Genomic DNA, 288358 nt, shown 5'->3' with positions numbered 1-288358 from the left:
AAATGTTTTAGTATCTAACAAAAAGGAAAAGACATAGTTTCACTGAACGGTTACCTTTGTTATAAATTCTGCAGTTAATAGTGTGAGGACCAAACCACCAACTACACAGGTGTTTTCCATAATTAATGTTCTTGTAAAGGAGCTTCAAAACAATTCTCCAGTTAAATAAAGGGATGCCCCAGTTAACTAAAGACTCAGAAAGCTCTTCTGGGCACTGCAGAACACGAAGGGCAGATATCAGATGCATACCCGAGATGATAATGACTTTCAGATCGTTGCTGTCAGCGTCATGAAGAATGTCACTTTGGAGAGACTTCAGCATTGCAAGTGACAACGCGTTCCTCTTCTTGGGATTGCTCAAGACGATGTTCCTGTGAAGAACATTTTACAATCACAGGGTCACACACCAGTCAAAACAAGTGAGGACCCCTGCGATTCCTGTCTAATTTAGGGGCTCTTTTTAAAAGACAAGAAAGGAGAACTGCTGGGGCTTAGTGCCAATTTAGAGGGTCTGTCAACTCTCTGGAGTTACAGCCAAGTCAAAACAAGAAAAAGGAGACCTGAAATGCAGGCTGGGTTTCCTCCTTCTTCCCTTGATTTGTTTCTCTTTTTCTCCATGTTTGCTGTCAGAAACATGACTGCCACCTCCACGAAGAGGGCAACGCACAGCGGTTCCAAAATCAACACCACCCAGAGAGGCTGCAAGCTTAGCAAGACAGCAGGCGCTGGAGAAATCTGACAAACAGTGGCTACCTTCCACTGCTTTCTTTCCATTGTTCCTTAGAAAAAAGTTAGAAAACGAGCCCAGAATGAAAATAACTCCCCAGATCTCGGCTCACTGCAACCTCCACCTCCCGGGTTCAAGCGATTCTCCTGCTTCAGCCTCCCGAGTAGCTGGGACTACAGGCGCCCGCCACCACACTTGGCTAATTTCATATTTTTAGTAGAGACGGGGTTTCACCATGTTGGCTAGGTTGGTCTTGAACTCCTGATCTCAGGTGATCCGCTTGCCTCAGCCTCCCAAAGTGTTGGGATTATAGGCATGAGCCACCATGCCCGACCCAATTTTTTATATTTAATTTTTGTGGGTACATATAGTAGGTGTATATATATTTATGGGGTATATGGGATGTTTTGACACAGGCAAGCAATGCACAATAATCACATGATGGAAGATGGGGTATCCATCCCTTCAAGCATTTATCCTTTGTGGATGACAAAGGATAAATCAACAATCCAATGATACTCTTTTAGTTAGTTTCAAACGTACAATTAAATTATTATTGACTATAGTCACCCTGTTGTGCTATAGAATTCTCGGCCTTATTCATTCATTCTATTTTTCTGTACCCACTCCATCTTTTTTTTTTTTTTTTTTTTTTGAGATGGAGTTTCACTCTTGTTGCCCAGGCTGGAGTGCATTGGCATGATCTCAGCTCACTGCAACCTCTGCCTCCCGGGTTCAAGTGATTCTCTTGCCTCAGGCTCCCAAGTAGTTGGGATTGCAGGTGTGTGCCACCACACCCAGCTAATTTTTGTATTTTTAGTAGAGCTGAGGTTTCACCATGTTGGCCAGGCTGGTCTCAAATTCTTGACCACAGGTGATACACCCGCCTCAGCCTCCCAAAGTGCTGGGATTACAGACGTGAGCTACTGCACCTAGGCCCGTCTTTTCTTACAGTGGCATCCTGTAAGTTTACAAAACAATTCATGCTGTCTGCAAGTGGGCTGATACGTGAAGGAAAAAATACAAGCCACACAGCAAGAGGGCTCTTCTGGACATATCCTCTCACAAAAAGCTGGCGTCCAAAGGGCCTGTTCGCTCTTTTGAGGCATCCCACATGCTGAATAAAATAACCTGTATTGTCATCTTGCTGCTTATACACAGAAATGTCTTATTTTTGGCTGTTACAAGAAATGGGCAAAGAGCCAAACACCAGATTGTTATTATATATTTTATATGTTTCCTATCAGTTTTCACCTACAGGTTTCCTACCTTCCTCAATCTTTTTTGAATCTGATATTCCTTCCGCGGTACAGCCAACCTGGATCCTCCAAAAATAGTATTCTGTGTCATGGTTTTCCGGAAAACAAGTTTGATGACTGAATTGATTTCAATAAGAATAACCACTTTCTTTGGAATACCATTTCAAGGTTGCTGCAGTCTTCAGGTGGCTGTGCTATTCATCTTGTTGTTTCTTATAAACATTGTTCTCTCCTAAGTACAAAAATTACTTGCACTGATTTGCTGATAGACTTCAAAACTTAATATTTGGTGGGGGTGGTGGGAGAACTGCTTATAAACCTCTCCATCAAATATTGAGGGTGCTTCTTGTAGCAAATATAAAAAGCTGCCATCCCATCAGTGACAATATGCTTAATCTTAATGCTAAGGTCTCAGGCAAAATTGTATAAAAAGATTCCAGCCCCCGAGGCCATCGTGCGCTGCGGAATCTGTTCATGCGTCCTGTTAGCTGTTTGGCTCCCACACTGTGAGTGTTCTAAACTGCAGAGTCCACTCTCCAACCCAGAGGAACCAGGCTCAGCTCCTCCCGCCCCACCCAAGCTCTTCTCACCAACCATCTCCTAATTTCCAGATCCAAATCCACTGGCCATCTCGATCACTCCCTCCTTCTGGAGACAGATTTCTTCTCTCCTGGTTGTTTTGTACTTCTCTGGTTGGTCCTTCTTGACTTCTTTCGCGGGCTACTAGCCCTCTGTTAACCCCTGAATGCCAGCCATCCTGAATTCTGTCCTCCACACTCTGCCCAGGCAACTTCACCGATGACTTTGATGTCAACAGCTGCCTCTGCACCTCCAGGTGCACGCGTTCATCCCGATGTCTACTGGCCTTCTCCATCTAGGTGTCTTTGGGCATTCCCCCATTCTCAAACCTGCCCCTCTCCTCTCTTTCTTATCTGAGCAGTGCCACTCAGTTGCCTGAATGAGAGAAAAAGTCATTCTAGTTTTCTAGCCCTTCCTGATTCAACTGGCATCAAAGCCTGTTAATAATACCTCCTAAAAAAATCTCTTCACTGAACCCTCCCAGTGGCCATCTTGGTTCAAAACATGCAATGCCTTGCACCGAGAGCTCCACCAATATCACCTATCCGAAGAGAAAACCTCTTTAAGAATGAGGTCACCACCAGAGCACGTGATAAGTGTCAAGGTAAGAGATGGTCCCTATAAATGCCCCCATGAGCTGTCTGAAGATCATTACTGTAAACCACGAGAAGGTCCCTGAAGTGAGGGACTGTCATGTTCTCACACAGAGAAGACACTCAATATCTGTTGACCTAATGACAAAAAATAGCATACAGCCAATTCCACCAAATGCAGTGGAATGACATCACATCCCGTTTTTTTGCCATCTCTTTTCAAACCAAGTGGTGAGTAGAAACAGAGTAGAAACCACTTTGAGGCAGAGGGACCTCTCTGAACCCTGGTGAGACCTACTGGCCGTGTGGCCCTGAACAGGCTGTCACCTCTCTGAACTTGCTTCCTCACAGTAAAGTGGGCATAAAATTATCCATTTTGCAGGCCACTGTTAAGAATTAGGGATCATGGATGCAGGGAGCCCAGCACAGAGCTGGCCCTAGGTCCATGACAGCAGTGCTGCTGGGAGGAGGAGCATGGAAAAGGGACACTTGAAGAGTGGTGGGTCGCTCAAGTTCTTGCTCAAGTTCACCTGCTTAGTGCCCAACATAATGCTGCTTTAATGCTTGGTTAAGAAGTTTCCTTTCCTACTAAACAAACCCTAGCATTCATATGAGAGTGTTTCAGTCACCACCTTTGCTGATTCATATTTAATTCTGGAGAACTCGACTGGCCTCCTTTTTGTCATCTGGCCGCCATGCCCAGAAGTCAGGCTTCCAACCGGATGTGACCAGATTTACAGAAGCAGAAACTTAGCAATGGGCAAGAAAGGCCCTGGCCTGGGCCCTGCTCTGGCCTGTGCTCCTGTAGTTGATGAGCAAGGGGTCCACAGGGAAGGGAACCATCCCCTTTCCAAACCCTGGGGCCATTACTGAGACCCTGGAATTCCCTGCCCCTGCTGTGGGCACCCCAAGCCCAAAGGTGGCCAAGAGCAGCTGTCTGTAGGGCATGAGGGCTGGAACGGTGTCTGCAGATCTGTGCACCCAGCCTCTTGCAGAGCAGCAGAAAGGACGGGTGCAAAGGTAGGAAAGGATGAGAGGAGGGTGAGGAGAAAAGGAAAACGCTGAAGCCAGGGGCTGGCTCTCTACCCCTGCGGGGAACCACCTGGTCATCTGAGGATTATCAGTTCACACGCGGCCTTCTAGGTCTTCTTCGGAAGGTAAACATCTCAGGGTAGGAGAAGACGTTTTATTTAATAGCTTGATTTAGAACTGAAACATGCTGAAACATGGTACGCAGGCCTCCCTTTGCACCCTTGCCCCGGCCAGGCAAGCACCCGGCTCAGGCCTGGAGGGGGTAGGGCCCTCCACCTTCATGACTCCATCGCCCAGATTCCAGTTGGCGTACAAGCACATTTTTAAGAGTTTTGGGCCCGTAGCCACAAGGGCAGCGCTCAGGAAGCTGTGTACTTTGTCCTATTTACTGTTCTGGCCCCCAGCCCCGCGCCTCTGTGTGAGGGCCAAGGAGCAGCTCGACCAAGCCCACACTTCCCCTAGAGCAGGGTCTGGGGCCCAGAGCCCTCCTCTCCAGGCCTCTCCGCAGGCCCAGCGACTGGAGGCCCAGTGACCCCGCAGGCTGCCCTGAGGGCTTTGGAGCCCCGGGCAGTCCCACCGACGGCCCTACAATCCCACCTGCGCGTCTCGCTGCCAGGCCCGGGTCCGGGACACGGGGAGTTCCCTCCCCAGGGGCGTAAACGGGGCTCCGGTTCCCCGGGTCCTCCCCGGGTCAATGGCGGCGCCCTGACCCCGACTCGGCCCCAACGCGAGGAGCCCGCGCGGCCCGGGGCTGACCTTATGCCGTCCAGCTGCCGCGCGCTGGTGGGCCGCGGCTCCGACTCCCGCCGCCCCGCCCCGGCCGGGTCCCGGCTGCAGAAGCGGGCGGGGAGCTGGGCCCAGGGGCCGCGCCGGAGACACATGGGCCCCCTTGCCCCGAAGGCCCGCAAGACGGCGACGGCGGCCATAGCATTCGGGATGGCCAGACGCCGCAGGATCGCGCTGCCTGGCCGGCCGCAGGTGCTGGGCGCTCCGAGGGCGCTGCTGTGAGCAGGGCCGGGACGGAACTCGACGGTGGCCGAGACCCGGACGGAACCGCCTGACAGGCCCAGGCTTCGCGGCCCCAGGCCCCAGGCCAGGCCCAGTCCGTACTACGCCCCGCCCCGGCGCGCCCCGCCCCGCCCCGGCACGCCCCGCCCCGCCCCGGCACGCCCCGCCCCGCCCCCACGAGACCCTCCCCCCGCTCGCCGCTCCCCGCCGCGCCCCGCAAGGTGAAAGGCGCGCATTGAAAACCTGCAGGCCGGCTCCAGGGGTTGTTTGACAAGGCCTGTGGGAAAGTTTAAGCGAGGGGAGGAGTAGAATGATTTCTTTTTGCACGAACACTGGGAATGTGGCGTTTGCCTGCATTAGGAAAACGAGCGTCACGGGTGATTGGCGCTGCACTGTTAGCAACCGCTCCCCTACCTGCCTGGGAAACGCCCCGAGCCTGGAGGGCGAGCACGTGGAGGGCCTGGCTGCGCGGACGTTGACTTTTTAATGCTTTGTGTCCTCTCATCCAGACGCTGGGGGTCCACACTTTAAGTTTCTGCCTCCAGGTATCTGGAAATGGAAAGTGAGTTCATAAACAAAATAAAGTTAAATTTCTAGAACACCTGAGCTTGACCTCGCAGTCATGCCAAGTGCCACCGACGAGGCCGAGCACGGGGGAGCACGGGGGAGCACGGGGGTCGCAGAGCCTGATAAAAGTGACCGCCCCCAGGGCTTAGGGTCACTGCTGGTCTCTTACTAAGATGACTTTCGCTGGCTGGGAGGAGATGAGGAGGCCCCACTCCACAGGGGAGCTGGTGCAAGAGGGAACTGATACACGGCGTTTCGGGAAGACAAAGGAGCTACGAGAGCACTCCGAGCCTGGACTGCGCAGATGAAAATGGAAAGGCGGCCGGGCGCGGTGGCTCATGCCTGTAATCCAAACACTTTGGGAGGTCGAGGCAGGTGGATCACCTGAGGTCAGGAGTTCGAGAACAGCCTGACCAACATGGAGAAACCCCGTCTCTACTAAAAATATAAAAAATTAGCTGGGCGTGGTGGCGCGCGCCTATAGACCGAGCTACTCGAGAGGCTGAGACACGAGAATCGCTTGAACCCGGGAGGTGGAGGTTGCAGTGAACCGAGATTGTGCCACTGCACTCCAGCCTGGGCGACAGAGTGAGACTCTGTCTCAGAAGAAAATGGAAAGGCTCAGAGGCCACTTCCACCTGCTTCTACATTTGATTTAATAATAGCAGGTCGCTCTTTGTGGAGCCCCACTCTGCCAGTTCCTGTACCTATGCCGTCTCTTTCAACGTTCGGGGTCGTCCAGGCAGGTATCATTATCGCAGTTCCCACCAATTTCACCAGCCCTGTTGGCACCAGGCCCAGTAGTTACAGTCAGGACGGGGCTGGAGGTCAGATGAAGGATGGCGCTGTGGATGGAGGGTCCCCTCTCATCTGAAGTCCTAGGCCTGCGTTCCCATTCCTTTCATGTCTGCCTCCTCCCTGGTTTTCTTTCAGAGCCTGCAGCCCCCAGTTTGAGCGTGGTGAGCAAAGAGGGACATGCAGGTGGATGGCCACCGCATTACCCAGGCAGAAGTCGATAGAACTTACTGAATCTTGAGTCCTTCCTCAAGCAGTGCAGGACTCTTTTCAAATTCAGGCTGCTTCTTCTGGCCTCCTCTGCTTCTCATTAACTTTTGCAGGGGCTGCCTTTCTTTCTTCTCTCTTGTTCAGTGCCTTTCTAATCTATTTTCCACGCAGGCCTTCTCCCTGACACAATTTGATTTCTAGGTGGCTAGCAGGCTTCTCCCTGGCTTTGATTTCTGCACTTCTTTCCTGTGCCACATGTCTCTGCTGCACAGATGTGTCTTTGCTACCTTTTCACATTTCCTTTAAAGACCTGCAGATGCCTGATGGAACACTGCAGAAATAACGCAGGATGAAAACACGGTTCCCGGGAGGCCGTGGGAATGAATGAAGGAAGACTTAGACCACCTCAGGGCTCAGGGAAAGAAATGTGAAGTACAGATTTTCAGCTTCTTATGGAGTGGTTTTTGAATTTATTTATTATTTATTTTTTTATTTATTATTATTTTTTAATTTCAGGCCTTTCTAAGGTAGACATGTAATGACATGGTTCAGAGGTGCAATGGGGAAGATGGTGAGGCCTACTTTCAGTGAGAGCCCTTGGGCATGTAACATGATCAGATTCCAGTTTCCCACCCTCATCCTCCACTCCACATCTGTCTCCCCCCCAGCCCCACAAAGCCAAAGGAGGATCAAGCGCCCATAAACCAGAAAGATTTCAGATTTTCATTGGTCCACACAGCTGCAGATGCTTGGCCATGTCCTGGTTTTATTATTCTGTATTTTATTAATAATCCACCAGTCATTACCCACGTGCCTCTTGCAAACTTAAGTGTCTTCACAAGGACCCAGACCTTGAGTTGGGTGAAAATTAGTTTAGAAGATAAATGGAGGTGTGGGGGTGAAATGAGCTTCCTTTGCTCCCCACTTGGCATGGATTTTTGAGGTTGCTCACATGCCTTAAACAAAACGGACTCGGCTGGGCGTGGTGGCTCACACCTGTAATCCCAGTGCTTTGGGAGGCTGAGGTGGGTGGATCACCTGAGGTCAGGAGTTCAAGACCAGCCTGGCCAACATGGTGAAACCCTGTGTTAATTTTGTAATAAAAATACAAAAATTAGCCGGGCATGGGGGCACGTGCCTGTAATCTCAGCTACTTGGAAGGCTGAGGCAGGAGAATTACTTGAACCTGGGAGGCAGAGGGTGCAGTGAGCAGAGATTGCGCCACTGCACTCCAGCCTAGGTGACAGTGCAAGACCCTGTCTCAAAAAAAAAAAAAATATCAAAACAGACTCAGTAACTTCAGGTAAGGTCTGGAAGAGCTGTGTAAACTGATGAAGAGGTTTGTGTTTCACGGCATCCTGGTTACAGATAACACTTCAAATGAGCTTGAAAAGTTAAAGGATCATGATAGTGACAGTGATAGACACCATCTAGGGGGGCAAGAAGTCGCTTGGGAGAGGAATGTTTAATGTTGGATTCATTAACTGCTGTTAAAGAAGGACAGCTGTGGGGCAGCTGCAGAACCCAGGCTGCTAATCACCATTCATTGTCCCTCAATGAGGACGGAGCAGGAGACCAAGGATCAAGCCAAGTCCCAAAGCCACAGCAGGGGCTAGTACCCACTCACCCCTATCTTCTACACCTCCTGCATCTGCATCTGATATGGTTCGGCTCTATGTCTCCATTCAAATCTCATCTTGAATTGTAGCTCCCATAATTCCCATGTGTTGTGGGAGGGATCTGGTGGGAGACAATTGAATCATGGGGGTGGTTCCCTCATACTGTTCTCATGGTAATGAATAAGTCTTACAAGATCTGATGGTTTTATAAGGGGAAACCCCTTTTGCTTGGTTCTCATTCTGTCTTGTCTGCCACCATGTAAGATGTGCCTTTCGCCTTCTGCCATGATTGCAAGGCCTCCCCAGCCATGTGGAATTGTGAGTTCATTAAACCTCTTTTTATTTATAAATTACCCATTCTTGGGTTTGTCTTCATTAAGAGCATGAAAATGGACTAATACAGCATCTTAGCTACATGACCTGCATCTCACAATAATTTTAATCCTGCAACACAAAGAGAAGGTTCAGTTACATTTCAATAATTCAAGAAGAGGCCACGCATGATGGCTCACATCTGTAATCCCAGTGCTTCAGGAGTGTCAGGCGGGAGGCTCACTTGAGGCCAGGAGTTTGAGACCAGCCTGGGCAACCCAGCAAGACCCCAACTCTACAAAATACAAAAAAAAGAAAAATGAGCTGGGCATGGTGGCCTGTGCCTGTAATACCAGCTACTCGGGAGGCTGTGTGAGGAGGATTGCTTGAGCCCAGGAGTTTGAGGTTATAGTGAGCTGTGGTTGTGCCACTGCACTCCAGCCTGGGTGACAGAGCAAGACCCTGTCTCTAAAAAAAAATAATAATTCAAGGAGAAAGGAAAAGTAGTTGCCATTCTGACACTGATCAGGTTAACCTTCAGTCAAATGAAACATTCTACCATAAAGAGTGATACTTGCTTGAACATTCCAGACAGCCTCTGCAGAAGAGTTCCTGTAGTGGTGGTGGGGTGGGGAGATGGGAGGGCATTTTTCCTGACTGGAAGGAGGGGAATGACTTCACACTTAGGTCAGTGAGAGAAGGGGATGGGACAGGCTCAGCTCCTGGTAATTGCTATATTACTATGTTGATGACCTTAGCATGTTACTTCTGAGCCTGTTTCCTTGTCTGTCAAATGAGAAGAATAATACTATCATTCATTTCAAAGAATATTTGTTGAGCCCATTATGTGCCAGGTACAGATCTAGGCACTGGGGTTATCACAGGGAACAAAAGCAAGTCTTTGCTCTCAGAAGGCTTGAGTTCTAGTGTAGGGAAGCAGAAAATAAACAGAGTAGATGATGTGTCAGATGGTGAGGGATGCTCTGAAGAACCTTGGAGGAGGTCGGGGCAGAGGGAGAGGGATGCAACCCTATTGCAAGGTGGGGGAATTGGGGAAATATTGACAAATTGATGTCTGAGCAGAGACCAGAGGAAGCGAGGGAGTGAGTCACACAAGTATCTAGGGCCACAGCCGCCCAAGCAGCGGGAACGAGCACAGATGCTGAGAAGCAGGAGGACCCAGTGAGGTCAGGGAACAGCGAGAGGTCAGGGTGGGTGAGCAGAGGGAGTGAGGATGGGTGCTTGGCCTGTTCACTCTGAGAGAGAGAGAGAGAACCACAGGAAGTTTTAGCACGGGTGGGACATGACCCAACTTATGTGTTCAAATTATTCTCCTGAATGCCATGTTAAAAATAAACTGTAGGTGGCAAAGAGCTGAAACCAAGAGACGAGCTGCACGGAAGTGGCACTCATCCACATGACAGTGGATGGTCTTGGACAGAGTGGCATTGGTGGAGTGCAAGTGAGCAGTTGATTCTAGATATACTTTGAAGGTGGAGTGGACAGGATTTGTAGATGGATTGGGTCTAGAGTGGAAGGAGAGGAGTCAAGGATGGACTCTAAGTATTTTGGCCTGAGCTACTTATTTTTGCCACAGGATCCTTGGGGTGTTGCTTTGCCATCCAGAAACCTCTGTGGCCAGTGGCACCTTTGCCTGAGTTTTTCTTAGGCCTGCTGGGCTCTTTCTGCCCACTCAGCCTGGCAGGCTGCGCTCAGCTCATGCTACTGGCCTGGATCCCGCACCTGCCAAGGGCAATCCAGGTGTGAAGCAGCAAGGGGTGCATGAACGAGCAAGCACAGGGTCCAGCCATTGTGCACAGCCAAGCATGCTGGCTACTGCAGTGCGGTGGGCAGCTCCAGGAACAAGCACAGGTGCCAGCTCCCTGTGAGGCTGTGGCTGGACCAGGCGTACCACAGGTCGCTTCCACTGTGAGCACCAGGAAACATGGTGGCATCTGGAAGCTTGGAGATACCAGGAACTGCAGAGCCCCAAAGAGGATATCACAGCCCTGGCCTGGGGAGCTCCTAGGTCTGAGCTCCCTGAAGGGCTGCAGATGGTCTCTCGTTCTTTCTTCTCTCCTTCTTGTTGCCTGCAATGTGGTGAGCGGGGTAAGGGAGGCAGCAGGGGTGTGTGTTTCAGCCTTGTTTGTGTTACAGCTCTTTCAGTCCTACCATTTGATGGGTCCTGGGTTCTTGTCCCACATCCAGGAAGAATGAGGTACATGGACAACTAGAGGATGAACAAGGCAGAGAGGTGCTTTATTGAGCATCAATATAGCTCTCAGGAGACTCATAGTGGGTAGGTCCTTTCCACAGACAGGTTGACCCGTTGGCTGTGAAGCCCTCAGCAGAGAGGAGACCTGGAGTGTGTAGCTCCTAACTGCAGGCAGATTGTCCTGTCATCTGCTGGGGCCTGGCTGAGTTTGGGGTTTTTATGGACTTCAGAGGGGAGGAAGTGTGTGCTGAGTGGTGCATGGGCAGCCATGGGTGGGCCCAGGAAAAGCACCATAAGTTCTTGCTCCTATCCACAGAATTGATAGCCTAGGCCCCAGGCTTCAGGCCGTCCCTGGCTTGAAAGTGGGGTTTCACCAGGGACCCACTCCTTTCCACCTAGGAACCTACCTGTCTCCTGCTGCCATCAACCTGCCATCCATGGCATCCACAGCACCCAGACTGCTTGTGCCAAGGGGCACCTGCCAGCCCACACTGAGCTGCCTTCAGCTCTCCTTAGCCTCCCTCCCATACCCTGTCAGTGCTCAAAGTCTGGAGGAGGCTGAGGTGGCAGGAGGCTGGCATGTCAGCACTGCCCTGAGCATGCACACACCCGGCCAGGTCATGACACTGCCTGGGCTCGGTCTCAACTTTGCTCCAAAATTGAAGTGGGCACCAGGAGCAGGGAAAAGCCAGGTGGCAGCAGCAGACACTTTTGAGCCTGTGGGGGCAGGGGGGCTTCCCAGGCTCCTGAAAGCACAGGGATGCCTGGGTCCACAGCTGTGGCTGGGCAGATGCAGCTGTGCCCAGGAGGCAGCTTGGAAGGGGGCATGGCTCCTGCCTGTTCCCAGCTCCCACTGGCTCTGTGGAGCATGCATCCCCAGCTGCAACTCCCCTGCTGTAGCTGGCATCTTAGCAGCAGCTGCTCCAGGTGGGCCACTGCTGCCATCATTTTTACACCAAGAGTTAAGATTATTATATGATGTGTACAGTGAGATAGAATCGTGTTGATGAGCCAAGCTCAGATCCTGGCCTCAACACTTACTTGCTGTGTGACCTTGAGCATTTTACCTAACCTCTCTGTCTCAGTTCCTTTGCCTGTAAGATGGTGATAGTAACACCACCTACCTCATGAGTGCGTTGATAAATGTAAGTAACTTAGAACTGTGCCAGGGCGAGCTTGATAGAAATGTTTGCTATTGTAACCTAACCCAGGTTGGTCTGCTTACTGCTCAAAAGCCAGACTCGAGAGACAAGGGTTGGTGGAGGGAAAGGCAGGTTTATTCAGAGAGCCAGCAAAATCAAGAAGATAGTGGACTAGCATCCTAAAGTACCATCTTAAGTCAGCACAAATTTTAGGCTTTTTTTATGTTAAGGGCAGAGGGAAGAGCAATGGGTTGGTACCAAGGTGTGACTGACAACCACAGACATCTGGGTACAAGCAAGGGTCCCAGGAGGTTGGGAACTTCCTTGTCCTTGGTCAGGTCACAATGCTCCTATAAATTTTTAATAAAACGTAGTTAGTTGTTTATAACCTTTCCCTTTAATTTCAGAGTTAGTTTCGAAAACAACATGATTGCTGTTTTTACGTATTATCTCAGTGCTTCAAAATCATCCTAGACTATGTGCAGGAAGGGGTGAAGTCCCCTTAAACAAATGGAGTTAGTTATGTTAGCTCTTTTGCTGTTTCACCGTTATGCTATTGTTATATTAAATGTTACATAATGTATGCATGTACATTGACATAGTTTGGATATTTGTCCCCACCCAAATCTCATGTTGAAATGTAATACCCAATGTGGGAGGTGGGACCATGGGTGTGGGTCCCTCATGAATGGCTTGGGCCATCCCCTTGGCGATGCGTGAGCTCTCACTCTGAGTTCACACAAGATCGGGTTGTTTAAAAGTGTGTGGCATCTCCTCCCCGAGTCTCTCTCTCTTGCTTCTGCTTCACAAGGTGACATGCCTACTCTCCCTTTAGCTTCTGCCATGACTGGAAGCTTCCTGAGGCCTCCCTAGAAGCTGAGCAGATGCCAGCACTGTGCTTCCTGTACAGCCTGCAGAACTGTGAGCCAATTAAACCTCTTTTCTTTATAAATTACCCTACCTCGGGTATTTCTTTATTGCGGTGCAAGAACAGCCTAGCACATACATGGATATATAATATGAGCTGGCACATCGAAGAAACTGAGCAAATGTTTAGCTGTTATTATGATGATTATATAACATAATTTAATACAATGTCAAAATAGGTGGAAGTTAATCTCCATGTGCATTTCTGTGTGTCTTAGTTGGAGCTTCCTTGGGCTCTGGGTGACTTTATGTTGCATTTCCCCTCCTCAATCTCCTCCCCACCCCCAGTGATACCCTCGGTCCTTCCTCTGCAGCCCTACCCCAGCAGGGACACGAGAGGACATTTCCATTCCCCAAGTGAAATGCAGCTTGGTCAAGAGTTGGAGAATCGCAGTCTAATGAACTCCTGCGTCTGGACTGAGATCTTGCTCCTGGATCTCTCCATCTGAGTCATGTCTTTACTCCCCAATGTTGAGAGGTCCCAGTGCAAACCCACCCTCTGCCCTCACCTGGTCACACTTTGATCCTGTGGCCAGCTAAAACCATGCAGGCTCAAAGCTTTTGTGTCCCCTTGAGTGCCTTTCTGACTTGTGCCTTCCCCCTCAACAGGGGCCTCACCACCCCAGGAGTTGGCTGGGGTGTTTTCCAAACAATATGCTGGCCCTCCTTCCCTCTCGTGTCTCGCTCCTGTATCCCACTAAGACAATTGCCGTGGCCTCCTAATTTGGCCTCTCTGCCTCCAGGCTCTCTCCTCTAAGCCCTGCCGTGACCACATTCACCTTCTGGGAGCATTTCTCTCCACCCCATTAATGCCTGCCTTGCTGCAGCCACCACAGTCCCACCTGGCAGCTGCAGAAGCCTCCTAACGGATGTCCCAGAGCTGTCCATGTCCCCTCCAGGGCATCCTCCATGCTGTGCCCAGAGTGTTGTTTCTAAATTGCAGATGGGATCACGTTGCTTCATAGCCCCCTACGACACTGAACACTCAGGCTCCTTGCCATGCACCGTGACAGGGGCCCATTTGTCTCTGAACATCCCCTGCCACCTTCTTCCTTGCTCCTACCCTCCCCTCACACCAGCCTTCTTCTAGTCCCCCCCTTTTTTTTTTTGGCTTTATTGAGATATAATTGACAAACAAAAATGGCACAGATTCAAGGAGTACAGTGTTTTTTGTTGTTGTTGTTGTTTTAGGCAGGGTCTCACTCTGTCACCCAGGCTGGAGTGCAGGGATTGCAATCTCAACTCACTGCAACTTCTACCTCCTGGGCTCAAACAATCCTCCCACCTCAGCCTCCAGAGTAGCTGGGACCACAGGCATGTGCCACCACACCCAGCTAATTTTTGTATTTTCTGTAGAGATGGAGTCTTGCTATGTTGCCCAGGCTGGTCTCAAACTCCTGGCCTCAAGCAATCCACCCGCCTCGGCTTCCCAAAATGTTGGGATTATAGGTATGAGCCTCTGCACTCAGCCACAGTGTGACATTTTGATAAATGTATAACCACAGTCAGGCTAATTAACATACCCATCACCTCGTACAGTTGCTATGTTTTGTGTGTTATGAGAACACTTAAGATCTCTTCTCTTAGCAAATTTCGAGTATACTGTTCATTCAGTGTTAGTCACTATGGTCACTGGGCTGTATGTTAGGTCTTCAGAACTTATTCATCCTGCATAACTGGGACTTTGTACCCTTTGACCAACGTCTCCCAACCCCTCGTTCCTACCTCCTGGCAAAAATTTCCAGTCTCCTGAGCCCTGCAAACTCCTTCCTTCTTCAGGGCCTTCACACAAGCATGGAAGGTTCATCTCCCAAGACTTTACTCCACATCACTCATGTACCTTTCAGGTCTCAGTTCCAATGTTATTTTCTTGGAGAGGTCTTCTGTAACTCCCAATCTCAATTAAGTTCCCAGCCCCTCATTATTCTCTAATAGGATTCTGCTTTTTTTTCTTCCTCTGCCTAATTATCATTTTAAATCAGGTATTATTATCTTTTTTTTGAGATGGAGTTTCACTCTTGTTGCCCAGGCTGGAGTGCAGTGGCTCAATCTCGGCTCACTGCAACCTCCGCCTCCCGGGTTCAAGCCATTCTGCTGCCTCAGCCTCCCGAGTAGCTGGAACTACAGACACCCGCCACCATGCCAGGCTAATTTTTTGTATTTTTAGTAGAGACGGGGTTTCACCATGTTGGCTAGGCTGGTCTCGAACTCCTGACCTCAGGTGATCCACCCATCTCGGCCTCCCAAAGTGCTGAGATTACAGGCGTGAGCCACCGCGCCCGGCCAGGTATTGCTTTGTAAGTGTGCATGTTTCTTTATCATCTCTCTCCTGACTCTGCTGTAAGTTCTGTGGCAGCAGGACCCGTGTGTGTTTTTCTCACCACTGTGTACCCAACGCCTTGCACCTGGCACAGATAGCCACACTCCTATGTGTTGAATGACACTGTTGAATACATAAAAGAATCTGTGAGCTCACTTCTGTGCTCAAACACCCTCTCTGGCTCCTGCTACGTCACCCGGAGAAGCACAGTTTGTTTCCTTTGATACACAAGGCCCCGACCTTTCTTTCAAATCCAAATTCACATCATCACCCTTCACAATTCCATGCTTCAGAAACACAAACCTCCTTATATTTTATCTGTAGGTCCTGCACTTTTCTGGCTTGATGACATGATTTTACTGCTGCTTAAACTGTTTCATGAGTGAATGAATGGCCCTAAATCAGGCCCAGTCTTCAGCCCACATCAAATGCCACATCCAGGGAGCCTCTTCAGATGCTCTCACTGCTGGAATTAATTCTGCCTTCTTCCCTCGTTCCTAACATGTTCGCTGTGGCAAGGAAGGGCATTTGTTGCTTTCTGCCGTCTTTAAGTTTCTTTCTGCACGTCTCTTCTTCCCTGTTAAACCACAAGTTTCTTGAGGGCAGGATCAATGCCCCAGTCACTTTTGTGTCTGCCACCGCAGCGCTTCAGATGCATCAGGTTTTCTTTGTAAGTAGACAAAAATCGCTTATGCAGTGTGGATTCAAAGTGATGGTGATGTTTCAAAGACCTGCAATAGTAGTTCCCTCTAGAGACACATGGGGGTGACCTAAACAAGCAAAGCTGTATTGGACTCTATCCGTTTGGATTCGTGTCTAAGCTGTTTTGAAGATGATGGGGCGTCTTTGAATTCTGTTTCACTGGTCATATTGACCAGCTGTGGATGACACAGGAAAGAAATGTAAAGGATGATTTAATGGGCCACATAAGAGAGTAAGTACATTAAATGCAGAGACAGCCTCTGTTCAGAGAGAAAAGGCAACACATGCTTTCTCTGAGTGAGGGCCCTGCGACCGCAGATGTGAATGTGATACTGCAATCCTGGACCTCCCAGGGAGGAAGGGCTGGGGGTTGCAGGGGGTGCCTTTCCAGCTCCCCCCTGCCCCCGCCCCCCTGCCCCGCCGTTCACGGAGAAATTGCCATTTAGTTGAGAAAATGCTGAAATGTATGTTGGGAACAGGCAATAGGATTTCAATTCCCCCATCAGATCCTCTGATTTTTCTTTTTCTTAAAGTACATGTGGTATTTTGAAGACCTGTCTTACGTGTAATAAAAACTCCCACCGGCCAGGTGCGGTGGCTCACGCCTGTAATCCCAGCACTTTGGGAGGCTCAGGCAGGTGGATCATGAGGTCAGGAGATGGAGACCATCCTGGCTAACAGGGTGAAACCCCGTCTCTACTAAGAATACAAAAATTAGCCAGGTGTGGTGGCGGGTGCCTGTAGTCCCAGCTACTTGGGAGGCTGAGGCAGGAGAATGGCGTGAACCCAGGAGGCAGAGCTTGCAGTGAGCTGAGATCGTGCCGCAGCACTCCAGCCTGGGCGGCAGAGTGAGACTCTGTCTCAAAAAAAAAAAACAACCAAAAACAAAACAACAAAAAAAAAACAAATCTCTTACCATTCTCTTTCAATCGCAAGTGTTGGTGGCAAATCTCCTTCATTAGTTTGCTTGAATTAGAGTTTTATTTCTATTTTTGAATGTAATCTTTCTTTCTTTTTGATTGTTTGTTTTTGGAGACAGGTTCTCATTCTGTCAGCCAAGTTGGAGTGCAATGGCATGATCATGGCTCACTACAGCCTTGACCTCCTGGGCTCAGGTGATCCTCCCACCTCAGCCTCCCGAGTAGCTGGGACTATAGGCATTGACCACCATGCCTGGTTAATTTTTAAATTATTTTTGCAGAGAGGAGGGTCTCACTGTGTTGCCCAGGCAAGTCTTGAACTTCTGGGCTTAAGCAATACTCTCATCTCAGCCTCCCAAAGTGCTGGGATTACAACACCCAGCCATCTTTCTATTTGTAATGATGGGACATTATGTGGGAAATGGGCTGTGACAGCTTCGTCAGCTGGGCTAAATGGAGTTTTAAAAATTCTTGGTCTAAATGTGCAAAGCAGTAAATATAATTAATACGAAGCTGTCTGTACAACAGTAGCCACATATGCTGCTACCTGGGGCACTTTGACAGGCTGAATTTACACGTGTCAAGCCATGACTTTCCTGACACCCATTTGCTTTCCTGTGCTACTGTAAGACCTTTACATTTTAGAATTTCCATGTCTATTTATTTGAACAAACTGAACTTCATGTTGAATAAACCGAAGAAGTTGGCAAAATTCAAAGGCACATAGGGAACAAGTGTAAGGTGCAATTTCAAGTGGTTTACAAAGTTGAAATATAAACTTTCTTTTCTCCACCTGTCCACCCACCCAGATGCTTCGTGCTTGTGTGTGTGTGTGTGTGTGTCTGTATATAATCATATATTTGTATAACTTAAAGACAGGGCTGAGTTTTATGTCTCGGTCAACATACTACAGCCATATTAACATGTCCTTCTCTCCAATTCCCACACGTGCAAATCATGGGGATCCCCAGAAAGTCTTTGAACTTGCACAATCCATGGAATTGGTCAGGAGGGATGGAACCAAGTATAACTAGACTTGAAAAACAGAGAGGCCCTAGTTTATATCTAAGTTCCACACATTTTTTAAATGCATATATTTTATAACATATAATATAAACGTGGAATAAGATAGTGTAGTGCTTTGTAACCGGCTTTTCCCCCAGTACATTATTAATCCTGCCATGACACTAAATGATAAAACTATATGATAAAATAGAGTGATGCTTTTCAGGTCATTTGCAGGAAAATATTTCCTACCTCAGTGGACAAACTTTTACATAAATCGCTCTGCACATCTCTGATCTTTCTCTTGGGTGAATTCCTGGAAGTGGTGTTGCTGGGTAAAAGGATAGGAACACAGTTGATAGCTTCTAGGTGTTTTTAAAAGAAAGGGTGTGACTGGCTTAGAAAGTACCTATTGGCTGGGTGTAGTGGCTTACGCTTGTAATCCCAGCACTCTGGGAGGCTGAGGTAGGAGGATCACTTGAACCCAGAAGTTCGAGACCAGCCTAGGCAACATGGCGAAACCCTGACTCTATAAAAAAATACAAAAATTATCCTGGTATGGTGCATGCACCTGTGGTCCCAGCTACCCAGGAGGCTGAGGTGGGAGAATCACCTGAAACCAGGGAGGTCGAGACTGCAGTGAGCTGTGATCATGCCACTGCACTCCAGCCTGGGTGACAGAGTGAGATCTTGTCTCAAAAAATAAAATCAAGTAACCTATTGATGTGGTTGAATTTGCTCCATGAAGATGACAGTACCCACTGGATGCCTTACACTCTACATGCACACACAGCCTTTAGAATGAACAGCTTTTCAGGCAATTTCAAGACCTCCTCTGCATTTGCAATAATAACTAAGGGAAATGTGGCTGCATTAGTCAGGGTTCTTCAGAGAAACAACCAATAGGAAATGTTTGTATAAAAATATTAAAATATGTTACAAATATATAGAAGGAGATTTATTATGGGGAATGTGTTCATGTGATTATGGAAGCTGAGAAATCCCACGGCCGGCCATCTGTGAGCTGGAGACCTGGGCAAGCCGGTGCCATCATTCAGCCCAGGTCCGCAGGCCTGAGGGAGCCGGTGGCCTAAGTCCCAACGGGGGAAATCCCAGGCGGAGGGCAAGAGGAGAGGATAGAAGACAGCCCAGTTCAAGGAGTGAGGCAGGAAAGAAGGGGTGCGTTTTTTCTTCCTCTGTTCTATTTAGGTCCTCAACAGATTGGATGAGGCCCGCCCACGTAGGGGAGACTGATCTAGTTTCCTGAGCCCACTGTCTCAAATGCTGGTTTCTTCCAGAAACATCCTCACAGACACACCCAGAAATAGTGTCAAATCTGGGCACCCAGGCCCAGTCAAACTTACACGTAAAATTATCCATCATGTGGCAGAGCTAAGGATGGGCAGAGGGAACAGAACAGGGAAATCTCCCAATCACTGCAGCTTTGCTGGGCTGGTTAATCTTTCCAGGGATTCCACAGATTGGTTTGCAAAAACTCCAGCGAAAGACCCATGCATTGCAACACTAAGGTTAGATCACCAATGATTTGAGAAATAGCACCTTACAAAATGCCTCTTTCAGTATTATCCAATCTCAGTTCGTTTAAGTCCCTTTGTAACATAAGAAATGTGGTCTGTAATCCCAGCATTTTGGGAAGTCAAGGCAGGAGGATCCCTTGAGCCCAGGAGTTCAAGACCAATCCGGACAATGTAGTGAGACCTCATCTCTACAAAAAACAAAAAAGCCTGGTGTAGTGGTGCATACCTGTGACCCAGCTACTTGGGAGTCTGAGGTGGGAGGATCACTTGAGTCCAGGAGGTAGAGGCTGCAGTGAGCTATGATCATGCCACTGTACTCCAGCCTGGGGGACAGAGTGAGACCCTATCTCTCTCTCTCTCTCTCTCTCTCACACACACACACACACACATACACACAGAAATATCTTCCTCTTGTCCAAGGGACTAAAGCAGAACATAGCGTCATCTTCCATCTCCCAGGTCAGAAGAAAGAGGTCTCCTTGCTTTGGTTTGCACTATCCTTTGTCTGTGAGGAAACTGCCTCTGACCTCCTTCAATTAGAAACACCTGCCCTTTTTTTTTTTTCAGAAGTGTTGCTCATATTCCTCTTTTGCACTGTGTCTGTCTTCCTGCCTGCCCACCTTGACTCCCTCATCACCACCACCATCACTGGACCATATAGTGAGACCTTGTCTCTACCAATGACCCTGCCATCCTTAGCATGGAGGAAGGAGAAATGAACTGAGCCTGGAATCCAGACATCTAGATCTGTCTAGATTTGTCTAGAATTGTCTCTAGATTTGTCTACTCACCTGTCAAATGGGAGAATTAAGCTCCTTGAGATGTTTTCACACAGTTTGATGGGAAGCCCTCGGGCTTCTAAGGAGAAAGCTTAGGACTGTGAATTGCAAGAAGATGGTGCTGAGAGGCCCGAGGGGACAGGTACCAACCTCAGAGTTGGCCTCAACAGTCCCCCGCTTACCTGTTTGATATATTGGGTTCTGTCCATTTTTTTTTTTGAGATGGGGGTCTCACTATGTTGCTCAAGCTGGTTTCAAACTCCTGGCCTCAAGCAATCCTCCTGACTCAACCTCCCAAGTAGCTGGAATCCCAGGCACGTACCACCACACTGTCCAAAATGTGTTTGAAGCCTGAGTTCTGCTGATCAAATACAAACCAGTTTCGAAGGCCATTAAACAAGAGATGTGCCAGAGGTGGAGGAGGGACTTTTAGATACAACATTTTAAGATTTTGCGTCAGCCTCAAGAAAGCGAAGAGCTTAATTTTTCTCCCGGGGAACTTCGCATGAGGAGGAGGGAGAGATTTTATGAATGACAGAAACTTACTACGCTGAGTCACTTCTTTCTTTTGTCAGAAATGCATCCTTCAAGGAGAGCTTTAAGCGCATATGCACAGCCAAGGTTGCAGCTTGGTGTCTGAACGCGTCTCCCCCACTTCCCAGTGATCAGTATTCACCGCCACTCCTGACTTTGCATTTTGGGGCATTCGTCCTCTGTGGGAGGCCCTGATTATTCATCCATTTCCACGACACATGGTGTAGTATGATTAGTGCCTGTTCCGCAGAAGTGGAAACTGGGGCGCAGAAAGGATGAGCCACTGACCTCAAATGTCCCACATTGTCTCTCCGAGCCAGTGCATCAGGATCTGAGCTTCCTAAAAACAGTTCCCTTCTGCTAAGCGCTGCCCTGCCGCAGAGAGACTTAGTTCTCTTTTCTGATCTCTCGGTGGCCCCCAGACTGCTTCTTTCTCTTTCTCTTTTTCTGGGAAACCAGTGCATTATCATTTGGCAGGCTATGGGCTGGGAAAGGCAGGGCCTCCGAGTCCAAAGCCCACTTCTGAGTGCAGGTGAGAGGGTGGGGACACCTGTCCTGTGTGGCTGGGGAAAATGAGGAGGTGGTTGTTAAGGTTCACGCTTGTTGCCTGAACCTCATCTCATCGAGCCTAAAGTCCTTTATTGCCTTGGGGCATCCACATGTTGAAGCAAACGGCTTAAAGAATGTTACAGAGTAATCCAGGAAGAACAGAGCAGGCAGTTGAGTTTCAAGATACTATTTAAACGTATAGCAGAGTTCATGGCGTGATAGCCCAGGTTTCTTTCTTTTGCAAGAGTTGAAATTTTTGGAAAGGAAAAGGATTTTCAAGTTCCAGAGTCTTAACTCTGAATGCTAATAAGGAAAGGCCAAGGAACTCACCACCCAAAGCTTATGCCATAAAGCCAAGCTTCCCAGCCAAGGGGCGATAACAACACCATGTTTGTCAAGCACACCGAGTCACGCCCTGCCACTGCCCAGGGTGAGCGTCCACTGTGCCCTACCTGGCCACCTGAGGCTGAAGGGGTCAACATCCTTGTTGCTACTCAACATCGTGTGGTTCTGCCAAGTAAACCACAAAATGCAAAGAATCCATGATGTGAGACCTGTGTTTCCCATAAATAAGAGATAAAAATAACATCTAGGCTGGGCCCGGTGGCTCATGCTTATAATCCCAGCACTTTGGGAGGCAGAGGCGGGCAGATTGCTTGAGGTCGGGAGTTTGAGACCAGCCTGGCCAACATGGTGAAACCCCATCTCTACTAAAAATACAAAAATTAGCTAGGTGTGGTGGTGCATGCCTATAATCCCAGCTACTTGGGAGGCTGAGGCAGAAGAATCACTTGAACCTGGAAGGTGGAGGTTTCAGTGAGCCGAGACCGTGCCACTGCACTTAAGCCTGGGTGACAGAGCGAGACTGTCTCAAAAAATAAAAAATAAATAAATAAAATTAAAAAACTTTTAGACTGCAGAGAACAGAGAGAGACTGTGATGTAGATACCCTACAAAGGGCTTTTTCTCTGGTAGAGCCTGGAAGGGACTAGAAGTAAACTTTTTAAAAATTCAAGATAGAATCGTGATGAGCAAGCCTCATGCACATGCATGAGGATGGCTACTACCAAAAAGGCAGAAGATAACAAGTGTTGGTGAGGAAGCAGAGAAACTGGAACTCTCATGCAGTGGGGTTGGGAAGGTAATATAGTGCAGCCACGGCCGGGCGCAGTGGCTCACGCCTGTAATCCTAGCACTTTGGGAGGCCGAGGCAGGCGGATCACGAGGTCAGGAGATCGAGACCATCCTGGCTAACATGGTGAAACCCTGTCTCTACTAAAAATACAAAAATTAGCCGGGTGTGGTGGCGGGCGCCTGTAGTCCCAGCTACTCGGGAGGCTGAGGCAGGAGAATGGCGTGAACCCGGGAGGCTGAGCTTGCAGTGAGCCGAGATCGCGCCACTGCACTACAGCCTGGGCGACAAGAGCCAGACTCTGTCTCAAAAAAAAAAAAATAGTGCAGCCGCTGAGGAAAACAGCATGGCTCTTCCTCAGAAAATTACACATGGAATTACCACGTGATCCAGCAATTCCACTTCTGGATATGGTCCCAAAAGAACTTAAAGCAGAGACTCAAAGAGATATTTGTGCCCTGATGTTCATAGCAGCATTATCTGCAATAGCCAAAAGGTGGAAGCAACCCAAATGTTCATTGACAGATGAAAGAATAAATAAGCTGTGGTCTAGCCATACAATGGAATATGATACAGCCTTAGAAGAGGAAGAAATTCTGCCATGTGCTACAACATGGATGAACTGAGGACATTATTCTAAGTGAAATAAGCCAACACAAAAAGACAAATGCTATACGATTCCCCTTACTGGTTCCCATTCTCGTTGCTGTACTGAAAGTGGTCAAATTCATAGAAACAGAAAGTAGAATGGTGGTGGCCAGGGGCTGTGGGAGGGGGAAATGGAACGTTGTAGTTTGTTTTTGACAGAGTTTCGCTCTTGTTGCCCAGGCCAGAGTGCGATGGCGCAATCTTGGCTCACTGTAACTGCCACCTCCTAGGTTCAAGCGATTCTCCTGCCTCAGCCTCCCAAGTAGCTGGGAATACAGGCGCCTGCCACCACGCCCGGCTAATTTTTGTATTTTTAGTAGAGATGGGGTTTCACCATACTGGCCAGGCTGGTCTCAAACTCCTGACCTCAGGTGATCCGCCCGCCTCGTCCTCCCAAAGTGCTGGGATTACAGGCGTGAGCCCCTGCGCCCGGCTGAGAGTTGTAGTTTAATGGGTACAGAGTTTCAGTTTTGCAAGATGAAAAGTTTCTGGAGATAGATGATGGTGAAGGCGGCACCACAGTGTGAATGTGCTTTGTGCCACTGAACTGTAGACCTCAAAATGGCTGAGATGGTAAATTTTATGCACTATGTGCACTTTACTACAATTTAAAAACAATTCAACACAAACGATTTAAAAAAAGTTCAAAATAGATTAGGAGGATCTGGGAAAAGCTCATGTCTTGGAGAAGTCACCTCTGCCAGAGCCAGTGGCATCTGTGCAGATGCCTGGAGGACAGAAGATGGCCCCTGCTCACCCCACCCCTGCAGCAATGGCTTGCCCTTCTGGGAGAGAAGTGGGGACAGGGAAACCCTGATCTGACTAATTCAAAATGACTGGGGAAGTCAGTAATATGACTTGGGTTTTCCTGGAAGTGACAAGATTATTTCTGCTGTCAAGACAGAAATGACATTACCATAGAAAAATACAGAAAGCCTACATCTGCATGCTTGAGGTTTGTGACCATACAACTCACACTCCAGGAGAAAGCAGAGGAACACAGAACGTTGGAAACAATATGGCTTTTCCTCAAACAATTAAACAGAATTACTATATGATCCAGCAACTCCACTTCTGGGTACAGACTGGAAAGAATTGAAATTAGAGGGTCAAGGAGATATTTGTACCCTGATGTTCATAGCAGCATTATTCACAATAGCCAAAAGGCAGAAGCAACCCAAATGTTCATTGACAGATGAATGGATAAACAAAACGCGGTCTATCCATACAGTGGACTATTATTCAACCTTAAAAAAGAAGGAAATTCTGCCATGTGCTACACCACGGATGACCATAAAACCCACACTTCAGGAGAAAACAGAACACACACCAGAAGAAGACAGAGCCATGGCTGGATTTGCACCCAGCGCTCAGGCTTCCTCACAAGATGGCGGCAGCTCAGCCATCTGGCCACTACTTTGAGAGTCACTTCCTTTCTTCAGCTGGTCTCACCCAGACTGACTTCCTCAGGAAAGCTAACTGGTAAAAAGGAGCTCAGTGCAAACAACATTCTGAGTCACCTGCCAGTACAGACCCTTCTCCATTTTACAGGGTTCAAGTGTTGTAGATTTGTCTGTGATGGATCCTGACATAAAGTTTGAGATTTTTTGAAATTTGGTCAGAAGGTAAGTCTAAAAAACAATACTGTATTTGACTGTATTGCTCGTCCCCTCTCCTATTCCTTCTGAAACAAATTATCCCGTTTGTTACTGCAGCTGTATCCCACTTATCACTGAGTGGGGTCACATGTATGTTCATACTGACACTGCTGCCTGGCTACGTTTTTATCTTGCTTTACTATAAAAGTAAGTAAGCCCCTTTCCCGGGGTCACCTCCTGAGCGTTTCTGGGACCATCTGAGGATGCCAGCATGTCTCACACCCTATCCTGGTTGTTGCTCACCCTGCTGTTTGCTCCAGCACTCTGAGGTGTGCCTTGGCCACCGCCAGCCATAGCTCCCTCCCCTTCCCGCGGGAGTGCCTCCCACAGTTTCTGGAACAAGAAATTCCAGGGCTTTCGCCCAAGTGTGGGCGCGGTTCAAGTCAGTGGTAACTTTCAGTGAGACTTTATTTTTAAGAGACTGTTCCACAGAGAATGACAGCACAGTGAGTGGCCCGGAGCAGTGCTGGGTAAATATTTGCTGAATAAATGAACTACGCTGTCAGCCCACAGGCCTAGAGTGAATGACTCTTTGTCTATCAGGGTTCTGTGAGGCAGGAGCAAACTCACCCTTGAACTGTCCTGACTTTGACCTTGCAGTCCAGCTCCACTTCCTCACCTGGCGGGGACCAGAGGAAGGAAGCCGTTTTGCTGTTTCTCTCTTTCTCCCACCTCCCTCTCTGCCTTTGCTTCCTAACCCCAGCATGGGTCTCTTCTAGAATGACAGATGGGGAAGGCACCCCTTACTCATGCCCAGAGGCCTACCAGGTAGACAGTAAGAGGATTTTGTGGCCCAAACTTGGCCCATTCCAAGTAATTCAATTGTGCGCACACCGTGGTACCTGCCAGGCAGGCACGGCCAGCCCAGGGGCTTCCACAGCCTCCGGGGTAGCAGGAGGTGAGGCTCCTTCCCCCAGGGAGAATCAACAGCTCACACAACAAAACTCAACAACAACAACAACAACAACAAACAGAAACGACCTCCTCCCCCATTCATCACCAAAACATTGTGCTTCGGTTCCTGCCAAGTGTCCTCCAAACCCAGGCAGAGAAAGGAGGCACTCTTGAAGACTCAGAACCTTAGAGAACCCTCTGAAGTTTTAAACCACCAAAGTCAGCTTCTCAGTGAACAGCATCTCCCAAACAAGGGGGCATGTTTTAGCTTTACACTGTTTTCCTTTTTACAGAGACGGCAGGGTGGGGGGTGGGGGTGGGGTCTTGCCTTGTTGCCCAGGCTGGTCTCAAACTCCTGACCTCAAGTGATCTGATCCTCCCGCCATGACCTCCCAAAGTGCTGATTGCAGGCGTGAGCCACCGTGTTGACTGAGCTTCCCACTTTGCACACCTGACACCACAGGGTGATTTTCCCTAAGCAGAGGGCAGTTGTGCCTGGCAGGGAGGATTCCAGTGTCTCTCCAGGATGCTCAGTGACAGTTCAGTCCTCACTGGGGCTCTTCCTCCTCCCTCTTTCCCTCCTGTGGGCACTTTCCTGTTGTCTTTGTGAGGTGGGGTGCAGGCACACTGCAGAGAAGCTGCAGCTCCCTGTCTGGCCCCATGAAGTGGGCCCTGCTGTGTCTTTGATCTTGACTGGCTCCTCCTACCCCAGTTCCCCGGATCAATTCAGCTCAGGGTCCAGACTTAGCTATGACCTGCCCCTCTCCTGCCCTTCTCACTGGTTCCCCCCAACCACTGCCTGCCTTCCCTCCATTCTGACGGGACCTCCACGTCCTCTGCACCTGACACCCCCTCTTGCATCCAGCCTGTTCTTTCTGGGCATGGGTGTCAACAATAGTCCCCTGCTTTTTTTTTTTTTAAACAGAATCTCACTCTGTCGCCCAGGCTGGAGTGCAGTCGTATGATCTCTGCTCACTGAAATCTCCGCCTCTTGGATTCAAGCGATTCTCTTGCCTCAGCCTCCTGGTAGCTGGGATTACAGGCATGTGCCACCGCGCCCAGATAATTTTTGTATTTTTAATAGAGACAGGATTTCGCCATGTTGGCCCAGCTGGTCTAGAACTCCTGACCTCAAGTGATCCTCCAGCCTTGGTCTCCCAAAATGAACAGCCCCTTTCTTAATCTGGGCTCCATTCACTATCTGGAGTTTTCTCTGCAGGCATCCTGTGTGGTTCCAACCACTCTCCGGAACCAGCTGGAGAGAGAAAACAAGTTATTCGCCATATGTTTTCCCTTTTCTGTCCATCCTTCCCAGTCCCTTTGTTTGTCTCTGAGATGGGATAGGTAGCTTCCAGCAGGCTGAATGCATCTTTTGCACTGCAACAGAGAGCATGCATTGCTGCTGTGAGTTTGGCTGGCCGAGGTCCCAAGCAGCCTCCCCTTTGGCTGCTCGTAGGCTCTGGCCCTTGGTCAGCTAGTCCCACAAGGGAGGGAAGCAGGGTCCCCGGGGGAGATGGCTGATACAAAGATGGCCCCTCTGTCCAGCCAGAGATCCTGGGCCTGCTGGCCGGCAGGGATTGAAGCATAGAGGTCCCTCATTGTCCCCAGTGCCAGCGGGGCCTTTGGACCCCTCTCCCCCGTCACTCCCTGCCATGCCAGCTCCGTTTATGAAAGGACAGTTCTTTATTCAGGGCCAAATGTAGCTTCCACTCCACCCATCCTCAGAGGCGCTTTTTAGTCTCGAGCATGTCTGTGGTGCAAAGGCATCACCCCTGTATTTGTGGGTGAATTTTCAAGCACATTTGCAGGGGGGACTGGGACGAGAGCCCGGGGTTCTGCTTGGCTTCTGTCCTTGGACTGAGGTTTCCTCCTGGGGATGGGCGCTCAGTGCTGGGCTGAGGCCAGCCTTACCAGCCCCTCTGTTTGGAATTCCAGAGAAGGCTTTCCAGACTTTTCCGGCCATCAGGTCAGAGGAGAAGATCTGCCCCATGCCATTCAGAGGCTGGGACATAAGGGCCCTGATGAATCAGTGTCTTTATTCTCTAACACTCCCCCGTCCTGAACTGGCCCCTGCAGAATCCAGCAGGGATTTTTCCCAACCAATACCTTCAAGTCTTTCAAAATGTCCATACTTTCTCCACCGCACCCAACAATAGACGCCTGCTGTCTCCTGTGACGTTTACAACAGTTCCTAATGAGGATAAGGGAATTCCAGAAGGCTAAGAACAGGCTTGGGGTGCCCACGCCTTATCCCAGACAAACACCCCTGTCTCTCTGGGCTCCCTTCTCCCCAGGCGTGGCTGGAGTCTGGCAGATTCTTTGAAGCATACGTGTGGTCCTGGTGCACGGGAGTGCGTGGGAATATGCGTGGGCGTCCTTTTATCTAGATTGCCATGGCTACCCAGGTTTCCTTCACTAGTGCATGTACACTCCGTGGGGGAGAGTTCAAACACATCCCCTCCCGGCTGAGGCTTCACGCCAATTCCACTTCTGCTTCTCGTGATTTCATACAAGCAGGGCGCATACTGGGTCTTTGTGCCTGGAGTTCTGGAAACACCCACACCTTCACCATAGTAGACTTCCGAGGGGGGTACAGCACAGAGAAAGAACTGGAGCTGCGGGGTGCCTGGGGATGCCCCAAATAAGAGATGTTTCTCAAAGGCAACAAATGCAGCAAGGATTCTGTGAATTTAAGGTGTCTTTTCAGGATGAAAGGAAACATATGTTGATGTTTATAGTGACTCAGTGGCGGAGAAGCCTCCATGCAAATGGAAAAAAAAAATGCACAGGCACAACCTTGTTCCACGTGTTCTTGGAGTTACACCAAAGTGGGTGAGAAAGTGACAAGCCTCCTGGGAGAGCCCAGAGATCCTGACTGGAGCAGACCTTCCCTCATAGGGGACAAACCCCACGGTGCTGGCCTCTCTGCTGGAGCAGCTCGGGGTGTGGGATGCAGAGAAGCTGTTCATGTTCAGAGGTCTCCTAAGACGTTCCCAAGGGTCTCCCCAGACATAGGTGGATCCACGAGCCGCCCTGCCTCTGCTCTACACCTGCCTTTCTTTCTTGGGGTGTCAGAATCTGCTTCTACCTCCCGCCCCTGCAGAAAATGTGGGGGCAGGGAGATGGTGACTGTGGAACACCAAGGGGCCTCTGTGTAGGAATCTCAGGACTCCACCATGCTTCCAAGACGTGATGACACAGCGGACAACTTTTCTTCCAGCTGGCACAGGCTTGGGGGATCAGGAGTTCTTCCTGGGGGTCCCAGCAGTCCTGAGACTTTTCCTCTGATCCTCGGGTGTCTTAGTCTACTTTGTGTTGCCGTAAAGGAATGCCTGAGACTGGGTACTTTAGAAAGAAAAGAGGTGTATTTTTGGCTCACAGTTCTGCAGGCTGTACGAGAAGCATGGCACCAGCATCTGCTTCTGGGGAGGCCTCAGGAGGCTTTTACTCAGGGTAGAAGGCGAAGGGGAAGCAGGAATTTCATGGTGAGAGAGGGAGCAAGAGAGATTGAGAGCGCGCAAGGTAGGGGGAGGTCCCAGACTCATTGGATCTCATGGTAACTCATTACTGGGGGGGGGGGAATAAAAGGGTGGGGACACCAAGCCATTCATTAGGAATCGGGCCCCATGACCCAAACACCTCCCATCAGACCCCACCTTCAACACTGGGGATTACGTTTCAACATAAGACTTGGAGAAGACAGACATCCAAACCATATCACCAGGGGAGGCTTCTGCTGTGGAGTTCCCCCTCTCTTGTGTTCTCTTTCCTCCCACCATAAATAATAACAATAATAGAGATTATTCTCTCACTCAGTGAATATTGAGTGAGCACTTGCTAGGCACCAGGCCCGGCCCATGTCTGGGACATGGCAGTCACCTTGTATGTGTAGCGTGCCTTCCAGTTTACAAAGCACTTGCAGTTCAATCACCTCATCTTTTTTTGTTGTTCCTTATGCGATTTTTTTTATTGTGGTTAAAAAAAAAAAAACACATGAAATATGCCAGCTTAGGCCAGGCATGATGGCTCACACCTATAATCTCAGCACTTTCGGAGGTCGAGGCAGGAGGATCGCTCGAGCTCAGGAGTTCTAGACCAGCCTCGGCAACATGGCAAAACCCCATCTCTACAAAAAATACAAAAAATCAGCCGGGCATGGTGGTGGGCGCCTGTAGTCCCAGCTACTTGGGAGGCTGAGGTAGGAGGATCGCTGCAACCCAGGAGGCAGAGACTGCACCACACCACCATACTCCAGCCTGGGCGACAGAGCAAGATTCTGTCTTAAAAAAAAAACATTGCCAGCTTAACCTTTATTTATTTATTTATTTATTTATTTATTTAGAGACAGAGTCTTGCTCTGTTGCCCAGGCTGGAGTGCAGTGGCATGATCTCAGCTCACTGTAACCTCCGCCTCTCAGGTTCCAGTGGTTCTCCTGCCTCAGCCTCCTGGGTAGCTGGGATTACAGGCACGTGCCATCATGCCCAGCTAATTTTTGTATTTTTAGTAGAAATGGGGCTCCACCATGTTGGCCAGGCTGGTCTTGAACTCCTGACTTCAGGTGATCTGCCTGCCTCAGCCTCCCAAAGTGCTGGGATTACAGGCATGAGCCACCATGCCTCGCCGGGCTTAACCATTTTTAAGTGTACAGTTCAGTAGTGTTAAGCACATTCACATTGCAAACAATCTCTAGAAGTTTTTCAAAAAAACTGAAAAAGTTGCAAAACTGAAACTTTATACCCACTAAGTGGTAACTCCCCATTCTTGTGGTTACCCTAGCCCCTGGTAACCACCATTCTCCTTTCTGTTTCTGTGAATTTGACTACTCTGGGAACCTTAGATAAGGGAAATCATACAGTTCTTGTTTTTTTGTGACTAGCTTCTTTCACAGCATGATGTCTAAGGTTCATCCCCATGGTACCATGCGATCCTAATGTTTTTAAACCTCCACAGCAGCCCTTTCAAGTTAGATTTCGCATTTTACAGGTGAGAAAATTGAGACTCAAAAGGAATAAGCAATTGTCCATAGCTAGCGTCATGGATTGACACTAGCTTTGAAGGTTGGTCCCCACCTCCAAAGACAGGCCTAAGTCCCAAGTCCTGGTACCGTGAACGTGTCCTTATGTGGAAATAGGTCTTTGCAGATGTAATTAAGTTATGGATCTCGAGATGAGATCTTCCTGAATTTGGGGTGAACTCTAAATTGTATGACTGATGTCCTCATAAGAGAAGGGAAAGGGAAGCCAGGCACAGTGGCTCACACCTGTAATCCCAGCACTTTGGGAGGCCGAGGCGGGCAGATCATCTGAGGTCGGGAGTTTGAGATCAGCCTGACCAACATGGAGAAACCCTGTCTCTACTAAAAATTCAGAATTAGCTGGGTGTGGTGGTGCACGCCTGTAATCCCAGCTACTCGGGAGGCTGAGGCAGGAGAATTGCTTGTACCCTGCAGGCAGAGGTTTCAGTGAGCTGAGATCGCGCCATTGCACTCCAGCCTGGGCAAAAAAGAGCGAAACTCCATCTCAAAAAAAAAAAAAAAAAAAAAAAAAAAAAACCAGAAGGGAGGGGGAGATTTGAGATACATTGAAAAAGTTTCAGGGAAGGAGAGCATGTGGTTATAGAGGTAAGTTATGCTACCATAAGCCAAGGACTAGCACAGTCCACCTGAAGCTGGAAGCGCCAGGAAACATCCTCCCCTGGAGCCCGGGGAGGGAGAGTGGCCCTGCCGATGCCTTGATTTCAGACTTCTGCCCTCTAGAACCATGAGACCATACATTTCGGTTGTTTTAAGCCTCCCAGTGTGTGAGAATTTGCAATGGCGGCCCAAGCAAAAGAATACAGTGAGCAGGTCGGGCACGGAGGCTCGCACCTATAATCTCAGCACTTTGGGAGGCCAAGGTGGGAGCATCACTTGAGCCCAGGAGTTTGAGACCGGCCTGGGCAATATAGCAAGACCCTGAATCAATCAATCAATAAAAGTAAAGAGCACAGCTAGTGAGCTGAATAAAAAATGACTAAAATCCAGATGCTGCGACTTCTAGTCTAGAGTTCTTTCTATGAACGTGGGTCAGGAGAGAACTCTGGCTGGGGTACGAGGGTTTCTGCAAGATCATGTTTGCAGGAGAGAAAAGAGCTAGTCTGTGAGACTGTTCCCCCCAGCTCCCATCTCCGTTCCATACGCAGCCATCCTCCTCTCTCTTCCCCACACTTCCTAAACTTGCAGGGGCCCCAGAATTTAAGCTGTATGGAGGATGGATTGAAAGTACCATGTGCCAGACAGCTTGTGTCTGCCCCCGCAGACCCCTCTCTGCCTTCTCCACCAGGATCTCTGAAACGAGCAACAGGTTCTCTGGCCTCCTGGCTTCCGGGTGAGGCCAAGGAGTGTGAGGTCAGTGGGCTTATTCCTCCAGCTGGCTTCCTGCCTAGCAGGGGATATCCCTGGGTGAGCTGGGTCCCTTAGCTGGAGGTCACCACTCCTCTGAGCCTCTTCCAGGGGTCCCTAAGCAGTCCCTGCCTTCTCCCTTGTGGCCCAGGCAGTGGTTACCACTGTACCCCTTCTCTAGGTCCCCCTCACTCGCACCTTGGCAGATAATCCTTTCATCATACCTACTGGGCACGTACAGCTGTTTCCTGCTGGAATCCACTGGAAGGTAAACTCCACGGGGGCACCAGTGTTGGTCTATTTTTGTTTACTGCTGTATCCCTGGTGCTTAGAATAGTTCCTAGAAAATATTTCAACAGGAAATATTTGTTGAGTGAATGCGGCTGGACGCAGTGGCTCACACCTGTAATCCCAGCACTTTGGGAGGCTGAGGCGGGTGGATCACTTGAGGTCAGGAGTTAGAGACCAGCCTGGCCAACATGGTGAAACCCCATCTCTACTAAAAATAAAATAAAATAAAATAAAATACAAAAATTAGCCAGGCATGGTGGCAGGTGCCTGTAGTCCCAGCTACTTGGGAGGCTGAAGCACTAGAATTGCTTGAACCTGGGAGGCAGAGGTTGCAGTGAGCCGAGATTGTGCCACTGCACTCCAGCTGGATGACAGAGTGAGACTCTGTCTAAAAAAAAAAAAGAAAAAAAGAAATATTTGTTGAATGAATGGAATGAAATACCCAGGTAAGCCCTAGGTCTGTCTGTGTTATCAATTCCTAGCATTAATTTTTCTCTTCACTGAGATAACACTTTTAGGCAACCACCAACTTAAAATATGACTGAAGTATTGTTTTGCTATTATTATGAATGGTTACTCATCAACTGCAAGGTCATTGTGTGAGACTCCTCCACCCCACCCCACATTTGGGTCATACAGCAGGACCTGCAAGAAACCTGGTGGGTCCATACAATTTGTCTGGAGAACCTTGAGCATCTCCCTAATATGAAAACAATCTGAACTTGAACCCGCTGTCCCTCTGCCGTCTGCCCTTTTCTCTTCTTCCTTTGCAGCCGGAGCGAATGGCATTGGCCATGCTTGTCACCTCTGTGCCCTTCCTCAATGTCCTTCCTGTTTCCACGCTCAGCAGCAGCAAGTCTTCTGCTTCCAAAGGTCACAGATGGCTCCTTTATTTACAGAGCCAGCCAGCCGTCTTCCTCCGCCCCCTCCCCGTGAGCGGGGTGTTCACCCTTGGTCCACTTTCCACTTCTTGCACAGCTCTCTTCGATGAGCTTCCTTCAGGCTCTGCCCCTGGTCCAGGTGCTGCAGCTGGAGCCAGCAAAGATATTGGACAGACAAACCGCCTGCCAGCCAAGAAGCAGCTGGTGCTTCCCAGGTCCCCCTGGCCCTCCAGCAGGTTCTGATTTCCTAGGCGATGCCGGAGATGGGTATTCCTTCTGGCTCTCCTCCCTGCTCTGCCTTGTTCCTCCCAGTTTCATGTTGCTGCAGGCTGGTCCCACCCTGAGCCCTACTCCTTGGCTTTGTTTCATCTCCCATGCATAAGCGAATCATTCAGGCACTGTCTGGCGCCCCGATACTGTCTCTTTGTGGGCCCTTGGTTTCCTCAAACTCTCATGATTACTTCAAATATCTCACTTCCTCCTCCATGCTGATTGAGAGCCTGACCCTGCCCTGGCCTTAAGGAATTCATGATCAATGCTAATTTCACTGTCTGCCCTCTTTGGAAGAGCTGCAGGAACCCAGGGAGGCTGAGGCAGGAGGACGGCTTGAACCCAGGAATTTGAGGCTGCAGTGAGCTATGATCACACCACTGAATTTCAGCCTGGGTGACAGAGTAAGGCTAGATCCTGTCAGTAAAAAAATAAAAAATAAAAATAAATGAACAAATAAAATGAGCTGTGACCATATGCACACATCAGGAGGAGCACCTCCTACTGGCCGCACAGGGCCGGACCTGCCCGGGTATGTCCGTGTCTCGCAGCTGCCTCTGAAAGTGGAGATTCTGCGCATCTCTGTTTCTGTGACCACCTGATTGTTGAGTCCTAAAATTCTGCAGACCTAAGTGATCTGAGAATCCAGATCAGGGAAGGAAGGCCCTGCACTTTCTTTTCTCGGGTGGCCATGGGAACTGTGGTTCGAATTTGTTTCCATCTCTGATGCAGAAGCCACGTGCAGTGCTCTCTGGGATGAGGGACAGGGAGCGCCAGCAGTGTTTGTGTTTTGCTTTTGTTTATTTTTTGGCACTCTGCAACTAGTCCAGCACAGCGTTTTCCAAAGTGTGTCCTTGTTATATGAATAGATCTAGCTCCTCAGACTGTCATTGTTTCTCAGGAAAAGTGATATGATTTGGCTGTGTCCCCACCCAAATCTCAAATCGTAGCTCCCATAATTCCTATGTGTTGTGGGAGGGGCCTGGTGGGAGGTAATTGAATCATGGGGGTGGGTTTTTCCTGTGCTGTTCTCCTGATAGTAAGTCTCATGAGATCTGATGGTTTTTCTTTTCTTTTTTTTTGAGACGGAGCCTTGCTCTGTTGCCAGGCTGGAGTGCAGGGGCACAATCTCGGCTCACTGCAACCTCCACCTCCTGGGTTCAAATGATTCTCCTGCCTCAGCCTCCCAAGTAGCTGGGACTACAGGCGCACGTCACCACACCCAGCTAATTTTTGTATTTTTGGTAAAGGTGGAGTTTCATCATGTTGGCCAGGATGGTCTCGATCTCTTGACCTTGTGATCTGCCCTCCTTGGCCTCCCAAAGTGCTAGGATTACAGGTGTGAGCCACTGTGCCTGGCACCCGGTTTTATAAAGGGGAGTTCTCCTGCACATGCTCTCTTGCCTGCTGCCATGTAAGATGTGCCTCTGCTTCTTTGCCTTCCACCATGATTGTGAGGCCTCCCCAGCAACGTGGAACTGTGAGTCCATTAAACCTCTTTCCTTTATGAATTACCCAGTCTCAGGTATGTCTTTATTAGTAGCATGAGAACAGACTAATACAAAAAAGTGTATTAGTAAGTCTGGGAAGTGTAAGTCTGGGATATGTGAAATTAAAGCAAAGTTACATAGGTTTTTTATTGCATTTTTTTTTTTTTGAGACAGGGTCTTGCAGGGGTGCAATCATAGCTTACTGCAGTGTTGAACTCCTGGCCTCAAGCCATCCTCCTGTCTCAGCTTCCCAAAGCACCAGGATCACAGGCGTAGGCCACCAGCACAGCCCTCTTGCAGAACTTCTTTCAGTCCTTAATATGCAAGTTCAGCCATCAAATCAGCATGCATTGATGGACTGCCGGCTGTATGCATGGTACTCTTGGGGTGCTGGGAACAGAAGCATGGGAAAGACATGGCTCCTGCCTGGAGTTTATAAGTTAGCAGCAGATGGACACTAAATGACTAAGTACCCACTAATGATGCAATTACACGTGCTCCAAAAGAGAAAGCGGGTGTTGAGGGAGCATTCATCATTAGGTCCTGCTCAAGTCTGGGGAATCAGAAATGGCTTTTCTGGGGAAATGATGTTCAAGTTCAGATCTGAAGAAGAGAACGATGTTTCCTAAGTGAAAGAGGCATGGGTTTGGAGGATTTCAGGCAGGGGGACAGTGCATGCAAAGGCCCAGAAAAGGAAAGTGCTTGGAGTCACTGCTCTGTTTTGAAAATTAATCTAACCAAGAAACCCTTTCCTCATACCCCTTCCAAGTCTCCAGACTGTTGGGGGACTAGAATTTGGCTTTGGTGTCATAGAAAAACCTCCGCAGGGACTTGAGAGTGTCACTGATTGTCTGGGTGACAATGGAGCTGCATTTTTTGAGCCTTGTTTTTCTTATCAATAAAATTAGGGGTAGATAGACAACAGTAAGATGGCTAAGAATCCCTCCAGCTGCGGCAGGCTAGGATTTCATGCGAATGCTCTTCCATTTCTTAGGGTAGGGAGAGAGGGAAGTAGATCTAATTGTAAACAGGGGAATTTTTAGTCTAGAAGGGAAATAATACAGCTCGTGGAGGGTGGGGTAGAAAAATGCAGTGTGGCTGCCATCCTAAAGCCTTAGGTGACCCTGTTAGAAGCCATGTATTCACGGGGTCCGCCCATCAATACACAGTTACTCACCAGCTGCTATGGACTAAGGGCTATGTGCTAAGGGCAGGGGACTCGGGGCTCCTGACCTGAGCCCGGCGGGAAACCTGGAGACAGCACCCCACACTGCAGTTGCTCTCTCCTTTCAAAGGCAGGACTTCCAGGGTCTGGAGCCTCAAGGCCTCTGTGGAGGGGACAAAGGGCTCTTGAGGTCACTGGAGAGGCCAGAAGGCGGCTCATTAAGTGGCTGGCATCACTTTCCTGCAACCCCTGCCCCGTTCTAGGGGCACAGAGCGGGGACAGCAGCCTGGAATCTTGGAGAACCAAGAGGACACATGCTGGAATACAGGAACCCTTCAGAGGTGCATTGATTTTATAAAGTAACACGCTCGCTCAGGATACCAACAAACGGTCTTGTTTTTGAAACTCCTGCAAGTAGAGAAAAGAAGACCCACTAGAGCCAGCCAGTAAGTTACGAACAAATGATGAATGAAAACTATCATCTCCCGGGATCCCAGGTTCTCCCCCTGCTTTTTTTTTTTTTTTTTTGCCTTTTAATCTTTTCTCCTTTTTTTCTAGCTTTTAATCTTTCTCTCTCTCTCCCACTTTTTTTTTTTTTGGCTCCTCAGGCCAGACCTTTTTGTCCCATTTGTTCCTCTCTGCCCCAGAAAACAGACACTGTGTCACCCCGGCTGGTTTTTCTGCTGTTCTCAGATTACTTCACTTGAAGAACTTTGTGTGAGCTGCTTCTTCCCGTGTTTGCTGGAAAGTGGATCCTAATTCCTATCTGGGCTTTGCAGCTCAGAAGATTCTGGGTGCCCCGGCCCTGCAGCCCCGTGGTAGTGAGACAGACAGACCACCGAGATCCTTCTCTCTGCAGAGCCAGTATCTTAGCTCAGGCTGCTGTAAAGCAAAATACCACAAGCCGAGTGGCTTCAACAATGGAAATTTATTGTCTCTCAGTTCTGGAGGCCAGAAGTCCAAGGTCAAGGGGTCAGCAGCGCGGGGAGGAGAGGACCCGCTCTAGGCCTCTCTCCTCGGCTTGTAAATGGCCGTCTTCTCCCTATGTCTCTTCTCATGGTCTTCCTTCTGTGCATGTCTTTGTGTCCAAATGTTCCCTTTTTTATAAGGACACCAGTCATGTTGGATCCAAGCCACTCTAATGACCTCATTTTAACTTGATTATCTCTTTACAGACCCTATCCACAAATAACCGCAGGTTCTGAGGGACTGGAGGTTAGCACTTCATCATATGGATTTAGGGGGAGGAGAAGACACAATTCAATCCGTAACAGCCAGTAAGACTTACAACTTTGGCTGGGTGCGGTGGCTCACGCCTGTAATCACAGCACTTTGGGAGGCTGAGGCAGGTGGATCATGAGGTGAGGAGTTCAAGACGGTGAAACCCCTTCTCTACTAAAAACACAAAAATTAGCTGGGTGTTGTGGCATGTGCATGTAATCCCAGCTACTCGGGAGGATGAGGCAGAGAATTGCTTGAACCCGGGAGGTGGAGGTGGAGCCAAGATCACACCACTGCACTCCAGGCTGGGTGGCAGGGTGAGACTACGTCTTAAAAAGAAAAAAAACCTTAAAACTTCAGTGTTCCAATGGCTTACATGGAGGCTTGCCAAAAATAGAGATACAAGGCCGAGCGCAGTGGCTCACACCTCTAATCCCAGCACTTTGGAGACCAAGGTGGGGAAATCACTTGAGCCCAAGAGTTTGAGTTCAGCCTGGGCAACATAGCGAGACCCCATCTCTACAAAAAATACAAAAATCAGCCAGGTGTTGTGGTGCACAGCCATGGACCCAGCTACTCGAGCGGCTGAGGGATGGGAGGATTGCTTGAGCCCAGGAGGTTGAGGCTGCACTGAGCCGAGATGGCACCACTGAACTCCAGCCTGGGCAACAGAGAGAGACTGTGTCTCAAAAACCAAACAAGGCCCGGTGTGTTGGCTCACGTGTGTAATCCCAACACTTTGGGAAGCTGAAGCAGGCAGATCACTTGAGGTCAGGAGTTCGAGACCAGCCTGGGCAACATGGTGAAACCCTGTCTCTACTGAAAGTACAAAAATTAGCTGGGTGTGGTGGCACACGCCTGTAGTCCCAGCTACTCAGGAGACTGAGGCATGAGAATCACTTGAAGCCGGGAGGTGGAGGCTGAGGCTGCAGTGAGCTGAGATGATGCCACTACACTCTAGCCTGGGCAACAGAGCAGAACCCTGTCTCAGAAAAACAAAACAAAACAAAAACTAGAGGTACCAGTGGCCCTCCCATAGATTCTGATTTAATAGGTCTGGGGTGGAGGCCAGGACTCTGATTTTTAAAAGCACCCTGGGATAAGTGTGATGGAACAACCCACCCGAACTGCTCTAAGGCAGTTTCCCCCAAACCCCCCATTTGATGCTGCGAATCACCACATGGCCTGTAGAAGGGCCTATAACACGAACGTTGTGCTTACACTCTCCTGCTGCAAAGAAAAGACGGGTCCTCTTGTGCCTAGCTTTTCCTTAGTCCCTGCTCAGATTTCCCTGCAGGGATCCTGGTGGCATCTGCAGGCCTCCAGGGGACCCTCCTGGCCAAACTGCTTGTCGGTCACTGGCTCGGTGGGTGGCAGGCAGGCAGCAGGACAGGTCAGCTTTTGAAGTCTGAGGCCTGGCTCTGCCATTTCATGGCTGATTAACTTTGGATGGATCACTTGGCCTCTGCAGGGCTGAGCTTTTTTGCCTTTGCAATATGGGACTTCCTTGTCTGTCTCAGAGGGCTGCCATAAGGACTGAATGAAATGATGTTTGTCAAAGGTGTGTGACATAGTGCCAGGTACTAAGAAGGGATAGGGTGAGTGGTGGCTCAAGCCACTCACTGGCTCCCAGCACTTTGGGAGGCCAAGGTGGGCAGATCACTTGAGGTCAGGAGTTGGAGACTAGCCTGGCCAACGTGGTGAAAATACAATCTCTACTAAAAATACAAAAATTAGCCAGGCGTGGTGGTGTGCCCATGTAATCCCAGCTACTCGGGAGGCTGAGGCAGGAGAATCGCTTGAACCCAGGAGGTGGAGGTTGCAGTGAGCCGAGATCGCACCACTGCACTCCAGCCTGGGCGACAGAGCGAGACTCTATCTTAAAAACAAGGAAAGCGTGGGGGATAGATATTAATTACTATTATTATCCTCCACTCCCGTCAGATGGCAAACCCAGGTTTAATGCACTCCTGCAACCTCAGTGCACCAAGGAGGAACAAGGAGAGACTCGATCCTAAAGGGAGCAGAGGCTGTCTGACTGTTCTGAGGATGAAGAGATAGCCTTGCCTTTGAATTCCGCAGTCACCGTGTGGGCAAGTGGGATCTGTCAGGCATGCTGTGGAAACCTAGATTCGAGTTGCATTACCCTGATGTCTGCCTTCTTGCTTTAAAGAAACCTGCCCACTCCGTCTCCAGAGTAGAAAATGGATGTGTTGCTGAATCGATGCTTTTTTTTTTTCTTTCTCTCCCCAGGATGGTGTAATGGTTCCCAGGGCAGAGTCTGGAACCAGACTGCCTGGCTCTGAGAGTTCAGCACCCTCAGCTCCTAGCTGTGCTGCCTTTTGTAAGTCACTCAACTTCTCTGTGCCTTAGTTCTCTTCTTTGTAAAACAGGGAAATAATACTACCTACCTCACAGTGAAAATGACATGACTTTTTGATGAATGCAACCCAGAGAAGTGCCCAGCACAGAGTTAACTGTCTGTGTTAGCCTTTATCATTAGCTATAGTTTTATTATATTTCATTTCCCCTTTATGCCTCATCCTCAATTCCATTCCCTTTTTTCTCAAAATCACCCATTGTGCTTTGAATCCACGTCCATACTTGTCCTCTAACGTATGTAAATATATAGTGTTTGTTGTTTTGTGAATGCTTTCAAAAGATTTTTTTAGAAGATATTGTGCTAGCTGGGCGTGATAGCATGCACCTGTGGTCCTGGCTACTTGAGAGGCTGAGGTGGGAGGATCACTTGAGCCCAGGAGGTTGAGACTGCAGTGAGCCGTGATTGTGCCACTGTACTCTAGCTTGGGCAAGAGAGCAAGACCTTGTCTCAAAAAAAAAAAAAAAAGCATTATGCTATAACAAATCTTATTTTAGTTTTATATTCATTGCTATTAGGTGTTTGTTTGAGACGGAGTCTCGCTTTGTCACCCAGGCTGGAATGCAGTGGCACTATCTCAGTTCACTGCAACCTCCGCCTCCCGGGTTAAAGTGATTCTGCTGCCTCAGCCTCCCGAGTAGCTGGGATTACAGGCATGTGCCACCACGCCTGGCTAATTTTTGTGTTTTTAGTAGAGATGGGGTTTCACCATACTGGCCAGGCTGGTCTTGAACTCCTGACCTCATGTCATCTGCCCACATTCTCTCCCAAAGGGCTGGGATTATAGGCATGAGCCACCACACCTGGCTGCTATTAGGTTTTTGCCTTCAAACATGTTGCTATAGATCATTCTAGTTCATTCCTTTTGTCACCTACATAGTATTCCATTGCGTGCCCATACTACATTTTACTTACCCATTCCCCTAATGACGGACACATAGGTTACTCCAAACTCTGCTACCATGAATGGCACTGCACAAGGATCATCCTTAGACAGGCCACCTGTGCCTGTGTGCAAAGCTCCTCTGGGGACAGATAACCTTTGCACCATCCTCACATTCGGTCATCAGCCATTGCCTCTTCCTGTATCTCTTCCAAAATATTTAGTGACCCAGTCAATGTTATCCCAGAAAATACATGTGGAGATAAGATCTGAAGCCAACACTCCCTGTTTTCTTCATAACGTGTTATTTCATCTTGTGGCCTGTGAGTTTAATAAGTGGAAGAAGATAGTCACCACCTCACTGTGTCCTCACGTGCTCTTTCCTCTGTGTGTGCCCCTGGTGTCTGTGTGTGTCCAAATCTTCTCTTCTTACCAGGACACCAGTCAGACTGGATTAGGGCCCACCCTAACTGCCCCATTTTAACTTTCTCCCCTCTGTGAAGGCCCTGGCTCCAAATACAGCCACATTCTGATGTACTGGGGTTTAGGACTCTAACGTATGAATTTTGGGGAGACATAGTTCAATCCATAACAGCCTTTTGCTTTTTTTTTTTTTTTTTTTTTTTGAGACACAGTCTCACTCTGTCACCCAGGCGCTGGAGTTCAGTGGCACAATCTTGGCTCACTGCAACCTCCACCTCCCGGGTTCAAGTGAATCTCCTGCCTCAGTCTCCCGAGTAGCTGGGGTTACAGGCACCACCATCAGGCCCGGCTAATATTTGTATTGTTAGTAGACACAGGATCTCGCCATGTTGCCCAGGCTGGTCTCGAACTCCTGACTTCAGGTGATCAGTCCGCCTCAGCCTCCCAAAGTGCTGCGATTACAGGTGTGAGCCACTGCGCCCAGGCACGCCTCTTGCTTTTTATCCTCTTCCTGTCTGATCTCTCTGGGTTAGAGCTTGAACTGGTCTGCAAACAAAAGACTTCTAGAAGGTGAGTGATTAGGCCATGTGGTCCCTCCAGTTTCAGCGTGGGCTCCCGGGAACCCAACCACATATCATCTGCTGCCCCGTGCCCCAGAGGCCAATGGCATGGTGGTTAAAATAGAACGAGCTCTGGAGTCCAACAATCTGAGTTAGTGTCTCCGATCCTGACATTTATTCACGTATGACCCTGGTGAGTTTATCTTGCTGAGCCTTTTTTTCCCATCAGCAAATTGAGATGATCGGCTACCTTGTACAGTTGTTTTAAAAATTAAATTAAGGAACTAGAAGAACAAGACTACTTCCCTGCTCAATGCCACTTTTGGACAGAGGCCTGGAGGGAAGACGACCACTGACTCTCAAGTTACTCTGACCCTTACAAAGAAGTACTTCTACATTGTAGCAGAATATCCTAGTCTGGCTGCATCTAATCCAGTAGTCACTAGGCCTGTTCTTGATTTATAGCAGGTACAGGAGCTTGACTGACATGGAGTAGGGAGGAAACAGAATGTGTGGCCTGCTCCACTGTGAAAGGCAATACTGTAAATTATGGGGGCCGTTAGGAAAATGTCACTTCCTCATTGTGGGTTTCCACGTATTACTTCTGAGAATTAATATTTGTCATTAGAGATGTGTTTGGGTAAAACCCTGATTTTCAATGCAAGCTGCACATTAAAATAACCTAGGAAATGTAAAGAAAAAGATACTGATGTTCAGACCTCACCACCAGATATTCTATTTGTTATTGTTGTCCTAGAGGTCAGGGTTTTGTTTTGTTTTGTTTTGTTTTGTTTCGAGACAGGGTCACACTCTGTCACAGGCTGCAGTGCAGTGGTATGATCACAGCTCACTGAAGCCTTGACCTCCCTGGCTCAAGCAATCCTCCTGCCTTGGCATTCCAAAATGTTGAGATTACAGGCATGAGCCACCATGCCTGGCCTGAAGTCAGTTAAAAAAAAAAAATCCCCTTGACTGGGCATGAAGGCTCATGCCTATAATCCCAGCATTTTGGGAGGCTGAGATGGCAGGATCAATTGAGCCCAGGAGTTCGAGACCAACCTGGGTAACATATCCAGACTCCATCTCTACATAACAACAATTTTCCTAGGTGATGGCACCGTGTAGCTAGGGCTAGAGAACCGTTCATCCTAAGTTCATACCAACAGCTTCCCATACATTCAGTAACTCAGCCAACAAATACTTATTGTGTGCCTACTGTGTGCCAGGCACAGTTCTGGGCTCTGGGATACAGCAGTGAAGATGTCAGGCAAAATCCCTGTCTTTATGGAGGACTTACTAGAATTTAAGAGGAGATCCTCAATAAACAAAACAAGTACATGACGTAGCATGTTATTTACTTTCCAAATGATGAGTGCTTACAAAAAAATTAAGTGGGAAAAGGAAATAAGGAGTGGGGTGGGGGCAGGTGTCACCCAGGTGCCAACTGAGCAGAGGCTAGCAGGTGAGATTAAGTCATGTCGCCATCTAGAGGAAGACAGGGAGTCCCAGGCAGAGGGCGCTGCCCATGCAAAGGCCCTGAGGTGAGCATGCATCCTGTGTGTTTGAGTGATGCAAGGAGGCCACTGCGGATAAAACGAGGGAGCAGGGGCAGCAGAGCAGAAGATGAGTTCATGATACTGTAGACTGCATTTTACTCTGAGGGAGATGAGAAGCCACTGGCAGATGTGGGCAGAGCAGTGAGAAGTTCTGACCTGCATTTTCAAAGGATTGCTCTGGCAGTTTTCTTGAAAATGAACTTAGGAGGGAAAAGGTGGAAGGAAGCAGGGAGACCAGTCAAGAGGCTGTTGCACATTTTGCTAAGGGAAATTAGCCAGAGGCAAAAGGGCAACTATTGCACGATTCCATTTATATGAGGTATGTACCCACAACAGGCCAATCCATGGAGACAGAAAGCAGAAGCATCTTACCAGGGCATGGGGAGGGGAGAATGGGAGGTTAATGTTTAATGGGTACAGAGTTTCTGTTTGAAAAGATGAGAAAGTACTAGAAATAGGAGTGATGTTTGCCCAACACTGTGAATGGACTTAATGCCACTGAACTGTATACTTCAAAATGGCTAAAATTGTAAATCTTATGTTATTTATTTTACTGCAGTAAAAAATTAAATTTAAAAAGGAGGACTGGGTATGGTGACTCATGCCTGTAATCGTAACACTTTGGGAGGCCAACGTGAGTGATCACTTGAGGTCAGGAGTTCGAGACCAGCCTTGCCAACATGGCAAAGCCCTGACTCTACTAAAAATTAAAAAAAAATGAGCCGGCTGTGGTGACAGGCACCTGTAATCCCAGCTACTCAAGAAGTCGAGGCAGGAGAATTGCTTGAACCCGGGGGGCAGAGGTTGCAGATCGATCCACTGCACTCCAGCCTAGGAGACAGAGTAAGACTCAAAAAAAAAAAAAAAAAAAAAAGAGGCTATTGTAACTACCCAAGTGAGAGATTATGGAGGCTTGGAACAGGATGTTGGCAAGAAGCCGGAGGTGGTGGGGGTGGTGGATATGGTAAGGGTGCTGCTATGTTTTGCAGGCAGCACACACAGAATTTGCTGATGCGTTTGGAGGCAGGGTGTGGGGAGAGGAGTCAAGTTCAAGGCCGAGGTTTTGGACCTGAACAACCAGAAGGATGAAGGGTACATTCACTGAGAAAAGTAAGGCTGGGAGTACAGCAGGTGTCATTGGTGGGGAGATGAGGAGTCTGGTCTTGGTCGTGGTAAGCTTGCGATGTCAAGTTGACCATCCACAAGGACAGGCTGGAGTGGCAACTGAGCCCTGGGTAGAGGCTGGCTGGCTGGAGATGTTCTTTGGGGAGTGACCTGTGTGTGGATGGTGTTCAAGGCATAAAAGGACTCTCAAGCGTTAGGCTCTGGGGACAGACCTAAGATACAGGGAGGAGAGAAATTAGCAAGGACAGAAGGATGGGGTAGAGAGAGAAAGGTGAAGGCAGAGAGCGTAGTAGCCTGGGAGTCAATTGTAGAAAGTGTTTCAGGCTGGGCGGGGTGGATCATGCCTGTAATCCCAGCACTTTGGGAAGCCAAGGAGGGCAGATCACTTGAGGTCAGGAATTGGAGACCACCCTGGCCAGTATGGTGAAACCCTGTCTCTACTAAAAATATGAAAATTACCTGGACATGGTGGCATGTGCCTGTAGTCCCAGCTACTCGGGAGGCTGAGGCAGGAGAATCGCTTGAACCTGGGAGGCGGACGTTGCAGTAAGTCGAGATCATGCCACTGCACTCCAGCCTGGGCGACAGCCTGGGTGACAAAAAAAAAAAAAAAAAAAAAAAAAAAAAAAAAGAAAGAAAGAAGGAAAGTGTTTCAAGGATCTATTGGGTGAAACACTGCGGATAGGCCAAGTGAGATGAAGACTGAGAGTTGACCATTGGTTCTGCAACCAAGAGGCTGTAGTTTAAATGACGCGCAGAGCAGGTGAGGGCAGAGCCTGGCTGGAGTGAGCGTAGGAGACAATTGTAAGAATAACGAAGTGTGTTGGGGCCCATACTCATGGAAAGATCCCAAAGGGGACAGGACCAAGTGTGACTGCGGCCACTCTGGACTGTTCTGGCTTGGAATGTCTTGCTGGAGCCTGGGGTATTATTAAAAATGGAGTAACTCCCATTTGAGGGAAGTATACTAGCTTGGGGGATGCTGAGCCCAGGAGAAGACCACTGTGCGTTGGTGGAGTAGGGAGGATTTTACCAAGAGAGGGACAAAGGTCATACGCTGGAATCTGTGAGAAGTGGATCCTCTTGTAGAAAGGGTCCCTGCCAGTAGGCAACAAGCCAGAACTGCAGCCCAGGGGGACATGTTCATTTCCTCTTGCTCTGTAACAAATTACCACAGGTTTAGTGGCTTCAAACAACACTCATTTATAATTCTGTAGGTTAGAAGTCCAGACAGCTGGGCTGGGTAGGTGGCTGAGGGTCTCCCAGCCTGAAATCAAGGTGTTGACTGTGCTGGGCTTTGATCTGAAGGCTCTGGGGAGAAGCTACTTCTAGGCTCATGGCAATTCTTGGCAGAATTCAATTCTGTGCACTGTGTTCCTTCTCCTGTGGACTCTGCCATTCTCAAGCTAGCAGTGGCACATGCAAGCCTTCTTGCGCTTTGAATTTCTCTGATTTCCTCTTCTGCCTCTGCCTTATCTGGGTGGGCCAGTATAACACAACAACATAATATATTGGGCCCACCCAGATAATCCAGGATAATCTCCCTATTTGAAGTTCAACTGATTACATCTGCAAAGTCCCTTTTGCCCCATTAAAGTAACATGTTCGGGGCACCACAGCATATTGACAGTCCCAGAAATTAGGGCGTGGAATTTCCTTGGCAGGGGCCATACACCTGGCTACAACAACGGTATTCCTTAAAGACCCTCCCCCTGGATCACTGGACAAGGCATATTTTACAAACATACAATGTTCCTTTCATGTTGTCGTTAGGCTTTGTTTGCTCCACTCCCCAGCGAAATCTAGTAACTTGTGTTGTGGATGACAAAGCTGAGCTCCCCGACATCTGTGTCAAGCTGCCTTTGCGGCCCGAGTCTTGTAGCAACCACGTGGTTCCCGGTGGGGCCGAGATTCTACCACCACCCTCCAGCTCCAGAAAGGGGTCATTGTTTTTCTGAGCCAATCAGGGTGGTCCCACTCTATCCACAGCCACACTGATTGGTTCAGAGATGAACATGTGACCAAAGATGGTCCAATCAGAGGCATGCTGAGGACTTCTGACCCAGATGGGAGAGGGCTATTCTTCTAGCTTAATCTACAAGACGCTAGTGGCCATCTTGTAACCAAAGAGGGGAGAGAGCCTTTGAAGGAAACCGATACCAGGTAAACAGGGACAAGAGATGGAGAGAATGGTGAGTTCCTATCCCACTCTCCATGATGTGATTATTATGCACTGCATCCTCCTATCAAAAGTGCCTCATGTTGGCCTGGCGCCGTGGCTCACCCCTGTAATCCCAGCACTTTGGGAGGCCAACCCAGGCGGATCGATCACGTGAGGTCAGGAGTTTAAGACCAGCCTGGCCAACATGGCAAAACCCCATCTCTACAAAAATACAAAAATTAGCCGGGCATGATGGCGGGTGCCTGTAATCCCAGCTACTCGGGAGGCTGAGGTGGGAGAATGGCTTCAACCCGGGAGGTGGAGGTTGCAGTGAGTGGAGATCCGCCTCTGCACTCCAGCCTGGGCGACAGTGCGAGACTCTGTCTCAAACAAACAAACAAACCAAAAAACACCTCATGTACTCCAGAAATATACATACCTACAACGTACCCACAAAATTAAAATTTTTTTAAAAAGCAAAAGGAGCAAAAACTTATAGTTGATGAAAAAATAGTTTTTCATCAATAAATAATACTTTTTTAAATGTGAAGATTAAAGACATTTTCACATTAGAAAACAAAAAAGATGGCCGAGCTTGGTCGCTCACGCCTGTAATCCCAGCACTTTGGGAGGCCAAGGTGGGCGGATCACGAGTTCAGGAGATTGAGACCATCCTGGCTAATACAGTGAAACCCCGTCTCTACTGAAAATACAAAAAATTAGCTGGGCGTGGTGGTGCGCGCCTGCAGTCCCAGCTACTTGGGAGGCTGAGGCAGCAGAACGGCGTGAACCCGGGAGGCAGAGCTTGCAGTGAGCCGAGATCACGCCACTGTACTCCAGCCTGAGTGACAGAGCGAGACTCCGTCTCAAAAAAAAAAAAAAATGAGTTCCTAGTGGCATTGCTGAACGGCTGTATCAACTGTTGCCTAAAGCCCACTCCATCTGCAGGCTTTTCATTTATGTCAGCCAATACATTCCTCTTATTATTGAAGCCACTTTGAGTTCGATTTGCTCTTACTTGCCATCAAAATTACCCCAACAGACAGAACTTGTTTAACAAGGTGATGATTTTACAGAGCGGAGTCATGGATGGGGCCACAAAGACAGGTGTGGTCTGCCCTATTTCCATCTCCCCCTCTGCAAAGCCTTCTAAAAAAGCAGGCATATGGTACTAAGGGGACTTCAGCCCAGGGTTTCTCTGGATCATGGTCAACAGCAAAGCAAAGAGTGGCCCTGGCAGAGCAGGAGGAACAGCTGGTGTGAGGAGGAGCGGTAAGATAGGGACCTTGGGAATGGTTGTGGGATAACCTATCGCCCTTTCTCAAACACGCTGAAGAGAGGTGACATGTAAGAGAAGAGGAAAGACTGATGTCAGCAAATATATGCGAAGTGCTGAACAGTGACCGGCACATGGTAGCCCTCGATACAGAGTACCACTTTGTGACCAGGCCCTTCGAGGTGAGAATGAACCCCTGAGTGGGAGATGAATCACTAGAGGATAAATGTGTGTTTCTTCTCTTCTTTAGCAAAGGCTGTGCTTGAAAATAACCTTCACTCATTGTTATGGCCTGAATTGGGTCCCACCTAAAGTCATAGATTGAGGTCCTAACCCCCTAGCACCTCAGAATGTGACTTTATTTGGAGGTAGGGTCTTCACAGAGGTAATCAAGTTATACTGAGGTCATTAGGCCAGACCCTTGTTCAATATGACTGGTGTCCTTGTAAGAAGAGGAAATGTTTGCTGGGTACGGTGGCTCACACCTGTAGTCCCAGCACTTTGGGAGGCTGAGGCAGGAGGATTACTTAAGCTCAGAAGTTCAAGACCAGCCTGGGCAACATGGCAAGACTCCATCTCTACAAATAATAAAAAAATTAGCAGGGGCATGGTGGCATGAGCCTATAGTCCCAGCTATTCAGGAGGCTGAGGTGGGAGGATCACTTGTGCCCAGGAGAGATTGAATCTGCAGTGAGCCATGATCGTGCCACTGTACTCCAGTCCGGGTGACAGAACGAGAACCTGTCTCTTAAAAAGAGAGAGAGAAAAAAAATGGGGCAGACAGAGAGACAGCAGGGGTATACATCCACAGAGCCCACAGAGGAAAGGCCACGTGAGGACACAGGGAGAAGGTGACGACCTGCAAGACAAAGAAGAAACCAAATCTGCCAACACCTTGATCGTGGACTTTTAGCTTCCAGAACTGTGAAAAGATAAATGTCTGTTATTTAAGCCCCCCATTCTGTGGCATTTTGTCACATCAGCCAGAGCAGACTGGGACACCTGGGTTGAATGGTGCCCCCTCCTAGAAGATCTGTCCACCAGCACCTGTGAATGGTCCCTGATTTGGAACAAGTGTCTTTGCAGATGTAATTACATTTAGGATCTCAAGATGAGAACATTCTGGGTGAACTGAGTGGGCCCTAAACTCAATGACAACTGTCCATATAAGACACAGAAGAGAAGAGGAGAAACAGAGAAGGCCAGGTGAAGAGGGAGGCTGAAACTGGAATGAGGAAGATTGCCAGTGGCCACCAGAAGCCAGGATAGAGGCAAGGGATGGAGCCTCCTCAGAGACCCCAGAAGGGGCCGGCCCTGCCCACATCTTGATTCCACACCTCTGGCCTTGAGAACTGCAAGAAAATTAATTTCTGTCGTTTTGGCCGGGTACAGTGGCTCACGCCTGTAATCCCAGCACTCTGCGAGGCCGAGGCGGGTGGATCACCTGAGGTCAGGAGCTCAAGACCAGCCTGGCCAACATGGTGAAACCCCTTCTCTACTAAAAATACAAAAATTAGCCAGGCATGGTGGCAGGTGCCTGTGATCCCAGCTACTCGGGAGGCTGAGGCAGGAGAATCACTTGAACCAGGGAGGCAGAAGTTGCAGTGAGCCGAGATCACGCCACTGCACTCCAGCCTGGGTGACAGAGTGAGACCCTGTCTCTAAAAAAATACAAAATAAAAATAAAGTGAGATGCGACCATATGCGCCCGTCGGAAGGAGCATCTCCTACTGGCTGCACAGGGCCGGACCTGCCTGGGTATGTCTGTGTCTGGCAGCTGCCTCTGAAAGTGGAGATTCTGTACATCTCTGTTTCTGTGACCACCTCTCAGACAAAGCCTTATTCCTACGCAGAAATTCTGCTGCTTAAAATAAAACAGTTATAATTTAAGCCAGAGATGGAGCGGTGGAATACAGTGGTGTCCCCTCCTGCAGCCCCCACCGCACGCGCCCTCCCTGAGAGCCCTGAGCCCCACACATGCCACATGTGCAGAGCCGGGTGGCTCCCAGGGCGGCAGGTGGAGGAGCCACGGCTTGTTACAGGAGCACCTGCGGCAGCAAGTCAGCTGAGGAATTCCTTCCATCTCTGGCAGACGGGAGTGGGGTTGCCAAATAGCAGCTCTCCTTCTTTCCAGCCTTCCCTCCGGCTCCCAAAGTGTGACAGCCCCAGGTCTGTTCAGCAAATTCTTCCTTGGCTGTCTCTGCTCCCATTCCCAATTTGGGAATCCGCGATAAGCCTCTAGAAGCGGAGGCCCGGTGCCCAGAAAGGCTGGCGCCTACCCAGCCACACACAGGAGGAGGCTGAGAGCCTTCCTTGGAAAGTGGAAAGTCCAAATCAGGACAGGGAGGCTGTGTTTTGCCACAGTAACGCCACACTGTAGAGGGGGCCGAGTTTTGAAATAACGATTTTCAAAGATGGTGCATAGTTGTCAGTTGACTCCCAAAGAAATACCCTACCATGCTTCTCCCCAGCCTGTGACCATCCTGAGGGGAGCTCTCTGGTTGGGGTGGCAAGGGAACCCCTGTCCCCGAGTCAGCCACTTTGGATGTCAGGGTGCTTGAAAAGCGTTTTGCCCATGCAGGGGCCACTCACACCTCACCATGCTCTTCCACGGACTCGAGGGCACTCTTTCACTCTTTGTTTTTGTTTTTGATTTTTGAGATGGAGTCTTGCTCCGTTGCCCAGGCTGGAGTGCAGTGGCACAATCTCAGTTCACTGCAACGTCCGCCTCCTGGGTTCAAATGATTCTTCTGCCTCAGCCTCCCAAGTAGCTTGGATTACAGGCACCCACCACCCTGCCTGGCTAATTTTTGTATTTTTAGTAGAGATAGGGTTTCACCATTTTGGCCAGGTTGGCCTGGAAGTCCTGACCTCAAGTGATCTGCCCACCTCGGCCTCCCAAAGTGCTGGGATTACAGGCGTGAGCCACCGTGTCCAGCCACTCTTTGTTTATTTATGTTCAGACACAGGGTCTTGCTCTGTCGCCCAGACCGGAGTGCAGTGGTGCAGTCACGACTCACGGCAGCCTCAAACTCTCAGACTAGCTTCCCACCTCAGCCTTCTGAGTACCTGGGACTACAGGTGTGCACTGCCACACCCAGCTAACTTTCTAAATTTTTTGTAGAGATAAGGGTCTTGCTATGTTGCCCAGGCTGGTTTTGAATTCCCGACCCCAAGCAATCATCCCACCTGGGCCTCCCAAAGCACTAAGATTACAAGTGTGAGCCACTGCACCTGGCCCCCAAAGGTACTCTTCATATTCCTACTCCTAGATGCCAAAGTCAGGAGTTACTGTCTTGGGAAACGATTCTGTCTGAGAGGAGATAGACTCCTGAGTGCCTGGAGAAGGGAATGGCAGAGAAATCAGGGAATGTGGGTTCCTTACAAGGTCACACGGAGGGGACGGCCAGTGAAGTCAGTCCTGTGGGTTGAGTGTGCGGCGAGAGATTAGCGGTCAGGGCGGAGGCTTCTAAAAGAAATAGAGGGACTTCTTATTCTCCAGTGTAAATTCCACTGAAACCTGGGCCTGTATCTTCTGGCTCTGGCTGAGGGCGAAGTCCAAGGCTATCTCCAGGCGGGTGAGGAAAGGCTGGTGAAGGAGTTGTGTGGATGGCTGAGCCGCTCGCTCCTCCAGAAACACGAGGCAACCCCACAGCCTGCTGCTGCCCACGTTCTACCAGGCAACGCTGGCTGCTGTATCCATGCGCCTGTATTTTCTCAAGAGTAAATAACGCCAGAGCACAGCTCTCTCTCTCCCCAAAGCCGAAATCATTCAGCAAAACATGGTCATGTCCAGCAAAGAAAATCACTGTCAGCGGCCAAACATGGAAACAAGTACAAGCCCACGTTAAAAATGTTGAAAATCGGTCTGGCGCGGTGGCTCACGCCTGTAATCCCAGCACTTTGGGAAGCCAAGGTGGGAGGATCCCGTGAGCCCAGGAGTTTGAGACCAGCGTGGGCAACATGGCGAAACCCCGTCTACAAAACTTACAGAATATTAGCTGGGTGTGGTGGCACATGCCTGTAGTTCCAGCTACTCGTGGGCTTGAGTCCAGGAGGTCGAGGCTGCAGTGAGCTATGTTTGTGCCACTGCACTCCAGCCTGGGTGACAAAACGAGATCCTGTCTAAAAAAAAAAAAAAAAAAAAAAAAAAAATTGAAAAGTGTTGTCGAAGAAAGAAACACGACTCTGGCATAACCCAAAGCAGCTCCGGACTCCGCTTTCATCACCTGCCTCCGATAAAGCAGGACTATATACAGGAAGGTTAAACCCCCACTCCAATAAAGGAAGGTTAATCCATAAAATCCCGAGATTTCTCACAAACTCTCTGGAACAAATGAAGCAGCCTCAGGAGATAGGAAATATCATAGGATAAAAGCTCCGACATACCCCCAGGCTCTCAGGATCCTGGCCCTTTTCCAGAGTTCCACAAAATGTAAAGCAGTGACTGGAAGACTTGAGGCCTCCATATGGCAGGAAGAATGCCCTAATTAAGTAGAGTGAAATCTGGAACAAGACGTTTCACAAAGTCTCAGCCGAGAAGGCAGGACGCAGCTTCTCCAGCAAAGGCAACGCCAGCCTCCAGCTGAATCTCTCTCTGAGATTTCTTCCTGCCAAGTTACTAGGTACAGGAAAGTGGCTCTAACTTCAAAATCCCTGTCCCCAAACTGTCGTTCAGAAGGGTAAGCACAAAAGCAACAAGATAAGGAGTGAAGTATGTCAAGGAGAATCCAACCTCCCTCTAAGACAGAAACAGAAGGTTGGGACCCCACTGCAGACCTGCAGGCATAATAATGAGAAAAAGGGCCGGTGCCGTGGCTCCTGCCTGTAATCCCAGCACTTTGAGTGGCCAAGGCCGGTGGATCACTTGAGCCCAGGGGTTTGAGACCAGCCTGGCCAACATGGCAAAACTGTCTTGACTAAAAATACAAATATTAGCCAGATGTGGTGGCAGGCACCTGTAATCCCACCTACTCAGAAGGCTGAGGCAGGAGAATCTCTTGAGCCCAGGAGGCGGAGGGTGCAGTGAGCCGAGATTGTGCCACTGCACTTCAGCCTGGGCAACAGAGTGAGACTCTGTTGAAAGGAAGGTAGGAAGGAAGGAAGGAAGGGAGGGAGGGAAGGAAGAAGGAAGGAAGAAAGAAACACCTGTGCTAGTGGCAGATGCAGACACCCGCCTGGAGGAAAACCTGACCCTGAAGTCACTTGCAGTGCCCTATGATGTGTCACGCTGCAACAGATGCTGCTGACCCCCAGATCTCCTTGGACAGGCAGCATTGCTGCTGACAACTCAGCTGCCCACCTGCCTGGGAGGCTGGGAGGCGTCCCTGCCACAGGGGCATTCTGCAGCCAAGGATGGCTGAGGGCAGACGGCTGGCCCCTGGCCCGAAGGCGGGACCGACCCTATAACATGGCTCAGGCCCTAAGTGCTAAGCTGTGGGGTCTGCAACTTGGGGAACCACTTTGTGAGCAAGCTAGAGGAGGAAATAGAAAAGATTGTTCCTACAGCTCATCTATTTCTCGTTCTTTCCCCACCCAAGATAAAATATTTCAGAGGCCTTGGTGTGGCTGTCCAGGGAGGCATTTCTGCCCAGGAATTGGGTCTCACTGAGACTTTTCCTTGGCCTGCCCTCCAAGCAGCTGCAGGCAGTGGGCAGGTGGAACTGGTTCTCCAGGCAAGGCTGGTGATGAGACATCTTCCTGTGTGTTTACATGGCACAAGCCCAGAACACCTGCAGACGGGGCCACGTCGGATGCCTTCTGATGCCATTTTCTATCCCCAAATACTCCCGTTGACCCTATGTCTGGATTGTTTTTGGAGGGGAGACTTCTTTTCTGTGAGTCAGAGCCCTCCCCCTTCCAACCTAGAGCACTACTGAGGCCACATCGGAGAGCTGGCAGCGGTCGGGGTCACTCTTGTCCACTAGATAAGTAGTTGATCAAAAGGGTTTAAGGAGACGGATCCACGGCCTTGAACAGCGGTTTCTCCTGAGCAGCTTATCTACCCGCGGCACTGGGCCTGGTCTCACATGTGGCTCACATTGGGCCTCATTGTGACTTCATTCTGTATCTTTCTTCCCCATCAAAAAGTGAGGTTTTGCCCAGTGCCTCCCTTCCTTCTGACATCTGAAATTCCAGTTAGAGCGCATTCCACATCCTGAAGGCTTGGTCAACCAGCAAGACGCAGCTGCTACTCAGAGAGGCATGGCCACATTCCTCCTCAGTGTCTGGTTTCTAGGAGGACACAGGGCTGGGAGGACCTGTGGGAAGAAGGAAAGAGTGAGACAGTGACCAGGGAGGGAGGGCTGAGGAAGCTAAGGGTCGCTTCATCTGCTTTACAGTTTGGCCCTGGACTTTCATCCTGCTTTGGGCCAGATGTGGGAAAGAGGGTGACTAGAAACAGGGGTCCACAAGGACCCTCTGCTCCTCTTCCCCTGCATATGCCAAGTCTAAACCTCACTTTAAATATTAGATCAAAATAAGACGTCACTTCTCTGTGGAGTCTAAAATAGTCAAACGCATAGAAGCAGGGTGTCAAATGGTGGTCACCAGAGGGTGGGGCAATGGTTAAATGATACAAAGCTTCAGTTATGCAACATAAACAAGTTGTAGGGATTTACTATACAGTATAGTTCCTAGAGCTAACCCTCCTGTATTGCATACGTAAATGTGCAGAGGGTAGATCTTATGTTGCGTTCTTTTTTTTTTTTCGTTTTTTTTTTGAGATGGGGTCTCCCTCTGTCGCCAGGCTGAAGTGCAGTGGCACAATCTTGGCTCACTGCAACCTCTGCCTCCCGGGTTTAAGCGATTCTCCTGCCTCAGCCTCCTGAGTAGCTGGGACTACAGGCACCCACCACCACGTCCAGCTAATTTTTGTATTTTTAGTAGAGATGGGGTTTCACCGTGTTGGCCAGGGTGGTCTTGATCTCTTGACCTCATGATCCATCCGCCTCGGCCTTCCAAAGTGCTGGGATTACAGGCCTCAGCCACCACACCTGGCCCTGTGTTCTTTCTTTTTTGGAGACAGGGTCTTGCTTGGTTGCCCAGGCTGGAGTACAGTGGTGCAATCATAACTCACTGCAGTCTCAAACTCTTGGGCTGAAGCGATCCTCCCATCTCAGCCTCCCGAGTAGCAGGGACTACATGTGTGCACCACCAAGCCCAGCTAATTTTCATATTTTTTTTTTAGCAATAGGATATTGTCTAGGCAGGTCTCGAACTCCTGAGCTCAAGTGATCCTCCCACCTCGGCCTCCCAAAGCACTGAGATTACAGGCATGACCCACTGTGCCCAGCCTTGTGCTGTGTTTTTAACACAAACAGAGATGTGTGCACACACAAATAATAATAAACAGGGCAGGAGGAATCTTTGGGAGGTGATGGATGTGTTTATAGATTTGAGGTGGTAATGGTTTCACCATTGTATACTTTATCCCCAAACTCGTTGAAATGTAGACATTAAATATATACAGCTTTTTTTTTAACATGCCAACCATACTTCATAAAGTTGTTTTAAAAAATAAGATCAACCCAGTGGTAAACGTGGTGAACCCAACCCCCGCCTCTCTAACTTGTTGAGCTACAAAAGAGGAAGAAGCCAGGAGCACAGCCGCTGTTGGCTCCGTGCCTAATGACTGAAGCCTTCTATGAGTTGGGTTTGTTATCATGTTTGGCTCCTGGACTGGATTGTTTTCTTTCCTTTTTAAGACGTTTGAAGTCCTTTGATGAGCTGGTGTTTATAGTTCATGTTCTTTCATGCCAAACGAGCACTTCTTATTATCTAGAATTACAAAAGCATTTGGTGTTTTCCAAGCTTAGGTGGCCAGCTTCAGAATCCAAGAAGGAATTACTTTATACCATACAGGGGGGTTGGAAAAAGTCAGATGTAAATCAGATTTCTGACAGTTTAGTAATATTTAAAATTTATTAGAGAAGACACTAAAAGGAAACTTCTGATGAATTTTCTTTGTTTTCTTGGTAAAATGAAATCATTCACATTCTGCCATGAGTATAATTGCCTCTATTCTAGGCAATTTCTGTATTGTAAATTGGGACTTTGTGTTGGTGATTTTAGAGTAAGGCATGCCTGTTACATAAATGCGTTCTTGCTTTGGATCCTCTGCACAGTTTTCGTGTCTTTTCCTTCTATTCTTTTTCCTTGGCCACTTTTATTTTAATTGAACAGTGACTCATAAAGCAAGTGCATTCGAAGCTAGACCAAGATATTCAGGGACTGTCCCAAGAAACCCGGGCTGGCAGCCTCCCCAGTTGTAGGGGAAGCCATCGGTTTCCATAACCAGTCCAACTGGCAAAAGGTATTCATAGTCTGCAGTGCTTTTTAACTCACTGGTGCGGTGAGAACGGGTTGTACATCCCTTTTTTGCCAGCCCCGAGCAAATGAAACAATCACTGTTCACAGCCTCATCCTACAGAGCATTCAGAAACCACTTCCCCTAGAGATCTTTAAAAATAGACCTGAAAACAGGCCTCTGCCGCCTTGAGGGCTTTGGGGTGGGTCCTGCCTCGAAGCCGAGGAGGCTCTGACGGAGCCGGGGGCTTCTCTATCCTGGACTGCAGTCTCGGAACTCTGCCTTCAAGATTCCATCAGATCCTGAGGGCAGCTGGAGTCACTGAATCCTGAATGACTTGGTGGGAGAAGCGATGACTCATGACTCGTAAGATTAGGCAGGACTTAAAGATGTGAGGCTGTTGGCTCATTGAGATGAAAGGTGGCCTTCTTCTCTCTCCTCTGAGAGGTTTCACGTGGGCCTCCGGTGCCCGGAAGAACAAGGTGCACCGGCTGTAGATCCGGCTTGCGTGCTGCTTGAGCAAATGGCCAGGCAGGGCCACTCCCGGGTCTCGGGGCCCAGCCCTCCCCACAGCCTTGTCCTGATGGTCACTAAGGATGTGCCTCTCCAGCAATCAGGCAGGCCTGGAATATCAAAGGCAGATTCTTTTTTTTTGGTGGGGGGGTGTTTCTTTAAAGTAATATGTACAGGATGTGCAGGTTTGTTACATAGGTAAATGTGTGTCATGGTGGTTTGCTGCACCTGTCAACCCATCACCTAGGTATGAAGCCTGCCATGCATTAGCTGTTTTCCCTAATGCTCTCCCCGTCCTTGCACTCCCTCAACAGGCCCCAGTGTGTGATGTTCCCCTCCCTGTGTCCATGTGTTCTCATTGTTCAGCTCCCACTTACAAGAGAACATGTGGTGTTTGGCTTCCTGTTCCTGAGTTGGTTTGCTGAGGATGATGGCTTCTAGCTTCATCCATGTCCCTGCAAAGGACATGATCTCGTTCCTTTTTATGGCTGGATAGTATACCGTGGTGTATATGTACTACAGTTTCTTTATCTAGTCTATCATTGACGGACATTTGGGTTGATTCTATGTCTTTGCTATCGTGAATAGTGCTGCAGTGAACCTATGTGTGCATGTCTCTGTGGCAATTCCTCAAAGACTGAGAACCGGAAATACCATTTGACCCAGCAGTGCCATTACTGGGTATATACCCCAAGGCAGATTCTTTTCCTTGTGTGATTCTGGGAGGCGCCAAGCAGAGGGGCTCTGATCGGAGGGTTCTAGAAGTGAGGCAGCTTCTGGATTTCCACGCAGGAGATGAACATGAAGGAAGGCTTACCAGGGACCCCATTCTGGAGCCAGGGGACATTTGGGGCCCTGGGATCCAACCTTCCACACCTTCCTAGCCCACCATGCCTCAGTGTTTATCTTCTACCATTCAGGTTCTCGTTTCCACGTTTCCAGGGCCCCACTGAGAAAGGCAGGGGCCACTCCCATAGCAAATTGACAATTAAAGGGGAACCGAAGTTCACATTCCTGTTCAGAGGTGGATGTCATTTCTGCTTCTCTGTGCATTGTCACCCACGAATGCATTTACTCAGCAAACACCTATTAAACAACTACTGTGTGTACAGCCCAGACTCTGCCTGGGCAGGTGGCTGGGAGTCCACACCCCGCCACTGGATGTGTGCGTGTGTGTGTGTGTGTCTATCTGTCTAAGAGAGAGAGAGAGGAGAGAGGAGGGGTGTGCAATAAATGCACCATTTTAATCTGGTTTTAGAGGCAGTGAGTGCTGCCTACAAATAGTGTGGGTTCAAGTAAGTCCCCCGGGCACATCCCTTCCTTGGCTGACAGTTGAAGTTGGAGGTCGCCATAGACACCGCTGCCTTTGGAAAGGAAGAAGCCCCTGAAGGACGCAGCATATTTAGAAGTCGCATGTGGAACACAGTGGGGCGCTGGGGATTCTTTAAGGATTTATTGTACAAATTTACCTACCTAGGTCCGTGGACATGTTTCTGTGTGTACACTGAGCTCTAAAGGAGTCTTTCTCAGTAGCAATAAATAGCAACACCTCCCTGTTTAGTCCCAGGGCCTCCGGGATCCCCTGGAAGCGGGGCCAGAGCCGGGGCTAAGGGAACAGAGCTCTGTCCTGGGAACGGAGCTTGTTCCATCTGGCTGTGACGTACGTTTTAATAACTCTGTTTCCTGCTGTCCTCAATCCGGTAGGTTAGGCTTCCCCCGTGGGCTGCCTGTCCTACATGGAAGCGCCTTCTACCTCGTTCTAGGCAGTATTTCAGGCTTAAATATCACCCTTCGCAAAGAATGTAAATGCTAGCGTGAGAGGGCGCAGAGTTAGACAGATTGTGGATTTAAGTAGTGATTATACCACTTCTCAGAAATGCCTGCACAATGATTAGTACCACATATATATCGTATGGGGGTGGCTTAAATCTCTTTGGAAGAGAGAGACATCAAATGCAGCGGCACTGGTTTTAAAGCAAGCTGAATTTAATGTCTAAGGGCCCATTCTATCACCAGGATGTCAGTGCTATTGTGACATGGATTGAACCATTTAACCCTAAAGTCATGGGCAGACACTTTTTCTATTTCTAGAATGATGGAAAAGGAGAAGGAGGAGAAGGAAGAGGAGGGAGAGGAGGAGAAGGAGGAGGAGGGAGAGGAGGAGAAGGAGGAGGAGGGAGAGGAGGAGGAGGGAGAGGAGGAGAGGAGGAGGAGGGAGAGGAGGAGAGGAGGAGGAGGGAGAGGAGGAGAGGAGGAGGAGGGAGAGGAGGAGAGGAGGAGGGGGAGGGGGAGGAGGAAGAAGAAAGAAGAAGAAAAATCACACAAGGCCCTGTGACTGTTTTGCGAGGAGGAAAGAACTTCCCTTGGCCTCTTTATACTCTCTAGCTGAGCCCAGAAGAGACAGAGCTCTCCGGAATAGGGTCCTCTGTGCTGGCTCACATTTTGTTTAAAGTCCCACCCTAGCTGGGATTTCATTTGCAATGTATGTCGCCCCTAATGTGGTAATAAATGCCTCAAAGTCATAACACCTGTTCCCACGATAGTTTTTCCCTCCGTTCTTTTTTTTTTTTTTTTTTTTTTTTTTTGAGACAGAGTCTTGCTCTGTCGCCCAGGCTGGAGTGCAATGATGTGATCACAGCTCACTGCAACCTCTCCATGCTAGGCTCAAGCCACCCTCCCACCCCGGGCCTCACGAGTAGCTGGGACCACAGGCCCACATCACCACATCCATCTAGTTTTTTTGTATTTTTGCTAGAGACAGGATCTTGCTATATTGCCCAGGCTGGTCTTGGACTCCTGAGCTCAAGCAATCTACCCGCCTTGGCCTTCCAAAGTGCTGGGATTACTAGGCATGAGCCACCATGCCCAGCCTTCCCCGGTATTCTTTATTCTGCCTGGTTTCTGCTTTGGGAAGTTCACGGACTGATGGGACAAACATGCACAATCATACAAGGAAGCTGGGGGTGCCAGGAGGGCTGCACTAAGGCCCTGAGACCCCCCTACATCGGGGGTCTGCCCAGACCCTGCATGGCCTCTGACTGGGTGGGTAAATCCAATCTGGGGTTGGTATTAGGAAACCACTTGTTTGCAGGTATTATATGCCACATTCTCCAATATCAATTTTGTAAGAAATAGAGCTGATGCATTTGGTCTCCATCTGCCTAGATTCTTTGTCTCATTTCTCAATGGGCTCAGAACTTACAGCGGCAGGGTGCTCTTTTGGGGGCCATATTGAACTCCAGTAGTGACAGTTAGGTCAGCCCTAATGTCTGACAGTTAAAAGAAAAAGAATGTCAGGCCAATGCTATGTATCCAAAATGGTGGTCTCTGAAGTTGGGGAGCAGTGGGTGAACTTTCCTGGCACAGGGAACCGAAAACACAAGAGGCTTAGAAGTGGGAAGGCACAAGAGTGTCTGAAGACTGTGAAACCCTGAAGCTGCTGGAATACCAGGTGAGGAAAGAGGGGTTGAGAAGAAGCTAGAGAAATAGCCAGACCAATTCAAGCAGGAGTTGCAACGCTACAGAAAAATGTGCATTGTATTCTAAATGCTATGGGAAGTCGCTGAAGGATCTTAAGCAGGGCAATGATGCGGGTTTATTCACTCCTTCAGAAGTCATTCTTTTTAGCTCTGTAGAGAATGGTCTGGCTGTGGCCCCTGAGAATAGATGAAGAGAGAAGACTCAGGAGACTTTTGCACTAGTCCAGGGCAAGTCTAGATGATGCTCACCTAGACCACGATAGAAGCAATAAACCACTGTAGGGAAAGCCTCAGATGGGAGAGATCACTGGGAGAGCGAAGCCCCGGAATCTGCTGATGAATTGGATGTCGGGGGAGAGGGAAGAATTGGGGATGAATCCTAAGTTCTGGCTTGATGAGTGGATGGGTGTTGACGCCATTTATAGGGATGTGAAGACCGGGAGGAGCCTGGGGAAGACCTTTACATTTCAGGTGTTTTAAGACTTCTTGGAGGCAATGTCAGGTAAGCAGTTGGATACAGGAGCTGACTCTCAGAGGGTCTTGAGGAACCCTGGCATTGAGAGGCATGTGTGGGAGGACATCCACGCAGAGGGGACAAGCGACCACATCCATGTCATCCTGCCTGGACAGTTATTTGGCTAGAGGACACTAATGACACAGCTATCGTGTATTATTCAGCAGGGCTTGGGGCTGGATGATATAGACAGCTTCCTTTGGAAAATTCTGTCTAGCAAGCCTAGCATTATAAAGGATTATTGCATGATTTCATTTTGGGGAAATTTTCATAACTTCTAGGATATTTTTTCTTCTCTATACGATACGTAGTTGTCAGTCATTTTCTCATTGAGGGCAAAAGTCGCAAAAGGCTTTTTATTCATTATTATTAATGTCCTTTGAAAAAAGACCCTTTAATTAATGTTCCTATTGGGCACAGAGCTTTTTAAAGACACCATTCCCTCCCTAACACACACAGCTGTGTTTTATAGACTAATTGTCACCTAGCCAAGGGACCCCACAGGGATCTGCAGTTTGTCCCACCTCTGCCCTGCCACACTTCCCTGCAACGCTCCTAACTGCTGAATCCCATTCAGCCTCATGAAAGTGGTGGCCGATATTTAAAGTTCATTTCAGGAAGGCTTCATAATAACTGGGGAAAATAACATAATCTCGTTTTAAAACATTTCCTTCCTCTGTTCTGCTGATAGAATCAAACAATCCAGAGTTCCATCTGTCCTGTCACAGGTCCAGATTTTAGGATGTGGTTTTGAAGTTACTTGTTTTCTTTGTTTCAGGGCACCTCTGGTGGGATTCCCTCCCCTTCTGGATGGGTGCAGGCTGTACCACTTGTCCCTTGGATTTGCAATTCCAGGAGGAAAATAATGAGCCAGCATTGTGGGAAAATGTCACTCTGCCCCAGTGATCAGTCTCTAAGACTGGGGAGGGAAGTCAAGCTTGAAACGGCAGAGTGGATTTTCTCTTCAAGGAGCACTTTTAAAGGTAATAGAGGCCAGGTGCAGTGGTTCATGCCTGTAATTCCAGCACTTTGGGAGGCCGAGGCAGGTGGATCACTTGAGGTCAGGAGTTCGAGACCAGCCTTACCAACATGGCGAAAACCCAACTCTACTAAAAATACAAAAATTAGCCAGGCATGGTGGCAGGCATCTGTGATCCCAGCTACTCAGGAGGCTGAGGCAGGAGAATCGCTTGAACCTGGGAGGCAGAGGTTGCAGTAAGCCGAGATCACACCACTTCACTCCACTCCAGCCTGGGTGACAGAGCGAGACTTTGTCTCAAAATAAATAAATAAATAAATACATAGATAGATAGATAAATGTAATAAGGAAACACACAAACATACAATAGAGCAACAACCACAATAAAAATCCAAATGCACATCTGTAAGTAACGTGCCAACATGCACTGCGGTTTGTCGGTCTTACCCCTCTGGTCCTCTGAACAACACAGGGCTTTTGTATGACATGATCTCAGTCCTGGGTGAAGGTGGAAAGGGATTGCTCCCTGCAGCTCTGTCAATTTCTCCTTTCCTGGTTTCAAACAAGCCCATCTCTTTCCCTCCTGCTTCCGGTGCAAGGGTAGGCAAACTTTTTCTGAAAGGAGCCAGATAGAAAATATTTTATTTTATTTTATTTTGAGACAGGGTCTCACTCTGTCACCCAGGCTGGAGTGCAGTGGCACAATCGTAGCTCACTGCAGCCTCAACCTTTGGGCGTGAGCCATCCTCTCACCTCAGTCCTCTGTGTAGCTGGGATTACAGGAATGCACCACCATGCCCAGCTAATTAAAAAAAATTTTTTTGGTCCAGCCTGGCCAACATGGCAAAACCCCATCTCTATTAAAAAATACAAGAATTAGCTGGGCATGATGGCGTGCACCTGTAGTCCCTGCTACTTGGGAGGCTGAGGCAGGAGAATCACTTGAACCCAGGAGGTGGAGGCTGCATTGAGCTGAGATCGCACCACTGCACTCCAGCCTGGGTGACAGAGCAAGACTCTGTCTCAAAAAAAAAAAAAAAAAAAAAAAAGAATGGCCAAGCATGGTGGCTCACGCCTGTAATCCCAGCACTTTGGGAGGCCCAGGCGGGCGGATCACAAGGTCACAAGGTCAAGAGATCAAGACCATCCTGGCCACCATGGTGAAACCCCACCTCAACTAAATATACAAAAATTAGCTGGGTGTGGTGGCACATGCCTGTAGTCCCAGCTACTCAAGAGGCTGAGGCAGGAGAATCGCTTGAACCCAGGAGGCAGAGGTTGCAGTGAGCTGAGATCGCGCCATTGCACTCCGTCCTGGCGACAGGGCAAGACTTTGTCTCAAAAAAAAGAAAATTTTTTTTTTGTAGAGATGAAATCTTGCTGTGTTGCCTAGGCTGGTCTTGAACTCCTGGGCTCAAATGATCCTCCCTCCTCAGTCTCCCAAAGTGCTTAGGTTACAGGTGTGAGCCATGGCGCCCAGCCAGGAAATATTTTAGACTCTGTGGACCACACAGTCTCTTTCACGCTGACTCAACTCCGTCCTGCAGCCTGAAAGCAGCCACAGACAACATGTGAACAGCTGAGGGTGACTGCACTCCAGTGAAACTATTTCTGGATGTTGAAATTTGAATTTCAAATAATTTTCACATGTCATGAAGTAGTGTTCTTCTTTTGCTTTTTGTTTTTAACCATTTCAAAATGTAAAAACATTCTAAGCCCATGTGTTGCACAAAACCGGGCAGCAGGCAGGATGAACCTGGCTCATGGGCTGTGGTTTCCCGACCCTAATTTTTTTTTTTTTTTTTTTTTTTTTTGAGACAGAGTCTCACTCTGTCGCCCAGCCTGGAGTGCAGTGGCGCAATCTCAGCTCCCTGCAATCCTGCTTCCTGGGTTCAAGCAATTCTCCTGTCTCAGCCTCTTGAGTAGCTGGGATTACAGGCGCGCGCCACCACACCTGGTTAATTTTTGTATTTTTAGTAGAAACAGGGTTTCACCATGTTGGCCAGGCTAGTGTCAAACTCCTGGCCTCAAGTGATCCTCCTGTCTCGACCTCCCAAAGTGTTGGGATTACAGGCGTGGGCCACCGCGCCTGGCCCTGACTCTTCTTAGTTTGTGGCTTTTGTGCGAATTTCCCCCTAGCAACTGGGTTCTCGTGGCTTCATCTTTGCCACCTGATCAAAATCCCGTCTCTACCAGAGTCTGGCTCTGTAGCCCAGGCTGGAGTAGGGTGGTGCGATCTCTGCTCACTGCAGCCTCCGCCTCCCGGGTTCACGCAGGGATGTGAGGGCTAGTTTCTATCTGAGTGTGATAGAAAAGGGGGAAGGACCCTTCTCATTCCTATTTTTTTATTCTTCATTGATTTCCTCCACTGCTTCTGCCTCTGCGCTCATCTCCTCTGCTAGATGGTTCCATTTTCTTTTATGTTCCCCATCTTCCCTGTGAGCTCTAAATGCCCTTACAAGGTGTCTCATCAGACCTCACGGTTGGCCAGGCTTTGTGGCTCAGGCCTGTAATACCAGCACTTTGGGAGGCCAAGGCAGGAGGATTGCTTGAGGCAGGAGTTCAAGACCAGCCTGGGCAACATAGTGAGACCTCATCTCTACAAAAATTAAAAAAAAATAGCCAGGTGTGGTGGTGCACACCTCTGGCCCCAGCTATCTGGGAGGCAGAGGCAGAAAGATCCCTTGAGCCCAGGGGTTTGAGGCTGCAGTGAGCCATGATTGTGCCACTGCACTGCAGTCTAGGCAACAGAGTGAGATTCTGTCTCTAAAAAACAAACAAAAGAACTCACACTTTTGTTCCCGCCATGTCTCAAACCCATGGTGGCCAAATGCAACCCAAACTGTCTGTGGGATACAAGTTTTACAGGTTTGCAGCAAAATGAGATAAATGGGGATGATGGAGGAAGTTTTCCATAAGGCTAAATTTACTGTCTTTGAAGGAGGACCTTTTATTCTAAGATGATGCCTTTTATACCTTTTGGGAATTACAGTGTCTGGTTCTTTGTGAAAGCAGATGGTGGTAATTCACAAACAAAAAAGTTACTCGTGCAAATTGCTTTTTTTCTTTCGATAATTTTACTAAATTTTGAAATCCAAAAGACTGAGAACGTCATTATGATTTTGACTCCCAAGTCTGCATTTCCAACCCTAACTTCTCTCCTGGGTTCCAGACCCATAGATCTTAACTACCCAGTGGACGTCTTACCTGGATACACGGTAAGCACTTCCAATGCAGCATAGCTAACTTGAAATATTTTATTTTCCTGGTCCTCCTTCATCTCATCTCTCCTTCCCACCCCTCCTTGAAATAAACCCAGATTTCCCTCTTCTTCCTGAATCTCCCAGCAAGGTCCAGAACATTGCTCTGCCCTTAATCACTCAGGCTAGAACCATGGAGTTTTATTTCACTCTTTCTGCTTTCTCTCTATGTCTGATCCGTTGCTGGGTTCTGTTGATTTGACCTCAGATAAGTCTATTGTATTTGTTCTCTCCACTGTATCTCCACCACCTCTTCCTCTTTCAGTGTTTAATGGTTTCTTCCCAAGTGCTCTCTGCTCTATCAGCTTTCTCTCCAGTGGCCAATCCACTATCATCAGTAGTCATTGTATTAGTCTGTTCTCACACTGCTATAAAGAAATACCTGAGACTGGGTAGTTTATAAGAAGAGAGGTTTAATTGGCTCACGGTTCTGCAGGCTGTACAGGAAGCATGGCAGCATCTGCTTCTGGTGAGGCCTCAGGAAGCTTCCAATCATGGTGGAAGGAAAATGAGGAGCCAGCACTTCACATGGCCGGAACAGGAGGAAGAGAGCGAGGCAGGAGGTGCCACACGCTTTTAAACAAGCAGATCTCATGAAAACTCATTCGCTATCACCAAGACAATCCCCAAGAGGGTGGCACTAGGACATTCATGAGAAATCTGCCCTCACGATCCAATTACCTCCCACCAGGCCCCACCTCCAGCATTGGGGATTACATTTCAACATGAGATTTGAGGGGGGGACACAGATCCAAACCATATCAGTCATCTTCCTAAAAGAGACTTGGTATGTCAATCACCTGCTCAAAGAAACCATCAAATTCGATAGAATGGAGCTATGGTTTCCTTATCCTAGTACTCAAGGCCCTCTGTGATTCTCCCCCAGCCACCTTGCTATGCTCATTTTAGATTCCTTCTCCCCTGACGTTCCCTAATCCTATCATTCAAGATAGTTTCATCATTGAATATCCTTGGCTGCCATCTTTCTTCCTTAGCTAATGCATTTCTCTTATTTAGAATTCCCTTACTCTCTCCAAGTAACTGAATCCTTCTCCATCTTCAAGACCTAACCTAAATGTCACTTCTATGCAATGTTCCTTGAATTTGTCCAGACCTGTCTCTTCCCCGAACAACAATCAAAGCAATCTTTTCCCAATACTAAGTGGAGTATTTCTTGCCTTGTCTTGAAGCCCTGTACTGGCTACCAGTTGCTCTTATAATAAAGATAAACACTCTTAGCATTGCCTGCAAGGCCCTGGTACATCTGCCTACATTGCACTTTCCAACCTCATTCCTCACCACCCCTGTGATGGTTAATTTTTTGTGTCAACTTGACTGGGCCTGGATATTTGATCAAATATGATTTCTGGTGTGTCTGCAAGGGTATTTTTGCATGAGATTAATTTTTTTTTTTTTTTTTTTTTTTTTTTTTTGAGGCAGAGTCTTGCTCTGTCTCCCAGGCTGGAGTGCAGTGGTGGGATCTCGGCACATTGCAACCTCCGCCTCCTGGGTTCAAGTGATTCTCCTGCCTCAGCCTCCCAAGTAGCTAGGATTACAGGCACCTGCCACCATGCCTGGTTATTTTTTGTATTTTTAGTAGAGACAGGGTTTCACCGTGTTAGCCAGGCTGGTCTTTAACTCTTGGCCTCATGTGATCCACCCACCTCAGCCTCCCAAGTGCTGGGATTACAGGCATGAGCTACCGTGCCTGGCCTGAAATTACTTTTTTAATGCCTGTCTCTTTCCAGACTCTAAACTTCTTGAGGGCAGGGTCCTTGACTGTCTTTTTCCTCCCTGTAGCCTCAGCACACAGCAAAGGGCCATGAATGTGATTCAAGGATTTTTGCTCCTTAGTTCAGCTTAATCTGGGTTCTTGTCTCACAGCCAGGAAAAAGTAGGCACGCGGACACATTGAAGGGTGAGGAGGGCCGAATTGATTAAGCAAAAGAAAAGCTCTCAGTTAAAGGAAGGGTCCTGCCTGCAGGCTTCTGCCTCACAAATTGAATGCCAGGCTGCCACCCATGAGTCCAAAAGGCCAGGCTCCTCCCCTGCCTAAGGGGAATTCCTCGTGGGTCCACCCCATTCTTCCAGTAGGCAGGTGGGCCCTTAGTCTGAGCCACTCCACGTTGGTTTATTTCCCTTACTGCGCAGGTGTGAAGGGATGGAATTTTTGACTGTGGGCTTGTTTAGATAAGCCCCCTGTGCACAATGACCTGGGCGGGTCGGGGGTTCTCTGGGGACCCTTCCCTATTGGCCTGGCCATTTGGCTGGCTCCTGCTTCTATCAAACGGGGGAACAAATGAGTGACTAGATTCCGATGCTTGTGGCTGGAATGACACTGAAGGGATTCTGTTCTGCAGAAGATAACCAAATCGGCAGGGTAAGAAGAGACGTCAACTGCCTGCCTGCTGTAATCTGTGTTAAGAAATGTCAATCCTGAAGAAAAAGATGTTTTTCATCTGTTCCTTCCAGTTAAAAAAAAAAATCAGTGTTGCTCTATCACAGCTAAGATAACATTCAATCTAATTAAGGCGACAAGGTGTTTCCGGTTGGGTAATCTTGCTCATCGTGGTTCCTAAAGTGTGTGCCCAGCCGGATGGTAATAAATGACTAAGAATCAGGGCAGATAAAATCCTAATTTTTGTTTCTTCATGTCTGTTTGTCTCCCACTTTCCATAATGACTTCCATATGGTGATAAACATGATTTATAGCTGTGTTTTTTAGTTAATATGTGCGAATTGGGGCTCTCTGACACGTCTCCTTGTTTTTACTTTGCAATCTTTCATAGGAAGCGTGTTGTTCTCTGGCACTGAGCACCCCCCAAACGCTGGGCAAAATGAGGCTGAATTCACAGCCGCTGAGTTTCCCACAGGCCAACCACACCATTGCTCCAAAAGACCTTGAAGTTCCCTCCTTCCACCTCCTCCACCTCTTACCTTCCTTCTTCCTCTCACACGCTGACTTGGCCAGTTTCCATCAGAGGTTTGGAATGGGATATTTCTCTCATTCAGCTACAGCGTAAGAAGTTCTGTTTGCAGTATTACAAAGGACACCAGATGAACTTAACTGCAGAAGTGGGCCCCCAGATAGGAGGCTTTGTTCCTTCCTGTAGCCTCAGCACACAGCACAGGGCCACATAGGAGGCCATCGACTTGTTGACAAATGTATCTTGTGGGTCTTCCTGAGATCTGTGCTATGGTAGATGCTAGAGAGCTACAGAGGCTCAGCATCGTCTGGCTGTTTCTAATGAATGAATATTTAGTGGATACTTGTCATGTGCAATGCAGAAAACAGCCGAGGGAGCTGGAAAACTCATCCATTGAAGTGGGGCATATTGGGAAGAAAGGGAGAACGGAAGGAAGAAAGGAAGAAAGGAAGGAAGGAGGGAGGAAGGGAGGGAAGGAAGGAGGAAGGCAGAGAAGCCAGGTAGGAAACTTGCTGTTCTTTGGTGTGAGCATGGTGTTCACATTGACAAATTGTAAAGAAAACACGAAACCCTCACAGGACCCTTTTCTGCTTGTGGTCCCTGTGCCTGGCTGCCCAGATGTCTCGGGGAGCACTGTTCCCCCAATATCTTCAGTGCTTACTCCCTTACCTTCTTCAGGTCTTTCCTCAAATATTACCTCTTCCATTAAGCCTCTCTGATTATGCTATTTAAAATTGCAATCCGGCTGGGCGTGGTGGCTCACGCCTGTGATCCGAAAACTTAGGGAGGCCGAGGCGGGCAGATCGCTTGAGGCCAGGAGTTCAAGACCAGTCTGACCAACATGGTGAAATACTGTCCCTACTAAAAATGCAAAAATCAGCCAGGCTTGGTGGTGTGCACCTGTAGTCCCAGCTCCTCGGGAGACTGAGGCAGGAGAATGGCTTGAGCCCGGGAGGCGGAGGTTGCAGTGAGCCAAGATTGTGCCACTGCACTCCACCCTGGACGACAGAGCGAGACTCCATCTAAAAAAAAAAAAAAAAAAAAAAAGTGCAATCCCCACCCCAAAACCTTTCCTGCTTTGCATTTGCAAATCCTCTTTGACCTTCCCAACTCTTTCTTCTTTTATAGACTTAACATCTTCCCACATACCACAGGCACACCTAGTTGTTGTTTTTTTTGTTTTGATTTTTTTTTTTTTTTTGAGACAGAGTCTCGCTCTGTCACCCAGGCTGGAGTGCAGTGGCGCGATCTTGACTCACTGCAACCTCTGCCTCCCGGGTTCAAGCAATTCTCCTGCCTCAGCCTCCCTAGTACCTGGTACTACAGGCACACGCCACCACGCCCGGCTAATTTTTTGTATTTTAGTAGAGATGGGGTTTCACCGTGTTGCCCAGGCTGGTCGCGAACTCCTGAGATTAGGCAATCCACCCACCTCAGCCTCCCAAAGTGCTGGGATTACAGGCGTGAGCCACCGTGCCTGGCCAAGCCCACCTCGTTTTATTGTGCATCCCTTTATTGTGCTTTGCAGATATTGTACTTTTTACAAAATGGAAGGTTTGTGGCAGTCCTGCATGGGGCAAGCCTGTTGGTGCTGTTTTTCCAAGACCCACGTGCTCACTTCGTGTCCCTGTGTCCCATTTTGGTAATTGTCACGGTATTTTAAGCTTTTTCGTTATTGTTATATCTCTGATGGTGGTCTGTGATCTTCGCTGTTACTATAGTAATTGTTTCGGGGCACCAAGAATTGTGCTCATAAAATGGGGAACTTAATCGATAAATGTTGTGTGTGTTCTGACTGTTCCACTGATGGCCGCTCCCTGTCTCTCTCCCTCTCCTTACACCTGCCTATTCCTGAGATACAGAAATATCGAATCAGGCCAATTAGTGCCCTACGATGCCTCTAAGTGTTCAAGCGAAAGGAAGAGCGTTGTACATGTCTCACTTTAAATCGCAAGCTGGACATGATGAAGCGTAGTGAGGAAGGCATGTCCAAAGCCAAGACAGGCTGAAAGCTAGGCCTCTTGAACCAGTTAGCTGAGTTATGAATGAAAAAAAGTTCTTGGGGCTGGGTGTGATGGCTCATGCCTGTAACCCCAGCACTTTGGGAGGCCGAGGTGGCCTTGAGGCCAGGAGTTTGAGACCAGCCTGGCCAACATAGTGAAACCCCCATTTCTACTGAAAATACAAAAATTAGCTGGGTATGGTGGCACGTGCCTATAGTCCCAGCTACTCAGGAGGCTGAGGCAGGAAAATCACTTGAATCTGGGAGGCAGAGGCTGCAGTGAACCGAGATTGTACCACTGCACTCCAGTCTGGGCGACAGAGTAAGACTCCGTCTCAAAAAAAAAAAAAAGTGCTTGAAGGAAATTAAAAGTGCTACTCCAGTGAACCCATGAATGATCAGAAAGCAAAACAACCTTATTGCCGATTATGGAGAAATTGGTAATCAGTCGGTAGCTGTCAACATCGAGCCACAGCCCTCCACCAGCTGAAAGAGTTGCTGAAGGCTTAGATGATGGTTAGCTTTTTTTGTTTGTTTTTTAGCAATAAGGTATTTTAAAAACTAACTTAGTAGGTACATTGTTTTTTAAACATAACACTATTGCACACTTAATAGACTCTGGTAAAACATCAACATAATTCTTATATGCACTGGGAAACCAAAAAAATTGAGTGGCTTGCTTTATCGTGATAATTCACTATTGCAGTGGCCTAGAACTGCAATATCTCCGAGGTCTGCTTGTATATAATACACTTATTTATTGCGGATATGAGTTAGGTTTGCTCCCATCCCCACTAGAGTGTAAGCTCTGCAAAGTTTATCTGTCTTATTCGCTGATGTATCTTAAGTGCCTAGAACAGTGCCTGGCATGTGATAGATGCCATTTGCATTCAAGTGGCAGGAGTTTGGATGATTGCGGTCTGGACTTTCGATGCCGAAACCAGGGAATGAATGGAGGAAGTGAGACTCTGGATGAAACAGGAGCAGGTCAAATTTAGACAACGGAAGGCCATAGGGATCCATACCCCCGGTGGGGTGCCCCACAGGCAGAGGCGCAAATAAAACGTCGGTGAGAAGCCCAGCCCGTGGGTCCTGGAGAACTAGGATGAAGTGGGAGGGAGGGGCGGGAGGCTGAGAACCGGGAAAGCTGGGCAGGGGCGTGCGGACTCTTTGTGGTGAGCCTCGAAGAGACTTAGGAGTGGCAAGATAAAAGCTTTGTTTTAGAAGAGCTACGCGGCTGCCAAATATAGGCTGGACTGCAAAGCGGAGTCAGGGAAAGCCAGAGACATCTGCTGGGAAGTTGTTAGCCAGTGGCCAGGGAAGGTCTGAACAAGGCGATCATAAAAGATCATCTGAAACAGATTTTGGAAGAAGAAACAGATTTTTTTCTAATTTTTTATTATGAAAAGTTTCAAGCATACAAAAATATGTTAATAATTATCACCATACATATACATATGTGTGTATATACATATTTGTATGTGGATTCAACAGCTCCAACAACTGAATTTTAATTGGATTTTATGTCATTTACCAAGAACCTACAAATGGTGGGTCACAGTAGGTACATTCTAATACAGAAAACATTTTTCCAATTGTTACAAGACCTAGGATTCAACGTCGCATCATATTTTCTTATTATAATTTCAATAGAGTCAAGACTATAATAGCATTTTAAGCATTCTAGGTCCTTGAATATGAACCTCTGTGCAAAGTCACCATTCATTAAATTACTGGTGAAGGGAATGGGATGCTGTTTGGCTTAGTGTGCCTGTGATTGTAATTTTTGTCAGCAAAATAGCTTTTGTTGGTTGCTGTTTTTTGAGATGGGGTCTCTGCTTGTCACCCAAGCTGGAGTGCAATGGCACAATCTCAGCTCACTGTATCCTCGACCTCCCAGGCTCAAGGGATCCTTCTACTGCAGCCTCCTGAATAGCTGGGAACACAGGCATGCACCACCATGCTGGCTGATTTTGTTTATTTTTTGCAGAGACCAGGTCTCGCTGTATTGCCTAGGCTGTTCTTCAGTGCCTGAGCTCAAGCGATCCTCCCACCTCAGCCTCCCGAAGTGCTGGGATTACAGGCAGGAGACGCTGAACCTGGCCATAGCCACTGTGCTCGGCCAAGCAAAATAGTTTTTAAACATTCATGTTCGCTGCAGAGAGATGAAAAAATATTGTTTTGTTCCCCTCTACAGAAAACAAAGGCTTCTGTGATCAATATTTTATGTCAAACATCCTGTGAGGATGAAGGGCCCTTCTATGCTTCACCATTTTAACCTCTCATTTGGAAAAGCAAAAAGGTGAGAGAGTGAACTGTGAAAGCGAAACTGCTGAGGAAAATGATACTCAGCCTGACATGTTGTTACTTCTTATTTCCAGCTTTCTTCCTTTCCCTAGTCTTCTGGTTTGTTTGTTTGTTTGTTTGTTTTCTCAGCCTGACCCAGTGTTACTTTCTATGTCAATTCTAGGCCTGAGAGAAGCTGCGTTCGCAAAATCTCTCCTGGATGACTTGTTCAGAAGCCAATTCAGTAAATTCAAACTGTTCCAGAGTCCCCTTTTGAAAACCACAGATGCCATGGACCCACTAAGGTTGAGCTGTGCTGCGGTGAAGTGTTTTGTGTTCTTTGTGTAATGAAACTCCCCAGATAAAGGACTTGGAATTGAGCTTTTGAACTACAGATGGTCGTGTTCCAGTGAGGGTCCTGGCTACTTAGTTCCCAGAATCCTTGACCCTGGGCCTGTGAATTCCTCATTCTGAGAGGGTCTGGATGATGTTAGTGGATACTACGCTGTTTCCAAGTAGATAGCTGGAGCCTCCAGCTGATAGACCCAAGGGTCAAATGGTCTGGAAGTGGAGTGCGTGAGGGAGAGGACTGGCCCATTCTTTGGGAAGAAGTTCCATCCTTCCCCACTTACAATCCCTCAGTCATTCTATCTATTTATTTGTCTGGCTCATGAGAGGACAGATGTTCTTGTTCCTTTTTCCCATTCTTTTAAAATTCATTTTTAATTGAACGTTTAACACATGAATACACTCTCGTAAAAAAAAAATTCATTGCAGATAAAGACAAAAATCTCCCTTGATTCTTGCTGTGGTCTGAAACTGTCCCCCAAGGTTCTTATGTAGAAACTTTTTTTTTGGGGGGGGGGACAAGGTCTTGCTCTGTTGTCCAGGCTGGAATGCAGTGGCTCAATCATGGCTTAGTACAGCCTTGAACTCCTGGGCTCAAGCGATCCTCCCACCTTAGCCTCCAAAGTAGCTGGGACCACGGGCATGCACCACCTGGTGCCTGGGTAATTTTTAAAATTTTCTGTAGAGACAGGGTCTCCCTATGTTGCCCAGGCTGGTCTCAGCAGTCCTCCTGCCTCAGCCTCCCAAAGTGCTGGGATTACAGGTGTGAGCCACTGTGCTCATGTCTTATGTAGAAACTTACTAGCCAATGTGATAGTATTAAAAGTTGGGGCCTTTAGGAGGTGATTCGATCATTTAGGGCCCTTATAAAAGGGTGTGAAGGAGTGGATTCATTCCCTTTTCCATCCCTTCTTCCAGGTGAGGACGCAGTGTTTGTCCCCTCCAGGAGACACAGTGTTCAAGGCGCCATCTTGGAAGCAGAGACCAAGCCCTTGCCATACTAAAACGGCTAGCACTGTGATCTTGGACTTGTCAGCCTCCACAATGGTAAGAAATAAATTTCTATTGTTTATAATTTACCCATTCTGTGGTATTTTGCTGTAGCAGCTCAAATGGACTCAGACACTTCCCCAGCCACCAGCCCACTTCCTCCTAATTCTATTTTCAGTTTGGTTTAATCTGTCCAGATTTTCTTGTCTGCATTTACATGACCATATTTATATACAGATGTATATAGTTTTCTGCAGACATTTACATAAATAATGTCATGCTTTCTGTGGTGTTCTACAACGTACAGCTTTCAGTTAATGATATGTCTTTCCCTAAAACCATTTATGTGGTCTTTTCCATATAAATCTGCATTTTTTTTTTTTTTTTTTGACATGGAGTCTGTCTCTGTCACGAGGCTGGAGTGCAGTGGCGTGATCTTGGCTCCCTGCAACCTCCGCCTCCCAGGTACAAGCAATTCTCCTGCCTCAGCCTCCCGAGTAGCTGGGACTACAGGTGCCCGCCACCACGCCTGGCTAATTTTTGTATTTTTAGCAGAGACAGGGTTTCACCATGTTGGCCAGGATGGTCTTGATCTCTTGACCTCATGATCTGCCTGCCTCAGCCTCCCAAAGTGCTGGGATTACAGGCGTAAGCCACCGTGGCTGGCCAAATTTTCATTCTTTATTTTACTGCTGGAATTTAACCAGTCTCCCTAATGATGGCTATGTAAATTGTTTCTATTTTTGTTTGTATTTTAAACATTGTTGTAATAAACATTTTTTGCTGGTTTGTGCACATACCTGAGTAGCTCTCTAGGACAGATGGAAACCAGGACAGATACCTGGTAGTGAATTGCTGGTTAAAGGCATGGACTTTTAATAAAGATGGATAGTGCCCAGTTGCCATCCAAAACAAGTGGTATAAGTATAGATCAACAGTGCATAGGAGAGAACATATTTCTCTACCTTGGATATGGACAGTCTTGAAATCTTTACCACTCTGCTTTGGACAGACATCATATCCCATTATTTACTATAATTGGCATTTCCATGGGAATTAGTGGGATTGAACAACTGCATTCACCATTAGTATTTTCTCGTGTGAATTGCCATGATATTCTTAAATCTGTGTTGACTTTCAAACACACATCCCCTCTATATTTTATTTCTCACTAAGATTGCCTGTTTTTTTTATTTCAACAAATGTGTGCACGCATAATTACAGAAATATGTGTGTTGTTTGAGGGAGTTGAAACGGAAATGCTTCTAGGACCAGCCCCCTCCTAAAAGGTGCTTTTTACCTGGGTGTCTCACCAAGGGTAAATTCTGATGGGGCCAGGAGACACAAAACCAGTGTCCTGCCCCGCAGGCTGAGGGCATGTTTCATTTAGACCTGATGCCTCTTTTTTGGGTTCTAGACTACAGTGGAACTGGGGGTCCTGTCCCTGATCTAAAATGGTTTGGAAAGCTTGTAGTCATTAACCACGAAATAGGATGACTTTTGCTATCCTTTTTCTCTTTGTTTTTCAGTTTGGGAGGTTTCTATCACCATGTCCTCAAGTTCAGAGATTCTTCCCTTGGCTGTGTCCATTCTACTCACGAGCCCATCCAAGGCAGTCTTCATGTCTGTTTTGGTGTCTTTGATCTCTAGTATTTCCTTTTGGTGGTTTTCCAGATTTTTCCATCACTCTGCTTACATTACCATCTGTTCTTCCATGTTGTCTACTTTTTTCCATTAGAGCCCTTTGCATATTAATCCTAGTGGTTTTAAATTCCTGGTGTGATAATTCCAACATTACTGCCATATCTGACTCTGGTTCTGTTGCTTGTTCAGTCTCTTCAGGCTGTGTTTGTTAGTTTGATCTTTTGGGATGCCTCATGATTTTTGGTTGAGAGGTGGACATGATGTAAAGGAACTTGGATAAATGGGCATTTAGTAATGCAATGGTAAGGTGTTAAAGAGGGGAAGTTGTCTGTATAGTCCTATATGGGGTCTTGGTCTTTTGGTGAGCCTATGTCCCTGGACTTTACAAGTGTTTTTCAGTTTGGGTTGTCCCCCCAGCCTTAAAGGGGACAGGTTGCTAGAAGGGGCTGGACTTGGGTATTTCCCTTCCTCTAGGTAGGTTAGGCTCTGGCTATCTAGTTTCTCCTAAGGGCAGATGTTGTTAAGAACAGAATGCAGCTGGGTGTGGTGCCTCATACCTATAATCCTTGCATTTTGGGTGGCCCAGGCAGGAGGGTCGCTTGAGGCCTGGAATTTGAGACCAGCTGGGGCAACATAATCAGACCCCATTTCTTTAAAAAAGTTAAAAAATTAGCTAGGTTTGGAGGTGCATGGCTATGGTCCCAGCTACCTGGGAGGCTAAGGTGGGAGGATTCCTTGAGCCCAGGATGTTGAGGCTGCAGTGAGCTATGAAGAAGAGCAAGACCTTGTCTAAAGGAAGAAGAAGAAGAAGGAGAAGGAGAGGAAGAAAGAAGAAAGAAGAAGGAAGAAGAAGAAAGAAGAAGCAGAAGGAGAAGAAGAAGGAGGAGGAGGAGGAGGAAGAGAAGGAGGAGGCCGGGCATGGTGGCTCACACCTGTAATCCCAACACTTTGGGAGGCTGAGGCGGGTGGATCACGAGGTCAGGAGTTGGAGACCAGCCTGGCCAACATGGTGAAACCCTGTCTTTACTAAAAATACAAAAATTAGCCAGGCATGGTGGTACATGCCTGTAATCCCAGCTACTCAGGAGACTGAAGCAGGAGAGTTGCTTAAACCCGGAAGGCGGAGATTGCAGTGAGCCAAGATCGTGCCATTGCACTCAAGCCTGGGCAACAGAGCGACTCTGTCTCTGTCTCAAAAAGACAGAGACTCTGTCTCAAAAAAAAAAAAAGAAGAAGAAGAAGAAGAAGAGAATGAAGAAGAAGGGGAAGAAGAAGTCGCAGTTCTGGTGAGTTTCAGAATGACTCCTTTTTCCCTCTCCCTGCTGGAAGCATGAGGACATTTTCTCTAATATTCACTGTGACAACCTCGCCACGCTCCAGGAAGTAAACTCACAAAAGTGTGGGGATTCCCTGGGACCGGGTCCCCAGAGCTTGAACCCTTAGGCTTGTCCATGCCCAGCCTCCAGCAATTCATCAATCACGGTTTCGGTTTTCCTCCTTCTGCTCCTGGGCTTCTGCAATGGTCAATTGCAATTCTCTGTATTCTCCCGTCTCTCCAATTTTGGGGCAGTGGTTTGCCCTGCGACCTTACTTTTCTTACAGATCTAAGAAGAGCTGCTGCTTTTTTGATGGTTTTTTAATGACAGAATTCCCTTTTGCTTTGAGGCGGGATGATGGTAAGTCAGGTTTCACCACTCACCCCAATCCCTTTCACAAGGCCAGATTCTAAAGGAAAGTCAGCGCACTGCTCAGCAGCAGTCTAGAGCACTCAGGTCCCCTTCTGTGTGGTTTTCATTCACCTGTAGAAATGCCAAGGGCTTCCCTGAGGTCTTCTCCTCCTCCAGAGCAGATCTAAGGATGTGTTCTCCCCTGTGCCTTTGATGCTGTCATTTGCCAGCCCTCCCTCTGAGCAGAACAGGCCGTCATGCCCTGCCCTCTTGCCTTCCAGTCGGAATGTTTTCACCCTTACCTAGACCCTCTGCTCGCCCACTCACACCAACCACAAGTCTTCTAGAACCCACTTACGTCTCCGAGCACAGTGGGATGGCTTGAGAAAGCCCTTGGGTTGGAGGCGTGGGTGGGGCGCCCACAACAGCTGCTCTCCGCGCTGTCCCCTTTCTGTCTCTTGGGCAGGGGCCCTCTTTGCTTGCTGTTCTCTCCTGGCCACACCCTTGCCACCTGTTCTCTGCCTCCTCCCACTCCAGTCCAGCTGTTTACCCCTAAACCTCCTCCCTCCTTTCTGCAGCCTAACCCCCCACCGCAGCCTTCTCTGCCTGGGGATCTTCTCAGAGGTGTGGGGAGTATCGTGCTTGAGCCCGAGCGGCCCTAGGAAACCCAACAGCTACCCCTGCCTGGTGTGTTCTTCCCTGGCTCCCCACCCCTAAAATGCTCTGACATTGATCAGGTAAACGCTTCAGTGTCTAGTCACTGGGATGCTTTAAGTTCCCATATGTTCTCGTTATGTCCTGAACCTGTTTGTCCAGGTGACTGTTGTCTACCTTACAAGGGAGAGTCTTGAAAGCCAGAGAGAGAGAGACCGAGACCAGTTCTACACAGTTCTATTTATACAGTGATTAGCACAGAACCATGAGCAATTAGGTACCTAATAAATGCTTCCTGGTGGTGTAATCCTACAGGAAATCATTCCTTCATGTGTTTCTTGTACTTATCCCTTGAACTTGGTGAAAGATGGGTGGAGTAGGGGTGAGATTAAATTGAAGGTATTTTTTAAAACCTTTTCAGAGGTTGAACGTTTAATTTTTCGTGGGCATGATTCCTTAGTAGATCTGAGTTGATGGATAGTGCTGGAAATGCAGATCCTATTTACAAAGCCAGGTAGGTCACTATGAGTCCTTAATGAGTTGCCATCGCACATATCTGAATGAATAGGAGTGAAGTCACCCCTTTAGTGGTGTCAAGTCATCACAGTTCTGTTTGGGAGACTTGTCATCCAAAACCAAATAAAACATTAAGAGTGAAGCGTCTTTTCCCATCCCTGGGCCCTCCTGGACTCTCAAGTCTTTATATGGCCAGTGCACCCTGCTTCATGTCAGAGTTTTCTTTTAAAAGAGTGAATTTACACCATTTAGAGTTCCTTTGTAAGAAAAAAGTCTGGGCCGGGTGCGGTGGCTCATGCCTATAATACCAGCACTTTGGGAGGCCAAGGCAGGAGGATCACTTGAGGTCAGGAGTGTGAGACCAGCCTGGCCAACATGAGGAAACCCCCATCTCTACTAAAAATTCCAAAAAAAAAAAAAGAATTAGCCAGTTATGGTGGTGCTGGCATGCACCTGTGATCCCAGCTACTAGGGAGGCTGAGGCAGGAGAGTTGCCTGAATCCAGGAGGTGGAGGTTGCAGTGAACCAAGATCGTGCCACTGCACTCCAGCCTGGGTGACAGAGCCAGACTCCATCTCAAAATAATAAAAAAAAAAAAAAAAAAGAAAGAAAGAAAAAAGAGAGAAGTCTGAGTAGACAATTATGTTACCTTTTGTAGCCTGATGTTCTTCCTCCAAGCCCTTCACAAGACACTATCAAAGTGTCACCCTGACAATTCCCCGTGTCTGTTTGATAAGGCCTGGGTCAGGGGACTGACTGAGACATAGGTACTCCATCCAGCCTGACCCAGGGACTCACTTTGTGACTGGGAGATTCTGGAGACAAGGACACGTGGGTTTCCCCGTTCAAGTTTCAGCGTCATAAGATGGGAATCTGCACCAGTGAGCATGAGGTCTGCCAGGCTGAGCAACCCAGAAGAACAAGTTGCTGCATGAATACAGGTGGGAAGTGGGCCCTGGGTTTAGAGGATCTGCCCCAGACCACATGTCAGAGGTGAAAAATAGAGCTCAGACTTCCTGCCTCAGGGTCTCGGGCCCCGGCCAGCTGTGTGTTGGGGGCAGGAGGGAGGAAGTGGAAGGAGCCGGCTTCAAGACACTGTCTGTCCTTGCAAGTCACCAAGTGTCCTGTGCCAAGGAGCTTTTCCCAGTAGCGCTGTGAAGCTTTTCTTTCTTTCTTTCTTTCTTTCTTTCTTTCCTTTCTTTTCTTTCTTTCTTTCCTTCCTTTCTTTCTTTTTCTTTATTTCTCTTTCTTTCTTTCTTTCTTTCTCTCTCTCTCTCTCTTTCTTTCTCTCTCTCTCTCTCTTTCTTTCTTTCTTTTCTTTCTGAATCTCTGTCACCCAGGCTGGAATGCAGCATGCAATCTCTTTGTATTTATTTATTTTTTTTTAGCAGAGATGGGGTTTCACCATGTTGCCCAGGCTGCTCTTGAACTCCTGACCCCAGGTGATCCACAGGCCTCGGCCTCCCAAAGTGCTGGGATTACAGGTGTGAGCCACTGCACCCAGCAATGTTTTTTGTTTGTTTTTTTTTTTTTTGATACCTAGTCTTGCTCTGTCGCCCAGAGTGCAGTGGGGCAATCTCAGCTCACTGCAATCTCTGCCTCCCAGGTTCAAGTGATTCTCCTGCCTCAGCCGCTTGAGTAGCTGGGACCACAGGTGCTCATCACCATGCCTGGCTGATTTTTTTTTTTTTTTAATGTTTAGTAGAGACAGGGTTTTGCCCTGAAAGGTGCTTTCTTGCTGGCTGCATTCATGAATCACCCCATCTTTGGGCTGCCGGCCCTTGTGTTGGGGTGCTTGGACAGGTGCTGGGTGTTGGTGGTGGTGGAAGCTTGTGCCAGTCCCCAGGGCCACTGCTGACCCGCTGTGTGGGTTTTCGAGGCTGTGATGTCCTGAGCTTGTCAATCGGAATGAGGGAGGTGGGCTCTCTGGGAAGATCGCATGGGTGGTCCCTGGTGGACAGGAAGGGTCAGGGCCAGAATAGGGGTAATGAGTGGGGAGTGAGGGGCGGAGAGAGAATGGAGGAGAGGAGAGGGGTGAAGAAGCTTGTGTGTATTGGGAAGGAAAAAAAGAGAAGAGGCCAGGAGAAAGAGAGTGGGCTTCCTCATCCAGTTTCATTTTTATTTCAAAATGATTTTTCCTGCCACTCTGTCCCTGGCTGCTGCTTCTGCACTGCTTCCTGGTGTCTGACGGCTCACTCTGGTGTGTTTGATTTCATTGTTGGCTCTTCCCTTTGTCCATTTTCTACTTTTGCAGCATTGAGCATTGAGCTAGGCTTTCCTTTTCTCCCCCCTGCTCCTGCTGGTGCCTGCAATTTCCAGAACATACTTTAGACGCAGCTCTCTTCTTAGGAACTGGGTGAGAAGCCTCATTTTCGCAAGAACGTTTTTTCCCTTTCTCTGCTTTCTCTAAGTCTCACAGTTCATTTCCTCTTCCCACCGACTTCTTCCTTTCCCTCTTTCCCCTCAGCCAGAGGTATTTTTGTGTGTAACAGCTTTTTTGAGATAAAAGTCACATACCTTATATTCACCATTTAAAGTGCACAATTTGACTGGTGCAGTGGCTCACACCTGTGATCCCAGCACTTTGGGAGGCCAAGGCGGGCAGATCACTTGAGGTCAGGAGTTTGAGACCAGCCTGACTGACATGGCGAAACCCCATCTCTACTAAAAATACAAAAAAATTAGCTGGGCATGGTGGTGGGCACCTGTAATCCCAGCTACTCAGGAGGCTGAGACAGGAGAATCACTTGAACTTGGGAGGCAGAGGTTGCAGTGAGCTGAGATCACGCCACTGCACTCCAACCCCGGGCGTCAGAGTGAGACTCCATCTCAAAAAAAAAAAAAAAAAGATAAAGTCCACAATTAAACGGTTTTTACTGTATTCACAAGATTGTGCAACCATCATCACAATCAATTTTAGAACATTTTTATCACCCCAAAAAGGCATCCTGTCCCCATTAGCAGTCACCTTCCCATTCCTCCCCTCCCCCAGCCCCTGGCAACTACCAATCTGTTTTCTGTCTCTATGGATTTGCCCATTCTGGACATTTCATATCAGTGTAATCATATAATATTCAGTCTTTTGTGTCTGCCTTCTTTCACATAGCCTAATGTTTGCAAGAGTCACCGTGTTGCAGCGTATGCCAGTATGCCAGTCCTTTTTAGTAACAAAACCTGGAGATTTTGTGTGTTCAGAAGCACAGATCTGGGTTGGGGCAAGAGTCAGATGTGATGAACAGGAACATGTGGCACATAGAGAAGGATGCAAAGTGATATGTTATTGAAATGCAATGTGGTGTTTTTGCCACAATAGCACTGCAATCATATTGAAGAACATCAGCTATACCTTGGAGGAGACACGGCAAATCCAGAATGCAGGAGGATCCCCGTCCAGAAAGTTCCTTCCATGCAAATCTCAATGACCCCAAACACCGTCCGCTTGTCCCAGTCCCCTTCCATCACTCTAGTCGCTCTGTGGGAAGAGCAGCTCCATCCTGTGTGAAATGGTGTGCTTGGGTACCATGCCCATTAAGTTGAGCCCAGGCATGAGTATTTCAGTGTGAGTGTTGGTCAGCGAGGAGGGAAATAATTTCATTACTGGAAATTTAAAACAGCCCAAGTGAGAAAGTAAGAGGCAAGAGGTAGATGGAGTTGGCTTTTTAAAATAAAAAAAAAAAGATATTATCAAGTCAGCAGGAGATGAAAAGAGGTCCAAGTCATTGATAAGAGAGAGCTTTGAGACTACTTGACATTGAAGCCTGATGCTGTAACAAAATCAAAGGAGAACCAGCAAGCACAGACATCCGGAGTGCATTTGGGTAAGGTGTGTGTGGTGAGGTATCATAATTAGGGTCTCTAAGTTTGCCTTCATTACCCCGACAGAGGTCAGAAACCTTCCTGAGTGCCTACCAGATACCACTCATTTTGCAAACCAGGTAATGATATTACAACAGAAACAGCTGACCATGTTTGAAGTCAAGAATTATAAACCACTGGCATCAATATGAACCATGAGCTAAGAAAGGAATACATGAGTGGAATGCAAAGTTCTCCTCTTGCAAAGATATCTCAACAATTAGATTAACAGTTACAAAATCGATTAAAGTTAAATATAGTGAATTTGATGAATGCAGCTCCAAAATATGAATATAGGAAAATGGAGAAAAGCCGTTGCAGAGCTTCAAAATGGCTGACATTAGGATAGGCTGAGGTGGTTGAAAGGACAAGAAAAGCCAGGGAATGCTTTGCCATGACCTACAACCAAGGGGATTTGCTGCTGTGAATTCTGAAGTTCTGAGACTCAAAAGCGAAACCTGAATAGCTGTCATCTCCCTGGTATGTTCTCTAAGGGCTGTAAAGTGGTGTTGCCTACGCCCTAGAGTTTTACAGAATTCACAGCAGCAGTTATTTTATTTACAATCTTCTATAACCCTAAGATCCAGACACACTTCCACGGTGCTGGATAGAAACATACCATGCTGAACTCCATTCATTCAAATACTGGACGAGCAGGTATGACTGACCGGGTGATGAAGCCGGGTCCTGGCGACAAAGCCATGCATCCAATAGTCATGATCCTGCTCATGGAGTTTTCAGTCTATGGGTGAACAGGTATCACATGTATTTATTTGTGATTGCAGAAATGCTGTGAAGATTTTAAAGGTGTTTGAGGGTGTATCACAGGAGACCCTAGGTGAATTGGAAAATTGCTCTCATCCTCTGAGCAAGACTTTGTTCCTTGATCAGGCTCATGGCACCCGCGTCTTTCTTCTTTTAAAATGAGTTCTCAGCCCTTTTGCAAGTAAACCTCTTTCAGGCCACCACACCATTTTTCCAGACCTGCCCAAATATGCCCTGTCATAGGACATGGTCATAGTCTGAACTCAAGCTGAGATCCCTTCATTGTGTGACAGGAATTTCAAAACCTTTTTCTTTTTCGTCTTTCTTTACCTTGAGACAGGGTCCTGCTCTGTCACCCAGGCTGGAGTGCAGTGGCAAGATCTCAGCTCACCGCAGCCTCCACCTCTCAGGCTCAAACGATCCCCCACCCCAGCCTCCAGAGTAGCTGGGCCCCCAGGCATGCACCACCACACCCAGCTAATTTTCCTATTTTTTGTAGAGACAGGGTTTCGCCATATTGCCCGGGCTGTTCTTGAACTCTGGGCTCAATCTACCTTCCTTAGCTCCCCAAAGTGCTGGGATTACAGACGTGAGGCACCAAGCCTGGCCTTTTTTTCTTTTTTATTGTGGTAAATATATTATGTAAAATGTAAATATACTAAAATTCACCATCTTAGTCTTTTTTTTTTTTTTTGAGACAGAGTCTTGCTCTGTTACCCAGGCTGGATGCAGTGGCATGATCTCAGCTCACTGCAACTTCCACCTCCTGGGTTCAAGCGATTCTCCTGCCTCAGCCTCCCGAGTAGCTGGGACTATAGGTGTGCACCACTATGCCTGGCTAATTTTCGTATTTTTAGTAGAGATGGGGCTTTGCCATTTTGGCCAGGCTGGTCTCGAACTCCTGACCTCAGATGATCCACCTGCCTAGGCCTCCCAATGTGTTGGGATTACAGGTGTGAGCCACCATGCCCAGCCTCCACCAGACAAAGGTTCTGCTGTTCTTTGTGGCTGGCCTCTTTTTTGCTGGCGTAGATTCTCATTGAGTCTTATTGGACACACGTACACAGCAAACTCATGGTGGTGAGGGTTAAAAGACCGGCCTTCTGGCAATAGACAATACCCACAGACACAGACCCTCCAGTCTCGGGCACTTGTAACAGGTGTTTCTCTGTGTGAATGTATTCACAGCTGAAAGAACACTGTCAGGCATTTCTGACAAGAGTGCAAAATGGTACAGCTTCTATGGAGGAGAATTTGGCAATATTTAACAAAACAAATGCAAATGAGTCTCCCTGGACTAAAATCAAGGTGTCAGTAGGGTTGTATTCCTTTTGATTCTGCAATCCAATGTCAATTATTATTATTATTATTTTGAGATGGAGTTTCATTCTTGTCACCCAGGCTGGAGTGCAGCGGCACCATCTTGACTCCCTGCAACCTCTGCCTCCTGAATTCAAGCGATTCTCCTGCCTCAGCTTCCTGAGTAGCTGGGATTACAGGTGCCTGCCACCACGCCCAGCTAATTTTTGTATTTTTAGAAGAGATGGGGTTTCAGCATGTTGGCCAGGCTGGTCTTGAACTCCTGACCTCAGATGATCCACCTGCCTCGGCCTCCCAAAGTGCTGGGATTACAGCCGTGAGCCACCGTGCCTGGCCTCAGTGAATTTATTATAAAGAAATGCCCTCTAAAATGCAAAACAACATCTCAAAAAGTGATTGATTTGGTGGTTTTTTCTTTTTTTTTTCGAGACAGGAGAGCATGAAGCCAAGCAGAAAGTTTTCCTAAGTGCAGGATGTTGTGCCTTTGCACGGGGTCACAAGCCCATGAAGCTAGGCCTGACGATAGGAGATGTGTTAAAAGTTCAGAGGAGCCAGGTTGGGCACAGTGGCTCACGCCTGTAAACCAGCACTTTGGGAGGCCGAGGCAGGCAGATCACTCGTGGCCATGAGTTCAAGACGAACCTGGCCAACACAGAGAAACCCTGTCTCTACTAAAAATATAAAAAATTATCTGGGTGTGATGGCGCACACCTATAATCCCAGCTACTCGGGAGTCTGAGGCATGAGAATCACTTGAACCCAGGAGGCAGAGGTTGCAGTGAGCCGAGATCACGCCGCTGCACTCCAGCCTGGGTGACAGAGCGAGACTTTGTCTCAATGACAACAACAACAACAAAAGTTCAGAGGAGCCTGCTTGTGGGGACTCTGCTGGCTAATTTCGGGACAATTTGATTACCAAAAAAGAATAAATGACAGTGGTTTATAACACACTGAATAAAACAGGGATCCATGAGTTTCTAGGGATACTTTATACAGTGATACTACACTGCTATAGATACTATGCAGTAATACTTAAAGAAAAAAAGTTAATTAAAAAAAAAAAAACTTCTTTTTTTTTTGAGACAGTCTCACTCTGTCACCCAGGCTGGAGTGCAAGTGGCACGATCTCAGCTCACAGCAACCTCTGCTTCCCAGGTTCAAGCGATTCTCCTGCCTCAGCCTCCTGTTTATATATATATGTGTATATTTAATTACTTTTTCCCCCTTTTCCCACAGAAAGAACTTGATAGTAATACTTTGTAAAGGTAGTTATGCAGGGGAGGGAAAACTTCTTTATGAAGAGTGCTAGATAATGAATGTAGACAGAGTGGTAGAATTAGAAAAATTACATTTTGCAGCCATTTAGTAATAATGATAAAACCACTGGCAATATTTAACAAAACAAGTGCAAATGAGTCTCACTGGACTAAAATCAAGGTGTCAGTAGGGAAGATTGCTGGGAAATAGGACAGTCACATGATTTATAAAGTCTCACTTTATCACTCAAGTGATCTTGGCATGACCAAGAGTGAGACAGTCTGTTATTCTTTGCTCCCTGCTGTGGTGGAGTGGGAAGTACACTGTGTCATATTTTGCCAAAAATGTTTAACTCAAATCTAGACATGAGGAAACAATTAAACAAATATGGATTCTGGGGGCATTCTACAAGGCAGCTGGCCTAAACTCTTCAAAAATGTCATTTAAAAAACGAAAACGAAAAAGGGAGAATGTTCTAGATAAAAGAAAGCTAAAGAAACATGAGAACCAAGTGAGCTGTAAGAGCCTTGATTGGTCTTAGACTGAAAAAGACCATGAGAAGCATTTAGTGGACAGGGAAGGAAGCTGGAATGTGGACTGCATGTTAGGGAGTGTTACTGTACCATGTTCTGTGTCTCGGATGTGATGGTGCTGGTGATGGTTTTGGCCAGGGTTTTGTAGCTGAACGTCTTTGTTTTCAGAAGATACAGGCAGAAGGTTACGGGGTGAAATGCTCTGGTGTCTTGCAACTTAGTTTCAAATGTGGGGGTGGAGACAGAGCCAGGGGGAAAGGGAGGGAACAAATGATACACAATGGTAACAATTATTTCAACCTGGATGAGGGGTATAAAGCTATCCTTGTACTTTATTTTTTTTTTGAGACGGAGTTTCCCTATCCCAGGCTGCAGTGCAATGGTGCGATCTCCCCGGCTCACTGCAACCTCTGCCTCCCGGGTTTAAGTGATTCTCATTTCTCAGACTCCCAAGTTCAAGATTCTCCTGCCTCAGCCTCCCAAGTAGCTGGGATTACAGGCGCACACCACCAAGCCCAGCTAATTTCTGTATTTTAGTAGAGACGAGGTTTCACCATGTTGGCCAGGCTGGTCTCAAACTCCTGTCCTCAGGTGATCTGCCCACCTCGGCCTCCTAAAGTGCTGGGATTACAAGCATGAGCCACTACACCTGGCCCCTTGTACTATTCTTTAGCTTCTCTCTAGAAAGCCATTTTTTAAAAATAAAAAGTTAGAGGGGGAAAAAAGTTTTCCTAGCTAAAGTCACATGTCAAGGAGGCATGCAGTGGCACATGAAAGCAGACAAGCCTCTCGGGCTGATTGGCAGGTCCCCCCAGAGCAGCAGAGACGCCACCTAGCACTTCAACATCATTAGCTCCATGTCCCTGTCTGTGTGTACCGCACAAGCCATCATGGTGAGCACAGCAGCCAGCAGGCACCGCAGTGTGAGATTGGCGCCTGTCCTGGTGCGCCATAATGAGAAGAGCCGAGGCCGGCATTCATGGACCAGCTAGCCAGGCGCTGAGGTTTCCTCTGTGCTGAGAGAAGGCAGGGAGTTTGGTGTCAGTTCAGGCTTGGACAACTTCTGTGGGTCTTATTTGAAAACGGGGGAAAATATACCTAGCTTTATTTATGCAATATAGGTCAAATATTATATGAGACAATATCTTTATTTTGTAGATATGTCTATTTTGTAGATGATCTCATTATATTTTATGGAGTAATATTCTGAAAATAGAGATAGGTTTTTTCACATATGGGCTGTTACAGATGTACTTGCTGTTGGTAGGTCTACTAGTTTGTGTCCTAGAAACCCAGAATTTAGAATGATTCTGTTTCTTATTATTCCTGTCAAAAGAGAGAGAGAAAAAAGCAGTGCATCTGAAATGGTCTCTGCTGTGTTACTGACTACTCCTGACACGAGAGGACTTCTTTCTTATTGGGCTTCAGTGAAAACGGATTGCACATCTCCCTTCCTCCCTTCCCTCCCTCCCTCTCTCCTGCCTTCCCTCCCTTCCTTCCTTCCTTCCTTCCTTCCTTCCTCTCTCTCCTCCTCCTCCTTTTTCTTCTTCTTCTGTTAGAGATGGGATCTTACTGTGTTACCCAAGCTGGTCTCCAACTCCTGGCTTCAAGCAATCCTCCCCACTCAGCCTCCCAAAGTGCTGGGATTACCACCACTTTGGAAGCCACCGCACCTTCCTCATTGCACATTTCAAACTTGCTTTTCTTCTACTACCTGAATATCTTTGGTCCTCGGTGCAATAGGTCACGTGATGGCATGGCATGCCTTCTGGTCCTGCACCCTTGTGTCACAAAGCAGGGTGCATCACCCTCATGCACAGTAGGGACATTTCTGGAAGACATTCTTACACCAAGATGGCTGGTAATAATCATAGACAGAGGGATTGCGAACCACGTGGATACATGTGGCCAAACACAGTAAGATGCATCCCTAACTTAACTTCCCCTTAGCTGGAATCCAAAATGACACAGTCATTCCAATGGTACCTGTTCCAGGGGAAGTATGATGGAGAGAAAATCCGAGAGGAAAGAGATAGCAGTCTGTAATTAAAATATCCACTTTTGCAAAACAAGAGGGGAAAAAAAGAAGGAAGTTGGGAGGGAAAGAGGGAAGGGATTCTAGGGCTTTTTAGGAGCAAGTTCAAGGGCGGAGGGCTGGGGGCTGAAGCTTAGGTTCCGTTAGCATCATGAGAAATCTGCTTCTGGATATGTTATACCGGAGGTAGAGATGACCACTGGGCAATCAGAAGTGTGGGTTTGAAGAAATGGTGGGTGCTGGTGTAGAGTTTAGGGAGTCATTCCACAATAAGTACAGCTGTGTGAGCAGATGAGTTCCCCCAAAGGAAAGCGCAAAAGGAAGAAGAAAAGAGGGCGGGGCACGGTGGCTCCCTCCTGCAATTCCAGCACTTGGGGAGGCTGAGGTGGGCGGATCACTTGAGCCCAGGAGTTTGAGACCAGCCTGGGCATTATGGCGAAACCCCATCTCTACAAAAAATTTAGCTGGGCATGGTGGTGTGACCTATAGTCCTAGCTACCTGGGAGGCTTGGGAGGCTTAGGTGGGAGGATCGCCTGAGCCTAAGGAGGTGGAGGCTTCAGTGAGCCATGACTGCACCACTGCACTCCAGCTTGAGTCTCAAAAAAAAAAAAAGAACAGAAAAAGAAAAGAAAAGAGGACTGAGAACAGAATCTTGGGTTATATTTAGTTATGGGGTGTAGGTAAGGAGATGGCTACAAAGTTTTGGGTCAAGAAACTGATTAGAGCAAGGATATAAAGGTGGGGTGTGAGGAATGACCACAACCAGGTTGGTTTGAGATTTTTGTCACTTAAAACTGAAAGAATTATGATAATACCTGTATTTAAATATTCAAAACCAAATGTAAGCTTAGGCTTGTGGCTCTTGGACAACCGTAAAATCAAAACATATTAAGTACCAGCATAATAGCAAAACTCATAAAGCAAATTAGCATTTAGTATGACAGATGCTACTGTTTTGCTGGAATAAAATCACTTCTATTGGCATTTGTAGTAGAAAAATTATTTCTATGGTTGAGACTTCACTTGTTGGTTTGGTGATTTTGATTTTGAGTATCATGTCCGCCATAATGTTTGTCATTATCTCTGTTGATAATTTTCCTTTTTAGCAAAGATGATTTTATATCATCTATTTATTATTTAGAAGAGACCGTCTAATAGTACATTCCAAATATGATGGCAAAAAACTTTTAAAATATCATTTGGTGGGGTACAGTGGCTCATGCCTGTAATCCCAGCACTTTGGGATGCCGAGGTAGGTGGTTCACTTGAGGTCGGGAGTTCGAGACCATCCTGGCCAACATGGTGAAACTCTGTCTCTACTAAAAACACAAAAATTAGCCAGGCATGGTGGTGCACGCCTGTAGTCCCAGCTACTTGGGAGGCTGAGGCAGCAGAATCACTTGAACCTGGGAGGCAGAGGTTGCAGTGAGCAGTGAGCCGAGATTATGTCACTGCACTCCAGCCTGGGTGACAGAGTGAGACTCTGTCTCCAAAAAATAATTAATTAATTAATTTAACAGAGTTTATTAATTGAATTGATTGTTGGTTGTGCCCATTCATGATCTGTTGTAAGCTGCTGCGTGTTCCCACCCTGGGATTCTTACACTACACTCACTCACCATGTGAGTATGGATTTGAAGGGTGGAACACAGTCTTTTGAGTTTTGTATGCTTATACCACCCTGTGTATTTTTTTTTTTCTTTTGAGACGGAGGCTCTCTCTGTCGCCCAGGCTGGAGTGCAGTGGCGCGATCTCGGCTCACTGCAGGCTCTGCCTCCGGGGTTCAGGCCATTCTCCTGCCTCAGCCTCCCAAGTAGCTGGGATTACAGGCACCTGCAACCATGCCCGGCTAATTTTTTGTGTTTTTAGTAGAGACGGGGTTTCACCGTGTTAGCTAGGACAATCTCGATCTCCTGACCTCGTGATCCTCCGGCCTCGGCCTCCCAAAGTGCTGGGATTACAGGCGTGAGCCACAGTGCCCAGCCCACCCTGTGTATTTTGATAACTCAGTTTCCCACCTTTTTTCTCCAATCAGAGTCCCGCAAGAGCTTTATTTCTATGCTGCAATTTCAAATGACCTACAAATTCTTAGAAGTGTAAAGAACTAAAAATATGTAACCAACTAAAATTGGGTTGTGGGAGGCTGGAGAAAGCAGAGAGAGACTAATTCACCATTGCTCAAAATAAAGTGTCAATACTGTCTAAAGAATGTGCTCTCCAAACTTCACATCAAACTTTTTTGGGATGCAGTGTGATGTGGTACAGAGAGTAACAGGTTTTGGAGTCAGATGGCTCTGAATTGGTTGACACTCTTACTAACTTGGACATTCGAAAGTTATGTAATCACTTATTTTCCTCATCTGTAGAGAAAGGCTACGGTGGTGAAATGAGATCATGAAGCTAAAATGCCCAAAGGTAGGCCTGGGGCACAGTTGGTTATCATTAATAATAGTTATTATCAGTTGTAGAAACTTAGGAGGACTAGAATAAATATGGAACTCAATATCCTAGTAGATGAGTAAGAGAGGGTTCGCAGACCTCGTGGGTGTGAACGTAGGGAGTGTTGTATGGAGTCAGACCAACCAAACAAAGGGAGTTGGCATTTGGGGTCACTCAGATTTTATGCAGCCAGGTTACTGCTGGCTCTGGATGGTTGACACCCAGTGTGATGTTTCACTGCATTTGTATCAAGATAATGCCGCAACCATCCCCCCAAAATCCAGCATTATTCATAATCGCATCTTTCATCATCAATTTGGGGAAAGTCTTTGGTACACAGTCAATTCCTGGGGATGCAAATGATGATTTCTTCCTTTTTTTTTTTGAGACGGAGTTTTGCTCTTGTTGCCCAGGCTGGACTATATCGGCTCCCCACAACCTCCGCCTCTGGGGTTCAAGCGATTCTCCTGCCTCAGTCTCTCGAGTAGCTGGGATTACAGGCATGTGCCACCATGCCCGGCTAATTTTGTATTTTTTTAGTAGAGATGAGGTTTCTCCATGTTGGTCAGACTGGTCTCAAACTCTCGACCTCAGGTGATCCGCCCACCTAAGCCTCCCAAAGTGCTGGGATTACAGGTGTGAGCCACTGAGCCTGGCCTATTTCTTCCATTTTTAAGTATTCACATCTTTTTTTTTTTTTTTTTGTGATGGTGTCTTGCTCTATCACCCAAGCTGGAGTGTGGTGGTGAGATCTTGGCTCACTGCAACCTCTGCCTCCCAGTTCGCTCTATTCTCCTGCCTCAGCCTCCTGAGTAGCTGGAATTACAGGCACGAGCCACCACACTTCGCACTTTTCTGTTTGAAATTTTCAAGCTGGGCACAGTGGCTCACGCCTGTAATCCCAACACTTTGGGAGGCCAAGGCAGCTGGATCACCCTGAGGTCAGATGTTCAAGACCAGCCTGGCCGACATGGTGAAACCCTGTCTCTACTAAAAATACAAAAAAATTAGCCAGGCGTGGTGGCGGGCACCTGTAATCCCAGCTACTCGGGAGGCTGAGGCAGGAGAATCACTTGAACCTGAGAGGTGGAGGTTGTAGTGAGCCGAGATTGCACCACTGCACTCCAGCCTGAGCGACAGAGCGAGACTGCATCTCAAAAAAAAAAAAAAAGGAAATAACAATGGAATGATTCACCTCAAACTCTTCACAGTAAATTCCTATGGGAGAAGGGAGCTGTGCTCTTTCAGCTTGGAACTAAAGTGGCACCTTAATGTTTCATTCTCCATACCACTGTATTGTATGACAATAAGCATATTCTAAATTATTACATCTGGTGATGTTGGTAACATCCTGTGTCCTTTTGATGCCACTGTTGCTGTGTCTTATTTAACTCTCACGGTGGGGATAAATAACCTATGGCTTATGTCTCTGGTTTGATAAGATGGAGTTAGGACGTGAGACCAGGGCATGGTGGTGGCAGAGGACAGCGGGCAGAAGTGAGGAAATGGGTGAGAAACGTGTTTCTCATCTGGGCCCCAGGCCCAACAGCCCTGTGAGCTCACACTTCAAAAAAGGGCCCACCACCTGCTGACCTGAGAACTAGAGAAGTAACTCTCAGTCCAGAGATGGAGTTGGGGACACTTGGACCTGGGAGGTCCTGGAGACCCTCAGCTTCCTCTTTCCTTTAAGAGGGAAGATAGAAGAGAAGCTGTTCTTAAGATAGAAGCTATTCTTCTGCACCCCACCCTGCCATCATTTCCAAATGAAAGTGGAGTCAAAGGCTTCAAGTATGAAATACAACTTTTTTCTTTTTGAGACGGAGTTTCGCTCTTGTTACCAGGCTGGAGTACAACGGCGTGATCTTGGTTCACTGCAACCTCCGCCTCCTGGATTCAAGGGATCCTCCTGCCTCAGCCTCCCAAGTAACTGGGATTACAGGTGTGCGCCACCATGCCCGGTTTTAGTATTTTTGGTAGAGACGGGGTTTCACCATGTTAGCCAGGCTGTTCTTGAACTCCTGACCTCAAGTGATCCACCACCTCGGCCTCCTAAAGTGCCGGGATTACCGGCATGAACCACTGTGCCCGGACAGAAATACAGCTTTAAATTGGTTCAACTGGAATGTGTCCATCCCCTTATTCAAAGCCCACCTCCCCTCATTCATTGACTGGCTGCACTTTTACCTTGGTAGGCCTCTGTCAGATAAAACATGTAACAGAGTAGGCTTCATTCACCATCATCCAGCAAAGGCTTAGAGTTCTGCATCCACATCTCAAAAATGTACAAACAATGGAGATGAAAATGAGAGTAACACACATAATGAAGGAAATGGAAAGTTTGATGTGTGCATAAAACAATAAACTGTACAGATATATAATAAACTGTACAGAAATAATAAGATGCAAAGACTAGAAATAGAAAAACAGGCTGGGTGTGGTGGCTCACGCCTGTCATCCTAGCATTTTAGGAGGTCGAGGCAGGCAGATCACGAGTCAAGAGATCGAGACCATCCTGGCCAACAACGTCTCTACTAAAAATAAAAAAATTAGCTGGGCATGGTGGCAGGCACCTGTAGTCCCAGCTACTCAGGAGGCTGAGGCAGGAGAATCACTTGAACCCGTGAGGTGGAGGTTGCAGTGAGCCGAGATCGTGCCACTGCACTCCAGCCTGGCGACAGAGAGAGACTGTCTAAAAAAAAAAAAAAAAAAAAAAGGAACTAAAGCAAAAAGCAAAAAGAGAGAAAGAGAGGGAGAGGAAAGAAGCAGATTTTTAAAGACTTGGTTGATCACGGCCGGGCGTGGTGGCTCACGCCTGTAATCCCAGCACTTTGGGAGGCCGAGGCAGGTGGATCACGAAGTCAGGAGTTCAAGACCAACCTGGCTAAGATGGTGAAACCCCGTCTACTAAAAATACAAAAAAATTAGCCGGGCGTGGTAGCAGGCACCTGTAATCCCAGCTACTTGGGAGGCTGAGGCAGGAGAATTGCTTGAACCCAAGTGGCAGAGGTTGTAGTGAGCCGAGATCGCGCCACTGCACTCTGGCCCGGATGACAGACTGAGACTCTGTCTTAAAAAAAAAAAAAAAGACTTGGTTGATCACTTGCCTGTCATATTTGTAAAATATCACATTTTATATTTGTGTTGTATGAAACTCAAGCTACTACCAAGATGCCCTTTTGTTTTGGGGTTTGTTACAAACAACATTTGTTCAAGATTTAGCCTAAGAGATTGCTTTTTCCTCTCAATCCACAAACGTGTTGCTTAGGGCAGGAAATGTACATTCAATGAATGATATGTTGAAAATACAATGCATAAAAGAATAGGCACACTTTACTTTTTTTTCTTTTGTGTAGAATTAAATCGCTGGAAGGAAGCCAAGGAAGTTACACATCTAACCTCCTGTTTCTGGCAGAACAGCCCTTAATTTGTTGGTATTTGGTAATCAGGTTGTTTTGGACCTTAGATGTTATGGATTGATTTCTTTATTTTCCAGCCAACCCATTTTAATTTTTTCATATTTCCATAAGGCAATGAGATAAAGTGCTTTTATATAGATTATAAATGTATTCTACTTTTTATTAAAAATTGTGAATAAATATTCTTTTTTATTATCTACCTGATCATCAGTGTACTTCCTGCTATACATAGGCGTATGTTGATTTTTATTTAAGACATTTCTGTCCAACCAAGTCACGGCACAGAATGAATCTTTTGTTTCCTTCATGTTTTTTGGAATGTAGTAGAATTTTCATTTTACTGAGTCTTAGTTTCTTCATCTGTAAGATACAAGCATTTGCTGTTAAGAGTCACATGTATACATTATATACATTATCCTATAAACACACCCATAGAGAGATGAAAACACTTTGTCTATAAAGTGCCAGAAAAATGTTAGCTACTTTGTTCCCAATTCAATATAAGGGGTTGAATTTTTTTTTCAAAATATAGGTTAGGATAAGTGTGTACATATAAGAAAGCATATGCAGCCAGGCACGGTGGCTCATGCCTGTAATCCCAGCACTTTGGGAGGTGGGTGGATCACCTGAAGTCAGGAGCCTGAGAACAGCCTGGCCAACATGGTGAAACCCCATCTCTACTAAAAATACAAAAGTTAGCCGGGTGTGGTGGCGCACACCTGTAATCCCAGTTACTTGGGAGGCTGAGGCAGCAGAATTGCTTGAACCCGGGAGGCGGATGTTGCAGTGAGCTGAGATCGTGCCGCTGCACTCCAGCCTGGGAGACAGAACAAGACTCTCTGTTTAAAAAAAAAAGAAAAAAAAAAAAGGAAAGAAAGCAAGCATATCCATTCTAACTCAGAAAAGTGGAAAGTGAAGATGTTGAATGGCCAATTGGTTGTGTGGTTGTTAGACTCAGGATAGAGGTCTGAACTGGAGAAAAGAGATTTGGGAGTTATCAGCCCATCTATGGAGTTGAAGCCAAAGGTGTGGATCAGGTCACATAAGGATAGTGTGGAGAAGCAGAAGTGATGAAGATGACCTGGAGCTGAATCCAAACACATACTAGCTGTTTAAGGCAGAGGCCTTGAAACTGGGGTCAAGCACTTTTAGGCACGTCCGAAGACTGCAAGGCATAGGCGAGCGTGCAGGTTTCAAGAATCCATTTCGAGATTCTCACTTCCGTTTGTAACTTCCCTCCACTTGCTCTGCCTGGGAGCACGCCTGTGCTGGGGAGGTGGGGAGTGGGGTGGTATCTCCGTTCTTATCCGTTCAATATTGCCTTTCTTCCACTTTCCAAGAGAAAGGCAATACTCTTCGTAGCACCATATTGCATTATGCTGGACTGTGGAAAACCTCTGGGGCCCCAAACAAAGCAGCAATTAGGAACATTGATATTGGTTCTGAGACAGCAAATGACTCCAGTGCCAGGTGACAGACCCTCTGTCAGCCAAGTGGCCTCCAGCTCTGCATTCAACAAAGCTGAAGTAGGACCTTATTAAATTGTCAGCTGTTAAATCCCTATAGATTGCTTGTGCTTATAGATCACTCTGTGATTTTGGCTTAAACGCAAAAGGAATTCAAAGAATCGAAAGAAATTGCTATAAAAAAAATCTTCCTTTCCCTTCCACTATGTGAATAAAGTGTCTCAGAGCTTACATCTATAAAAATGAAAAATAGGAATAAAATTGATGCTGAATCCTGCTTCACTCTAGCAAAAGGTCATATTTACCAACAGATAACTAAACTATAAGGGAAAAGACATATGTATTTCCAGCCTCATCTATTAAATGATACATTTCCAATAAAAATTTTTTATGGCAAAACTAAAGTGACAGAAACCAGATCAGTGATTGCTTGGAACTAGGTATTAGGGGATTGCTTGCAAAGAGGCAAGAGGAAAATTTGGGGTTGAGGAAATGTTTTATATCTTGCTTTTTTTTTTCTTTCTTTGAGACAGAGTCTCACTCTGTAGCCCAGGCTGGAGTGCAGTGGGTGATCTCAGCCCGCTGCAAACCCCGTCTCCCGGGTTCAAGCGATTCTCCTGCCTCAGCCTCCCAAGTGGTGGGGATTACAATCGCGTGCCAACATGCCTGGCTCATTTTTGTACTTTTTCTAGAAACAGGGTTTCGCCATGTTGGCCAGGCTGGTCTCAAACTCCTGGCCTCAAGTGATCTGCCTGCCTTGGCTTCTCAAAGGGCTGGGATTACAGGCATGAGCCACTGTGCCCAGCAAACATCTTGATTTTGATTGTGGTTTTGGTTACATAACTGAACACAGTTGCCCAAACTCATCAAAACGTACACTTAAAATGGGTGAATTTGGGGGTGATGTAAATTACACTTCAATAAAGCTGAGGCGAAGCCTTGTTTAATAATTATGTACTAAATTTATATTTAATCAATTGTGTACCAATAATCATTGTAATAACAACACAATCCTGAGGAAATCTTTAACACTTAGAGGCCTGTAGCTATGGGAAGCGCAGACAATTTTAATTTATACCTATTTTCAGAGAAGTAAAGGTAGTGATTAATAAAAGACTATAAAGCATAAAACATATTACATAGGGGTTTAATTCTGTGGGAAAATAAATAGGATATCAAAGAGAAAAATAAACTATATATTAATAAAATGCCAACTATTAAAAACATTTTTAAAATATGCAGTAGGCTATAACTAACAAACCACCATGTATTTTAGACTTAATTACATCTATTTTGAAGAAAGATATGATAGTTTTTTTTTTTTTTTTGTGACAGAGTCTTGCTCTGTCACCCTGGCCGGGGTGCAGTGGTGCGATCTCAGCTCGCTGCAACCGCCACCTCCCGGGTTCAAGCGATTCTCCTGCCTCAACCTCCTGAGTAGCTGGGATTACAGGTGTGTGCTACCATGACCGGCTAATTTTTGTATTTTTAGTAGAGACGGGGTTTCACCATGTTAGTCAGGATGGTCTCGATCTCCTGACCTCGTGATCCTCCCGCCTCGGCCTCCCAAAGTGCTGGGATTACAGGCATGAGCCACCGTGCCCAACTGATTGTTTTATTTTAAATATTGGTACTGGCCAGGCGCAGCGGCTCATGCTTGTCATTCCAACACTTGGGGAGGCTGAGGCAGGAGGATCTCTTGGGCCCAAGAGTTTGAGACCATACTCAACAACAAAAAGCTGGGCATGGTGGTACATATCTGTAGTTCCATCTATTTGGGAGGCTGAGGAGCACTTGAGCTCAAGAGTTCGAGGCCGTAGTGAGCTATGGTCACACCACTGCACACCAGCCTGGGCAACACAGCAAGACCCTGTCTCTAAAATGAAATAAAATAAAATAGAATGTTGATACTTATAATATACTATAAAATTTATTCTTTGCAGCTATTTAGACATAGCTTACTTTTTATATCAACTTAAAAAATGTACAAGGAGAATACATATTTGTTCAAAATAACTTTGGGAATAAAAAAACAAGAGGTCTAAGAAAGAATAACCAGAAAGAGGCCGGGCATGGTGGCTCACACCTGTAATCCCAGCACTTTGGGAGGCCGAGGCTGGGGGGTCACAAGGTCAGGAGTTCGAGAACATCCTGGCCAACATAGTGAAACCCCGTCTCTAATAAAAATACAAAAATTAGCTGGGCATGGTGGCGGGCACCTGTAATCCCAGCTGCTCAGGAGGCTGGGGCAGGAGAATCACTTGAACCCGGGAGGCGGAGGTTGCAGTGAGCCAAGATAGCGCCACTGTACTCCAGCCTGGACGACGGAGTGAGACTCTGTCTCAAAAAAAAAAAATAAATAAATAAAATAAAATAAAATAACCAGAAAGAAAGAAAGAAAACGAACTCAGAGAGAATGTTCATGTAATTCTAAGAAGAGGAGCCGCGCAATGAAGGTACATTGTTTCAAGCCTCAGAGAGATCAAGGTAAGAGCCCCAAGATAACCCACTGAGGCTTTAATTTATGAGTGAATGTGTTGGGAGAGATAGTCTCACCTTTCCGCAGACCAAGAAGAGATTTGAGTTTGGAGAAGAAAGATTCCCTTGGCCTCCAGGACCTCAAAAAAAAAATGCTGAATTGCTCAAAGGCAAAAAAGACATCCAAGGAGATTGCAAATTTGGGAGTGAGATAGTGAGAGAAGAGTGTTTTAGAGAATGGGGAAATGGCCGGGTGCGGTGGCTCGCACCTGTAATCCCAGCACTTTGGGAGGCCGAGGCGGGTGGATCACTTGAGGTCAGGAGTTGGAGAACAGCCTGGCCAACATGGTGAAACCCAGTCTCTACCAAAAATACAAAAATTAGCTGGGCATGGTGGTAGATGCTTGTAATCCCAGCTACTGGGGAGGTTGAGGCAGAAGAATTGCTTAAACCCGAGAGGCAGAGGTTGCAGTGAGCCGAGATCACACCACTGTACTCCAGCCTGGGTGACAAAGCATGACTCCGTCTCAAAAAAAGGAAAAAGAATGTGGAAATGAATGGAGGCCTGTGGATTCTCCTGATAACCCCCTGGGTAGGTGGCAGTGCTGTGTCTATCCAGGGAGGCACCAGGCTTTCCAGCCTACATAGTGCCTGGCTTAGAACAGATGAAGGAGAGCCACTCACTTCCAAGGGAAGCAAATGGCTGGACAAGAAGCATATCACTCCAGCCTTTCATGCACCAAAGACCCAGCGGCCTCCGATGTTCCATGCCGTCTAAAGCCTTCCTGAACCTTGCATGGCCCTGGGCCTGGGACGGAAGCCTCTGTAATGGCTGAGATGGGATTTCCTCCTTACCCAGGGGGACAGGAAGCTCGGAAGCAGATGAATGTTTTAGGAAACGTAGACATGTAATATTTTTTGAAGTCTGTTGTTGCATATTAAAAGCCACGCCATAAGGACTGAAAAGTGTTAGGTTGGATTTGATAGCCGGGAGGTCACAGGCGCAGTTTCAGTAGGGTGTGGGGTATGATCTAGATTCTATGAAACAAGGAATGAGTGGGAGAAGAGGAAGTGGAGCAATACACACAGACTCCTATTTCAAGAAGCTTGGCTATGAATAGAAGGTGAGATGAAGGGCAGATACGGAGTGGAAGTTTCAGCCGGGGCTGCTGACAGCAATCTTGTGATGTGCAAGGCTGGACCAGAGACCAACCTGTCTGGGCATCTTTTGGTTGTTTTCTTGGTATTTATAAAGGTAATTGTAAAGTCAGGCAAGCCGTTGCAATAGCTGATCCCCCAAATCTCAGCAGCTGCCTGCCACGCGAGAGAGTTTTATTTCTCATGAAGATAAAGTCCAAGTGGTTGATCCTGCTCACTGATCACGTTCAGCAGCAGAGATACAAAGACCCAAGCTAATCCCATCCATGCCATCTTCCACACGTGGCTCCCAAAGTTGCTCTGGAAAGGGGAAAGAGCACAGAGGATGGCCTTTGGGAGGTTTACCTGGTTGTGGACTGGAAGTGGTGCACATCACTTCTACCCACTTTGAGCAGAACTCAGTCCCATGACCACACCTGCCTGAAAAGGATCTGGAAATGAGACGTAGCTGTGCACCCGGTCAGGACAGGAGGTAAATCTGATGGATGCATAGCTAGTCTTTGCCACATCATTCTACCCACTCATTACTATGACCCAATTAGCTTGTATCTTAGCCTCGAGATCCTACCCTCAGTTTAGATGGTATCTTGACGATGTTACTGCTCAGATACCTGTTCTAAGCTGTTTCCTGCTTGATATATTCAAGTCTGGACTTCTTGTAGAAACTGTAAGGGAAACATCCCTGTTTATGACACAAGTCACAAAACCCCTAAATTCTTAGCTTGGGAAGGATCAGAGGGGAGAGTTTACGGGGTTGGGGGTATGGCAGGCAATAGGACCAGTCTCCCCAAAACACTTCTTGTTTTGGGTTTTCCTTTGGGGTTCTCCACTGTGATGACCATTGGCTCCAGGGACTTTCTCCAGTAACCATGTACCCCCAATGTAAACAAAGTGTCCCTCCCACATCTGTGCAGGATGGCGTTTTCAAAAAGACTTAGTAAGTTCTAAGGGAGGACAGATGAAAAATTAAGAGGTATTATATGTAAGCCAGAGGACTCTAGTCACACACAGCCGTAGAATTGCTCACTGTTGGCCAGGTGCGGTGGCTCACACCTGTAATCCCAGCACTTTGGGAGGTCGAGGCAGGCGGATCACCTGAGGTCAGGAGTTCCAGACCAGCTTGGTCAACGTGGTGAAACCCCGTTTCTACTAAAAATACAAAAAAACTGGCAGGGCGTGATGGCTCACACCTGTAATCCCAGTACTTTGGGAGGCTGAGGCGGGCAGATGACAAGGTCAAGAGATTGAGGCCATCCTGGCCAAGCCAACATGGTGAAACCTCGTCTCTACAAAAATACAAAAATTAGCTGGGCGTGGTGGCGCATGCCTATAGACCCAGCTACTTGGGAGGCTGAGGCAGAAAAATCACTTGAACCCGGGAGGCGGAGGTTGCAGTGAGCTGAGATCGCGCCACTGCACTCCAGCCTGGGCAACAGATCAAGACTCTGTCTCATAAAAACAAAAAAAAATTACTCACTGTCTGTCTACTGTCTCTCTTTTTTTTTTTTTGAGATGGAGTCTCAGTCTGTCACCCAGGCTGGAGTGCAGTGACATGACCTCGGCTCACTGCAGCCTTCGCCTGCTGGGTTCAAGTGATTCTCCTGCCACAGCCTCCTGAGCAGGTGGGATTACACGCACACACCACCATATCCAGCTATGTTTTTTTTGTATTTTTAGTACAGACAGGTTTCACCACGTTGGCCAGGCTGCTCTTGAACTCCTGACCTCAGGTGATCCACCCGCCTTAGCCTCCGAAAGTGCTGGGATTACAGGCGTGAGCCACTGCCCCCAGCTTGTCTCCTTTTTAAGTGCTGTCCCTAGTGACTTGCAGGACTTCTTAATGTGGACAGTTGGATTTGTCCCTGGCTTGAGACACTCTTCTAGACTTGGATATCTGACTCTTCATCTCAGTGTTGTATCAGCTTGACTTACTGATGTGCCATCTTGCTTAGTCAGTTTGGACTGCCTCTGATGCCCTGGGTTTTGGAATGTGTTTCTTGGCCCTGGGCCTTGGTGTGTGTTTGTATGTGGATGTGTATTTGTGATAGTTCCAATCTGGACTATGTTTTTTGCTTTGGCCACTGAGCCTGTACCATAGCTAGACCTACCCGGTGCTTCAAGCCTCCTTGTGTTCCTCCAAGTTACTCTTTTGACAGCCTATCTACAGACACCACAGCAGGACCCAACCCCCAGTTCCCTCTCCTGTACTTTTAGTTCCTGAGTGACCCAGTTCTATCTTGGGTAATTAGCAGACCAGGGACTGACCTCAACCTTCAAATGAGCTTAATCTCTCTATAACGAGAGTGTAGAATTATGCAACGTTTGAGCAACACACACAAATTGTGTTTACCCTGGTATTTAGCAAGCCCACAAGAGAGCCGGAAATCCACAAGGAAAGTTATCTTAATGGAAGGGAGAGACAAAGGGCACATGGTGGTCAAAGACAATGGGCTCTAGGAATTGAATGTTTGTGTGCCTCACAAATTCATATGTTGAAGTCCTTACCCCTAATTGATGGTCTTAGGAGATGGGGCCTTTGGGAGACAATTAGGTCATGAAGACAGAGCTCTCATGAACAGGAGTAGTGCCCTTATAAAAGGGAACCCAGAGAGCTCTCTCTGCACTTTTTGCCACATGAGGACAGAGCAAGAAGGCGGCCATGTGCAACCCAGAAGAGAGCCCTCACTAGAACCCAATGATGCTGCTGCCCTGATCTGGGATTTCCAGACTCCAGAACTGTGAGGAAGAAGTTTCTGCTGTTTATCGTAGACCCAGTCTATGATACTCTGTTAGAGCCGCCCATGCTGACTAACACGATGGGCTAGTGGGCGTGACTCCAGTGCTCATTCCGTCACCTTGCCTCTGGCTTGGCTCTCAGAGGTTCTTGCATGGGCCCTAAGAAGAAGGGACTCTAATAAAAAAGCACAATAAAAGGAGTGTTTTACAAAATTTCCTTGGCTCATTAGGGGGCCCAGGTGACATTTCAGGGGAGGGATATTCCAGGGCAGCTGGACCCTGGGAGGAATATTGTGGGTACCAGGCTGTAGATGAAAGAGGATAAGACATGGGGGAGTGGTGCCATTTGGGGAGGGCTGGAGTTTCTGTAATTCCAAGTGACGTGGCTTGTGGAGATATGGGTTGCACATATCCTAGTATGCACATCTGCACACACACATTTATACATACAGGACTTTAAAAGGGGAGGCAGCAGAATGCTATTCTGGATGCTTTTTTTCTTCTGTATTACCGAAGCCGGAACAGAATTCTGGAATGTCATCAAGATTTCATCTCAGATTAAGCCAGATAACAATACTTAGAGTAAACAGATAAACAGAAACTTGAATTAGAATAAGAATATGATCAAGATGTGAGGTTTTCTTGCAGGAAATGCTTTTCTATTTATGAAAAATATTAATAAGTGATCTAAATGTATAAGGTTTTAACCTATGAATATGAGAGGGAGAGACAGAATCTGTCCATTGAAGAATCTCCCAGGCTACATGAAAAAATCAAGATAATGCCTGTATGAGCTTTAAAAAAAAATCAACTTATACATAAGACCTTGAAATGAAAAGCAAGCTCTGGAATCCATTTCTCCACACCTTACTGGCCCCCATCTTCTACCATTTCTGGTATTTTTTCCCATAGCTCTAAATAATATGCATGTACAGTGATTTCTTGATTTATAAATGTTAGGCACTGTATTTTGACTTCCTTATATCATAGTGAAGTATGTAACTTAAGATTAGCATCCTCTCCCATTTTCTTTCCAGTACAGTTAGAAAAAAATCTTCCATTTCTCTCTCTTAATTTCTATTTCCAAGCTAAAAAATGATACCCAACCCTCTATTTTTTATTTTATAGATGGTATCTTTCAATTCCTCACTTAGGCAGATGAACATCTTGCCTCTTGTTCTTTTTTTGTTACTACTCATCATTATAATCCTTTTGTTCTTCCCATCTCTATCAGCTGCATCTTTATCATTTTATTGTGAATGCTAATATTTAAACTCTGATCAAGTTAGCTGTAGTTAACTTTCCTTTGATTTGTCGATAGATTGATTATAAAAGTTGATAATCAATGTGCAATCAATATTTCTTTTTTGCTATCTAGAATTTGAAATTTTTCATGTATTTGAGGCATTTTCCACCTAATGAGTCCTGGGGGAGGCAGAGCTCTTCTACTATACAGAAAATAGAAAATGCAAATACTTAAGCCTCCCAGCTTCCCTTGCTGGTATTGGGTAGGTATTTAACCTAGGCAGAGCCAATTTTATGCATCCGTATGTTTTAAATTGGGAGCAGCTCATGAAAAGAGTCATGGATGCTGAGAATTTCTGGGGCAGTGGTGGTGGTGGCAACGACAACCAGGTTCAGGGATGGGAGAAAGGCGAGGAAGGGACTCAGTGGTGCAGTACAACACCCACTGTCCAATGTGATTGGTTGGACGGCATCAACTATGTCATCTGTTGCTTAGCAATGGTGGCAATAGTGGGGTTCTCCCTGGACAGCCTCATTATGGCCGTGGGCCCCACTCGCTAACTTCTGAGCCTCCAGTAGTTCCCAGAGTCACTGATACCTTTCAAGAAATTCTTTTTCTGTTCAGATCAGTTAGGGTTGATTTTCACAGTTTCTGATTATGAGTCTTGATTAATGAACAATTGAAGAACTATCTTCTTATGGTTGTGAAAGTGTAGGCCGGGCGCGGTGGCTCACGCCTGTAATCCCAGCACTTTGGGAGGCCGAGGTGGGCGGATCACAAGGTCAGGATATTGAGACCATCCTGGCTAACATGGTGAAACCCTGTCTCTACTAAAAATACAAAAAAATTAGCCAGGCGTGGTGGTGGACGCCTATAGTCCCAGCTACTCGGGAGGCTGAGGCAGGAGAATGGTGTGAACCCGGGAGGTGGAGCTTCCAGTGAGCCGAGATCGCGCCACTGCACTCCAGCCTGGGCGACAGAGTGAGACTCTGTCTCAAAAAAAAAAAAAAAATGTTATTCACTGTCAATTTATGTTCATTTCTTTGTCTATGGATTTAATATTACATATCTATGTCATTCTTTAGAGAAAGTTCCAGTCATGAAGTTCAAATGCATTTTCTGGCTGGGCACAGTGGCTCACACCTATAGTCCCAGCACTTTGGGAGGCTGAGGCGGGACAATCACTTGAGCCCAAGAATTCGAGACCAGTCTGGGCAACATAGGGAGATCGCATCTTTACTAAAAATAAAAAATTAGGTATGGTGGCATGCACCTGTGATGCCAGCTATTTGGGAAGCTGAGGTGGGAAGATGACTTGAGCCTGGGAGGTCAAGGCTGCAGTGAGCTGTGATCATGCCACTGCACTCCAGCCTGAGTGACAGAGCGTTACCCTGTCTCAACAACACAACAACAACAACACAAATGCATATCCTCAAGTATATCCAAACTTGAAGTCTCCCATCTATTCCATCCTCTCCCTTCTACTGTCAAGGACTTGCCCTGTGGGAACTTGGCTTGTTCCTGCCCCACGGGCTGCTTGCTCCCCAGGTCTGCGGAACAGCTCTGAGCCTGCACCTCCCATTCACTGTCCCCTGATTTGGATTCACTATTTCTAGATCCTGCATTTCTTTCTTTCTTGGTTTCCTTCTTTGCTTGATTGAATTTCATCTTTAATTAGCTTCCTAAGAGAGACTACATGGAAATAAAAAGTCTTTCTTCTAAATGTCCATTTGATTGATGGTTTGACTGTAGATAGAATTCTAGAATGTGGCAGCTATTCATGAAACCCATTTTCTTCTCTTCCTAGGCTCACAGTTAGACTACATTCCTAGCCTCCTGAAGAGTTAGGTACAGCTGTGTGACTGAATTCCTGCCAACGAAATGTGGTGAGAACCACTTCCAGGCCTGGCCCACAAAAACCTCCCATAGACAATTCTTCATCCTCTTTCCTTTTGCATCAGGCCTGATACAGAAGAGCATGACAACTTTGGAACCCCTGCGTAGAAAGCGGAGAAGCCACAAGCTGAGGAGCCTCTGGATTCTTCCAATTTTAGCAGTCCTTCCAATTTTAGCTCTGGATTTTGTTCAAATGAAAAACAAATCCCAACATTTCCAAAGCAAGTAACACTGTACAATCATAAGTCATTTCAAAATCACAGAGAAAAGTAGCAATCTTCCCAAAGAATTAAGAAATTCTGCTAGGCCATGAAACAAGTGTTAATACATTTGAAAAACTGAAATTATACATCATATCTTTTCTAATCACAGTGAACTGGAACTAGAAATTAATAACAGAAGGAAAGCTGGAAAATCCACAAATATGTGGAAATTAAACAATACACTCTCAAACAACCAATAGGTTAAAGAAGAAATCATAAAAGAAATTAGAAGATATCTTGAGATAAATGAAAAAGAGAACACAACATAACAAAACTTATGGGATGCAGTAAAGGCAGTGCTAAGAGGGCAATTTAGAGCTGTAAATGCTTACACCAGAAAGGGAGAAAGACCTGAAATCAACAAGTTCACTTTACACCTTATGGATCTAGAAAAAGAAGAACAAACTAACCTCAAAGCTAGCAGAAGGAAGGAAATAATGAGAAAAGGACAGAGATAAACAAAGTAGAGACTAGAAAAACAGTAGAGAAAACGAATGAAACCAAGAGTCGTTTCTCTGAAAAAATCAACAAAATTGACCAACCTTTATCTACAATAACTTAGGAAAAAAAAGAAAAAAAGAGAAGACTCAAATGAATCAGAAACGAAAGAGGGACATTACAACCAATTTCACAGAAATAGACAGTCTTTTAAGAGAATACTGTGATCAGCTGTGTGCCAAAAATTTCAATAACCTGAATGAAATGGATAAATTCTAGAAACACACAAACTATCAAGACTGAATAATGAACATATAGAAAATCTGAACAGACCTTAATAAAGAGATTGAATCAGTATCAAAAAAGCTTCCAAAAAAGAAAAGCCCAGGACCAAATGCCTTCCCTGGTGAATTCAACCAAACAATTAAAGAAGAATTAACACCAACTCTCCTCAAACTCTGCAAAGAAAAATTGAACGGGAAGGAAACCTTCCACACTTATTCCACGAGGGCCTCAATACCCTGATACCAAGGGCAAACAAAGACACTACAAGAAAAGAAAGCTATAGGAAACATTTGCTAGACTGTGTGGTAGATAGAGCTCCCTCTCCCCTCTCCCCTCTCCCCTCTCCCCTCCCCCCTCCCCCCTCTCCCCTCCCCCCTCCCCCCTCTCCCCTCCCCCCTCCCCCCTCTCCCCTCTCCCCTCTCCCCTCTCCCCTCTTTCCACGGTCTCCCTCTGATGCCGAGCCGAAGCTGGACGGTACTGCTGCCATCTCAACTCACTGCAACCTCCCTGCCCGATTCTCCTGCCTCAGCCTGCCGAGTGCCTGCGATTGCAGGCGCGCGCCGCCACGCCTGACTGGTTTTCGTATTTTTTTGGTGGAGACGGGGTTTCGATGTGTCGGCTGGGCTGGTCTCCAGCTCCTAACCGCGAGTGATCCGCCAGCCTCGGCCTCCTGAGGTGCCGGGATTGCAGACGGAGTCTCGTTAATTCAGTGCTCAATGGCACCCAGGCTGGAGTGCAGTGGCGTGATCTCGGCTCGCTACAACCACCTCCCAGCCGCCTGCCTTGGCCTCCCTAAGTGCCGAGATTGCAGCCTCTGCCTGGCAGCCACCCCGTCTGGGAAGTGAGGAGCGTCTCCGCCTGGCCGCCTATCGTCTGGGATGTGAGGAGCCCCTCTGCCTGGCTGCCCAGTCTGGAAAGTGAGGAGCGTCTCTGCCCGGCCGCCATCCCATCTAGGAAGTGAGGAGCGCCTCTTCCCGGCCGCCATCACATCTGGGAAGTGAGGAGCGTCTCTGCCTGGCCGCCCATCGTCTGAGATGTGGGGAGCACCTCTGCCCTGCCGCCCCGTCCGGGATGTGAGGAGCGTCTCTGCCCGGCCGCCCTGTCTGAGAAGTGAGGAGACCCTCTGCCCGGCAGCCACCCCGTCTGAGAAGTGAGGAGCGTCCTCCCTCCTCGTCCGGGAGGGAGGTGGGGGGGTCAGCCCCCCGCCCAGCCAGCCGCCCCGTCCGGGAGGGAGGTGGGGGGATCAGCCCCCCGCCTGGCCAGCCGCCCCGTCCGGCCAGCCGCCCCGTCCGGGAGGGAGGTGGGGGGATCAGCCCCCCGCCCGGCCAGCCGCCCTGTCCAGGAGGTGGGGGGGCGCCTCTGCCCGGCCACCCCTACTGGGAAGTGAGGAGCCCCTCTGCCCGGCCAGCCGCTCTGTCCGGGAGGGAGGTGGGGGGGGGTCAGCCCCCCGCCCGGCCAGCCGCCCCGTCCGGGAGGGAGGTGGGGGTGTCAGCCCCCCGCCCGGCCAGCCGCCCTGTCCGGGAGGTGAGGGGCGCCTCTGCCCGGCCGCCCCTACTGGGAAGTGAGGAGCCCCTCTGCCCCACCAGCCGCCCCCTCCGGGAGGGAGGTGGGGGGGTCAGCCCCCCGCCGGGCCAGCCGCCCCGTCGGGGAAGTGAGGGGCGCCTCTGCCCGGCCGCCCCTACTGGGAAGTGAGGAGCCCCTCTGCCCGGCCAGCCGCCCTGTCCGGGAGGGAGGTGGGGGGTCAGCCCCCCGCCCGGCCAGCCGCCCTGTCCGGGAGGGAGGTGGGGGGGGTCAGCCACCCGCCCGGCCAGCCGCCCCATCCGGGAGGTGAGGGGCGCTTCTGCCCGGCCGCCCCTACTGGGAAGTGAGGAGCTCCTCTGCCCGGCCACCACCCCATCTGGGAGGTGTGCCCAACAGCTCATTGAGAACGGGCCAGGATGACAATGGCGGCTTTGTGGAATAGAAAGGGGGGAAAGGTGGGGAAAAGATTGAGAAATCGGATGGTTGCCGTGTCTGTGTAGAAAGAGGTAGACATGGGAGACTTTTCATTTTGTTCTGTACTAAGAAAAATTCTTCTGCCTTGGGATCCTGTTGATCTGTGACCTTACCCCCAACCCTGTGCTCTCTGAAACATGTGCTGTATCCACTCAGGGTTGAATGGATTAAGGGCGGTGCAAGATGTGCTTTGTTAAACAGATGCTTGAAGGCAGCATGTTCGTTAAGAGTCATCACCACTCCCTAATCTCAAGTACCCAGGGACACAAACACTGCGGAAGGCCGCAGGGTCCTCTGCCTAGGAAAACCAGAGAACTTTGTTCACTTGTTTATCTGCTGACCTTCCCTCCACTATTGTCCTGTGACCCTGCCAAATCCCCCTCTGCGAGAAACACCCAAGAATGATCAATAAAAAAGAAAAAAAAAAAAAAAGAAAGCTATAAACTAAGATCATGGCTAAATATTGATGCAAACATCCTAAACAAAATACTAGCAAACAGAACTTAACAACATATTAAAAGAATTATACCCCATGACCAAGCAAAGTTTATTCCTGGAATGCAAGGAGGTTTCAACATACGAAAATCCATCAATGTAATAAACCACATTAACAGATTAAAAGAAAAAACACATAATCATCTCAATTGATGCAGAAAAAGTATTAATATTTGGAAAAATTAACACTCATGATGAAAACACTCAACAAACTAGGGATAGAAGAAAATGTCCTCAACGTGATAAAGGCCATAGCTGAAGAGCCCACAGCCAACATCATACTCAGTGGTGAAAGACTGAAATCTTTTCTTCTAAAATCAGGAACAAGAATAGCATGACCACTGTTATGAACTAAATTGTGTCCTCTTAAATTCATATGTTGAAGCTCTAGCCCTCACTATGACTGTTTTCGGAGATAGGGCCTTTAAGGAGGTAAGTGAGGTTAAATGAGATCAGAAGAGTGAGGTCCGAATCTGATAAGACTGTTGTCCCCCTTTTTTTTTTTTTGGAGACGGGGTCTTGCTCTGTTGCCCAGGCTGGAGTGCAGTGGCATGATCTCGGCTCACTGTAACCTCCATCTCCTGGGCTCAAGTGATCCTCCCACCTCAGCTTCCCAAGTAACTGCGACTACAGGTATGCACCACCACACCCAGCAAATTTTTGTATCTTTAGTAGTGGTGGGGTTTCACCATATTGCTCAGGCTGGTCTCAAACTCTTGGGCTCAAGCAATTCATCCACCTCGGCCTCCCAAAGTGCTGGGATTATAGGCATGAGCCACTGTGCCTGGTTTAGGACTGATGTCTTCATAAGAAGAGGAAGATGCCAGGTGTGATAGCTCATGCCTATAATCCCAGCACGTTGGGAGGCCAAGGCGGGTGGATCATTTGAAGTCAGGGGTTCCAGACCAGCCTGGCCAACATGGTGAAACCCCGTCTCTACTGAAAATACAAAAATTAGCTGGGCACGGTGGCGCATACCTATAGTCCCAGCTACTCAGGAGGCTGAGGCAGGAGAATCGCTTGAAGCCGGAAGGCAGAGTTTGCAGTGAGAGTGAGCCAAGATTGCGCCACCGCACTCCAGCCTGGCAACAGAGCAAGACTCCATTAAAAAAAAATAAAAACAAAACAACAACAACAACAACACCCAAACTTCTAGAACTAATAAACAAATTTTAAAAAGTAGCAAGATACAAAATCAGCATGTATAATTCCATTGTATTTCTATGCAGGAACAATGAACAATCTGAAAAGAAAATTAAGAAAATGGTTCTAGAAACAGTCATATCAAAAATAATAAAATACGCAGGAATAAACTTCTGCAAAGCGGCAAATGAATGACTTGCACACTGAAAACTACAAAGTGTTGCTGAAATAAATTAAAAAAAACACAAAAGGAAAGATGTCTGATGTTCTGGACTGGAAGACTTAATAGCATTTAGATGTCAATACTACTCAAAAAGATCTACAGATTTAATGTAATCCCTATCAAAATCCCAAATATTTTTTTTCAGAAATAGAAAAGTCCATTGTACAATTAATATGGAATGTCAAGGGACCCCAAATAGCCAAAACAATCTTGAAAAAAGAATAGTTGTTGGCCTCACGATTCCTGAGTTCAAATTTTATTACAAAACAACAGTAATTAAAACAATGTGATACTGGCATAAAGACAGACACATAGACCAATAGAATAGAGAGACCAGAAATAAATCCTTGCATATATAGCCAAATGACTTTTGAGAAGAGTGCAAAGACCATTCAACAGGGAAAGGACAACTTTTTCAACTGGGTATGGAAACTGGGTATCTGTATGCAAAATAATGCAAAATAATGAAGTTGGACCCTTACCATACACCATACACAAAAATTAACTCAAAATGGATCAAAGACGTTACTATAAGAGCTAAAATTATAAAACTCTCTGGAGAAAGCATAGGAAAAAACATCCATGACATCAGATTTGACAATGATTTCTTGGCTGTGACATCAACATCACAGGCAACAAAAGAAAAAATAGATGAATTAGATCCATCAAAATAAAAAAAAACCTGTGTATCAAAGGACACAATCAACAGATTGAAAAGTCAACCTACAGAATGGGAGAAAATATTTGCAAATTATCTATCTAAGTAGGCTTTAATATCCAGAATATATAAAGAATTCCTACAACTCAACAATGAGAAACCCAGTAACACGATTAAAAACTAGGCAAAGTATTTGAGTAGATATTTCTCCAAAGAAGATATACAAGTGGTCACCAAGTAAATGAAAAGATACTCAACACCACTAATAATTATGGAAATACAAATGAAAACCACAGTGAGATACCACCTCGTACCCATGAGGAAGGACACTATCAAAAGAACAGAAAATAAGTGTTGGCAAGGATGTGGAGAAACTGGAATATTGTGCATTGTTGGTGGAAATGTAAAATGGTGCAGCTACTATGGTGGGTCCTCGCACAATTAAAAATACAATTACCATAAGAACCAGCAATATCGCATGTCCATATATATTCAAAAGAATTGAGAGTAGGGTGTTGAACAGAGATTTGTACAGCCAACTTCATAGCATTATTATTATTATTATTGAGATGGAGTCTCGCTCTATCACTGAGGCTGGAGTGCAGTGGCGCGATCTGGGCTCACTGCAACTTCTGCCTCCCAGGTTCGAGTGATCCCCCTGCCTCAGCCTCCCAAGTAGCTGGCACTACAGGCATGCACGACCACACCCAGCTAATTTTTGTATTTTTAGTAGAGACAGGGTTTCACCATGTTGGCCAGTCTGGCCTCGAACTCCTGACTTCAAGTGATCTGCCTGCCTCAGCCTCCCAAAGTGTTGGGATTACAGGCGTGAGCCACTGCGCCCAGCCCATAGCAGCATTATTCACAATAGCCAAAAGGTGAATAAAACCCAAATGGCCATTGACAGATGAACAGATAAAACAAAATGTGGTCTATCCATACAATGAAATATTATTCAGCTTCAAAAAGGAGGAAAATTCGTATACATACTACAACGTGGGTGAGCTTTGAGAACATTAAGTAAGGTGTCAGCCACAAATCGCATACTGTGATTTTACTTACATGAGGCTGTTAAGAGTAGTCAAACGCATAGAAACAGAAAGTAGAATGGTGGTTGCCAGCAGCTGGATGAGAGGAAACCAGAGTTGTTGTTTAATGGGTACAAAGTTTCATTTTTACTTTATGAAAAAGCCAGGGCAATTTGTGGCACAATGACTTAACACCATTGAATTGTACACTTAAAATAGTTATGATGGTAAATTTCATGTTATGTATCTTTTTATCAGAATTAGAAATTTTAATTATTTTAATTTTTAATTTTTAATTTGTTAGAGACAGGGTCTTGCTTTGTCTCCGAGGCTGCAGTGCGGTGATGTGGTCAGAGCTCACTGCAGCCTCAAATTCCTGGACTCCAGTGACCCTCCTGCCTGTCTTCCGAGTTGCTGGGACCACAGGTGCGCCACCACACCTAGATAATTTTTAGAAGAATTTTTTGTAGTGATGGGGTGCCACTTCATTGCCCAGGCTGGTAGGAATTTTAAAAAAGAAAACAGACACATGATTCTGTTACAATAAATGGTTAATCTACATTACTATCTAAATTCAAGCCTCCATCCCTTAAAAAGCAGAAATCTTACAGCTTTAAAATGGTTGTTTTCCAGTTTTGGAAAGTCAAAGGGCCCATCCTTAGCTAACATATGCTACCATAAAGGCAGTTTACAAAGTTACTAAATAATTTATATATCTTGAACCTTTACTAATAGATCTTAAATGTTACTAAAATGCTAATAAATATGTTACAGTTTAGAAGTATATGTCAAAACACTAAACTCAAGTTTAAATAATTATATCTGAACGGAGGAAATGAGCTCTGGAAATATTTTTAAGCAAAAAGGCGGCATAGACCTAGTAATGGAATTGTAAGCAACTTAATCACGAGCAGCAACCGTCTACCCCGGTGGCTGAGGCAGGGGGATCACTTGAACCAGGGAGGCAGAGGTTGCAGTAAGCCCAGATAGCGCCACTGCACTCCAGCCTCGGTGATAGAGCGAGACTCCATCTCAATAATAATAATAATAATAATAATAATAATAATAATGCTATGAAGTTGGCTGTACAGATATCTGTTCGACACCCTACTTTCAATTCTTTTGAATATATATGGAGATGCGATATTGCTGGATCTTATGGTAATTTTATAAATAAAAAGCTACTCTTTTTATTTGTCACTGTTAATGGGAGAGTCAAAAGCTTTCGTAACGGATACAGAGCTGCCTCACCTAATCAAATTCCCTTTGGGTATTGGGATTTGCCCTCCTATACTCAATTTTTTCAGTTCACCCAGGAGTGACTGAGGGCTTATGAGTAGAAAAATGGTGAATAACCGACACCTTTGTATCCATGAACATGTATTTTTATTAGCTTAAAATGCAAATAGAAAGTCTTTAATGATTTAAAATGTTTTGTCTTCCATTCAAAGTACTTCTTTTGGTGAGAATTTCCCTCAGAAGCCTAATTAATAGCAACCAGGAAATTGGAGAATGTGGAGTCGGAGTATAGGGAGTTTAAGAATTTCTTTTTTTTTTTTTTCTTGTTTTGAGACGGCGTCTCACTCTGTTGTCCAGGCTGGAGTGCAGTGGCGCAATCTCGGCTCACTGCAACCTCTGCCTCCTGGGTTCAAGTGATTCTCCTGCCTCAGCCTCCTGAGTAGCTGGGATTATAGGTGTCCTCCACTATGCCCAGCTAATTTTTTGTATTTTTAGTAGATAACAGGGTTTCACCATGTTGGCCAGGCTGGTCTCGAATTCCTGACCTCATGATTCACCGGCCTTGGCCTCCCAAAGTGCTGGGATTACATGCATGAGCCACTGTGCCTGGCCGAGTTTAAGAATTCTAGTGGGGGTTCATTCAGGCCATGATAGAATTTGGAGAATCATCTCTGTAAGGCAATGAAGCATACCTTTTGCTTGTAGAAATTCTCATGTCTACTAGGTGCAGCGTTTCCTTTTGATGAAAAGGGTTGGATAATGACAAATTCTTGTCATTTGACTCTTCTTCAAGACTTGATGGAGACTACTTCCGGTATATTTTGAGGACTCTTTGTCTATTAAATGGTAACTTCGTTTGGATTGGTTACATTTAGTCAACTTGAGATTTAGCACATACTCTAACTTCCACAGTATTGCTTTGGGAAGTTAATATTTCTGGGAAGCTATTTCCTTTTATATTTTTCCTTTTAATGTTTTTGAGATATGAATCACAAAATATAAAATCCACTTTTTGGAAGTGGTTTATAGTATATTCACAAGTTGGTGCGACCATCACCACTGTGTCATTCTAGAACACTTTCATCATTTTTAAAGGAAACCCCATAAAATTAGCAGTCACTCTCCATCCCTCCCCCCACAGGCCCTGGAATCACTCACTTTCTGTCTCTATGGATTTGCCTATTCTGGATATATCACATAAATGGGACCACACAATACGTGCTCTTTAGCATTTGGTGTTTTTCAATTAGCATCATGTTCAGTCCTCTTTGTGGCCAAATAATATTCCATTGTATGAATAGATCACATTTTGTTTATCGATTCTTCAGCTGATGGACATTTGCATCGTTTCCACCATCTGGCTATTATGAACAATGCTGCTATGAACATTCACATACAAGTTGTCGTGTGGATATTTGCTTTTATTTCTTTTGGGCATATACCTAAGGGGTGAAATTGCTGGGTCACGTGGTAACTCTATGCTTAACTTTTTAGAAACCACCAACCTGTTTTCCAAAGTGGCTGCACCGTTTTATGTTTCTACCAGCAATGCACAAAGATTCCAGTTTTAAGTGTTTAAGCTAACACTTATTATTTTCTGTTTTTTTAAAATTTTGTTTTGGTTGTGGCTTTTATTTGCATCTTCATTCTAAATGTTGTGGCTCTAGGGAAGCTGCAAATCACAGAACCCAAATTCTGACCACTGATGTGAGAATGTTAACTAAGTAGAGCCTATCAAAGTCTTTTCTGAAGCTTTTTTTTTTCAAAATTGGGACTATATAGAGAAAGGAGGTCTTCTTCTTGGGTTGTGAATCTGGAAAGAGAAGAGTCTGGACTTAAGGGTATAGTTTACTGGAGAAAGCTAGCATAAAAAAGTGAAGTCAACATATCAGGAAAAGCAAAGAGAAGAAAAAGGAGAAAGAGATGGAGGAAGAGGAAGGGAAGAAAAATGAGTAGAAGGAGGAAAAGAAGAATAATGAGGCCGGGCGCTATGGCTCACACCTATAATCCCAGCACTTTAGAGGCTGAGGCAGGCAGATCACCTGAGGTCAGGAGTTCGAGACCAGCCTGGCCAACATGGTGAAACCCTGTCTCTATTGAAAATACAACAAAAAATGGCCGGGTGTGGTGACACATGCCTGTAGTCCCAGCTACTCAGGAGGCTGAGGTGGGAGGGTCACTTGAACCCGGGAGGCAGAGGCTGCAGTGAGCTGAGATTGCTCTACTGCACTCCAGCCTGGGCAACAGAGAGAGACTCTGTCTCAAAAAAAAAAAAAAAAAAAAAAAAAAGCCAGGCACAGTGGCTTAGGCCTGTAATCCTAGCACTTTGGGAGGCTGAGGTGGGCAGATCACCTGAGGTCAGGAGTTCAAGACCAGACTGACCAACATGGAGAAACCCCATCTCTACTAAAAATACAAAATTAGCTGGGCGTGGTGGCTCATGCCTGTAATTCCAGCTACTCGGGAGGCTGAGGCAGGAGAATCGCTTGAACCCGGGAGGCAGAGGTTGCAGTGAGCCGAGATCACGCCATTGCACTCCAGCCTGGGCAACAAGAGTGAAATTCCATCTCAAAAATAATAATAATAATAATAATAATAATAATGAGATAAGTGGAGGGGGCAGGGGAGAGGAGTTGGAAGACAAGGGGGCAATTGCTTTCTTTCCATAGTGTGAAGCTGAACGAGCAGGAGCTCCTAGCGGGTGGGGAGTGGTAAATGTGGTCCTTCATCGGAGCTAGATCAGGAATTGGGAAGGAAAGACCCTGGGTGCTGCCAGGCATACGTCAATCCCTTGGGGTTAGAGTTTAGGTGTGGCAAGAGAAGAGGGGGACTAGGGTCCTGAGCGTAGCTACTTACAACAAGGCTCCGAGCTCTGTACTTAGATAACAACCACATTTGATAATAACAATCTGTTTATATATTCTTTACCAGCTGAATCTAACCGTGACAGAACCTCAAACGAATCTAAATTAAGGGAACTTTCTACAAAATAACAAGCCTGTACTCTTCAAAAATGTCAGTGTCATAAAAGATAAAGAAAGGCTCAGCAACGATTCCAGATGAAAAAGACCAAAGGGACAGAACCACTAAATGCATTGTGTGATTATGGATTGAGTCATCAGTTAAGGAAAATTTTGCCATAAAAGGCATTATTGGGACAACTGACAAAATTTGAATTTGTTTCTTGATTTTTGTAATCATCTCATGGTTATGTTCAAGCATGTACTTACGTTCATGTATTTGAGAGAAAAGGAACGTGATATTTACAGATTACTGTCAACTGGTTCAGAGAGAGAGAGAGGGAGAATGATAAAGGTAACATGCTGAAACATTAACAATGGTGAATCTGGGTAAAATGTACGTAGGAGTTCTTTGTACTTTTTTCTGCAGATTTTCTCTAAGTTTGAAATTATATCAAAATAAAAGGTTAAAAAAATAATATTGGCAGGGCACGATGGCTCGTTCCTGTTATCCCAGCACTTTGGGACCGAGGCAGGTGGATCGCTTGAGGCCAGGAGTTCGAGACCAGTCTGGCCAACATGGCGAAACCCCGTCTCTATTACAAATACAAAAATTAGCCGGGTGTGGTGGAACATACTTGTAAACCCAGCTACTTGGGAGGGTGAGCCAGAAGAATCACTTGAACCTGGGAGGTGGAGGTTGCAGTGAGCCGTGATTACACCACGGCACTCCAGCCTGGGCAACATAGCAAGACACTCTCTCAAATATAAAAATGATAATAATAATATTTAGGGAGGACCTAGTATGTGCCAGTCATTGCGCTAAACACTTGAGCACTGAATATCTGCTTATTTTAAAAATTGTAGTCCAAGTGTTTTGCTTAAAATGCCTTTTCAGACTTTTAATTTTTTTTTTTTTTTGAGACAGGGTCTCACTCCATTACTCTGTGTAACAAACACACTTTGATGTTACAATGTTTTGCCTTCAAGGGGTTTACATTCTAGTAGGGGAAGGAAGAATACATGAAATAAGGAAAATATATTGTAGATTGGATGGTGAGGCAGGAAATGCAGGAAAATAAGCAGGGTAGGAGGATAAGAAATTCCAGAGTGAGGGGTTTGCAATTTTTCTTTTTCTTTTCTTTTCTTTTTTTTTGACACAGAGTCTCATTCTCTTGCCCAGGCTGGAGTGCAATGGCGTGATCTCAGCTCCCTGAAACCTCTGCCTCCCAGGTTCAAGTAATTCTCCTGCCTCAGCCTCTCAAGTAGCTGGGATTACAGACGCCCACCACAATGCCCAGCTGACTCTTTGTATTTTTAGTAGAGACGGGGTTTTGCCACATTGGCCAGGCTGGTCTTGAATTCCTGACCTCAGATGATCTGCCCACCTTGGCCTCCCAAAATGCTGAGATTACAGGCATGAGCCACCACGCCCAGCCAATGTTTGCAATTTTAAACAGGTGGTGGGCTGGATGCCTCTTTTGTATGCTTCAGACCTCAGCCTCACCTGTCACTTATTGCAGACATAAATAAGGCGAACAGTTGACTCTGAGCAGCTTGACATTAGGTGCAACCTGCGAGCACCCCATGCCTTTCGGCTCCCGTCTCAGGGCTCTTCTGGAGATGACAAGGTGTGGGCCACACCTGTCAGTGCTGTTGCCTGTGCAACCCAGAAGTGCAGGTCACCTAACACCTCCCTGAGGCTAACCTGTGGCCAGTGTGTGACAGGAGCTGACATGCCTCCTCCTTCCTCCTCCCATCTCCCTATACATGGAGGGTATTTTGAAAGGTTTCTCCATGGGTCCTGTGGGACCAGTCGCCCCCTTCCTAATGCCACCTCACAACCTTGGTAGGCTCTCCCATCTCCCCTGCACTACTCTCCTTCTCCCTCCCTTCTGGTCCCTCTCATGAACTCACACATAAGCATTTGACTCAGATTCTGTTTTCTGGGGAACCTAAGCTAAAACAGTCAGCAGTTAAGAGCTCATCAAGAAGAATACCTTTGAAATGGAGATTTATTGAGCATTTAAAACAATCCAGTGGGATGGGTTCCATTATTATTATCTCTTTTCATTGTTAAGGAACTGAGTTTTGGGGAGATGATATAACTTGCCCAAGATCAGGCAGTGTAGAAGGGGCAGAACCCAGTTAGTCTGATTCCTGCTTATTCTCCAAGCCTGTGCTCTCTCAGCCTCCTATCTCTCCTTGTATTTATTAACGCCATTTTGAAAGTTCCAGTGTCTATCAGCCAGGGCAACGGAAACTTAAGAAAGGGTTTTTATTGTCAACGTTGGGGTCTCGGTGTTAAGAGATTAATAACTGGGTTCATGGGACTGGTGATACTATTCTTACTGTATCAGTCAGAACAGGCTAGGTTTTGCTGCTCTAACAGACAGCCACAATGTTTCAGTGGCAAAAAATAAGACTTAGTTCTTGCCATTGCTACATTTCCACTGCCAGACAATGGGGGGTTTCTGCTTCACACTGTTTTGTAATCCAGGCTGATGGAGCAGCCACCGCCAGGATCATGGCTGGTTGTCCTGGCAGAGGAATGAAAGGGTGCTCCACACGGTCTCACACCAGCAACTTAGTGCTCTGCTCTGCACAGAAGTTATAAATGCCACATTCTGTCATGACTTGTTAGCCTGGATTACCCCACCCAACCCAAGGGGGCGAGGAAGCAATCCCATCATATGTCTGGAAGGCAGAAAGCCAGAAATAATCTGTTGAGCAGCACAGATGACTGTCACACCCCCTGGGAAAACCCCAAGGGGAAATGAAACTCAGGCGACAGAGGCAAATTCTCCATGGTCAACATCTTGTCCTTGTACAGAACATCTCTTAGATTTGAAGGAGACAGAGTATCTCTCAGATTAGTGTGTGTTTATGCATATATATATATGTCTTTTTTTTTTTTTGAGACAGGGTCTCACTCTGTCACCTAGACTGGAGTGCAGTGGCAGCATCTCAGCTCACCACAACCTCCATCTCCTAGGCTCAAGCAATTCTCCTGCTTTAGCCTTTCAAGTAGCTGGGATCATAGGCACTTGCCACCATGCCTGGCTAATCTTTATATTTTTAGTAGGGATGGAGTTTCACCATGTTGGCCAGGCTGGTCTTGAGCTCCTGACCTCAAATGATCCATTTGCCTGGCCTCCCAAAGTGCTGGGATTACAGGTGTGAGCCACCATGTCCAGCCATAAATGTACTTTTTAACTGAATATTTGCTTATTTTAAAAATTGTCGTCCAAGTGTTTTGCTTAAAATGCCTTTTCAGACTTTTATTTTATTTTTTGAGACAGGGTCTTACTCTGTCACCCAGGCTGGAGTGCAGTGGTGCGATCTTGGTTTACCACAATCTCCACCTCCTGAGTTCAAGGGATTCTTGTGCCTCAGCTTCCCAAGTAGCTGGGATTACAGGCTTGCACCACCATATCTGGCTAATATTTGTATTTTTGGTAGAGTCTGGGTTTCACCATGTCGGCGAGGCTGGTCTTGAACTCCTGGCCCCAAGTAATCCACCTGTCTTGGCCTCCCAAAGTGTTGGGATTACAGGTGTGGCCCTCCATGCCCGGCTTAGACTTTTAATTATTTTTTTAGGAAGGGTGGCAATAACTCCAAGATTGAAAACACAGGCTTGAACACTGCCTAAATAAATGTTGACATTCTTTTTAACCTCAACATAGTTATGTCTTAATAATAGTTTTTTTTCATATATCCCCTGTTTACTATAAGACACAGTTTACACATTACCTGAATAAGAACACAATGTAAAAGGGTCACCACTAGCCATTATCTGTACTATCAAATGCTGGCTTAAGTCTGTCCACCAGTTTGTTATGTTTTAGTCCACTGATATCATGAATGTGATAAGAGGGTTCTTGTATTGACTTCTTTGCTCTAGATTTTGTAACTTCAGAAAAGGTGAACCCTAAAATTTTATTTGTCAAAAAAAGTATATTTGCTATTCTCTGAGAAATGCCTTGATAGTGGTATGACACGTATGTCTGAAATTGGCCATTCTTCAGCTGGACTGCATCCTTCCAGGTTAACGATGATAACATCATATTGGGATCTTTATTGAAGAGAATAGAGTATAGCTTTTGCCTTCTTCTTGTCAGCATTTTGCCTGATATGTTGTTATAGAAGGAAATTCACTTGCTCCTGCAGAGTTTGCTTCTTTCAAAGCTCTGCTGGTTGCCCTTGAGTACTTTAGATTTTGTTCCTCTGGTTACTTGGAAGGGAATTATTTCATAGTTTATCTTAGTATCTCCCAGATAGCAAAGTTAAATGGATGATATGTAATCACCACAGCTGTCTTTTATTTTTCCACTTTAAAAGTGCCCCCTTCCCAGTCTTAGGCACTATGGATCCTCCAGAAATGCCACCAAATTCCACAGTGACCTTATAATATATACCAGTCCTCCCCTTAAGCTGCTTGTTGCCAGATAGTGAAAATACGAACAAAGTCATGTGTAACAAAACCTAAGAAAAGCACTAACGGCCAAGAGACACATGTATTGAGTCTTTGCCTGAAGACCAACAGGGTTAGGGGATTATAAAAAATGATGATTAACCCACAGTTACCCTGGATTGGGAAGGGACCAGCAATCTCACTCTAAATTCAATCATTCATTGTTGTCTGTCGATCGTTTGTTGAATACTTACCATGGACTGTATTTTGAAGTTATGAATGGGCAGGTAAATGACACAGTCAGATTTAAATTTTAGGAAAATCGTGCTGTTAGTACTGGGAGCACAGCTATGTATGACCCAGAGGAGCAGATTGGAGATACGAAAAAATCTGTAGCAATCCAAACATGAAGCGATAAGAGATTAAATTAAAACAGTGGTAGTGGGGCTGATGGGGAGGAAACACATTCAAGAGCTATCTGGGGATAGAATTTACACGTGCTGACTTGTTGGATGTGGGCAGAGATGAGAAGGAGGCACTAGAGGGTGTCCAGGTAGTTATTCATTGGTGCCTTTCATTGAGAGAGTGAATACTTTCCTTGAGGAAGGGTGGTGTGTGTGGTGTTAAGTTAGTAGTGAAGGTATTGCTGAAAGGGATATGATGAATTAATTACGTTGTCCTGGAGGTCAAAGAAAATTTCATTTATTTATTTATTTTTGAGACAGAGTCTCACTCTGTCACCCAGGCTGGAGTGTAGTGGCACAATCTTGGCTCACTGCAACCTTCACCTCCTGCCAGGTTCAAGTGATTCTCCTGCCTCAGCCTCCTGAGTAGCTGGGACTTCAGGCATGCATCACCACACCCGGCTAATTTTTATGTTTTTAGTAGAGACAGGGTTTCACCATGTTGGCCAGGCTGGTCTTGAACTCACGACCTTGAATGACCTGCCCGCCTCAGCCTCCCAAAGTGCTGGGAATACAGGCGTGAGCCACTGTGCTTGGCCAAACATAATTTTTAATGGCCTATTTTGTTTTTTTTGAGACAGGGTCTTGCTCTGTTGCCCAGGCTGTAGTGTGGTGGTGTAGCCGTGGCTTACTACAGCCTCCACCTCCTGGGTTCGAGTGATCCTCTCACCTCAGCCTCCTGAGTAGCTGGGACTATGGGTATGTGCCACCATGCCTGGCTAATTTTTTATTTTTATTTTTGCAGAGACCAGGTTTCACCAGGTTGCCCAGGCTGGTCTCGAACTCCTGGACTCAAGTGATCCTCTAGCCTTGGCCTCCCAAAGTGCTGGGATTACAGGCATGAGCCACTGCACCTGGCCTTTAATTCCATTAAATGGGCTACTTTAATTTAACGAATACTTTATTGACAGGTAGGTTGCTTCCAATTTTTTATATTGTAAACAAGGATGTGGCAAACAGAACTATCAGAGCTCTTTGGGCTTTTTGGTATTATGTGCTTAGAAAATACTCCTAGAAACTAAATTACCAAATCGAAGTGCTTACATTATAAAGTCTAGTTCATATTATCAACATGCTCTTTAAATTCTACCAATTTACACTCCTGTTAGTAATGTATGGTAGTGCCTGTTTCACCATATTTTGGTTGTTAATTGGTCTTTCAAAAAATAATTAATGCACTTTATTAACTTTCTTTTTAAAATGTTACTGTGGTAAGAACTCTTAACATGCTACCTACCCTTTTGGCAGATTTTCATATGCACGATACAGGCACATGGCTAACCAATTTATTAAATCTTTGCTATATGACAGGTGAATAATTATATTCCACTGGCTTCCACTGAGATTCATTTGATTATTTATGAAGCTGAACAGATGTTTATCACTTTATTTCTATTTCTCGTGAACTTCCTTGTCATGGACTTTGGTGGCTGTCTGGTTTTCTTTTGGAGTTTTTAAAGCAAAACAATATATTAAGACAGGACAACAACAATTATTACTGTTATTATTATTATTATTTTGAGACAGAGTCTCCCTCCGTTGCCCAGGCTGGAGTGCAGGGGCACGATCTGGGCTCACCGCAACCTCTGCCTCCCAGGTTCAAGCAATTCTCCTGCATCAGCTTCCTGAGGAGCTGGGATTACAGGTGCCCACCACCACACCTGGGTAATTCTTGTATTTTTAGTAGAGGCAGGGTTTCACTATATTGGCCAGGCTGGTCTTGAACTCCTGACCTCATGATCTGCCGTCCTTGGTCTCCCAAAGTGATGGGATTACAGCCGTGAGCCACCGCGCCCGGCCAACATTTTTTCATAGAACATACTATAGACTTCCCATTGGTGTATAGGAATAATATACTAATAAATATACAAATGTATTTATATGTTGCTGTAGAATCTAGTACAGTGATTTTTTCCACAGTCTGGCTAAACAAGCTCATTTATTAAAGGAAATGAGTCTTTCAAGGATAGGTTGATTTCAGTGATTATAGAGTTAACCTGGGTCAATAAATCTAGCTTATTTCTGTGGAAATTTTATAGTATGGTCTAAGAATCTTATATACACATGAGAGCTAAAATCATAAAACTTTTTAGAAGAAAACATAGGGGTAAATATTAATGAACTTGGATTTTACAATAGATCTTTAGATATAACGCTAAAAGCACACAACAAGAGAAAAAAATAGATAAATTGGACTTCATCAAAATGGAAACTTTTGTACACCAAAGGACATGATCAATAAAGTGAAAAGACAACCTAGAGAATGGGAGAAAATATTTGCAGATCATATATCTGATAAGGGTCAGAATATGTAAAGCACTTTTACAACTCAACAAAGAAGACGAACAACCCACTTCAAAAATGGGCGAAGGACTTGAATAGACATTTCTCCAAAGAAGATATTCAAATGGCCAATAAGCACATGAAAAGATACCCAACATTACTAATCATTAGGGAGATGCAAATGAAAACCACAAGGTACCACTTCACACTCACGAGGATGGCTATAATCACAAAAACAGAAAATAACAAGTGGTGGTGGGGAGGTGGAGAAATTGGAACGCTTGTGCACTGTTGGTGGGAATGTAAAATGGCACAGCACTGTGGGAACAGCTTGGCGCTTCCTCAACGAGTTATATATAGAATTACCATATGATCCTGCAATTCCACTCTTCAACATATACCCAAAATCACTGGAAAACAGGTCCTCGAAAAAAAAATACATGTACACTTACGTTCATAGCAGCACTATTCACAGTAACCAAAGGGTGGACCCTCAACTGTCCATCAACAGAAAAATAAACAATTGTGTTGTATACAAACAATGGAATATGATTCAGCCATGAAAAGAAATGAAGTATGTATACAAGTTGTCATATGCGTGAGCCTCGGAAATGTTATGCTCAGTGAAAGAAGACTGACACAAAAGGTCAGATATTGTATGATTCCAATTATATGAAATATTCGGGGTGAATCCAAAGAGACAGAAAACAGTGAGGGTTGCCAGGAACCGGAAGATGGAAAATGGAGAATAAATGCTTAATGGCTATGTGGTTTTCTTTTGGGGTGACGAAAATATTTTGGAACTAGATAGAGGTGGTGGTTGTACAACATTATGGATGTACTGAATGCTACTGTAGGGTTCACTTGAAAAACGGTTGATTTTATTTTATGTGAATTTCACCTTAATAACAGCAACAAAATCTTATGTGAATGAGTCATCAGGGGCAAGACATACTGACATACTTTTAATGCTCAGCTATCAGATAATTTCAACAACAAAATGAATAAATACTGATTCTCAGCTAAACTGCCAACATGAAGACGGCAGAAAGCAGTGTTATCCAAAGTGTAAGATGTGTTCTACTGATGGTAGATAAGATGGCAAAGCTTTAAATAACCTTGCCTCACATAGTGAGAAATTTAATTTTTCAGAGGTTTTATTCACCCTTTAGTTCTTGTGAATATATCAGTGAGTCTCAATTTGCAGTTAGGGTGTTCGCTGTTAGTACAAGTAACATCTCTAACACATGCTAATCACATCTTTGAAGAAAGAGGAGCAGGCTTCAGGCTCAGAGCCCTTTACTAACTGGTTTTAATATCACTGTTTGGATTTCAGTGTGTTCATTTTTACTTTTATCTTCCATTTATGTAGCAAAACAGTTTTGTGAGTTGCATTATACTTTATGATGCAAAGTTTCCTCTTTATTTACATAGAAATGTGAGTCAACTTAGAAAGAAAGAAAAACAATAAACAATAATATCAATGGTTATGAAGATTTGGGGGGGGAAAGTGGAACCCGGATGATTAAATAGGACACACTGACATAAAAAAAAGTACACCCTAGATTTGAGATATAAGGTTCTAAGTCTCTTGCCAGCCTTGCAACTTTGAGCTACAGTTTCTGCCTGCCTACAGAGCTTTTATGGAAAGTGCTATACAAGTGTAAATTACTATTATTATGAAATGACTATTTGTTTAGGGTGTTATGTGTATCACAGAGGCTGGGAGGCCTGGAGCTGCATTTCCCAGAGTCTCCTGCCAGCACAGTTCTGATAAGGTTTAGGTTGTGCCGATGAGGTGCACTCAAGGATTTGAAAGACGCAAGGAGCATGTCATTCTTTCTGTGACAGTGGCAGCTGACACAAGGGGTTTGACAAATATAAACTTTTTTTTTTTTTTTGAGACAGAGTCTCGCTTTGTTGCACAGGCTGGAGTGCAGTGGTGCGATCTTGGCTCACTGCAACCTCTGCCTCCCGCGTTCAAGCAATTCTCCTGCCTCAGCCTCCTGAGTAGCTGGGACTATAGGCGCGTGCTGCCACGCCTGGCTAATTTTTTGTATTTTAGTAGAGACAGGGTTTCATCATGTTGCCCAGGCTGGTCGCGAACTTCTGAGCTCAGGCAATCCACCCACCTTAGCCTCCCAAAGTGTTGGGATTACAGGCATGAACCACCGAGCCTGGCCAACAAATATAAACTTTGGCAGTGAAGCTAGACCCCAAAGACCATCCCTGGCTATCTCCAGCTTCTGAGCTGCAAGGAGAGCAGCTGTGACATGGACAGTGATTGATTACCTGTCATTTATTGCAATTTCTGATCTCTGAGTACAGCAGCTTCCTGACACTGGGTCCACAGGTGATATGGAATAACCTGAAATTAGTAGTGCTACCTTCTCAACTTTTGCCCATTCACTCCTTCCAAAGACTTTGTATGCATCTGATTCCCTATATTCAATATCTTCCTGTTGGTGATACCTTGAGTAGTTTCTTTTTTCCTGGCTGAACTCTCATTTAAATATTATTTGTTTCATTGAATTTATAAAATACTGACATTTTTTCTGGGTCCAGTGGCTCATTCTTGTAATCCTAGTACTTTGGGAGGCCAAAGTGGGAGGATTGCTTGAGGCCAGGAGTTTGAGACTAGCCTGAGCAATAAAGCAAGACCCAATTTCTAAAAAATAAATAAAAAATAAAATAAAATAAAATAAAAAATAAAAAAATAGCCAGGCATGGTGGCACACACCTCTACTCCCAGCTACTTGAGAGGCTGAGGTGGGAGGATTGTTTGATCCCAGGAGTTTGAGGTGACAGTGAGCTTCAGTGTACTCCAGTTGGGGCCACAGAGTGAGACCATGTCTCTAAAATCAAAAACAAAAACCAAAACAAACAACTGACATTTTAATAATAACACAATAATAGTTAATGTTTGTTGAGTGTTTACCAACTACTAGTTATTGGGCTAAGCATTTTACATGCATAATCTCATTTGGTTCTCATAAGAACCCTTCTGAGGTCATTTTTTTACTCTCTGTATTTTGCAGAAGAATAAACTGAGGCAGAGGGTTTTGCAACCAATCCAAGTGTCAGAGCTGGCAAGCAGCAGATCCAGGATTTGAACTCAGGTGGTCTAACTCCAGAGACTGCTCGATTACTCTACACTCTACTGTCCTCCCTGTACAATAAAGTTCAATTCAGGTCTATGATAAAGTCTTCTTTAGGTCTGAAACCAGAAGTGTCTCAGATATCAGAAGGTTTGATTTTTAGAAGGGTGACACAACACATGTACGGTGTACTGTTTAAAGGTGTCATAAGTGGGATCTGTGCCAGCACCTTGTCATGAAACAAAGACTTCTGTAACAAAATGAGTGTTAATATTAAATAAGATAAAGACCCTAAATAGCCAAAGGAAAGTTCTATTGCTACCAAAAGAATTTAGGTGCCCAACTTACGAAAAACACTTTTGGTTTTCAGAACTTTGTGGATGAGGAATTGTGGACCTGTAATTTTCATGAAGTATAAACAAACAGAAAAGAGAAGCTGAGCATATACATATGCATATATATATATATATATATATGTATATATTTTCTCATCTATTATCCCATTTTCATTGATTCTTTAGCCTGGCTACTTGTGACCACCACTTCTTTCCCTTTTTTAGCCAAAGCATGTGGCCAAGGACTTATTTCATATCGAAGTCAAGTGCAATTGCAAGTATATTTACTTTACAGACTCCGAGAGATGGAAGTCCTTATGTTGTTTCACAAAGTAATGACCCTACCTCAAAGAAAAGACTTAGACAAAAGTAGCAATTTAGTGAAAAAAAAAATGTCCTTGAATACCCTGGGATCTGCTACAGTTCACTCCATTCTTCTATAACTTGACATTTTTATACATCCCTTCTGTTAATTTTGATGAAACTATTTATTAAAGTTTTAGCTAAACCATGCTAAAGGCCTTAGCGATGTATTTTTAATCAATGCATTCCAGTTGTCTGCAGGTGTATAACAAACCACCCTAAGCCCAAAAGCTTAACACACAATTTATTATGACATTCATGGTTCTACGGGGTTGACTGGGCTCACCTGAGACATCCTCACTTGGGATTTCTCATGGGGTCACACTGCTGGGGCCTGAGGCATCTGAAGACTTAACTGTGCTGGACATTCAGGATGCCCAACAGCAGTGAATGCTGGCTGATGTCTGAGGACTCAGCTGAGGTTGTCATCCAAACCAGCTACATGTGGCCTCTCCATGTGACTTGGGCTCCTATCAGTATGGCACCTGAGTGTCCGGAGGGAGTGCGCTAAGTATTTCAGAGGCCCAGGTGGAAGCTGCAAAACTTAGGATCTAGCCTTAGAAATCACTCAGCATCGCTTCCCCCACGATCTTGTGAAAAGTGAGTCACAGAGCCGGCCCAGACTCAAGAGGAGGGTGAATATTGGACGGCACAGTTCACTGGGAGGCCATCTGTGAAAACTGTTGCCACACAATTTATAAAGACTTATGAGAACAAGGGTTTAAAGGTTAATTCAAAGGTCACATATACAGAGGCAAGAGTTTTATGCCTCTAAAACAGAGACAAAAATGCCATGAAATTCTACTTCATTTTTTTAGTATCTTATAATATTTTTTATTACAACTCTGCTTGATGAGACTTAACAAAAAATAAATAAATGGCATGGCGTCTAAGAGATGGCCAAATGGATGGTTGTAGAATGGCAACTGTAAGTTGAGCAGGCAGGAGAAATTCTCTAAAGCTGTAAAAACATATTGAGACACTTTTCAAACGATACGACATCATTATAGATTTCTGGCAAACCATGATGACAATTTTGGTATGTAATCAGGAACAGGGTGTCTTGTGAGCAAAAGAGCAGAGGAGATCATGAGAGGCAGCTTTTGTAGTTGAAAAGCAGTCATTCTTACTGTTTTTTTTTTTTTTTTTTTTTGAGTCACAGACCCCTTTGAGCATATGAAAAAAAGTTAGGAACTTTCTGCCTAGAAAACAAGCATGTTTGCATATTTTTGTTCTTTCTTTCTTTCAGTTATTCTTTCCTCCCTCCTTCCTTCCTTCTCTCCCTCCCTCTCACCTTCCTTCCTTTCATTCTTTCTACAAATATTTGCAGGGAGCTAATTATGTATTAGATACTGATCTGAACCAAGGAATAGAGAAGGGCAGAAGACAGATAAGTTTCCCAGTCTCATGGAATGTACATTCTAAAGATAGGGAATCAGAAAGAAACTCAGCACACCAATAAATAATACAACCTCAGAGTTATAGGTAACAAACTGTGTTACTTACGATGTTGGGTTCACAGTTCTTCATGGGGTCCTCTTTCTCACACTGCGATCAGTAACTTCTCTTTTAAACTAAAGGCTTTGGGCCAGGCGTGGTGGTTCATGCCTATAATCCCAGCACTTTGGGAGGCCGAGGTGGATGAATCACCTGAGGTCAGGAGTTCGAGACCAGCGTGGCCAACATGGTAAAACCCTGTCTGTACTAAAAATACAAAAAATTAGCCAGGCATGATGGCACACGCCTTTAGTCTCAGCTACTTGGGAGGCTGAAGCAGGAGAATCGCTTGAACCCAGGAGGTGGAGGTTGCAATGAGCCCACATTGTGCCACTGCACTCCAGCCTGAGTGACAGAGCGAGACTCTATCTAAAAAAACAAAACGAAACCAAAAAGCTTTGTGTATGAGCAGTGTGGATGTGGCTATTGGTTACCCATTGCCTTTTCACTTACACACAGATGTTGACTGATCTTTTTTTCATCCGTAAAGAATAGTTATATGTAGTGTCACTGGAGCTGACTTTTCTAGTCAATAGAAAAGCATTGGCTTCTCATGAGATTTCAGAAATTACCCTGGCTGGTGAGCATGAATATGAGCATTGCAATGCTTTCCACAGCCTTATTTAAAAAAAAAAAAATCCCTCCCTTAGGGAACTACCTCTCTTAAAAAAAATTAAATGAATCAAATGGCCATGGATTCACATTTCAAAGTCTCACTTTACAGGAGACTCGAAGACCTGACCCTTTCATCCATATTTTGAAGATGACAGTGAAGGATAGATAATTTGGAGAATTTTTTTCCTCCATGTTCTATGTTCTTATGTCCTCATCACAAATTGTACTTCTGGCCTTAGTTATTATGGGATCCTGTGGGGGATTTAAACCTGTACTTTTACCATTGGCAAGATTTTGAATATTGTCATTAGCATAATACATAACTTTTGCAAAAACGAAATGCAAATATCCATCTCTCTTATTCCACGATGATGGACGAGAGGTGGTCCTAACCTTTGGTATTGTGGAATATTTTAATGGTAACACAAATCGTTAGACCATACTTCTTTTTACTTTTTGTTACGTTCCTGCTATACAGCTTTCACCCTCCCTTCAGTTGAAGGGTATTTTAATATTTGGCATGTCATGTTAGAGTGAATATAATCATGGAGTGAATATAATCTAGCTATAATTGTTTAGAGCAGGGATTGACAAAGTACAGGTGAGGTGACACTGTTGACACTTTGACTTGGGGAAAAAAATTGGGGGATTTCTGAACTGTAATAATACCATAGAGTCAGAGTGCTATTATGAAAGTATAAAATTGAGACAGGGGTGCTCATAATCAAGTCCAAAACAGTGTTTTCAAAATTAGCCATATAATTTATGGAAAAAACGTATCTGAAATTTCCAGTTTATTTTGCCAAGTAAGCCTGGGGCCAGGGTTGTCCATCCAAAATCCCATTAATTCATTAACTAGTGACTTTGGGTTCTCATCCATGATGTTTGCAATCATGTCTCTTGACTGTCTTTTTTTTTTTTTTTTTTTTTTTGAGACAGGGTCTCTGTCTGTCACCCAGGCTGGAGTCCAGGGGTGCGATCTCAGCTCACTGCAGCCTCCGCCTCCTGGGTTCAAGTGATTCTCCCATCTCAGCCTCCTGAGTAGCTGGGACTACAGGGACACATCACCAAGCCCAGCTAATTTTTTTATTTCTTGGTAGAGACGGCATTTCATCATGTTGGCCAGACTGGTCTTCAACTCCTGACCTCAAGTGATCCGCCCACCTTGGCCTCCCAAGACTGATGTCTCTTGAGCATCTCTGTGGTTCCAAGGTCTCGTTTAGTGATGGGAGACCACAATCATAGCAATTTAATTCAGTAAGCATTTACTGAGGACTTTTTATGTGCAAAGCAATCTGCTGGGTCCAGCAGGGGCTGCAAAGAGATACGAGTGAGGGCTCTTTCCTGTCAGGAATTGAGAATAGCCCAGTCTGGGTGATTGCTAACCTGGGAATCCTGTAACTTTCGGAGAAGTATTTGGTTGTTGAAAATAACCCTGGTCTGCTTTTAGCCCCTCAATTCATGTATTAAATGAGTTACGCCATTTTGGTATCAGGATCCTAAAAATAAATACTAGTCTTCAGAAACCTGGTTTAAATGAATGAAAGAAGCCCCAAAAGGAAGTATAGATTTGTATTTTCTTAAACAGCGTATACACAGCCATGTGCCACATAACGTCGTTTTGGTCAACGATGGACTGCACATACGATGGTGGTCCCATAAGGTTATAATGGAGCTGAAAAATTCCTATGGACTAGCGATGTCATAGCCATGGTAACATTATAGCCCAATGTGTTACCTTGTCTATGTTGAAATACACAAATTCTTCCCATTGTATTGCACTTGCCTACAGTGTTCAGTATAGTCACATGCAGAACAGGTTTGTAGCCTAGGAGCAATAAGTCACACCTTACAGCCTAGGTGTGTAGGAGGCTCTACTATCTAGGTTTGTGTAAATATACTCTATGATGTTCGCACAATCACGAAATTGCCTAAGGATGAATTTCTCAGACTGTATTGCTGGGTATCCCTGTCGTTAAGATTACCACACTTGAGAGCTAGAAGGAGCCTTAGAGACCAAACCTAATCTGAGTCACAGTTCTCAAAGCCTGGGTGCTAGCAAAGAGCCTGTGACCCTGCCTCCTCCTTCCACCCCTTCTGTGAGATATTGGGCGCAGCATTCAGTTTCTTCGTGTCAGTTTTCACCAGCTGGAAAAGAGAGATAAAAGGCACAGTGCAGGGTTGCCAGGTTCAGTAATTCTAGTTCCTGGAATCAAGGACAGGAAGCCTTTTAGTTATTTGCACACCCTAACTTTTCTAGCTTCGATTGAATCAATCATTTAACTGTCAGCTAATTACGGCTTTGGGAAGTTTACATCATTCATCTTTTTATGGCACCCCTTAATGGGAGGCTTTGGAGATTAAAACTCTTGACAATTTCCACGATGTAAAAAAGGAAAGTTGACCTACAGAAAGATGGGACAGTGATGAACATTTGAGAAGCTTGAAGCAGCAATGGGATCTACACAGTAGCCTACTTAAAGTAGTGCTGATGTGAACGCTTAGCCTAAGTTCCTGAAAAATGACAGCAGTGTCACCTATGTCAGTAGCAATGGCATTTTATTGAGCAGATGATTGCTTTGCACTTACTACCTAGCACTCGCTTGTTCCAGGACAGCCCCATGAGGGAGGTCCTATTATCATTCCACTTTACAGATGAAGAAACTGAGGCACAGGGAAACGTGTCCAAGGGCTGACACCTGGTAAGTAGTTGAGGCAGAAATGAAAAAAAAAAAAAAAGCCAGGCTGGCTCCGGAGACCATCCTCTCGCCCCCTACTCAGCTGACCTCCCTACGTCTCTGCTATCCTCTGACTTGCCGGCTGGACACGCCAATGTCGCTCGTTTGCGTGCCCCAAAGCCCTGCTTTGGGTCCTGGACTTCCAGCGCCCGCTTCCCGCCGAGGGGCTCCGGACACCTGCAGCCCTGGGCGCGCGTCCCCGAGGCGGGCGGGAGCGCGCACGGCGGGAGTGCGGGAGCGGAGCGCACGTGCCGCCGGGAAGGGGCCGCCCGGGGCCGCGCCAATATGGCGGCGGCCGCGGCCGCTGCGGTGACGGTTGGCGGCAGCCGGTGAGGCGGGCGGGGCCGGAGGCGCGGAGGCGGGGTCCCGGGCGAGCCGCCCTGGGAGGCGGGGGCCGTTTCCATAGCGGCGGCAGGAGGTGTCGCGCCGGGGAACTTCCTGGTTCCCGGGCTCGGCTTCGCCGGGATCCTCTTGGAAGGGAAACAATGGGGCGGAGGGCACTGCGGTAGCCGCCGCCGCGCCGCGCCGCGCCGGATCTGCTCGGCCGCCCGGGACCGCCAGCTCTGTCCGCTGCCCACAGCCTAGCAGTCGGGACCGTACTGAGGTAACTTCCATTCCTCAGCTCCCGCCGCGAGGGGCCGGCGGCGGCGGGCTCCGCGGGCGTCCTCCCCGGGCCGGGACTCGGAGTTGGCCCCGGGGAGCCGGACGCCGCCATTCCCGGCCCCGGGAGGAGGGGACGCGGCTGCGGTTCGCGGCTCGGCCCTGGGGGGCGGCTCGGGCACAGTGCGGGGGCTGCCTGTGTGTCCCCGCGCCCGGAGCGTGGGGTCCGCGGGGCGATGGGCGGGCTGGGGGCGCCGCGCGGGGTGCGGGGAGGCCCGGGGGTGGAACCCGGCGACTGCCTCCCGGAGTGAGCCGCGATCCCGGCCAGGCGCGTCTCCTTCGCAAGTTTCGGTCGCGTCTCCCGAGCCCCAGTGGGCAGGACCCGGGCAAACTTCGTGCCTTTAAATGACTGCCTTGATGCCGCGGAACTTTGTTTGGACCAGGCGAGGGGAGGATGGGGCGAATGAGAGATCTGCAAGTCTTGGAAATCCGTGCGCCTTTGCAAAGTTTGCAAAATAGTTTGGCGCTCACAACCCTAGGCTGGTGCGGCATTTGTAATGCGTGAGAACGGTTCCTCGCAGGTGTTTTACTGCTAGAAAATGCGGGACGCGTAGGAATCCATGGGTGCACGTTTCTGTAATTTGAAAATGTTGTCTCTCCCCACCCCCAACCCTTATCCCTTTCTTTCCCAACATTTAATCCGCAGATAGATGCTTTTTAGACCGTAGACTTCAGCATGCCTTCTTTGGACTGGGAAGGCTTGTTGAATTAGGGCCGTACCCAGTGATTGGAAATAGTGCGAGACGAATGGAAAAAAAAAAAAAAAAGTGAGGACGCCGTCTTAAGTATGTTGCTTGTTGAAAGAAAATGGTTTCAATCCTGTATTAATCCTTTTATAAAAATAATTACATCTTTGGGATAGATATTTAATATTTCATAGCTTAGAAAAGTTACACAGAACTTTAGAGATCACCCTGGCCAACTCCCTCCTATATTGAGTCTCTGGGAAGTTCCTTCAGGGGGAAGTCAGTGTTCTTTTTTCTTTTCTGAAGTCATCTTAATAAGAATAAATTAGCCAGCAGCAAGTGAACAGTGGTTTATTTGCTTTTATTTCTGGTTCAGTCAGACCCTAAAATTAACAAAAATATTTCCTGGTTTGCCATTCTTTTATAACAACATTTGTAAACATAGTGTAGTTCATTACTTAAAATGGATGTTGATGCCATGTTGTATTCTACATAGACAATTAAAATGTCCAAATAGAAAAAAAATTATACTAATAAAAGTATAAGTTAACTTTTAAAGGAAGAAATCCTAATTGCAAGTACAGGTATCCTTAGTTAACAGAAATTCCTTTGCTGATTATATATATAGAGAGAGAATTAATGAGTTGTTACAAAGGCACTCAAAGAAACATCCTTTGCCAAATATTAAGAATTTGGGCCCTGAGCCTCAGTTTTGGTGCCTACTTAGTTTTTAGCTATGCAGCCAGACTCTTTGTTGTACTTGTTTCTGGTAAGACTAGTCCATTACCAGTTTTAATAATGTTTTGACATGCAAATAGCTCCTACTGGGGACTGACTTTGGTTAAACAAGCCAGTAAGTGAAAGTGTCAGATTTGGCACTGTTAGGTGATTGATCATCCTCTGGCGTTATAGGGAACCAAGAGAACTACTCACCCCAGCAGATCCAACCTGAGTCTCCAATGCCAAGCAACGGTTGCGTTGGTCCATCTTTGCCACCATGTGCCCATGTGTGTCAAGTCCTTGTTACATTTTGTAGCCAGCTAAGATGGGTGAAAAAGAGGCCAATGAGTTCAAGCTAGTAGCAAACTGAAAACAAACAAAATTACTCTGATTAGAAAGTGTGAGGAATGTTAATGTAGTAGAATAGGATAGCTTTGGGAATTGCCACTTGAGGTAGCGAGAACGAGACAAGTGATTACAATTCTGGTTTATGTTCACAATTTCACTGTAACGATTTTTTTTAACCATTCTTACTTTGTAACTAGTGCAATGCAGACCTCTAATTACCAGAAAGTTATAGTTTGTTCCTTCAATGTGATTTTTGAAAAGCATAGACTGGCGGGTTGCAGTGGCTCATGCCTGTAATCTCAGCACTTTGGGAGGCCGAGGCAGATGGATCATTTGAGGTCAGGAGTTCAAGACCAGCCTGGCTAACATGCTGAAACCCCCGTTTCTACTAAAAATACAAAAATTAGCTGGGCGGTAGTGGTGCACTGCTGTAATCCCAGCTACCCGGGAGGCTGAGACAGGAGAATCCTTTGAGTCTGGGAGGTAGAGGTTGCAGTGAGCGGAGATCGCTCCACTGCACTCCAACCTGGGCCACAGAGTGAGACTCTGTCTCAAATAAAAAAAGAAAAAAAAAGAAAAGCATAGTCCATTGTCAGATATGATTTCATTATATTGAGAGACTCATTTTTCCCTTGAACAGATGACTCCTGTATTTACAGTGGAAGTCACTGTAAGAATAATAATTGAAAGGAAATCCAACTTGTAGCACACGTCCATGTAGTACATGAGATTTAAGCATGGGAATTGGAGCGACAGAGACTTGGATTCTCAACTGGTCTATGCCAGTTTCAGGTCGTATCACCTCATGCAAATGACTCAATTTTTAAAAGCTCATTTCTTTGTAAAATTGGGGAGGATCGTAAATTCAAACGTGTTTATTCAACCATTATTTTTTGAGTGCCTTCTGTGTACCCCAGGACTTTGTGTTAGGTACTTTGTTTTCAACACGTGGGATGAGTCCTTTGATGTGAAGTACAGGGAGCTATAAAACCCATACCTAGGGAACCTAACTTGGTTTTGAGGAAGTAAGGGCAAGTCCCCTGAGGAAGCGACTTGTAAGACCTGAAGATGAGGCAGAGATAGCTGGCTGAAAAAAAGAGGCGGGTGTGTGGGAAACTTTGAGGGTGAGAGAAGAGCTTGTTCACAGTCACTGAAGAGATTGGGAAGGTTAAATAAGCTGCTTCTGTATGAGTTCCGTCCATAGCCCATGAGCAGTCACTGTTGGTTATGTAGAGAAGGCCCTTGGCACTGTTCTTGGATCATCTGAATGAAGCAGCTCAGCTTTGTTCCATAGCCATTAGAGAAGGGAAGTCATTCTACTCGTCTGTATCCATACCAGACCTGGGAGTGACTCTTGACATGCTTTGATGTCCACTTTTATAACTCTGCATTGGATTACTTGTTAGTTTTGATAGCTGTAAGACTGGGATTAAATGTTAAATAAAATATTCTTTGATTTACTTACAGAGATGCTTTGTAATATCAGGATAGTCTTGGTTTCATTTTGGTTCCATTTTCTCTTTGAAGAGCTTGGACCACCTCTCAAAAAACTGTAGTAGCAATCCACCCTAAAATACAAATCTTCAGTAAGTGGCAAGTAGTTTTCATTTGCCTACAGAAAGATCAGGAGTTACTCTGGAGTTTCATATCTTGTTTTTAAGTGTTCTTAGCTCTAAAGAGATTATTTAGTTACTCTGGGATAGAGGTACACATTGCACCTGTGTCTTGCTGACATTGATATGACTGTAGAAAAACTTAAAATTTTATCCTGGAATTTTCCTTTCATTGAGTCAGCCAGTGAAATTAAAAATTTAAAGTAACATTTTAAATGAACTAAATGAAAGAATATTATTTTTAATCTTCTTAATGTATTAGTTTTGCTGTTATAATGTTATGTAGATCAGTGATGGCAAATTATTATTATTATTATTTTTTCCTTTTCCTGTGACAGGGTCTCACCCTGTCACCCAGGTTGGACTGCAGTAGAGCAGTCTCAGCTCACTGCAGCCTTTGCCTTCCAGGCTCAAGCGATTCTCCCACCTCACCCTCCCAGGTAACTGGGACTACAGGCATGTGCCACCATGCCCAGCTAATTTCCGTATTTTTTTGGTAGAGATGAGGTTTCTCCATGTTGCCCAGGCTGGTCTTGAATTCCTAGGCTCGAGTGATCCTCCTGCCTCAGCCTCCCAAAGTGCTGGGATTGCAGTTGTGAGCCACTTTGCCTGGCTAATATTTTATTATAGAATTAATGCAGTATTTATAAGTCAGTTGGCTCTAGGTTTTTTGTTCTTGTTTCTTTTTGTTTGGTTTTTGGACATTTAATGTCCATTGGCATATCTGTGGTAAGATAAGGTGAAATAAGATTTTGAAGTCAGTCACAATGGAAAAAAATTGAATAGATGTGCAGGCTAAAATTTATAAAAGTTAGGTATATATGTATGAGCTAGGTGTTTTTTTGTGTATTTCCCTGGTGCCCATATTAAAAAATAATGAATTGGCCTATAATAACTCTTTATTGCAGTAGTGCTTAAAAATTAATTTTGGCCAGGTGTGATAGCTCACTCCTATAAGCCCAGCACTTTGGAGGGCCAGGTGGGTGGATCACATGAGGCCAGGAGTTTGAGGCCAGCCTGGCCAACATGGTGAAACTCCATCTCTACCAGAAATACAAAAATTAGTGGGGCATGGTGGCGTACGCTTGTGGTCCCAGCTACTCGGAGGCTGAGGCACAACAATCACTTGAACCCGAGAGATGGAGGTTGCACTGAGCCGAGATCACACCACTGCACTCCAGCCTGGTGACAGAGTAAAACTCCGTGTCAAAAAAAAAAAGAAAGAAAAAATTTCAAAATCTGTCTTCACCTCTTCTATGTTCATTTTTAATTTTTTAGCTTTATTTTGAATTGATTTCTTAAAAATAATTTTTGTTTTTTCATTTTTTAGCTTGGGATTACATATTCTTGTACTATTCCTTTAGTGTTCACTTACATTTTAATATATATTCTTGATTTATCAAAGTGTAATATTGAGACTTTCACCCTTTTTCTAGATAATGCAGTAAATAATGCAAGACCTTTAAAAACATTTACATTCAATTTCCTTTCTTATTTCATTATTGCCTTGTTTTAAGATGCATGCATGTTTTAAACCCCACAGATGTATTTCTGTTGTTTTATGCTGTTGTTATTTAATTAGACTTAACTGCATTTCATTTTCCTCATTCTTTCTTACATTACCTGACCTTCCATCTGGAATAATTATCTTTCTGCCTAAAGATACCATTTAGTATTTCTTCAGAGTGGATGTAATATTGGCAAGTTTTCTAACTTGTTTGTTTAAGAGTATCTTTATTTCATCTACATTCTTGAAAGATATATTTTGCTGGATGTAGAATTCTAGATAAGTCTTCTGGAGAGATTCTTTAATATTTTGGATTGTTTCTATTCAGAAGTCAGCTGCAGTTTATTCTTTCTTTTTTGCTAATTTGTTTCTTTCTCAGGCTGTTTTTATGGTTTTCATTTTGTCTTTGGCTTTGAGATGATTTTCTGTCTCTTTCTGTTTCTATTTTCCTCCTCCTCTCCCTCTTGCACCATTTCTTGTTTGAGATATATGGGGCATTTTGATACCGTGACTTGATGTCTTTCGTCAGTTTTGGCAAGTTCTCAGCCACTCTCTCTTCAGATACTGCTTTTCCCTATTCTCTTGCTTAATCTTTCTGGGAGCTCAGTTATACAATGTTAGATTTTCTCCCTGAATCCTCTGTGTATTTTGCCTCTTGTGGTGGTGTTTTCATCTTTTTGTATCTTTTTTGTTCTGAATATTTTCTTCAGGCTACCTTCCAGGACTAAGTTAGTCTTCATTTCTAATCTACTCTTCCCTGGGTTTTAATCTGTATTCCCTGAGTTTTAAATTTTGGTTATTAGATTTTTCATTTTTATTTAGACTTTCAATTTAGTTATTTTTCAGATATGCTTTGCCACTTTTCTAGTTTCTAGTTCCCTATCAAAAGTTTTAGATTTTGCATATATTTCTTTGGATGCAGTAAGCATAGTAACTATGTCCCAGAGTGCTATAACATTTTTATGGTCTCTTTTATTTCTCAAGGAGTTTCATCTCCTTGTATACCTGCTTATCTTTGATTGTGTGCTGGTCATTGTGTTTGAAAAAGTGTTTCTAGCAGTCATTATAGGTTAGGTAAGGATTTTTTTCATTGCTTTTGCCAGACACTTGGGATCACTTTTATTCTAGTAAAAAGTTGAGAGTCTATGCAATAATTGGTTTAGTTTGCTTCTAAGTTTTTCTTTCTCATGGGATTCAGTTTTTTGCTTATTCTGAAGCAGAGATGGCTCCCTTGGTGGATCCTGTACTCTGACATTTTGTCCTCCTAGCCTTAAAGACTGCCAAAGTGTGGTTTAGACTCTTAGGCACCTCTTTGATTAGGCAAACGTTTACCTAAAGAAGCCTCAAGGTGCCTTGCTTTCTATTTCAGATTTCTGTCTTCTTTTCGGATGGTGGCTGGTAATTTCACACTGTCTTGTTAGCTGTTTGATATCCTTCCTCCTTTTATTAAATAAGGAATACACATATAATGTACACTAATCTTAACTGTATACTCTGAATAATTTTTATAAATGTAGTTGACTGTGTAATCACTCACATAACATACAGTAGTCCTCCTTATCTGCAGTTTCACTTTCCTTGGTTTCAGTTCCTGCAATATAGTATGAGAAGATATTTTGAGAGATGGACAGACTACCTTTTATTACAGCATATTATTATAATTATTTTATTAGTTATTATGTATCTCTTAGGTAGAAGGGTCTGATTGTGAAGCAGTACACTAATTTTTAAAGCAGAATTTTAGAATACATTTTCAAAGTAGTGCTGAGATTCTGTTGCTGTAATTGCTGAAGATAAATTTCTGGAATTTTTTTAGAAATTGTTTTTTGGAGATACTGAGTTGTATCCCTTATCAGTTTATATCACATTTTGATCCAGTGTTTTATTATCAGTTTGAATTCTGAGCTCATTCACCAGACTTGCTTGGGAAACATTTATTCTATCACAAAAAATTATTTTCCTCCAAGGTTGATGATTTGCCCTCATTGAGGCTTACCAAAAGAATGCCATCCAAATTCTCCCCTGAAACTGAGGGTTACCTCTTACTACTTCACTGTCAGTAGTCTCTTTGACTTTCTTTTAAGTGATAGTTGGATCTGCCCCATTAAAAAATACATATAACCAACATTTTAGACCAGCTTGTTTTAGCTGGTTTAATGTAATGATTTAGGTTGATCTTACTTATACTGCTAAGGAAATTAGAACCTGAGTTACCCATTGAATTAAAATTAGTTTTAAGATAATAAATCATACAGTGCTAGAAAGAGAACTTAAAAATTATGTTTCAGTTTTCTTCTTTTATGAGACCAAAAATGGATCAGTACTAACGTGTGAACCAAATAAGATATTTAGTTTACCAGCACACTCTTTTATGCATAATTCCACAGCAACTCTCAGTGGTAGGTAGGCTGAAAATTTTAACTCTCATTTTACACACAAAGAAACTGAGGGTCAGGGAAGTGAAGTGACTTGGTCTGAATTCCTAGAGCTGGTTAATGGCAGAGTTGTAACACATTTGCATTGAGGACTTCCTATATGTTGAGTGATTTCCCTGCAAGGCTTGTAGTCCACCATTGTACTGCTGAATTCCAGTTTTATTGACATCCTACAGGAATTTTCCTCTCTTCACCTGTGTGTATTTACACCTCTTGGTCCATAAGTTTTCTGATTTTCACTCAGTACAGGGCCTTTATATAGCCTTGACTGTCACTCTGGTTGCCCTTAGCACTTTTATTCTGAATATGTTCTGTTAGCTGCAGATGGCTGGAACCAAGCTTGTCTTGATTGTTTTATCCCAAGGCCCTTGAGCAGTTTTTGCGTGTTGTGGAGCTGAATTAATATCTATTAAATGAATAGATGAATACATTCTTGTATTTAGAATCCAATTAGATATAGATTTTTGAAGATAGGGCCTGGAATTATTTACTCTTTTCTTTGTATTTTTCATGGTGTCTGCTATAGTGCTTATTGTTACAGTTGGCAGTCTGGAATTTTTAACTGACTTTTAAAATGATGTCGGACTCCTGAACACCAGATATATTGTATCCTTCATTTTAACTTTTATCTATGGAGCACAGGCATTATGTGCAGTTCTGATATGATGTATCAAGTAGATTAGGCACATATACCATGTAAACTAATTATAGGTCATTTTTAAAAGGCCCTGACTCTGTAACTGATAGAAGTAGGGAAGACTTGGAATGGACATTTGTTTTCCTAAATACCTGGAAGTTGTCATGTTGACCAGTATAAACCTACTCGGATTTGATAAGTCTGTCTGGAAACCTACCTGTGGAAGGGGAAATTTGACCTCATTCTTATCTCATGCCTCATTAACATACAAGTGTAAAGAAACCGATGAAACCAGATGATTGCTCATTTTGCTCTTAGGCCCATCTCATTCTTTGATCTTATTAGCAGGAAGTACTTTGTTGATTTAGTGAATAGTGTAAACAAACCTCCTTTCTCTCTAGCAATGACAGAAGATTTGCTTTACTTTTGCGCTGAGAAAATACTTAAAGCTGTGGAAATGTGACGTTATGTTTCACGGGGTTGCAGCAAGAGCATTCTTTAGGGAAAGCATAAGAACTGTGAAAGTACAGTGTTGAGACTTTCTCTGTTAGTGAATAATGACTTTAATATTAACTGAAATAATTTCTAATGAGAAGATATGACAGGTTGAGTATCTCTTACCTTAAATGCTTGGGACCAGAAGTGTTTCAGGTTTTAGATTTTTTCAGATTTTGGAATATTTGCATTATACCAGTTGAGCATCCCAAAAATGAAATCCAAAGTGCCCTAATGAGCGTTTCCTTTGAGTGTCACGTCAGTGCTCAAAATGTGTCTGATTTCAGAAAGTTTAGATTTGGGATACTCAACCAGCACCTGGGAGTCTGCCCTGACATATATTTGAACTAATGAACCGTGAATCTCAATGAAGGAAGGAGGGTACTGAAATTACTGTGCTGTACATTCCATGATGCGAGAGACTTGGCTTTGTTCTTGGCAGTGTCTGCGGTGCCTAGTACACTGCCTGGCTCATAATAGCTACTCGGTAAATACTGAATGAATGAATAGTAAGATTTATTATGCATTATACATTATATATTTATTGTAATACATATTATATATTATACATAGTAAATCCTTCCTGTTATCTATGTTATTATCTGCCTGTTTTAAATTTAAAAACAGAACATTAATCATTTAAGTATTGAGTTATAGCTTTTGAGGAAACAAATGTAGCTTGGTTGAGGCATCATTTCTGATGCTTTTTTCTTTCTGACTTGATGAGAAAGTTGCGTTAAATACGTTGCTCGTTGTTCATTCATTCATTGTCATTGAATTTCTTTAAGACATTTTAAATGAGTACATGAGAATCTATTAAATGTGAATTAACAATTTAGTCAATCCCTTGTTATTTGGACGTGTGTGTATATGTATGTATATGTATATATATTGCTATTACAAATAATACATCAATGAAGGACATTTTCTTCTTTTTTTTCTTTCTTTTTTAGGGGGTAGGACAGTTCACTAAATAGCAACTTAGAAAAACAGGATCTAGGAATTTCTGTGAAAAAATGAGCTGGGATTATACAGCTGTGAAGGTGAGATCAGAAGCTTTAGTGGTCAGACAGCTGAGATAAGACAGCACAAATGATACAACTCTTGGTTAGCCAGCTCCTTCTCCACGTAGATAATGTATAATCATCAGTCTTCACATAAAAGCTATCTTGCAATTTGTGTTGGAATGGCTATCACTTGTGTTTGTCTTTTAAGGAACAAATGAACCACTACAACTCTTTTGGCCTCTTAAGCATGGCTTAAAGATTGTAAATGCATTTAACCCCTTTATATATGTGGTTACATATATTAATGTTACTTTTATAATTTCCTTTCTGAATTTCATTGGAAAAGTTTTGGTTTTTCATATTAAAATACTGTAAAATATATTCATACAAAGACTATGTGTAATATGTTACATAAAGACTGACATAATGATGTCCATCCCATCCTCTCCTCAGTTTAAGTGAAAGAACATTCCCAGTACCCTCCTGGATCACCTCTCTCTACCTCCATCCTACCACTGGCTTGAGGAAACCATCAGCATCACTGTGGGCTCTGGCATTCCTTTGCTTTTCTTTATAGTATGTTACATATGTGTATGTCTCTTAACAACATATTGTTAATTATACATATTTTGGACTGTTATATAAGTGGTATCTTTACGTGTGTGTGTATGTGTGTACAGTATATATAATAAGTATATATCAGTAATACTTGTGATATTTGTTGATATGCATACCCATAGTTCATTCATTTCACTGCTTCATAATACTTGATTATATAAACATGATATCATTACTTACCCTTTTGTTGATGGAAATTTCAGTTTTTTTGCTATTATGAATAACATTGCTATGAACATTTTTCAGTATATATCTTAGCACACATGAAAGACTTTCTATAGCCACATGTCTCTCCTTTGGTTAGTGTTTACCTGATAAGCTTTTTTTTTTTCTTTGAGATAGAGTCTTGCTCTGTTGCCCAGGCCGGAGTGCAGTGGTGCGATCTTGGCTTACTGCAGCCTCCACCTCCCAGGCTCAAGCAATTCTCTTGCCTCAGCCTCTCCAGTAGCTGGCATTACAGGCGGCTGCCACCACGCCCAGCTGATTTTTATATTTTTAGTAGAGACAGGGTTTCACCATGTTGGCCAGGCTGGTCTTGAACTCCTGACCTCGTGATCCACCCACCTCGGCTTCCCAAAGTGCTGGGATTACAGGCGTGAGCCACTGTGCCCAGCCTGATAAACATTTTTAATGCTTATTTCTCACCTTTATGTGTTTTGCTGATTTAGGTGTATTTCTTATGAAATATGGCTAGACTTTTAAAATAGTCTTTTTAACTAGAAAATTTTTAAATTTGGATTTAAAATTACTATCTTTACTGTCTGTATTAGTCATGCTTGGCTGTAATAATGCTGTGTAACGACTGCAAACTTTCAGTGCACAATACCAGACGTTTCTTTCTAGCTCACTGGTCTACGCTCTCTGTTGAGTTTGGCTGGGTTTGGCTGTAAGCTGCGGGTTGGCTTCAGTTACATGTTAGGTATTTATTCATTGTGGGCCATTGCTACCTGGGGCATACATTTCTTGTGCTGCATGTAGGAGCACAAGGGAAGGCAGGCTGCCTCAGTGCTCCTCAAGCCTCCAGTTAGAACCATTCCAGCAAGTCATATGGCCACGCCCTTAGACTTAGAGTACCTGGAAAATGAGATGAAAGGCCAATTTTTGTAGAAATATCCCAATATAATTTGATGTGAAATTATGGGTTTAAGACATTACTTTTTCCCTGTTGGATGATGTGAAAAACAGAAAGTAAGGTTTTTCTTCTTTCACCTCTGTATGTTTAGTGCAAAAGTAGCATTTAGGGGAGGAGAAAGGGAGTCTAAACATTTTCTCCTGTGTGCTGCTCAACTACCTTGTTCCATATAACAATTGGTAGACTCCTTACTTTGAAAGTAGGTTGGAGGGGCTGGGCATGGTGCCTCACGCCTGTAATCCTAGCATCTTGGGAGGCCGAGGCGGGTGGATCACGAGGTCAGGAGATCGAGACCATCCTGGCTAACACCGTGAAATGCTGTCTCTGTGAAAAATACAAAAAATTAGCCGGGCGTGGTGGCAGGTCCCTGTAGTCCCAGCTACTGCACTCCAACCTGGGCGACAGAGCGAGACTACGTCTCAAAAAAAAAAAAAAAAAAAAAAGTAGGTTGGAGGATCTATATTTTAAAGCTGTGATTAGTGTAAATAAAGAATCCTGAACGCGTGACTTCAGTTATGTCATTTATAAATGTTTCTAAGAACTACTCCATGACATTCCAAAACATGCATTATTTAGTTTTGCAAACTATAAAATTTGTGTACATTTATTACCTCAGATGGTAAGATTATAAGTCTAGTGTTTGTAAGTTTTATTATACTGGTGTTTTTGAGGTTACTATTTTTGGTGCTGAGAAAACTCTTGATGTCTTAAGAACTGAAATCTTTGAATAAGTATTTCTTTGGCTCCTTTTGGTTATAGGCAGGAAGCAGTGTGCTACATCGCACAAGGTGCTTTAATGTTACCATTTAGGAGGTTTAAATTTAAGATTAAAAAATTTTATATAAACATAAAGAGAAAAGTCCCTGGTCAAAGTGACTAGACTCTACAAGTATAAATTTAAGTGGACTCTGGGGTCATCTGTGAACGTTTAATCCTGCCTTATTTGTAACACGGGAGTGTCTTGCCTTGTCGGCAGTCAGCATGCTCCAGGTCCACATGTCCTACCTCAGAGTTTCCTAGGCAGGAAAACAAATCTAAATAGTCAGTTAAGCACCATCAAGAAAGTATATTCTTGTGAGAAACTTTCATCATGTATTCTAAAACTAGCATGTGGGTTATATGTTTTAGATTTTCCGTACAACTTCTCATTTCCTTTGGGATAATTGCATTATCTGGAAATGGAAATCATTTAAGTGGATAGATAAAGAGGAAAGCATGTGGGTTGGGGGTCAGGGTATTACGTGGCAGCACTGTGATTCTATGCCATGCTAATTACAGTGTGCGGGCCATGCTGCGCACATAAGTGCTGATGCAGTCTGTTTTCATTCTGCAAATGAAATACTTCTCATGTGTATTACATGACGCAAGTACAGTATATAGATGTGGCAAGCAGTATTTCTTCCAAAAGTATTTCCCTAACTTTGATTCTAAAGCAGAGGTCTCTAGTAGTAGTATACTGTTTTCTTAATTGATTTAGAAAATAACCATCACCTATTGTGATTGGAAGAAGTAGCTTCTTTGTTTGTGAAGGAAACTACATGTGAGGTAGTACAGGTGTACATTTTGTGTTGAGTCTGATCTTATCTGTGGAATTTTATATATTAGATTTAGGTAGGCATTTGTGCATCCATGGTTATGTTTAAATATAGCATTAATATTTATACCTATATTAATATTTTAGAAATACAGTAATTAAGAAAGGAAGATTTATAAAGTAAATCTTAGCAAAGGGTTAAGTTTGTATTAATACTAACACAAGTTGATGTTTTATGTTATGCTCTTAAGTGGAAAGGAACAAGTACAAAATTTTATGTGTAGTATCAAGTATATTTTTAAAATACTTAGAAAAAAATGGCTTGAAAGGAAATATGTCCCAAATGATTGGGTAGATGTAGGGGTTAGGGTAATGTGTTATGAGAGAAGTTTACCTTATTGTTATTCTTTTTGTTTTTAAAACAATGAACCCATATTACTTTTATAATGAAGAAAATATTCATTGCTAGAGAAACTCTATAGCAATAACTTTGCTGATCCTTATTTGAAGTCTTACATTAATCATTTATGTGCAGTCAAAATATACTCAGCAGATATGATGTGGGCTGTATTTACCCTAGATGGAGTGCCTTCTACCTGTGATTTACTTAGTTGGGAATGGGGAAGAAATGTTTTTAGTGTTGAAGACAAAGGACACCTGTTAACAAGTTTCTATGTGGTGATTACTTACTACATATCATTTACATTTGAAGTAACTTATTTCAAAAAAGGAAAACATGAATTCAACAGGATATTCTAAAAGTTGATTAATAATCTTTTATATTTAATAGGTGATCACAAGAGTTCTTTTTGGAAATAGTAGAATATTTTTGAAACAAAATGATTTTCTTTATTTTCTTTAAGAAAACTTTATTTCAAATATTGACCTCTAGAAAATACTATTTCTTTCTCTTTGTTTCCTGACTAGGACATGTATTCCTCTGAGAAACCTTGGACAGCAGATTTTGGTTTAATATCTGATTGGGACAACATTCAGACCCATTTCCAGTCATGAGTAAGTGCACTGCTTCCTTTCCTTCCAGCCATCTCAGGATTGTTTGCTGTATTGTGCTTAGGAGAAGAAAAACATGTTACTGAATAAATTGGAATTATGTCACTTATTCAGAGTTTGAATGTGGTTCCACCCAGCACTCTGCGCTTGTCTGTGTTAAGACAAGGAGATACTTTCTGATGTTTGATTTATTCTAAAAAGTTTCAGGTGATGAGGAAATCTGGTCATTAGCTCTTTGGCTGATTTAGTTCTGTTATCTAAAATTTTCTATTGACTTGCCATTGGAAAATGGTTCTTCAGAAATATGAATAGGGAACATTGCAGTTGACCATAATTAGTAGAGATTTTATTGTGTGAAATTTAATCATTGAGTAACATGGGTTATATTGTATTTAAGGGAAAAAAAACCCCTAACAATCTATCAATGTCTCTGATAGAACAAAGAACCAAGGCTATCCTGGGCTTAACCACATTTGATAATTTTATCTTCTTAGTTGTAAGGGGATAGTGTATGTAATATTTTCTCTCTATTCCTATATACTTCTGCTTGTGAACAAGAGAACTGGATTTTACTTTTTTGTGTTAACTGTTTCTTTTTAGAGGGTGGGAAAAGAATTGAGATTTTACCCTAACTGGGATTATATGGAGATTTGAAGTATAGATTTCCTGATTATAGAATCTTTGGGATGCAATGAGCATTTTCTTATTGGAAGATTATATTAGAGTTTAAATGTTTTTCACATAGTATTTGTATTGATTATATTTACCTTAATATGAAATAGGGCAGCTTTTCTCATCATCAGTTCAAATAATTAGGCAGTAGATAAGTGAAAATGAGGCTGCTGTTGTAAAATCTTGGACTGCTTCTACTAAGAATAATATTGTAGGGAATGGTCTTTGATTTTTGACTTTTCAGTGGTATACTTTTTCGGTAGTGTACTTTGAAGAAACAAAGTTAGTGGCTAGATGAGTTCAGTACAGATTAAGAAAGAGTTTTTTTTTTTTTTTTGAGACGGAGTCTCCCTCTGTCGCCCAGGCTGCAGTGCAGTGGCACCATCTCCGCTCACTGCAAGCTCCACCTCCTGGGTTCGCGCCATTCTCCTGCCTCAGCCTCCCGAGTAGCTGGGACTACAGGCGCCCGCCACCAGGCCCGGCTAATTTTTTTTTGTATTTTCAGTAGAGACGGGGTTTCACCGTGTTAGTCAGGATGGTCTCGATCTCCTGACCTTGTGATCCGCCCGCCTCAGCCTCCCAAAATGCTGGGATTACAGGCGTGAGCCACCGCGCCCGGCCAAGAAAGAGCTTTTGTTATTTCAGCTCCAATCATGACATTTTGTGAGAATGTTTATCTAATGTAAAGTGCTAACTCTAGTGAAGATGGTAATTAGTTCACAAAAATTAAAAGAAATGGCAAGCATTTTAACTTAAAAACGCTTACATTTTTGGAAAGTAAATTAAATTTTCTTCTACTTTGCAATTTTTGGGTTCTGTTAGGATCAGTGTTGCAGATGTAAGTTTTTTTGACGGCAGGTAGCCTGTGCCTTTCATGTTTGAATTTCGGTGTTTGATGGTGTCTTGTATACTGCTTACCCTAGAAAACAAAGATCAAAGTCTTGCGAGGATGAAGGCAGAGGGGAGGAATGGCTTGCCAAGCAACTAATAGTGTTTGAACCACATAACATTTTTCACCTTTAAATTATAATATTTATATTTCATTTGCAAGATTTTTAACTGGTTCTTCTTTATATCCACTAATTCTTTTTCATGTCCACTTAAAACAATTGGTTCTGTTATTCTTTTATCTCTTTGTGGATCTTTTACATGCTTATTTTAAAGTCTTTTTCAGATCATTTGATAATTTTAAAATTTTGTCTTCAGTGAATTTATGTTTTGATTGTTGATATTTTCATCATGTTCTGTAATTTGCAGGCACATTCTGATGGAAGTTTTTTTGCTCTTATGTCTCTTTCTTTTTGTGATTTTTGTTTTTTTCATGCTGGTCTAGCAGATTCATATTTGTCTCTGCCTGGCTTTGGAGTTCCCAGATCAGAATCAGGTCTGTGTTAGTGGGTCAGAGCCCTGGCCCGATGGTGACGTTGGGAACATCACAGATTCAGTCACTGAGTCAGCTGGCATTAGGTCAGCAACCTCTTATAAGCTGTAGTCTCAGCACAGTTAGTAGAAGCATTTTCAATCTAGTTTCATAATTAAGGAAAAGTGCCACCCCAGTCTCTGGCTTTAGGCACAGAGCCTGGCTCTTGACCCTGATTCCTAGGGAAAACTTTTCTTTACGGTTGCCCCATAGGACAAAACTTCCTGCTGCTCTGTCCTGCCCTGGGCCCAGAGTCCAGCTGACCTTGTGCCTTCAGTGTGCCTCACTCTTTATGTTCCTGTTAGATGTCTGATCTACAGAGATGTTTGGGGCATAGCTATGCCATTTTAGTGACTTGTGCTTCTCTTTCATCTGTTATTTCTGTGTGTTTGTGTGAAGAAGGGGAAGCTACAGAGAAAGAACAATGCCATTGGGGACTTAACGCCTTACTTCACACTTCAGATTCTTTTAAAAAAATCAGCTTCTGAGTAGTCTGCTAGTTCCTAGAGCCACTGCCTGTCACCCACACAGCACTCCAGTTGGGAGGTGAGCCCTGTGCGCTGCTTCTCCATAGCACTCTGCCTGCCTCGTTCTGGGACCCATCAAGCTGTATTCAAATCATCTGCTTATTTGCTTGTATGTTTCTCTAATCTGTGTGCTCCTTGAGGAGAAAAGATGATTTCATTCCTAGAGCCGAACACTGTTCCTGGCACTAAATAGGTGTTAAATAAATATTGCACTACCTTGGGTGTTTGTAAGTAATGTCCTTAGTATGCAGGAGCTATTCTGTGTTTTATTATTATTATTTTTAGGTGAAATGGGAGCTGTTGCCGTGAGAAGAGTGTATGTGTAGAGTGTGGCCCGAGACAAAGCATTCCAGGCTGGCGGAGCAATGTGAGAAAGGTGTGACGTTCTGACTCCACATAGGTGTTGCTAGTGAATTGAACATTCTGGACTCTAGAGATAGGAAGGGGGATTGTAAAGGTGGAGGAGACGAAATTGGGGTCCAGGTCATTTACATTCTAGGAAGTTTGGACTTGATCCTATAGGGCTTAAGGAGCTATTAAAGGATTTCAGTTAGAGAAGCAACTTAATGAGATTTCATTCTAGAAAAAATTACCCTGACAAACAGATATTTTGTTAGATGTCGGTTAAAAAGATTGGTTACACAGGCAGTATTCACCCTTTCTTGCCTTGTTTTCAGTTTTCAGTTCTTTCCAAGCTCCCTTTGAATCAGACTGAGTTACATTTCTTTTTCTTGTCCATTTGATGATTTTCTCTAGTGAAAGAAATTGTTCTTGAGTAGACTACTGTACCAAAGGTTAGGGAGTATTAGAGCGATCTGTCTTGTGCTGCAGTTTCTAGGGGGTTGTAAGTCTTCCAAATGGTCGTGATCAAGTGTGTCAGAGTTCTTGTTTTTGAGAAAAAAAAATTATGGATATGTGGTACAGGCTAAAAAATAGCAATATATGTCACTGAAGTTTAGATAGAATTTCCAAACTTAGATTTGGGTGGGAATGATGGCTTAGCTTTTTTTTCCCCCAATATTTTTCTGGAGATTAAAAGAAAGATTGGATATTTGTATATCTGGTTAGATTTATCTTTGCAGTATTTCCCAGCCCTTTCCATGTTATCAAACGCTAGAACATGGTCATAGCTGTACATCACGTGGGGTAAACTGAAGAAGCTGTTTAGGGCTTAGAGGCACCTGGCTCTAACGTCTCAGCCCAGGCAGCGAGGCGTGGCTCACTGCCATGGCACCCTCTTGGCACAGTAGTTGGAATGCCCCATCTAGAAGCTTTATAATGTTTTTCCGCTTTTATTCTGTGGATATATAGGCTATCACGTTCTGAGGCTGAGTATCTATTTTGTGGAAAACGTACTGTATGATGCTGTTAGTATGATGTGCATTTCATTGTGGATTGTACTTTATTACAATCCACAAAAAGCCTTTTGATTTTTAGTACATAAATTGTTGTTTTTCTGTATTTGCATATTAACATTTATCACACTTGCCCATTTTGTTTTTCTCAGATGGTACCAAGGATTAAATTAAGTTGTTATACTCAAACTGTGGCTATGATTTAAAAGGAGCTCTCAGATCCATAATATAAATGGTCACAAGAGAAGTTTGTACACAAGGCACAAAATAGTGATTATTTTGGTAGAATATATTTAAAAAAAAACTAAGTGAAAACACCAAAACACAAAAGTAATTACAGTATTACTTAATTTCTTTTTCCAAAGCTTTAAGTAAAAACAAAAACTAAAAAACAAAAAAACACTTACTAGCTTATTTGCTCTGTTTTAAAATTTTAATGTTCTGTATTTTATTTCAGTTTCTTCAGGAAAGTTTTGCTCTGCAACTAATTACGTGATAGATTTCCTAAGAGTTTTTCTCTTCTGGCTGGGTAATCCAGGAGTGAATCTATGACACTGGAGTGTTTGATTCTGCCCTTTGTTCTAAATAATGAAATGAGTTTTTTGAGGTCATTTTTCGATATGAAATGTTTCTCATTCACCTGAGGAAGAATAATGGCAGTGAGTAATTTGGGGTGTAGTGTATTTGTGGTTTTCTAATAGTATAGGAGTAAAGACCTTCATTCACTGGAGCAGGGGACTAAGTGTTCATGCTGAAGTGAAGAACAATTTGTTTTAATATTTGTTAGAGCAGATAATGTTGTAAATAAATGAATAGATTACTAAATCTCTCAGTGGTAGTAGAAGGATTCTTCAGAGTCTTACTAAGTAAAAAAGTTGTGCTCCAAGTAACAGAAGGCTTCCCATAAGTACTGGCTAAAACTCTCTAGGACAGTAGCCTATCTAGATAGATAAACTGTTTTGTGGAATAGCTGCATGCTTCAGAAGTTGGGTAGAAGTTAAAAGAAAATTTAAGTTGAATTGTCTTTGAAATGCCAGCATGTCTGTTATTTAATGGAATCTTAAATCCCCTTACAAAGTATAACAGGTATCCTTTTGTTATATTAAGACTCATTTATGTTTGATAAATTTAGATTTGGGAATATAAAGTTCTAAATGTTATTCTTAAAATGAATATATAATCAGTGATTCTTAATGGAGGAGAGGAATTTGGAAATGTATGGAGACTTTGTGGCTGACAGTTACTGGGGGACCTGATGGCATCTAGTGGGCAGGGGCCACTGTCAGACCTGTGGCAGCCTTTAGCTGTAGTCAGTGGTGAAGAATGCCAGCAGAAATTGCTTCTCAGAAAATTTGTGTGATTACTTTCTTAGTTTAGTGTACTTCGTTGTTATTAACACTATTTAAAGTGGAATATACTGTGCTTTTAGCTAATTTATCTTCTTTTGACCACTTGCTGTAGAAAAGTGAGTAATTCTGAGGCCGAGTGTGGTGGCTCACGGCTGTAATGCCAATACTTTGGGAGGCTGAGGTGGCCAGATCACCTGAGGTCAGGAGTTCAAGACCAGCCTGGCCAACATGGTGAAACCCCGTCTCTACTAAAAATACTAAAAATTTAGCTGGGCATGGTGGTGGGTGCCGGTAATTTCAGCTACTCAGTAGGCTGAGGCAGGAGAATTGCTTGAACCCAGGAGGTGGAGGTTGCAGTGAGCTGAGATTGAGCCACTGCACTCCAGCCCAGGCGACAGAGTGAGACTGTCTCAAAACTAAAAAGAGTAATTCTTGGTTTGATACTATGGGAAATTAAATATGAATTTAATATAGTCTTTTCTTATATATTTAAGTTAAAAATTTTTTGGGAGGTGGTTTACATTCTTTTCTTATATATTTTCTTTTGATATTTTTTCAAACTTACAACAAGAAAAGTTGTAAAAATAGTACCCCAAATTTCCATATACCTTTTGGTGAGATTTATCAAATATTTACATTTTGTCCATTTGATTCTCCCTCTCCCTTTCCCTCTCTCACACACATCTCTATCTAGAAAAGAAATTGAAATGTTTAAACAAAACATTTTCTGTGAAAGTCTGTTTTCCTTTTATTTGGTGATTTAATTTTTTGCATAAATGTAAATTACTATAGTAGTATAAGCTTAGTAAAGCTTCTAAATTATTTTTACTAGTTAAATCTTAAAATTTCAAATTATATACCTACTATTATATTTTTATTCTTCAAAAGCTATATTTATCTAGTTTTTATAGACCTGTTATTAGACGTTTTCTTTTAGATCTACAACGTATTGCATAATGTAGATAAATTTTATATGTAAATCAACTTCAATGAAATTTTTAGTACAACACAAACCAGTGTGCTCCAAATGACTTCTTTATAATAGTTTCAAGAGACTCCATTCTTAAGAGAACTATTTCGAATTCCATTCTGAAAGCAGTAAGTTTTCCAATGGCTGGCCTCTTTATGTTCCCAGAGTCCCAGAGACTTGAGGTGGAACCCTGGCTTTGCTGCTGGTAGCCACGTTATGTATGGCAAGTGGCTTGACTTCTTTAACCCCCTCCCCACACATCCTTTACTCATTCGTAAATGTAGGTACCAGATAGATCATCTGGACGCCTTCTAACTCTTAAAATTTACTGTTAAGTCAGTGAGAAAATTTTCATTTCTAATTTTGTCTTATAGGAGTACATCTATTGGGTAAAACAAGGAATTCCTGTATTAGTTATGAAATATGCTAAATTACAAGAAACACAGTTTTCAGGGTTTGGGGGCCTACTGTGTTGCTCAGAGTCTGATTTTCCAAAGTACCATGATTCCAAATGCTGGTGCGTGTTCTCCGCTTCCTTCTGCTTGTTCTCCTGGCAGCCAGAGTTCAGAGGGGAATTATGTTTCAAATTAATGCTCTTAAATATTTGTCTTGTTATCTCTTTCATTAATTTTAGAAAATAGAGTTTGATTTTTACAGTTTTCTTCTTGAATCTGTGTTATTAGAATTGATGTACTGGTTGGAAAAAAATCTATATCTCTTTTACATTAACTTCTCCAAAACTGGATTTCTATATGAAAATATTATGTGTATGATTTTTAGTATTTTTTATTTGTGAAAAGATGTAGTGGAAAGCACCGCTTAGTAAGTGAGATTTGTTACATGGTCTGAATAAAATTCCACATAAGTAACATCCAGTTTTTACAATAGTATCTGGACAGCTATATATTTTCATTTTTTTGCATTGAACACAAATAGATGTCTTCTACTAAGGGAATTTGTGGCTATCAGTGTATGTGATGGGTGCCATTGTACAGAAATCTCATTTCCTGTAGTGTGAAATTGATATTAGAAATTTTCAAGCCTCTGTCTTTCTTCCTCAGAATTGATCTAAAATAGTATTTTGGTGTGACTTTTTTTTGGAGATAGGCAGGGTGACTGTGAAAGTAATTCTTTTCAGCTTCTCTTTAAAGCTACGGGTTAGAAAGGTCGGACATAGAGTGAAAATGTCTTCCCTTATCCCAGTCTCCCACTCCTACTTTTAAGCACTGAGCCATAAATTAATTCTTTTTTAAAACTGAAATGCACTGTATGTTTGTATCATGAATGTGGCCCAGAAGTTAGGAGGTCAGGTGAAAATGAAAACTTCTCCTATGGGTTATTCTTATTCATGTTCAGAGATAATGGCCGTTGTGCAGGCAGTTGGTAGTAGAGTGCTGTCTTTTCCCTCTGAATTTAGAAACTGACTTCCCCTGGCATTGCCTTGGTACCCTGGAGCGGCACCGGTTTGATTTTGTTCTCACACATTGGTAGCATTCAGGTGTTAAGCTTTAAACAATAAAATATAAAAAGATTATAGTCAGACACTAATAGATATTCATTAACATTTATATTGTGGGGCATTTGGCGTCACAATGTCTTTTTAAAAATACAGTTGCCTGTTTTAGATGTTAGAAGAGTGGAATAGAAATGGAATTTATAGGATGCCTTAGTAAAGGTTTGAACACTACAGTAAAGCACTGTGTTTGATCTCTTCACTGGTGTACCTAGTTATGTTCTAGTACTTGCAAGGTAAGGGAGAATATATTTGCTTGATTATAACTTGAGAGAAATTTGTAAAAGCTAACATGTATATATGTATTAAGTTTTTATGTAAATTATAATAGTTGGTCTTTGTGTTTTCCTTTGGTAACAATTTTATATTATTGTCTTTCTATGATATGTAGATGTAGGTCATGTGTGAAGTGTTCTGGATTAGGGGAGGAGGAACCAGCTATTACCAGTGTTGGAAGAGCATTGCAAACTGTTTACTTTTGACAATTATGGTACAGCAGATATTGAATTTAATTTTCAAACCTGCTTAAATTTGTTGTTTTAACTAATATAACAGAAATTTACATGCTAAGTGGTTAATTCAGGCCACTATAATGTGACTACTAGGATGTATTTTGTTGGCATGCTTTATTATAAAAAATGTTTCTGCTGACAGATGTGACCTAGAAGCTATATAAAGCAGGTTGCCTTACTGCTAAGGGGAAACCTTTACTGCTGTTAGAGTCTCTCTTCTGGATAAGGAAAGGTGCTTCTCCATTGCCATTATCTTATCCGGGTTTCCATACATGGGGGCAATAGGGCCATTGTGGTTTTTAAAATAATCAGTGTTAGTGAGACCTTGTATGGAAACTTTGTACTTTTGGTATATTGTATACATCTATATATGGGGGACTTTGCACAGAACAGGAGAAAAACTCTACTTCTACTATCTGGATATCCAAACTGACTGTTAAAAGGAATTTGGTTCTCACATGATTCCTTAGCAGTATCTCTGTGCTTAAAAATAAAAGCTACTTAAAAATGTTTGATTTGTATTATAAAAATGGAGTTATTACTCTTTTCCCTGACAATGTGATATAAAAGTTGTTAGACACTAGAAATTTTATTCTAACTGAAAAGATAAGCTTTTCTAGCTCAGTGCTGGCTGCATTCTGATGGAATATAACAATGTCTAGATCTACAAAGTTTTCCTTCATTATTTTTTTTCTTTCATTGGTGTTTATCTCTTCTCAGCAGATGAAATTCTTACATCTACTCCTTGCCAACCAGTCCAACTTTATTTTTTCAGTGGGATCAATTATTTATTTTAAAATATTATTTCTGAAAATCTATTTTTAAAATATCACTGATTTATTTTTGAACAATTTGAGAGTAGGTTGCATGTATCATGCTCCTTTCCCCATATGTACCTCAGTGTATGGTTCCGAAAAACAATGCCATTCTTTTGCATAACCACGGTAAAATAATCACATAGATAAATTAGACTTATCTAATATATGATCCTTATTCCAGTGTTGATAGTTTCCCCAATGATGTGCTTTACAGCATTTTGCTCCTCCAGTACAGGATTCAGCTGAGTGTTATTCACACATTGCCTTTTGTCATCCAGTCTCTTTACTCTCCTCCAATCTGGAATAGTTCCTCAGATTTTCTTTACCTTTTGTGATATTGATGTTTTTGAAGACAACAGACCAGCTGTTTTATAGACTGTTCCTCAGATGATGGATGATGGAGGGTTCCTGTAATGGGATCTGACCTAACAGGTGTGACTGGTTAGGGGGACATTCTGTCAGGAAGCCTGCCTTCAAGAGAAAGGAACTACCTGGTGATCTCTAGATTTCCTTCACGTTTAGCTGTTTAGTAGAAAATTCCCCATTTCTACTTGAATTGAAACAGGATTCAAATCTCTTGCATAAGTACAGGATTTATTGTTCTGCTTTACTAGTTTCTATTTTACTTTTATTACAAAGTCTTGAGAAAAAATTGACAATGAAATATTTTCTAGAATATGAGATGGCGTTGAAATGAGACGGCTTTTGGCTTTTATCGAGAGATCCCTTTTAGTAGAATTCCTGTTCTGAATTATCTTGATAAAAATCTCAAGATGCTACTGAACAAATGCTATGAAGGTATAAAGTATAGCAGTATTGAATTGAATTATTTTATAATAATAAAACAGCTATAGCTATTTGTACATAAATTGAGATTGCTTCACTAAAGATTAGCTGTTCTCATAACCTGGTGCCTCTTTGTCCTGATACATTTTCTTTAGCCAAAAATAGAATAAATGGACATTTTAAGACTCTGATTCTGATTAGGCTGTAGAGATTTATGGGTCATATTAGATTTTAATATGAAATGTCAGGATACTTATCATCTTATAGTATGACTGTTAAAAGTTTAATAATTGCAAGGTATAGTGAAAGCTAGAAGATTAACTTGGAATATTGCAAAGGATAGGAAATTCAAATTCAAAGTTAGATAACTTTGAGACACATGATACTATAAATTAATTTCTTAAAATATTTTAGGGGTCATGGTGTTTGAATCTTCGATTTTAAAACAAGTTTTAAGGGAGAGAATTGTAATTTTGAATAAATAATAATTGTTTTAATTTTAGTATAAACAGATACTTAATGAGCCCCTACATATGTACTGTTTCTGTGCTGGTCTTAGATGATACAGCCAAGAACAAGACAGACGTGACCCTTGGCCTTGTAGATCATGGAACTGGTGGGAAAGCCAGACATTGAGCCAGTAGTACGGTCTTAGTACCAAAAGGGACATCCAGGGAGTCCTTGCTCCTGCAGGAGCAAGGGAATCTGTCCTCACAGGGAGGTTGGGAGGACCACTTTAAGGAAACCTTCCAACTGAGACCTAGTGAAGAGGAAGAGGAGAGTGTTCTAAACAGAAAGAACAACGTATGTGAAGACCCAGCATTGAGAGATCGAGACTGACATTAAGAAATTAAGGAAAGCTTGGTATTGGGAGAATAGGTGGGTTAGAGAAGATTTTAAGTTTAGTTTAGGCAAGTACTCCCCTCTTGCCTCTATTTATACTTTTATCTAATTTCATTTAAACTAATCGATTTTCTTCATTTTCCACAACCCCCTTTTCTTGTTGTTAACCACAACATTAAAATAAATATATTTTGAAAATGGGGGAAAAATATTACTGGTAACCTCACTATGTTAAAGAAGCCATTTACATTTCTGCCTATGATCTTCTAGAATTGTTTAGATACTATATATTTTTATATAATCACATTAATAGTGTATATGCAATTTTATGTTTGGATTTCTAACACTAATTGTATTTAAAACAGATTTCAGTAATTGTTTTCATGGTTAGAATTCACAATTTTATTCCTTAAAGGTAATGACTCATCATAACTTACTTAACCATTTCCTTTTTTTTTTTTTTTTTTGGTCATTTAAGATGGCTCAGTTTTTTTTTTGGTCATTTAAGATGGCTCAGTTTTTTTGGTCATTTAAGATGGCTCAGTTTTTTCCTTAAACTGGAATTCCATAGACTAGATTTATAATGTTGAGCTTTTTATGCCTAATTCTTTTGCCTTTCTGGAAAAGATTGCACCCATTTACATTTGCTCTGGTAATTGTGTACAAGGATATCAGTTCCACCATCACTAGCCTAGTAGGCTCAAAATGACATCATATAGTTGCTATCTGTTGTATTATTTGATTTCTAGACAGGATAACTTAAAAAATTATGGTAAAGTACACATACCATTTACCATCTTAGCCATTTTTTAAGTGTGTAGTTCAGTAGTGTTAAGTACATTAATATTGTTGTGCAACCTTAATCTCTTCACCTCTTTTCATTTTGAAAAACTGGAGGCTCTGTACCCATTAAACACTAATGCTCTATTTCTTCCTCTTCCCAGCCTCTGACCTCTAGGTACCTCATGTAAGTGGAATCATTCAGTATTTGTATTTTTGTAACTGTTTTAACTCAGCACAATGTATTTAAGGTCCATCCATATTGTAGCATGGGTCAGAATCACCTTCCTTTTTAAGGCTGAATAATATTCCCTTGTATATATAGACCACATTTTGTTTATCCATTCTTCTGTCAGTGGACACTTGGGTTGCTTCCACCTTTTAAAATTTTTATTCAATTTAATTTAATTAATTAATTTATTTTTGAGATGGAGTCTCGCTCTGTTTCCCAGGCTGGAGTGCAGTGTCCTTGATCACGGCTCACTGAAAGCTCCACATCCCGGGTTCGCGCCATTCCCCTGCCTCAGCCTCCCGAGTAGCTGGGAGTACAGGTGCCCGCCACCACGCCCAGCTAATTTTTTGTATTTTTAGTAGACACGGGGTTTCACTATGTTAGCCAGGATGGTCTCAATCTCCTGACCTCGTGCTTCCACCTTTTGGCTGTTGCGAATTATGCTGCTGTGAACATGGGTGTACAAATACATCTTTGGAACCCTGCTTTCAATTCTGGGTCTGTACCAAGAAGTGGAATTGCTGGATCATACTGTAATTCTTTTTTTTAATTTTGCAAGGAACTGCCATACTGTTTTCCATAGTGGTTGCACCGGCTTACATTGCTCAAGGATTCCATTTTCTCCATATCCTCCTAGCCCTTATTATTTTCTGTTTCGTTGGTAGTAGCCATCCTAGTGAGGTGCTATTTCCTCATTAGACAAGATAACTTTTTCATGGACTCACTGTTTACATTTTCTCTTTCATCATATCATTCTAAAACAGTCTTTTCTCCCAAAATGATTATGGAAAAATCACAGATTTTAACTTTGAATGCTCCTTTTGCACCTTCCAAAAATTTATTATGAAGCAGTGTAGCTTTTATATATTTATTGGAGTTTCATATGGTTTTTTGTTTGTTTCTTTGTTTTTTTGAGACAGGGGTCTTGCTCTGTCAACTAGGCTGGAGTGCAGTGGCATGATCTCGGCTCACTACAGTCTCTGCCTCCCTGGCTCAAGTGATTCTCCCACCTCAGCCTCTCATGTAGCTGGGACTACAGGTGTGCTCCACCACGCCTGGCCAATTTTTGTATTTTTCTGTAGAGATGGGGTTTTGCCATGTTGACCAGGCTGGTTTTGAACTCCTGGGCTCGAGTGATCTGCCTGCCTCGGCCTCCCAGAATGCTGGGATTACAGTTTGTGAGCTACTGTGCCCGGCCTCATATAGTTTTATTTTGAGACATGTACCATTTTGTGATGGTCAGAGGAGAGATAATGCATAGTATACCGAAAAGGCAGAAGTAGTAAAAGGTTTCAGAAAGGGGGGAAGAGTGGAGAATAATAAGTACCAAAGATGAGTTTGGCCTAAGGTACTATTCTTTCAAGGACACTGTTGGCAGTCTTCCATCACTGTTGTAATTAATGTGTTATGGTGATTACAGATTTCATACTGGGGGAATCTCTACAAAAATCTCTCTGAATGTTAGAGGGACGTCTGTGTTTATATACCCAAGTGCTTTTGTGAATTCTTTGGCAATATGTTTGTCTTTATGTGTTTTATGTGTATGTGCACTTATGAACCTTTTATCTTAAATGTGATGTTACGTTGAATTAACATTTATTCCAAGGCTATACACACAGAGCTAAATGCTTTGGTTTGGGAACAGGGTCTTGCTCTGTCACCCAGGCTGGAGTGCAGTAGTGTAGTCTTGGCTCACTGAAATTCTTCCTGGGCTCAAGTGATGATTCTCCCACCTCAGCCTCCTGAATAGCTGGGACTACAGGCACACGCCACCACACCCAGCTAATTTTGTGTTAAATGCGTTTTTTTCCTTTTCTTTTTTTGAGACAGAGTCTCGCTGTGTCCCCCGGGCTGGAGTGCAGTGACGTGATCTCGCCTCACTGCAACCTCTGACTCCTGGGTTCAAGCGATTCTCCTGCCTCAGCCTCTGAAGTAGCTGGGACCACAGGCACCCTCCACCACACTTGGCTGATTTTTGTATTTTTAGTAGTTTTCAGGGTTTTGCCATGTTGGCCAGGCTGGTCTCGAGCTCCTGACCTCAGGTGATCTGTGCGCCTCAGCCTCCCAAAGTACTGGGATTACAGGCATGAGTCACTGTGCCTGGCCAATAACGAATTTTTAAAAAACTAATAATGTTATTTGATAGCTTTGTTGGAATCTAGAGTAGGTCCAGGTTGGTTGAATGCTCTGTTTTCTTGAATTTTTGATTTTGAAAATGAAGTCATATTTAAATTTCCTTATTATGACTAAATCTCTTTTCTTCCATATTTGTGTGTCCATTTGCATGTGGCTTTGCAAAGTTAAAAGAGAAGTCAGTTCTACACAATGGGAGAGACTTCCTTAAAAAATTGAAAATGTAGTAGCCGGGCGCGGTGGCTCACGCCTGTAATCCCAGCACTTTGGGAGGCTGAGGTGGGTGGATCCTGAGGTCAGGAGATCGAGACCATCCTGGCTAACACGGTGAAACCCCGTCCCTACTAAAAATATAAAAAAAAATTTAGCCGGGCACAGTGGCGCGGGCGCTTGTAGTCCCAGCTACTCGGGAGACTGAGGCAGGAGAATGGCGTGAACCCGGGAGGCGGAGCTTGCAGTGAGCGGAGATGGTGCCACTGCACTCCAGCCTGGGCAACAGAGCGAGACTCCGTCTCAGGGAAAAAAAAAAAAAAAAAAAATTGAAAACGTAATAATATGTAAATTAGAGTATGTTCAGTTATAGTATATTATGTACGGCTTTTAATTCACACTCTTTTTCCATGTAAGGGCACAACTCTCCTGTCATCCTTTACTTGCAAGAATCATCTCAATTGTAATTTAATCATTAATTTTGTAATTATTTATTTAATGCTGGTTTATCTTTGTAGACTGGAAGGAGGTTGATTACCCCTGTAAAACAGCAATTGGCATGGTACCTCTTACATACTAGATACATAAGAAATCTTATATGAATGAACAGGATTTTATTGCCTTTAGAATACACTCTGTACAGTCAGTAGATTAAGAATTTCTCAATGTTGTGAAGATAAATTGGAATAACATATTTTTATTTCCCATGTTTGTGAAGCTTTGTACGTGTTTATGATAGTGTCCACTGAGCTACAGAGTTGAGAAGCTTCTTGCCTGCTCTTTATAAGCAAAATGAATTATCATTTGATAAAATATTTTCAAAGACTGATTTTCAAAGAATTGCTAACTTAATTCTATTAATACAAATACTTCTGTTCATAAACAATTACTATCATATAATCTGCTTTGAAATTATATGAGAGAAGGATAATGTTGTCATCCATAAACACATATTCTGTGGCTCTTTCCACATCTGACAATTTCAAGTTGTCAATGAATTTTTATTTTTTGTAGTAGTGTGCTATAATTTATATTGTAGAAGTTTGTAGAGGTTGATTTTCTACATTCTAGAATGAAGTGACTATATTTTTCCTCCTTTAAAACTTAAGTAGAGGCTGGGCACCGTGGCTCACGCCTGTAATTCCAGTAATTTGGGAGACTGAGGCGGGTGGATCACCTGAGGTCCAGAGTTCGAGACTAACCTGGCCAACGTGGCAAAACCCTGTCTCTACTAAAAATACAAAAATTGGCTGGGCGTGGTTGCTTACGCCTGTAATCCCAGCACTTTGGGAGGCCCAGTTGGGCAGATCGCCTGAGGTCAGGAGTTTGACACCAGCCTGCCCAACATGGCGAAACCCCGTCTCTACTAAAAATACAAAAAGTTAGCCAGGTGCGGTGGCAGGCACCTGTAATTCCAGCTACTCGGGAGGCTGTGGCAGGAGAATCGCTTGAACCCGCGAGGTGGAGGTTGCAGTGAGCCGAGATCACGCCACAGCACTCCAGCCTGGGAGACAAGAGCGAAACTCCGTCTCAAAAACAACCACCACCACCACCACCACCGCCACCAAAAATTAGCCTGGCGTGGTGGTGGGCACCTGTAATTCCAGCTACTGGGGAGGCTGAGGCAGGGAGAATCATGTGAACCTGGGAAGCAAAGGTTGCATGAGCTGAGATCGAGCCACCACACTCCAGCCTGGGCGACAGAATGAGACTCCGTCTCAAAAACAAACAAACAAAAACCAAGCTTAAGTAGAATGACAAAGAAATGAAGGAAATGAAGTCTATTAACTGATTTCTTAACCCAAAAAAGAGAGAAGAGTTAGAAATGGTTTATAGTTTAATATCTTACAGTCTCTTTATATTTTCAGGCCAGTGGACATCTTGAATATTTACAGATTATGTTTGTCACAATAAAATCATCTCTCACATTTTTTTCATCTCATTTATCTACATGTTCTGAAAAGGATGACAGTAGTTCAATTCTGAAATGTATTTCCAGGAAAGCCAAAAAAGTTTTCTGAAAAGTGGGTTAAAAAAAAGTCTGAATCATTGCCAAGAATGAAAAGATGCTGGGTTGTTATTCGTATGATCAAAAGAATTTGTAGGCTTAGAGCAGAGTCCAAATATTCTTGTCTGTGTTTTTTGCATAAAAGTGATGTTGATGACACATATGAAAGTGTGAAAACACGTTAGTTCCAAAAGAATATGCATAATAGTACCTCACTTTTGTAAAATCAGTAACAAAAAAGTACAAAGTAAGTCCAAAAGATTGTCAGTAGTGCTTATCTCTGTATGTGGGACCTAAGACAGATTTTTATTTTCTTTTGGCTTAGTGTTAGATTCTTATTTTTCTATAGTGAGCATTCATTATTATTATAATAATAAGAAAAACTATTAGAGATGTGTATTGACAAAAAGAAGAAAATAGAGACCTATTAGTTTGTAATTCTTTAAGAGTCTAGGGTGTTGGTTTGAATTACTTATAACATTATTTGCTCTGAATAATAGTATAATTTTGCTTTAGAATTATACCAGTACTCTTGTACTTTTTATATTTAGGGCCAAACAAGATTTTGATATTTTTCCTTTGTGTGCCTCCCCCATCCATCCATCCATCCATCCATCCATCCATCCATCATCTATCCGTTCGTCATTCATCCATTCATTCCTCCATCAATCCATCCATCCAACGAGTGAAATCATGATATTTTATACCTTTCATGTTTACATAGTCATTTATAGTTAGCTTTTCCTATGTCATTCTTCTAGAATGGTGGTTCTGAACCATGGCTGAAGGTTAGGATCATTTAGGGGAGCTTTTAAACTTTGTGGTGCCCAGGCTGCACCCTAGGACAATGAAGTCACAGTTCCTGTGGATGGGTTCAGCCATCAGTCCTTTGAAACTCCCCAGGTGATTTCACTGCAGATTGACAATCACTTGTCTAGAATGCAATTTTTTTAATGCCGTCTAGTATTCCATGGTGTACACTCACTGAAACTTTATTAAGTTCTTGTTGTCGGACATTTCGATTATTTCCCATTTTTTTTGCAATTATAAATAATACACATTGCAAACATCCTTGTAGCTAAATTTGTGTGCATGACTATATTTGTTAATATAAAATTGCCGTCATAATATTACTGTTCAGATAGTATGCAAAAGGCTAAGGCTTTTGATTCTTTCTGCCAAAATGGAGATCATGATTTTGATTTGTCTAATTAGGAAATTTTTAGAAATTATATTGTTTAACTATTGATATACCCAAATCTTTATTAAATAACAACTAATGAGTCTAAAGCTATAATAGGAAAGCTTCAGATGTTACTCAGGACAAGGTCACTATCCATGAGGGACATGGTCTGGGGCAGGGTTTGTCAACTCATCACTATTGACTTTTGGGGCTAGATAATTCTCGTGGAGGCTGTTACGTAAATTGTAGGATGTTAACCGGCATCTTTGGGTCTATGCACTAGATGCCATAGTACCCCACCTCCTGTTGTGACTGTCAAAAGTGTCTTTAGACGTTGCTGCCCCCCCCCACTCTCCACTGGTGGTTTGTAATCTGCAAACTACAGCCTATGGGTCATATTTGGACGCACATTCATATGTGTATTGTCTATGTGTATTGTACAATAGAGTTGAGTAGTTACAACAGTGACCACATGGCTCACAAAATAGAAAACATTTACTATCTAGCTTTTATAGAAAATGTTTGCAGACTGTAGATCTAGTCTATCTCCCCCATGAGGGACATGGTCTGGGGCAGGAAAATAACTTGTAAATAGCTAAAATTCACTGGGATAAGTGTTCTGATAGATTTAGGTATGTATAGGGTGTTGTAGGTATGGGGAGAGAGGGAACAGCTAATTAATGCCCTGATAAGATTGGGAAGACCTCTTTAAGGAGATAACAAAAATTAGGTCTTGAAAATCTGAGTAGAGAAAATGGGGAAGTTCCTGTAGGCAGGGTGCATGGAATATACAAAGGCAGTGGTGTCGTATTCAGGGAATGGAGGAAAGTGTCATGCGCGCACTGCATGTAATTGAAGTAGTACTGGCAAGAAACTTCAGGAATCGTGTCTGCAGTGATAGATGGGGACTATATTATTAATGAGGCCACACTCTATGCTAAGGAATTTAAACTTATCTGTGTGCAAATGGAAAGCCATTAATGTTTTTAGACAGGGAAGTGATTATCAATTTGTGGTTTGAAAGATTTTTCCATATGGTATTCTGATGTTACATTGCCTGGTTCCTGATTCTGTATTGCAACCTGCCCTGTCAACTCAAAATTGGTTTTGGTGCTACTTTGCCACTTAGCACATTCTTCCTGGTTATGAGTGTCTTAAGTCTCTAATTCCCAGTGCCTACCTAGCACATAGTAAATGCTCAATGAATGCTTGTTGAATGAATGTAAGTATTACTTACAGGATCTTCAAACTTTTTTTCCCCCTGCATCCAGTGTTGTGCTGGTAAATGTTTAACAACCAGCTACTGGGGAGTGTGGGAGGGGGAAAACCCCGATTGTAGTGTTTGCTAATTTCTGTGGTATAAAAACACCCACCACAGTCAATTTTAAAACTTCAAGCTACCAGCAAGCTGATATAAAGGAGATGTGGCACATCACTGCATGTACCTAGCAAGTACCTAGTAAAATGACATAAACTGATCCCGCAGGTTTTTAAGTTGAAATAGAAAGGTTTTTATTGTAGCTTTTAAATTCTGTAGTTATAAAGGATGATATTTTCATATATTGTATTGACATTTAAAAATAACATTCTCAAATCACTGTTCTAAATCAGGAATGGAAGGGGATTTCCCTAACCTGATGAAGGGTGTCTATATCTGAATTCTTTAAAAATTTTTAAAAATAATTTTGATTTATTTTTTTTAGAGATAGAGTCTCACTCTGTTGCCCAGGCTAGAGCTGGAGTGCAGTGGTGCAATCATAGCTCATTGCAGCCTCAAACTCCTGGGCTCAAGGGATCCTTCCGCCTTTGCCTCTTGAGTAGCCTGATAGAGTATCTATAAAAGGCTTAAAGCAAGCATCATCTTAAATTGGAAAATGTTGAAAGCATCCCTTTAAAATTAAAAAAGTAGAAAAGTATGCCGGTTAGAACCACTTCTATTAAAGATTGTATTGATGGTTTTAGCCAGTGCAGTAAAACAAGAAAAATGGATTAGAAGTATAAGGATTGGAAGGAGGAAATGAATTGTTCATAAATTACAGATGAGGTTGGGTGTGGTGGCTCATGCTTATAATCCCAGCTCTTTGGGAGGCTGAGGCGGGCGGATTGCTTGAGCTCAGGAGTTCCAGACCAGCCTCGGCAACATAGTGAAACCGTGTCTCCATAAAGAATATAAAAAATTAGCTATGCATGGTGGCACACCCTGAGTAGCTGGTGGTCCCAGCTACTTGGGAGGCTGAGGTGGGAGGATCACTTGAGCCTGGGAGGCAGAGGTTGCAGTGAGGATTGTGCCACGGCACTCCAGTCTGAACGACAGAGTGAGACTCTGTCTCAGAAAAAGAAAATAACATCACCTGTATAATAACATCACCTGTATTTTTTTTTCTTTTATTAGGTAGAGAAAACCAGAAGAATTTACACATAAATTGTTAGAAATAAGGAAGATGTTAACAGTGTAGCTACAGGTACTAAGGTACAAGGCCAGGCACAGTGGCTCACGCCTGTAATCTCAGCACTTTGGCCTGGTGGCTCACACCTGTAATCCCAGTACTTTGGGGGGCCGAGGCAGGCGGATCACCTGAGGTCAGGAGTTCGAGACCAGCTTGGCCAACCAACATGGTGAAACCCTGTCTTTACTAAAAATACAAAGATAGGTGTGGTGGCAAGGCACCTGTAATCCCAGCTACTCGGGAGGCTGAAGCAGGAGAATTGCTTGAATCCGGGAGGCGGAGGTTGCAGTGAGCCGAGATTGCGCCATTGCACTCCGGCTTGGCTGACAGAGTGAGACTCTGTCCTCCCCCAAAACAAACAAACAAAAAAACAAACAACTAATATACAGAAGTTAGTTGCATGCTTATGTATCAGCAGTGAAAAGGCAATTAAGAGACTCCGTTTTCAATAGTATCAGAAAAAATAGAAATAAATCTAATGAAAGATATGTAAGAATTCTAGGCTGGGCCTGGTGGCTCACACCTGTAATCCCAGCACTTTGGGAGGGCGAGGTGGGTGGATCACGAGGTCAGGAGATCGAGACCATCCTGGCTAACATGGTGAAACCCCATTCTATTAAAAATACAAAAAAATTAGCCTGGCATCTGGCCTGGTGGCCGGCGCCTGTAGTCCCAGCTACTCTGGAGGCTGAGGCAGGAGAATGGCATGAACTCAGGAGACGGAGGTTGCAGTGAGCTGAGATCGCGCCACTGTACTCCAGCCTGGGTGACAGAGCCAGACTCCATCAAAAAAAAAAAAAAAAAAGAATTCTAAAGGAAAATTATATATTTTTAAAAAAGGATTTTAGGAGGACCTAGAAATAGAGAAATATACCATGTTTTTTGTACAGGAAATCTTTGTATCTGAAAAATATCATTTCTACCTAGTTGACATATAGACCAATGAAATTCAAATTAAATCACAATCAGGCTTACCAGGGAACTTATTAGGTGATTTTAAATTTTATATGGAAAGGGTGGAAAGATAAAGAGCCAAAAGTAGCTAGGACATTTCTAAATAATATCAGAGAGGGAGGATTTTTTTCTATTAGATATCAGGACTTATATGAAGTTACAGTCAATTTAACCAATGGGATGTAGCCCTTGTGTTATTCTGTTTGGGCTGTTCTAACAAAATATCATAAGCTGGATAGCTTACAAACAATAGAAGTTTATTTCTTACAGTTCTGGAGGCTGGGAAGTCCAAGATCAAGGCACTGGCAGATTTAATGTCTGTTAGGGGCCTGCTTTCTGGTTCATAGATGGCGCCTTCTAGCTTCTCCTCACGTCTTGGAAAGGCACGGCAGCTCTCTGGGATTACCTCTTGTAAGGGCACTAAGCCCATTAATGAAAGCTCTGCTCCTGTGATTTAATCAACTCTCAAAGGTTCTGCTTCATGATACCATCACCTTGGGGGTTAGGTTTAACACAGGAATTTTGGGGGAACTTAGACATTCAGATCACGGCATGGAGGAAATTGACCAGTGGGATAAAATACTGAAGTGAGAAGATCCACCTATGTTGTCCCACTGCTCCACCATGCCTCTTCTGGGTACACTCCAGAGAGAGTGAGTCAGGATCTAATTTTTTATTTTGAAATAATTTCTGACTTAGGAAAATGTTGCAAGAATAGCATAGACAATTCTCATATTCTTTTACCTGGATTTCCCCAGCGTTAACATTTTATGACATTTGTTTTCTCATCCTGTGTTAATATTATTGCTTTTTTTTTTTTTTCTTGAAGTGTTAGAGAGTGAGTTGAAGTATTTACCCTTAACTATTTTGAAGTATATATCCTGAAATCCAAGATGTTCTGTTACATAACTACAGTGCAGTGGTCATAGTTAGGAAATTAACTGATGAATCTATAGACTATATTCAAATTTCACCTCTTCTCCCAAAATGTCCCATATTTCCCCTCACCCTTTTTGGCCTACTATCTAATCTGGGATCCTGTTTTGCATTTCGTTATCCTGACTCGATTAATCTGTAACACTTCCTCAGTCTGTCTTTGTCTTCTATGACTTTGGCATTTTAAAGAGTTCAGCTCAGTTACATACATCAGAGTATGTGATCAGATATTCTTACTGATGCAATGTGTGATGAAAAATGAGAGAAACAAGAAAAAGCTATTGATTGCTTAGCAGAAGCTAAGCCTTGACAGTAGTGAACCAATGTGTTCAAAGTGATTGCTATGTGATTTTCATTTTCAAAACCAGTGATAATACCAGTGAGATAAGGAAGATGATGATTGAAATTTATGAGACATGAATTTAGATACTCCTCTCTTCCCTGGCCAGGTATGGAGGAAATAGTTGACTGAGAGGTTAATGTCCTGCATATCTCCTTCCTTGCAGAAAGAGAAAGACTGGGAGAGAGGAAAGCTAATGGAAAGTTACCTGTCAAAACAGTACCTTCCAAAGATCTCCAGAAGAGAGGAAGTAATTTCTCAGGAGCTGGAAACATGATTGGAAAACAAAGACAGTAGATACTTAACACTTATTACGTGTCCCAAACTGCCCTAGGAAGTGGGATGAGGCACAGAGAGAATTGGGGAAACTTGAATTGAGGGGTTAGATTTCTACTTTTATTTGTTTAAATTTACATCTACAGAAGGATTCAAGATCACAGTTTTGACTTGAGGTTTAAAACTTAGTCTTTGACCCATCTGAACTCTTACTTTGATTTAGTTTGTGAGTACGAACATATTCTTTAAAGATAATAGGGAATTAGGAGAGTGGTCCTCTTTTGTCCTCTCTTTCCAAGTATTTTCTCACTGTCATGGCTTGGAGCACTGATTTCTGAACCTAACACCCATATGGAGCATACATTATGGGTGGTATATATGTACATGGTGTAGCACGTCGTGTCTGAAGAGCTGAAAACTTCACCTTGAATTTTAAAACTAGACATTTTTACAGACGGTGCTTGCTGGAGAGAAAGCAGAAGGCTGATTTTTGGATCGGTTTACTTGTAACCTTGGTTGATTCACTGTGCTCAGTTGTCCAGCTGAAAAATGGGAAAATAACAAGCCTTTAACTGTCTGAAGGCAAAGGAACTGCCTCTGATTTGCTCTGGGATCTAATATTTTATGATATGATAAAAATGTCAAAATAATTCATGGGAAGGAAAGAAAAATAGGAGAGGAAAATTGGCAGTACAGTAAGAGGAACAAATTGCTGGTGGAGAATCAGTTTAATAAACATAGCATTTAGCCATGTTCACCTGAGTGTCATTTTTCTCTTTTAGTTAACTCTGTAGGTTTACTTTGAGAAGGGCTGCTATGGGATAAATAGAACATATAACAAAGATATTAAATATTAATTCAGCATTTGTTACAACTTGGCTGTTAAACATATGGAAGGAGCAGTGGTTATACTTGTTTTGAAATTATCTGGTCCATGCCGCTGGATGTTGAGACCATTGAATTTACAGACTCCTATGGGAATTTCTAGTGTGCATGTGAATTTAGACTTCTATTCATGGACTGGGATGTCAGAGGTGTATATGTGAGGAGGAGGACAAGGAATTTATAGGATATTTTTGAGGCACCATATCTTTTATGCAAATCTGGGAGCTTAGAGTTAGCAAGATAGATTTTATTTTTATCCACATTTTATTTTCCGTTTCAAATACAAGGTTTTTGAGAAATTGGAAAAAAGTATTAAGGCTTTCGACAGTGCAGGGTATTTTGGTTGACTACTTAAAAACTTGCACATAGCATCTGTGATGCACTGTGAGAATTTATAGCAGAGCACTTTATTTTTTCTGTCATGGCTTTTGTGAGAAAATGTTTTCACTTTGCTTAGTGATTTACAGAAGATTACCCACATTTTGTTTTGTTTTGTTTATAACTAGTTAAGGCTGTGCATAGTAATACATTTTGGACTTTGAGGATGGGGCTTTCACACGTGCTGAAATCACTTTGAATCCATCATTTCAAGAAGATACAGCCTATCCTTTCGTTGTTTCTTATTAACTGCTTCAGAGCCTTCATGGATAGCTAGGCAAAGCATTCATTTCTCTGAAGTTGAACTGTGTTCGTGCTTGAGCTTTCTGAAAGCAGAAATGAGCTTCTGGTGATGAAACCTGTTGGATTTCTAGAGGAAGCAGCTGGAGTCTTTGGCTTGTTAACTAGCAATGATTCAAGTCTTGCAGATTGTAAAGGAGCTGGTGACACCATCAAGGCAAAAAGCAGCCACAGTGAAGGAAGGTAGGATTAGCAGAATGAACAATCAAGCACTTTCAGGGCACTCAGATTTTGCTAAGTATGGACCCAAGGATGTGCTATAAAAAGGGGTTTTGAGTTTCCGTGTATGCTTTTGCATTTCTGATATATTATGGTATCTGAAAAGGATCAGGTAATGGCATAATTGTTAACATGCCTCATTATTACTGTTTTTGAACAAAAATTAGGGGGATATTATTAAGAGGTACAGAGTAAGGGGAGGTTATTGCATTGCTGCTGTAATAGTACTTTTCATGTTTTAAAGATCCTCTTGCGTTATGTATTTTGGAGGTAGAAGAATAATTTTTGTAATCCTCATTTCTTTTAATTTTAAAATATAAATATTCATAGCAGACATCAGAAGAGAACAAGCTAGGATTCTGCCTATGGTAGAACATAAGAACTAGATGATTTTTATTTGTGTGAATAGCTGATAAAATAATAGTTATAAATATGAATTTAGCCAATGAATAGTAGATTTTATTGCCTTTTTTAGTGAATAATTCTGTTTATGATTATATGTTTAATCAATGTTAATTATATTAAAAACAGTCTTATATTCATAGCGTGTGTCTAGAATATGCTGAAATACATTTTTGAAAACATTTAAAAATTGCATGTCTAACTTATAGATCTTAAATGAGCTAATGTAGATACATCTTTAAAGATATACTTATATATTTTACTTTTAAGCATTTAAAATAGTACAATTCTAAAATGATAATTAGGAATTGATTTTCAAAAATCACAGGCCATCAAGTCAGTTGATTATATTGGCAATTTCACTAAATTATGGTTTAAAATCAGTTGGTAAATTGATATATCAGCCTTTTCACATGTAAGCATTCACATGTATTAAGCATTCTATCTTTATATGATTTGAAAAGTGTACATATAACTCAGATATAAAATGTAGATTACTTTATATTTTTTCTTTAATGTGATATAATCTGTGTTTTAAAGTAAAGCTTATGAGATTCCATAAGTCTTAGTAAAATGATTTAGCATGATAGTATGAATTGTGATACATAAAATAGTCAACCATATAAAGAATATTAGAGCTGAAAGAAATCTTAGACATCTTGTCTTTTTTTTTTAATTTCATTTTGTGGAAGAATGTGGTATTTAAGTGATTGAATAGATACGCATCTCAAAAAGCAGAGAGACTGTTGTCATTTCCTTTGAAAATGTGGCAGTATTATTTAGGATACTTTACAGTTATTTATCTCCTGCTTTCTACTTTATTTCTGCTCCCCTTCTGAAATAGAAAACTACATTCCCATCTCTAAATAGCAGGATTCTAACAATTAGGTATTTAAAGAAAATAGCTTTTACTATTTCCAGATAATATAAATTAGTTAATTTAATCCCATCTGTTTGAAAATGTCAGATTTATGTAGTTTGACCTTTACAGTCAGAATTTTTTATTGGATTTTTTTTAGTTTTTGTTTTCATTCACAATCATAGTTACTTGGAATATACCCAGGGAAAAGAATAATAATTTTTGTGCCTTTTAAAATGCTCATATATAGATATATCTCATATATTACAGGAAACATCATGTGGATATATGAAAAATACTACCAAAAGATAGTTATATATTAAATAAGATATTTATATCTTATTATATTAAAGTAGTAGGAGTAGTATATTAAAGTAGTAGAATGGCTTTTGTTCTCAGACTTTTGTTTAAAATTTTTCAGACAGTTTTTTTTTGTGAAAAACAGGAAGTATATACACAGATTTTTTTCTTAGAAGCTTGCTTTTTCAAACCTCTTCTAATAGTGTTCTTCATCATTAACCAATTTACTATTTTATCCTTTTGCAGAATATTGTTACATTTTACCAATTTTTCATATTGACACTCCTTGAAAAAAAAAGTCATACGGACAAATATAAAACACTGACCCCTAAGAAGAGAGTTTAAAAAAAAAAATTCAGTTCTTTAAAATATGATATGAATTTGGATGGATGTAGAGAGAATGTAGCATTTCTAAGTATTGTATTCATATTAATATTATAAATAGTATGAAAAATTGATTTGTGAAGAGAAAATTATCCTAGAAGTATCAAAGTTGGGGATAAAATTACGATAAATGGTTTGAGAGAAGTTTTTATCAAATAGTTTTCCTTGGTATGCGATAGAAACAAACTTATGCTAAGTAAGAGTCAAGGATATGGTTAAAAATTATCTTGGGGGCTGGGCGCGGTGGCTTATGTCTGTAATCCCAGCACTTTGGGAGGCCGAGGTGGGCAGATCACCCGAGGTCGGGATTTCGAGACCAGCCTGACGAACATGGAGAAACCATGTCTCTACTAAAAAAAACACAAAATTAGCCGGGCGTGGTGGTGCATGCCTGTAATCCCAGCTACTCGGGAGGCTGAGGCAGGAGAATCGCTTGAACCTGGGAGGCAGAGGTTACGGTGAGCTGAGATTGCGCCATTGCACTCCAGCTTGGGCAACAAGAGTAAAACTTTGTCTCAAAAAAAAAAAAAAAGAATTATTTTGGGGAGGGAGGGAAATTATAAAAGTGAATGAAAGACTAGATGAATGGTGTAACATGCATTTGTTAAGACAGTCTTGTCTAATAAGTGTTTGTTTAGTTAGGCAACGTAGTCTAGTGGGTTAGTGTGTTTTGACATGAGGCTGTCATGGGCAGAGTTAAGACAATGTAACCTGGTGGACCAGGGAAAAGGATGGGACGAGTGATAACTATGCAAATTGGAACAACAAACTTTCACCGTTTTCCCTTCAAATGTCCTCATTAGCCTGCATCTCTAGGGCCAAGCTCCACTAGATTGGCAAGGTGAGACACCATCGAGCCGACTGAAAAGTAAAGCCACACCATCTCTTCAGATGTGTGTAAGGCGTAAATGTAATCATAAGAGCTGTGTGTTACTGAAGATCCTGCTTTTCTCCTTTAAAAGCCTCATGTTTATTTGAATTAAAACTTTTGAAAAACAGTGTATGTTTCTCTATCTTGTTAAACAGAAGTATGCTAAATATGATTGAATTTTTCTTAATTCAAATTCATTTTGCATTTTCTGTAGGTAGAGAACCGAACGACCAAGGTTATTAAAATTAATACTAAAGTAAGAGTAGATTTTGAATAAGGGCCTTGAAGGTCTCTCTTGTTTTTAAGACATAGGAGCTTTGGTATCTGTCCTGACCTTTTCATTTCCACGTTCATTCCTTCATACTTTTCCTCTAGATTATGACAGTAGCCTCCTCATTCATTTTATTCAATAAACATATATTGAATACTTGCTGCATCTTAGATGCAAGGGCGTAGAGATATATCCTCAAGGAGCTCAGATGCAAGTGGTCAGAGACAAAAGTCAGTGATTACAGTGGTATGACAGGCATTATAATAGACAAGGTCATGGAACCTCAAGCGGGGAGGTACTTAACGGACCCTCTTAACTTTCCCTCATTTGGTGGTGAGAGGACTGAAGGAATTAAATTGTTTGATGAGGTGACTGATGCTCTCAGTTGAGCCAAGTCTGAAAGCATGCATAAAGGCTAGCTAGCTAGCTTAGGGAAAAAGAGAGTTTGTGTGAGCATCCCAAAGGAAGAGTCATGAAGATAAGAGAGGGCACAATGTGTTGGGAAAGCTGCAAATTGTTAAGTATGGCAAGAAAATAGGTGACGCAGGTGCCCAAACATGAAGAATCCGTGTAAAGATGTTTGGAAATTCTCTTAGGGTGATAGGGGGAGGAGGCGAGAAGAAGCATGATCATTTAACTCTGTGTGCCACCCTTCCATTGCTGTCTGAAATAGCTTTCTGAAACAATTTGCCATAAAAACTAGAATTCAGGCTTAACCTATGCAGTATTTCTGGCTGTATCACTGAATCTCTCCACGCACCCTCTGTGCCAGCTACATCAGAATACTTGCTGCTTCTCAAATGTGCTGCTCCATCTGGATGGCGAGTTTTTCCCTCCTTCTCCAGCAGTCACATTCCTTATCGATCAGCCTTCGGGTTCCAGTGCCACTCCTGCCAAAAAGCATGTTCTCTGACTTGTTCTCCCCTCACCTCTCTAGGTTAGATTGAATCGTTTCTTTCTTTATATTCTCTTAGTATTTTGCTTTTGCTTCTATTACTACACTTTAAAAATTCTATACGTGAAGGTTATATTTATTAAATTGACCAATAAATGTTAATTGCAATACATTTGTTGATTTGACTTACTGAACATTTCTACTTCCATCCTGTTTTTTTAGCTGTGTTTTAGATGGTTAAAATTGTCATAATATGGTCTTAGATCAGCGAAATATTATAGCTAATAACTTAAGCAATAGAAAAATCCAAAAATGAACCCTTTCAGATATTTTGTAGATATTTCAGATATCGCAGATATTTTGTAGATGGATAATCATTTTCAGCTTATATTTAAAATGTACTCATTTTGCTATATATGTTGACAATTTAAGCTTACAAAACTGAAGTTATAGCATCTAATTTACTTTATTTGGTTGTAGGTTTGTAGTTCTTTATTTACAAAGGATTCATGCCCTTGACAAAAAAGAAGATACTATGACAAGAATTATTTAATGAGAACTTGAGAAATGGCTGCTTGTGACAGACAGTGTTCATTGTCCACCCAATCTCCATTCTCTCTTGTGTTTAGAGTGTTAGTGCCCTAGGTTAAAAAACAAACCAGCAAATGAACTCTCTTTCTTAAGATGTAAGCAAAAGCCTGCTGAGGATTTCTGGAAAGGTTTTACCTTCTGAGACAGTTGTCACCTCTGCTTTTCTGTTACATCCTTCTTTCTACCTGGAATGTGAGTGCAATTCATGGAGTAATGGCAGCCATGATGTGACCGTAAGGACAAAAGCAATATGGGGGAGAAGAAACATAGGAGGCTAGTCTTCTGTGACACCAGTGACACTAAGGAACATTTGTACCAACCCCTAGTTACCTCTAGAATTTTTGGCCTTTTACTTGTAGTCAAAGTGATCCTCACTAGTATGGTTTCTAATGTGATAAAGAATAAGACTAGAAGTAAAAGCATGTCATTTAAATATAAAACTAAAACACTGTTACAAAGTACTTTGTTCTGTGCTGGGATTTGGCAGTCGTATTTAGAAGTAGCATATATCCTAAGGTGAAACACGGATATGGCCATTAGAATGTGGTGAGAGGGATATTGATTTGGGAGTTGGAAGACCTGTGATCTAGTTTTACTATCATATGACTTTAGGTAAGTCAGCGAATGTCTTTGTGTCATGGTGTTTACTATCTATAATGTGATTAGATGTTCTCTAAGATCTTACAGAGCATTGACATTCATATTCTAATTAGTTTCTTGAAGCCATTTTTGTTTTTTATGGTAACCTCTTGAATTACAGTGTCAACTCATAATGCCTCCCTATGTTTACTCTTTGCATACAAGCACGCACACACACACACACACACACACACACACACACACAAAACTACCTCCCGACACACACATTGATACATCAGGTAACAGTAGTCTTAGAAGGTTGTGCATTTGGCTTAGCTGTGACTAGCTTTTAGAGATTTTCACACGTGACCGCTAAGCTGATCCACAGTTACGTGAGTGGTTTAATGAAAAGGAAAGGCAGCGCAGAAGTGGTTAGCTAAGAGCGTGGGCATTAATCAGACAGACAGAGGTCTCGATCCTGGATTTGCTCGCTCATTTGCTGTTTAGCCTTGAGCAAGTTATGGAACTTCCCTCTACACTAGATTCTTTATCTGAAAAGTAGAGGTAATAATAGTGTGTATTTTCCCAGGTGTTATGAGGGCTGTGTGAGGTCATGTGTATGAGGGACTCACACAGTGCCTGCCACACTGTAAGGAATAAAGGTAAGCTGCTGTTGGTATTTTTGTTATTTTTATTATTGTTGTTATTCTGTTGCTGATATTGCTCTTCTGATCTCTTAGATGGCTAATAATTTGTTTGTAGGTGTTTATGTCTGGAACAGAATACAGAGCTCTGTGGATAGCAGTCTGTTTCAATATAGTGATGTTTGTTAATTTTTATAACTGTGTAAGCTCATTTGTACTTGGAAAACTATAAGCAGTATATTTATTCCTTAAATTTAGCTATGTCATATTTGAAGTCAAAATTGTGTATGTTGTGGGTAGAGTTAGTTAATAAAAGTTTTGTCAAGACTTTGTTTTAGGGAGATATATTTAGTACAGGTTGTAATTAATTTAATAATGTTTTAAAGAAAAATGAGTCCATTTTATTTAGCTCGTTGGCCCAGTCTTAACTATGGAAAGGAGTTTTTGAAGTAAGTTGGTAAATTTTGCAGTCAGTTGTTGCTTGAAACTTGAAATGACCTTGAAAGGTTTTCTTTGAATTGTTTAAACCATTAAATTTGTAAACATATACAATTATTTGTCAATTAAAAATAAAATGAAATTTAAAGAATGAAATTGACTGCAATGGACTATTTAAGCACCATTCCTTCCCCTCCCCCATTTTAAAATTTTCGAGACAAGGTCAGGCTCTGTCAGCCAGGCTGGAGTACAGTGGTGAGATCATAGCTCACTGCAGCCTTGAACTCCTCGGCCCAAGTGATTTTCCTGCCTCAGCCTCCCAAGTAGCTGGGACTACAGGCATGCGCCACCGTGCCTGGCTAATTTTGTCTTATATTTGGTAGAGATGAAGTCTGACTGTGTTGCCCAGGCTGGTCTCAAATGCCTGAGCTCAAGCAGTCCTCCTGCCTTGGCCTCCCAAAGTTTTGGGATTACAGGCGTGAGCCACTGTGCCCCGCACCATTCCTCTCTTGCTTGTCTCTGAGTCTCTTAGTAAAGCAGGACCGTATATTAATTAAGAATATGGTCTGAACTCTCCAGCATGGTAGCCAGTAGCCACATGTGGTTGAATAATTAAAATTAAGTAAAATAAAAAATTTAGTTCCTCATTCTAGCCACATATTAAGTACTGAATAGCCACAATGCAGCAAGCTCTGTTGGACAGTATTGGATAGATTGTATAGCCAGATTGCCCGAGTTCAGCTCTCGAATCCACTACTTACTAGTCTTGTGACCTTGAGCAACTTAGTTTCTCTGTGCTTCAGTTTCCTCATATGTAAAATTGGATTAATAACCTCAAACAAAAGTTCTTATAAGTTCGTGAATGTGGATTGAAGGAGGCAACATTTGTAAAGTGCTTAGAATGGCCCCCATTTAAGCACACAGTAAATATGTGGCATTTGGTAAATAAACAAATATGCGTGGTGTTCAGATTTATTATGCTTTGTATGTGTACCGACTTTTTTGTCCTTTCGGTATCTTTTATTGCCCTTTGAGAAACTGTTTATATATGCCAACCTGCTGAATGCACTTTTCATGTTTCTCTTTTGCCACAGTTTAGACTCATGTTTCTGCCACACACTCTAGCTTAAAAATTTATTATGAGTGCTCGCTGCTTTCAGGGTGAAGTACAGCCTCCTTCATCAGGCATCTCAGAGAGTCCAGCCTGCCCTTCCCAGCTCATTTTCATAGCCATCCAGCTCTAGCCCTGTGTTTTATTCCATTAATCACTGCCTTTGTTGTTAAAAATATTTAGTGGTGATGGCCATCTCTTCCAATGGCATATAAACTCTCCTGGCATGTGGAGCGCTATTATCTGTGCATATGATAAATGCTGGACATATGCTGGTTGAAGAGAAGAATCTTCAATATTTGAATTGCAATCAGTATTGCTATTAATATCAAAACTACGTTTGTTCAAGTAATCTGAAGTAAAGGGAATCCAAAACCCATTCTGCCACCTGTGATGTCAGCATTAGAAATGTACTCCTCCTTAACCAGCCTCTCCACTCCTGTCCATATTGGCTTCAATGGTGAGCGGCTGGATAGTAGCTGTGATCACTGCAGTTTGCTACCCTACGCTGTGGTGACATGCAAATCACCATTGCAGATGCTTTCTGGATGATATATTCTTTTTTTTTTTTTTTCAGATGGAGTCTTGCCCTGTCACCCAGGCTGGAGTGCAGTGGCGCAATCTCGGCTCACTGCAAGCTCCGCCTCCTGGGTTGACACCATTCTCCTGCCTCAGCCTCCCAAGTAGCTGGGACTACAGGAGCCCGCCACCACGCCCAGCTAATCTTTTTGTATTTTTAGTAGAGACATGGTTTCACCCTGTTAGCCAGGATGGTCTCGATCTCCTGACCTCGTGATCCACCCGCCTCGGCCTCCCAAAGTGCTGGGATTATAGGTGTGAGCCACTACGCCCGGCCTGGATGCTACATTCTTAAAGGATGCTGATTTTATCTTGGTTTCTTGCTTTTTTAAGTTATCTCTCATGTTCTTTGATTTGCTCTATGTTGCTTCTTTCTGTGGTCTTCTTGGGTATACTCAAGTGTGTATCATACTCAAGTGTGTATCGCATATGTTTAACAAAGGAAAAATAGTGTTAAAAGAAAAAGTATCACTTAATATAAGAAGCAAAACTTAGTTTTTGTTTCTATGATAATGACATCCAGGTATGATTTAGGTTATTTTTCACTTTAAATGGGCTATTAACTTCACGTGAGAAAAAAACTGTAGAAACGTTAACTCCTGTAGAATGATGACTATCTGTGGTGTAGTAAGATCATACAACTTCTCTACTTGTTACTGTGAGTTGCTTAATAAATGGCAGTACAAGTGTCAAATCCGTAATTAGTCAGTATCAAGAGCTGCATTTTGGATTGCATGTACTGTCCCAAATATATGTTGTGCAAGTTACTTTGTATCATGTTAATGGAGAAAAGAGTGGATATTATGAAATCAGCAATATAAATCAAATGTATATGTGGTCCTGCAATGTAATTGAAGGTACTCAGTCTTCTCAGACACTGATGCAATATCTTGTGTTGCTTTCTCAGATTTTTTAGGTGTATCATAGGGGATAGCTGGGAACTGGTAGAGCAGAGGTACTAAGTTCCACCTGGAAATGCTTTAGAGTAGCTCTTTGAATATGTCTTTACTTATTATCTTACAGCGTATGTGTATATGATTATTTTCTAGAGGGTCGTACCCTTTATTAAGCTGTGAGCTTCTTGAGGGCAAGGACTGCAATTCATTAATCATTTTGGAGAAAAGTGAATAATTCTGAAGAATTCGGTGGTTCATGAGCTTGCCTGGTATTTGTTTCTCTATGGCTTATCATCTAAGTGAGATAACAGGTAGTAGATAATTGATAAATTTAATCTGTTACCTAATTACTGAGAGGATTCAATTCTTGCTTTATGTTATTACTGAAACAGACTGCCCAGTAATCTTCTCTAGAGAGCAATTAGGTTTGCAATGAGTTATTTTATTGAGAATGCTACTTGGAATTAAATGTTTATACCACTATCTTGATATAATTTAAATATAATTTATATGTGCTGAAGTATCTTCATTCAGATAACTTGTTACCCCTTAACAAAACGCTGCTTGAGTGTTGTTTCTCTCCCATTTGGCAAACACCAGATGCAGTGATTAATAAAGGTCATTATGCTACTTAGTCATGGAGCGCTTTTAATGACTGTTACCTGAACATCTGCTAGATTCACGATGGCAGTTACCAGAAACATCTAACAAAATATACATGCTGTGCTTTGAAAATCTGGCTTGGACTAATCTAAATGACTACCTAAGAACATTTGAATATTCCCTGAAGTTTTATTAATTGTGAGAAAGCCCTTATCTTTCTGTAGTGTGAACAATCCAAAATGTCAACAAAATGCTAATTTGGAATGGCTATCCTTGACAATCTCAGCTTCCTGAGGGCTGCATGCTCAGGGGCTGGGAGTCCTCTGTGTAGAATCAATGGAGACAGTGGCTCTCTTGCACTTCTGATTATCATGGGAAGCCTCGCCTTGGAAATGTGGGACTGGAGTTGAGCTGAAAAGAAGGAAAAACTTTACCTAGACTCTGCAGGGAGCAAGTTGAAAAGCAGAGAATGGGTATATTAATTATGGGGTTTTTGAAAACAGCACTAAGTACTTTTCAGAAAAACTTATTTTGAAATAATTATGGATTCGTAGGAAATTGCAAAACAGTACAGAGAAATCCCATGTACTTTTTACTCAGTTTCCTCCATTTTTATGTAACTTTAGTTAAATATCAAACCAGGATATTGATATTGGTACAATCCACAGACTTTATTCAGATTTCATTAGTTTTACATGCATGTGTGTGGTGTATGTGTGACATTTGTGTGTATATGTGTGTGTGTGTGGTGGGTCCTCGGCAATTTTATCATGTGTAGATTTGTGTAACCGTCATCAGAACCAAGGTTACAGAAGAGTTTCATCACCACAGGTTTCCTTAACGCTATGCCCTTTCTATCATACCCTTCCCACACCTCCCTGCACTTCCCTAACCCCTTGCAATGAATTTGTTCTCCATCTCTATAAATTTACCATCTTGAGAATGCTATATAAATGGAATCATATATTATATTATCTTTGGGGATTTTTTAAAACTTAGTATCCATGAAATTGTTTCATGTATCAATGGTTTGTCTCTTTTTTATTGATGAGTAGTATTCCATAGTATGGATGTACCAGAGTTGGTTTAACCATTTACACACTGAAGGATATTTGGATTGTTTCAAGTTTTTTATTTATTTTATTTTATTTTTTATTTTTTTTACTATTACAAATAAAGCTACTATGAACATTCAGATTTTTGTGTAGACATAAATAGAAATTTTTATTTCTGTGGGATAGATACCCAGGAATGTGATTCATAGATTGCATGGTAAGTGGATGTCTACTTTTTCAAGAAACTACCAAAAGACCCTTACTATTAATCTTCTAAAACTTATTTACTAATGCCTAATAAAACTAGAATACTGAGAAATTAGGCAATTCACATATGATTGTACTGTGTGGAATTCCACGTTTTTAGATCAAGAAACAAGTGAAAATTTGGCAGATAAAATAGACAAGTTACAGAAATACAAGTGGCTAATAACATATGAATGTTGAGTGTCACAAATAATTAGAGGACTGTTCAGTGTTAGAATTACATTTAGTTGCAAGTAATTTAAAACCTGGCTGAGTGGCTGAAACAGTCCAGGCTAGCTAGACTCAGAGTAGTCACAGTGGCCAAGCAATGTCTTGAGTGACCCGGCTCTTTTCACGTTTCTCCTCAGCCACACTTAATCCTTGTCCTCAGAGATACGTGATGACTGCTGCATCTTCATCCTTAGGTCCAAGAGCCAAGCCAGAAGGAAAAGGAAAAGGGGAAATCTGAAGTTGGTGTCACCTGTGTAAGGAATGCAAAAGCTTTTCCTTAAGCCATCAGCCGGAACTGTGTCACATGGCTGCTGCTAGCTGCAGGGGGGTCCTGGGAATGCAATTATTTTTTTTTTTTTTGAGATGGAGTCTTGCACTGTCCGCCAGGCTGGCGTGCAGTGGTGCGATCTCGGCTCACTGCAACCTCCGCCTACCGGCTTCAGCCTCCCAAGTAGCTGGGATTACAGGCGCCAGCCACCACATCCAGCTAATTTTTTGTATTTTTAGTAGAGACGGAGTTTCACTATGTTGGCCAGGCAGGTCTCAAACTCCTGACCTCGTGATCTGCCTGCCTTGGCCTCACAAAGCGCTGGGATTACACGCATGAGCAAATTTTTTTTTTTACTCAGAACATCCTTGCTTAAAAAGATCTGGCATTCTTTTAGGAAGATGAGAGAATACTGGATAGGAAATTGCATTGTTTGAGAATGCATATATAAACAATAATGAAATATTGTTTCAAGACTGGTTAAAATTAATAAATGGGACCAGTATTCAATGTGATGAAAAAGGTGCTCACATATTGTTGGTAAGAGAACAAATTGGTATTCTTTATCAAAATTAAAAGTTGTGTTTCATCTGGCCTACTAATTCTAGTCTGCAAGTCAGTATTCTATAGAAATACCATTTCTGCATCTGCGCAAAAGATAACATGCACAAAGATCCTCACTGTAGCATTGTTTACAATACCCAAACCAGTAGAACTTATCTGTCAGTAGAAGAAAGGTTAGTGCATTATGGCAAATCCATATAGTGAAGTACAATAGTATTAAGAAGAGTAAGCTTAATTTATCTGAACAGACCTGGAAAAATGTCTATGAAATATATTTGAGTAGAAAGATAATTGCAAAGCAATGTGCTTAGTATGGTTCTGTTGTGTGCCTTATACATATGCGTGTGTTCGTATATGTTCTTGTGCACGTATGCACATGTGTATCCTGTGTATGGTATGATTAAATCTGTTTTAGAATGTGCAAAGGAGAAAGACTTTATGGAAACCCACCAAAAAAGTTAACATTAGAGGGTTCATTTGGGAAGGGGTGTAGAGGAAGAGAGTTCACTTTTCTTAATGCATTTCTGTATTGCTTGAATATTTTATAAGCATGAATTAAGTGTTCAATTAGGAAATGAGGTATTCTACAATGTGAATTTTTTTGGATGTATAAAGCACAAACATATTTTAGCTATTCTGGATGAAACTACTTAAAATGTAATTTTACCGTCTTATGACATAGAGTATACTAAATGTTTTTTCTTTGCAACTCAGGGCCTAATGAGATATTCAGGGCTGCTTGAGTATGCTCGAAATAGATGTAGATTAACTGCTTTTTAATTCTTCCCATATACATTTTTTTTAAACTTTCTGACTCCTTTAGGTTGGCAGTTACTTCTTGTACATTATTAGTGTATCTGCTTTTAATAGCTCTTTTCCTGATTTCTAATTTTCTGCTTCTAGTCTTCTTTGACTTGGGAACGAAGCAACCATCAACCTGGTTTTAATTGTACCTAAAAATTGTTCTTAATAACAGTAGGATAAATTAGTTCTGAGTAAAGATTTTGAGAGACTTGATTATGGATAAAATAATAAACTGTATTGTTGTTTGAATATATATATATAATATATATATATATTTTACTGTTTGGAGGCCTTTTTTTTCTTCTTTGTTTACCTTTGAGTCTCAGCTGTGTTTTAGTTACTTGAGTCAGTGAAGTATTGCCAAACCTAGGAGTCTTTTAAAAACAGATAACCCAAAAGTGTTGCTTCCTCTTTTAGAGAAAGTTATTATGGTACTAAGGAAAGGAGGGGTAGCATGTTTTAGGGCAGAGTTATATAAGAAAAAAAAATCCTGAGCCTTAAAGTAGTCTGCTCCTTACTAGTAAGATGATTCTTGACTTTGCTGACAAGTTGATCATTAACCCTGAGTAATGTGGTATCTAAAGCATAGAAGTTAGACTGGGATTTGAATCTTGGTGCCGTCCTGTACCTGCTGAGTGATGTTTCTGATCCTTGATTTTCTTATGTTTAAAAGCTTATTTTGCTTAATATTAGTACGTGTTTTATAATTGCCTAGGTGGCACTTTCAGAAGTTGCTATGAACATTAAGTGGAGATAGTTTATGTAATGTATCCGGCATAGAGCAAGTACTCAGTGACTATTATTATAGAAGACAATGGGAAATTAGGAATTTGCGATGTATCGTGCTTTTTTGAACGAAATGAGACTTTATTATTTTATTTTTATGGAATTATTATTCTCAGTGTAGAAAACTTGGACAACGTAGAACAAGTAAAGGGAAGATTTTTTTAAAAAAATCTTTTATAATCTCCTTAGAGAAGACCTCTGTTAATATTTTATTGCCTTATCAGTCTTTTTTTCATGCACAAATACTACTTGCTGTATAGACTCAAACCTCACTCCTTGAAACAGACTTATATGGTGTGGTGGTATCCCAATTTTGCAGATAGGGAAAATGAAGCTTAGAGAAGTTAAGGTAAAAGAGCTAACAGGTTGTAGGGCTAGTAGTCATCATCAGGACTGGTGCACTATTGGAACAAAATGGGACTCTCCTTCCCCAGGGAGTTGAAAGCAGCCATCTATCTCCACGATCAAGTCACAACAATTTATGTTTATAAGGTGTTAGATCCAGGCTTAGGTTGTACTTTGTGATTGTTTAAGAAAGCAAAGTAGGTTTGGGCTTAGTGCATTGTTTTTCCATTTATTACTGTAGTATAATGTTACTTAGATGATATATATATATGTATGTTTGGAGCTCCATACATGTTAAATTTCAATAATAAAGGTAGAAACGAGACTGTATACTATCCTAAAGTGATTATTACTCTCCAAGCTGTACTGTCTTACTAGTGTGCGTGGATGCCCTATGTGTAAATTTTGCGTGTTGAATCACTGAATGGTTTGGAAAGTGGCCTTAAAGTTGCTGTTTTGTTTGTACTAAAAAATGACAAAGTAGGCTATATCCTTATTTTTATGATATTTTTGAAATTCTAATTTTTCTGTTTATATAGCTTCAAGGTGAGAAGTAGAAATTGTTATTTGGGTCAATAAATATTTCCTTTAATTTAAACATCCTAAAGCATTTACACATTTATTTATAATCTTCAGAACCTCCCCAAGAAACTAGTTTGTATATCATATATACTGCATATGTAGTACCTGGGTACACACACACCCCTACCTGGTTTTAGAAAAGACTTACCTTTGTTGCTCTATTACACTTGGACCTGCAGCTTAGAGAATTTTGCAGGGTCTTGTTTCCGATATTTTGAAAATTGTACTGTCATGACTATAGAAGTCTGTAACCAAACTTGACTTAGTGGCTTATATTGCTTTTCAATGTTTTGTTTTTCAAAAGTAGGTTAAAAATTGTTAGTAGTTGATCTAAATATATCATCTAGGCATTACCAAATATGTACTAATATTAAGCAAAGTAAACTATGGTTAGTTGTAGTTATTATACTTCCATTTGGGCATTGTCAAAAACTCCAGGAAAAAAAAGTCCCTGTATTTGCTCTTTGTAGCAAACGAGGGATGGATCTGTTGAGTTTAGATATTTATATGTAATTTCAGTAGGAGTTTACTTCAAATTTGATTAGGATTAAATGGATATAGTTTATATTGAGGTAAATAGATGTGATAATCTTTAGAGGCATGGAGGTTTTAAGGAGCCAAGTGTGTTTGAGGAAAAAGTCCAGTGTGGTTTGATTATGGGTTCCATGGATGGGGAGTGGTAGGAGGTATGCTTGGAATTCTGCAACCACAGATGAGGACCAGACCATCAAGGGTTGTTTTGACACACTGGGATTTATCCTGTAGGTATTCAGGTGTAGATGTCCAGATTAGCATTCAGGGAATATAAGGGTAGAGGGACATATTAAATAGATAAAGCATTCACCATTTTGGGAATGGATGTATTCACTCATGGGAGAACTTGTTGAGGACGAGGAGAAAAACTGGAGGAACCCTTTTTAGTGAGGGCCAGAACTTCGGAATATTGCTGTGGAATGATGATCCTGAGATGATGGTGTCATGGGCATTTTGGAGATCAGTGTGTATACTTGTTGTACATACTTATAGGAGTGGCATTTAGTTGGGGGACAAAGGAGCAGGGAAGAAGAGGCCAGGTCTCCAAAGTTGTTTGGGAGCCACCTGTCACTGTTTTGGTACCACCTGTCACTTCGCAAATAGGGTCTTGTCAACTTTACGGCTACTTTGTACCTGTGCATCTGAATGTGACTGGAGAGTTCTCCACAACCTTCCTTTAAATTCAAGATTGTGAACCTCAGGTAGGCTTTTGATGCTGCCTGACAGTCATACTGTATACTTCATTCACTTAGATGACTGTTTCAGTTTTCCCTTTTTTCTCATACCTTCCGCATTTCTTCTCCATACCTATTTTCAGCTGGTTATCTTGCTTCTTTATGGAGAAACTTGAAGCCAATGGCTTCATGGACCAGCAGACTAATACTGTTGGAGCTCCCTGCATCTCGTTAACTGAACCCATGTATTCTACCTGTTCCAGCTACAGATGAGCCCGCCCGTGTAGTATGCCATGTGTGCACTGCCCTGTGTGGCACCAGCCTCTTTCCTCATGCACTAGAGTCTCCGTGCTCTCATGCACTTGTGAACATTGCTTACTCAGCTCTCTTGTTCTTTCGTGTCATCAGTGTTCTCCCCTAATAAGTCTACACTCACTAACTCCAATTCATTCTCTTCCATTTTCCTTTAAATCCACTGTCGTCAGGTTTCAGCCCCATGACTCTGATTTAACGCTAGAGATAATCCAATTTAAAATTTGCATTTAAAATCATGCCATCTTTGAGCTAGAATATGTTATTCACACTGCTTTCTGTGGTAAGTATATTTGGAAAAATACGCAGATCCTACCATCCATCTATAGTTGTGGTTTTATCGTAAAAAGGCACTAAAAATGGTAACAAATTCTAATTGCTATTAAGTGTTGGGTATTGTACTTGCCTCCTTTGCTGTATTGGGCTCTATTTGTCTCTTTTTATGACTATCCCTCAATCCTTTCTATTACTAAGGAGTTGTCTAGTTTTAATTAAGCAGACAGTTTCAAGTTCTCTGTCTAATATGTTGAATAAAATTGTGATTGAATGAGCTGATTGAGCATGAAAACAGCATGCAGAAATTTAGAAGTTTAGAAAACAGAATATCCAGCAAAGTTAATCTGATGTATAATTAATGACATTTATAATTAATAATAAATTATATGCTTTAGATTTTAGTAATCTATTAAAAATGCTTTTGAGGATATGGAGTTGTTCTAGACTTCTTCTGAAATTCTCTGTGATCCAAAGCGAAGTGGTCAGTGGGCTTTTCATCTGTGCGTGCAAGGAATATAAAAAAACCAGGTCCTCAGTTGGCTGGTACCCTTGAAATTGAGAGCTAGATTGATAGACTCAAAAGACTGGATGTGATTGATTTGTTGTTAGAGTTCTAAGTGTCTCTCTGACCTCTCTATGTATTACAATCTTCCATTATGGTGTAAACTTGTCTACTTTTTCTTTTAATTTTGCCAATTTTTGCTTTATGTGTTTTGAAACTGTGTTACTAGGTCCATACTTAGGTCTTCCTCTTGGGTTGATTGTTTTGTTGCAATAAAATGTTACTTTGTATCTCCTGTAATGATTACTGCCTAAGTCGGCTTTGTCCGAGATAAGTACAGTGTTATCAGATTTCTTTAGTTTCATGCTTACATGGTATATATAACTTTCCCATTCTTTTACTTTCGTATTTGCTGAGTGCTTGTTTGTTTATGATCTCTCTTTTCTAAATAGCAGGTATCTGTTTTTTTACATTTGATCTGATTGCCTTTGTCTTTTACATGGTGTGTTTAGTCTGTTTACATATGTTATTGTCATGTTTGGGTCTAAATCTGACTTTCTGTTTCTATCTTTCTACATGTTTTAAATTCTTTTTCTCCTGTAATTTCTTGTCATCTTTTGGATTATTAAAATAGTTTTTATTATGTATTCTCATACCTGTTATAAATCATTTTGTTATTCTTTAGTGTTACCCTAGATTACATTATTAATCCCTGACTTATTCAAATTTATAACAAATTAGTACTGATGTCTGTTTTCCAGAAAAATATAAGAACCTCAAGGTAGTTAACTCCATTTATGCCCTGTCTGCCTTTAGGGTTATTGTTGCTTTATGTTTTAATTGTATATAGATAGTAAACCCCATGTGTTTAGTATCCATGTATTTACGCTTTCCATATCTCTGTATTTCTTCCTTCATGACTGTTTGTCCATCAAGGCTCGTGTTTTTCTGCTCGTAGAACCCCTTTTATTATTTTATTGTATGTGGGCTCACCATTAAATATCTCAGGCATTATCTGGAAATGTCTCTATTTTTGCCTTCAGTTTTGAAGGAAACTTTCAGAATGTCTTGAAATCCTAAGATGCTGGTTATTTTAGCATTTTAAGAGTGTAATTTCATTATCTTCTGACTTTCATAGTTTCTGTTTAGAAATTTGCAGTTGATCTTATTGCTGCCCATTTGAAGGTTGTCTTTTTCTTGGACTGCTATTTTAAGATTTCTTCTTTGTTTTTAATTTTTGGAAGTTTTACTCTGATGTGTCCAGGTATGTTTTCCTTATATTCTGCTTGGGGTTTGTTGTGCCTCTTGAACTGGTGAGTTCCCCTTCTTGCTTATTAGCTATTCAGAAACTGCTTCTGTACCATTCTATCTGTCCTCTCTGGGACTCTAACTGCATGTACATTAGACCATTTCCTTGTGTCTCATATGTCTCCTATGCTCTTTCATGTATTTTCTATCTTTTATTCCTCTTCTCTCTCTCTCTCTCTCTCTCTCTATATATATATATATATATATTTTTTTTTTTTTAAGACCGAGTTTCACTCTTGTTGCCCAGGCTGGAGTGCAATGGTGCGATCTCAGCTCACTGCAACGTCCACTTCCCATGTTCAGTCTATTCTTCTGCCTCAGCCTTCTGAGTAGCTGGGGTTACAGGTGCCTGCCACCATACCTGGCTAATTTTTGTACTGTAGTAGAGACGCGGTTTTGCCATGTTGGCCAGGCCGGTGTCAAACTCCTGACCTCAGGTGATCCACCTGCCTCGGCCTCCCAAAGTGCTGGGATTAGAGCCGTGAGCCACTGCACCTGGCCTCATAGGATTCTTAAAAAAAAAAAAAAAAAGGCCAGGTGCGGTGGCTCATGCCTGTAATCCCAGCACTTTGGGCAGATCATGAGGTCAGGAGATCGAGACCATCCTGGCTAACATGGTGAAACCCCGTCTCTACTAAAAAAAAAAAAAAAAAAAAAAAATTAGCCGGGCATGGTGGCAGGCACCTGTAGTCCCAGCTACTCGGGAGGCTGAGGCAGGAGAAGAGCATGAACCCAGGAGGCGGAGCTTGCCGTGAGTGGAGATCGCACCACTGCACTCCAGCCTGGGTGACAGAGCGAGACTCTGCCTCAAAAAAAAAAAAAAAAGCTGCCTTACTTTGTGGGTCTATCTCTGTTTCCTTTTTTCTTTTTTTTTTTCTTGGTATTGTGTCTTCATATGCCTTGTAATTTTTTCTTGGATATCAGATAGTACATATGAAAAACTTGTAGAGGTTTTGGTTAAGCTGTTAACTGTTAACTTCTTGCAGGCAGCAAAATAAAAGGCAAAACGACTTAGTCCAATCATGTTTGAGCTGTCTGAATTTCAGTATTTATAAAGCTTCACTTATTTCTGGTTCTCCATTGATCCTAGGGCATAGTCATTCAGGGGCCTGAGCTGGAATCTGGGTGCTTACCAGGTTGCTGCCCCTTTAGTGGATCCCGAACTCCAATTTTTATTTTCTCAGGACTGCCTCAAGTTCTGTTTAGCTTTTACATTTTTTATTGTTACTTTCTGCCTGGTTTCTCTCAGTCTGTGGTGCTTGTGAATGGGCAGATGCTTTGAGGAGTTAAAGGGCTCAGATTTTGGGTTGATTTCTCACTGCTTTCTTTTTCTGTAGGATCTTGGCCCCTCATGCTTTGTGCCCTGAGCTCTAGTTTTGTCTCCCAGCCGTGTGAAACTGAAAACTCTTGAATTTGCTTCCTCTGAGCAGTTTCTATTTGGGGCTGCACCGTTGCTCTTTCTTCTGTGTGTACTCTGCTCTCTTGCACCCACCTTCCTTCACTCCTTCTGTCTGCAATACAAATGTGATGGCTGGAGATCCAGCAACTGTCTTTACCTAATGAGTTAACTTTAAGAATGGAGGCCTTACAGAGGATAGAGGAGAAGAAAGATGGAAGGAGCCTGGATCTTTGTAGACTCTAGAGTCCCCATATCAGACCTGGATGACTTATATCTAGATTTCTTAGACATCAGGAGAGACATAAACATCTTGTCTTGTTTTAATCTTGCTTTTTTTTTTTGAGATGGAGTCTCACTCTGTTGCCCAGGCTGGAGTGGCACGATCTCGGCTCACTGCATCCTCTGCCTCCCGGGTTCAAGCAGTTCTCTTGCCTCAGCCTCCTGAGTAGTTGGGATTACAGGCGCCCACCACCATGCCTTGCTAATTTTTGTATTTTTAGTAGAGACGGGGTTTCATCATGTTGGTCAGGCTGGTCTCTTAACTCCTGACCTCAGATAATCCACCCACCTCAGCCTTCCAACGTACCGGGATTACAGGCATGAGCCACCACACCCAGCCTAATCTTGCTATTTTTTGTTATACTGAGACAAATCTAATATTGATGAATGGAGTGAGGGGTCAATGAATGGATGTAAGTATATATTCCCATAATATATTAAGGAACATTGATTTTCAGCCTTTTATTTAGTTTTGGCATACATAACAGGTCACCTGAGTGAATAGTCTCATAAGTGAGTTATATATTATTTCTGGTATGCTTGCTGAAATGTCATCCACACAAGGAAACCTGGAGGCTGAAGTTAGTGAGTGGAGTATTATTTTAGAGTAAGATTTGAATTTCAGTGTTGTTAATTGTCATTATTGGCAAGTTACTTGTGACATGCCTGCCAAATGATCCCAATAGATCACACTTGGGATTATTGTACACTGTCTTGAAACAGCTTTTTCTTTGCATTCAACAATTCAGTAGCCAAAATATGGTTGTGGATTAATGTGATAGTGGAGCAAATGAAAAAGGAAGGATGATTGAAAAGAATATTAAAAACTTAGTGAGAAATTACAGGTAGAGGGGTGAAGGATAAATAAAATGTTAAAAATGATGCCAGTGTTCTCACTTATAAGTAGGAGCGAAACAATGGGTACAACATAGTCATAGAGAGAGGAACACACATTGGAGACTCCAAAAGGTGGGAGGTGGGAGGGGGGTGAGGTTTGAAAATTACCTGCTGGATACATTATTCTTTATTGGGGTAATGGGTACACTAAAAGCCCATACTTCACCACTACACAATATATCCATGTAACAAAACTGTGCTGGTACCCACCCTCCCCCAAATCTATTAAAAAAATAATAAAGCAGCAAAGCTTTTGTATTTAAGGCCCGAGATGGTGTGGTGGTGTTGGTAGAAATAGGCAAATTAGAAAGGGGTTCCTTGTAAGGAAATAAGTGTTTCATTACCTAAAGCTAAGAATACGTTTAGTGGATATATTTCCCATTGGTGTGTATGAATTTTCTGCATAATGTGAATTGTGTTACACCAACATAAAAGAGTTTCCTTGATCTTATTCCCACCCTAAAGGATGTTATAGAACTTCACGAAACCCGTGGTTGCAGTTAGTTATACTCTTACACATTCCACAGCCACCCCTATCCGTAGGCAGGATTTCAAGGACTACTCTTAAAACCGCTTATCAATTGTTATGCATGTGGCAAAACTATGACCACATTGAAAACAGGAATTCAGCTTAAAGCAGCTTTATTTCCTGATTTTTAAAAGGATTATGATTAACATTGTAGGACTTAGGGTAGTATCTGTTCACATTTTTGAGGCATGCACTGAAGGATGACTCACTATCCTGACTCACTTGTTTAAGTTCACTGTCATTCAGAAGCTCTTTCATTCTGCTTTTCTTTTTCTGGTTTTCATTTTTACCCCAGTGAATAGAATTATTATGGTAAGTCTCACATTGCCGAATATAACCTTTGTTTTTTCTTAATTGGTGTGTGTATGCCACGCCTCTAAGCACATTCAAATCTTTTACTAAAGATGGCTGTCACTTCGATGTTTAGTCTTGGCAGGAAGTATAGTATAGTGAGAGTTAGCAATGTTTAAGAGTAGTGAAACAGACTTCCTTGTTAATAAGATGAATATATAAATACTATATTATTTACTTTAGTGGAAATATGCACCTGTTATTTAGGTATGTACTATAAATTTAGTTGTAACCTAACCAACTAAAGCCCATTTTAGGAAGTACCATCAGGCCTGGTAACTGTCTCTGCTTAACAAAACAATTGAGCTGCCCCAACTATTTCAAAGAATAATTTGATACAAAATTACAGTGAAATAATTTGAATAGTCCTTAAAACTTATGATGGAATCTGACCATTAACTTAAGATCCTAGGTGAATAAACTGAAGTTGTAGAATGTCAGTGAGCTTTGCTACACTATATAGACGTTAAACATAGTTAAGTGAACAGGACTTAGAGTCAGAGAGGCCTGAGTTTGATCTGTGGCACCACCACTCAGTAGCCATGTAATCTTGGGCCAACATTGATCTCTCTAAGTCTCATTTTTCTCATCGCTGCGACGGTATCTTTATCACTATGGTTGTGATTAGGATTAAACTAGATAATTCTTGTTCATTCAGTTAGTCTTTCAGTAACTTTATTGAGCCACCAATTAGATGTCGGGCACTGTCCTAAGCACTGGTTACAGTGGTAAATGACATGATCTGATCTGTGGGTTCAGTGGACCAAAATAAACAAGTAAACAAACATACATTTTCTAGCATTTCATATAAATGAAGTTCTACAGTAGGAGGTCTTTTGTGTTTGACTTCTTTTATTTGCATTGTTTCGTGTTATCAGCAGTTTTTTCCTTTTTGTTGTTGAATAGTATTCCAAAGTATGAATTAACCAAAATTTGCTTACCTTTTCACCAATTGATGGATATTTAGGTTGTTTTTAGTTTTGGGCTGTATGAACTTTCACATAAAAATTTTTATAAATAAATGTTTTTGTTTCTTTTGCGTAGATACCTAGGAGTGAGATTGCTGGTCAGTATGATACAATTTTATATCTAACTTTATAAGACACATGCTCTCATTTCTAACATGGCTGTACCATTTTGTATTTTCACGCATGCTGCAGGAGAGTTCTAGATGCTCCATATCCTTAGCAGCACTTGATGTTTTCAGTATTTTTAACTTTGACCATAGTGGTACCTCAGTCGTGGTATCTCAGTGTGATTTTAATTTACATTTCTCTAATTATTAGTGGTTTGGGGCATCTTTTAGTGTATTTTTTGGCCATTCATATATCCATGTGTCTTTTGTGAAGTGTCTGTTCAAATCTCTTGCCTGTTTTTTTTTTAATTTTTTTATTATTTTGTTTTTATTTATTTATTTTTTGAGACGGAGTCTTACTCTGTTGCCCAGCTGGAGTGCAGTGGCGCGATCTCGGCTCACTGCAGCCTCCGCCTCCCAGGTTCCAGTGAGTCTTCTGCCTCAGCCTCCCTGAGTAGTTGGGACTACAGGTGTGTGCCACCACGCCCAGCTAATTTTTGTATTTTTAGTAGAGATAGGGTTTCACCATGTTGGCTGGGCTGGTCTTGAACTCCTGACCTCAGGTGATCTGCCCACCTTGGCCTCCCAAAGTGCTGGGATTACAGGTGTGAGCCACAGTGCTCGGCCTCTTTTGCTTTTTTTAAAAAACAAAAAACAAAACCCGAAAAAACAAAAAACAGGCTGCTTGTTTTCTTCTTACTGGGTTGTAAGAATTCTTTAATCTGGATATAAGCCTTCTGTCTAATACATATTTTACAGGCTTTTCTCCCAGTCTTGCTTTTTCATTTTCTTATTTATATCCCTTGAAGAGCAAGAGGTTTTAATTTTGATGAGCTCTATTTTTATCAGCTTTTCTAGTTTGTGCTATTTTTGGTTAAAAAAAATTTGGCTAACCCAGTATCATCGAGATTATCTCCTATATTTTCTTCTAAATAGTTTTTACACTTTCATATATGTTTGTGGTTTATTTCCAGTTAATTTTTTAATACTGTTGAGGTAAAGGCTAAGGTTTAATATAGATATAGATACCATATAGATACCTAGTTATTTCAGCACCATTTGTTGAAAAGACTGTCTCTCCCCCCTTCAATTATGTTGGCAACTTTGAGCCTATGAAATCTTGCTATCATTTGTAACCATCTTTTTTCAGCAAGAATCTAAGGCCGACAACAGAGCTTATTCAAATATAAATAAATCCGTTTTGTAATCTCACTCTTGAGTACTATATAATTTAGGAGGTTGTGGCAATAATGAAGGGAACTGCCTTTCAGGGCTAATTCTAACTAATAAAGAAGTACGTGTTGGTAAAGTAGAAGAGATGGTAACTTCCTAGAATTTCTACTTGTAAAGGAAAAACATTTCATACGCAGTTAGTGATATGTGATTTACTTTAGGAAAATGAATTAGAAACGTATTAAATGTGGGCTTGATTACTACAGACTGAAAGGAAAATTGGATCAATATAAGAAAAATCTACAGTGACTACTTATACTCATGAGAAAGAAAAGATAAAGAACTATACATAAAATAAAGTAGCTGCTTAGGGTGCTCTTTGAGTTCACATTTAAAAAGAGTTTGGGTGAAAGGTGGGAGAAAAGGCTTATCACCAATAGGGAGTGAAAAAAGTAGTAGATACTTAAACATAGCATCAGGAAAAGTAAAAACTGAATGAGTTGATATCTGTGAACAGTGTGGAGTCTGATAGAACACCTTCAAAAACTTATTTTGGATTCTACAGATCAATAATAACTAGATAGGCCTGCTGTTTGGAACATATCATATAATGTAAACATAAAGAAAGCATGTATGTCCTGGACTCTTTTGCTTCCATCTGTTTTTGTTGTTGTTGTTCTTTTTATCGTAGAATTATCTTTGAACAGAAAAGAGAATGGACAGAAATGAGAAGTCATTGAGGCTCAAGGTTGGTTAGGAGATAATAAACTATTTAAATTTAGGTCTTTAGGATTAGATGAGCTGTTGTCTTAGACTGTCTATTTTAGAGTAATTTAATAGTCTTTTAAGGGTAGTAAAATATGGAAAAGGTACCAGAAGACTAGACTCCGAAGAGAAGCATGGGTAGATTCTGGTAACTAGAAACTATTGGACTTCATGCTAATCCTAATCAGAATTCGAGCTTAGTTTTATTAAATCATGGCTTATGAATGGGTTTAAAAGGAAATAATGGTCTTTAGGGACTTTTCTGGGTATAATAGCACTAATACAACTTCCTTTTTTTGTTATTACTTAACAGGCAACCTAAAGAAATGTTGGAGATAAGTTTTATTTGAGTGTTAGAAAGGTATTTATGTCTTCTATGATCCTAGCATAGACTAGAAGAACAAATGATGGTTGGAGGATATAGGTCATATATAGATTTTATAATTGATTGATAGACCATAGTTAAATTAATTTGTTGATGTTTATCAGAATGAAAGTCTTTGCCAGTGGGTCCTAGGATCTTAGCTTATTCAGCAGTTTTTCAGTGGCTAGGGTGAAAATTTAGTTACAATTGTTGGATTTATGAAGGGAAGGAGATAGGTAGAAAGTTGATAGAGATAGCTAAAGTAAGGTTATGAAATTAAGATTTACAAAGATCTTTATAGGATAGTCATGGACCAAAATAGAAAATGAGTTAATTAAAAATAATAAAATGTCAAGCTCTGTATTGAGATTGAGAAAGCTTCTAAGAGAGGTCTGAGATATTTTAATTAAGTATGTGCTAATAAGAACCCATTAAATTGACTTAACAGCCAGAAAATAAAAGTGGATATTTGTTTGCAGATCAAAGGAGGTAATAGTGCTGCTTTTCTCCCACCAAACCTTTTCTGGGGTATCATGTTGAATTTGGGGCATCAAATTTCAAAGGGGACTTTAGTAAATGTCATGTGTTAGTGTGAATATGTCAGAGATTTGTATTTACAGGCCTCTCATGTGGAAAAGCCTAATTTTGTTTAGAACTAAAAGGAAGACATTTCTATTAATAATTAGAACACTTCAAGCTGGAATGAGCTGACTTGTGAGATTTTCATTTCTGGAAGCCTTAAGGAGAAATTAAGTGATCACTTGTTAAGAGATGTTATCGAGGGGATATCATCATTTGTGAGAGGTTGAGCTTTAAGTTTCCTTCCAATTTTTTAACTTTTTAAGAATTAATTTTTAAAATTAATTTTTAACTTTAACTTTTTAAAAATCCAGTCAGTTTTGTCCTCGAGACTTTACTCCTAACAAATGCCTTGTATTTATATAGCACTTTAAAGTTTTGGCTGGGTGCAGTGGCTCATGCCTGTAATCCCAGCACTTTGGGGAGGCCGAGGCGGGCGGATCACAAGGTCAGGAGATCGAGACCATCCTGGATAACACGGTGACACCCCGTCTCTACTAAAAATACAAAAAATTAGCTGGGCGTGATGGCGGATGCCTATAGTCCCAGCTACTCGGGAGGTTGAGGCAGGAGAATGGCGTGAACCCCGGGAGGCAGAGCTTGCAGTGAGCTGAGATCGTGCCACTGCACTTCAGCCTGGGCGACAGAGTGAGACTGTCTCAAAAAAAAAAAAAAAGTTTTAAAATGCTTTATGAGCTTGATTAAATGTGATCTTCACAAGAATTTTATGAGCTGGGCAGGAAATATTTTATAATTATCAGGCAGCTGTAGTGTAATGATTTTGAGAATGGGTTCTGGATCCCAACTGTGTTCACATCCCGCTCTGCCGCCTGCTGTGAGACATTTGGAAACTTCAGAGCGCCTCCCTTTCCTCATCTGTAATTTGGCAGCGATAATAGTGACTACACCATAGGGTTGTTTGAGTTTACGTATGACAATATGCTTGAGAAAATATGCTTAGAACACTCCATCCTGCTCCAAACAGTGCCTGACTTAGTGGACATTGAGCCCCTGTGAGTTCACGCTCTTATTGTGTTGTCATCATTGTTTTTCTTTTATAGATTATGAGACTGAAACTTGTGCAGGTTGTGACTTGCCCAAGTTTACATCAATAATAAGTGGTAAAGAAGTTATTAGGAATTCTGTTGAATCAGATGAAAACAAAAATGAAGTAAAGTTAATGGTATATGGAATAATTTTGTGAAATAGTATTGATTTGTTAAATGCATCAGTCAGATTATGAAATTATTGACTGTCGATTTGGGGAAAGTTAAAGTTTGCATGTGTTTACAGATATCCACACATTCCAGACATTATTTGTTAGAAAAGTTGTTTCTAAAGCGTATATCAATAAAGAAACCACATTTTCCAAACGATTTTTGCTTGATAGTGTTTAAAAGGAAGTAGGCAATTAACTTTGGTTTCTGTTTGCATTCCATCATACTTGCCAGGCAGTTTAAGCTTCTGATTTCTAGATGTGCTTAGATTTGTAGAAGAACAGAAAGCCAACTGAAGGCAAGTCCTATAAGAAAAATCCAAATTGCTTTGGGAGGCCTGGCTGGGCGGATCATGAGGTCAGGCGTTCGAGACCAGTCTGGGCAATATGATGAAACCCCTTCTCTACTAAAAACAACAACAACAACAACAATTAGCCGGACATGGTGGCGGGCGCCTGTAGTCCCAGCTACTTGGGAGGCTGAGGCAGAAGAATTGCTTGAACCTGGGAGGCGGAGGTTGCGGTGAACCTAGATCGTGCCACTTCACTCCAGCCTGGGCGACAGATTAAGACTCCGTCTGAAAAAATAAAATAAAGAAAAATCCAAATTGTCTCTTATTTATAATATTACAATAAACAAAGAATGATCTTGCTGAAATTCTACCCTTACTTCAGATAATCACCTTTTCTAATTAAGTCATTAACTGCTCTTTAGTTTTCTATTCATGTTAGAAACAGTTTATAGTTTACCTTTCTCTCACTGCTGGTATGGTCCTGTGGTGAACACATCTCTTATGGTAAGGATTTAAAAATTCATTTGCAAGGTTATAAGCATCTTGAAGGCATATCTTGTCTTGATAAACTGTTTCTCAGTACTTAAAAAGAGCCTTGCACATAGAGAGTTTGTGAAATTGTAAAGCATTGATGGTTTTACTGGAAAGCAAAGGATCTACCAGATCGACGGTATTAAAAATCGTCAATTAAAGTAATTTACTGTTCACAAGGATAGTAATGTAAGCTGTTTGTCAGTAAGTTTATTAAAGTCTTTTGTGTATGTTAATCCCTCACTAACCTTGGAAGTTATGTTCTTGAAAAGGATTATTGGCCAAAGTGTGGTTGGCAAAACTATAGTCAACAAGATCAGTGTCATATGCAAATACAAGTTCACAGGAGAAGATACCCTCTAAGAGGCTTTACAAGCATTTTTAAAAACAAAATACATGAAAGTCCTACAAGACATTCATTTCAAAACAGTCCAGATTTGTTAGAAATAAAAAAATCTCATCTGGTAGGTACATTGATCAGGAAAGTTGTAGTATGGTCTACTGAGGCAGGTTCTCCTGTAAATTTTTGTTACTTGTATTTATATTTTCAAGATATTTGAGCCAGTTCTGAAAAGCATAAAGTATAATGCCTTTAGCGTTTGTATTATGCTTTAAGTTTTGCAGCTCTCAGCAAAATGCTGACCCTTTTACAGATGACTGCGGTGGTAAAGGATATGTTTCTCTGGGCTGGTCTGCTGTTCACGCGTAGAGAAGGTGGAACACGGCAGCTTCACCTCTTTCTGCTCAGCACCCCTGCTTGCATGGCCTGCTGGGGAAGAAAGTGTTCATTAGTTTTCTTTTGGCCACAGGAGAGAAGTATTAGCTCTTTGGATTACTTTTCTTTTAGAGCAGTGAAGAAGCTAGAGGACATTCTCCCCAGAAAGGCTGAGGGGACCTTACCCCAAATCCTCCTGGCTGTCAGATCACTGGAGGCTGAGGGAGGGTGGGGCAGAGAGGGGAGGGTTTGCCTGTGTGGGAGAAGCTGTGTTGCAGTGGTCTTTTCCTTAGGAGGGATTTTTTGGCTAATGTTAATTATATTTACAATTGTTTAAAAATTTATGTTTGTATTCTGACAAGGTGGTATGTGTACATAACAAAAAGTTCAGGGTGTACTAAAGAGTGAAAAATAAGTGTCCTTTCTGTTCACCTAGATTTAATCTCCCCAGGACAACCACTGTTAACTGTGTGTAACTATTCTGAGCCTTGCCCTGTGTTTTTTGTTTTGTTTTTGCTTACAGTATATCTTGGGGACGAATCCAAATCAGTACATATAATTTTGCTTCATGATTTTTAATAACTGAATTGATGGGCTTTTATGTTGTTTTTGGTCTTTTATTGCTGCATTGTGAAGTTGGTCCTGCTTATCTACTTAGAAAATTTAGATTACTGGCCAGGCGTGGTGGCTCACACCTGTAATCCCAGCACTTTGGGAGGCCGAGGCGGGTGGATCACATGAGGTAAGGAGTTTGAGACCAGCCTGCCCAACGGGGCAAAACCCCGTCTCTACTGAAAATACAAAAGGTTGGCCAGGTGTGGTGGCAGGCACCTGTAATCCCAGCTACTCGGGAGGCTGAGGCAGGAGAATTGCTTGAACCCAGGAGGATGAGGTTGCAGTGAGCCGAGATCGTGCAACTGCACTCCAGCCTGTGCGACAAGAGCGAAATTCTGTCTTAAAAAAAAAAAAAAAAAAAAAAAAGAAAATTTAGATTACTGTTATAAATGCATTCTATAAGTTCAGGTAGTTTACTGAATGACTTCAAGACAGTGCTTTCTAGGAAATATTTTCCACAGTGAGAAGGATGGCAGATCTTTCATGTAAAATGTTTTTATAGTCAGTCTCCTTGGAGTTGGTATTTTATGTGGAAATTGACATAATTCATCAAGGGCAGCATTGGGGACAAGGCTCCCCTCCCCCACCCCGCACTTGTGACTTCTTCATAGAGTTTAACTCTTTGACTGCTATGTAAAAAATCCATTTATGGTCTGATTGAACATTGTGTTTAAGGTTTTGGCCAGGTGAATTGAGGGTGAAACATTGGGTTGGGCTACCGTAAAGAAACCTAAATATTGGGCCGAGCATGGTGGCTCACGCCTGTAATCCCAACACTTTGGGAGGCCGAGGCAGGTGGATCACGAGATCAGGAGATCGAGACCACCCTGGCTAACACGGTGAAACTCTGTCTCTACTAAAAATACAAAAAAATAGCCAGGCATGGTAGCAAGCACCAGTAGTTCCAGCTACTCGGGAGGCTGAGGCAGGAGAATGGTATGAACCCAGGAGGCGGAGGTTGCAGTGGGCCGAGACTGCGCCACTTGCACTCCATCCTGGTGACACAGCGAGACTCCATCTCAAAAAAAAAAAAAAAACCTAAATATTTTTCAGGATCCCCAGACAAGATGTTACCTGGAGCCTAGTAGCAGTAGCCCCTTTCCCTTTTTCTCATGGATCAGTTGTGTTTAAGAGTATTGTTTCTTTTAATATCTGGAACGTGATTGTGCAAGTTTCTCTGGAAATTTACATTCTACTACTGTTATTTTTCTCGAATATATTCCCTATTAGGAAGATAATATATATATGTTAGATTATATAGATGTTTCTTTTTTTTTCTTTTTTTCTTTTTTATTTTTTGAGACGGAGTCTCACTCTTGTCACCCAGGCTGGAGTGCAGTGGCGTGATCTCAGCTCACTGCAAGCTCTGCCTCCTGGGTTCAAACCATTCTCCTGCTTCAGCCTCCCAAGTAGCTGGGACTACAGGCGCCTGCCACCATGCCTGGCTAATTTTTTGTGTTTTTTAGTAGAGACGGGGTTTCACCGTGTTAGTCAGGATGACCTCGATCTCCTGACCTTGTGATCCCCCTGTCTTGGCCTCCCAAAGTGCTGGGATTACAGGTGTGAGCCACTGCGCCCGGCCAGTTATATAGATGTTTCTTAATATTGAAGAAATATATATTTGGATGTGATTAGGTTTGGTTTTAAAATTTGCTTTTTGAGTAAAATTTGCATAGTTAAAAAGGCTTACAGTTACCCTTATTTTGGTCATTCAAATATGAATGACCTAGGTAATAATGATTGAATACCCAGGTAATAATGATGCGTTAGTAGTATCAAAATATTAATTAAATTTTTACTAAGTTATTTAGCTTTCTTGATGACCTCAAACTAATTTCTAATCCCTAAATATTTTTCTTGTTTTCCTATATATACTTCTGCTCCTGCGGTAGATTATCCAGTTGTCAGGGGTGAGTATTGTGAAAAAGGAGGTGACGGAGACATGTTAGAAGTTTGGGGCCCTGTCTTTCCTACCCCACATTACTGTTGACGTAGCTGCTGCTGTTGAAATAGCCATTCCTGTTGCTGGGGGTCTCTGACTTTTTATTGTAACATTGTAGCTTTCTCTCCTTGTCCACATGGTGAGTTTCTACCATGCTTTTGTTTTATTATTACTATTTTTTGAGGCAGAGTCACATTCTGTCGTCCAGGCTGGAGTGCAGTGGCCTGATCTCAGCTCCTTGCAAACTCTGTCTCCCGGGTTCAGGCAATTCTCCTGCCTCTGCCTCCTGACTAGCTGGCACTACAGGCACCCATCACCATGCCTGGCTAACTTTTGTATTTTTAGTAGACATGGGATTTCGCTGTGTTGGCCATGCTGGTCTCAAACTCTTGGCCTTAAGTGATCTACCTGCCTTGGCCTCCCAAAGTGCTGGGATTACAGGCATGAGCCACTGTGCCCAGCCTCTACCATGCTATTTTAGGACCTGGATCAAACGTTGTTTTGTACCTAAAACTTTTTTCTGACTTTGCTTTTTTTCTATCAGCTTTTTTGTAGCATTTAAAAAACACATCTATTAAAGAGCATTTTTCACATTATTTACAGTTGGTCTTTATGTGTCTGATTCCCTCAGGAATGTGATCTTTTTGAGGAACTGTTTTATCTGTCTTTGTATTATGTGATAGCTAGGTGCAGTGGCAGTAAATGGTGTTCAGTACTTTCTGAATTAATGAATATTAGAAAGTTTAATTCATCTCATTTCTCCAAGGAAAAGCTGGTCTTTATATTCTTCATCTGATTGGCATTCACTTAATGATTGGCCAGTCAGTATTCCAAGTGGAACTTTCAGGTATCCATAGAGATAGGGCAGAATTATTTGATTATATAATTTGCTTTAAAAATTGTCCTACAGCTTTCCATCTAAAACCTTATAAGAATACCGAGGAGCAAGTTTTCCTTTCTAGTCACCGTACTATGTTATAGAAAAGGTAAAATGTATTTGGAAAATTAAAAAAAATTTTTTTCTAACTTATAGTGTCAGTGTCATCTGTCTTTAGTGCATTTCATTCCAGTGTCTTTTCTGTCTGTGGCTTTTCTTGTTTAATTTTGTTTTGTTTTCCACAGTAGGTAGATGATTTATTGCTTGATATTGGAGTAACTTTAGGCTTCAGATGGCTCAGTTCTGGTGAAATCCATTATTTAAGATCTGTGCACATCTAGGGAGGTTGCTCTGTCTCACAGTGAAAAACACTTACGGCTTTCTATTGACTTGAAGGCATTTCCTTGCCTCTTGCCCTTATTTAATGCTAGAGGATCCTTGTTGACAGATTCTCTTGTTAAGCCTTTGTTCATTTGCTTGCGATTTTATTTATTCAAAGCCTTCTTGCATTGTTCCAAGTGCCACTTCTCTAACTTAAGAACTGTGTGATCTTTGCAGTTAACCTACCAATTTTCTCATTTGTTTAATGGGCAATAATGATACCTACCTCGTAGTTTTGATGTAGGGAGACTAAATGAGGTAATATACATAAAGCATTTAGATTGTACAGAATAAATGCTGGTTACTGCTTATCACTCAGGTTCTTAGTTGCTACTTAATTCATCTGGTCTCCTGAAGAGTGATATATATATATATATATATATATATGGCACTATTGATGTTTGTTATATAAAATAAATCTTACTTATTATATAAGTTACCCTAACACAACATTATTAGCACAATAACAGTAACAGAGTTTAAGGAATATAATATTAAACACATATGCACATATGAGATACTCACATATAACGCAGTTCAGGATTTGTTAGGTGAAATGTGTGGATTGCAGCTGTGTCTTGTGAGAATTCTGTGGTACTGTGCTTGGAGCTTAGGGTACCTTACAAAAATGATTGAATGAGTGACAGTTTTAGTGTGATATGAGCACTTTTATTTATTAAATCCCATTCAGTGTTACCAAATTGCTGGCTTTTGATGGCCTTATGGTCAAATTTGAACCCAAGGGCCATTCAGGGACCCAGTAATACTTACATAACTCAAAGGATGATAACATAGTTCTCCCTTTGTGCTTCTCAGTTGTTCTAGGCAATACCTCGTTCTTGTTTTTGAGTGTCATTTTAGGCACAGTTTGGCTTTTGCACATTATTTTTTATTTAAAGGGTAGAAATGTTACCATTGGGTTGATCGTTACCACTGCCTGTGGAATTAGTTATTAAGCATCAGAGTGGGCAGTCTATGAATTATCTTCTTATATCTGGTCTGCAAGAATTTGCTGTAATTAGAACATTTCTTGTTAATACCTATTGGGCCGAATTCAACACAAACTTTTATTGTAGTGCATATAACTGCACATACTTGCAATTCTGAATGAGCTGGGAAAGAAGTTCTTAAAACTAAGTGAATGAAGTAGATTCAATAGAGCCCTTTCTGTAGTCATGGGAATTAATCATGAAGGCAGTTGCTTTAGTAATACTAAAAGCATAAAGTGTTTTAGTAAAGTTCAGTGTCATTTGGTGATTATTGTGTCAAATTTTTACATGTTTCCAGATCATTTCTTGTTATTATCCTAAAACACACAACTTAAAACATAATATAGCAGGTCCAGTTGGTTATGACCACAAAGAATATTTCATATAAATTGTTCTTGGATTCTTCAGAATACCATTCATCTCCATTTTGCACATATAATTGACAATTTCATGTAATGAGATTGGAGGGCTACTAGAATCCAGAAAGTACAGCTGTTAGAATTCACAGGAATCACATAGATTTGTTTCTGTGGGAAGAAATGTAAGGACTAGCAGAAGTGAGCAGAAATGTATAAGATCATCTATTAATACTTACACTTCAACAAAAGCACTTGATGGTTAGAAACATGGCTTTGAAGTTGAAATTGGACAGCCTGGCTTTTAAGTCCTGCCCTGTCACTTACTTCCCATATGGCCTGAATTACTTAACCTTTCCACGCCTCAGTCTCCACATATGTAAAGTGGAGATAGTCATAAAAACTAACATAGGCTTTTGTGAGGTTTAAGTGAGATTATGCATGTTAAATGCTCAGCACAGTGTCTGGCACATAGTAACCTCTCAATAAACAGTTTATAAAATATCCACAAGCAAGGAGTTGTTACAAACCAGTCTTGTGTCATCTGTTAAAACAATCATACTGCTGCAAAAGCAGCTAAAATATAATCTTGACTTTGTCAGCAACTGTAGGCGGGTTGAAGTGAGTAAAGTGACTCATATGTTTGTCTTGGTTCTAAATATCTGTTGTTGGCAATTTTGTCATTCAACCCTGTCCCCAAATGTGGGATTGCACTCATATGCAACAGCTAGTAATTATGTTTCTCTTCAGTAGTAATGATATTTAAATATTGTTACATCACTTCATATCCTTTTAAGCTGTGACTCATCTTACACATAAATGTAGGAGTTACTAGTCTGATTTGGGGGGTTCCAGGGAGTCACTAAGTGATACTATTTCTTTTCCTTGAGAAGTAAGGCGCAGGAGACTGCCAGATGGAGATCAAATTGTCTCCTCTGTTGACTGATTGGAGGACATGGCATCAGATCTGGAGTGAAAAGGGCTTATTAGCCTGCTTGACTTAGACCTGCCCACTGGGTCACTAACACAGCCAACAAGCCTGGGCCTCAAAGAGCAGGCACCTTCCTGCATGGAGAGCCCATTAGAGAGACCAGACCAGGGGACACTTAGGGACAGAAGGCTGCACCCAGGGACAGGGGCTGAGAGAGAGCAGGAGGTGAGCCTGTCTTGCCCAGGTGCTTCTTTCAGACCATTGACCCCACATGTCCTTCTGCCCCTTGGAGAGGAGAGTGGGAGAGTTCAGGAGCGCTGCCCTCGCTGCATTTCCTCCACATGACTTGAAGCGTGATGGAAGCACACCCAGCCACATGAGCAGAGCCTTTCCACAACGAAAGGGAGCCTGTGCAGCTCTGCGAGTAGGAGAGATGAAGAGCAGAGTGAAGAGAGGGTTGGAGCACAAACACAGCAGATGAGTCTCTCGAGCCCTTCATCTTCCCGGAGCCCCCTATGTTATTTAAAATGCAGGTGAAGGACTTTTAGATAACCAGAAGTACAAATTTAGGTAACTAGATTGTGACTTCTCATGTCTGAATTTTAGTCTTCATAAAAATTTAAATGCTATCTTGAAATAGAATAAATGGAATAAATATATAAGAGAAAGCTAAGAATCTTTAGCAAAAGTATACTTTTTTTGTAGTGAAGGTGTATATGGAAATTAGCTTGTGAGTCTGATTTTCAGCATACGTTGATATATTAAATTTTTAATTGGTTGGATAATTCACTTTAGTAATTAATTTTTAGTAACTTTTTATGCTTTTCAAGAAATATTTAATGAGCATCTACCATGGGTTAGGCACTGATAGATACCAGAGACACCAGGATGGATGAGAAACTGTCCTCTTTTCATGGAGATCATAGTTCAGTAGAAGAGACATGTAATACATATATTCAGTAAAGAATTACAGGTAACAGATTTGGAAATACAGTAGGTCAGAAGCAGCAGTGGCCAGTTCTGCCTTACTGGCAATGGACAGTGGTAAGGTGGAGCATATATAAGCAGCTTACAATTCTAGTTTTGATTAAATTTGAGAAAAAAAAAGTCTTCTCTGTTATAATGAAATCTTGTCAGCATTTGTTTCTAGGACTTTAAAAATTATTTTGTTTCCTATCTTTCTAGAAATTAGGAAGCAAATAATAGAAGCTGACCCAGGACTTGGTGTGAGAAAAAATTTTAACTTAAAACCATAATTTAAATATTTTACTAGTTATAGAAATATTAAATATCTACCTCTGACGCAAGGTGCTCTATGTATAAAATATTGGCAATTTGTCCTCTTCCCAATGATCTTAAAAATATGTGCTTACAAAAACAAAACAAGCAACCTACCAATTATATTGACACTGTTGATCTTTTTATTTGCAGAATCAGGGGCAAGCCATGGAGAATCAAGGGGACTCCTTGAAGGGAGGCTGAGGTGGCAGCTGGGAAGCTGATGGGAAGGGAAATCATTTGGGCAATAGCATTACAAGTGGGCACACCCAGAGGCCAGCAGGTGCAGTGTGTGTGCCTGGTCCTTCCACCCCGGCAGTGCTCACCATAGGGAAAGGGGAGGCCAAGCTAGCAGAGCTTTGCTGCATCCTCCCCAGCCCCACTCACCCTACTCGCTTGGCAACTGGGCATTTATAGAATTTGTTTGAAGAGTGTATTCTGCAAATTTAATGAAAAAATAAAAAAGTATTAATTTGAAGCATGATACAGTGGAAATAATGGTAATAATGCTATTGGTGATATGAGAAATATTTTGAATGGGAAGGTATAAATCATATTTGTGCTGATAATGAAAAGTTAAAATTGAAGAACATTTAGGCTTATTTCTTTTGAACACTTTGATTGTATCAGATAATGCATACTTAAACTAGAGGAGTAGGCCGGGCTTTGTGGCTCATGCCTATAATCCTAGCACTTTGGGAGGCCAAGGTGGGTGGATTGCCCCAGCCCAGGAGTTCGAGACCAGCCAGGGCAACATGGCAAAATCCTGTCTCGACAAAAAATACAAGTATTAGCTAGACATGGTAGCATGCGCCTGTAGTCCCAGCTACTTAGGACTCAGGAGGCTGAGGTGGGAGGATCACCTGAGCCCTGGGAGATTGACGCTGCAGTGAACTGTGATCGTGCCACTGCACTCCAGTCTGGGCGGCAGAGTGAGACCTCGTCTCAAAACAAACAAAATCCCCCAAAAACAAAACCTGGAGGAATATGAAGATATGTATGGAACTTGTGTGGCTCTTTTGAAGAGAAAATCTGGGCATTTCTGAGGACTTTGTGGGTTGATGGCACTGGGTCTTTCACGTATCTTGCTTTCACTGGCTGTCTCTTTCCTTGATGGTGATTACTTATACTGTTCTATAATTGTGGCTATGATCTGTCTCTTTTCTTCTTGTTCCCAAGTAAACATAAGAAAGAGGAAAGGAAGCCAAATGATTTTTCTAAGATTATATGCTAACAGGGGGAGCAAGATGGAGATAAATGGGTTTTTGAAGTTGTGCAGTTTTTGAAAAGGCATTTGTTTAATGTGGAATTAATGTAGTTATGGGAGATGCAAGTGGGATTGGGTTGGACCACGGGGAAGTATAGGATTGGATTGTCAACCTTAAATAATGGAAATATGATTAAGTAGAGTTAATTTGAGTCCAGAGCTTGAGGATGGCCACCTGGGTGCATAGATTGACATTGCCCTGAATATACACTCCAATTAGCAGCAGTTACAAGCGGGTTTTTAAGGAAAAAAGAAGGGACTGTTTCTAAGATTTTACCAAGAATTTACATCAAAATAACATAAGCTATTGATTGTCTAAATCTTGTTCTTTGTATCACAAACTCCAAGAACATGAAGATAATGGGGGAGGCAGCTAGCCAGGCACAAAATGCTCTTAAACAGTTTTCCCCAGGCATGGGAGGATCCATAACTGAAGTCCCATGTGCACATCTCTCTGGGCCTGATAGATTTTGTGGACCTCACAGAGCTCAGACTGCTCTGAGCTATTTTTCTTAGGATTCTAGATGATCTCCCAATAAAGGGAAATAAAAGGGTCAAGAGGAGGTACTGGAACAGTTCTTCCTACAGGACCACCAGTGGTAGGGTGGCTTAGGCTTTCCCAGGGTGCTATTTCAGAACAAGATGTTTTAGGGGGAGAGCTGGTATATGTAGCCTTTAGGTTCCCATATTTCATCTTGACCAGAGTGACCAGTCAAAGTAAGTGGTATTTCAGACTCTTGTTGCAGATGTACCTTCCTTTATTTTTTGTGTTTTTAGTTGTGCTTTGATGTTAATCTGCTTCACTGCTCATTCCTCCTCTGAGCATTCCTTCCAGCCTTGGATCTAGAGCATGGCAAAATTATAATGGCATTTTTATCAATGGTGTTTATTAAGATTTCCACATGTAAAATAATCTTTATTCTTAATATATCTTAATCTGTGGTACAGTGAGGAAGTGATCACACATACGTTTACTAAGATTTCAACATTTAAAAATAATCTTTTTTCTTGATGTATCTTAGTCCATGGTTCAGTGAGAAAGTGGTCACAACTGAAAACATAACTAAGAGGCGCCAGTGAATTTGGATGAAAGACACAAATAACTTATTCAGATTATTGTAAGGAAAAAAGAGCATTTGCTGTCTGAATTCGTTATACTAGAAATGAAAGCCATCAGGAACTGAAGCATGAAGCAGCTTCGGGGTGGGCTATTCAGTCTCTTTTGGGCTAAAAGGTCTCTTGTGGTGACTGCTTTGCTCTGCATCTCAGGTGCTGTTTCCTTCTCTGTACCAGCTACTTTTCTCTGCTTACTGGTAGTTTTTGCTTCCTCATTTTTTCAGCTTGCCTTTGGTCATCATTGCCTATTAAGCTCTTTATTGCATGGTGCTTCGTCTTTAGCTCCCATTGCAAGTTGATCCATTCTCTAAGTTTCTCTTAGTTCATTCCCACAGAGAAGGGCTGGTTGAATAAATTATACTAATACTTTAGGGTGCTGTAAAGCTGTGGAAAAGGTTGAGGTAGACCCACTGGGATACTGGAGAAACTGCACTCAGTGACATCACTTTGGCAGCTTGGAAACTGGCCACCATAGCTTGAGTATTTGCCACATGGAAATCTGCAGATGCCACAAACAGGGCCCATTGCCTCTGCCTCTTCCCCCAGAAATGGTTGTTAACCTTTAGGGGCACTGCCGGGCAGATCTATAGGTGTTAACCTATACAGTCTCCATGATGTACTGTTAAGTGAAAAAGAGGTGTCGATTTTAGAATGATTCTAGTTTTTGAATAAAATGGGAGATTAAATATTTGTGGGTGTTCATGAATACATGCAGATTCTTGAATAGTGTGGAGAATATTTTTGGCAGCTAACAGTGATTGCTTCTAGAAAGTGGGGGCTTAGGTTTGGAGTGGGGAGTGTGTGTGCAGATCAGGGTTCAGTTTTAGACATTGTCTATATTTTATTGTGAACATTAATAGCCAATGCAATTCTTACATAATCATAATAATGTCAATAGCATTTACTTCAGTTTCAAGTATTATGATGAGGTGTGTAGGGAAGGAAACATAATCTCTAACGTTGAAGATGTCAAAATCAAATGAATTCACTTTTCTCATATACCATCAAGGTCACAGCCATGTCCCTTTTTATTTTACGTCATGTCAGACTGACTTTTCTCACTCTGCTAATTGCTTGTCTTCAGATTTCTAATAGCCCCCTTACACTCTTTTTGATGTCTTTATATGTAAGCTTTTACTGTATCACTACTATACCCATGATCTTTGTGTTGCCTAGAATCCCACTCTCTTCTAAGACACCTTATGTTTCCTATTCTAATGTAGACAGGTTGCTCTCTATGCAGCTACACAGTTGGCATTTGGAAATGTCTAATTTTGGCCTGCGGCAATGTTACGGATCCTGTTTTTGCCTCTCTTTCTTATTTTGTGTAAAAGAATTATTCTGACTCTTGCTAAAAAGGGAAAGTGGACTTTATTCAGGACCATTGCAGTTGGTATCAAGACTGTTAAAACAGTGGAGAGGTCAGGCTCAACTCTGCACGCAGCAAGGACAAGTGGAGATGGATAGCCAATGGGCAGAGCAAGAAGGTCAGTGATGGAAAATCACTAAGAGGAGAGACATCAAGTGTAGGGGGATTCTGGCTAAACCGACATAACAGGATTCTTACTGAAGACAGGCCAGGGTGATCAGATATCAAGGGTGGGGGATGAGGAATCTGTTCAGATATCTAGGATGATCAGATTTCATGGAGAGTGGGGGGATTCTTGCTAAACTGAGTTAGCAGGATTCTTGCTACAGCTGGGCTAGGCAGGCTGAAGATAGGACAAGGCTGAGGTAGAGGCTGAGGTAGTCAAGAAGAGGGCTTAAAGGAGCCTGCCCAAAGTTTGGTCAAGGAGCGTCTTTGTCAGTTCTTCCTGTTGCTGTTTTGTTTTTCTGTAGTATACTCTCAAATTCTTTTTCAAAGAGACATTTCATAGGCAGTAAACTTTGAATCCTGTGTTTTCATGCTGCTGTAACAGCACATGACTTACCACAAACTTGGTGGCTTAAACAACACAGATGTATCATTTAATGGGTTCTGGAGGTCAGAAGTCTGAAATCAAGTTTCTCTGGGCCAGAGTCAGCAGGGCTGGTTCCTTCTGGAGCCACTAGGGGAAAATCCATTTCCTTGCCTTTTCTTGCTTCTAAAGGCTGCCTGCTTTCCTTAGCTGGTGATGTCTTGCTTCCACCATCACACTGCCTCCTCCTTCCTTTAATCTTCTTGCTTCCTGTTCAGAAGGATTCTTGTGACCACACTGGACCCACTTGCATGATGCAGGGCAATCTCTGAACTCAAGATCCTTAGCTGAATTACATCTATAATCACTTTTGCAATTATGAGGCAACATTTACAGATTCCAGGGGTTAGGATGTGGACATTCCTGGCAGGGCAGAAGGTCAGTCTTCAGCTTACCACACCTTGTAATATCTAAAAATCTTTTTATTTTTCCTCAGGTTGGTATAGAATTCCAAGTTCATGATAATTTTTTGCTCTTAACTTTGGAAATAGTGTTTCATTATCTTCTAGCTGATTAGAACTTTGGCACCAGTCTAATTCTTATTCCTTGGTATATGGCTTGAGAAATTTTCCCCCTCTCAACTTCTGAGATCTTTTGCTTTAGTTGAATGTTACACCTGGCTTAAGCTGAGCGTAAACTTAATTTATTAGTGTCCAGTTAAGTGTAATTAATGTCCATAGGCATGCCTCTAACAGGGATGTTACTTTTGCAAAATGGTTGCAAATTGTAGATTTTACCCATTTAAGAGAAAGGGAGAAACAATGAAGGGAAGAAGGAAGGAGTAAATAAAACAGAATGGAAAAATTTGTAGTGCCATCTTACAGTACTTGTAGTACATATTGTTTCATGAGACATTTGTTTTACTTGTATGTGTGTGTGGTTTGTTAAAAATGTCCAAAACCACTACTTTAGCATGTATTTTGCTTCCTGTCTGAAACGGGCTGAAACAGAGGCTACAATTTTCACATTAAGAATTATTATTAAAAATTACATTAAGATATAAAATGTATTTGAGGAGAGGAGCATTTCTGGTTAGCTTTAATGTTTTAAATAAACATTTTTTTGTTGCTCTGTGACAAGTTTTATTTTTAATAAGAAATAAGAAAGTGGCTAATATCGAGACACAAGATGAAGGCACATTATGAAGCTGCTTCTTTCAAGCCGCTGTTTGTTAGCGGATGGAATGCTGGTGTAGGCTGGTGTGCCTCATAGTTGGGATGTAGCCTGAAAGCCGTGTTTTCACCCTCAACAATGATCAGCTTTGTTTGAAAATATATAGTCTGTGTAACCACAGCAAGGTTTTTTTCTCCCTTAGAAGAAGACAGAATGCATCTCAAACTTTTTCTTCTTGTGCTTGTTTCACAGATAGTTTAAAGTAGAGCTGCCTCTGCCTTTCTTTGTTTTAGTTAGTTGCAGAATGTGTGAGGTACCGCTTGGCAGCACTCTTGGTGTGTTCGAGAACTATAAAATAATAATGAAATCTTGGAATAGATAAGTTACTCTATGAGGACTGAAGCTGTTGTTAACTCCCAAGGCCAGACTGATTATCTCACAAAGGGTAAAGTACTTTTAAAATTGATGTTGTTTATATTTTTAACGTTCATCTGTCAAAATGTACTCTAGGAAAAATGGTCTGATGTAAATTTTATTTTATTGGAAATGAACTTTAGTAACTTTGTATGAATTTTTCATTGTAATTTGGTGCTAATTTAGTGACATTAAGATACAATACCTGCTTTTAAAGCATATAATTCAGGAGGGTACTGGATTCTTAGAAGTTCTTGGCAGATTAAATGGAAAAACAGGTCATCTTAGAATTGTATAGTTGTCAATTTTTAAAATGCTTCTTAAAAATGTGTAGTTGTCATTTTCTTCTATAAATTGTGCTGAGATATTTTCCTGTATACTTGAGTATTTCCTACACACTTGAGTATCCAAGTATCTTCTGATCCTTATTGTTTAAAATGTGCCTCTTTTACTTTGAAACTTTGTTACATTAGATAAAAAATCATAAAAATAATTTGATTTAATTTGGCTTGGATAATGTAGTTTTTTTTTTTTTTTTAAACAAACATCCTGGTGAAATGAGAGGACTGATATTTAAAGTAGTTAATCTAAGCGGGTGCGGTGGCTCACTCCTGTAATCTCAGCACTTTGGGAGGCTGAGGTGGGTGGATCACCTGAGGTCAAGAGCTTGAGACCAGCCTGGCCAACATGGTGAAACCTCATCTCTACTAAAAATACAAAAATTAGGCAGGTGGCTCACACCTGTAGTCCCAGCTACTCGGGAGGCTGAGGCAGGAGAGTTGCTTGAACCTGGGAGGTGGAAGTTGCAGTGAGCTGAGATCATACCACTGCACTCCAGCCTGGGCAACAGAGTGAGACTCGGTCTCAAAAAGAAAAAAAGAAAAAAAATAAAGTAGTTGATCTACATATTTCTGCACATGATCTACATATTTTTAATAATAGGAACTTTTTCTTCAGCTACAATTATTTTAACACTCATTACTCTTTAATTACTGTAATATTTTGGCAACAAGTGGTATTGTATTTCAAACCACATTTTTCCAAATAAACTTTTATTTATGGATTTGTCATGCAAGGAGAGCATAAACATGTGGTGTGAATTTTTGGGATAATGTCCTGATTAAATTTTTATTTGATAATGATGTGACGTAAGTACCAACCAACACAGCTGCCGTTGTTTATAGGTGCCTGGAACTTTGTTCACATGTGCACACAGACACAAGACAGCTGTTGATAATCGTTTGCAGTCACTGTTTTGGGGCACACGGTTGGTTCTTTCAACAGAATTTCTAAATAAGTAATCAGAATGAAACCAAAGGAAGTATTCTAGTGTAATTCTTAATAAACTTCAGACCAGATAGTATGAGCCATAATTTAACTATAGCAAACCCTACATAAGGATACTGCTTCTTACTGTTTGCCTTGCAATGCAGATTTTAAAATAATGTCTCTAAACTGAATATTGGCTAAGATTAACATTTTCATTTAGTTTCCTCAGAGAAACAGATTTGGCTATATTTTCTAAAATGCGTTTGGCTTTAAATTCACTCTCCTTTTAGAAAACATACATTAATACTATAAAATTTTCTCCCCATGGGGTAACTCAGGGATAAGACATTTCTAAGGGAGTTTAAAGATTGAGAATTTATTTATTTGATTTAGAGTTAACTGTTCTGATCACTTTAAAGTACATCATACTTCTCCCAAAAAATCAGGATGCAATTTCGTCCAATTCCAATAAGAAGTCCAGTATTTCTGGAAGTCTCTATAGACCGACAGTGATCTATGTAAAGCTTTATATTTTATAGTTTGCCACAATGACATTTTCTTGGGATATGTTGCGTCTTCACCTCTCAACCCCAGTCCTTGCCTTTACACTTTTAAACTTTTCATTGTTATGTTGGAAATATACTTGTGATGGCTAGGACTGGTAGCAGGATTAAGGGACTGGTATAAAAGACATTCCAATAAAGCATTCATCTATTGAATTTGGCCTGATTACTAAAGAAATTCATGTTTTGCAGTTCTGATAATAGAAATGGAGTTTCACAAGTAGTCAGATTCTCTTAATTTGAATTTAATTTCTTTTTTTTTTTTTTTTTTTTTTTTTTTGTTGAGACAGGGTCTTACTCTGTCACCCAGGCTGGAGTGCAGTGGCACGATCTCAGCTCACTGCAACCTCTGCCTCCCGGCCTCAAGCGATTCTCCTGCTTCAGCCTCCCGACTAAGCTGGGACCACAGGCAAGCACCACTATGCCCAGCTAATTTTTGTATTTTTAGTAGAGACTAGGTTTCACCATGTTGGCCAGGCTGGTCTCAAACTCCTGGCCTCAAGTGATCTGCCTGCCATGGGATTACAGGAGTGAGCCACCACACCCAGCTTGATTTTAATTTCTGTTAATTTGCTTTCCCTATGCTTTGGTAGATGTGTATCATGTTTTAAAATTGGACAGCAGAAGAGGGAAAAAGGAACTGACAAAGGCTTGTAAGTCTAAAATAGGGTAGTGAATATGTATATCATTGAGTTGATTATCTCAGACTTCTGTTTGCATTAATTCATGGTGAAAATCTGAACAACTCATCTGTATTTTTATTTTATTGAATCATTCTGTTTAGTTATTCACACATCCCCCAAAGGAAAGCATATTCACATTTTGTAGTTTAACTGGGAAAAGCAGTAACACAAACATTTTTTTCCCAAATAAGCTTTTACAAATTTACAACTTCCCACTCTGTTGTTTTTACTATTATAAACAACCTTGCGCTTGTTTGATGATCTCATTGGCATAAATCTGTAGAAGCAGTAGTGCTGGGTAAGGATATGTCTGTTTTCAGATTTTTTTTACACATATTATCAAATTACTTTCCAGAAAGATTTTATACATTTATATGTTTATCTTCATTATAAGGAACTGCAATGTCACCATTGTTGTCAACATTGAGTATTATCAGTGCATTTTTTGGTTAGTCTGAATAGGTGCAAAGTGATATTTTGAAACTTGTATTTCTTTAGTTACTAATGAAGTTGATTTTTTTTTCTATGTCTTGGTTTTTCAGTTTAGATTTTATTTTTATCAGACCTATATTTGGCTTAAAGATTCAGCAATCTGTAAGTCTTATTTTGAAAATAGCAGACTCCTGTATTTTTCACTGCCTGCTCCATAGAAGTAAGCACTCTCCACTGCCCTGGCTGATTCTTTTCCTGTGTGCCTCCATTGCGCTAGGTAACATGCCAGTATTGCTGCTTCATGCATCTTCCGTTTTTGGCATTTCTATTGGTTTCCTGCTTTGGAGAATGAGGGTTTGGTTTTCCACCCTGCAGCCGGCTCTGCTACACACATGCATGTCCCTTCAACTTTCAGGGATTTGACTTCCTTTACTCAGCTCCCTTGTTTTTAACCCTCCTTAGGAACCACCATTTGCTTTGAGGAGGGGATTTCAAGAATCCCTATAGTTGCTATTTTAGTGGGGTTTTAGGGGAAATGGAGGTAAAAGCATATGTTCCATCTGCCATCGGTAACTGGAAGTCCTTTTTCATGTCTTTAGTCATCATTTTTATAAAATAGTAATTAAGATTGTGGGCTGTGGAGTCAAGACTGTCTGGATTTGAAAACTGTCTTTGCTGTTTATTAGCTTTATGCCTGTGGACAAGTTGCGTAAAATCTCTAAGCCTCTTTTTTATCGCGGTGTAGGATTCATAATGATGCCTACCTTAGAGTGTCATGTGGTAAGGCAGGGTAAAGTGCTTATTAGCACAGTATTTGCTGCCTGGCAGTATCTTACTATCTGCCAGGCACTTAATAAGAATGCAGTATAGTTGTTACAGTTGTTACTGCTGTTGCTACTTTTAGGAATTTCTTGCTCATAACCTTTGACTAATTTTCTCTTAGAATGCTTTTTTTTTTTTTTGGTAAGAGAAGCCTTTTATATAGTCTGTTATTCATCTTTTAAAAAAACTTATGGTATATATTCATACTATTTCATGTTATGATCTCGACTTTTGTTGTCAGATTTATGTTTTTGAAAGTCTCCTAATGTTAATAAGGATGAAGGGTGTGTGTGTGTGTGTGTGTGTGTCTGTGTGTGTGTCCACACACATATGTATGATAAAACTGGAGTCCTAGAGACCGGTTAGGAGATTGTTATAGCAGTTGAGGCTGTTGATAAAGGGAACTAAAAGGCTAAACAAAGACATATTTGTATCATGTAAAATAAATATTGTATCTTGTGCTAGTTTATTTTGTGGAGATCCAAGTTCCTTTACTTTTTAAAAGCCGTTTTGAATGTTTGTCTCTTCTACCCAAGTGGGCTTCATCTGAAAACTTAGAGCTTTCAGTTTCAGTTTCTATTTAACATCAATTTCTGTGAAATTTTAGATCCAAAATTGATTCATGAAGGATAAGATTTATCATGTCCTAAGTTTATGCCTTAATGAACTTGCTTTTTTATTGAATATTACATGTATTGCTATTACAAAGTTGTAGTTACAAATACTTAACTCATCCTTTTATTTGATTTTGTTGATTTGTCATTTTAGGCAGTATTTATTTTTTGTTTTATTATGTCTTAGTTTCATAATTAATTAACTTTACGATTCTTTCAATAACAATTCATCTAAATTTGATGTCTTCTCCACAGATTCAGACCAGGATGTAGCACTCAAACTTGCCCAGGAGCGAGCTGAAATAGTTGCTAAATATGACAGAGTAAGTATCCATATTTAACACTTTGGGTGAGTTTTATTAGAAAAACCATATAAATAGAAATGGATTTGCTTTTTGGAGGGCTTAAATTCCAGAAGCAGTTTGTTTAACTTCATGGGGACATAGAGATCATCTTCTCTGACTTCATCTCCTGTCTTTCTTCATCCTTTTCTCCACTTCAGTCGGTTGCTGTTCCTCCAGCACACCAGGCTTGCTCCTGCCTCAGGGCCTTTGCACTGGCTGTTTCCTCTACCTGGGACACTTGTGTCCCAGATATTCTCATGCCTCATTGCCTCACATCTTTCAGATCTTTGCCCAGATGCTATCGTCTTACTGAGATCTTCTCTGACCTCCCACCTCCCTGTTTAATGCCCCTGATTCTACCCTCAGCACTCTGTACACCTGCCAAGACTCTACATTCTAGGCAGGAATTTCTTTTGTTTGATTTACTTTTGTATCCTAAATGCCTAGGACATTACCTGATTCACACTAGGCACTCAATAAATACTTGACTAAGTTAAGTATATGGAATTACATATCCGTTGCGTTCATAATTTACATCTGCTATTATAAATTTACCATGGATCGTAGATTTTGAATTTATATGTGTGTATAATTTCCATTAACGTTTTATCCTTATGTTGGTATGGAATCTGTTTTTTGATATTATAGAAAATCACAATTATTGACAGTTGACATACCTCTTTATACCTTACCTCCTGAGGTCTATAATGAGTCCTAGCAGTGATTTATAAATGTCATGTTTTGTATTTGTATCACTTGCTTGTAATTATGTATCTGTTCCTTCTGATTATTTGTGAGGATAACAGGAGATTAAATCATAGAAAGCCACCTGCACTGTGTCCTGCTTCCATGAGGCATACAGGTGATGCTCAGCTTAGCAGTTATGTTCCCAGAGTTCATTTTTGGAACATCAAACACAGTTTCCTTCATTGTGATGAGGTTTTATTGTAGTCCATGAAAAACTCAGTTAACTTATTTAATTGCTTCACTAATTTAAAACCAGTGTCACTCTCATTCATTCCTGCTTGTGTGCATTTTTTTCCCCACACAATTAACACAGGCCAGGCATCGTGCTGGGCCTTGGGGATTCATAGACAGGAGTGGCAGCAGCCCTTGCCTACAGGATGCTCCCAGTGTACTGAGAGGAGAACACACAAGCAGACAGATGGAGGTGTCCACAAGACAGTTGGGAGTTTGAGTGTAAAATTTGAGGGATTGATATAGATAGTTATATTTGGGGTTTCTTCACTGATCAGTGTTAGTTAATAGCCTAAGAGTAAATGATACCTAGATTAAGAAGAGCAGCGGGCTGTGGACCGAACTTTGGGCACACCATCAATGACGAGTTACCCATGAAAAAGCCATTAGAAGAGTTGATGGGGCATGAGGAGACCATGAGAGGACAACGTCACAGGAGTTGGGAAGAGGGAGCGAGCGACACTGACAAGTACGCTTCAGAGATCGTTAGATGAGGCCTGAAGAGCGTGCAGCAGGTCTGACTGCTGGAAGGTCATTTTTGACTTTGGCAAGAGTAGTTTCAGGCTGGCATAGCTGTGAAGTAAAGAAATAGACGAGGAGCTTCTCTGCCTGCTTCTCTAAGGAGTTTGCATAAAAAGGCAAAAAAGAAAAATCTCTTTCTCTGAGACGTGTTTGGTCTAGAACTGTAAGGTTCGGCAGTTTCTTCTGGAGTGGCTTTCTCATCCCCATCGCTCTTCTTTCCTCATTAGCTTCCCCAAGGAACCCTGGCCTGATCCTGGCTCAGCTCCGCGTCAGCTGCTGCTGACACACAGCATCTTCCAGAGTCATAACTAGGAAATAGTGTTTATCTTGCCAAAAATAGTTGGGTTTAAAGGGGAAAAAAAAATGTTAAGGCTCATAATGCCTCACTTCCAGCTCTTATTTTTAGTAATACATTAAAAATAGCTCTTATTTCTTCGTCCTTTTATTTTAAAAAATTATTCAGTTTTATAAACTCTGATTAACACCTTTTTTTGTGCCTTATTTTAGGGACGAGAAGGTGCAGAGATTGAACCTTGGGAAGATGCTGATTACCTTGTTTACAAAGTCACAGATAGATTTGGCTTTTTACAGTAAGTCACATAGATTGAAAGCTTGCTTTTTAGATTATAATGTTTCTGTGGTCACCTATTATATTGATTTTCTTTATTTTTAATATAATTGCTGTGAATAAGGAATAGTCTTACAATGTGCGTTTTGGTACTAAATTCCTGGGTTTCTTTTAACAACTCTGTGATTAAAATTTAACTGTTTAAGATATAATTTTTAATATTTTTTGCAATTTAGTAAGAACATTAAGTGCAGTAGGTGAGTTATATTAATAATTCAACAGAGTTAAATGCAAATGGATAATTTGTATTTTAAAAATAATTATAAAACATTTCATTCTGTACCAGTGCATTTTAAAAATAAATAGCAATTCGAACTTTAGTGTTATGCAGCCTGAAAATTAGCCTTGTAAAGAAATGCCATTCATCTTCCTTATAGTTATAAATGTATTCATAATATTGCTTCTCAAAATTAATTCCATTCATCCTGAATATGTTATATAAAGAGAGAGGTCTAGATCACATAAAGTAAAGCAGTTAAAATAATTTGGATCCTTAAAAACATCCTTCACATGATATGAATCTGTCTGTTCTGGTTCTGGTATTGTTTAATCAGTTTCCTACAGGCTAGAGACTTCTATTCATCTTTATACTTTAGTTCCATGCAATTTAAGGATTAACTAAATTTTCATTCAACTGTGCTCTTTTCCAATTTCGTTTATTATAAATAGGAAAAAAAGCCAGGACTTTTTATTTTATAACACATGATTAAATTTTGAAGGAAAAACATTCGTTTTTTGTATAGTTCACAGTAATGTACAGTCCTTTGACCTTATTTTCTCCTTTTCTTTTTTTCTGAGTCTAGAATTTATTTTGCTGTATTATGTTTTTCTGAGAGTAAAACCAACCAACCAACAGACAGAAACAGTTCCCAGAGTTGGAGAATATGTGCTCTTCTTGTGGCTTTGCTGTTCTCTGGTCATGTAGCCATTTTGTGCTTCATTTTTAAAACAGGAATTAGTTTACATACTTTTTTTATGTATCTTCAGGTGTATTTGAGGCTTTGAAAAAGTAAAATATAAGAATACTTTATAAAGTTCTGGACAAATATTAAGTGTTATTATACCTAATGACATTAGCTATCTGAAATGTTCTTCTGAGTAGTTATAATCAGAAGACTGTTTTGTTTTTGTAGAGACAGGTCTTGCCCTGTTTCTCAAACTCCTGGCCTTAAGCAATCCTCCCACCTCTATAATCAGAAGCCTTTGAACTTCACTAGAATAGCAGCAATATTTAACTATGATGGAAATACTGTTTTTAAATTAAACTTCCACCCCTACTTTTTTAAAAAATCAAACTTGGCTACGCACGTGACAAGAAATGATTGCATATTTGTGTGGGTTAGTGTGCAGATCTGGGGTATGAAGGACAATTTAACCATTAAGACTGTTAACACCAGTGGGTTCCAAACTTGCCTGCACATTAGAATCAGCTGGGAAACGGTTTAAATAGATTTCCTTGTCTTTCCTAGATTTTGATTCAAAAGATAGGAGGCACCTCAGCTGATTTTGACCTTCCCAAGTGTTTCTGGTGGGAATGAACCACTGTACCAGATTTTTTATTTTTATTTTTTAAATCATAAGATGGTCCAAATATGGTATAAAATACATAGGGAAACCTGTGCATTCCAAAATGGATCTATTAATTACCTAAATTTTCTTTTCTTATTGCTTAAAACAACATGAGCGGGGCCCTAGAAACAAGAGGTACTTTTTTTTAAACTGGCAAATGCTGTATTTGGCTTTTTAGCATTATGGATTCCAGTGTAAAATTTTAAGTGCACAAATACATTATTAACATTTAAACACACCCTTGTGATCACACGTACACAGTCCATTGATTTGGGGGAATTGAAAACATACCATCAAGTTAAAATGAATTTTAAGAAAAAACTACATTCACAAATCTGAAAGGTATACAAAACTGAAATTGTAAAATAATGAATATAGGTGCCAGCTAAATTTCATGAAATATGCCTGCAAATGTGGATCCAGTGATTTGTCCACACTTGTGATAGTTGGGTGGGAAGACATTCCCCAGTGAAAGCATCCAGTCTCTCTGACTCTTGTCTATTGAGAAGCATTTCTAGGTATAAAACCATGTTTGAACTATTACAGCCATCAAATAAGTGATTCTGACCCAGGAGCCTAGTCTGTATTTGGCAATCTGAATATTGCAATCAGTTCTTTTGTATTTGTTTTTTCACTGTCTGTGCTAAGGTCCATTTGGCTCTAGTGGGGAAAAAGTGCAAATATTTATTGTGCACTTACTGTGTGCTGAGCACTGTTCTGTGCTCTTTACATGGAATAACTCAGTTATTCCCCTGAAAAGCTCTTTGGGGTAGGTACTGTTTTTGTCTTCCTCTTTTTAGGCGATGAAACCGAAGCACAGAGGTCAAGTAACTTGCCGACGTTGTATTGACAGTGAGCGTCAGCTCTAGGGTGTGGACCTTGGCAGTCTTCCTGCAGAACTTGCATTCTGAACTGCTACAGTATGCTGCCTGTTGCTGCTTTCTTGTATTTTAAATAAGAGAAATACAGAACAAGTGCTTTGAAATGCCTAGAAAGAAAGTTAAAGGGGGAAAACGAGGACCTAAAGAGAAGGATACTGTTTGAAATGAACACTGCTATTGAGATACGTACTAAGATAGCTAAGCTCACCGCTTTTTAAAAAATAAAGTAGATTGGTACTCATTCTCATACTTTTTATCACACTAATTTTATTTACTCCATGATGTGGTCCTAAAACAGACAACACAGATGAACATAATGAAGCATAGAAATGGATATTAGGGTAATGTCAAGCCTTAATAAATTTCACCAAAATCAGTGATTTTTAGTACAATGAGTAGTTTAAGTAAAACATTTTCTCCAGACATTGTTACTAGTGGTTTTTATTGCTTGTCACCACAGACCGGAGTTTTATGCACTATTGAATAAAATCATTTGGTGTAAGCATGTAGATATTATTCCCTGTCACACCTTGATCAAAAGAGCATTTTTTTCTACTTAGTTCTTTGTAATTTTTGATTCATTCTGCAATGAAATTGGGTTTTAAGTGTCAATGTTAATACAATAAAATGGCAAAAATAACTTTGCAACCTTTGTTGCCTGAGTTTATATCTAATTACAGTTTTAGAAACTTAAATTACCTGTTATTATATGTGGAGTGACAGTAATTAACAAATATAGAACAACTTGGTTTTGGAATAGATTACACAATAAATATGAAAGCTGTTGCCAAACCAACTGAGCTCTGCCAGATGAGCAACCTCTTTGTTTAGTACTCAGCAGTGAGGCATTCTCCCCAGTGTGTGCCATGATGGAGTTAAAGCTGGAGAATAGAGAAACAGAGCTTGTTTAAGGAAGAAGTTGGAGAACTTTAACATTTTAATCAAAAATAGTCACTGCTAGTCTACTTAACAAAGAATGTTTGGTATTTGGATAATGATAGATAATGTATTTAGGTCACAAGTTATTAATAGAAGAATTAGAAGGAAGTCATACCAGAAATAAGATAAAATTAATACCAAGCTTCAGATTTTCAGCTACTTATCAAAATGTGTATATTTATAAAAGCAGACTCTCTGTAGTTTACTGTGACTGTATAAAATGACTGTATATGATATGCAGAATAAAGGTGGGTTTGTTTTTAAAGAGTATCATTGGCCGGGCGCGGTGGCTTACGCCTGTAATGCCAGCACTTTGGGAGGCCCAGGCGGGCGGATCACGAGATCAGGAGTTCAAGACCAGCCTGGCCAACATGGTGAAACCCCATCTCTACTAAAAATACAAAAAATTAGCCAGGCGTGGTGGCGCGCTCCTATAATCCCAGCTACTTGGCAGGCTGAGGCAGGAGAATCACTTGAACCCAGGAGATGGAGGTTACGGTGAGCGGAGATCGCGCCGTTGCACTCCAGCCTGGGTGACAGAGCAAGACTCTGTCTAAAAAAAAATTGAAAAAAAATATAAATAATATATATGTATATAATATAATAATATATGATATAATATATAATATATATTTTATATATAATAAAAATATTATATATATAATTTTGATTACAAAGGCTTGAGAACTCTTTCTACCAATCCTATAAATTCTGACTGGCTTAAATTTAAACTTAGATAAAATTTACTTTAAAAACAAAAATAAAATTTAGTCAATATAGTCAACTTATTAATTTTAACAAGTTAACTTTTAAGTTTCCAAATGAAAGTTCATCTTATAGTTAACATAAATACTCCACCTAGCTGTTGAGAGGTTATAGGCACATAAACTCCGATTAGTAATACTTTCAAAGTTTAAGAGTAGATGAACAATGTATCCAGTTAAGGTCTCTCTCTTTCCAGAGATGGCTGTCTTATGGTTTTCCCTTACTGTATTTCTGTGAGATATAGGTACTTGCTATCAGCTTGGTGTTTTCTTAAAGCAGCCTTTAGGTGCTCTTAAGTCCTTGTTCTCTAAAGCAGGGTTTGGCAAACATTTTCTCTAAAGAGCCAGATATGAAGGATCTTTGGCTTTGTAGGTCATACGGTCTTTGTCACAACTGCTTAACCCTGCTGTTGCAGCATGAAAACAACCAGAGACAATACATTCATGGCAGAGTGTGACAGCGTTCCATTAAAACTTTACAAAAATGCACAGTGGGCCAGATTTGGCCTATGCACCATAGTTTGCTGACCTAAAGGAATTCTCTGCATTCACCCAGATTGTGGTCCTTCTTTCTTCTCCTCCACTTGAAGGATATTTAGGAGGCAAGGTAAGGATGCATCCATGCCTGCAGGCATGTGTTCATCCTCCTGTTCATATCTTCATTCAGCACCATTTACTGAGCTCTTCCAGCATGCCAACTTACGTATTCTGGGCATTACAGGGAGCTCTTGGTAAGCAGCAGCAGTGTCATCCTCAGAAGGGTGTGAAATTTAAGCATATGCCAGCACAGAGACTTGAGGGGGAAAAGCTCTGTGGAGATTGGTATGCACACAGCAGATTCTCCATGAAAAGTTTTAGATATGGAGAAATCATGCCAGAACATCTGTATAGGAAAGCTGAACCACATATTTACTCTGTCATCCATCTATGAGGTCTGAAGACTTTTTTATTTGTAACCAGTTTCGTTTCTTCTTGAGAATCGTTTTCTCAACCTCCGTCCCTTTTCTTCATATACTCCTGCATGATCTGAGATCTTGTCTGTATGAAGTTGAACCCACTGAATTAGTGCTAAACGTCTCTCGACTGAGTGAAAATGTTAGTTGTATTATCTGTGAAATGAGAGATTTGGACTCTCTAAGATCTCTTTTGGCGGTTATTCTTTTTTGTTAGTTTTGTGGCTGTAGTAATTGTTCACCTAAGGACTCCTCAGAGTAGAAAAAGGGTGCCTTTGAAAATACCGTACTGGTGAATACCGCTCTATCGTGCTCTTCAAGATGATATATTATTTGATCTCAAGAGAAACTAAGGCAAGAATATAAACATAGTGTTGCCAAAACAGTACTACTGAGAAAGCTACTCAAAGTGCATAACTTTGTTTATGGATAGCATGTGGTTTTTATATTACTGACAGTTAATACAAGAATCTCAGAATATTTTATATTAGAGGTGATATCACAAATATACTGTGTCAGAAATGAACTTGATCTTTTAGTGTATATTTAAAAAATAATCTCTTGAAATTTTGACAGTGAAGCATTCTTATTTATGTATTTATTTTGAGATGGAATTTTGCTCTTCTTGCCCAGGGTGGAGTGCAATGGCGCGGTCTCAGCTCACTGCAACCTCCACCTCCCGGGTTCAAGCGATTCTCCTGTGTCAGCCTCCCAGGTTGCTGGGATTACAGGCACCTGCCACCATACCCGTTTAATTTTTGTGTTTTTAGCAGGGACAGGGTTTCACCATGTTGGGCAGTCTGGTTTTCAACTCCTGACCTCAGGTGATCCACCTGCCTCAGCCTCCCAAAGTGTTGGGATTACAGGCGTGAGCCACCGCACCCAGCCAAGCATTCTTTGTTGTACTGAATAAAGTTTTCTCTTTAAATTCACAAGTCTGTTGGAGGCAGTTTTTTCCTTATGCTATTTTTTTAAACAATCATTGATTATAGACCATAGTTTGAACCAAGAGTGGAGGTGGTGGTCTAAAGCAGAGGGTGGCAAGCTGGGGCCTGTGGAGCAGATCCAGCTCACCACCTATTTTTGTGAAAGTTTCGTGGGAACAGAGCCACACTTGATTTACGTAGTGTCTGTGGTTGCTTTTGTACTACAACATCAGAGCTATCGTTGTGAAAAAGATGGTATGGCCCAGAAAGCCTCAAATACTTACCGTTTAAATATTTATCTTGCGAGAAGAAGTTTGCTCACTCCTAGTCTGGAGCAGTGCTGTCCAGTGGACCTTTCTGCAGTGATGGAAATGTTCTATATCTGTACCGTTCAATATGGTGGCTTCTAGCTACGTGACATTCATGCACTTGAACTGTGCCTAGTGAGACTAACTCAGTGTTAAACTAAATTAAATTTTAATGTTAATTAGATGCTTTTTATTAATAAATGTGGCTTGTGGCTACTGGTGACAGTGCAGGGCTGGATTTTGAAGATAGGTGGCCCTGTGGTTCTAGAGTAGCTATCATTTCATATTGAATTCAGTGAATGGAAGCCTATGTAACTCTTGTGATGACAAATAAATATTTTATGTCATATGTATCTATAAGTATATAAGCTTTTAAAAGTTTGTTTTGATTGTAACAACTTCATATAATACTGTTTTTCCTCTGCAGTGAGGAGGAGCTCCCAGATCATAATGCGGCTGTGGAACGGGTAAGTCCTGCTCTTGATGTATTTACAGTTCCTGGTGAATTGCCTTTATTAGAAGAATAACATTGACCACCTTTGTGATTTTAAGTGCCATATTATATGGAAATGGTACAGTCATTGTTAGATTTTGGACCTCATTATGCCACTGTAAGATAATAATTAATGGTGAAATAATATTAGGAGATTTTAGGAGATTCTGATAGGTAGTTGACAGACTTCATTCTAGACTGGCAGGTCCTGAGCTAGGCGTGCTTCAGAACAGAGAGGCTTTGAGAGCACAGCTGCCCAGCTCCCACCTCAGTCTGTGAAATCAGCCTCTCTGGGTAGGTAATTTTTAAAGGCTTCACAAGTGATTCTCATGTACCCTGTGGCAAATAAAGCAGCATTCTAAGACCAGCAGTTCTTTGAAATGTGACTGTTCCAGGAGATTTTAGTAAATTTCTTACAACAACCAAAATCGTTTTCTGTGGGTCAGTATTTTAGTATTTTAAGTACTTAGAGAAGTGTTACATAGTAAACTTGTCAACATTTAAAAATCTTTCCTCGTTATACATAGCAAGGAACTGGCTCCACACCCAGGCATGCGTTTGAAGTAGTGACGGAATGTTTTAAGGTTGTCCGAAATCTCCCTTCTCCTCCCCACTGTTTCTGTACCAGAAAATGAACTGTAGAATGAAAGTGGGGGTATTGACTGGGATTATTATCAGTTCATGTATGTTTGATGAGGACAAGGGGCTGAATTTCAGGTAATGAAGGTGAAATTGGAATTGGAATTTGAAAAATATTTTAGAAAATCTTCCTGGGATCAAACTTTTCTGAAAATCAAAACTGTAGCAAAACCTTAAGATGTAGATGAAATTGCCATTTTATGTATATAGAGAACCCTATAGGCAGACGTGCAGTTGAATTCTCTTGTGACTGTCTGGTTCTCTCTCAGTATCATAACCTAGAGGTTTCAGCAAATGAATATCTTTGTTTTAATATCTACATAATTGAATAGCAACTATGTATCAAGCACTGGCCTAGTTCTGCATAGAATGCTAGGATTAAATAAGGCATAGTTTCTGCCTTGGAGAAGCTCGCATCCAGTGACTACAGGTAGGAGACGACTGGTGGCCTGGTGGGGCCATGGTATGTGTGAAATGCAGTGGTAGTGCAGGTGGAGGGGAAAGGCAGATTCTTTGTAGCTGAGGAAGGACTGAGAAGGAAATAGTGAGTAATAGTGAGAAGTTGGTAAATGCTGCCCCTGTGAAGTTTGTGGCAGTCCACCTTGAATGGGAATGTAAGGATTTGTTCCCACACTCTGACTATGATCTCTCTTTTGGGCTGAATTAATGTAATGGATTCTTTGTAAAACTAAATATATTGACATAAAGACTGGCAGAGATTGTCCCTTCAAGTGTTACAGTGTCTTTTATTTGAGAAATCAGAAAGAGTTGGAAGATATCTTTAACAAAAGATATCCACATTTGGCAAAATAAAAATCTGGCAGTCCAGTATTGACTTCTCTCTCCAACATTCCCCTCCCACTTTTGTAATTTCCTGATCCAGAAAGTTTGAAAGTCTTCAGACTGGTGATTTAAATGATTCAATAAATGGGGCGGTGAAGAAAAGAAGAAATATCAGATACAGGAGGATGCATGCTTGAGGAATATTGTTTTTCAAAATTTTTTATTAGTTTTTTAAGAGAGGTGCCTATACAGTAAATGACCTCTTAATGCAGTTAGGCTTATAATTAATTGATTGTTTTCTCCAGAAAGTTTAATTTAATGGGGAATCACTAAAAAATGATCTATGCGTACCTTAGTAATTTATTTTAAAATAAGATATAACTTTATATTCACTTGTCTTTTATTTGGGGGTGGGGACAGGATTCAGAGGCTGTTGATTGGGTTTCCCTAAGGCCTTTTGTACGGAAACTGCACTCATATTGCATGACTTGCCTTTTACAGTTTTGGTTTCTTTAAAGTGGAATGAGAACTTAGCCACATGCAAAACAGCCTAAGGCTGGAAGCCTCTTAGTTTATCAGGATTTCCCCCAAGTTCTTCAGGTTTGAGTTAAGTTCTTGTGTTCTGTGGTGACTGCCTAGTCCTAGTAGCCAAGTTTTACCATTTCCAGGAAATGAATTTTAAAAAGTTTACATTTTTAAAATGGAATAAAGTCTAGAAATGATAGGCTTGCTGGTCTGCAGTCTTTATAGAGCGTACACTTGAAGCATGCTCTTATTTCCATCGGGGAAGACTTGTACACTAGTGCATAGTTGGGTAATCACAGCTTTCCTTCCAGCTTTGCCAATGTATTATTTTACATAAGGCAGTTCTCTGTTTAAAATAGGGAGAGTAGTATACAGTCCTTCCTAAGAGGATTAGTATTGGTGTTTACTAAGTGCTTTGGTTTCCCCCAAACAGGCACTTAAGCACATAAACAAACATTATATTTACTCTCTATACAGAGAACTGTATTAATAATGGATTATATTGTTTCTTTGAGCTTATTGATGATTTTAATAAGGAAGAATAGGTATGTAAAACTATGAATTTTCATAGATTCAGCTATCCCTTCATGTAGTGCAATCTTTTGCGTGGTGTATAGGATATTGGAACCTATTTATATCAAAAAAATCTTAATTTAATGTAGTATGAAATCTTATTCAAGATACATGACTGATAGACTTTCCAATGTCAGGGTGTTCTGTAAAAAGACACGTTTCTTTTTGTACTTCTTGTCTTCTTCTGACCTCTGCTGGTGAGGTCTAGGCGTGCCTGACTCCCATCAACTTTGTCCTCACTCATGAGTCCTAACTGAAATGAAAAACAAACTGTTAAGAGAGGGAAAAACCAAACTGTTTTTCCTCCTCTCATACTTGACACAGCACAAAATACTTCCAGTTACCAAGATATGTGTCGGTTTTTCCCCAAGTGGACCCCAAATTTAACTCTACAATTTAACTCAATTCTGACACTAACCAGAGTAGGTGCAGACCTCACAGGTTAAGAGCTCACTTCCATAAGATTGCCTCTCACGTCAGAAGCCAGTTGAAAGTCTTAGGTTATCACCTGTGAAGGGCTATAAATTAGAGGTTCCCACAACCTCCAGGAGGGAACTGGGGGCAGAGATCATATAGTTCTCATTATATCACAATACGCAGTAATGTTCAAATAGAGCCATTAAAGCATCTGAAGACTTGAATCTGAGCGAATCCCAAGATTTCTTATTCTACAAGAGAAGGCTATGTAATATCCATCCATGCATTGTGTACGTGTCTAGCCTTTACTATCTGAATTATTAGCCATGTTAATAGTGGGAAGGGCCTTGGACCAGATAGAAGACAAAGCTATGTAGATGATTCAACAAATGATTATTGAATACTTACTATTCAGCTGGTCCTGTACAGGGTTGAAAACGTAGTCTCAGATCACTGGAGGTTGAGAGGTAACAAAGAAGATATTGGTTCCAGTTTTAATCCTTCCACCTTCTTTGCCCCAGTAGGAGAGGCCAGTTCTGACTTAGAGGCAACATCAACTTAAGACAATAGGGTATTATATCATAAACTTTAAACAGAAGTTTAGCCCTTCCCTGAAAACAGCTCATGGGAAGAAAAGTATACAGCAGTGTAGCATTTTCTTAGCTAGTAGAGGTAATGGAGAGAGAGCAGAGGGAGTAGAGGTGGAGATGATGGCCTTTGCATTATTTTCCTTGACTGTATGTTGCTCTGACATTCTGAGAGAAGTAGAATTTTCTTATGTCAGAGTCTTCTATACAATTATAAAAATTTCATTGGTGAGAAGCACATCCAGTGCCCAAAATTTAGTTTTGAACATCTTCTCCACTACAGGGAATCACAGGTTCTTGAACTGATGGCTGATTGCAGGTTGGGATAGGGAGAGTATAAGGTGGGCCAAAATCATTTTGTACCAGAACACTAAGAAATGGTAAAAGACAAATAGGGCATATCAAAAGGACAAATTTGAAGGGGAGACATTGCCACTCAGACGGGAAGTAGTCTAACCCACCTCCTAGGGGACAGTTTGAGGTTCAAAAAGAGTAATGATGATAATGGATTATAATCATGGAATCAAATAATTCTTTAGATTATAGTGATATTGAAAGGGGAGGAGCTAGAAAAGAAAAACTTTTTAAAGTCCAAAGTTAATAATGTCATTTAATAATATAGAAGGAATGATAGAAAAAAAAACCCAAACACCATTTTACCACCATCACAGTCATAATTGATTCAGGTAGGGATCATCAGTGGATGATGAGACCATTGGGTAGAGTTGTTAAGGAACATGATATGCGCCCTGTCTCAAAGTATATCACGTGGATTATTCATTAGTTACAAAAGGGAATTTCTCTATTAATGGAAAAATTGGGCAAATACTAACCTTTACTGAATGATGAAACTGTAGCATCATCGCTAGAAGTGGTACAGCTTGGCATCGTGTGCATCTGATGTGATGCTGGGAAAGACAACATAATGGGGTGATAATCCTGCTGAAATCCAGAGGAGCCAATCACACAAAGCCAGATAGTGTGGCCTTGACTTTTCAAAACATCAGTGTCATCAGAGACAAAGGCCAAGGCACTTTGGGGACCTGCCAGCAAAGGCAATGCAGAATGCATGATTGGATTCCGAGTTGCCCACACCACAGAAAAAACCAGCTATAAAGAACAGTCTTGGGGCAAGTGGGGAATTTGGTGTATAGGCTGCTTATGAGGTAGTAACCAGTTTTAAATTTCTTGGATATAATGGTACTGTAATCATGTAGGATAATGTGTTTTCATTCTTAGGCGATATGTACTTGAAATATTTAGGGATGAACTATTCATGTCGTGATTGTCTAATGATCAGTTCCCCCTAAAAACCTAAATAGTATAAATGAAATCTAGCAAAAGGTTAATAATCTGTGGGTCTCATGAAGCATTTATAAGTATGTGACACACAATTCTCTCAACTTTTCTGTAGGTTTGAAATATTTCAAAATACAAATTGAGAGAACTAAGATGTTTGTGTATGAAGCCAACAGAATTATTTAATATCAGTTTCATATAGGCTGTTAACATCAGCAGCTCTGCCTTTTGGCAACACTTTGAAAAGTGTTACCCGCGTGATGGAATAATTCCATTTCTACCATTCTGCCACATACGGGATATTAACTTCTGGTTACTTCTGTATTACAGTGATCACATTGCTATCAGAAATAACATTCTGGTTTCAGTCTATCTGTTCATATTCATTCTACTTCCCACCCCTCCACCTTGAGACCACAGAATGTTATTAATTCCTTCATAGGGTTCAGTTGTTTTTTCTTATGTAAATTCTGTTTAATTTTTAAATGTTTAACTTTTCTTATATAACAACCACTGTTTTAGGTGATAAAAACATGAACATATCCAGTCTCTGTAGTCAAGGAGTTCATACTTTGATAATACAATTTGGGCATTTAGGCCAACTAGAACACAGGTGTTAGGTGCTGTAACAATGATCAAAATAATTCTCGTTTTATAGATGAGACAATTAAGGTACAGAAAGATTAGGTAGTTTGCCCCAAATGAAACAGTATGGGACAGAACTCAGATTTGAACCCAGGTCATCTGGGTCTTGAATCCATGCCATGGAATGCTAAGGGAACAGTTGGTTTTGCTTGGAACATGGAGCGATCTGGGAAAGGTTCCAGGTGTTGGACATTTGACCTAGGTCTTGAGAGGATGCATAGGATTTTACCAAATGATGGTGAGAAAACATGACAGGCAGACAAATAGGAAACATTTGTCATAAAGGCTGAAAATGCATTGTGTATGGGAATGACAAATAGTTCATGGTGGCCAGATCACAGAAGTAGCAGGAGGTAGAGCTGGAAGGTGAATTGGGGCCACATTCTGAAAGGCTGCTCATGTGTGCTGTGCTAAGAAATTTGAACTTTACTTCTAGAAAATGGGTAGCCATTGAAGGATTATAAACTGGGACGTGTGTGAAGGGTTGTGGTAGCAGTGTGGAGGCTGGAGTGAAGACAAGGATCCCAGCAGGGAGCTTCTGTTTTCATCTAGGAACTCTGATTACCTGAACTGGGGAAGAGGACAGGATGGAAGCAGGAGACAGAACATGGACCCAGCAGAGTGTGGTTTGGGGCTGGGAAGTGAGAGAGGAGGAGGACTTAGTGGGTAGTGATGCTGTTAGTTCATGTCAGGGACAGAAGGGTACTAGCAGCATGTTTGGGAAAATAGTTTCAGATATGTCGACTTTAAAGTCTCTGTTGAACTTTAAGTGGAGTTTCTAATACACTATTGTATTCCAGTTTTGTCTTATTGTGGTTGAGTCTATGGCAAGATGACATTCTCTAGCTTATTTTTTGGGGGCACTTAAGTTCACATTTGTCACATATGAATATGTTTTCAGTTACTTCTTCAAAACAGTTGCTAGAATAGTTAGCTTCAGCATCTTTGGTGAGAAAGTATATTTCATCTATGAATTATAGATTCATGATTGGGGGAAAGAGACTTTCATGTGCATTCAAGTTTGGTATTGTTGAATGGACAGCATTATGGAGTTAGCACTTAAACTTGATTGAATACTGATACATAATTTTCGGATCCTATAGCTTCCCAAGGGGTGTGTGTGTGTGTGTGTGTGTGTGTGTGTATATAATATATATTATTTTATTTTATTTTTTGCTGTAGGGAAAAGCATACTTAATGATCCTTAATTTTTTTTGTATGTGTATGTGTGTGTTTTGTTCTCGCAGTGTGGGAATGTATAGCATTTAAAATAATCTGTATATATGATAAGCATTAGAATTCAAAAGTGTGCTTTTAAAAAAATGACTGCTTCCTAAAGTGATTCATTGATAATTCATGGTCATAAAAATGAAAGATAGCAAGAGACCTGCTAGATCTCAGCAGGGTTGTTCCTGGCAAAGTGTATGTTATTATACTCTTGGGTTGGCTTGAATTATTTGGTGTTTTCCTGTTGGTGGAAAAAAGGATTATGCTTTGAAGAAGTCAGGGGAGAAAGTGCAGAAGAACAAAAAATACCAAATGGCAATTTAGATCAATCTTAATTTTTCACAGCTTGGCCTTCCCTAAAGTCACATTTAGCAGAAACATTAATTAGATTTCAGTGCCCCACTGGGTTTTAAAATTAAACATATTTCTGGAACCATCTGCAACAGTTTATCACTAATAATATAATGAGGAAAATATACTTAGCCTTTTGAAAAATACGAATTATAAAAGAATATCTTTTGCTCATGAGTGCTCATCTTTTATTGTGAGAAACGCATCAAAAATTTTAAAAAGAGTTAGGTAATTGAGAGTTTTAAGAATATGCCTAAAATTGAAATTCTATAAAAATATTCTCATTGGTGAGATAACTTTTCCTAAATTCAGGATTTTCTTTGGAATTTTATGTACTTTTAGGTCTAAAAATAGTGGTGGTGAGGCATATATGCCATCTGCCAGTATAATGTCTGCCTGTTTGAGGCTGGATTGCAGACAATCAGTAAGGAGCTGCTGCTTCCATCCAGGAATGATGATTGCCTGAACTAGGGCAGAGGACAGGATGGGAGCCAGAGATGTGGTGGCTCAGAGTGTACGTCCTGGAGCCAGGCTTGCCTGGCTTTGAATCCGTCTTCTACCACTTATGAGAGGGGTGACTTGGGACAAGTCCCTTAAGCCCTTTGTGCCTGTTTCCTCATTGTAAAATGGTGACAATCATACCTACCTCGTGGGGTTGCAGTGAGCATGCATCCTTGAGTATAAAATGTATCCTCAGAATGATTTTCTTTTCTGCGTAGACTTGTATTTCCATTGCTTTTTATTCATATACTTACTACACTCATGGGCCCAGGTACTTAGGAAAAAATATTCCTTCTCCTGGAAACCAAACAAGTGAAGAGCGAGCATTTTCCGTCTCACTTTCCCCATTCCACAGCCTTGCCCCTGAATTTCACTTGAGTGGGCACGCAAGAGACTTCTCCCAACTTTGGCAGCCTGGTGTCCTGATGCTTTTTTGTAAACCCTTTGGAGCTGCTGTCGGCCCCTGCTGTCTCAGAAATACATGCATTCTCAAGGCTGCCTGGAACATTCTTTCCCACATTGCATTTGATTAAAAAAAAACAAACCCTAATAATCTCTCTGTTCCTCATTTTGGGATCATTTTCTCTGGCATGCCTAGGTGGATTTGACTGCCCCTTCTGCCGTGGCCCTTCCTGCCTGTGCCAGTGCCTGCCACAACGCAGTGTGTTCCTTGTCCATTGTCCTTAGCACCTGGTCACATTTCTTTAGGGCAGCAACTAGTACTTAGTTTTATTTTTTTTAATAGTTTTCCTCTAGCATAAGGCTACTTACACATTAATCTTTCCATTAAATAAACAGCCACTTTTCCTTTAAAAAACTCTCGCTAAAAACAACAATATACTAGAATTCAGTAAAATAAGAAAGAAGAGAATTAAATTTCGAGGTAGTGTTTTTGTTGCTTTGTAAAATATTTCAAAATATTTTTTAAAATTTTCTTTAAATTTGCAGAATACACAATATTTTGGTTACTTTTAAAGTCTTGGAAAATTTAAATAATATCTTTATCTTTTTACCTAGAGAGAGCATTTCCTATTAATCTTAACTTTAGCTATGGACTAGTATTGATACAGTTCTGATATTATCCAACTTTTTACAAGTTAGGATATCTGCTAATATAGCATAACTTTTTTAGTTCCTTTTTTAGAAGCATTTTCTTTGAAGTTTTTTATAACTCATAAGTAAAGAAACGAACAACAATAACAATGAATTTCAATTTTATTTTAGCAAAAGCACCTGGAAATTGAAAGAACTACCAAATGGCTGAAAATGCTGAAAGGATGGGAAAAATACAAGCACACTGAAAAGGTAATTTAAAATCATGTTATTTCCATATGAAACTATATAAACTCAATGTGGATTTTCATAGTAGAAGTTCTTCTTTAATTATAAGAGTGTTACATTCATATTTGGTTTTGAAATTTTGGTTTAATTTAGCAGTATGCCTCGAATTAGGAGTTTTTATATTGTAAGTAACGTAATACCCGATTCGGATTGGTTTCAACATTTAAGTCTGTATTGAATGGTTCAGAGGTGGGATGGGTTTCAGGAGTGATTTAATTCAGCTGCTTAATGAAGTTGCCTGTGCCATAGTTTCTTCCATCTCTTCTCTGCCTTCTGCACTGTCAGCCCCATCTTGAGGTTGGCTTCCCTTTGAGGTCAGAATCACTGGAGCAGTTCCGGGCTTTGTATCCACAGATCATACTGCTCAGAAAGAGAGAGGGCTGGCCTCTGAAAGCATTCCCTCAAGCAGGAGCAATCTCCTTTTTCAAAAGCTTCTAGCAAACCTCCCCTTTAATGTTTTTGCCTTGCGTTGAGTTTGTGCTAAGTTAGTTAGAGAAAAATACATACATATATTAATATCACCATGCGTCTCATCAGAAAAGTCTTTAAACAGTGAGAAGATGTCAAGCTCCTGGTGGTAGAAGTTTTCCAAAGCTGTAAGTTTTATTTGAAAGGTCAAATATCATCAGTGGCAATAAATACTGTGTCAGTTATCTTCCTTCAAGTGACAGGCTCATTTAAGATATTTTTGAGAAAATGTCTGCCAGATACCCAGTGCTTGAGTGGCAGTTGCTTATTCTTTCAAGTAATAACAGTGGTTTGTGAAAATGTTCATGATTCAAAGAATTTCATCCTAAGCGCTTTTTCTTGACACAGTCATTGCACTTGGTTGTGCAGCACAGAGCTCCGTATGCACTTCCCGTCTCGTCACTGCTCGTTATGTTAATAAGACCTCTGTCAAGGGTTGATATTTAATCAAGTTAACACTTTTTACTGCTTCATCGAGGGCATTCTTAAGTTAAACTGACTTTTTAAAACACAGAGTGAGGAATCACTGATTCCACAGTACAGCACTACTGCTGCCTTGATTAGTGCCAAGAGCCGGTAGTTTTACCACCATAGCTTTTCTATCATGAGTGCAAAAGTTTCACCATAGCTTTTTTATGATCGGTGCAAAAGTCAGCACTGTAAAAAGAAATAGTTTTATTATGAAAATCATTTTGGTTTCATGGGCCATATTTTGAGAACCACTGACGTCTAAGCCTCAGTTTCCTCATCTGCAGAATGGAGATAATAGTGTCCCATTTCAAAGGGATGAAGATTTCATGATTTAATGCATGTAAAGCACTTAGCATTGTACCTTACATAGAACAAGCATTCAGTAAATGTTAACTACCCCTATTAATTTCTTGAAGGAAGGCTGAACAATAAAAACATTTTAAAGGAAAAAAAGAAATCTTAGTCCTACTAGCAAAACACAACTGAGTTAACTGTTGGGATTTTTGTCCATTCCTCACACTTTTTTCAGTGTAATCCTTTCTTTTCCCTTTTTGTATAGATACAGATTATCTTATGTCAACATTTGCTGATGAGAATTCCAGGGAGCATGAGTTTCTTGGGTTCTACTAGTTCCACAGAAGCAGTAGTATAGCCTGATGGTGAAGAGGCAGATTCTAGAGGCAGACTATCATGGGTCAAACCCCAGCTCTGCCACTTCCTAGCCATATGACCTTGGGAAAGGCATTTAACTTTTTTCTGCTGTACTACCTACCCCATTAGGCTTGTTGTGAGGATTAAATAAGTTAGTTGATGTAAAGCATAGAATAGTGCCAGGCGTTTAGTATGCAGTCAGTATGTGTTGCTTATTATTAAATGAGGAAAGGGCTCTCTGGTTAAATAAAGTTGGGAAAACCTGAACTAAAAAAAATTAAGCAAGATTTCTTTCTTTACTGTAGGATTATTTAGTCTTTAATATGAGGTATGAATTTTTAAGAGGGATCTTAAATCACATGAAACTTACTTAACCATGGGAATCTTTTTGACATGGGTATCTTACAGAGCTAATGAGCCTTTTCTTTTTGAGCATACTAAATATCCTTAGGCTCTTATATTACTTTGTTTTCATCAGGGGTGAGTTCATTTGGGGTCGTTGATTTTATTAACTGTCTGTTTTAGCATTAGGTTTAGAACTCAGGATGTTTTTAAGAGGACACAGTTCAAAGTAGAATATTAGTTACAACATCTGTTCTCTTGTTTAATATTATGCAGTCTCAGATTGGCCTACATTTGACAAGTACTTTACATCTTTGTGGAAAGATTGCTCAAGTGGTAATTACAGGGTAGATTTCAATGCATTGCACCTATCCTTTAATCTCACATTCATTCTAATAAAATATTTGTAGAATTATATGGCTTTATGTTATTCTGTGGTCTACATATGCCTATGAAAGTATGTAAGCCTCTCTAAAAACGAGCAATTCTACTGGGCTATTATTCTGACAGCAACTCTGGCTAATGCAGTTCCCATTAAGTGAGATTTTAGCAGTGCCATGTCTTTGAAGTATAATTTTGAAGCACTCTCCGATAACTATAATGCTAGAATCATTTGATGATATATATGGCCCAATTTGGTGTGAAACAGAATGAACCTTCTAAAAGAATTACTGCTTTCAATTCACACCTAGTTTTAAATTGCATTCAAGTAAAAAAAACTAGCATTTTTTTTTTCTTGTCTTTCAAGGAGAAGTATGTTTTCTCTCCACAGATTCCTTACTTATATAGTAGTAATACAGAGAAATTCTAAAAATATTTAAAATAAAAATATAGCCCTGGTAGGGAATATTTGGATTTTTAGAACCCAAGCTTTAATGAAAAAAAAAAAAACAAATTCTGTTAAGGTTGTTTGTGTTGCCTCTGTTCTCACAGTGACTGCCTCCCTATGTACAGTAGTATTGTAAATTTTTTTGTTTTTTTGAGAGACACGGTCTCTGTTGCCCAGGCTGGGGTGCAGTTGCGCAATTATAGTTCTCTGCAGCCTGCAACTCCTGGGCTTAAGTGATTGTCCTGCCTCAGCTTCCCAAGTAGCTGGGACTGTAGGCAAGCACCACCATGCCTGCTAATTAAAAAAAAAAAATTTTTTTTTCTAGAGATAGGGTCTTGCTATGTTGCCCAGGCTGGTCTCGAATTCCTGGTGTCAAATGATTCTCCTGGCTCAGCCTCCAAAAGCATTGGGATTACAGGCATGAGCCACTGTGCCCAGCCTGTATTTTAAAAATATAGTCTATGAAGTGATCTCTGTTAAGTGGAGACCATTATGATTTAACTGGTCATGATATACTTGTGTCTAAGCTATGTCACAGCAAAGTGCCTTCTACAAATACACATATTTTTTTGTTGGTCAAATAATTGAATGGACCTTTCAGACCATATTAACCATTTTTTTTTAAACTTAACTGACTGGAAAATGGAGGCATATTGCCTAGAAATAAATTTCTTAAGGTCACACAGCTTGTTAGCAACAAGCAAAAGAATGTCCAGACTTAGAGCTCATTTAACTGTACCATCTTTTATGCCAGCTTTCCCTTTTGGTGTCTGTCAGGGAAGTAGAATGTAGTTATAAAACACAGTAGGGCCTTGTGGATGGTTTAAAACTTTTTTAGATGCAGATTTGGGAGACCTGTTGCTGTTTGAAGGCAGAAACAAAGGAGCCAGTGGAGCAGGGATGATTAGAGAAAATGGAGAGGCAGTGAAAGGCATAAGCAGCTCGAGTGAGCCTCTGTTTCATGGCGCACACTCGCACAAAACTCAGCCAGACTTCCTGGGCTGAAAAGTTTACTCACTGGCAGTCATAATGATGTGGACTGCACACTTGTCACTGTTTTAATCACCAAGGTTTAGAAAAAGGTACTGAAAACATTAGTCATTTGTTGGAATTTTTTTTTTTAAGTCCATAGATTTTTAAATGTTTCTGTGGGACTACTGTAGACTTTTTAAAGATTTTATGTATCATATCTATGAAACAAATTTGTAGAAGAATCTTAAAGGTGATACTTTTCAAATTGGAATACTGAAATGTTACAATTCAATATGTAGAAGTTCTTTATCATGGTTGTTAAGAGTATGGATTCTGAAGTCAGACTCAGACTGAATTTGAGTTCTTATAACACAGTTTCTTTTGAGCTAGTTACCTAACCTTTCTATGTCCTAATTTTTTCATTTGTGAAATGGATATGTTAATAATAGTACTTACCTTTTTAGGGATGCAGTAATATTACAATGAATGAATTAATTTAGAAACACATAGCGTAGTGTCAGCTCATAATAAATAATCAGAAAGTGTTCTTTAGCAATTGTTATTATTACTGTTGGACTCATCATTATCCACATCCCTGCTCCCACCCCCACTTTTCCCTTCCTGGCACATTCCTATTCAGTATTGAGTTTATTGTCATTTTCTCTAAAGGAAATCCTTTCCATCTCTCACACAGGATTAGTTCCTCCTTTCTTCTGTTATCTCTAAGATAAGCTCAGGATGACAGTCCCTGTGTTGGACCCATAAGAAGTGACCATCACAGCAGATGCATGGCGCTCACCCCAGCAACTTTGTCCCTAACCCTTTTCTAGTTCTCTCTTAGAATTGTATGTATCTTTTTGTAGAAGGGCTAGCCACTCCCTGATAGCTTCTCTCACAGATCTAGACAGTGTGGTGCCCACCATCCTTCTTTTACCACTCTGGCTCACTGGGGAGTCTGTCTCTACCACCACCTCCCCTGTCAGGGTATGATGCTCAGCACTGTTAGCAGTTCATGTATGTGACTGTATTTTATGATAAAGGATTCTCTGTTTAAGTTATAATTATCAGCTTAACGTATTTCTCTTCTCAGTACGCTGTGAGCTCCACAGATCTTTTTCATGTTTGTAGCCACAGAACCTCATAAGCGTTGGCCGCAAAGCAGGCATTCATTACAAGTTATCATTTTAGAATGAATGAATGATGTTCGTTTATGAGTTGAGGACAACCAGCTATCACTTTTTACTGATAAATTCTGCCACTTTAATAAAGCGATAATTTTTAGAAGACAGTGTGATTTGGCAGAAAGTCCCCGAATTTGTAATAAGAAGGTAGAACTTCTTGACCTAGGGCAGATACTTTTCTTCTGTATCTTGTTTTACTTACATTTTAAGTGGAAACCACCCGCTGAACCTACATTATGGGGCTGATGTAGAAAAGATGAAATGCCACTTTGTCAGTTGAAGGATTATCAACAACTGTAAACTGGACTACTGTTCTGGGGAATAAGCAAATTTCATCCAAACTGTTGTGTTTGGAGGTAATTCCCACTTTGTTTTATAGAGTTTGTAAAACTTCTATGATAGTTAAAAATTTGTGAAGAAAGATATGTAACTGTAATAAGTTAGTCTGTCATGTAACAGTACAAGTATTTGAAAAACAGCATAATTAGAAAATTTTTATTTTAGGGTCTTATAATTTAATTCTTTTTCTGCTATATGTGATTTTGTGTTCATGTTTTGTTTTGTCACCTACTGCTTGGATTCCAAAGACATCGTTTTTATATTCCTTTTAAGTTTTTGGTGTAATTATATTATCATTATTTTAGTGTTTTCTGCTCTTGGGCTTTCTTGATACTTTCCTGTTCGCTATTCCATGTATTTTAGTAAGTCCAGCTGGGCAAAACCATGGGCCATGGTCATCGTTTTTTTACAAACTGTAAAATCAGTCATCTTTTATAACATCTTGTGCTTGCTTTTGGGCAAGTTATTTAACCTCTTTGTGATTCACGTTCTACGTTGGTAAAATTGAGTTGTTGGTATAATTAAAGTTATAGAATTGTTAGTATAATTAAATGAGGTAAATATCCATAAATAGCTTAAAGGGAAGGGATAAAATAAAAGTTTAACTAAATAGTTTCTTATTTAAATAGTTGTTAAGTAGTTTCTAATAGTTGTTAAATAGTTTCTAATAGTTGTTAAATAGTTGCTTAAAATAGTTTCTTGTGCATGGTAAATGCTCAGTAATTTGGGTTAATTGTTGCCATGGATGATGATAGTGACACTGTATCAATGTTTCTTAAGCTTTCCCATATGTACCTGATTTTTAATTTTAGCTCTGTACTAGTATGGGGACCATTAATTTTTTATTTCCACCCCCAAATTTCCTACTTTTTAATGTAATCACAGCCATTTGATGGAGTTTTTTTCCCTAAATGTAGATTTAACTTTAAGATAAATGATGTACAGTAACTTATGTACAATTATTGAGTACAGAATTGAGCAACAGCAACAAAATAATGTCTGAAGGCTTTTCAAGTAATATAGCTTAAGAAATAAGTGTCAGAGCGCTTATGTTAGTCATTAAAAATGTCATTATTTTACTTGTTCGGGTCCACTGAAGTCAGTCATATTACACTTTCCTATTAAAATTTTACTTTTAGCATTTGCAGTGATTTCTACACTTTCTGTTATTCAAATCAGTTGCCTGCAGTACGACATCTTTACTCTAGAAATTTAGAAGATAATTTGAAGTGACTTTTTGTGGATGATATTACTTTAAAATCACAGTTTACTATAATTGTGAAGTGGTATAGATCATAACCTCCTTTGGGAAAACAAGTCTTAAATTCACTTGTTTTAACCACATATGCTTGTCGAGCATGTGGCAAATGTTGCGAGTCTAGTTTTATGGTCAACATGAAGCCTTTCTGTACATATTCCTCCAGTTAAAGTGATCGCATGGGATTAAAATTTCTATGACTGTAGTCACTATCTACTGAAATTTCAAATTTGAGGCATACTATATTTATACCAAAAGAACAAAACAAATTTTGTAAGTCATTATTTGAATCAACCTTACAGTATTCACTGTTTTATAATAAAAGTTGTTCGACTTTGTCACTCACCTTCAACCACATGATCGAAGTTTCTTAAAGCTGCTTTATGACTTAGTCACTAAAGCTTTAGTTTAAAAAAGTCTCAGTAGTGTAATAGTTAAAGCCTTGTGTACTACTTATTGTAGCTCTTCAATATTTCAATTATTAGAACTGGCATCTTATTTTCTGAACCATAACATTCAAGTATATTACGATGATAATAAGAGTACTAGTTCTTACCTGAAGGGCTTCTGCTATAATTTATTTAATTATTTCCCTGTTTGGACATTTATTTTTAAGTTTCAAAGTGTTAGGCACAACATTGTGATGACCGTAATAGGTTTTATGTTATTTTGAGTAATTAGACTTGAGGAAAAAATTAATTACAAGAAGACGGAGAGGTGTATTGAACTTAAGATTCTTAGGGCAATAGCAGTACACTTTCAAGGATGGAGGGAGTTGATGACACAAATGTTTCTTTTTTTTTTTTTTTTTTTTGAGATGGAGTCTCACTCTGTTGCCCAGGCTGGAGTGCAGTGGCGCAATCTCGGCTCACTGCAAGCTCTGCCTCCCGGGTTCACGCCATTCTCCTGCCTCAGCCTCCTGAGTAGCTGGGACTACAGGCACCCACCACCATGCCCGGCTAATTTTTTTGTAGTTTTAGTAGAGACGGGGTTTCACCGTGTTAGCCAGGATGGTCTCCATCTCCTGACCTTGTGATCCGCCCACCTCGGCCTCCCAAAGTGCTGGGATTACAGGCGTGAGCCACTGTGCCCGGCCGATGATACCAGTGTTTCATGCCTAATTTCATTCAAAAGTGATGTCTTCCCTTGATGAAGATTTATCGTTGTTTTTGTCTTATCAGATAGCATCAATGTCATTTAAGAAAAAGAAAAAAGTTTTCCTGAAGAAATAGCAAGAACTGAAAAGAGGAGAGAAAAGAAGGAGAAAGGGCAGGGGAGGGGAAATGAGAGTGAGAAAGAGAGAACACTGAAGATGGCCAGTAGGATTAACTGGAGTTTTCAGATAGATGAGGAGAAGCTTGGTATCTTCTGAAAGACCAGTGAGAAGGTGGCAGGAAAGAGATTAGGAGTTAGCACTCTACAATCCATGAGGATATTTTGGGGACAAGGCAACCTTTTTGCTGTTTGGAGCATCTTTTAGGTGTGCGGGATAAAAGGCAGAAAGTGTGTAAGAAGTTAATTATACCATCAGGGAATGTGTAAATCAGATGTTCACACCTTTAAAAAGAGCACTGACTGCTTTTGTGCCACTTAAGGGACACTTCCGTAATGGCCTGAACATGCTAATGCACTGGGCATTCTTAACAATTTCTTGTTATACTCTCTCCTTCTTTGTCTGTGTCTCCCTGTTAGAATCTTAAAAACAGAGATGACAGTACCTCCATGTGCCATGTTGAAATGTATTAATTAATTGCCATAGATGCTTTGAAAATACAATGCTAACAAATATTAGCAAGATTAACTGTAGAGACTAATCTAAGTTTTTTTCAGTTTGTAACCTTCAGTTGCTTTTTCTTTTAATAAGTTTCATAGGCGAATTTACAAAGGAATACCACTCCAGCTCAGAGGTGAAGTCTGGGCCCTCCTTCTTGAGATCCCTAAAATGAAAGAAGAAACAAGAGACCTGTATAGTGTGAGTAGCTAAAGCTAACTTGTTATTTTGAAATTAAAAAGTAAAATCCATTTCTTTTAGCATTCAAGGTGACATAAGATATTCATATGATCACTTAAAATTATATTAAAATTCTATCGCATTGGAGGTTTTGGAGGTCTATTTGTTTTCTTGATTGCAAAAATACTTCTTAAATTTTAAATAGATACTTCAGTAAAAATGTTATTGTCTGTATCAATAAGTATGAAGTGCTTTTCAAATACATAAATGATCAATTAAAGTAATTAGATGATCAATGTTAGGACGTGGTTGCATGGAAAATGGACTAACACCTAATTATAGCTGCTTGTTTGCCACATGGTGTTAATGGAGAGATTTGTGGTATCACTTTGAGAGTTCATGGGAAACAGCAGCAGAATTCAGTTTAACCAACACCTGCTGTGTACGATTCTTTTCTTCTAGCATGAAAAAAAGATGACCTTGCCCCCAAGATTATTAGGGTATCTCTAGGTTTTATTATTTATTAATAAAAAGTTAAACTTTTGACTGAGTAATAATTTTTTTCTTAAATTAGGTGCTTTAAATGTATCTCCTTGTCATCTCATAGCTATACCCTTTCTGAACCTAAATTTTCTATTAACCTTTGAAAGGAGTAAGAGATTTACATCTAAGAATCTTAGACCCATAGATTTTGAAATATGTTCCTTAGAAAATATGTACAAAAAAATTAATGTGGAATAAATGGGAAAAAATAAAAATTGCTATTTTTTTTTCTTCAACTTTTATTTTAAGTTCAGGGGTACACATGTGCAGGACGTGCAGATTTGTTACATAGGTAAATGTGTGCCATGCCATGGTGGTTTGCTGCATAGATCATCCCATCACCTAGGTATTAAGCCTTAGCACTCATTGGCTATTCTTCCTGATGCTCTCCCTCCCACCTCCACCCCTTGCTGACAGGCCCCACTATGTTTTCTTCCTCATCATGTGCCCGTATAGTCTCATTATTCAGCTCCCACTTATAAGTGAGAACATGCATTATTTGGTTTTCTGTTCTTGCGTTAGTTTGCTGAGGATAATGGCTTCCAACTCCATCGATGTCCTGGCAAAGGACATGATGTCTGAGAGAACATAATATGAAATATAACCCCAGCACCTAGTACAGTGTGCCTAGCATATGGTAGGTGCTCTGTTAGTATTTGTTTAAATAATGAAAGTAGAAAATGAAAGAAAAAGCACTTTATTTACATGCTGTATTCATTTCCTAGGGCTGCTGTAACCAAGTACCACAAACTAAGCGGCTCAAAACAACAGAACTCTCTCTCACACAGTTCTTGAGGACAGAAGTCCAAAATTAAGGTGTCAGCAGGACAACACTTTCTCTCAGGGCTCTAGGGAGGCATCCTTCCTGGCCTCTTCCAGCCTCTGGTGGTGGCCTACCATCCTTAGTGCATTTTGGCATCGCTCCATCCCTGTCTTCCTTATCACCTGGCTATCCTCCCTCCTGTGAATGTGTGTCTGTCTTTCCTGATAGGGACAATAGTTATTGCATGTAGGGTCCATCATCCAGGATGACCTCATCTTAACTTGATTACCCCGGCAGAGGCCCCATTTCCAGATGAGGTCACAGTCACAGGTTCTTGGTGGACATGAGTTTTGGAGGGACACTATTCATCCCAGCTTGCCTGCTAATAGTACTCTTAATTTTCAGTTATATTTTAGACTTTTTCTATGTAGAATAAAATTATCAGATGGCCAGTTAATACAAGAGAACCATTTAGTAAAATCTGACAGCAACTACAACAAAAGAATGACTTGCCTGCCAGTACCTTCAAGCCTATGATTTTCAACACTGTCATCAATATTATTTTTACTATTTGAGTTTCCCCCAGCATCATTATTTAGCCAACTTTTTTTTCCTTTCTCATCCACTCTTTCTCTCTCTCTCCACACATCCTCCACGAACTGGAACTTCAGTAGGACTAAAACTACAACCTTCTTTTAATCTGCCGAGACTTTTCTCAGATGGGTGAAATTATTTGGACCCAGCATATTATCAGCATTCAGTCCTTCAAGTTCCCCTGGTGGCCTGTTTGTCCTTTCTTGTCCCCGTAAAGCTCTGTGGGTGGTATTGAAGAACGTATGAAGATGAATAGGTACAGTGGCAAGAATCTTTTCTTCTAGGTTGGAGGAGACATGGTTGCATAGAAATATTTAATAATAGTCTGTGATAAATACTCTAAAAGTAGGAGTTGAAAAGAGGGTAAGAAAAGAAATCACCTTTATGGTTCAGGAAGACTTCATGGAGTAGGAGGTGTCTTGGTGGGGCTTTGTTTCCTACAGGAAGGAAAAAGATTGGTGAATTTCAAAGCACATTGCAAAGACCTTCCCTGATCTCCTCCAATTTGGATCTGATTAGTTTTAACTTGAAGCTTCATATTGCCGTATTTTAAAATAAAGTACCTACTTTACCATGAGGAGAGCTGACATTGTTTGAATACTTTTATGTCTAAGTGCTCTATGGGAATTACCTCATTTAGTTCCTGCAACCATGCCAAGATGCAGGTTTTGTCATTATTATATTTATCTTACACATGAGGAAACTGAGCTTAGCAAGGCTAGGTGACTTTTCACCCCAAGGTTAGCAAGTGGCAGGGGTAGGATTTACTATCCAAGCTGTCTTGGCTGCTCCCATCTAATATGTTTTCCTCTTCTGTTATCTCATTTTTATTTTTCTCTCTTGCATTTAGCAGTGTACCTTACAGATGGTATAGGATCAGACCATAGTGGAAAACAGCTTCATCCACAGCCTTAGTGTGGCTCAGTAATCTCGTAGGCCAAACTCACAATGATAATCCTAATTTTTTTTTTTTTTTTTGAGACAGAGTGTCACTCTGTTGCCCAGGCTGGAGTGCAGTGGTGTGATCTCGGCTCACTGCAACCTCCACCTCCTAGGTTCAAGCAGTTCTCTGCTTCAGCCTACCGAGTAGCTGGGATTACAGGTGCCCGCCACCATGCCCGGCTAATTTTTCTATTTTTAGTAGAGATGGGGTTTCACCATGCTGGCCAGGCTAGTCTTGAACTCCCTGACCTCGTGATCCACCCGCCTTGGCCTCCCAAAGTGCTGGGATTACAGGCGTGAGCCACTGTGCCTGGCCAATAATGCCAATTTTTTATCTAAATGCTTTCCACTGTACTTCTGCCCTCAGGTTTATGGGTTCATTTGATCCCATTTTTTAAAATAAAGTATTCATTTTTATATTACTGTGACGCTCGTGGATCTCAACCCACCTAATCTTAAAGGTAACTGTGGAAATTGTTTACCTGTTTTCATTCAGGAGTAAAAAATATGTTTGATTCCTGCATTCCATGCATTAGCTTATAAACATTTTAGGACATAAATAATATTTCTGACCTATTATTTTTTACATACTTACCCGGGCTTTTCTTCCACCATGAGGCCTTTTTTATGATGGATTTTCTTGTCCTCTGGAGGAACTGATACTATAGATGCGTTTGGGTCTTTTCTGCCTTCCTATTAACTTTTATTTTAAGGCATTTTATTTTATCATGTCTTGTCAAACATTTTCTTCCTGTGTTTTGACATCTCATCTTTTACAAGGAAGCCTGTAGAACAACAATTGAAACCTCTTTACTTGCCCATTATCTTTTTTGTTTTTTCTTTCTTTTTTTTTTTTTTTTGAGACTGAGTCTCACTCTTGTTGCCCAGGCTGGAGTGCAGTGGCGCGATCTCGGCTCACTGCAAGCTCCGCCTCCTGGGTTCGCACCATTCTCCTGCCTCAGCCTCCTGAGTAGCTGGGACTACAGGTGCCCGCCACCATGCCCGGTTATTTTTTTTCACATTTTTAGTAGAGACGGGGTTTCACCGTGTTAGCCAAGATGGGCTGCATCTCCTGACCTTGTGATCCCCCCACCTCACCCTTCCAAAGCACTGGGATTACAGGCGTGAGCCACTGTGCCCGGCCTTGCCCATTATCTTTAAAAAAAAGATGGAAGAGATTTTTGGATTTATATGTAAATATGTACAGATTTATTTTTCAAGCTAAATTTTTATAATATCTTCTGAACCACCTTTTCCAGAAATAATATACAATAATATTTTAGTGGCCATATGAATCTAATACAATACTCTAAATGTCTTCCTCTGTCTTGAGAATTCTGAAACATACTGTGGCTGTTCTTCCTGTTTTAAAAAGCTGCAGAAGCCCCTTCTCTGAGCTTCAATACACAAAAATACACAGACTCATAAAACACTTAACATACACATACTTATTCTAGACATGCCCAAATAGCCTTATTCTAGACATGCCCAGATAGCCTTATAATAGACATGCCCAGATAACCTTCTTTCCACTTTTAGCTGAAGTCGGGAACAGTTATGTTTTTATGTATATTTATTGGAATTGATTCAAGCAGAAGTCCGTATTACCAGTACATGGTAAATAGGTCAATATAACATATGTATATAAATTCTTATTTATATTAAACATGGTTAAATTTTAATCTCCCATCTATTTAAACATGGGAGATTCAACATACTCATTTAGCTCCCTTTCCCTTGAAATGCCACTAAATTGATAGCAGAGTTTTTATTATAAAAAGGCAAACCCACAGAAATAAGAAAATGGGAGATGCTTAACAGCTACCAGTTTTGGAAAATGAGAATGCAGACAGACATTTAGTAAACTTAGCAAACCTGAGGAAGCTAAATCCTAGGCTGGCAGTGGGAATTGGAGAAGCAACCTGATTAGTAGCTCAGAATCTCCGTAAGGCTTGGTAATTGCCAACTGCAGGAACCTCTGGAAGTGGAGGTGAAGCTAAACACAGAAGTGGTTGAAAGTCTGTTTCAGAAGCAGTTAGAGCTCCTTAGCTCCCTCAGTGCTAGCCCAAGACTGGAGGTTTGTTATTTGGCGAGGATGAAACAGAGGGCCTCTGGACTAGGGAAAACGCAGACCTTGCTGAGGGTGAGCTGCTGTCATGAAAGCAGAGGAGTTGAGTAGTTTAAATTTTGGACAGTCCAGCCTTTTTCCTCAACTCACCTCCCAGATCACTAGCAGCCAGGTGCTTGTCTTCCTGACAGGAGATTGGAAGAGCGTTCTGTGGGGGATGTGATCAGCATAAGAAAATAAACCCAAAGGTACTGACTTCAGGGAACCCCAGTCCAACTGCTTGGCCACATCCCTCCACGAGCAGGATCACAGTCAGGAAGCCTCATCCAGGCATGCAGCTTTTTTGTGTCCCACTTTTAAACAAAAGCAGAAAACGAAGTTTTGCTGTTCATTTGAAGAAGGGAGCTAACGTGAAAGACAAGTGGAAGCAAATGAAGAAAGCAGCTTGTAAGAAACAGATTATAGTGTAAAGAAGAGAATCTAAAAAACTATTTTTAATATCTTCAGAGAAAAATAGATACTGCATCCATAAAACAAGTATAGAATGCTATAAAAAGGAACACTCAAAAACAACAGAGCTTATGAATATAACAAATATTAGTAATGAAAAACTTAATTGAAAATGACAATTGAAGAAATTCCCAGAATGTCAGTTATAAAAGCAAAGAGATGTAAAATAATGCAGAAAAATACAAGAAAATTAGATGATAGCCTAGGAGTTCCCAGACTGTAATAATAAGAGTTTCAGAAAAAGAAAATGGGAATGGAGGGAGAGTGTGGGCGGCAAGTCATCCAGGTGCTGAGGCAAGAGACTGAGGACACGAGCTGTTCCAGTATAATAAAATATAAAACAAGAATAGTTATACCAGATGTAGATCTTAGATATGATTATATATGAATATCATTAATCATTAGTTTGTAGCAATTACTCTATATTCCAATATTATAATAATCCTCGCTCTATAATCATAACCTAGGAAAAACCAGGCCATACAGAGATAGGAGCTGAGGGGACACAGTGAGAAGTGACCAGAAGACAAGAGTGCGAACCTTCTGTTATGCCCGGACAGGGCCACCAGAGGGCTCCTTGGTCTAGCGGTAACGCCAGCATCTGGGAAGACGCCCGTTGCCAGGCGGACCGAGGTCTAGCAGTAGCGTAAGTGTCAAGGGAAAACACCGGCTACTTAGCAGATCGGGAAAGGGAGTCTCCCTTTCCCCGGGGGAGTTTAGAGAAGACTCTGCTCCTCCACCTTTTGTGGAGGGCCTGACATTAGTCAGGCTCGCCTGCAGTTATCCGGAGGCCTAACCGTCTCCCTGTGATGCTGTGCTTCAGTGGTCACGCTCCTAGTCCGCCTTCATGTTCCATCCTGTACACCTGGCTCTGCCTTCTAGATAGCAGTAGTCAATTAGTGAAAGTACTAAAAGTCTCTAATAAGCAGAAATAATGGCGTAAGCTGTCTCTCTGTCTCCCTCTCTCTCTCTGCCTCAGCTGCCAGGCAGGAAAGGGCCCCCTGTCCAGTGGACACGTGACCCACATGACCTTACCTATCATTGGAGATGACTCACACTCTTTACCCTGCCCCTTTTGCTTTGTATCCAATAAATAACAGCGCAGCCAGACATTCGGGGCCACTACCGGGCTCCGCGCATTGGTAGTAGTGGTCCCCCGGGCCCAGCTGTCTTTTATCTCTTTGTCTTGTGTCTTTATTTCTACACTCTCTCGTCGCCACACACGGGGAGAAACTCACCGACTCTATGGGGCTGGACCCTACAGGAAGGGAAGATGAAGAAATTGACACATGAATTGTTGAAGATGTCTGAGAGCTGAAAGATTTGGGTAGGAGTTTTTAAGATTGGAAGGATTCACTAAGTGCCCAACCCTGTGGATAAAAATAGATCCAAACTCAGTACTGAAATGTGAAGTTTCAATACATGGAGAGAGAAACTCCTACAAGCTTCTAGAGAGAAAACGCAGATTGCACATAAAGAAACAGAATAGCAACACTGGAAGCCAGAAGACGGTGAAGCTGTGCCTTTTGAGCAAAAATATTTTCCAACTTAGAATTCTAAAACAGCCAAATAGTTAAATAAGAGGGTAGAATGATCAGATATTCAAAGTTTCAAAAATTTTATCTTCCATATAGCCTTTCACAGGAGCTACTAAAGGGTGTGTTCCTGCAGAGCAAGGGAAGAACCTGAGAAAAAAAGATAGGAGACCAGGAAACAGGGGGCCCAACATGGGAGAAAACCACCCCAGCAGGTGGAGAAGGGAGGCTCCAAGACCTGAGCTGTGCAGCAGGCCCAGAGGTCAGGCTGCACAGGCAGGAGAAGGCCCAGAGATCAGGCTGTACAGGCAGGAGCAGGCCCAGAGGTCCGGCCGCACAGGCAGGAGCAGGCCCAGAGGTCCGGCCGCACAGGCAGGAGCAGCAGACAGCAAGATGAAGCTGGTGGAACACCTACTCTACTGGAACATCATCTGAGGAGATTATACCATTTATAGTGAGCTTAGGATTGAATTAGGTGGGAAACAAAGCAAATTGAGAAACAAGGCAATGATTAGCTTCACGGAAAACAAAAGCATCATCCTGGAAAGAAACAAGAAATCATAACAGACTGCATGGCTCAGCCATGAAGAACTTTCACATAGTTCAGCAATGCCAACTCTGAAAAGTTCTCTATCCTAAATTAAAATTAACTAGATAGACAGGATGGAAGAGAAGGAAGGTAGGGGAAGAGGGAGAAGCAGGCAGTAGGAGAAATGGGGGAATGGAGGGGAGGGAAAGTTTCTATTGTGTACCTTTTTGTATATATAGTTTTGATTTTTTTTAACCATTGAGTGATTTTTTTAAACCAAAAACTTTTTAATGAGAATTATTATTTGTCATAGAGTTTTCAGCAACTAATTTCCATAAAAATCTGTTCTGTTCTCTCTTTTTCTCTTCAGAAATTAAAACACAGAGCACGGGGCTGTTCACCTGACATCAGACAAATAGACCTGGATGTCAACCGCACATTTCGGGACCACATTATGTTTAGAGACAGATATGGTGTTAAGTGAGTAAAGTTTAATATTATGAAATGTTAATCGCATTTATAAATAGTCTTTATTAACTTAAAATTAGAATGCCTTTATAGACTGTAATTTCGATTTAGGTCCTAAAGGTTTAAACTTTTGCAGATCATTTGCGTCCGTGTTGTGTGAAACTTAAGATCTAATTTAACTTAAATTTTTTAACCTTTGATATAGCATGTGCTATAAAATTGGTAAAGACTCATTTTATAATCTAGGGATTCTTAGAAATATAGTAGATACTTTTATTAGAAGTCATAGAAGAATGACAGTGTGTGTAAAAACTTTGTCAGTGATAAATATATCTCTATGACCTTGACGCCCATGCATAAATGAAACTTTTTTTAAAAAAGGGACATGAAATGAGAAATTAATGAATTGATACATCATTGCTATGACAACTTATAAATGAGAAGTACAGTTTTGCTGATCTCTGTATCAGTCAGAGAGTCTAATCAGGAAACAGAAACCAATAGGAGATATATGTTAGGACATTTCAAGGTATTGGCTTCTCCAGCTGTCGGGGCTGATTAGGCAAGGCCAAAATCCACAGGGCAGGCCATGGGAAAGGACAGTCTGGGCCTCGGGGATGAGCTGAAGCTGCTGGCCACAGGCAGAGTTTCTTCTTCAGGGAAACCTCAAATCTGCCCTTAAGGCCTTTCAACAGATTGAATGAGGCCTGCCCAGATCTTCTAGGATAATCTCTCCTACTTAAAGTTAACAGATTATGGATTTTTATCAATCTACAAAATACGTTCCCAGTGACACCTAGATCAGTGTTTTGGATATCTGGGGATTGTTGTTTAGCCAAGTTGACACCCAACGCCAACCACTGCAGTCCAGCCTTGTCAACTTGGCACTCACACACACCACCTTAAACAATTTCCAAGTAAGATAGTAACCAAGTCATCCTTCCACCTAACATGATACCATTATTCTGCTCACAGCTGAAATGTGCTAATTCTTTCCCCACGTGAGGATGCCAAGTCTTTGGGAGATGATCACACTTCTGCTTTAGTATCCTGTAACTTACACACTGTGGTATAAAGTTGACTGTTATTAAGATACCTTATGTTAGATGATAAGGTAAAAGAGAGGGAAGAAGAAAATATTTGTTGGTATATATACAAGCATATTTACAAAAAAGTAAGGAAGAAATACTCATAATAATTGTAGCAATCACTTCTGTGACTGGTCGTGTGGTCACAGGTGGTGTTTATAATGCCACGTTTCACTGCCCATTCCATATTCCCTTTGCCCTCAGCAAGCACTCAGATGGTTGTGGTTCTTTACCTAGAGGGATAAGTCAAACCTTTCTTCCTGAAAATCTGAACCTAGCAGTTCTGCCTGAATTGGTAGTTTTCCATTGACTTTCATCACAGGGCTCAGTGATACTAGTGAGAGATGCCCCAAGTGTTCTCCTGCATTCCAGATGTACTCCTCCTTGTGTCTGTTGTGTCATAGCAACCCATGTTCCCCTTAGTAATCAGGATAATCCCCCCAGCCCACACAGCCACGTCCTTCTTTGCCTGTTGGTTCAGAAGCATAAGGAGCCCAAAGTGGTTGGGTGGCAGTTTCAGCTTCCAGGTCAGTGGAATCACTGTTATGTCTCATGGTGGAAGCATTCCTCCTTTTGGAACTAAGATCTCTAGACCAGCAGAACCCAAGCTTGCAGGGCCAAGAAGCAAACGCTTTGCTAGTGGATCTCTAGAGAGAATGATGAGTGGAGCCACTCCTACTTGCAGCCTTTGAATCTTGGATCCTTGAATCCTGGCTATGGGAAAAACAGCACCTTGAATTGGAGCCTGATATGGAGCATATTCAGCATCCCAAGGACATCACCCTATCCCTGCAGGGTATTGTACCTTGCTGGCAATGTCACTGAGCCTTCAAAAGGCCATTCCACCATTCTGTCAAGCCAGCTGCTTCTATCAGAAGGGTCTCAAAGTGAGATAGATCAGCAAAAGAAGGCAACAAATTTTAGGAATTTTGAAGTGTTTTGTGTTTTCTTGGTATAAATCCTTTCAGAATGAATATTATCTAGTCTTGAATTTAGACTTTTTAGAGTGTTGTTTGAATTTGAACTTGGGATAATTTATTACATTAGTAATTTTATCTGGATTATCTGTTTTCAGTCAGTCTTTGGTTTATTTTTTTAAGTTTGTAATTTTTAAAATATGTGAAATTACTAAATTGTATTTAATGTAAGTTTTTTTCTCTAGGCAACAATCCTTATTCCATGTGCTTGCTGCCTATTCTATTTATAACACGGTAAGTTGGGGCCTGCCTGCCCAAGGTCTTTGAGTTGTATTCTGAGACACTCCCTACTTAGCAGGGCCCTGTGGGCACATTTCTGCATCTCAGAGCTAGGTGGTCTCCATGGTCTCTTTAGCTCTGTGGATCTTTTTAAGCTGAAACCCTGTGATAACCCTAGGGCCTTAGAGCAGAGCTGATTCTGAAGTGGAAGAACCTAAATATGACCACAGTATGCCAGTGAGTCTCACCTTTTCTCTCTCCCTCCATATTGTTTTGCTTTGTAATGTTTTGTGTTGTTTTGTTTTTATTTTTAAGCAGATATACAGGGTAGAAGGACAGGAAGTGGGTGGCTTGGTTAATTTTTGCTTGACTTTTTATAACTCTCTTTGCTCTTAGGAGGTTACTTTTCACAATCACATTTATCTATTAGGTGAGGTCCAAACAAGGTAACTATGCCCTTACTGGCTATCCCCAGGAGGAGGCTGAACTCTTTGGTAACAGACATGCTCTTCTTAAGGCATTCAGCATTGTTGGGGGAGAAGATAATCTGGGATAGATTAGTTTGTGTTGGACTTAATGTGGGTGTTAAATGAATACTTGTTGACTAGGTCCCAGGGAGGACCTTTGAACCTTGGGATGTATAATTTCTATTGTTAAAACCTTTAAATTATGAGAACAGAAATTCGCTCAAACTAGGAAAAGTTAAAAAGGGGTTTTTAAAGGGACATCTCATAGGAAGGAAGCACTAGTTGGGCCTCACCGGAATTGGAGCTGGAAGGTGGGAAGCCTCTGGTGAGAAGGAAAGCTGCACCTTCCGTCTCTCCCATTCTGGGGGCCACTCAGTATCTCAGATGATCTCTGTGAACTGCTCAGTTCACTGTTTCTCTCTCCAGATTGCTTCCTTTGCCTACTGGCCAGTTATACTGTGGCTCAGATTGCACCCACAGACTCATTGTGAGCATTCTGTTCCAGTACGTACCCCCATCTGATTACAGTCTCTGGCTTTGTTCACATTTCATAGAGACAGTGTCTGATGAGTCAGTGCAACCAAATAACTGTTCCCCTGGGGTCAGCTGTCCTCTTCTGGTCCATTAGCTGTGGTTCCTGTGGCACAAGCATGAATCCTTAAGGCCACATCATAAGCAGGGACTATGGGGAGAGTGGGTATTTCTTAGAGAGGAGGCATAGACTGTGCATGGGCATCCCAAGATGTGTCTGCTTAAGGGTTCAGAAATCTAGAGGAGACGAGACAGCATACTGGGTATTGTAGAAGGGGAGACTTTGCCAGCAACTGAGCAAAGGAGGAATAGTGAGCTAAGAATCATACATAAAGTGAAATAAATATTATCACTCTTTAAAGAAAATGTGACAGTATTGAACAGAGTCCAATAAAAATATGTAGCAATTTAGACTTTGTACCTGTGCATTTATTTTTTAGCACAATTTTATTCTCTTATGTGGCATAATACTGTAAAGAGTATAGTATTTGTCTCTAGAATGGACCATTAAACGATGTGTGTAGGCATTTTCTGGTTTTTATAGAGTAGCTTTTTCTCTGTACATATGCATGTAATTCGACTGAACTCCCCAGCTTCTGTGTTCCCCTTTGCTCCCCAGGAAGTCGGGTATTGTCAGGGGATGAGCCAGATCACAGCTTTACTCCTCATGTATATGAACGAGGAAGATGCCTTCTGGGCTCTGGTCAAACTCTTCTCAGGCCCTAAACATGCCATGCATGGTAAGAAAACCCTGTGCTTTATCTAAACAATCAAGGTAGGGAAAAAAGTAGATTAAAACAAAACCAAAGATGCTTGCAAGAGTTACATACAGCAAATTTAATGTCTCAGGGCTCGTTGAGTTCATTAGTATTTGTTACTAGTTTCTTCTTTCATTTTTCATTATTGAACTTTTCTAAAACATTTACATTTATTTTCCTTTGTCTTTACTCCAAGGTATATTGTTGGCATTTTAAAATTCTTCCTTACTTGCCCTTGGTCAAAAGAAACTAATTTAGGTTTGGAGGAATTTAAGAACAGGTATATTATTGGGAGAAATAAAAGATGCCTTTTAATCAAAACTTTTAGATGGTCATGAAATTATCATTTCAGTGAAATGTTTACCATTGACTGGATATTGTGATATATAACAACTTGTCAAAAAAACAGTAATTGAGAAATGACACTTAGGTTTTTAAAGAAAAGGTAATAATTAAGTAGTTTTATATTTCAAGTGTAGTTTTTGTTTTTTCACATAAAATTGGTTCCACTTTAAATAAAAGGTTGATAACGTGTTCTAGGCACTCGATTATTTAATATCTCAGAACCTGCTGATTTTTTGGTTTTCAAGTTAACACTGTTTATAATAACTGTTTCCTTGTTTTTGCCAAATTAAGCAATAAACTTTATTTCAGAGAGTTTAGATTACAACTGTTGAGACAGGGTCTTGCTCTGTCACACAGGCTGGAGTGCAGTGGTGTGACTCATTGCAGTCTTGACCTGGGATCAAGCCATCCTCCCGCCTCATTAGCCTCTCTAGTATCCGGAACCACACAGGCATGTGCCTCCATGCCTGGCTAATTTTTTAAATTTTTTGTAGAGATGAGGTCTCCTTATGTTGAGTAGGCTGGTCTCAGTCTCCTGGACTCAAGTGAACCTCCCGCCTCAGCCTCCCAAAATACTGGGATTACAGGTGTGAGCCACAGCCCCCACCCTTAGATCACAACTTGTCTTGGAAATAAAAGTGGCATTTGTTCATATAATGCAAAATTATTTTCCCAGTGCCATCAAATTTAAATGATTTTAACACTAGTTATTCTAAGTGTTAATATCAAATTTAAAATAATTTTAACACTAGTTATTCTAAGAATGGATCTTCCAAGTTCAGTTTGTGAATAAGCTTTGTGTGGTGAGGAACCTGCTATATATTTAAAGTACTGTTTTAATATTTTCAAAATTATGACTTTCTATAGCCCATTGTTTGTGAAGTCTCACACTCTGACCATGTGAGGATATTGTGTGTGTGTGGAAGAGTGAGGGGGTATGTATGTGTTTGCATTTGTCTTTCTCCCTTAGTGTTTCTTGCCAATTACTTAACAAATATCATCTGCATGGTAACTGGGTCTGGGCGCTTTGCATCTAGTAAATAGACTCTAAAAGTAAGACATGTTATTATATTGAGTTGCCATCCAGTAGGCAGTATCATTCCAAAAGGCATCTTGAAGAAAGCCGCTCTTCCCTGTCAGTCTTTATTTTGCTTTCCCATGGGATTGTGTTGCTGATCTGTCTTGAGGTACAATAGAATGCAAATTTAACTGGTATGTAATTGTGTCCAAGACTGTCCAATTTTAGGAAGTGGTCATTTCTTTTAAACCTGTTTGATAGCTTACCTTCAGCAATTATTGTCACTAGACTAATCTATAAAACAATATTAATTCTACTATCCTAACTACTTAGAATGTAGTTTGGCTCATTATTAAGGGTCAGTTTATACTTAGAGATGTTTGTTTCTATGTCTGCCTATGAAATTTTATAACTAAAGGTTACTTTCTAGTGTGAAGGTGGTTTCACTTATAAATGTGTGGAATTGAAGCTAAGGATGAAAATATAAAATATGAGATCTGGAACATCAGTGGAAAATGAAGAACTGTGAGGCTTCTTAGCATTTTTGAGCTAGTTATTACTGAACTGTATTGACTTTTCGAAAATTAGACTTTTCTTGAAAATTTTTCAACTTCCATTCCTATCAAATTGACTATGAAAGTGGCACTGATAGATACGGATTTTTTTTAATGAAACAATTTCACTGAAAAATATTACTAAAGGAGAAATAGAATCTCTGTCTCTGGAAATTTTTACACACACCCTAGAAAACTGAGAACTAGTTAAGAAATAATTCTGCCCAGTAGATTGTAAAGCACCATTGCCCAATAGCATGTGCCTCAGGTTTTTGGTGGAATAGTTTCATTTTGGGGCAGCAGACTTTCTGGGGGGAAAATGGACTCCAAGATCACATAAGTGTGGGAGACTGAGTGAAAGAAAAACAAGTTTCATTAAGTCTAAAAGGCAAGAACATTAATAAGCTAAAATGCCTCATGAATATCTAAGAAGGATGTAAATGTGTCCTCTGGTTTCTTTTTCAAAAGCATAGAACGTCTGTTAACATCTTTCAAAGTTGCATGGAACCCAGGTTGGATCCTAATGTAGAAGAATCATCAAGTCTGTTGAGTGGACTTTCTTTTTAATGGATTGTATAGAATATCATGAAGAAAAATAGATGTAAACTTCAATGAGTTAAATACACAAAATTAATGCTAACCATTTGTAATTTGTTACTTCTTAGATATAGATTATATTGTATAGTCACTTGGGATAAAATACCATTTTGGATATAACACTGATCATCTAGTGCCTGTATTTTTAGCAGATGTTAAATACAGCTTTTTAGGAAAGGATTAAAAAGCGATTTAAAACTTTGGGAACTTTATACTAATGAAATTCTTAGAGTAAGCCTGAAAAAAGTAATAAATTGTTATTTAACATATTAAGAGTAAAACAAAATGACTAGTCAGGGTTGGAATAATATATTACAAATATATGCATTTAAGATATGGCCCAATATCTTAAAAGAACAGATAATCTTGATAAATGTCTTCAGTGTCCTTTTTTTTTTTTTTTTTAAGGTTTCCCTTTAAATTCAAAAATACAAAGTTATAGAAGATCTTTAGCAAACAAATCCTAGGCTAAAAGTTTCATTACCCAAAGCTTATATACAGTTATTTCCTGGGTGGAGAGAAAAAATATTTTGGTAACTACTGAATGTTTCTTTTTATTTTTGACAGTTACAAATGAAATATGTTGTGTTTTAAGATTGGAGGGTTTTGTTGGTATTGTTTATGAAGTGTTGTTTTTATGTTTGTATTCTAGGCTTTTTTGTCCAAGGTTTTCCTAAACTCTTGAGGTTTCAAGAACATCATGAAAAAATACTGAACAAATTTCTGTCCAAGCTTAAGCAACACTTGGTAGGTAGATGTGCCACTGACTTACACCCACCTACCCACCACCCAAAAAAAGCTGGGATAATTAAATTGTCTTTGGTCCAATTACCTTATTAATTTATAGTGTCATCCATTTCATTTACTATGCAGTTATAATTCCCAGTTGTTTACAAACCATTAGATTTGTAAAATTTAATATTGACAGGCTATCACAGTTCTTACTGAGGGATTTGAACTTCTTTGAAGCTAATAATACAAACAATGTGATAATTTAAAGATATGGGATCTCCCAGTTGTTTTGGAGGTTTTTTCATTGTACAAAAAGTATTTTTTCAGGGTCACAGAAACTCGTTGTTAGTGAACTATATATATATGCCTTACTATAAAACACAGTAGTTTAGTAAAACAAAGAAAGCTTACTGTAAAATATATTAAAGAGAATCTAACTGTTGTATTACAGTCCTGTCATAAGAGGAATTTATTCTTGGAGTGATTTTGAGAAGTAAATGTGTTTAGCTTTGATAGCTGCATCCAACAGCCTTCCTAACTTAGTATTATTTTGTTAAATTTAGTTTGCTACAATCCATAAATTGTGAGCTCTTTGTTTTTTCAGGATTCTCAAGAAATCTACACAAGTTTTTACACAATGAAATGGTTTTTTCAGTGTTTCCTTGATCGTGTAAGTATTTATTTACAAAACTCAGTCATAAAATTATAAATACAAGGTGAGGGGAAGCTGTTAACCTTATTTTTGTTTTGTTTTGCTTTTAATTGTAGACTCCCTTTACACTAAACCTCAGAATATGGGATATCTACATCTTTGAAGGAGAACGAGTTCTTACTGCTATGTCTTACACCATCTTAAAATTACACAAAAGTAAGAAAATGCTTAAACTCTTAAAATTTCATTAAAAATTGAGGCTTATTTAACCTTGATTTCTCATTCCCCACCCACTTCAAATTCATTGTCTTTTAATAGTGGTTTAAATTTTTTTGAAAATCAGTGGAGAAATTATCATCAATTGGTAATGTACTTTTGTAAGTTCTTTCTCATGACTAGAAGCTTACTTCACTGCAAAGGTCTTTGGTTCTTTTCTGTTTATATTAGTGTCATTTTCACACTTTTATAGAATGCAGTTAGTTGGTTTCACTAGTAATATTTTTCGTTAAGTATTTGTTTCCACTGGGATCCCTTGTCCTTTTCATCAGTCTGAATCTCAAGTTGGCAGTAAGAGAAGGAAGACGAAAGAAACCAGGCCCCTTAGTTCAAAGGGCTGGAGAGAACGTTTTCTATTACTGTTTCCTTCATCCAGGGAGAATAGCACCCAGCTGAACTGTGGGTGGGAGCACACAGACCCACTTGTCTACCTCAGTGCATTATGGCCTCTGGGGCAAGTTCAGCCAGTGTCTATAGGCAGATAAATGCAGCAAGATTAAAAAAAAAAGAAAACTGGAGAATTTTTAGTCTTCAGTTGAAATATATTTAAGGGCTCTATAAATTTGATATGTTATGCCTTACTTTAAAATAAAGAAATGAGATTTTTTTTCATGAAGAACCTTGTTCATCTTTAAAGTTTCAATTCAGCCTTAAAAATTCTGTGACTTCTCTTGTAGCTATGCAGAAAAGAAAATCACTGAAAGCTCTAGAGCTTCATACGTACACGTACTTCTAATCCAGGTCATACCACATAGTTTCATGTTCATTGTGCACTCAACTCTCTTAGGTTATTCTTGAATGATCTGTTCCGCTTCCCAACTAAATTATAAACTAATTGAGTGCACAGGGTCTTGTTTATAGTTTTTCTCTCTGCTGTGCTTGGCATTGTTGTAAGTACATGTTACGGACTTTACTATAAGATCGGTTGGTTGCTTACTTGAAAAGCATGGACTGCAGGAGTGCCAGATTATCCATACTTTAGATAGGAATGAAAATGCCCTTTAAAAGTACTTTTGTTATGTTTAGTTTTTTCAAGAAAAGGACTCAGAATTGTTGTGGTTCACTTCCCTTATACTCAGTTCTTCTTTCCCCAACTAATGCACCAGAACAAAACAATTGACTATGTGTCTTCCAGGATTCAAGTCTGTCATCTGATCTCGTGAAATCTCTTTTCCTTCCTCCCCGCACCGGCCCCCCCACACCGCCTTTTGCCTCCCCACCCCCCACCTCTCTCCCTCCCTCCCTACCCCTCTCCCCCAGTCCCTACCCCTCTCCCCCAGTCCCTACCCCTCTCCCCCAGTCCCTACCCCTCTCCCCCAGTCCCTACCCCTCTCCCCCTCTCCCCCTCTGCCCCTCCCCCTCTCTCCCTCTCTTCCTCTCTCCCTGCCTCTCTCCCTCCCTCCCTCCCTCTCTCTCTCTCTCCCTCTCTCCCTCCCTCTCTCTCTCTCTCTCCCTCTCTCTCTCCCTCTCTCCCTCCCTCTCTCTCTCTCTCTCCCTCTCTCTCTCTTCCTCTTACTCTCTCCCTCTCTCCCTCCCCTCCCCCCCCACTTTCTTTCTGGATTGTTAAGGGATCAAAATAGAGAACAGAAGTACAGTTTTTATTAAGAGACATTAGCTTAATGTTCCCTCAAGAATGAGAAAGTAGAAACATATTTCTTTGTAGCTCTCATCTGCTTCTTAAATTGTTCTACTTATATGACCCTTGATTAATTTTGACAAGTAAAAAGTTTCTTTACCCTTGTAAATAAATGTTAAGCACAGCAACTGCTTTACACGCTACCGTATCATTAGACTAAATGAGCTGTGGACAAATCTGCTGCTGTGTATTTTTCTTGGTTAGAGACTTACATGAAGTTCCGTCTCCACCATATAAAGCTTCCAAAATGGAAGGGTGGCTGCGGGATGGGAGGAGATGCTGGTTCAAGTTTCGGTTAGACAGGAGGAGTAAGCTCTGGAGAGCTATCATACAGCATGGTGACTATAATCTATAATAATGTACAGTATACTTGAAAATTGCTGAGAGTACATCTTAAATGTTCTCACTACGGACAGATAAGTATGTGAGGTAATGATGTGTCAATTAGCTTGACTTAGTCATTCCACAGTGTATACATATATCAAAACATTGTCTACCACAGATATATACAATTTGTCATTAGCCAATTAAAAAAAAAGAAAAACTCTTTCTGGGCATATTAACCAATAGTTAGCTAAAGCTCATAAGAAATTTTTTCCTTTTTCTTTTTTTTCTTACTGATTGTCTTAAAAATACGTTGTTACTGGAGGTTCATCACACAGTGGTTTTAAATAATAAAAAATCAAAAACCACCTAAATGGCCATTAATAGAAGACTGTTTAAATTACAATGCTTACATATAGTACACATCATATTTGTTGAAATGAGAGATATCAGTGATACATTATTGAATGGGGAAAAAAGCAAAAAGGGGAATAACTTGAAAAGTATAATTTGGATTCTTCAATTGATATACATAAACACTTGTAAATACCCGGATCTACCTGTAGGGTGTTATGTAATGAGGTGTATTATGTAGGGTATTATGTCATGAGCAGATTTTTACTTTCTGCTTTGTGTTCATATTTCTTTTGAATGTCTTTTTCCAAGAAAATGAATTTCATAAATAGAAATAAAACTCACAAAATTAATAATCCAGATGTTCTGGGAAATTCTGAAACAGTAAGAAATACAGACTTAAAATGGGGCTTCTTGGAGCTCCGTATCAATAAAAGAGAAAGGCCTCATGCCGGCTGAGGTAGTCTTTCTGTGTCTGTCTCTAAGAAGCTCTTGCTCTGGGGTAATACTAATGCCTAGGTATGGTTATTCCAATGAGGAAGTATTAGGCAGTATTCTCCTCCCATCCTTTCTCCCAGTAAACTTTCCTGCTTTTCTCTGTGGCTGCTTTAATATCAGGCAATATTTTTGTCTTACTGAGTTTTAATGATGTCCTCAATGCCATATGTAAGTTGTATGCTGCTTGTGCCCTTTTTAATGCCCTTTTACACTACACCTGAATATAATAGAATATCTTCCTACCTAAAGTAGCTATTGACTTGGCATTTTCATTTCTCTTATCCTTTCTTAGAACATCTAATGAAATTGTCCATGGAAGAACTTGTAGAATTTTTTCAGGAGACCCTGGCAAAGGATTTTTTCTTTGAAGATGATTTTGTGATAGAGCAACTTCAGATTTCTATGGCAGAACTAAAGCGGGCAAAGTTAGACCTTCCAGAACCTGGTAAGAATTACCCCAATACTTTGTATCTACATTATAATTAAGATTGGAAGACATGGCATAATTAACATGGGCTGTTTCTTGCCCACAGCGTAAGCATTATACTTGTGATGACATAACGTGGATGAATGCCTTACCAGCTCAGCTGCTTTGGCTTTTTCCTTATTTTAGGGAAAGGCAAATAAACATATTAATTAAATCTGCCTCTCCTAATAGATGACTGTACTATTCCTGCTTACATTTAGAAGTTTGGTTGGCAAATACTGTTGTTCAACAGAAGTAGCCATGGTGCTTTAAACTAGCATAACAATAAGCTTTTTTTTGCTTTCTTCATCTCATTTTGTGAAACCATATACAATAGTAAGTACAGCAATAGTAAGTACAGTAAAAGCCCCATCTTATAGATGAGGAAATGGATACTTTAGTGCCTAAGTGGCTTAAATATGAAGCCACAGAACCACCAAATAGCATTACTGAGACTGCAGGCCAGTTTTTCTGACTACTAGCCCAGGGCTCTTTGTAGTATGCTGCAGTATAGATAATATATTTTATTCACTTATTGTAAGACATTTTTCAGCACCTACTAACGGGTTTTCTGCTAGGTACTACTTTGCTGGGGATTTAAGAACTGAAGAGAAAGATGAGAAGCTCTCAGGGTGTGCACTGGAGAGCTAGAATATACGAGAATGATAACAGAGGGTGAATGGGGCATTACTAGAGCTAGCCGCAGGGTAAATGGGAGAGGGGCAGAAGAAGGGGAGTGCAGGAAGGGAGGGAAGAAAATGAAAATGTCGAAAGATCACAGGAGGAATAACTTTCAAAGTTTCGACCAGATAGTACTTGACCATGTATGTCTTGAGAAAAAGTTACTTTCGCTTTTCTTCTTTCTTACCTTTGTTGCAGTGGATGGGTGTAGTAAGAGGCTAGGGAAATGGAAGGTCATGGGCGAGAGATGAAAAGTAAAGAAAGTCAGTTATGTATGCCCTCATGCAGAGGTGAATTTGGCGTTTCCCCATCAGTGTGTCATGTTGGCTGTGTCTGTACAGAAGGACAAGCAGTACTTTCATGGAAAATACATTTTTCCTTTTGGTAAAAACCAGATGTTTGCTTTTATTTACTTAATTGAGAAGGGTCTAATCAGCACTGCTCCAAGGTTTGCTCAAGGTCATCCAGGCTCCTAGGAAGCAACCCTCACAGCAGTAATGGGGTGTGGGCCTTGGCCTTGTGGAGCCGTTGCCTTTGTTAAGTGAGGTCAGCCCTCTCCTGTTCAGTGTGTAATGACTTCTGTTTTCTACTATCATTTATTTTTATTTATTTTATTCTACTATCATTTATTTTTAAATATCTTGCCTCCTTCTAAAAAGAGGTCAAGGCAAATTTTAGTAAAAGTCAAATATAGAGGAAAAAATATAGAACTATTTAAACATGAGATAATTCAAAACCTGTGTCATGGATTGCAATGGTGGTGACTTAGCGTCTAATTAGCAGCTAATATTTATTGGGGTTTACTGTGTGCCACATACCACAGGTGCTGTCTCATTTAATCTCTAAAAATAACTCATAAAAGTGCTCATCTACATTGTGCAGATAGGGAAACCTAGTAGCAGTAGTCTGTAAGATCGTTTTACCAGGAAATGATAGAATGGGGACAGAGAATGGGGCAGGGGAGAAAAGGGGAGGAATAAATGATAGCAGAATCATGCTCTGATCATACTGTCAGTGAAGGTAGAATGGATTAGGCATCTCTGCATTTTCTAGCACGACCATCTGCCTTTCATCGCCTGCCTGTCATTCTTTTTAAATTGTTGTGAACTGTATATGGAACACTAAGATAATTAAATGAACCTCATACCAAGAAAATGCCATGTCACATCTGTCCTTTTAAAAACCTACATGAGGCTGGGCACAGTGGCTCACCCCTGTAATCCCAGCACTTCAGGAGGCCGAGGAGGGCAGATCACGAGGTCAGGAGACCGAGACCATCCTGGCTAACACGGTGAAACCCCGTTTCTACTAAAAATACAACAAATTAGTCGGGCATAGTGGCAGGCCCCTGTAGTCCCAGTTACTCGGGAAGTTGAGGCAGGAGAATGGCATGAACCCGGGAGGTGGAGCTTTCAGTGAGCTGAGATCGCGTCACTGCGCTCCAACCTGGGCGACAAAGTGAGACTCCGACTCAAAAAAAAAAAAAAAAAAACCAAAAAAAAAAAACAAAAACCACCTACATGAACATGCCACTTCCTTTTGACTCCTTACATAATGTGGCAGTGTGAACTCCCCCGAGTCATGTGCAATGATGCCTGTTTTCCTAGGCCCACATGAAAACATGGTGCTGTTACAATTAAAAATGTTTACTGATTGGATAGAGTCTTCCATTGTTGTTCTGATTGGTAGTTCTTTGAGTATCTTTCTTAGATATCTTTGGGGCACCCTTCTTTCTTTTTCTGTGAACTTCCCTGTTCATCTGTTGCCCATTTTTCTATTGGTCTGTTCATACAGGTTCTTGTTAAGGAGGCTGGCCAGTTTATCATGTGTTGCAGACACCTTCCATACAGCTTTCCCTATGGCTTCTTGCTTTTGTGTTTTTTGTAAAGAATTTTCCACATGCTGGATGAAGTGTTTTTTCTTAAGTACCCATATTTCTCTTCTAACATTTATATGTTTTCAATGCTTATGGGTACAACTTCATTGAGATATAATTGAGTATGATGAAATCTTCAGCTCATCTAGAATTTACTTTTTGTTATGGAATAAGAACTCAGCTCTGCTTATTTTCCAAACCATTAGTCATGTGGATTGGTGGCATTTATTAAATTACATTTTGGCACTCTATTCTGTTCCATTGCTCTCTGCTTTTCCAGTTACACTTTTTAAACATGAGACAGGGTCTCACTCTGTTGCCCAGGCTGGAGTGTGATGGCTCAATCATGGCTCACTGCAGCCTTGACCTCCCCGGCTCAAGTGATCCTCCCACCTCAGTCTCCCCAGGTAGCTGGGACTACAGGCGCATGCCACCACTCCTGGGTAATTTTAGTATTTTTTGTAGAGGCAGGGTTCTGCCATGTTGCCCAGGCTGGTCTCAGACTCCTGGACTCAAGCAATCTGCCCACCTCAGCCTCCCAAAGTGCTAGGATTACAGGAGCATCCGGCCTCCAGTTACACTTTGCATATCTATTAGGGCAAATGTCCCCTCATTATTTTGTATTATTTTGTCAAGTTACAAAAAAGAATCCACTAGTATTTTAGTGGTATTCAGATGCAGTATTTTATTAATATTGAGATTGCACTGACATTAAGGATTTTTGAGAGAAAATTGATATTTTAAAAATTGAGTTTTTCTAAGTAAAAGCTTTTATTTTACAGTCGTTGAGGTTTGTTTTCTTCATGTGACTGTGAAGACATTTCTGGTCTCACATTCCGCCCCCCACTCGTGTACCATATGAAACGTGGCTGTCAGCAGGTGGTCACTGGACAACCGCAGGTGTGCTACAGAACTGCCATTTCTCCACAGCCTCAGGTGTGTGGACGTCGCTGCTGCCACTGGCGTTGGAGCCTAAGCAGGGGCTCTGCAGAGGAGACCCAAACAGAGTCAAAGCAGGGGTGCCACGTCCTACGGGGGATAGTTGTATCTTTTATTGCTATTGCAAGTTGAAGGTTTTCTTCCATTTCTTTCTAACTGGTTAGGAAAACTCTTGGTATCCTTTTAATAATATTTTTGTAGCCAGTATATTTGATCAGTTATCTTAGGTTTTCTAAGATTTAAGATACAAAATCTTATCTTCAACAAATAATAGCTCTTCCTCTTCCTTTTCAGTATTCATGCATCCTATCTGTTTTTAAGAAAATAGCTAGAAAGTATTCATCTATTACTGTTTTTAAGTTTTCTTGAAAAATCAAAGTGCTTGCTCAGTTTTTTTGAGTGCCTTTTGAACACAAATAATCATTTTTTTCCCTTTAAAACCTTTTCACATTAATAATTTTGTTAATTTACCTCCTAGTGGTGAACGATTCATTGCAATTCTTGGATAAACTTTACTTGGTTGTTATAAATTATTCCTTTATAGTACTGCTGATTTATACTGTCTTAACATTTTACTTAACATTTTGAATGGTTATTCCTGAGATTTCATTACAGTTAACCAAAACGTCTGTGTGTTGTCAGGTTATACTGTCCTCATAATTTGGAAGCCTTCCTTCTTTCTCTGTGTTCTGGAACTTTTACATAGTATTAAAATTATTCCTTAACAGCTCGAAAATATATTTGTGAAACTATTTCCGTCTGATATAATTGTTTTGGGGGTTAATGTTTTGATTTATCTTCTAAGGTCAATGTGGGTCATTTGGTCATTTATATTTTCCTAGAAAGCTATTTATTTCTAGTTTCTTAATATATTTATGTAAGGTTTTGCAAAGCAATCTCTTACGGTTCTTTTTATATCTGTAACAATCCTACATTTTCATTTCTCACTTTCTTTGTACCTTCTCCTGCTCTTTGATAAAATTATCCAGAATTTAGTCTTTATTAATTGGCTTGTATCAAGAATCAGCTCTTGAATTAGTTAATTCTGATTTTCTTAGTTTATTTCTTCTTTTTTCCATAGAGTCGAATTCTTGGCTGGGTACAGTGGCTCATGCCTGTAATCCCAACACTTTGGGAGGCCAAGGCGGGCAGATCACTTGAGGTTAGGAGCTTGAGACCAGGCTGGCGAACATGATGAAACCCTGTCTCTACTAAAAATAAAAAAATTAACGGGGCGTGGTGGCAGGTGCCTGTAATCCCAACTACTCAGGAGGCTGAGGCAGGAGGATTGCTTGAACCTGGGAGGGGGAGGTTGCAGTGAGTCAAGATCGCACCACTGCACTCCAGCCTGGGTGACAGAGCAAGACTCCATCTTGCAAAAATAATAATAATAAAAAAAAAGTCAAATGCTTGATTTATTTATTTCATAGTATGGGGGTGGTTTGTAAAAGTGTTGAAAGGCATGTCTTTTCTTTTGCTGTATTCATGTCTATGTTTTTTTGACATGTTTTTTATGATTGTTATAGTCTACATACAGTGTCTACCATTTAAATTTTTGGTTTTCATTGACTAGATATGTGTGAAGAGGAGTTTTGTGGGGGTTTTTGTGTGTGGGTTTGGCATCTTTTACTTTACTTATGAAAACTATCAAAAATACAGAGAAATATGATGTAAAAATTAAAAATGATCACCCATATGCCCACCTCATAGATTTAACTATTGTTAGCATTTTTGTACCTTTATTTTATTTCTGTATGTTTTGTAGTTGCTGTTGAAACATTTTTTAAAACTTTTTTATTGTGAAACTTTTCAAACATATTCAGAAGTAAGGAAATGTATAATGACTTCCTCCCAGGTACCCATTGCCCAGCTTATTTGAACAATTTTAAAGTGAAAATAAGGACATCAGTATACTTCACCTCAAATACTTGTCTCTGTAGCCAAGAAACAAGGACCTTCCCCCAGCCAACCACAATGCCATTGCTACACTAACAAGTGTAACAGTGTGACTACAGTGTGACTCCTCAGCGTCATCTCAGGCCAGCTCCATGTGGGAAGATTTCCAGTTGTCCCTTAGGCTGCCTGTTAAGCTGTTTTTCTCACCAGCACTTAGTCAGGGCTACGTTTTATATTTGTTATGGGCTTAAGTCGCTTGGCAGGGAGCAGTACTCCTTTCCTCTTCCCCCCTCTTCACCCCGCCTTTTGTTTTCCTCTGAATGACACTGAGCTGCTGAAGAGCACAGTCCCACTATTCTGTGGAATGTCGCACACTCAGGAGTTATCTGGTTTTTCTTTCCTGGTGTTCTGTGTAGTTTCAGCAAAGTAGAAGCTAGATGTAGCAGTTTAATAAGATTTAGATTAGACAGGAGTCCCACAGTGACTACTGTTTTCTTAATACTGGAGATGCTGAGTTTGGTGATGATAATCATATCTTTTTGTTTTAAAATAAAAGTTTTTTTAATTAAAAAAAATCTTTTTAGTTAGCACATAATCTGTGGATGATGTCTTGACACTGTATGGAGATTTCCAGTTTCCCTTTAACGCTCTCACTCATGCTTTTGGCTTCCATTGATAATCCTTGCCTATATCAAATTTCTTCAGAGGTTGCAAAACCTCTTCAGAGGTTGCAAAATAGTGATTTTCAAATTCAGTGATTTCTTTTACTTTTTTTTTTTTTTTTCTTTTGAGACGGAGTTTTACTCTTGTTTCCCAGGCTGGAGTGCAATGGCGCGATCTCGGCTCACTGCAACCTTTGCCTCCCAGGTTCAAGTGATTCTCCTGCCTCAGCCTCCCAAATAGCTGGGATTATAGGCATATGCCACCTCGCCCGGCTAATTTTGTAATTTTTTTTAGTAGAGATGGGGTTTCTCCATGTTGGTCAGGCTGGTCTCGAACTCCTGACCTCAGGTGATCCCTAAGTGCTGGGATTACAGGCGTGAGCCACCGCACCCAGCCTCTTTCACATTTTTTTTTTTTGGCAAACTTTCTTCTGTAGCAAAGAGTTTTTCCTCCCTTATCAAGAGAGTTACCTTAAATATAACTCTTTGGTTACCTTAAAATGTAGTTAGTACTGAAAAGGCAGAGTAAATGCTTCCTAGTTTTCTGTTTACTGGTTTTCCCCCATGCTGTCTTCTATTCAGATGAAGCCATTTGGCAGCACTTTTGTCAATTAACGGAAGTCATTCTGGTTAGAAAGCCTATGTTAATGCACTATGACTGCCAATTTAGCCAGATTTATAGTTTATGACCTAGATAGAAGAATCAAAGATTTTTCTCAGAATACTTGACAGAGCCATTTTAGTCTTGGTAAATGGCCAGAGCCTTCGGGGTACTTCAGTGCTTACGGGAGAACATCCACACTCCTTAGTGTGAGGTATAGCACTTTTCTGTCCGCAGCTTCCACACTTCACATCCCACCTCCCCGGCCACTTTTGAGTCACATAGTAGTAATGATAACAGCAAACTTTGAGTCTTCTATGATAGGTTTTTTGCTAAATGCTTTGCATTCACATATTAACTTAATTTTTTCCAGCAGCCCTTTGCAGTAGTCATTTGTTGATGCAAGTTTTTTTTAAAAAACCATTAATTCAAGGACAAATTTTCTATGCACAGGATTAGATTTTAAAAATTAGTATTTATTAAACTCACAAATTAAGAAACGTATTTCTTCCTTACATTTAATTCAGTTTACAAAAGTTAGTATAGTATTTTAAAATCTGGCAGATTTTAACATTCTCGTCTAATGGAACTTTAATGTTTGGTTCCACTTATAAACATAAATTCCTACAAACGTTTTTAATTGCCTTTATAAATGTAATATATCCAGTTTCCTTTCAATGTATCAAATTTCAATTTAAATAAAATGTGTCCTAGTTCTAAAAAACTTACAAATCTAATTAATTCAACCTTAAGAATATCCTGAACCTTAAGTCTTTTGTTTCAATATACTCTTTATAAGTTTAAAATCAAAAGTTCAAATCAGTGACTCATTTGCATATTTTTAAATTGGCATAAGAAGGCCAACTTGGCCAAATTCTCTGAAATATAAATATATAAAACACAGAAAATTCTAAATACAAACAGATTCCTTAATGCAAAAGACTACAGAATTAATCACCTTTGATTCTCTTAAACTTTGCCATTTAGTTCTGGATCTTCAGGAATTAAGACTTTTTTCCCAGGTAAACTTGGGGTGTACTTTCTCAGTCAGCTGAAGCATGAGCTGGAACTCCAGGTGAGTTCCATCCGGTGGCACCGCCTTTATTATCTCGAAGGTGGTGCCTGCGAGATGGCTTTGTCACATAGTCCGGATTCCTTAGACCCTAGTCGCCCACCACCTCATTCTTCCTTCTCCTCAGGGTCTGCCCCTTTCCACCCAGAAGATCTTGACTTTTTACTTTTAGAAATCTTTGAACCTGATGGAATCCTCTGTTCTTTTCATTTGTTCCTGATTTGGTAGGGCAATAATTTGTAATTAACTGACATTTATTTTAATTTTGAATAGTTTTCATGGGGAGTTTGCGATCAGTATTATTATTAGTAGCTTACCAATGAGGAAACTTGGGCTTCAAGGTTAAGTACCTGCCCGAGGTCAGACAGTTGGTAATGAGAGTTCTGTCAGTTGACTCCAGAGCTGTGCATTACACCCACCTGGCCCTGCGCCTTGCAGCTCACAGCTCTAACCGGCCTGCTCTTTCAAGGCACTTTGCCTTGGAATACGCTCCTCGTCCAAGGATGCTCCCGACCATTCCCCAGATGCCTCTGTCCTCATCCATTCTGCCAAGTTTCACGACTTGGTTTAAGCATCGCCTGAAGCCTTCTCAGCTGGTCCCTGGCCTCCCCAAACCCACAGAACTTGATCACCTGCACCTGTGTTTTGTGCCTGACTCGTCCACTCCACATGCTTTTGTCCTCACACTTCCAGTGCCTCTGTCAGTCATGTCTCTATTAGACAGAAAGTTCCCTGGGACAGTAACCGGCTCCTGCCTCACCAGCACCTAATACATTGCGGGGCTGTGGCTGTGGCTGTATTTGTTACTTTCATTGAATAAATGAAATCTTAATGTATTTTTTAGATAATAAAAAAACTACTGTCTATAAAAGGTTAGCCTGAGGCAGTTTTTGGGGGTAGTGAAACCATTCTCTAGCTTGACTGCACACACATAGAAACGAAGCAATTTTATTGTATGTCAGTTTAGAAATTGCCCCACTTTTTGAGGATTGGAGTGGGTTTTCACTTTTATTTATTCATATAATATAAAATGATGTTACATTTAACCATTTTTACATGTGTATAAAAATTGAAACTCTAGGAGACAAAGTGTAGGTTTTTAAAGTTACTTAACAAAAAGACCTCTTGAATTTGTGTGGCATTAAATAGGTTTATAGTGAGAGATGTGTTTACATAATAGTCTCTTTTTCCTTTACCTTTCAAGTTTAATCTACTGGGAAAAAAAGTCAAGCCTATGAACCCAACTATAAAAATTTTTTGAACTTTAAAAAAATTATAGCCATACTTTAGAAAGCAAATTCTATTTCTTTTCATCATGTTATTGAAAGCTACAAGTGTTTGAATTGTATATTTTGGCTAATAATACATTAAACAGAAAGTCATTTGATTTTTCAGATAATATATTTGAAGTCAGCAATATTTAAAAATACAGTTGGACTTACTGTTTGATCTGGAAGGGGATAACTCTTTCCTAGAATAGTAGAATTATTTTCCTGATAGTGGCCCCCCACCGATTCTTCCCGAAAACTGTTAGAACAGTCAGAGTGTGTGTATTCTTCTATTGAAAGTGTAAAGGTAGAATGCTGCTCACAGGGCGAGCACTTAGAGCGCTTTGCTGCAATGATGTGCCTCTTGTCAGGTGCGAAAACCTGCTAAGGCCTCAGAGGCCGTTGATGGGCGAGGCTTGTAGTTGAGTGTGGCGTCCACTGGGGGGTGACAGAGACCAGCGTAAGATCAAGCAGGGACAAGCCTGAAGGGCCTGAGAGGGACTCTTCCTCGCTTTTTAGGGACTGTTAGAATATTCTTTTGTTGGCTTCTTTTTTAAGAAAAAAAGTTACTTAAGAAGAAAATAATAAACATTTTTGCTTTTTTCTAAAATGTATCAAGTTACATTCCTTTTTGTTGAAGCAGATTATTCTAATTGTTAGCACTGCCGTAAAAATACCACTTAGGCAAACACCAGTGAGAAATATAAAAAATGTGGTATTTTCACAAAAGCATCCCCTACTGTATCTGTGAGGAGTTGTGGTGCCTCTTTACCCTTTAAGGAGTAGGGCAGTAAGTCTTTTTTTTTTTTTTTTTTAAGTTTTAGGGTACATGTGCACAACGTGCAGGTTTGTTACATATGTATACATGTGCCATGTTGGTGTGCTGCACCCATTAACTCGTCATTTACATTAGGTATATGTCCTAATAATGCTATCCCCCCCCTCCCCCCACCCCACAACAGGCCTCGGTGTGTGATGTTCCCCTCCCTGTGTCCAAGTGTTCTCATTGTTCAGTTCCCACCTGTGAGTGAGAACATGCAGTGTTTGGTTTTTTGTCCTTGCAATAGTTTGCTGAGAATGATGGTTTCCAGCTTCATCCATGTCCCTACAAAGGACATGAACTCATTATTTTTTATGGCTGCATAGTATTCCATGGTGTATATGTGCCACATTTTCATAATCCAGTCTATCATTGTTGGACATTTGGGTTAGTTCCAAGTCTTTGCTATTGTGAATAGTGCCACAGTAAACATACGTGTGCATGTGTCTTTATAGCAGCATGATTTATAATCCTTTGGGTATATACCCAGTAATGGGATGGCTGGGTCAAATGGTATTTCTAATTCTAGATCCTTGAGGAATCGCCACACTGACTTCCACAATGGTTGAACTAGTTTACAGTCCCACCAACAGTGTAAAAGTGTTCCTATTTCTCCACATCCTCTCCAGCACCTGTTGTTTCCTGACTTTTGAATGATTGCCATTCTAACTGGTGTGAGATGGTATCTCATTGTGGTTGGCAGTAAGTCTTTATTCTAATTCCTATGTGGGTGTTTTTTGTTGGTGGTAGTGTTTTTTTTTTTGTTTGTTTGTTTTGTTTTGTTTTGTTTTGAGATAAGAGTCTCACTCTGTCGCCCAGGCTGGAGTGCAGTGGCGTGTTCTCAGCTCACTGCAAGCTCCGCCTCCCGGGTTCACGCCATTCTTCTGCCTCAGCCTCTCAAGTAGCTGGGACTACAGGCGCCTGCCACCACGCCCAGCTAATTTTTTGTGTTTTTAGTAGAGACCGGGTTTCACCATGTTGGCCAGGATGGTCTCCATCTCCTGACCTTGTGATCCGCCCACCTCGGCCTCCCAAAGTGCTGGGATTACAGGTGTGAGCCACCACGCCAGGCCTCCAATTCCTGTGTTTTTAGGGAGAGGAAAGGGAAAATAAAATTTTAGGCATGAGACTGTAGTGGAGTGAGCAAAAACATGATTCTGTCTATTGAAAAGAAGCCCAGAATGCAAGCATGGATAATAAATAGGAATGCTTATTGCCTATATATAGTTTTCTGTTTTGACATCAATTATGTGTGAATCTTTTAGTTACAGTTAGTTGCTTAGGGGTGAAAGGAGATATTTAAACCAAAGACAAGTAGAGCAGTGTTTGTGTGGTGGGGTTAGGGGTGGTAGTTCAAGCAGGCTGAGATAGCTCTGAAAATAGATCACACCAAAATGTTGAATGCTTTATTTGGACCTACTTCTGTGAAGAAGGGTAGAGAATACTAATTGGCATATAAAAATGTTACTGGTGATGGCATTCGTCCTTCTTACAGGGTCTGCATGATGTGTTTTCAGTTCAGTGGAGGTTGAATAATTAATCTCTAGAAAGGAACCGCCTCTGTAATGAAGTCAAGGAGATTTTCCTCTTCATCATAGTAGAGGCCAGATCCTGGCATGGCGTCCTTGGGTTCCGTATTGCTGGTGGAGCTGAGGCCTCTGTCCCTACAGAGGCTGTGAAAAGCCAGCGAGTCCCCGCGGGCCCTCCATGAGGTTCCCTGCGGCTGCCTCCATCCTCCACCTTCTCCATCCTCACGCCCTCTGCGCTGCTGGCTGCTTCTCTGGTCCTCTCCATTACTTGCCTTCCGTGACCTCCCCGCCACATCTTCCTTCTTCCTCACCTCTCCTTCACTGTCTCTGCCCCTTCTTGCTTCTCCTCCTCATGAGAGGCACTGCGTTACTACCTCCACAGTGCTGCCCCGGGGGCCTGAGGGCCTCCCTGGAAACGTAAGCTGTATATACACTGCTCTTTGTGGAATTTCTGAGAATATTACACTATTCAGAGGCGTTAGGCAGCTGTGGGAGAAATGTGTAGATGGCATAATCGCAGCGTTAGCATCAGCAGATGTTCATGGGAGATGGACGTTGGTGCAGGCATCATGAGCGTGCACGGGCTATACTTGTTAGTGTTTGGCCTGCTCCCTGGCCATGGATCACTCTAGAAAGCAGGAGTGAGCTGGCACTGTTTAAAGTGAAGCAAACCCCAGCCCTGTAGTCTGATCTGGGCACTTGGGAATGCCCATCCCCCACTGTGCGGGGCCTCCAGCCTCACTTGGTTTATTGTCTTTAAAATGTGGAGGAATGGGTTTTTCAGCACCTGTATTTGAAAGGCTTTCTTATATCCCTGTCTCCTGCCTTTTGCGTCCGTATTGAAAATCTCTGCAGAGCAAAGAGGCCATAACCTCTAAATGTTTTTCTACAGTTGAGGTATTTGCCATATTCCTCTTAAACAGTAGTTCCTAAAGAGAGGTTATCATTTAGGAATGGATTAGAGGCAGCGTCATTTTGTCTGTACTGGATTTCTTCCCCCCCGAACCCTGCTACATCTAATTTCTTAGCAATATGGAACTTGGATATTTATAACCCTCAGGTTTCTGCCTGTGTATATGGACAGTGTGTCATTACTCTAACTTATATGAATATTTGAATGAACGAACATTGTCAACACCTTCCTTGTGATTGTATTATGCTTTTAGATACTATGGGAAGGAATACAAAAGAAGTAAGTAGGTTATAGCCTACTAGGGGGAGGGAAAAGATATTAGGGACTACCATGAAAGAACTTTAAGATGCTACTTTTTGGACATTGCAGAACAGCCACAGATTTTTTTTCCCCAGTGTGCATTTTGGCCTCTTGTCCATTAAGTAAATGGAACATGTGAAACTGTTCCTTTAATTCTAATATGATGCATAGATGTGTGATGTGTAGACTATTAGGCCCTCTTCCTTAGAGAGAGACATTTCTGTGTTTACTGGAATATAAAGTAGAATTAATTATAAGGTAAATATTTTTCTTACTCCTTATATTAAAAAATTAATTCTCCTACGTATGTATGACACATACCTTTGCATTTTGTTTTGTGCCTGAAATTACCACCTCAGTCCTTCCATTACTTCTCAATTGGTTTTTTCTTTCTCCTAAGAAACACATGCCTTATATTGGTAATTCTACATTTTACTATGTGTCCAGCTCAGTCTTTACTGATATGTGCCTCCTCTGTGGCTAAAGGATTCCAGAATGAAAATCTGTGAATATCACAACATAGGAATAGACCATGCCATGGCAACATTTTCCTCAAAGGTGTTCCGCATTTTTCCCACACCTCCTCCCCTCCACTCCCACGCTACAGTTTGTTATCTCCTGCACCACACTGGTGTTTTATGAAACCATCTTGCTGCTGTCCTTGACCTCTCTTCCCTACCCTGTCCTTGTAACTAACGCCAGCCAAGGGCCTCTGTGTATTTGAATGAGAACTAGGGGAAGGACAGGACCACTCCTCTGAGTGAGGGGTGTAGGCAGTAGTCCAGTAGTGTTTCGCTTCCATGTTTTCAGTGAAAAAGAGGTTTTAGAATGAGAACATTTGAATAAATATTGATAGGAGGAACTTGAAGCCAAGTGCGGCCAAGCTGTGACTAAGAGACCCTGGAACATACCATTCGACTGAGTGAACTGTGATTGACAGTCGTCTGGGAAAGGACGTGGAGCCAAGCAGATGTTTGAAGGGCAGCGATAAGAAAAATGTAGTTCCACTTTTTACAGAGGATTAAAGTTGAATAATGTAAATCACAGACAAGTAAACATGATGCCTGTCTGAGGCAAGAATCAATAAATGGATTAATTAAAAATGGATTTTTGATCACTCAGAAAGCAAAGAAGGTGATCACTCATCATGACTCCATCAAGCGATGCCATACTTGATTAATTTGACTTTGTTTTTTGGTAAGATTGCTCATTTAATGAATTGGAAGAATGCCATCAACAAAAGTAAAGTGTCTGGCAAAGTCTTAAAATACTTTTTTGGATAAGCTAAAAATATTTCTTACAAGTCATACACCAAAACTGCAGATTTATGTCATCCTACCTGTAGAACAGTATTCTGTGCTTTTAAACTTCATACTTCTCTGTTACTCAGATTAATACATGTTTACAGCAGGAAAAATATGTAGTACTTAAGGAAAAATAATCATTCAATCTAAGAGCATTTAAAAACTATATTAACCACTACTAGCGTTTATTTCTTTCAGTCATTTTTGTAGACATATGTATTGATTTATGCCTGTATGTCATTCATAGTAAATGAGATTATACTACACATATTGTCTATAACTTTCTTTTTGACTAGTGTTAAAAATACATTAATATGGCAGTAGGCTGCTACAAGTTTCTATACCTTATTTCACCATATTTTTGTTTCATAATTGTTGTTGAATTTCACAAATCCTCTATGCTGAGGATATAAGTTTTCTAAAAGAATGCAGTTTTGAACATCCTTATAGCAAATATTTTGCATATCCCTTAATTGTCTTAGGATAAATTCTCAGAGGTGGAATTCCTAGATCAAACATTTCAATATGCATTGTCAAACTGGAGAATTTGTTTCTCCAAGCCCACAGTAGTGAGATATACCAATTTAGAAGTATTTTAATTTGCATTTTTCTGATAACTTGTGATATATTTACCTGCTCTTTTCTTCTTTGAGTTTCCTGTTCATATTCTTTATTTAATTTTTCTATATAGGGCATCCTCCATTTCCTTTGAGAGTTCTTTACCTTTTAGAGAAGTTAGGGTGCTCCATTTTTGTTCTTACTCAGTTCAGTACTTGTTACCAGTCACTTGGATGAAAGCATTGGTAGCGTGGTGTTCAGATTTGTGGATGGCGTCACATGGGGAGGTATAATTAATGTAAAATTCCAGGGAGATCCCAGATTGAAATGATGAGTCTAAGTAAGATAAATTGAGATAGGAATCAATGTAAAGCACTTTGAACCTGTCTAAAAACAGCTACCCTCATGAGCTGCTTAATGAACTTTCGGTCAACAGTGGACTGCATATAGAATGCTGGCCCTGTGAGCCGAAAATACCGTATTTTCACTGTCCCGTTTCTATCTTTAGATTCACAAATACCTACCATTGTGTTCCAGTGACCCTGCAGTATTGAGTACAGTAACATGATGCTGTATGTGTTTGTAGCTGAGGAGTACTAGGCTGTATCATAGAGCCTCGGTGTGCAGTAGGCTGTGCCATCTAGGTTTGTATAAGTGCACTCTGATGTTCACACGGTGATGAAATTGCCTGACAACTTATTTCTCAGAACATATGCCTGTCATTAAGTGATGCATGACTGTATAGAGTAATAGCAACGACCAGTTCCTAAGCATCTTCTATATGTCGGGAAATATGCTAGGTTTTTCTTTATATATTAACTCTTATCCTCATAGCGGATCTATAAAATAGATATTGCCGTTTTCATTTATGGATGAGAATTCTGAGACTCCCAAGTTCACACAGCTTATTGTGGCAGATTCAAATTCGGGTCACTTGTTCCTGTTGACCCTGCTGTTCCCACTGTGCCTTGGAGACACACAGCTTAACAACATTTGGGAAACATTGTCTCTAAAGGGAGGGCAGTACAGTGTGACCGCCAGATAGCTGATTCACTCTCCACTACAGTGTTCAGGATGAGGGAAGTAATCGCCCATCTTAGTTCAAACCTAGAATATTGCTTAAATTCTGGGTTACCACACTTAAAAGGGGTACGATTTTACTTGATTATCATCAATAAATAGTGATAGCTGAGTGTCTAGGGAAAACACTTTGGAAGCCGAACCCATGTTAACCATTCTCAGGAATAAATTGGTGACCACAAGACATAGAAAATTGCATACAGAAATCTGCAAAGTATTGGAACTCTAAATGCCCCTATAGGGTTGTTACTGCCTGTGTCTACCTTCCACATTTGCTTTGCCCAGTTGTTTTTTTGATGGGGTTGTATAAAATACATTTTATTATAATCACTGTAGTTTGTTTCATTACATTGTTGACACTGAAAATGTGCTAGGACCATACAAGCAAATTATCACAAATAATGAAGTAGGTGACTTTTTGCTAACAGAAAAAGGCAGTCCCTAAAATTTATTTAAAACAATCCAGTTTTGAGATTGGGGATATAGAGCTAAGGGTAGCTGCCCTTAGAAACGCCTCATGTCAGGTGAATTGAGTTTTCATTAATTGAGAATTGAGAATTGATGCAGACTGAAACATGGAACTCAGAATCTGGGCACCTGCAGGCAGCGCTGAGAGCAGCTTGGGTGCTTCCGCCGCCAGCACGGTGTGGGGAGAGCACGTGCAGGCGCAGCAGCAGTAGCAGCAGCAGCAGACCAGCCGGAAATCTATTCCTTTTTTGGTTTTGTTTGTTTTTTAAATACTGCTATGGAGAATCTTAAAAGACATTTTAAATTATTTCATGTGAGCTAAAAAGTTGGTGGCTCTCTGCAGGCCAGTGAGTGGTGGAGAAGTGAGGCAGCTTCCAGGGCTCAGTGTGACAGTCTCTGCAGCGAATCCAGTTTTGCCCCTGTGACAGTGCATCTTCAGGCATGCATTCACCACTCTGGGCGTCACAGTTTTCCTTTTCTTTAATGGTTATGTTTTTCATCAGGTTTCTTCTTGCTAACCTGAAAAGGATGTTTTGATGATTGGCTGATATTGCTGTCTGATGGAATATCAGCCAGCCACTGAATTAGCCAATCAGATTACTGGGTTCTGCCCTTAGAAAACTGTCAGACAGTGAGGACTAAAGGAAAGTTTATAAATTCAGTCTTTCTATTATTCATGTCTTTATATCTTCTTGATAAATTGTGTGTGTTGGGATTATTTGCCTATAGGGAAGAAGGCATTCATATATTTATCTGGGACTAAATGGATGACTGCCTATTTGTAGAGCTGATAGAAAAAAACTTTTGGAGGAATCTGGATAGGTTTTAATTTTATTTTTATTGCTACTTTTTAACCTGATGTGCTGAATAACTACTTGAAGTATTCTTGACTTGCTAGTATTTAAAGTCTACTTTCTCCATTCCTGGCATTTCAAGGTTATTTCACATACACATTCATAAAACAAAGAAAACTTTTCTGAATTACAAGCATTTTAAAGTTTGGGTTGCCAATTGAAATAATTGGTCCACATATTATAAAATATATTTCTTACCAAAAGGTATAAGAACAACGTGGGTTCTGCCAGCTGTTCCAGAATAGGATCTGCCCGTGGCTGTCTCAGGCCAGGAGTTATGCTATGCGCTGCTTGCTCTTTCACAGTTCACATCTAACACATTGAGCAGGTGTGCAGATACTGCCTTAACAATTATCCAGGAAGCAACTTCTTCTCACTGCCTCCACGGTGGTATAGTGGAGGAGGAGGAGCAAAGGCTCTGGAATCAGCTTAGGGTTTGAATTCTGGACCTGTGACTTGCTAGTGGTGAGTCTTTGGGCAGGTTAGTTTCTGCCTCCCATTTTCCATCAAAATGTGGGAAAATAGTAGAGCCCTGCACTGTCTGCCTATCACAGGCCTTACAGGTACAGCTTTCTGAGCAGTGGCCAGCACGCAGTGACTGCCTAGTGAGTACCAGCCATTAGTGTCATCATCATTCAGTAGTACCACAATCGAAATCCCGGCCACCGTTAAAGTTATTTTTCTAAGATAGACATGAGGTCGTGTAATTCTTCTGCTGAAAAGCCTCTAGTATTTTATAGTTAACTTGGAATAAAATCCAAATTCCTTGCCGCACTCTTCAAGGCCGCATGTGTGCCTGCCTGTCCCCGACTCAAGGCCCATGCTCAGAGGGCCGCCTCCTTGCTGGCACTCTCCTGCTCTGCCCTGCCCAGCTCCCGATCATTTTAATTCCTTCTTCCTAGTTTAATTTTCTTCAGGGCACTTTGTATAACTAGAATATAGGCTGCAGAAAGACAGGGACGTCACTTTTCTCATTCCATCCCTGTATTGTGGGCAACCAGAACAGTGTCTGGTGCACAGTAGTTGCTTTATGTATTTGCTGAATAGATGAATGAGTTGAAACAAACTGTAATTGCCAATTCTAACACTTCTTATTCTTTCATATGTATAAAATAAGGAGCTTGCATAAACATTGTCAAAGTAAAGTTCCATTGAAACCATCAAAAATTTCTCTGGGACTTCATGAAAACGGCACAGGGGAAGAGAAGAGTGAACTGGGAAAGAAAATACTGGGTTTGCACTGGGTTCCTGCCACTGTGAGATGGCTTGGCTTCTCCTAGGCTCTGCTTTCCCCTGTAGAAAATGCAGGGAGGACTCAATGTCTCTGGAACCTTCGGGCCTTTCAGAGCTGCCCAGGAGAGGGAAGAGGAAAAGAGAGGAAAAGACGTTTCACTGGGAGGAGCCCTGGACCCACCCACCCCCTGACTTTAACTAGAGCAGCTTTGTGTATATTTTCTTTTCTATGTGGGGTTTTCATATGAAATATAGCTTAAAAAAAGAGTCTGCTTTTTATTTAAAAACTACTGAATCAGAAGAGCACAAAGGTTGTTTTAGCTCAATTATTCTGATCCTGATAGCTTAATTATTTAAAGGATATTGTTTCTTCATGATTCTCTGTTCCCTCCTCTCCCCCCAAAAAGATCACTGAATATTTTTGTGGAAATATCCTAAAGAAAATTATAATGTGCGTAAGTGACAAAATTATCATCGTGAAGACTCTAAGCTATGTGGAAAAAAAGACCACATCTTATTCTCACCACTGATGTGCTCACCGTTCAGTGCAGTGCCTGACACTCCAACAGGCTTACTCAGCAAATATTTCTAGATGGGTGGATGGCTGGATATTTGAAAAGAGCAAAAATGCATTTTTAAATGACAGTACATTATTTTGTAAAAACAGGTGAAAAACACGGAATTTTAAGTGAAGTCTGTTGTTTCTTCAAGATGATGTTTATTGGATACACGTATTGTAAAAGATAATTTTTAAAACACTGTTTGTTAAATGGCCAATCTGTTATACCTTCCTTTAATTCCTCGTGAATTTTCTGCTATTTAAAATATAAAACCGATAGTATCCAGTATGATTTTCTTTTTTTTAATTCCTTTTCTTTTTTTGCATTTAGAGTAGGATTCTTTTAGAATGTTAGTTTTCAGATAGAGAGTACTTTTTCTTTTGATCAGGAAATTGTACTGTGGGAGTATTTAATAATAATAATCTATTTGAGGACAACTTGGAGACCACAGTTGGTCATCAGTTGAGTTTTACATTTTGCAGACCTGCTTCGAGTTGATGGAAGTTGAACTGAGATTTCAAACCATCGTAGTTGAGGAAGGTTAGAGTGAAAGTAACGTAGTGTAGAGACACTGAGCCGCTAACCTGCCTATTAGGAATAGAAAGGAGAATATCAGCTTTGCAGGCTTGAAAAAGCATTAACAACTTGTCAACAAAATATAGGAATCGTGTTATACAGTTGTATGGAACTTATGCATAAAGTTACAAAATATTCCCACCCACAATACATTTGGCCTAATAGGATTGTGAGTGTTGGTATGTTTTAGTATCAGTCTCTAAAAAACACCTGTCATCAGCTACCAACTTTCTGTGGTATAAACAGCGTGTCTATGTGGTATAAACAGTGTGTTGTATGACAGTGTGTTGTATGTCAGCGTGTATCTGTGCACAGATGAAAAGCATGCCGTTGTTACTAATGGATTGCTTCAACTGGCTACTGTTTCCTCGTGTATTATCTTACTTAGCCTTTCTCTTTCTTTTCAGGTAAAGAGGATGAATATCCAAAGAAGCCCTTGGGGCAGCTTCCACCTGAACTTCAGTCTTGGGGCGTCCATCACTTGAGCAACGGACAGAGGAGCGTGGGCCGGCCGAGCCCACTGGCCAGCGGCAGGAGGGAGAGCGGGGCGCCTCACAGGAGGCACGAGCACTCCCCGCACCCCCAGAGCAGGACCGGGACGCCCGAGAGAGCACAGCCAGCAAGACGGAAATCGGTGGAGGAGGAGAGCAAAAAGCTTAAAGATGAGGCAGATTTTCAAAGAAAACTCCCATCGGGTCCACAGGACAGTTCCAGGCAATATAATCACGCAGCTGCCAACCAAAATAGCAACGCCACTTCAAATATCAGGAAGGAATTTGTGCCCAAATGGAATAAACCATCAGACGTCTCAGCTACAGAGAGAACTGCCAAATACACCATGGAAGGCAAAGGTCGAGCAGCGCACCCCACGCTCGCAGTTACCGTCCCAGGTCCTGCCGAGGTGCGGGTGTCAAACGTGCGGCCAAAGATGAAGGCCCTGGATGCTGAGGACGGGAAGCGGGGCTCCACTGCATCGCAGTACGACAACGTGCCAGGCCCGGAGCTGGACAGCGGCGCTTCCGTGGAGGAGGCGCTGGAAAGGACTTACTCCCAGAGCCCCCGGCATGCCCTTTACCCTCCCAGCCCGAGAAAGCACGCTGAGCCAAGTTCTAGTCCATCAAAAGTATCCAACAAGTTTACTTTTAAAGTACAGCCTCCAAGTCATGCACGATATCCGTCCCAGCTAGATGGGGAAGCCCGAGGGCTAGCTCATCCCCCCTCCTACAGCAGTCCCCCCGTTTACCACGGAAACTCTCCCAAACACTTCCCTACTGCCAACAGCAGCTTTGCTTCTCCACAGTTTAGCCCTGGGACTCAACTGAATCCTTCCAGGAGACCTCATGGTTCTACTCTTTCCGTCAGTGCTTCTCCGGAGAAATCTTACAGCCGCCCAAGCCCCCTTGTACTGCCGTCTAGTCGAATAGAAGTCCTCCCTGTTGACACTGGTGCTGGGGGATATTCGGGCAATTCAGGGTCACCAAAGAATGGAAAATTGATCATTCCACCAGTGGATTATTTGCCAGATAACAGAACATGGTCAGAAGTTAGTTATACATACAGACCTGAGACGCAGGGACAATCATGGACCCGAGATGCTAGCCGTGGCAATTTACCAAAATACTCAGCCTTTCAACTCGCACCCTTTCAGGACCATGGCCTCCCTGCAGTTTCTGTAGATAGTCCCGTGAGATATAAAGCTTCACCGGCCGCAGAAGATGCCAGTCCATCTGGATATCCATATTCAGGGCCCCCGCCTCCAGCCTACCACTACAGGAATCGGGACGGGCTTTCCATCCAAGAGTCAGTGTTGCTGTGAGATTTGACGTGTATTTGCTAAAGACGAGAGAGAAACCACGTGAAACCTACATTGCTATGTTCATGATTGCCAAAGCAGTATTTATACTATTGTAAACAACTCGCACATCTCTCCTGTCTGTTAGTAATAAGAATACAGGGAAATGTCTTCAGCCCCACGTAGATGCTGCTTAAGATGAGCATTTCAATTGCATCATCACTGACCTGTTAGAATTTAACCCGGAAACATCGCAATAGCATTTAGGGATGCACGCACAATGGTAATTTATTACTCAGTTCCGTTTATGTTTTTCTCCAAAACCTGAACATTTTTACTCTGTTGGCTCATTCTGTTTTGACTAATGTTACAAAGTACTGAAAAAACTGTAGAATAGATATTTTTAAGGCTATATGTAGTGTATGTGTCTTTTAATAGATAGAGGCATCTATTCATCCACATTTGAACACAGAGCTAAAGAAACGTTTTTTAAAAAACTACTTTTAATCCAGATCCATGGAATAATATGTAATTCTTGTTTTCCTTGTCTGTTAGTCCAGTTTTTCTTTTTCCCTCTCATATTTGTAACCTGGGTCCTAAACTGACTGAAGAGTTTGTCCTGACTTTATTAATTGCAGTCTCACAGAACGCTCATCATTCTCCTTCAGCTGTTGCCATTTTCTTTCAATCTGAAAATTAAAGACGTTGGAGAGAAAGGCTAACCACTTAATGGTGCTTAAAAATCGGGGCAGTTAAAATAAGTTTACGGCCAAAGGTGCAGCAGTGCTTATCACATCCACATACTAAGAGATTGGTCTTAGTGCGTTTGTGCCCTTTCTTCTGGTCTGACTCTTGCGAATCTCAGAGCAGGAGAAGTTGCAGCTTACTGATCCCTCAGTGCTCACAGTACTCACGTGGGGCAGCCACACTAACTGCATTAGCAGTGTGGTTACTTCTTTCTTCTGCCTCGACTCACATGGCTTCTCCCCACGAAGGTCCCAGGGTGGCCATTTACACAATCCATTTCTGGCCTCTTTATGGAATGTAGTCGACGGATATTGCTGCACCACATCAGGCCATTACATTGTCCATGTTAAAATTATAAAAATGATCCTAGTTTTTCATAGGAGTCTAGGATTTTGATCTTTTAAAAAATACAGTGTGATTTCATGCTTTTGGACATCTTTTTTTTTTTTTCATTGAAACAAATTCAAGTTCTTGGCTTAAAAAAAAAATTAGTGATGTCTTTAAAAAATATTCTGTTACACTACAGATACCAAAACACTGACAAAGATTTAGGCACTCCAAGAGAGTATGACTTCGTGTTTAATTGGGGAGCTTGTTTTCAACCTTGCTTATATTTGAATAGTAGAAAACCCGACATTGATGTTTCTTCCTGTTGCAAGGTGGGGCTTTAAACTTTCAAGGTACAAAAGTATGTCTTTTAAAATGAAAGTAACGTTTGTTTAGCTAGTGAATGTGACAATATATTTTATGTATATAATGAGTCTAATGTAATTTTAATCAACTTGGTAATGATGTTATTAAATAGCAAAACAAGTGCAGTGTATTAAAGCTAAACACTACATTGAAACGCAAACAAAATTCTGATGAAATAACTGGGCTGTTCATGCAGGTCAGGTGGAAGCTGAGAAATAAATGTATATAAATATGTAGCTGAGGATATTAATTCCCATTATATAACCATAATTCTGTGACTTGTAATAAACCAAGCTGTACAATTTAGTTTATAATAGCAGTATCTGAGCTGCTCCAAAATATATATATCAACAGTGGTAAATACTGTAGATTTATATATATATATATATATATATGCAAAAAATATATATATACACACAAGCACTATTTTCTTATGTCATTTATGACATTTTTTATCTGTATACTTTTTTGATGTGATTGTTTTTTAACATGCTAAAAGTAATAAGTATATTTTGTTTTGTGTCTTTTATGTGTTTTTTTTTCATACGGCAAAAATGGTGCACCCCCTGATGCTTTGAAGGCTAATTCTCTTCTAATGGAGTAGCTGTTGCCTAGTATTCACCTGTGTTACTTTGTATATGTCACAGTTCTATGTTTAATGCTTTACTAATTTCCAGTAAGACTATATTTAAAACAACATAGTCTTTCCTTATTTTATTTAGTATGACATTGTCAATAGCAGTAAGGTAGCATTTCTAGTCTTCCTCATTACAAAATGTAGCTGTTTTCTAAGTAGGAAAATGTAATTTGAAATTATCTTGCCACCATACAGTTTTACTTTTTCAAATTTATTTTTTAATAAGAGATAATGAAATAATGATATAAAGAGATTGGTAAAGTATATTTATGAAAAACCCATTTAGTACAGATTTTCATAGTGTAGAGACTGATTTTACCCTGTAACTGCATGTACATGGCGTATTTTGCCATTAAGTCTTTTATTTGTGGCAATTTTGCCTTAGTAAGCGCTTGGCATAGTTTCTATTTTATAGAATATTTAGTCTGAGAAGTTAAAGAAACTAGACCTAGGATCTCAAAAGTTTTAAAACTTTGACGTTTTCATATGTTTGTTTATTAATAGGATTTTAAAAAAATGAACATCTTTTTAAAGCTGGGAAATGTATATAAATTCAGGTATCAGTATCAATAATAGACTGTTTCATTGAAAGAATGAAAAGAGGCCAGGTGAAGTAGTAATTTATAAATTTAGTATTTGCAGTGGTTCACGCCTGTAATCCCACCACTTTGGGAGGCTGAGGTGGGCGGATCACGAGGTCAGGAAATCGAGACCATCCTGGCCAACATGGTGAAACCCCATCTCTACTAAAAATACAAAAATTAGCTAGGCGTAGTGGCATGTGCCTGTAATCCCAGCTACTCGGGAGGCTGAGGCAGGAGAATCGCTTGAACCAGGGAGTCAGAGGTTGCGGTGAGCCGACATCACGCCACTGCACTCCAGCCTGGCAACAGAGCAAGACTCCGTCTCAAAAAAGTGAAAAGAGATTCAACCAAGAGGACAGCTCTGGAGAAAAAAAATACATGTTTATAGGATGCGATTGTTTCAACTTTCTTTTTCCATTTTAAGAAGATTCCATTTCGGAAGAAGATTCCGAAATTTACAAATTTTGCCATACTCAGTGGGACTCTCAAGTAGACTTTCATAGTTGCAGTCTCTTCAGGTCTCTCCCTTGGGTTCCCTTAGGATGCAAGCACAAGAACAGACCTGGTCAGCATGGTGCTGAAACCCCTTTCTCTTCACCGTCATGGTGCGAGAAAAGCATGCCATGTCTACGAGTAGGATCTCTTCACGGAGGACCTGCAGCTTCATCTTCTGGATTCAAGATTATTCTTGGTTATGTTTTGGAATCAGTCCTTTATCTTAGTGTGCACTTGATTGTGAGTTTTAAGATTATGGTTTTAGGATTTCTTTTATTTTTTGTCTTTTATTTTAAATTGTTCTTTAATGGATTTTAAATGTCTGTATCTAATGTGGGTATTAATGCTTATTGGCCAAGTGGATTTTAAGAAGTGAAACTTTTTTTTTTTTTTTTTTTGAGATGGGGTTTCACTCTGTCACCCAGACTGGAGTACAGTGGGGAGATCTCAGCTCACTGCAGCCTCTGCCTCCCAAGTTCAAGCGATTCTCCTGTCTCAGCCTCCCAGGTAGCTGGGATTAAAGGTGCCCACCACCACACCTGGCTTTTTTTTTTGTATTTTTTTTTGTATTTTTCGTAGAGACAGGGTTTCACCATGTTGGCCAGGCTGGTCTCAAACTCCTGACCTCAAGTGATCCACCTGCCTCGGCCTCCCAAAGTGCTGGGATTACAGGTGTGAGCCACTGTGCCCAGCCCAAACTTTTAAGATGACCCAAAGTTGTGAGAATAGGAAAAAGGAATCTGATTAACATTTATGCATTTTATTTTCAGAAGGACTTTCAGTTATCCATAAATCTAAGCATAACTGCTACCATTTATACGTGAGAAAATGACAGAGGAACTAATATAAGAGCAGATCTTGACCCTTGCTGGGTCACTATAATTCTTTAGAATTATTGAGTGAACTTTAAAAAAATTTTCTGCATAGGTTATATCCCAGACCACTTAAATCAGAATATCTTGGATGGAACCCAGACATCAGATTATTGTATTTTCCCCCATAATTTAAAGTTCAGTCATTAAGCTGTTACATCCCTCTGAAGTTGATTGTCTTATATTCCCGCTATGAGATATCTCAAAGATTCTTAATCAAGAGTTTCAGAGTTTAGAAACTCGGATGTTGGGCAAGTTAGGAAATATTCCACCAGCAAAATTAACATTACCAGCCATCTCTGCAAATGCTCCTGAACTGCTGACAGTTACGGCATCAAACGGAAGACGGCAGGCCCTGACCTTCCACTCAGGTGCTGCTTGCAATGCTCCTCAACAGAGGGAGAGTCTCCCTAAGATTTCCATGTTCCTAGACAAAGTCCTAAGCTGTTTGGAAGTCTGTGAGCATTTTCAGTATATGAGGAGCTGAGAAAGCGCTGCCTGTCTGGTCCTTCATTTGGCCAGCTAACATTCTGTCGAGCACCTGCATTGTGCTGGATTCATGCTTCCAGATGTGAGATGTGTGTTCTAATCTGACAGTGTGTTTTGTAATCTGTCAATCAGTGTTGGAGATATGCACAGGCTATTACAGACATATTATGGACAAATATAAAGGCCAACTAGTGATCCCAGCCCAAGAGGTTCAGGGAAGTCTTATGAAGGATTTGTCTCAGCTGAGCCTGACAGGACAAGCATATAGAAAGACAAGAGTGGGAGAGAGCAGGGCATTCTGCAGAGGGGACCGATGGCAAGAGCAGCTGCATGGGATGCGTGAGGAAATTTGCCACTGTGATGTGTATGTGGGGTAGGCATGGGGGTGGAAAGGGGTGAGGGGCTCCACAGAGACAGGATGGTGGAGGGAGTTGTGTGCAGTTGAACTTGATCCTGTAGTTGGTTTTGACCTGGTGTGGTCCCTCCATGCTGTGGAAGTGAAATGTGAGGGAACAGGCCTGGGGGCAGTGAGGGAGACAGGACAAGCCTTTCATCTAAAAGGTGGCACAGAGCTTAAGGCCAGGGAAGAAGGTATGAAGAAAAGGTGATTGAGAACTAATTACCAAGGGAAACTGGCAAGACAACTGGATGCGTGTAATCTGAATGGTCATAATGAGACAACAGCTAACACTGAATGCTTGCTGTGTGTTTGGCACTCTGCTAGACATTTTACTGGTATTAACCAATTTAATCCTCACAATAACGAAGTGTGTACTACTATAATTGCCAGTTTACAGACGAGAAAACTAAGGCACAAAGTTTAACTTGCCCCAAGCGACGGAGTGGATAAGTAAAAGGGCGAGGACTGGGACCCTGGTACTCTGAATGAAGAGCCTGTGCCTCCCTCTCTCCCCTAACAGTTTTAAGGAGATACAATTTACCTGCCACAAAATTTACCCATTTTAGGTTTATACTTAGATGGTTGTTTAGTAAGTTTATAGAGTTGTGCAACTATCACAACCAATGTTAGAACAACTCAAAAAAAAAAAAAAGTCTTATCCCTGTTTGCAATTAAGCCCCATTTCCATTTCCACACAGCAACTGATCCGCTTTCTGTCCTTCAGGTTTGCCATTTCTGAACATTTCCTATAAATGGAATCAGACGTGGTCTTTTGTGTCTGGCTTCTTTCACTCAGTAATGTTTCTGAAGTTCCTCCGTGTAGTGGCATCTATCAGTAATTGCTTTCCTTTTTATTGCTGGGCTGAATGCTGTTCCATTGTATGGCTGTGTCAGATTTTGTTTGTTCATTCACCAGTTGATAGACATGTAGATTGTTTTCATGCTGCTGTGACCATTTGTGTACAAGTGTTTGTGCAGACATATGTTTAACTTTTTAGGAAATCGCCAGACTGTTTTCCAAAGAAGCTGCACCATTTTACATTTGCACCAGCAATGTAGGAGGGTTCTGATATCTCCACGTCCTCACCAACACTTGTGATTATGTGTCTTTTAAAATTATAGCCATCCTGTGGATGTGAAGTGGTAACTCATTGTGGCTTTGATTTACATTTCCTTGATAGCTAATGATGAGCATTTTTCATGTGCTTATGGGCCGTTTATATATCTTTGGTGAAATGTCTATTTAAATCTTTTGCTCACTTTTCAG

At 42.0% G+C, this 288358-nt stretch overlaps 3 protein-coding genes and 1 long non-coding RNA gene across 8 annotated transcripts in view; 2 read left to right on the top strand and 2 right to left on the bottom strand.

The window, feature by feature from the left end:
* The window catches only part of ECHDC3 (enoyl-CoA hydratase domain containing 3), a 21691-nt gene extending 16368 nt beyond the window's left edge, over positions 1-5323 (bottom strand). Inside the window, exons 1-2 of the mRNA XM_507654.6 lie at positions 4947-5323; positions 250-371 (exon numbers count right to left, since the gene is read on the bottom strand). Coding sequence (XP_507654.3) covers positions 250-371; positions 4947-5116 — 292 coding nt within the window. The 5' untranslated portion in view covers positions 5117-5323. The remainder of the gene's footprint in view (positions 1-249; positions 372-4946) is intronic.
* Positions 5324-56153: 50830 nt separating this feature from the next.
* Positions 56154-104902, top strand: LOC104008101 (uncharacterized). 3 transcript variants are annotated; one of them, XR_010146805.1, is made up of 7 exons: positions 59133-59998; positions 60452-60528; positions 61319-61523; positions 71906-72010; positions 72179-72299; positions 73261-73389; positions 104326-104902. It is a non-coding gene; the product is annotated as an uncharacterized LOC104008101 (long non-coding RNA). The 3 variants fall into 3 exon arrangements; XR_010146804.1 differs by lacking the exons at positions 59133-59998; positions 60452-60528 and adding an exon at positions 56154-56374; XR_010146803.1 differs by lacking the exons at positions 59133-59998; positions 60452-60528 and adding an exon at positions 56203-56794.
* Positions 104903-130624: 25722 nt separating this feature from the next.
* USP6NL-AS1 (USP6NL antisense RNA 1) lies at positions 130625-131663 on the bottom strand. Its single transcript, XM_024346187.2, is given in 2 exon segments — positions 130625-131224; positions 131226-131663. Coding segments are annotated over 2 exon segments (651 nt in total). The 3' UTR covers positions 130625-131011.
* On the top strand, positions 131419-284120 carry USP6NL (USP6 N-terminal like). Of its 3 annotated transcripts, XM_009457939.5 has the most exons (16): positions 131419-131552; positions 145268-145354; positions 148256-148346; positions 215349-215416; positions 217445-217527; positions 224333-224372; positions 233170-233250; positions 241662-241769; positions 249603-249712; positions 251951-251999; positions 253602-253722; positions 256907-257001; positions 257591-257656; positions 257755-257854; positions 261019-261171; positions 280790-284120. In XM_009457939.5, the coding sequence occupies exons 3-16, from the start codon at positions 148289-148291 to the stop codon at positions 282196-282198; spliced, it is 2541 nt and encodes an 846-aa protein (XP_009456214.4). In that variant the 5' UTR covers positions 131419-131552; positions 145268-145354; positions 148256-148288; the 3' UTR covers positions 282199-284120. The 3 variants fall into 3 exon arrangements, with proteins under 3 accessions (XP_009456214.4, XP_054516680.1, XP_521413.5); XM_054660705.2 differs by lacking the exons at positions 131419-131552; positions 145268-145354; positions 148256-148346 and adding an exon at positions 148373-169361; XM_521413.9 differs by lacking the exons at positions 131419-131552; positions 145268-145354; positions 148256-148346 and adding an exon at positions 201733-210741.
* The last annotated feature ends 4238 nt before the right edge of the window (positions 284121-288358 follow it).

Source organism: Pan troglodytes, chromosome 8 (assembly GCF_028858775.2).
Source record: "Pan troglodytes isolate AG18354 chromosome 8, NHGRI_mPanTro3-v2.0_pri, whole genome shotgun sequence".
NCBI lineage: Eukaryota > Metazoa > Chordata > Mammalia > Primates > Hominidae > Pan > Pan troglodytes.
This window is presented reverse-complemented; position numbering and strand designations above follow the sequence as displayed.

Excerpts from the sequence above, each read along its gene's own strand:
- USP6NL (XM_054660705.2), top strand. The coding sequence starts at position 169,289 with ATGATTCAAGTCTTGCAGATTGTAAAGGAGCTGGTGACACCATCAAGG. Across the intron at positions 217,528-224,332 it reads GATAGATTTGGCTTTTTACA|TGAGGAGGAGCTCCCAGATC; the intron begins GTAAGTCACATA and ends TTTCCTCTGCAG. Across the intron at positions 257,855-261,018 it reads CATCTTAAAATTACACAAAA|AACATCTAATGAAATTGTCC; the intron begins GTAAGAAAATGC and ends ATCCTTTCTTAG.